We start from the raw sequence: 256,527 nt of genomic DNA, 5'->3' as shown, positions 1-256,527 counted from the left end.
CTTTATAATTCTTCCCACATGTTTGGTAAAAAAAATGAAAACCGGGTAGCAATGACAATTAAACCAGGAAATGTTCTTAAAAAAATAACACCCAGGAAAAATGATAAAGTAACTCTTTTGTTACCATAACAAGGATTTCTTTCCAAGTTCAAAAAGTCCTTTGAATTGTCCTGAGGACTGTCTATTTTTTATTTCCCTCAAGAAGGTATAATGTACAGTCTCAATAAACACAACATTTCTCTCTGTAAAATCATTGTTGCCTGGAATTGGTTTGGAGAAAACAGTTTCATGGCTCAGAAAAGAGATAAACTCACTTTAAACAATTGATGTCCATCAGATTTGCCAGCCCCTACTGTCACAATGGTGTGAAGCTCAGCCCTCGTGGTACCATTTCTTTCACAGGGGTTCAGCAGCAGACTGGGTTAAGTGATCACCTTATGTGTTATTATAAACAAAGTTTGGATCATGCTGGGCTGGATTTGGATAGAGAAATCATGTGGCTCTGCAGGACAACTACACAATCTGAATCTGCTCACTATGGAGCAGACATTACCCTGTCCCCCATATAATTCCTCTTTTTATTCCATTCTGGTTCCAGGCCACACAGAACTGTCATACCCCTCAATGAAGTGAGATTCTTTTCACTAATTACTGGAAAATATGGGAATGGGAAAATATACTCAATAAGGTTGACTAAGAAGTTTTTAAAAATACAAAATATAACTCAATTTGAAAATCAATAAAAAGTAAATTTATATCATTGCTCATTACAATCAAAGATGATCTTTCATAAATGCTGAACTGCTTCAAAGTAAGAATTGCCTCATCTTTCAGGAAAGCCAGTTTTCTGTGAGACCCAACCTGCACGTTATAACACAGCAAGAACCTCCTGTTCCCAAGCTAGACACATACTTTATGTGTTGTGCCTCCCTATCAGTCTTCAAGGACTTGGAAACCTTCCAGAGTGCTGGGCTAGGCTGTATTCTTCCTTTCCAGAGCAGGAACTCTGAAATGTGCTGTTTCTCACCTGGATAAGCACTGGCCCCAGCTGCTGCAGTATCCCCCCTTCCTGACTCTGTTTTGCACTCTCCAAAACCTGATGAGGAGATCCCTTCACTACAACATCCGCAGCTCCCTGCTTGCACACAGGCATGTATGCCATGTGACCAAAGCCCAAATTCACTGGGTCCTGAAAAACAACAGCTTGAAAATGGGGATCAAAAAGGCAAGACTCTTATTAGACCAAGGCAGAAATTTTTCCTCTTCTTCTTCTAGTCTGTTAGAAATACCAAGGAGTTTATCTTCAGAGCTCCCAGAGCCTTTGAGGTTATTTTTGTCCAGACAAATTAAATTCCTCTTTTCAAGTGATGGATATTTGTCTCATATGCAGGTAATCTGAGAAATAAATATTTCATACCCAAGAAAATTTACCAAGAGCCTTGAGCATGACCTATTAATATCATATAGTGAGTGACTAATTTTGCTCATCACTTAGCAAGGTACAGCATTGTTAGGCTGTAATGCATGCACTCAACAAGGCTTAGTTGCTTAAAAACCCCAGCTCAGTGTCTGTGACAGCTCACATCGACTGCTGTTCACAATATTGCTGTGAAAAGGTCCTTATTAGCTACAGATTAACACTGGTCAGCTGGATTGGCCACCTGAAAACCTGCACCACTTAGTGAAATAGTAGTAGTGATCCCTTTTTTAGCAATTTTTCTGATTTCATTGCCATATTTTACATAGGAGCTGCTTTTCTGCTGATGAGAAAATTAGTGACTTGGTGGCTTAAAATGCAAGGAACTGTTTTGAAAAATTTTGATTTCTTTTGAATTGGATAAATACCTGCAATATGACTTGAGTTTCTGCCAGAGTGTTTTCCTAGATGTAAGCTACATTTTCTTTGTTTCATGAACCGTTGACTTTCTGAGTAAGTACACTGAGTATCTCAAGGGATACCCCAAAGATGGATAGGTAACAGGATGTTTCCTTGCTGCCTCTTCACTTCAACCTCTTGAATGCTTGTCTTGAATGAAGTAAAAGGAAAGAGAAGGAAATGTTTCAATAGAGTAAGCTAAATTTTTAAATCTAATTTTATCTGGAAACATCCCACCTGAAGATAGTCTGCCAAGTGTGTGCCTAGTCAATGAAAAGTCTCTGCTTAGCTACAGAGTCATTAATAGAGAGAATGAGAGGATAGGAAGAATTTCAGATTAGAAAGGAACAGTGATTATTGGGAGGACATGAGAGAAAAGACACTGCTCTGGCTAATGCCATTTCACCACAAGTACTGTGAACATGACATTTGCTCAGAGGTATTAGCTGCATCTCTGTGCATGCTACTTCTATCTCCTTTTTATCTGTAGCATTTAGCCCCAGATCTCATTGTTTTACTGAACAGATAAATAAACATTTATAAGGATATTACAATATTTTCTATAACTGATAGAAAACATTATTTCAAGCTGTAAAAAGGCCACTGTTGGGGAAGATGAAACAGGAAAGCCTTATAAATATGATTGATTGCCTGGCAAAAGATTTTGAGAATACAGAAACTATAAGCGAGATTGAAATGAAAGCAAGCTTTGAGATACCAAGCCTTGGTTACTGAACAACTGGAAAACAATGGTATGGCTGGCTGAAGGTAATCCCCTTTTGATGAAACAATACCCTCTGCTTGCAGAGAGGTCCAAGGGTCAAAGCAGACCCTACTAGCTTGGCAGACGGGGTCCAAAGAGTAGTTTTTAGGGTTTAAAATGTAACACAGTATGGTAATGTCATGATTCTTATAGGCTGTATGTAAATGCTATAGGATTTGTATCTTGTACTAGATTGGTTAGTGAAAATTAGAATATTCAGCACAGAAGATTTATTGTATTGTAACGGGAACTTCACTCTCTTACATTTACACTTACACTTATTCTTACTCTTTCTTATTCTTACTCTTACTCTTGCCCTCTCTTGCTCTTGCCTCTCTCTCTCTTGCTCTTTCGAGCCTGCTCCGAGCTGTGGCTAGCAGCTCTAAGCAGGGCCCCTGCACCCACGCCCTTTGTAATAAACTGCATGTTCCAAGACCTGACTTCAAAGATCTCTCGTGTCCATCCATCCTGACCGTCCTACCAACTAGTGCTCTGACAAAAGCTCAAGACAAAAAATAAATATTTCTGGCTGAAGGGCCTTGTGACAGGCTGACGCACAGAAACCTGTGGGAGTCTTGTCCTTCAGTGTTACCATCAGATTTCTGCTCCCCAGGAAAAAGAATCTGGGAACATTTTGAAGCTGATTTAAACAGTTTCTAGAGAGATGACAAAAACACATTATGGCCATGGGCCAAGCAAGTGTTGGAGCACTCCTTGTTGTTGCTGTTGTGGGAGTCTACATGTCCCAGCCTCCTGCCAGGAGCAGGGTGCCAATATCATGATGTGTGCTTGTCTGGGTGCCAGCAGAAGCTTAGAAGTGTACAGGAAAGATTCAGCTATGTTCAAAATCCTCATTCTTAGCTATAGGCGATTCACCAGAAGAAAAAATAAATTCAAGAATACTTATTCAGCCTTATCACAGTTGAAATGCTGAAACCCATAACCTCCAATGGCATTCTTGAGGCCCCTAAATTGTACATGGGGAAGGTTAACAGACAACAAGTAGTATCTATCACAGCTAACACTTAAGGTAGCCAGTAAAAAGCAGTCTTCAAGCGGGCCAGTGGGACACATTTCAGTCTTAGCAGAGTACTGGCCTGTCATTCTGGCAAGGAATCCCCCACTAGGCTCTTCCTTGCAGGGAAGTTTGTGCTAAATAATATTGTTCCTACTGTTTCAGCCATCAGCTCAATGGTTACAGCCCTTGCATAGATGTGAAAACCCAGAGTCAGTTCTTTCCTCTGCTAAGATGTTATAAACCCACACATTCCTCTTAAACTCTCTGGCCTTACAATACAGCCTATCTCTTCCAATCTTTCTTGTTGAAATTATTTGATAATTCAGTATTCATTGAAAGAGAAAAATGTTATTAAACATATCTATATCCCAATGGAATAAAAAAAAAAAAAAAAAGAAAGAAAAAAAAAAAAAGAAAGAAAAAAAAAAAGAGAGAGAGAGCTGGATTCCAGAAACCTGCAGCAGGGAACATTTTGTGTGAAAAGTTTAAGTATTTGCCATCTAAATTTATGCCTCTTGAAAAGAAAAGAAACCACTTTTACAGTCAGATTCCAGCATCTGATTCATCTCCCACATCCCATAGCCCCTTTGTGTGCACGGCTTCCTCATTTATGTGCTCTAAGAATGCCAATGTCTAGATAATTATGAGACATGAAAGAATGACAACTTAGTAAATCTCACCAGGGTGGTTATGAGAGAGATGTTTGTTTACTTCTGACCATGTTTGAAGGCTCATTATTCACTTAGGACTTTGGAGGAAAAAATGTAGGTATCTATAGAATTTAGAATCTCCTAGGTTAGCTGGAAATCTGAGGACCAAAATTTTGAATACAGAAAGCTGTAGAGCACAAATGAACAAAATATTTTCTATGTGCCCTTTAATTTTGCTTTTCATAACAATTTCCTGGGCTGATTCTCCAGTGTTATTCCTCTGGGGCCAGTACTGTTACACCAGCATGCTCTGCTGGTGGGGTAGGTCACAGCTGCCTCATTTGTGCTTTAGCACCAGACTCTTTGCAGCACCAGCCTCTTTTCAATATTCTCAGGTTTTGATCCCATACTACTAGTCAAATAAAATAATTCCTGAAATTGCCTGTGAAACAAAGTACAGTTATAGACCTAGGACTAAATTACAGAAATGAAATGTTCTCCATTCCAGATGAATTACTTCACCCTAAATATTTCACATGTATTTCTAAGTAACTGCATGTTCCTTCCAGAGAACTGACTTCATTTTTCAGATGCAATCAATCCCATAGGTTAAATAATTCCAGCTGCTATGCAATCCTAGTTTATCTGTTCTAACTGGGCATTGCATAATGCAATAGTTAGAGTACAGCATCCTCATGTACACAAAGAGGGCAGAAAAAAAAAGAGGGAAAAAGGCTAAGAAAGATTCTCTTTCTACCAAAAAACTTCCTCTAAACCAAGAGGAACTTCTCATTTGCTGAACAAGAAAGGTCTAAGCACCTACTTCTAGCTCTGGGTCTCAAGGAAATAAGTGGTAATCCACACCAAACCAGACCAAGCTGTTTAAATACTCAGCATTGTACCTCACCTGGAACCCCTAATACTGTTTGTCAAATATCAGTGGCATTCATTTCCTGTCAATATTATTGCTGGATAGGTGGGGAACCACAGCCTCCAAGAGTGATAGCTGGGAGCCAGGGTAGCACATTTGTCCTGCAAGGAGGCTGGTCTCATGACTAAGCACAACTGCCTTTTGATGTCATTCCTACATTTGTTTCCACAGCAGTGCTGCCCTTCTATCCCACTTAATTATCTTTTAGATTTATTTTATAATGTTGTCTTGATAGCCATTGCAAAAATGCAAATATAAATTGTTGGATTTCACAGTTCAGGCTGGACTATGAGGAGTCAGATATTTTGCCTAATGAGTTCATGCCCAGTACTTTAAGACTCTGCTTTCCTTGAAGGAAGACATTCTTCTGTACAAGATGGAATTTTATTTTGACAAAATCAGACAGAAAAATGCGTGGTTTTACTTCAGCAATTACATCTATCCAGATCCCACGTGGTTTCTTGTGTGACTTAGTTTTTCAGAGGTCTTTTCCCCACCTTTGTTTGCACAGTGCCTCCCACAGCAGTGCCCTGCTCTGGTGAGAGCTCCTAGGCATTCCAGAATCCTGGCAAAATAACCCCAGTCATATAAATTAATTTGCTATTTGTTGAATATCAAATTAATTCCTATTTGGTAGCATACATGAATGCATTCTTGGGCAGTTCTTTCTTACATTTACTATGTCTAGGATCACTTTTCTACTTCATTTTTATAGGTCTCCCAAAAACATGTTTCTAGCAAACGTGGAGGATGTTGCTTTGTGATATCCTAACAGTTTAAGGAATGAATTAGAGGAAAATAGTAATATGAAATTGAAGCCATTTTCAAAAGACAAAGAGCAGGTTAAAATACTTGTTTCTTCTATAAAACTAAAAACTTCATGGCCACTATTGGAATAATAGAGAACAACTTAACATTTTACAGACTGATTTTTACAGCAACACAGGGCATAGGAAAGAGAATATAGGAAAGTGCTTTGGTGCAAGCCTGCTTTCTTTGCACCCGATTTTGCTCTGGAGAGCACTCAAAGGAGCAGAACAGCAACATGGCTTGCCAAGATCAGCAAGAGTTATTATTTGGAGAGTACATGCTCTACCAGGAGCTGGTGACTGGGGGAGTTAGGGGAGGAAATTATGTGTTTAGATGTGGGAAAGGCTAGCAGAGATAAGAGAAATACAAGCTCTGTTGTGGAATCCAAGAAAGGAAGGGAAACAGTTGGCAGAGGAGAGGAGGGAGAGTGGGGGTCACTACTGCGAAGCTGACCCAGAGCTGATATTATTCACAGCAAGGTTAAAAGTGAAGATGGTCAGATTTTAATGCATTTTCTCAGAGGAAGTTTCAGAAGCCCATTTTTATTTTTTTCCTTTTATTTTGCAAATACAAAAATGTTTTCTATGATGTGATCTTTATTGCCTAGCTTCCTTTTAATTTCTGTTCTCTGCTTATTCCAGTATCATATTTACATTGGATGACATGTGTGAGTTATGAAGGATGTTTGAAAGTCGAAAGAAGGGTAGTATATCTTTCAAAAATGACATTTTATCTTTCAAAAGGGTATTTCAGTGGAAATTTCCTTCAGGTTTCTTGAAAATATTTGAACTAATAGAAGTTAAATAAAATCTAAACTGGGAATCCTATATGAAGATTAGCCAGGTGAGTGTCTATTACCACTGTCAAGTTAAAGAGACTTTGAGTTATGTTAAATAGAGATAAATGATTTTCAGCATTAAATGAGGTTGAATGCGGCAGAAATAAGCTATCAGGCAGCCTCTGAAAATTAGCAGAACACCTGCAGAGCTCAGACAGAAGCTGTTGGTGTACCTGCACCTGTCAGCAAAGCCTTAGTAGCAAACTCTCCTCCGGGAATCACTTACCTTTCAGGTCCATAATCTATTTCCATAACCCACCAGCAGGGACAGCTACTCGCCTGCTTCAACACCTGAAAACTGGAGAATTTCACCAGTGACCTAAGACAGAGGTGATGGAAGTCCATGCTTAACTTTACCTTTAAAAGAAAAAAAGAAAGAAACAAAAAACTCTAAACTCTTCAACTCGCAGCTGTTGTCACTGGTTCTGATCATGGTTTCATCCTTTTGGGACACAGTGTCCATATGCTCTCAGTTTGTAGGGTAAGTGGTGACCTACTGGATACTTTACCCCCAAACTGCTGAGGAGGCTGGCCCATGGGATTGAGCACTGTGACTCTTGCCTTCTGGACTAGAGGGTGCTGCATTACGCACCTTGGAAGAGCCCAAGCTCCCGTATGTGTGAGCAGAACCTACAGCATCACTCCTGAACTCATTTACAAGGGTTTGTTGGAGCACAGGATGATTGTTCCCTTGGATTTGCAAGTGGAGGATTGTGAGCAAACACCAGTGGTGCAGTCAAACAGGACTTAAAGGGCAATGAAAAGAGCAATTTTAGATGCTAATCTTGTTTCAGTAAAGGGATTATATCCCAGAAGGCAGACTTTCAGATGCACAGGAAGCATGAAGAAAACACTGCAAATAAAATTATGAGCAATTCTTATAAGCTTATAAGATAAGGAAAATCTGTGAAGAAATGCATTTCCAGACTTTTGTGTAAGAAAAAGTAGGACATCTTAAAAGTACTCAAATTTCTAGAAGGGTCTGAATTCCAACCCTTTTGTAAATTAAGGCTATTTATTGTGCAGCATATTTCAAAATCAGACACAATTATTCTTTAACCTTAACCTGTTTGGATGTTGCAACAAACTGACCAAAAGCAGAATTTTTTGAGCAAACAATTTTACTACATAGTTATGGATGAAATACATATCTGTCCATATTCCTAAATGTTTCACCATTTAGGATGAAATGGGGCTTTAGGATAAGATGGGGCTTATCTGTAGTAATTTTAATTTGTTCTTGAAAGGACAGACTAGAGATTAAGAGATTGCTTCCTGTTGCATAAATTCAACCCTTAACAGCCTCCTGCTGGGAAATGGTAGGTCAAAAATAGATTGAGAAGCCTTAGTAGTTTCAAAATAAATTTAAAAAAAACTTAATTAAGAGAGTGATATGACACATTTGGCTGTAATAGCTGGGGTCCAGAACATGGGTTATGTTTTTCACTTGAGCTTTGACTGTCAGATGTAATGGTGTCGTCGCTGCTCCCCTCATGGAAGGAAAATATTTCAGGTTTTCGGAAAAGGGATCAGAGCCAGACGAGAATCATCATTTAAACTGGCAATGAGGGAGGTGCCCCTTTCCAGAATAAAAAGTTCATTGTTGGAGGGAAATACTACTGCTACAAAATGCAGCTCTCTTGGGGGCTGCAAGTGCTGAACTTGCTCCCTTTGTGTCAGAAAGCAGCAGACAAAGAATTGGCAGTGTTGTTAGGATGACTCATTTTTTTCTCCAGCTCTGGTTCCCCTCTGGCATCTCCTGATCATTCTTCTCCCTCATGTGATTCTTCCCACAAAAAAAAACTTCTAAATACATGTCAGAGGATCCATGGCCACAATGCCAGCACAGCTTTTGTTTGGCAGCTGCTAGGAGTCTTCTCTGTTAACTTGGAACTGTAAGGAACGACCAGTTCTTGCAGTCCAGTTCATACTAACTTAGGTGTGAGAGAGCTGGACTGCATGAGCATTTTACACCAGCATTTTATAACATGAACTACATGCTCAGTCCCACCAGGTATTTGGAAAAGATCCTTCTGATGACTTAAGCTGCTTAAGTTTGTTTTGGCTGTTGAAATTCACATAGGTACAGAACAAAAAATTTGTGAAGAGAGAGCAACTGGTTCCCTGGCAAAAGCACTCTGAAAAGAAGAACAGCCTTTCTGTAAAGAAAGAAAATGTAAAGCTGGAGTAATTCTGTCATCTAAAAAATCCATGACAAGGGGTGGCCAGGAAGTTTCATTCACCTCCTTAGATGCAGTTACACCAGCTAGGGATATTATAGATCTGTTGAAAACAAGCCTGGATGGTACATAGAGAACACAGAATAACAATACGGTTCTTCTACACCATGGTGCAAGTGCATTAAAAATTAAAAAAAAAAAATCTTTGAAGACATAAAGAATATTTGCTCAAACCCAGTGATGTATCCTGGTACTTACTATCTGTGTCAGGAGTTGCCTTGGCAGATTTTCTGCACCTCATGGTGAGTCAACACCTGGAGGGGTTTGAAGAAGGAGTAACTTGTGCGTCAGGAGCTGATCAAGAGTTTGATGGGGAGGAAATACAGAGCTGGCAATCTCACAGGGATGTTTTAGACTCTCTTCCCTGTGCCTGTGATGTTTATGTGCTTAAGCTTAGCAGTGATCAGTCAGCACCTGAAAATGCATCAATAAAATAGAACCTATTCTTCCTTCCAATCTCAAAAGTTAATATTTCATTCTTCACATAGTATAGTCCAGGCCCACAGGTCTGTGGGCTATCTCTGCTTAGCGGATGACTGACAGTTCATACTGTTTTCTCTACACATATATTTTCATGTCATTTCAGCTGTAGAAAAGACACTATCTAGTGCAAACATAGAGGTTTATACTATTAATTTGAAAGATTGTAATATGTAGATTTCCACCTGTACAACAGTGGGATAAAAAAATTTTAATTATCCAATCAAACCATGGCAGAAAACCAAGTCAAAGTGTTATCTAGAAGATCAAATGTTTTATTTTAATTATAGTGGGAGCAGAAAGAAAATGAGAAGCTTGGAGCTCTTCCATTGGGTGCCTGTTATTCATGTTATTCATGAGCAACTTTTTATTATATTAGTGATTTGAGCAGAAAACAGGAAAGATACATAAATGACTTTTCTGTTTGTTCTCAAAGGAAAGTAATTTTAATGGGCCAAGCCTATACTGTGCTTCTTTCTAGGCCTAGACATTATCACAGAATCATGTAATAGTTTGGGTTGGAATGGACTGCTAAAGGTCATCTTGTCCAACTCTCCTGCAATGATGTCAAGGACATCTTCAGCTAGATCAAGTTTCTCTGCACAACAGGATCAACCTGACCTTGAACATTTCCAGGGAAGAGGCATCCACTATTCTCTGGGCAATATGTTCCAGTGTCTCATCACTCTCATTGTGAAGATTTTCTTCCTTAGAGCTAGCCTAAACTTACCATATTTTAACTTAAACCCATTGTGTTATTGCAGCAGGCCCAGCTAAAAAAGTCTTCCTCTCTGGCAGCCAGAGGCCCTGCAAGGCCTCCCTGGCGGTCACTTGCCTAAGATAAGAAATGCCTAGTCATGATGACTGGACCAAAGAAGCCCCTCTTCCACCCTCGGACCCTTGTTATCTCTCTGTAAGACTATAGGTCGTATTCACCTTGACCCTTACTATTGGACCAATTTCTAAAACCTCTGTACCCTATATAAACCCCCATTTCTGCCCAGTCCGGCAGAAGAGCTGTCACTGAAACCCTTCAGAGAAGCTGCCAATAAAGACACTGCTGTGGAATTTCATACAGCCTTCTCCTCTGTCTCTCTCCCTATGTGACTGCTGTGGCACTTAGCAAGCAAAGAGCTGAAATCACTAAAGAGCTGAATTCACCAAAGAGCTGATCTCACTTAAGAGCTGAGCTGCTTGCTAAGATTGCCCGTGGCTGGGAGCTAGCCTGAGGAGCCCAGACAGGTTGTGCTTATCAGTCCAGTGCTATCCAGGACACCTACAGCAGCCGGGGTCGGATGGACCCCAGGAACCCCAGGCCGTAAGATTTCTCCAGCTCTCTTATAAGGCCCCTTTTGAATACTGAAATGCTGCAGTAAGGTCTCCCCAGAACCTTCCCTTTTCCAGGCTGAACAACTACAACTCTCTCAGTCTTTCCCTCTGACCACTTTTGTGACCCTTCTCCAGACCTGCTCCAACAGATCCATGTCTTTCCTGTGGTAATGACCACAGAGCTGGACACAGTACTTCACATGGGGTCTTATCAGGAGAAAGAAGAGGGGTGGAGCCCCCTCCCCTGACCTGTTGGACTTCAGAAGCAAGTTTTCTGTTTTGCTTTTCAGGGGCATTTGTGTGGGTCTCGGTGTTTACTGCCAACATTAATAGGATGTTATAAATGTGGTGTCACCACCTCCTCAGTGATGCTGAACAGCTCTGGGACAAAGCCTGAAAATACTGCTGTTCTTGGAATGACACTCCTTGACCACTGTGCCAGATATGCAAATAGGGATCAAACAGTTAGCCCATTGCTAACTGTGTTGTATTTGCATTTCACACTGCAGCTGGCTTAAGGGAGCAGAATCTGAAAAGATGAAAACCTCTCAAGCTGTTATCTGTGCTGGCACTAGTGTACAAATCTTTAGAAATAGTCTATAGATAAGAAGGTATTATAGGTTAAAGATGGAGAGGAGACTCACCTCGAGAGCCACATTAAGCTACTGTTGGCTGTGAGCCTGAGAATGACAAAGCACATAGTTCCCAAGGATATGCACTTCAACAGCCAGTTGCCTACAAAACATACAGTTCCTGACAGGAAGGGATGCCAGACATATTGAGGAAGAAGCTTGACTTAGTTACCTTACAGAGCTTTTTCCTGAACATCTGTATTTGTTAAAGGATGGAATGATACTAAATTTTGTTTCCCATCAGGATCCAGTACTTGGCATATTTACAATCCTGTGTGCTAGGGTCCAACTTGGACTGTATTTGCATCCAAACAAAGCAGGTTTCTGATGGAAATACAGATAGATCCTTGCACTTATTCATCAAGTAGTTATCCAAACATACAAGTGCTTCCTTGGAATATTGCAGCACTTATCTGTGGGAGCTTTCTCTTCAGCTGTCAATCTACAAAGTGCAATCCATAGGAAATTTTTGCTGATATTTTATCTCAGGGATATTTTCTTGGGAGCATTATTAGATTATGTGATTTGTGGTAGATCTGGCAGTGCTGAGTTAACAGTGGAATTACTGACCTTAAAGGTCTTTTCCAACCTAAATTATACTATGATTCTGATAGGTCAGCCCAGATCTCTCCTCTGCCTTTTCAGCTTTTCAAAATGGTTACGTATATTCCCTAGTGGAATACGTTCTGTAGTGATGGACACATATTATTTCATGAAAAAATGGTAAATAAAGAAAAAAACCCTATCTTTTGTGGTTCCTCACAATAGATAAGAGTATGGTAATTTTAATTCAGTTTTATTCCCAAGTTGCTGAAGAATTATTGAATTTTCCTCTCATTCACAAGGAACTGGAAGCACACAGAAAGGGTAAGTGCACAATTTGACTGACTTCCTGACCTGCCATCCTGGATCTGGTGACTTGCACCCTGGTGCTCTGTCCCTGGAGGTGATCTGAATGCATGCTGGTTATCAGAGTCATGCAGGTTCAGTGTGTAACACTTCTTGAATAATGGCTTGAGAAATAAGCCAGAGATAGTTGCATAAACCTTGTCATATTTCATGCAGACAGCTGCTAGTCTCTGCACTGTTTGCTGTTGTTCGTCATTTGTGTTTTCTGTCACCCAGATAAGACATCACCAAAAATAAATACCTGAGAAAAAATGATGGCTCTGCAAAGATTTCTGCGTTTTTGCTCTCTGCAAAGATTGCTGTGCTTTTTCTCTCCATGTATATATATTGTGTTATTCTTTCCCAAGGGCTAAAAGAAAAGAATAAAAACCACATATTAACTGTCCCTTTAAACATCCGATAAGAAAAATATCGCTTGGTATTCTTAGTCCAAAGAGTACAGTCCAAAGAGTCCAAAGAGTCAGTTTTTTAAGATAAAGGTTAAGTTTTGGTTTGAAGAGAGGGTTTCAAAATCCAGGATCTGTAACATTTATCCTGTGTCTTCTGAATAATATTTTCACAGCTTTAGCAATGGTCTTCTATGTACGGGGAAAGGTGTTCAGAGAAATCAGGCTGCTCTATGTGGTACTCATTGCTAACAAAAATGGTCCGGTTTTCTCAGACATCAGCCTTCTGAAGTCAGAGCTCTGTGACTGAGCCTGTATTTATGTGGATTTCTACATCTAGATTTTGGAATGCATTTTTAGCAGCCAAATGTTAAAGTTTCAGAAATGCAAAAATTGCTGCTGGCAAGAGGTAGAGATGAAAACATCCAAGTTTCATTGGAGTTATCAGTGAGATGTAATAGAAAGATTGACCTTACTATTTCATGAAAACTCATGTGGTAAGGGACTGCCTAGACCTTGTAGCAATGCAGATAGTGTGACAGAGAAAAGTCCTATCTGCAGGAAGGTCAAGGGTCATGGAAATGCAGCATTTCTTTGCTGAATTTTCCCCAGCTGTTACCTGTCCATGAAAGAATATGAACCAGAAGTAGAAGCGGCACAGAACTGTGATTCTTTTTTCTCTGTCCTGATTTGTCTTTGTTAATAATGTTGGCCAGTCACTGACCCAAAGCTGTGCTGCATCTTTCCTGAGAATTACAGAGCTGCTGCTCTGGATGTGGATATTGGACCAAGTTCCTGCCAAAAAGTCCTTGACTGGATTTCAGCTACAGCATGTGGACTGCTCATGGCTCCCCTCATCCCAGTGTCTCAGGGAAGACCCTAACCTTATCACTTATATTGTGAATCTTATTCACTCATAACATCCTCCAGGAAGAGCTGAATGACCCCAGAAGTACTACCATCACTCTACCCCTTTCAGTGCCACTGCTTCATCAGTCCTGTTTTGTCAAGCCAGTTCCTTCAAGCATTACCATGGGGATTATTATGCTGTGTATGGCTCTGAAAGTGAAGGATACTTGCCTTCCTCAGATAAAGAGCAAAACAAAGCTTGAGACAGGATGGGGCTCCTCCCTGACCATGAAAATTTAATGAAATTGCTAGAAAAGAGCAAATGAAATAGCAAATATCCGTTTAGGATAGAAATTCAAAAGTGATGTGGATCATGAGATCAGTGAGATCTTGGAACAACTACCTAGAAAAAAAATTAAGTAAAAAGTCCTTATTTTAAGAGGGATTTTAGCCTTTTTTTTAATAAATGAGATTTTAAGATGTGGTTTACTGAGCAGCCAGAGTCTCAGTCACTTCCAGTCAGATGTGCTGTGTTGGGAGATCTCTCTTCCCTCCCAATCTCCACTTTTATGTGGCCATTTTTCAGATGAAAGTTTGCCTGGTGGTCCAATAAAGCTTTTGTTCATGTGCACAAATGGCACATTCTCCAGACAGCCAAGGCTGTCATGGACCTGATCTCTGCATATGTGTCATGCTGCTGCTCTCTTGCACAGCTTTAGCCTCTCTTGGAGGAGCTCAATTAAATATAAATCTGCTGACAAGGCTCAACTATTATTTTCTGCTTGCATGTCAGGTACCTCTTTTAACTAGGTCAAAGTAAAACCATTACCCTCTATATTTGGTACATGGTAGGGATATTTACCTAGCAGAAATCATAACTCTTTAATGTTTTCTAAAGGATATATTGATTCACCTAACCTTGAGGTCAGTCTCATTTCTGTGTAGATGAACTGTGCGACACTTGTTCGTTTTGATAGCAGTGTTTCAGGAACAAAAAGGAAATGCTCTGATGTGCAAGAACCACTTAGGGGCTGTCCTTAAGTTCAACACATGCAAAGCAGAGCTATAGAGGTGCCAGGTCATTTCTGATGTAGGACAGGCAAGGGCAACTTCTCTGAGCAGATTCAGAAGCCTTCACAGGCTCACCTCTGTCCAGACAATTCCCAATGGGCTTTGGTCTGTTTGAGTACTGCCAACTCAAATCTAAGAGAGATTCTCTATGAAACATCTATTGCCATTTCAAAGTTAAGCAACCACAGGCAGAGGCAACCCATCAAAGCTGGCCTTGCACGGGCAGTCTGTGGGAACTTGCTCATACAGCAAAGGTCACTGCTGGGAGGTGTGAAAGCAAGCTCTTTGTGGGAAAAGGCAGATGGTTTTCTTCTTCAGGACTTTGCAACTGCAAATTCTACAACCTATTCTGCAAATTATACTACCCAAACATATTTATCATTTGCAAGTTTGTTCTAAAATCTAGCACATGTCTTCTCTGCCTCTACTTTGAATTTTTGTCTTTCTTTACACCCATAGGCTGCCTAGATAATCACCATCTTTTTATATTGTTCAGTAATGTCCTAATTTGTATATCTCTTTTCTATACCAAATTATTACATTTTTCTCATTTTTAGGTTTATATTTTCTAAATTTCAAATAATTTCTATGGCTATTTAAATGTAATTTCTTTTAGTCTTTATGGGTGCTAAATCTAAGCTGCCTAAGGTGTAATAATCTAGATCACCATTTCTTCCACTTTTTAAAAAAAGTTCTTCTCTTTAGAGTATTTCTTCTTCTTAGTGTTCTCTGGGACTTCACTATTTCTTGGTAAATGTATTTTTTTTTTTGTTAAAAATCATAATTATTCAAGCACATACAGTTTAGCCAGCTCTGTAAGACATCAAGGATATGTTCATCTTGTGCTTTCAGTCTGAATGTATCTCACTCACCTAAACAGTCTTTAATCTGATCTTTCCCCTCTCCTGGTGTGGACTTTCCTCCTCAATGTTCCTCAATTGATTAAATAACAAAATTTTTGTGAAAGTGACACCTAATAGGTTCTAAGCAGTATAAACCTCTTCCTGAGGTTTAAAAAAATGAATATTTTCTCTCACTTTCTCATAAAAGATATATAGATGAAAATGTAGCACATTATTTATTTTTTTATGCATTTAGTCAACATTGGTTTTACATGACGCCCTTCTGCAGCTTTCACTTTGAAATAAACTTCACCCCCTTCATGTGGCAATCAACTATAAATATTTATAGTTACTAGCACAGTTTCCCATTTTTATTTCTCTTAGATCTTCTGGTTTTCCAGGTATGTCTTATCCAGTCCTTATCAATTCCCCACTATGGCATTTTCCTAGTTTTATTCCACAGAAGGACAGAATTATTTTGTCTCTTTGACATTGCTTCATATAGAAATCAGCATTTCTCCTGAAATATTTTTACCCTTTGGTATTCTTCTCCATGAGCGCCTTGCCTCCCAGTCTGCAGCCCTTTTGGCCCTTTTGAAGCACAGTGCTAATAACCATCATCTGCTCAGATTCAGTCCCTTCTCTTACAACCATGAGCTCTATCAGGACAAGATCATTTTTACTCAAACGGTTTTTTGTGATTTTTTTTAAAAAAATCCTATTCAAACAGAATAAAAAACAAGCCAACCAGGGACAATTAGAGCCTCTGAATTCTAGGACAGTGAGTTGTGCCTCAGGGAGAAGGAAATGTGCCAAGAACGACAACAGAAGTTCAGTTTACAGCTGTCAGCATTACACAGCAAATATGCTGACTAGAGGAATAGCTATTACAGGAATTCCACTCTCAGAACAGCTAAGAAATTCAGGACACTTGTGCTGATGAAGCAAGGGGGTGGCACAGTGGGTACAGCAGCAGCAGCTTTATGGGTAACACCATCTCTCTTACAGAATTGACTTCCCTGTCCTGGATGAAAACCCAGCTCCCATGGCAAAGCCAGGCAGTTGTCCCACTGAACAGTGCTCCATTCAGTCATCCTTTCTCTTCTTCTTCCAGTCCCCCTTCCCGTCCTTCGACACTCTTCCAGGAGGACTTGCTAATTTTCCTGCTGTTTAAACGTACAGGGTGTTGGCAGTCCAGCTTGTTCCAGCCTGGGGAGAGGAAGCCATAGAATGGCCAGGTTGGACCTTACAGATAATCCAGTTCCAACCCCTGTCCATGGGCAGGGACACCTTCACTAGACCAGGGTGCTCAAAGCCCCATCCAACCTGGCCTTGAATGTTGCCAGGGATGGGGTATCCACAGCTTCTTTGGGCAACCTGTTCTGGTGCCTCACCATCCTCATAGTAAAGCATTTCTTCTATAAATCTAATCTAAACATATTCTCTTTCAGTTTGAAGTGTTTCCCCTTGCCCTGTCACTACCTACTCTTGTATAAATAGCCTCTCTCCATCTTTCTTGTAGGGTCCTTTAAGGTACTGAAAGGCTGCAATTAAATCATCTTCATCAGACACCCTTTTTCCCTCTAGTAAGCACTCATCTGTTACTGCCAGAAATGCCCTTCACTTGAATAAATTGTGTAAACCTCCCATCAGCAATTGCAGAGATAGAAGGAAAAAACTACATTCAGGAAGTGTTGAAAGCAGCAAATATTTAAGTTTGGAATAAACAGTAACAACAGTTTTGCATCTTTCTTCTTCCTCAGATGTCTCCTTTTTAATCTTCTTCTTCCCTCCCCACCGTCATACCTTACTTGTTGCTCATGGAATCATTTCGTGGCTGCAGGTAGCAGGGCAGTTCTCTGGTAACAGAGCATGAACTCTCTCTTATTCCAGTTTTTACACAGTTCAATTGTGTGGTACCTGAGTACAGCCAACAGCATTGAAAAACGATGCTGGTGTCCCAGGAGGTTATATAGAGATAAAAAATAGGAGGTAAAAACTTTAGATCTTGGACAGCTTTTTTTTTGGTTTTTGTTTTTTTTTTTTTTTTTTTTTTCTTTAAACAAAGAAATGTCACTTTAAAGCAATCTTTAAAATGGCATTTATAAATTTAAAATGTCACTTCTCCAGCATTGGCAACAGGACCAGGTACAGATGATCAGAAAGTCAAAGAAAACTGCAGAAAACCTGTGAGCTTCCTATCTGGTGAGGGCTGGCTGGCAGAGTCATGAAGTCCATAGCACTGAGGCAGATCCTTTCCACCCGCCCACAGTCTGAAGGGCCTGAAAGCCTTGCATTTATCTCTATTTTGTTTTACTGGTAACTGATATTGGATGATTTTGCATTCTTTCTGCAGCTACAAAAGCCTATAATTTAGCTTTCTTAGATATTTTCTAGAACGAAAGCAGGTAGATGGAAACTTGCCATACTTTGTTGAGGTAGGGAGGTATCCACACATATGGTGTTTTTATTTGGTTGAATAAATAATTTGTATAAGCTTGTATGTGTGTATACCTAAGATATATTTACTGAAGTGGTTGCTGCTGCTATTTATCCAGCTAAATATATTTTATATTTTGGCATAAGAAATTATTTTATGCACACTACACTCTCCAGCTTCAAACCTCTTAGAATAAGCATCCTGACATTTAGAAGAAGAATAAGGATATCTGTGAATACAATATTGGCATAGACCTTAGAGAAAGTTGAAAATATTTAAAAGGAAAACAGACAGCTGCTTTAAACTGGAAAGGTGGAAATCAGTTCTTTTTCATGTGACTACTTTTAGGCATTAGTTTCTGTGTGTCTGCATTGCCTCTGCATTAGACTATAGATCTTAACACTCACTGTTAGATGCCAGCTGAGTCTTGGGCATTGCTTACAATTCTGATGTACAGCAAAATTTTCATACCACAGAGACACATGGGCATGAAAGAAAGTAACTTTCAACCATGGTAAAGTTAAAAATTTAAAAAAAAAAAAAAAGAAAAAAGAAGAAATGTTCAAAATGCTCATAGTGAATATTTATCTTTAAACAGTAACCACAAAGCATACCCTGACACAGAGCAGAAAGAAACATGCCACTAAAGTAAGCTCTTTCCTGGCTATTGTAACTGCATACACTCTAGTTTTATCCAGATGTCAAGTTGAAGGCCTTACTGGCTTACAGATGGATGAAAGTGTGACTCAAGAGCAAAAAAATTAATACATTTTGTCAAGTTTCAAAATCAAAATGGTGAATTTTAAAATGAGGTGTCTGTCTGCATCTCACTGAACCTTGGAGATATCTGGGCACCTAAAGCTCATCTTCTCAAGGGTGCTTACAGCAGGCTCCTGTCTCTCAAAGGACAGTTGTATTGGTGGCATTTTCAGAACAACTTTGTAGGCAGAGGTTGACCAGCTTGTAAGCCATAACGCGATGGGCAAGCCTGTTCCTTTCCACTGTCTGATATTCCCATCACAGAAGCACTGTTATTTCCAGGGTCAATATTTGCAGAGAGTCTCTTACATTTTACCAAATCCCTTGCTTTTCTTCCCCATCTTCAGCGTGTTTCATGTGAATGTTTTGAGTTTTTTTCACATCCTCTTCTGAGTACTTTTGTTCTAGTTTTACAAATGCAAATTTTTGGCAATGATAATCGACACCTGAAAATATATTTTCCTTTGACTATATAACATCCATTGAACATTGGGGAAAAATAAGTAAATAATAATGTATTTTAGCTGACTATAGCAATTTGTGCAAAGCACAGATAACAAGGTTATTTATATATATGTTTGGCAGGACAAAGAATTCCTATTTTTGAAGCATGAGAGAGATGGGAAAAAATGCTACTCCCTTCATTTTATGAACTATGTACCAGTCACCTGTCATCTGCCACTTCCTCCCCACCACTGGGCAAAGAACAAAGAATTGAATTTAGGTCTTTCTAGGAAAGGGGGTCTAAAGATTTGATCCAGGATGCCTCATTCCTGCAGGTTATGACTGAGCTTTGGTCCCAGGAGACTGACTCAGTCATGTCAAGGGAGGGAAAAGACAATGCAGAAAGCAACTATTATTACTGTGTGTCAAAAAATGAAAAGCCTGATATGTTAGTGTATGTAAAGGAGAATGTGAGATGACATACCCTGTCATCAGCACAGGTCCCTCACTCACTCACTTATATGACAGCCTGTGATAGGAGAAACTTGGCATCAGAGATATGAACTCAGCCCACAGAAACAGCAGACTTGTGACCATGCGTCAAAATGTTTCTTTACTTGATGAGCAGCTGAGTCTAGACTCCACATTCAAGATTTATTTTGATCTTCTCATGTCTAGCTGACGATTGCAGTAACTTGCATGCTTCAGCAGTTAAATGAGTCCTGGAAGCTGTTTTTGTTTAAAAGACATTACTTTAAAAAGATCTTATTCTTTTTATTGATTCTTCATTTTGTGAGTCCCTTTGAGTCTATCACAGAGGAAGGGCCATTTTTTCCTCCCAACTTCACACACAAAGGAAAGGAAGTTTTTCTCCTTTTTTTTTTAATAGCAGAATAAACACTGAGAAAATCACCCACATAAAGTTTTATAACAAATCTGTCATTTTCCCCAAGTAAATTGCAATTTTTCCTCAGTCTGCAGAATTCTTAAATATACTCACAGCAAAGTTGAGAAGTTCAATTAATGACCTACCCAAAAAAACTTCACCTTGGCAGAAACAGCTATTGTGGGGTCTTTTTACTTCATGAGGAATCAATGCAGGTAGTCATGGTTTACCTGTTTTACAGTGTATTGTTTTGGTCAGGATATTGGAGACTCTTCTGGCACTCCCACAGTCTGTGCAATATTTTCAGCTGCTGAAATAGTCCTCAAACCCTTGAGACAGCCCCTTCTCTCTCCCTCCCGCCTTCATTTTTTCTCTGATACCATAGCCTAACCCATCCTCTGTGTTTGCACAGGGCTTTTAACTACCAGCCTGAAGCAAGTTGAAAGCAGCAGAGGAAGGAAGGGAGCAGATCAGGAAGCCACTAAGCCAATTTTCCATAAAACAAATGAGCAGGGTCCAGTAACTTCTCTTTGAGGTAAGGAAAACTGAGAAATGAAAGTCTCTCATAGCCTTCTGTAGGTCACTCATTAATTCACAACTTACTGCACCTTTCAGACTGCCCAATACTGATTTTTGCTAGCAGGGCTGCATTCAAGCTGTTGATATCTATTGCCTTGTTCCAGTCATATCTCAAAAGACAAGCTTAAATTTTATAAATTAATTATCCTATGTAAAGTCAGATGTCAATCTACAGTAGTATTGCTCTAAACAATGTGATAGCGTTATCTTTCAGGAAAAGGAAAATAAAAGCAGCATTGTCTTGCTTAAAATAAAATGCATCCATTTGCATTTGGAATTCATGAAGAATTTAAGAGTTGAACCTATTTCATATGCAAATTAACTTTTCCTTAATAAAGCTTTTTTTTTTCTGGACTTTAGAATAGAGTTGCACTTTTGTTTTTTTGCAGGTACCAAGAAAATAACAGAACAAAGACATCACTCCTCAAGTTAATTTTTGTCATGCTTGGAATTCTGCACTCTGCAGGTAAAAACCCAAGATTTTAGTGGGAAATTGATGCTGAATGTCAAAATCTAAATAAGATTTATTTTTCAGGATGGACACAAAAGTGCTTTGTGGAACTCCTAGGCAGGTGAAAAGTCAGTGCTTGGCAGTTCCATGACAGATAATGTATGTATACAAATAGGTATGAATCATCCCCCTTTCCTAGAAAGATTAAATCACTTTGTAAATCCGCAATGCTGGATGAAAGGTTAAACTTTTCATTACCATGCCTCATGTGCAATTATGTACAGACACAATCATCATCTTGAAAAGAAAGTAATTTTAAGAAAATCTGTAAAATACTGGTTTTCTCTGACAAACAAAAACTATTCTTCCCTAGAAGCTCTGGAACACTTCCTTTGAAAAACAAGTCAGTTTATTCTCTCGTCCTAAATAATACTGGCTAAAAATTAATCTGAAATGTCTTTCCTACTGTCTCTTCCATGCCAGAAATATTTAACTGTGGGTTATACATCCTCTGGAGTTTGGCAGTTTATTCATTATAGAAAGAACTCCAGGCTTTTGCATTTCTGAGAGCAAAATCTAATTTCTTTCTGTCAATCCAGGCACAAACCCCAGATTTGACTCTTTAGTTTTTGCATCTAGTGACAAAGTCAGACTAAGAAGTTCATGGCCCTTCTCTACCCTGGGTGCTCTCATTTCTTCCCAGGTGCTTTGTTCCTGCTGCCACACCACATGCTCCCTTCACCTGCACTGGTCCTTGGTGCTGGAAACCAAGTTAGGAATTAGAACTATTTTAAAAAAATAATAATATTATGAACTTCACCCAGATCAATCCCCAATCTGTTTTCCATAAGATCCCAAAAAAAAAAAAAAAAACAAACAAACAAAAAAAAAAAAAAAAAAAAAAAAAAACCAACCAAAAAAAACCACCAAACAAACAGAAAATAAAAAAAAAAAAAAAAAAAAAAAAAACAAAAAAACAGCAGAATTATAAAGGCCATATCCTACAGCAGAAGGGCAGGAATAAGGTAATATGGATATAAATCTTGAAAGTGACTGAGAAACTGAATGCCTGAGTGCTGGGTTGTCCCTGGCAGAAGGTGGAAGGACACATCAGAGAATGAAGGCAAAAGAAAATTATGTTTTTAAAAGTATGCTCCCAGACTAATGAACCAGATTTGTTAAATGCTATAATTTCTTCATCTTCCGTGAAGTCTGGGAACTATTATTGACACCTGACTTGTTAAAAGAAAGCAGTCATTGTACAGAAAGGTATACAGGTCAAAGTGTAGCATTCTGAAAGTAATAGCATGATGCCATTTGTATCCCAGGGGCTACAAATGGGATAATTTTCATGCTAATCTTTGCAGTCATACTTACTCACAGTGTTCACAAAAGGGAAAATTCTTCCTCCCATCCCTTGGGTACAAGGATGATCATCCACTGTACAACAAGGTTCAAAGTTTCATAATAGTTTCACTACATAAATTGACTTTACTTGGTCATCTGCTCAGCTGTCTATATTCAGGAGATGTCTTGAGTTTGATTCAGGAGGCATAGCAAAGAGTGATGTCTGAACAGACTCACTGTTGGGAGGTGAAAATCTTTGTAAGGAGTGAGGGAAATCAGACCTCATATGTATTACAGAAATGCTCAGCATATGCAATGGACTAAGCAGAAGAAATACTCCAAGTACAGCCTTGTGTGAGTCATTATATTTTACCAGGTGACTGATCCAGTATGTTCCCAAGGTTTGTCTGTGCCTCTGATATGTGCTATTTGTGATTAGATACGGCGTCACTGAAATGGAGAGTAGCTGGGTTCTTGTTCTCTTCCCTCTGACATCAATGCACACCAGGAGCCAAGCGAGTCAGAGATGAGTGAGGGTATTAGCTCGAATTCCCAGGCTTTCATACCTCTAGTCCATTATTGAACCGTTAGAGCAAAATAGACAATTTTCAAGGTTTGTCCCCAGGATGATTTCCTCAGCTGCCCTCCTTCCTCTCAAAGAAGTAGCAGTACTCAGCATAGATTCAAGCAGGAAAAGGAAGGTTTAAGAAGCCACCTAATGCTCTGTGCAGAGATCACTGTCTGGATGGATATAGGAAATCCATTGTTTTTTTTCTAGCTGCAGTCAGTAAGTTTTCACACTGAAGATGAATCACTAGGAGCAACTGATAGGCATAGTAAAACTGGAGGTTGTTAGTCTGCTGATGAGCAGGAGTCAAAGGCTAAAAACTTTCTCCATGTTGGGAAGCACTTTGTCCGGCAGGCCTAGCTTGAGCTCTGCCTCAAAACATTGTTTTCTTTCAAAGTGCTTCTGTTTCTTCTGTTGCATTTCACATTTGTTGGGTGTCTCAAGTCACACAGCTGCCATGAAGAATGTTTGGAAACAGCCTCCTCGTGGAGGCTCTGGAAAAACACCCAGTTAACACCCTCATAAAGAGGGAGAGAGTGAGCAAGAGAAAGAGCAAGAGCTCTGAAAGGAGAGCTCACCATGGTCTGTGAGGCAGGGAACAACTGCAGGATGCTGAGATGCACAGGAGGATGTAGGTGTCTGGAACTTAGGCACAGTGGGGCTGGTTCTGGGGCAAAGGAAGAATGCCCATCCCCTTCCAAATGGGCTGTAGGAATCTGCAAAGGGCATCTGAGCAGCCCATGCTCTGCAGGCAAAGGTATCTCACCCAAGGGAGTGCCCACATTCCCCTGAGAACCCAGTCTCTGGATGACATTGTTGGACACCATGGGCAGCAGTCCTGGTGTGACATCCTGCTCTACCCAAGAGGATGAAATCACCTCTAGAGCATTTGGTTTTCATGGTGAGTGACTCTCAGGGCTCCAGCTGATCTGCAGCTCCCTTGGCTGAGCAAAGCACACCCTTTTGCTAGGGTCAGACCTGGAACCCCTTGTGCAGGAGATGCTGACTGAGTCATGTGAGAGCTTCTTAATAGAGAGGCAACCCACATTCCATCCGTGTTTCTGCCCAAGGGGGACCTAAACTTCACTTCTATTAAGAAATATGAGAAAATGTCTCAAAGTGTAGAAAAGAGTGACATGCCAGATTTAACTCTTCTGCTTGACCTTTTTTTTGACAATTTCAGCTCTCATCCTCAGGAAAATCAACCTCATGGACCACCCAGAGCTCTTTTTGGTGCTCTGGGTACTGCTGGACATACATCACTTCCATCTCAGCAGCTCCTTTGATGGTGCCAAAACAAGAAACAAAATATTCTTCCTGCTCTTAGATTTATTCAACAACTGCACATACAGACATCTAGCTATAAAGCAAATTACAAAGTCTTTGGTTTTGACCTAGGATTACTAGGCATGGAAATTGCCGTAGGACTGCACCTAGGATTACTAGGATTGACTCATCCATAACTGGAGTATGTCAGAACAAAAGTTCTTTGAGGAAAGAGAGATATTTGCAACTGAATCAATAGGAACTTTCCACCAGCAGTATTCCCCTTCCAGTGTGAGCCCTGAGGACATATTTCAGATGCGTTCTTGACACAGAGAACATCCTAAAGTTCTGGGGACAGCCTTTTTATCAACCAGGACACGGGGAAATTTCTGAGATTGAACTCATTGTTTTGCTCTCGGTATCAGGGAGACAGGTAGCAGTGCCTTTTTTCTCTCAATTCATGAAATGCAGACACAGAGATGTGAAGTACAAGCTCACAAAAAACAATAACCAGTATTGCTTTGAAATCACAGATCTGATAAAAATATTCTTTTTTTTTCCCAAAGAAAGCTCTCTGAAGCACAATTTAATCTTAGTTTTAATAACTTAGAAGTATTGTGATATTAGCCTCGCTTTCTTATAAAAGCACTGAAACACTAAATGAGACTATAGTAGATTAGGGATTCTTTTTATAAGAAGAACATCTACGCTAGTTCTTTGCTAGTTCTCTGAATAATGTCTAGGAAGTTATTTTTAAAATGACCTTGTGAATCTTTCAGCTTTTTTTGCATTGCATTAATATGAGGAGACTTAGTTCTAGAATTCAAAACTGCAGGAAAAATCCCTCATTTTCTTATAAAAGCAGATATTTTCTCAACCATTACTAGTAACTAAGTGTTAATAGAAACATGTGAGTATATACACACACACACAGATAATATATATTTTAAAACAAAAATTATTTGAAATATACAGCCAAGATTGTTGGTACTGTCCACAATAAATAGAAATTTAAAGAGACAGTGATGCTGACACTCCAGTATCAGCAGTCTTAGAAAGGGCACAGTGACATAACATTGTGAAGGAATGTCCTCACATGTGCATGACACTGAAAGATGCAGAGCACAGAAAGAGTTAAATGCACAGCATCTGTGTTTGAATCCTTCTGTTGTAATAATCATGAAAAAGCAGAATAACCAAAGAACTATTACTATAAAATCTTTGCTGATGTAAATGACCACTTAGTAAAGTATTACTGCAGGACTTAGAGAAATCTTTGCCATATCAAGTGAACAAAGAAGCAAAAGTTTCCAGCCTTTGTTCTAATAAAAATTCTAAACTTGATGCTCAGCACAACCCTCACAATGGGTTAAAAGCCTGGGCCTCTAACATGTTCTATCCCCTGAGATCTGTCTAGACAAACCAACCACTTCCTTTTGTCAAGGATATTCATACCACAACAAGAAAAGCCACAAGGTCTTGGTCATCTCCTCCTATGTAAAATCCTACAGCAGAAGAGGGGCTGGGGTGGGGAAAAGAGCGCCTGAAATTTTCCCTACCACGAGTTGAATGCCAGTGCTGGAGCTTGCCTCTGGAAACCCAGCTATGGAGCCCTACACCGTGCATGGCAACTGGGCCATTCCATCACGACAGCTCTCTATCAGCCACGGTCCTTTCAAGATGCTGTGTCCAAAAAATCCCATGATTGAACATTAAACCAACATTTTCTATAGTGTAAGCCCCAGAGAAATCTTAATAAAGCTACAGGTTTTGTAATGTTTTTATCCATAAAAGGCAAAAATTTGGTTTATGGGTCCCTTCATCTTTCTCACTTTCTAGCTTCTCTTTCCCTTATATTCAATTTACTATCTGTTCCTTTAGGTGAAGAGATGGAGCCTCACTGTCTCTTTTTCCACACCCTGTTAAGAAGAAGGCTTTTTTTAGTATATGAGATTAATATCCATTGTTTGGTGTGCTGCTATTACCCTCTACTAGCTATACCACTTTAATCAATGAGGACATGTACAGGAGATGCAGAGGTAGATAAATCATAAAAAGTGCCAAGTATATCATGTAGCAAGGGTTGAATGTGATAGTGAATAAGCAAGTAGTGTTTGCTGTGAAAAGTGGTGTTATGAAACAGCATTTCTGTTATGAGTGTAGTTAAGAGTGTTTCCACACTCATTGACTCTCATAGAAAAATCTTTTTCCTCCCTGGGACACAAGAAAATCCCATTTCACACTCAGTGCCTCTCTAAAGACTCTCAGCACTGCAGGCATCAAGGTGAAGCCCCTCCAAGGCTGCAGCACCTCCTCCAAGGCTGCAGAGCCTGATACTGCTCCAGCTGCTCCTCTGCCTCTCCTCAGCTGTAGCATCCCCCATACTCATAAAATCACTGATGCAGGAAAGATGCTGAGGCTTATATATTAGCTAGAACCTGCTGGGACACACAGACATAACTGAGATTATTACTGAGCTTGGTGATTCCTATTGACCAGGAAACATGTTGCTAAATGGGAAAGAGAACTTCAAAGCCTCAAGTAACTTGCTAAAATAACCCAATGAGGAAACAAAAATCAGTGCCTTCATCAACATGGCCCAAGCAGGACAAGTCAGCCTTTAGACAGGTTTCTACTTAGGCATTCTTCTCTAAGTACATTGAAGTGCAGCCTCTGCAGATCTAAGGTGTCAGCTCTTGGTCTGCTTCGTGCTTCTGCTACGCTTTCAGAGCTGGGACTGTGCTTCTCTTCCCTTGCTCTGCCACACTGACAGTTCACTTCACAATTCACATTTATTTAAAATTAAATCAATAAGGAAAACCAAGAATTAAATCCATGAATGACCAGTTCAGCTTCCTGATGCTGCTTTAGACATATGACACTACAAACTTCTATTATTACTTAGCTTAATTGATGAAGAATTTAACATGCCAGTAAAATCACTGGGAAAGAAATTCAAATAAATGGTCTCCCCTACCATGAACAGGTGAGGGGCTGAAGTCAACCGGCTCACCATGTAGATGGCTTTGCTGTTCATTCTGATCAACTTCTGTGTCTGTGCCAAGGCTGAATTGTTAATTATGCTGCACATTTGTTTTGTGAATAGCTTTAAAGGCCAAATAGAGTTCAAAGGCAGTTGAGGTGCTTCATGAATAAGTAAAGCTCTGAGCATGGCATAGACCTCAGAACACCTCTTATGAGTCTCTCCTTCCAAAATATTAGCTTCCACAAATGTAGATGTGATTGCAAAACCAGTTTTGTGAGCACAGCAGGTCCTGCACAGATCTTTGGAGCTTGTTCCTTCTCTGATCACTGTAATTAATAGCCAGTTTTGGGACTGACTGTAGCTTTTGGTATCAGTGAAGAAAGGGACTTCTACCAATTCTTGAGCAGCTTCTCCAGGGTCAATGAGCTAAGTAAATATCAGCACTTGATATCTACCTTGGAGTGACAGGTGAGAAGAATGAACACTTGTAGATGAACATGCTTTTTGGATTCTCAGACAGGGTTGAACAGGTCTGATTTTTTGCCTTTTCTTCTGTAGCTGTTTATAATCAGAACTATGCACAGAGAGAACAAACTTTCTGATTATATTTTCTTCTATTAATTAAAAATGAGAAACAGCAGTGTCATCTTAGTTGCAGAGAATAAAAAGTGAATTGTTATTAAAACTAGGACCACTGTTTGTCATGCTAACATGCTATTTTGTATTTATTTCCCACCTTCTCCCCAAAGCACTTTGTAGGTTCCTTGTAGACTTCCTTGCAATCATTGAGAATTTCACCCTTTACAGGATTATAACCTCATTGAAAGCCAAGGAGGCAGCAAGAACTCATGAACCTCTAAGCAGAAAATAAGACACTTTCATGAAAGAGGTCAGAGAAAAAAAGTACCTTCCAAGTCAGGAGGCGTTAAGTGTTGGTGTGCTGAGGTTCACAACTGAGCACACGGGTACTGCCAATTCCATCCTGGAATTACTCTCCTTGGGCACCAGGATGGCACTCTTACCCCATCAGTGCTCCTGGTGACAGTGCACAGCCAGCGTCATTGGTCACTCACCAATGGGCAAACCAGGCTTCAAGGCAGCCAGAGCCTGGGCTGCACAGACAGAGCTACAAAGGTCCCAGCACTCAGCACCTCCACATCTGGCAGTGCCTCAGGGAGGGCAAAGGAAAGGTGGTGTTCTGCCTTACTCAACACCAGACTGAGGAGTCATTCAAGCAAGGCAGAATATATAAGATCCACATATATGGAAATGGGTTTAATGCTTTTTCAACCACTAGCACTCACTGTTGCAAAGTACTAACAGAAGCAAGAACTAAATACGATTCAAACTGGACTTGAAATTCTAGAAACCATTATATTCTTAGTTCTATAAAACTTTAAAAACTTTGGAAATGTGGTAAATATCATGCTGTTTCTCTGAGCGGGTGAATGTAGGAGAGGGTAGAGGAGTTGGCAAAAAATATGTGGGCAGATGATTTGGTAATTATTTACATGAGTGTTCCTGTACTTCCCCTCAGAAAGTAGCTAGTCCTCTCCATAAATGAGGTCTGAAAACACACTGAACAATATAAATTGTTCCAGTAGGTCAATTTTCTTGCTCTTAAGAATTCTCCAAAACTGAACTCAGCTACAAATTTTCCCTCAAATCTTCTGTTTTCCACTTTGGTTTTTAACACCTAAAATTGCACTGAAAACTAGACTGTAAAAATGGTTTTCTGGTGGCTGTACGACCATGAGTGTTTTATATCAGGACAAAATAGTTTAAAAGAAAAATTCTTGCTTCCCTGCTTAATAACTTGTCATTTGTTTTGGGTGGCCTTCCCCCCCCCCCCCCCCCGCTGCCTTTTTTATTTGTTCACTCATTTGTTGCTTTGTAGTTGTTGTTTGGTTTTAAAGCCTTCTAGTCCTTTATTTTTTGTGCCCCATCCACATCTATAAAAATTCGTATTGTGAGTTTTGACTTCAGAGGTATTTGTATAAATTCATTGCTCTCACGAGCATTTGAACACCTCCACAGTCTGCTTAGCAGGCTGACAGAAGCAGTCTACCCTAAACATGAAGAAGCAGTAAATACCTCCAGTTATCATTGATTTTTACTGACCACTTCTTGCATGACAGTGATTTTATATTCCATGTGAACCTAAAAACTCCGTAATCTGATAAAATTTTAATTATATGAACAAGAACATCCATATTATACGAATGGAATTCAGCCTGGCTGTTACTATGGCTGTTACTGTATGCTGTAGCCATAATCACTTTGAGGTATTGTGGTTATTTGTTTCCAAATGTCTCCTTAGATTAATAGTATAAAACCCTGACTGTCATTTGGTATAATTTCAAACAATGCTATTTGGAGAGACCAAATGGCCAGTCATCAGAGCAGAGTGGGGTCAGAAAGTTGCATTTCATCAATATCATAATAAGACTACCGGAGGACATGTTCAGCACATGTTGAGATAAGAAAACAAAACACATTTTTTTTACTGAAGATAACAATAGCAATGCTACCAACAATTATAGTACTAATAATACACAGATGTATGTGGCAAGCACATTTCTCTCTCAGGATTTTTCATAGAGGTACACAGAGAGAAAGAAAGAGAAAACAATTTCTATTTCTGCTCCTTGTTTTTCTCATGTGAAATGTGCTTGGAGAATTGTTTACCTGGGGTGATTGCTTGGTTGGATTCTGGTGAGAGTTGTTTGAGTCTGGTGGCCAATCGGATCCACCTGTGCCTGGACTCTCAGGAACAGGGTCACGAGTTGTGAGTAGTTAGATATGGTAGTTAGAGAAAGTAGCATGTAGTTTTTAAGTATCCTCCTTTATATAGTATATTAATGTATTATAACATAGTTATAATAAAGAAATCATTCAGCCTTCTGAACTGGAGTCAGACAGACATCATCATTCTTTCCATTGGGTTCGCCTGCATTTTACAACAGATATTTCACTCCATTGTTCTCAAAGCACTTCTACAAAGACAGGTGATATGGTTTAACTCCAGTAAAAGGTAGAAAGAAGGAAATTCATAACTGGCAACCAAATATCTTCTTTTCCCTACCCAGCTAGGGTCACACCCTGTCTTTCACTGTACTTGGCTATCTGTTGCTTTTGTTTCTCCAGTTCTACAATATGTGTAAATAAAAAAAAAAAAAAAGAAAAAAAAAAAGTAGACAAATTTGCAGTTGCTTTAACCCCAAAGTCATGGGAGAAAATGCCTTGCAGCAGAGCTGAGCTATGTTAGCAATTTTACAATTGTAATGTGGACAGCACTAGAGCTAACTAGTGCCTTGCTGACACGGCTGAGGGCACAAATGTATGGCGAGCTAATGTAAATATAATGTTTCCTTTTTTTTCCCCTCAGATGGCAAATTCAAGGGAGTCTGACAGTTTAACAGGTATGGAAATAGGTGCAAGGAGAGGCCGTGTTTTGGACAAAATTCCTCATACACTAGTCTAAAAGGGGCATATACATGCCATGCTTCTGTTTGATCAAAGCATTAATGTCCTTCCGAGGAACCACAGACATCAGGCAGTCCTGGTACAGATTTAATATCTGGAAAAATATTTGCAGCAGCATGTATTATTACTGGTGTTACAGCAGCACCTAGAGACCCATCCTGGGACTGGGATTCCTTCTTCCTGGCTATAGGCAAAGAGGGGCTGAAGGAAGGACCCTGCAATGGAGAAGTTACAGTCTAAATGGAAAAGACAGACAGACAACAACTTGAGGGGAAGTGGTTGAGGAGCAGAATGAGTGGTTTGCCTCTGCCAGCAGATAGCCTGGACCACACTTGGATTTTTTATCACCTAAGCATGAGGGGACCCACAACCTCCTGGTGAGCTGGATGCATTGACACACAGTGGTTTAGCCTGAAGTTTAATATATAGGGTTATCTTTGGGCTTGACTTACCAGGAAAGACATTTTTAGAAATTGAACAATATGAATTGTTTAATGTCTAAGCACCAAAACAAGAAGTTTCTGGTTCATTGAGGTAATTCTGACATCGAAAACCTGCGGATGAGTTTATATGAAAAATAAATATTAAGATACCAGTGTTCATCCAAATCAGCTGGCCTTTTGGAGTGTTGTTACAGTGAGCTGGAAATCAGACATTCTGGACTTTATCCAGGCTGCTGTAACAATAGATCACTTTTTCTGCCCATTTCCTGAAATAAACAAATATTACCATAATACTTAATTTTTGCCTAAATCAGGAAATGGATAGTAAACCACAAAAATGCTAATTTTCTAATAGTGCAGTGTTTTAATTAATGATAAAGACCATAGTTTGTTTAATGTGTTTCTATTTTAGGATCCTAAAGTCTCAGGTCTGGAAAGCTAAACACAAAATTGGAAACATAATTAGAGACATCCATGAAAATATTTGCCTTACTTCCTTCTGATCTTTCAATACATTCTTAAAAATTGTGTATTCCACCACTAGAAATATTTTTTTCTGTGTGTCTATAGAAAAGAGAAATAGAGGTCTTGGCATAGCATTTATTCATTTTCATTAGAAAGAATATTTTCCCAAGCATGACTTTATATGAGTAAGGAACCTAGTGGAACCTAATGCAAAGTGAATATTTCCTGTATCTTGCAGGCAATGCTTTCAGGAATCACCACCTCTAGAGAAAAATATTTTTAAATGTTTTTAAAAATATGTTCCTCTTTAGTTTTAGTTAATGCTGCCTTAAGGAAAGTGCTTACTCTTTAAGGCCTGTGTCTGGGTAAGAATGATGCACAGAAATATATAAGCTTTACTAGAAATAAATAAAGCCAGGGATGCTTCTGTGTTTATTTTCCTGTGACTTCCTCAAAGTAGTGTAAAATTAGATAATTATGTAGAGCTTTCTCTGACACTGAGGAGTGAAGGATATCCTCTGCTCTGGGAGAGGGAGTCTTCAGCACTCCGCCTCCTTGGTACAGTCCCTTCAAATAGCTATATTAGCACAAATTCTCAAAACCTGCCTCCCAGTTTCAGATTATTTCACAAGGAGAGGGAAAAAAAAAAAGACAATTTGTAATTTTTCATTTCCTAAATACAAAGTTTCCAGTCCTAAACTTGGAGCATCACCCTGAAAGCTCACTAGAAAAAGGTAACTGTATAATTTTACCACACAAACTGTTCCCCAATCAAACAGAATTCCCAGGCTATCCCATCAGCTATACTTAATTCTTAAACCCCTGATAAAAGTCCTCTGCAAAGAAATAGGCTCAACTAGTCCACAAACTGTTTTTTAAAGGGCATACCTCTCTTCTAAGCAATCTTCCTTCTGAGTAATATGAGCTGGTTCTAGTTAGAAAAATAAGAAGGAGCTTCCACGGCCAGAGAAGGGGTGTTAGGAAGTTTTGCAGGGTTTTTTCCCCCGTGCTACTCTTCCTCATGCTGGACACAAGCTGTGGGCTGGAAGATCCAGCTCCCCCTCAAGGTGTCAGCACAGAAAGGTGGCTCCTAGGGCGATGGGGCCTCCAGCCACCTCCTCCCAGCCCACCTCAGTGTGGTTCCCCACCCAGCTGAAGGCTTGGCTGAAGATGGTTTGGGTATGGCAAAGATCCCACAGACTGCGGCAACAACTCCCACAGGAGGCTCAGACAACTTCTGTGGTTTGCAGGATTTGGTGTAGAATGCTGTAATTCGAGAGATGATGTGTTTGCTGCCCTCATGCCTTGACATGTGAGTGCCTCATCCTGTGGTGTTCTTTGGCCAGAACCTGGCTTTTGGTCTTTTTTTTGCTGCATAGATTTCAAGTGTAAGTCTTTGTTTTCTTGGCTATTAACTGTTGTATCTTACACATTTTGAGAGGTTGGAAGGGCTTGCCAAGGCACCATTCAGCATCTCTTCCCATGGCAACCTTCTGTTAGGACACAAAATGAGGCAGGTGAGGCACTGTGCCTGTGATTCCCTTTAACAGGAAAGAAAGTCAAAAGTTGTGAGAGATACAAAGAATGCCTAGTCTTTAATACTGTGATTTTATGATAGATTTTTTTAAATATTCAAACCATGTTACACCTCTAAATCATCACATTCACTAGACAGAATCATAGATCATAAGTATCTGCCAAAAGAAGTTTTCTTCTGCTGTAATTTCATTTAACTTCATGTTGTGGTTTTAAGCTCAGGTGAAAAATCAGCACCATGTAGCCATTCAGTCCCTCTCTCCCTCACCCTGGTGGAATGGAGAGGAGATTTAAAGTAAAACTTGTATATTGAGATAAGAACAATATAATAATTGAAAATAAAATAAAATGCAGTAATAATGGTGATTGATAATAATAATGATGATGAGAAGAAAAGAAACAACAAGTGATGTACAATGCAATCTCTCACCACCCACTGACCGATGCCAGACATCCCTTCCTGAGCCCTTCCAGGCAACTCCCCCCAGTTTATATACTGGACATGACTTTCCATGGAATGGAATACCCCTTTGATCAGCTCAGGTCACCTGCCCCAGCTATGCTCCCTCACAGTTTCTTTTGCACACCTCCTCACTGGCAGAGCATGAGACACACACACACACACACACACACACACAAAACCCAAAAAAAACCCCAAAAAAAACCAACAAAAAAGCCAACAAACAAACAAAAAAAAAAACAAAAAAAAAAAAAAAAAAAAAAAAAAAACAAAAACAAAAAACCCACCTTGACTCTGAATAAGCACAAGTTAGCAGAAAACCAAAACATCAGTGTGCCATCAACACCATTCTGATTCCAATTAAAACACAGCACTATGACAGCTACTGAGAAGAATTTGACTCTATCCCAGCTAAAACTCAGGTACCCTAATAAAATGCTACAAAACATCTATTTGTATGGAGTGATACACTGTATTTCCAACTATGTGTTATGGCAAGAATAAACCAGCACTGAACCAGTATTCCTGGGCCTTGCATTATTTTTTAAGTCAATGCAGATATGTTCATGTGTAATGTTCAAGTAGGATTAGAGAGTGTCAGTTATTTAAAACCAGCCTTATAGCTAACTTTAAGGATTTGAAGTTTCCCAGTTCTTCTTATATTCCTAGTGGTAATCCAGGGTCCAATTGTACAAGCACAGCACAAGGTTAGCAGCTCTGATTTAACAGAATAATCAAATCAGTACTATGAGGCGTGCAAATACATTTATTTTTTCAGGTTTTAGGATTGATCCCACAAACTGCACTGAAGATTATTATCCCACTTTTTTTTTTTAATGTGAATACAGTACACACAGCATAAAATTATTAGCAGACACTGTGCTGGTACACTGAGCTCCCACCTGCACCTAAGAAAAGAATGATCATTTGGAGGTATTTATTATCCCCATCTTGGCTGAGAGTTCAGAGCAGCTTTCCATTAGAGGAAAAAAAAAAAGAAGACAACAACAGACACAGAGGACACTCTTTGATGAGAAACTGCCTAGAAAAAAACAAGCCCAAAAAGGTGGAAAATATAATGGGTGCCTAAATTTCCAACAAAAAATACAACTCAGTTTCTCAAAAAGGATGTAAAACTGGATGTGATATGTCTTCTTCCCTCCTGAGCAACCAGGTTTTTTTTTTCCCAATATCCAGATCTGTGGGGAGGCAGTTTGATTCCTGACTCCACCCCTGTACCTCTGCAAGACTGACCTCTGCCTGCTGCTGACCTGGCAAAGGAGGGACACCCATCCATTGCCTGCAATGCCATCTCCTGCTCTTAGGCCACCTAAGAGGCACTGAGAAGATCTCCTAATTTTTATTTTTTCTACTCTCCCTGGTGCTGGCTGAAACAGGAGCTGGGTGGGCAGAAAATAAAAAAGAGATGGGACAATAACTATGGGTGAAAGTTATCCAGCACAGGTTGCAAAGCCAAGTTTCAATTGCTGGAGTGAATTTACAGTACTAACTTTCAAAGAAAATGTTTCCATGGAGTAACTATGCCAGGATTTATCCTAGAGCTGATGCTGGTATGAATTGCAGTGACAGGGAAGCCTTTGCAAAGCACATTACGTGCCCTTGCTGTGCCAGAGAGGGAAATTTAATTCCCAGGATGCCACTTGGTGTTCACACCAAGCAATTCCTGCAGGACCTTTCTTTCCATCCAAAGAGCTGTTTTTCAGAGTATTTCCCTTGAGCCACAGTTTTTGTAATTTTTCATTAGTATGCTGGATTTTTGTTTCTTTGCTGTATCAGAGGCAGTGTGACTGCTGCCTTCATTGTTACATTTCTATTTTCTCAGATGACATAAAATATAGAACAAAACGCATAGCAAAGAGTATCACACCGCTTTGTAACCCCAAAATAGGAAGTCAGAGAAGATTAAGTATTTTCAGTTAGAAAAGCTTGTTTCTGATGTTTTTTTTTTCCCCCAAGACAGTTACAGGCTGAGATCAGAGAAGGGCTGTTTGTAAACCAAGGCTCTTAGTACAGACAGTAGAATTCTAAACTTTTGGGACAGGGAATTGGGGAACACTGAGCTGACGTGTGCTAGAGGGGAATCTAGGGATTGCATTTAAGACTGAAGGGATGCATCTTGTCTGTTGTTTTCCTTGCATCAGGTTTGAACATGTTTCAAGCAATATTTCTGCTCTATTGTGGTTAGAATTACATTTCTGTTAGATATCCTACATGAAAAAATTGGAGCTCTTACTGTGTGTTTCTCTTGGCTTTGTAATTTGGGGCTGGCTGCTGCCTGGAGCCCTCTGTGATGAGGGATAGAGGGAAAAGTTTATGGAGGCATTTGTAGGCATGGCTGGAAAAGCAGAGCTGTCAAAGAAAGCATCAGAATGGGAAAGTGATGAAGTGGGAGGCGGGAAAAGTCATGAGAAAAATGCAGTAAATATGGAAAAAGTGTGAAAAAGGGTGAAATCTTTCTGCAGTACAGAAATACTTCTAAATTACAGGCTGATCTCCTCATTGTTCTGTTGCTGAAAATCAAAACCACTGCAACATGGCCTGAGTGCTCTAAGCCTTGAAAACTCACAGAAAGGGCCTGGCCAGCAGCATCTGTGCATCTTGTCCATGGGAATACACTCCTGCTTTGTGGATAAAGGACTTCAAAACTCCTGGGTCTCCTGATAGTAAAAAAAAAAAAAAAAAAAAAAAAAAAAAGTCTAAAATTTTAATATAATTTATATTTAGACAATGAGAGAAAGTAGATGAGAATTGGATGGATTTGTTTTCTATATATGGAAACATTTAGAAAAAGAAACTGCATTCTATCCAGCATCTAAGTAACTCCTGAAAAGTACAGTCAGAAGGTAATCCAGATGTCTAAAGGTTAAGGGAAAATGTGAAGCATAATACTGAGAAAAGTAATCCAAACCTTTAGTGGTAACAAAGTGACTGGCAATTTCATTGCATTTAATAGGATCTATTAAAAGGAAGATTGTTTTTTTTCTTGCAGAAGTACTGTCTTATTATTAAGGTAAACTTTGTTTATCCTATTTTGCATTTATTTTTTCTATGCTTATACATACCTTGAAAAGCAAATAGATGTACTTTTTCTGTTGTAAAATAGAAGATAAGTAGACAGCAGAAAAAAGCTAGAAATTTTTTGGGTTTTTTTTCCCTAGTGAAAAGTACATTTTTCAGTTAAAACACCCAGCAAGTAAGATTTTAGGTATATTTTTAGCTATGAAAATGGAAACTTATAAGTAGTTCTTTCAAGCAATAAAGAAATCAAATCTGCCTGCAGAACACAGACAGTACTTACAAAAATACCGTTTTGCTGAAAACTTAATTTCACATCAAAATCAGTTTTGAGAGAAAGCTTTTAATCAGTCAAAGAACCTACCATGCTGTTTGATACCCCAGCCAGTGTCCTCTTTGCTGCACCTGCCATCCTCCTGCAAATCTTATCCATTTCCTCATGGAGCTGTGGATCAATGCCCAAGCTGTGGAGAACTGTTCTGCCTCCAGACCATTTCCTAACAGGGAATGGCATCTGGGGAAGGATGCTCCTAGAGGTTAAGTCTTCTGAAGACAGCTGTGGATCCACAGGATAAATTACTCTCTCAGTCCTCCCCTGCACAAGGATTGCAGCTGGTTGAGCATCTCACATTTTTCAATAGCTCTTCACCCTTTTTCATCTGTTTAAGCACCAGCTGAAACTGCTGTGAGTCTCAGCTGTTCAGCACTTCTCCCATCCCTGGTTATGAGGAGGATCCAGTCCTGGAGCTTGTCTTCTCCATCTTTCTGTTGTTGCACTCTGTTTTGGTCTTCTAGTGTCTGCATGAAAAAGGTCAATATAATGGTTTAAGTGCTGCTTTAAAATGTGTAAAATGATTAAGCAAAGTATCTTTTACTAGAGAAGTGACAGAGTTTGACGAGGGGTAGCCATGATGTATAACTCTAATGCTGGTGGGAAGGTGTGCTGGCAGGTAAGATGCCTCACACTGCTGTGTGACACATACAGACAGCACAGAAGGTAGCTGGGTCTATTTGTCTGTCCATGTCTGACTTAACCTTTATCATCTTGCTGTTGGCACAGAGATATTACCACAGGATCACCAACAGGCATTAATCACCCTACTGTGAGAAAAATTAGAAGAGAAACAAAAAATCCACCAAAAATAATATAAAAGGATAGCTACATCTTTCCTCTCTGAAAGAGTGAATTTCTTGAATTTATTTGCAGAATGCAAAAAGTGTCTCCAAGATTTATATCTATATATTAGCTTGAAAAATCCTTCAAGGTTTCTGGCAGTTTTCAGACATTACCTCTAAATGAGAGCTCTTCTAGCATCCCTCATCACCGAGTCAGGATGTTCAGGGTATCTGAGGAGGTTTGTTTATCTGAAACCCACTGCTTTCTTTCCAGTTCTCAGTGCTGGATAGCAATCACTTCTGGGTGGTCTTATATCTGAAAGAAAGGATTGCTTTGTCACGATGCAGTGACTTCTGAATAATCAAACACCAAAGCAAGCCAGACCACTGCAGTTTGCTCCTCAGACTCACCTCCATGAATGAGGAAGATTCAATTCTGCTCTTTACAGATGGTCTGTGGCTAGTGTCTTGCAGAATTGCTTTGGCTGGGAACAGCAAGTGGATTGCCATGCTGAGGGCCTTAGAAAGGGAGATGAATTAGCACAGCTGTCTTCAGAGGACTGACATAAGATGCTTGGCCACCCTTGTTAACCCATTTGCAGTAATGAATGAAAGAAGCAGCCCTTAAAATATTTTTTTTTTAAAAAGGATAAAACTGTGGCACAATAAATGGTTAATTTAATTGCTTGGGTACCTGTTTCTGGATAAGTGCTAAATCTAATAGAAATACTCTGGGTTTCATGCATTTATCCAGACTCGCGAAACTTTCCAGATATTGATCTTTCAGATGTTGCATATAGAAAAAGTGGACAGTTAGAAATGTAAATTTTTCTTAAATGAGGAACAAATAAGATACATTACCAGAGATGTGACTGTGCAATATTTTAATGATAAATCTATATATTCAATTTAAAGCAAATTTCAATGGATGGTCCTTATAACTTTCCCATCATGTGTCTTAAAAAGTTTAAAATTAATATTAAAGCCAGACTCTGATGCACTGATTGCTCTGCCCTGAGAAAAGCCATATTTGAGCCTGGGATGGTTTGGTCATGTCAGGATATGTCTGAGGCTTAACACACACAGCTGTACCACTGCAAAAGACACTTGAAAGCTCATTCTGTCTTCTGCATTGCTCCCCCACTGCTTTCACTCCCACTTTTTCACAGAAAGCATAACCTAGATCTATTTTCTTGACAAACAGGGAGGATTTTCCCTGTAGGAACCTGGCTGTAGTACGACATACAGGCAGAAGTGCAGTGATTATCATTCTGTGTGTGTGATTTGGGTGCAGTGAGGGACCACACAGCAATTATCACTGGCTTGAAATGGTGCTTCAAGATGTTAGAGGCTCCAAGGGAAGATTTTTTGCATGTTTCTAAAAGAGATGGGAAAAGTTAGAAGAATAGTGTCTGAAAACTCCTATTTTTGATTATACACTGCAAACAGCACTGTGAGCTAAGGAGAGAGGGTCACTAGATGTAAGACGTTGTAATGGCATTTTTCAACTAATTTTGTCATTATCCTTGCGCAGAATTCATCCACATTTTCAGAGGGGAAGTACAGAGATAAAAGATAAATGCTTTTTACAGTGCTTGCCAAAAAAAAAAGAAAAGTCAAGTATTTGTTCATTCTGGATGAGTATATGTCTTTTGGCAGTTGATGCCATTATTGATCTTCACTGCATGAATATAGCTAAGTAGGAGCCATGGGCTTTATGTGTACCAAACAGAACAGGCAAACACGCATGAAAAAGAACAGGGTTTATGTTTTACAATCAATTTATTAATAATCTATTTGTTCTGGGGAAGGAGGAGGTGAGCACATATTTAAAAGTACCAAGATGTTGCAATGCTGCTCATTTTAAAAAAATCTGGCCTTACGAAAAAATAACATTTTATACCTAAAAACTCTGGCTGTAAACTTATCCCTGACTTTGAGTCTCATCCTGACTGCTTGTACAGCAGTGCTGTGGGCTCACTCACTTATTTCTTGGGCAGGTCAGTAAAGACAAATGAGAAAAACAGTGGGATAAACAGTACTCAGCCTGAATGAGAGCAGTAAAATGTGGTAGTCTTTTCCTCATGCCAGTAATTTTTGATGGAAGATGAAATCAGATTCAATGACTAAATAAAAAACGCTTAAAATCCACATAAGAAGTTCATTTTTGGATTTCAAAAACACAAGACCTCAGGAAATCTGTTGCATGTACCTGAACTGATTATGCCTGTTGGGCAACTTTTTGTGCTGTTTTTGGCTATGGTAGAGGTAATTTTCTTCACAGTAGTTGTTTTGGGGCTGTGTTTTGGATTTCTGCTGAACACAATGTTGGCAATTCAGGGATGCTTTTGTTATTGCTAACCAGTGCTTAACAGAGTCAAGGCCTTTTCTGCTTCTCACCCCACCAGACAGGAGGCTGGGGGTGCACAAGGAGCTGGGAGGAGATACAACCAGGACAACTGAACCCAATTGACCACAGGGATATTCCAGACCACATGGCATCATGATCAGTGTATAAAGCCAGGGGGAAGGTTGTTCAGGAGTTTATTGCTGAGGCAGTGGTCTTACCATCAGTTGATGGTAAGCAATTATTTTAATTTTCATCATTTGCCTTTCTTGAGTTTTAATTATCTCTGCTATCTTCCTTTTAATTACTGTTATTGTTGTTGTTGGTTTTGTTTATATATTTTTATTGTTATTGTTGTTGTTATTATTAACTCCTCTCAGCCCAAGAGTGTTCACACTTTTCTCCTCCCAATTTTCTTGCCCCCATTCAGCCTGGGGGAAGGTTGAACAGGCAGATGTCTGGTGCTTAGTTGCCAGCTGCAGTTAAACCATGACACTCTTTCATGCCAAATACAATGCTACATATTTTTTACTGCTGTCTGGAACTGTTTATGAAGCTTGTGCAATTCTTGCCAGATTGGTGTCCCTATAGGATGTGCTCGTACTGTGTCTTGCTGCAGCCGTGACAACAATGTTAGGACAGAGGGTGGAGGTACAAACATCGAGCAATTACTGGTAGTTTTATTCTCTTCTCAGTACTGTGTGCCAAAAATATGTTCCAAGTTAGATTTTGTGGAATCCTAAGGCACACGAGACAGATGGAGATGCAACTACAGTCCTCTGTATTATCTTGGGTACACTTAAGCCTAATGGACAACTATTGAGTTTACTAGCTCGGAACATATACAGCACATCTTTAAGTTTTTCTGGCTTATATTAATAAATGTTTTTGCAAGTGATTTTTTTTTTCTAAATAAACTGTTATGTTGCATTCGAAGGAAGCCCATCCCTGTGTAGCAGGTATTTGGCAATCTGAAACTCTGCAAGAAGTAATTTGACACAAATCCAGCTCCCTATTCAAAGAAATATTAACCTTTCATAATAAGCTGTAATTCTTGCTGAGAATTCAGTACATACTTAAAAGGAGTTTCTTGTATAAAACTATCACTTTAGTTGACCTCATAGATGAACATCTCTGCGCAGAACCAGCAGAGGTTATGACTGATCACCAGCCTAAGCACTCACATTTATTAAAGGACAGTGGAAAAGGTCCAAGAACTGCTTCAGCTAAAGTACCAAATTCCCTTAACAATAGTGTTTCACTGAAAATGGATCTGTTAAACTGCCTTGTCTCTATGAGGCAGAAAAGTAGGCTGTGGTTTTACCTTCAGGAATCTCTGACAGTATGCAAAAAGGAACTATGATGTGCCAAAACAGGACACAGAGAAGAGAATGAGGTGACTTGGAGACTCCACCTCCATCCCAAGTAATCGCTGCTTGGGAGTCCTGGAGCATGTGGACATCTTATTTCCCCTTGAAGTGAAGGCCTGGGGGCTGCTGGGGTACCCCTTGGTGTTCACATAAATGCAGTGCTGGGACTGTATGTCATTGTCATGACTAGACAGACAAACACATGTAAGCATGACACCTACATCTAAACCTGTCAAGAATTTGTAATTACAGACTAATCTGCAACTGGTATGCATTTTTGCCTTCTCTGTTTTGCAGGTTTGGTGATCAAGAAATTGCAGCTCCAGCAGTATTGTTCTATCTAGAATTAGGGGTGGTGCATCAGAAAAGACTCATAAAAGCAAGGCTGCTTCCTCAAAAAACAGCATCATATTTAAGCTGAGCTGTCTCCACTGGAATCCTTTTTCAGAGCATCCAGGGAAATTCAGAATATCCTTAATCTGCAAAAGTGGGATAGAGAAATTAGAAGTGCTTGTAGACTGCCAGGGTGACTGTACATAACACTTTTCTGTAGCCTGGCCAACAATAATGACCAGATAGCAGCCTTGAAACCAGGATGCAAGTGAAGACAATGAGAAAAACAAAAACATCAATGCCACTTTACTTTTCCATTAGTAAAAGTTATGCAGACAAGAAGAATATCATGATGTGCCATTCATCTGCAGCTTCTTAGTAGCAACAAGATTTTCAGACCTAGATCATTGAGTCTAGGTTTTTCAGTGGAGACAAATGGATTCATTTGAGAGCAGAAAGTGTGAAACAGGCTGAGAATCATGCATTGTCTCCACTTATCACCATGCTATATTCTGAGATAATGAGTGACAAGTTCTGTGCCCAACGACATGGAAAACGAGAAAAATTATAGCATTATTCACAGTGGTGTCAGTTCTCTGGAGAGTTGACACTTAGCTATGCATTAGGTTTTGTAGTTTGCAGTGTAATTAAATTAATTTTTTTAGCTAAATGTTATTAAATTAATTCTTATTAATTGTATATGAAAAGACATTAGAGTGAATTTGAGGGTAATGATAGCATTATTTCATCTCTGCACACAAATAAAGAAATGGTATAAACAGACATCATGACATAAACATAAGGATAGAATAACTCTCTTACCAATATCACACCAAAGGTCATTCTACTCAACTTTTAGGTCTCCACCTGTGAGTAGCAGTGGTAGCTTATGGACAATAAGAATGGAGGTATGTCCAACAAGTGGATTAGGGATTCCTGAGCTAAAAGTAGAATGTGAACTATTGTGCTTACTAAGCAGTAAAAGAGCCCTTACATTAGTAATTTTGGCCACGAAAATATCCTGCAAAAATAAGTCCAACTGTAGCCCAACAAATAATTCCAGATTTTTAATTCTATAATTTCGGTTTGCAAACACAGCTTATGAATACTGGCAGGACTGGGAAAGCACTTGTAGCACCTAGACAAGCTTTCCAGGACTGTCTTTCCTTCAGACTTTGAGGAAGTTGACAGAATTTGTTCACATTCACATTGCTGTAAAGGTCATGTTGTCTCAAACAACATTAATGCTGTATGGGATTAAAGACACAGGCCAAAAAGAAGCCTTGCCCACTCAGTATTCATGTGCCAACTGAGATCAGTTGTTCAGTGCTTCCTTATAAGCATCAATAGATAATAAAACTGAAAGTGATTGCCTGAACCAACAAAATAACCCATCACTAATGGAAATACTACTGACAGAACTTTGAAAGGCAGTGATGGATGAGAAAGGAAATTGAGAGAAAAAAACAGAAACTGAGATGTTTGACTCAATTTTGTGTGATGTCTTTCTTGGGAAAGAAGAGGCTTTGGAGATTTAGTGGCTGTAACCCTCTCAAGCAAAAGAATCAAAGATAAAGGGTCTTTACAAGGCAGTGATTTGGCACAGGACGTGGGATAATGTTGCTAAGATAGATACTGCAGGGTATCATAAGATTGCACTCACATTTAGGCTATGGAATGGATTAAGAGACAATTAATGCTTGAATTTCTTTAAAGATAAAATATTCTTTCCTGTGTCAAGGAAAAAACATTGCTTACTGTTCTTCAAAGCTTAAATTAATCACAGAATGCTGAATAGATTTTTTTTTATTCCTAATTGGAATCCTTTATATTAGAAAGATGTATTTAATTTTCAGGTAAATTGAAAAATCATTTTAAAGATGAGTATTTTCCTTTTGTGAAAAATTGCCTTTTCTTGTAATTTGTCCTCCTTTTGAAAGTCCTATTTAAATATAAAGACAAAAATGAAGCTACAGGCTTTGCTCTTAAAAGTGCATCTCTATCATTACTTTTTTGATGCATGAACATGATAAAGTCTTTGATGTGGCCTTGAAAAGATCCAAATTTTCTTGGATTCATGCAAACAAAATGGATATATCTTCAAAGCAAAAAATCTTCCAGCTCTTTTTGTCTATAACAGATAAACACCCTTTAAAAAGAACGAAAATGGCAGAATTTATACTTTGAAAAAAAAAAAAAGGATAGAGTTTGAAGATATATTTAATTCTGTGTACTAGCTGGTTATGCAGGCTCTACAATTATTTGTTTGTAAGAAATATTTTATTCCAATGTTGTTTAGTTACCAGGATATTTTTGTATGACCCTTATGTACATTTTAAAAATTAATTGTTTTTTTTTACTGGTCCATAAAAGTCCCCAGCTGGGAAGCACACTTCTGTCTTTGCGGGAAAAGAAACATCCAGCAGTACGAACATGATGGACTCAGGATCTGCAGTTTTATCATCTGCTACTGATTTACTCTTGGACTATTTAGTGAATGAGTTCAGACTTGTAAATACAAACACCAAGAAAATGTATGGCTGGACTCTCAATCTGTATTAACACCTAACAATATTATTGGTATCTCCAGACAGTGTACATCCTCAGAAAATATGCTCTTATTAAAATGCATCACACAAAATGAAGCAATTGTGATTTTTGTTTGTTTCAGCAGCTGGAACATGTCAATCAGCCATGAAGTCATGGAAGACCAAGGATTTTGGAATCATAACTTCTAGGAAAAAAGGAACTAAAAACAAAGATTCCATTTTACTTCATAAGTTGCTTGAATATGTTTGAAAGAATTTTTTTGACAAAAATTTATACAAAAAAAGAAAAACTGAAGAGCATAAAACATTTTGAAATTGTATGCTTCAGTCTTTGTTGATCAAAGTATTGTAAGTAATTTTTCATTGCCCCTTTCAATGTCATTTGATCAAAAAGTAGGAGAATCCTGAGTATCTTACACTAATATATTATTGTTTTGTTCAATCATACTTGGAAATAACTTAATTCAAAGTTAAGATTAATTGAAAATCTCATTTATTCTCCAAGACTTCCTGCTATGGAATAAAGTTTGAAATGAAACAGTTTCCTTTGAAAGAAGGGATATGGAGCTAGACTGAGGTTTTAGTATAAAGAGGGTGTCCAGCACTGATCAGTTTTTCTGGCAGCTGGGAGGGGATAAAACATCAAGATATCATTAAGATCGTTGATGTAACATCCTTGAGTGACCTGTAGTGAGCTGTGATATTAGGAATTTTCTACCTTGTGCCAAGACATTGTCTTTCAACTTCCATGAAGTAACCAGTGCTGGGACCACTCACTGCATGTTAGGCAGACTGGAGGCTCCCAGAGAAAGGGTCCACATGATTTTGTGCTCCCTAGACATGATGTCCTTCTTTTGTCTTACTGTGTGGAACACACAGTGCAGACAAGAAGGAGAAATCAAAACTGTTCTTAAAAAGTCATAATTCTCACAACAAAACAAGTCAATGCAGAGGGACCTGCCAGTGTCCTTCTAAAACTATGACAACTTTGTCATTTTGTCTGAGTTTCATAGAGAAGCTCTAACTTGGTTTTGGTTGGAGATACATGGACAGTTGGACATGCCAAAAATTAATCTGCCAAATGAAAAATAAGTTTGTACAAACTACTGGAAATTGAGTTATGTTGTTTTCTACAACTGTTTCAAGCTTGAGACAAATGGTTGTCTTTCTTAAACACAACAGTAGAACCAGGATGCTGGAAGCTGATTTACAATTCACCTACCACTGCCACAGCTGTGATTCAGAATTTTGGGTTCACTCTCAGAACTGTGTATGATGCCCCAGAGCAGAGATTTTTGCTTTTCTGTGGATGCTTGCACAGCTACTCTCAGCCTGCAGATACTGCAGAGCACAGGTAAGAATCATGAAAAGGGGAGAAATGTTTCTAACCTGCAAAAGTAAAGAGGTATTGTAAGTGCTTGAAGAGGTACTGATGTGCTACAACCTGGAGAAAAATGGAGCCATTTTCTGTCCTGTTATTTAGACAAGAATGGTTGAGTCCCTCTTAAAAAATGTGCTAAGTTTTTTCTGACCTTTTTGGGGGTTTTGGCTCTGTTGTGTAAATGACATTCTAAGCCTTGCTGGTGAACTTCCTCTGCTGATCCAGAAATGAAAGCTGCCAATTGCCTTGTTTGAAACAGAGGCAGTTTGTTCTGGCTAATCCAACCAGAAGTGTTCTTGTATATATCATTAACTATTTTTTTCATACCTGGCAAGGAAAGCAAGAGGCTGATAAATGATTATTCTCTTACCTGCTGCATTAGAATGAACAGGATTGCAAGCAGCTGTTGCAACAGCCTTAACAGAAAGCAGTCTTACTCCACACTAAAGACTTTTCCAAAAAGCATAGTAGAAATGTGTAAATATCTTTTCACTCAGTATCATACTGGAAAATTGCTAAAAGATCCCTGGATCCCACTGGTGATGGTACTTTTTGCAGCTTAGTGGAAAGCAGAAACTGGCTGAAGTCTTTCAGTCACATTGGTTTCTGATTTCTGCTCTCCTATTTTTTCAGCATTTTTCTGTGCCTTTCTGGTCTGGGAACACTTGAGTTCAACAATCTGTCACTGCTGTCCTAGGAAAATGGGGTATTTTAGTGCTTCCTGCATGCAGAGCCTTGCCTCCCGGGTTCAACATCTGCAGACAACAGCCAAAGGCTATTAGCATTACTTTCTGTATTGTTACAGTGCCCAAAAATTCCAGACAAGAATCAGGCCTGATTGTGATGGGCGTTGAACAAGCACAGCTGGAGTGTCCTGCTCTGAAGGATTCATGGACATTTCAGCAGTAGTCCTGATTATAATAATTTACAGACTTACACTAGCAGAACCTAGGGCAATTTAGCCTGTGAAATATATAAGTATGGTGTGGAGTAACTCAGGAAAATGGCACAAAGGCGTATTCACATAAAAAACTTAATCCATGTGCCAAGGTTTAGAAGATTAATTTATTCCATAGGCACTGGACGATGGGGACAATACAAGAAGCAATTCAGAGCCCTGCCCTGAATCACAACCTGGAAAAGCTCTTGCCCCATATTCCCTGGGGAAAAAAAAAAAAAAAAAAAAAAAAAACAAACAAAAAAAAAAAAAAAAAAAAAACCAAAAAAAACAAAAAAAACCAAACCAACAAAACCAAACACCAAAAACACTTCCAAGATGGATACAAATGGTAGGTTTCATGTTTAGGCAGTTTTAACACCTCCAAACGCAGAGTTTCACAAAAAATTCACTGTGATAATAAGTCTGATTTACAGCATACTAACACTAAATAATTCTGTGAATATGTGCAGTTTTATAAAATTTTAAATGCATTGTACAATTAAGTTTGATATAATAATTGGAAGTTTTAATTTCTACAGAGTAATCTCGATCCATTTCTTTTTACCATATTACTATTACTTATTACTATTACTATATTACTATTATTATTACTTATTATTATTACTATATTAAATAATGAATTTAACTTCATACCTAATGTTATGAGCATACAATCTTTTGTATGCTTACTTCAATGTCAATCTAAGTAAAATTAATGGAAACTTCTTAAACCTAACAAAAAAAATGCTTCTATGTTCATACAGCAGTTTTAGAAGCTATTATCATTCACCTATATAGATGCTGTTTGCCTATAAAAGATAACCTTGGCCATATATGCAATATATAGACATTTATATAAAATGTAAGATTTTTCCATACAAGAGAAAGACATCATATCATATTTTAGCATATTAGAAGTTTTGCAATATCCTTGTTTTCCACCACAATCTAGAATCACTAGAAAGAAGATAAGAATGAAAGGCCACAGGAGATGATTCTGAAGGTCTGTACAGACCTTCTGTACAGCTCAATATCCTCTCTCTAGCTGGGTCCCGGAGCAAGTGACTGAAGGGGAGCATAGACACAGGAGAGCCCAGGACCACGCTGGATGTGCCAGGCACAGCCATGGGTCCCAGGGCTTAGGAGACCAGAGTGGCTTCTGTGTATTCAGGAGCTCTTAAGGAGCAGATCATCTTCAACTCATCCAGCCTCCCATGACCCTGTGCAAGCTTCACAACACCCTGCAGCCAGACCATTCACATCCCAAGTTTTCCAAAATTTGTTTTGAATAGGTCTCCTTTTGGTTTCCTTTGATGTCCCCTGTTCTTTAACTGAAAAAGCGAGAAAATCAACAGTGCCTGATTCACTTTTTCCCTGTGCTCTCCATGATTTTATGGAGTTTTAAATTTCTGGAATGCAGGAATTTTATTCTAAAGAAATTTCTGTGCAGCAGACTTCCAGTTCTCAAAAATTTAAAGAGAAGATTGTAATTAGCAATGATGTCAGTCCCTTCAACAGATCATTCTCTAGTGGCTTTGCATATGAAGCGTATGTAACATATGAAGACATATTCTTTTCTAGGTATCAAATTTTTAGAATCTATTTTTGTTAGTGAACTGCAGGAAAGCACAGACTCATGCACACACGAAAATAACAAACCTTTCATTTGCTTTCTGTGAGAGGAGACAAAAAGACAGTGCTTGCCAGCTTCATATTGTTAAGATGATTCCTAAATATCATGAAGGACTGTGAAAATTCCCATTAGCTGCAGACACAAAAGTCTTATATTTGATTTACTTATAAAAACCACATGGTACACCATGTAAAGCAGATTTGCAACTTTTTTAGGGTATTTATAAGTCTAGACACTTAGTGTTGTCAAAGAGCCTGACTTGATTAACTCCACCTTTAGGTCGAGAAAGTGATGCACATTCTAATAGTTCACAGGCTATCTTTCAAAAAAAACCCACCTTTCTGTCATCTCAGATTGTTTGCTCTTATGAATCTCACAAAGTCTGAATATACTTCAGAAACATTTTCAAGCATTATTCTCCAAATCCCTCCCTCAAAATTATGGCAGCTCCAAAGGCTTGCTGACATTTTTGAAGCTACAGAGTAGCACTGAGATATCTATGTAATTCATCTGCAGTGTAAAGCAGGTGAGGCAACTGAAGACAGAAATACTTGATGTGGTTGTTGCTGTTGTTGGATTGTTGCTCCATGCAATGTGGAAACTGAAGGCATTATGGACGAGAACAGGGCAGGAGAATTGTAATTTATGATGCATGGAGTCACTATGGAAAATTCATTCTTTCATACTTGATAGGGATACCATCTGTTATCAACAAGGCTTCAAATAAGTATTGCATCATTATTTGCTCTTATATAAATTATATGTGTTTCAAGTACCATGATTTTGCATTTTTTTTTATTAATTTAAAAATCTGGAATATTATGAATAAGCAGCAAATTTCTGCTGAGGAGCACTGGAAGACCTTTACCAGATAAAGATGCTCAGATTTTGGATAACCTGTCAGATAACAACAGCTGAGTTGCAGCTGTCTGGAGCTGGAGACAGAGGGCAGGGCCCAGACCTGGAGCTGAGGTGTTTGTATGAGAGACGTTGCTTGGCTTTCCTTGGCTCCCAAGGAGCCACAAGTGGATGTGGGACAGCCTCAAGAGAGTGAAGAATTTGCAAAGTTATAGGCAGAGAGGCTTTGCCTCATTTTTTTCAGAAGTCTATGGTGTATTATGTTAGTTATTATTACTATTGATAGCAATGTGTGCTATATCCAGCATATTTATTATGCTTAGCATTAACAACAGATGCTGTAGGATAATAATACTAATGCAAAAGGAAAAATAAAGCAACAAATTTAACAACTGTGCAATAGTTCATTGCTTCTTCAGTACCCCATTAATCACACAGCTCACTGATGGATATTGGCTGCAAACCAATGTAACAGATGGTGAATAAAAATCAATGTCTTTTAAAAACCACACACAGAAATGTATTTCAGTTTTACATTTTGGGCCTGTGTCTCTTCTCCTAGCCATTAGGTAATGCAGCATAAATACACATCTCTGTGAATAACTGCAATGAAAGGAGGCCCAAATCATCTTTAAGACAAAATACAGGCACAATGTTTAGAAATAAGTAGACTTATTTTGGAATTTATTTTCCAATGCGTTATGGAATTTATGTTACCTGATATTACTAATATAAAATGCAATTGATTGTGTGTTTAAAAATCAAATGGAAGTAAGGAATTGTCATTGAGAGACTGGTTTCCAGGTGACACAAAGACTCATATTTGAAAGTTTTTTTATAGAGATTGCATAAAGGAAGGTTAATTCTTTTACTCTATACCCTTCACTACCATACTTGTTCTTCAATCCTTGACAATCTTCTATTGTCAAGACCACAGCTGACATAAAAGTCAACTGGATTAATCTTCTCCTCTTCCAGTAATTTTCAAAATTTACTAATTTAGTAGCATTATAAAATATTCTATAGTTGAGGTCTGAATATCATTGGAATTTTCATGCACTTAAGTATATAGATACTGTGTTTGTTTTGAAAATAATAAAATTTAAATCACTGATTTATCCTCAACCAAAACTACTTGGGAATAGCTTTAAATAAATTTATTTTAAAGAAGAATACCTTTAAATATTTTTGATAGAAAATAAACAAATTTCAAAACTTCAAATGTTTTGTTTACATACTTGAAAAAAGAAAGTTTCCATTTCTACGTGAGGCTTTTTCAGACTTCTAGACTGCACAAAGATGTTTCCCTATGTCATGTTGTCAGGCATAGGCAACAAGAAAATACCTATGAAAAAATTCCCACTCTGATGAAAGTCACCCACTGATTCACACCTAGTTTGCTCCCTTCCATTTTGTTACTTCATTCTGTGACATCTGACACATTTGCTTTTGATTACTGAACTCCTTTAAGTATGTCCCTTATCTAATTTTCAGAGCATCTGTCTCTTTTCAAAGATATACTTACCTAATATTCCACTTATGGTGCTATTTAGATTAAATACGAGATGTGAGTGCAGTGATTCATGTCAGTGCCCTAGTTCCAGCTAGGACAGAGTTAAAATTAACCCCGTCCTGGCCAGAACCAGGACACAAAGAAAAACCTTTTGCCAGAAAAAGAATGATTCTGAATTTCATCAGGACAAAAAATGATGGATGCAGGATTCCACCGCATGTCTCAGCTTACAACCACCTGGGCAGAAACCAGATAACCAATGACAGCTCTTCAGATGGCTTACCTGAAATAGATGTGCAGGCTGCAGCAGAAAGGTACACAGAAAATGTGGCATTATTACTTGAACAGCAAAGCAACAGACTGGGACAAAAGCCAGGAGGAAGAAGCTGGCTCTGACTGGCTGTCCCAGAGCCTCAGCTGCCCTCAGAGGTGCCAACAAGCTCAGAGCAGGGCTGGGCTGGTCTCACGTGTGCCAAGTGTGCTGGTTGGATGAGGGACAGCCCTGCAGCAGGAAGGTGGTGCTGGCCCTGAGCAGTTTTAAAGTGCTGATATCATGCAGGCAACTACAAAAGTCAAAGCAAGATTTTTGGTCTTTTTCTTTAGTGGTTAGATAAATTAACAAGACAAAATCCTGCTGCCAGGTTTGATTGGCTGAGTACAATTGGCACAATTGATTGGCACAATATTGTCTTGCCAATTTAAGTTTTAGATCCAGCCTTTTTGTTGCTTCTGGTACTATTGCAGGTTTGGGTTTTTATCAGATATTTTACTGCTAATATTTTGTATTTTGTTGTTGCTGTGGCTTTGGATTTTTTCCTAGAAAACTTTCTTAGCAGTACTCCTAAAAGAATAAGCCAGTAGCTGCACAGTAGCACTGTTAAGTCTTCTAGTATCCAAGGCATCCACAATTAAAACCTGTTATTCCAGGTGGTTTTTTACAAGATAATAAATTCTACAATATCCTATTAAAAGTACCGAAATACTCATTAAAAAAACAATTAAACATCTTTAAATGTTTAACAGCTGTAAGAATTTTATATTGTGACTGAACTGTCAACAATAATGTTTTAATAGCAGCTCTCTGCACTGTAAAACTGCAGGGAGCAGATGCAGTATATCTGAAGCGTATGAAAAACAATTTCACAAAGTGTAAAATCAAAAAATCTGATTGTAAACAGAACATCAAACATCAGGACAAAATCTCTAGTATATTAAACATCCCAAACACAGTATGCTCCAAGGAGGTCTGTGAGACAAGGATCCATACCATGTGTTGAAGACTGTACTTCTAAAAAAATTGCAGCATAAAACATGTGTTTTACTAACAGAAACTATGGATGGTCCTAGTCCAGAACACGATCCAAGCATGATATGTGGTCCAAAAGTTAGCATCAACATTGCTTATTTACAGCGGGCAACATAAGCAAAGGTGAGCGGAATTGCTGCATCTTGCAAATAACAGGAGAGTTTTCAAATCTGCCATTTCTCTATTCATATAACCTTTTAAATGTGCCCATATAACTACTTGGACCAAACCTGAGGATGAACGGCTCTAACCTTGCATCCCTTCAATTATTTCTTGGGAAAACAAGTTGCCATAGGAGAATGACGTGCTACAACCAAAGTCTTCTACTTCTGTTCCTCTATTCCTATCTTCCGCCTGGAAGACACAAGACAGCTGCCCACTTACTCTTTCTCCTCCTGCCTCACATATCCTGCAGATCCTGCAGATCTGCACTTATTTATACTCAGGTATGGGTTCTCACTGCAGCACATGTAATCTGTGGAGAATGCACTCCAGCACTGCTCCCAGAATTCTGTGCAAGAAAGGACACAGTGAAGCAGAGAGAGCAGGGCACCAGAATCCCACCAGAGATCTGGAGAGCAAGGAGAAGGAAGCTGAAATGATTCCGCCCATATTGCGTGCAATGACAAGACTTTAGTGTGTGGGTTTTTTCTGCACTCAAGGGCCTTTGGCAAAGGAAGATTTCACTTCCTGTCAAAACAGACAGAAAAAGACATAATCATATAGACAACAAGAGTAGCTGGGGATTAAGACTAAAATACAAAATAAGAGGCATATGAATATGACATGCTAATACACCTGCATGCCTCTAATTTGCAAACACCATTTATTAATTGTATCAGAGCATCACAAACCCCTTATCACATACCAGGGATGGCAAACCCAAGGTATGTTTGAATATTTTCTGGATTATGTAATTCAGGTAAAAATAAAATTACTCTGTGACCAAGTAAATCTGATCTTACAAAATCGACCTTTGTCTATTACAGAGTTAAGACAAAGATGTTGTCTTCTGGTCAGAAAAAAAAATTATACAATTTTTAACAGCACATCTAAAATGATCCTAGATTTGCACCATTTTTATTTGGGTTTTGCAAAAAGCCTTTGCAAAATCTTTAGGGAGATACACCTAATATGCATAGTCAACCATCGTGCTTCAGAAGAAGAAAAGTGGGGTTTTTTTTTTATATTTCTGATACTGGAGCTTGTAATGAAACAGAGCACGTGTTTTTTTTTTTTTTTCCATTCTGCTGTCAGCTATTTTTTGCTTCTCTTCATTTGATGCTTGGCAACAACAGAATTTATTTTCCCTGTCTGTGTTGACTGAAGTGATGTGGTCCCTTCCTTCCTGGCTCTCAGCACTACTTGTACAGTACTGCAGAGGGTAAGACAAGCCATTAGACATTAACTTTACAGACTGAAACAGTAGCGATTTTGCAAAGTAGAAGTATAGGATAAGAGAAGACAAGTCATATATACCCTGACATGTGAGTAGTCTAAATCAGAGCAACATCACAACACAAAGCAGGCAACTTCTGTAAAACTTGAATCCTCTTTACTGGCTTCAGCTTTTCTGAAGAAAAAAATGCTCATTGCATGGCTGTTACCCAAACACTTGTTCTGCAAATTAACCGGTGATTTTCACCTCCAGTGAGGTCGATAAAGTATTTCAAACCCATCTTTACAAAGTATGCTGATTAAACAAAATGGACATGCAATCATTCTGTTCTAAAACATGTAAAGTGTTTCTCTAGAGCCTTATTTAGTCCTCTTTTCCACACTGAAAATAATTAGATCCTCAGAGTGAAGTGCCATACAACTTTGGTAAGGACAGCAGAATGACTCGTTTTCTGTTCCTTACGTGGTCCTTGCAACAACACACAGGAGGTGATGAAATAAGATATTACACCAAATGTTTTCCAGAGGCAGCTTAAAAACTCTTCTCCCTGAACCATTGCAGCCAGCTTCATTTAGACCATTCACAATCAAAGATTTGATTTAAAGAGTTTATCCAACAGGAACTCATCAATGCATGTCACTAAAGAATTAAAAGCCTTAGAAAGAAACCCCTTCTCTGAATCCAGGCCAAAGTCGAAATTTGCTGTAATTTCAACAGTCTCAAGAAATCACACCCAGCACCTGCCAGGACAGCCACCCCTACAGCCTGAAGACCTGGACTCTTCCAAATTTCTGTCCTGGTTAACAACCGTCATCTTTTAAGACAGGGAGGGCCAGGAACTCCTTTGCAAGGAAAACATATGTTTTGCATTTTGCAGGTGTGATTTAAGCCCTGTTCTCACAACAGGATAATTCCTTTCCTTCTGTGTGTGAGCTGGCAGGAAGAACAGAGACAGAAGGTATTATTCCCAATATAAAAAGGGGAATTTAGACACAGAGGAGTAAGGATAAATATTTATTAATTTGAATGTCCTGTTTGAAGAAGTAGGGTCTGAATTTCCAGAGAGCTTTGTGCTATTTAGAAATATGTGTTCAAAATAAGACAAAGTGCAGTCTCCAGCTGTGGTTGCTATTTATGCTTTTATAAACCAGAGCTCCCAAGTCAGCTGGAAAATGGGTAAAAAGAAAACAATCTCAAGGACCGCTTGTGAAAACTTAGATTTACCTGATCTGTCCAGGGCTACACAAAGCATCAGTGGGTAAATTAGAACTAGGCCCCAGTTTCTCGGGCAATGTTCTCTGCATATGGTGACTCATTTCCCTTTAGTACCTGCCTGATCCTCAGCTCAGTGTCTGTGTACTAAAACAAATTGAGTTCCTGATTCATTCCCAAACCAGTTCTACACTGGGCAGCATACAAGGAAGTCCTGAAGTTAAAGACCACAGTGACCATGCACAATGCAATTTCTAAAATTGTAATTTTCTGCACAACTTCTCTATGTTTTGAAAAAAGAATATTCTATTAGAAAAAAAAAAAAAAAAAAACTCAACCAAACAAAAATACAGTAGCTATTTTGTACAAGGAATCTCAGACTCTGAAATCTGGGCATGTCATCTTTTGCTTGTTCATTGGAGCAAACTGAAGAAAATCCCATAATTTCATCATATTGACAAGTATCTTTCCCACCAGAAACAATCTGGTTCACTGTTGCTTGATCTAATGAACCTTCAGTAATGCATCATCATCCTTTTTGAGGACCAGAAAGGGAGGACCCTTTCTTCTACCAGAAAGAAATGAACTTTGGAAACTCTGTTTTTTTTCTCCAAGGAAAGGCAAAATATAGACGCTATAAAGTCATCTTCAATTCAGCCCCTCCCACCTCTGCCTCTTCCTCCCTCTTTACTGGGCAGTTCCTCTGCACCAGCTGAGCTTTGATGCTGAGATTGATAGGAAAATGCATTTTGGGATGCAAATGGTAAATTCTGGATCTAAATGAAGTTTACCTGGCTGTGTGTTCCCCCATAGAAAGTTTGCTTAGCTTTATTATTTATTTTACTTTTCAGGAAATCTACCTGGCAACCTTTAGTAAATAATAGTCTGTAAAAAATACATGAGCAGCGATAAGAAAACGTATATCTACATTGTATTCTTTTCCATGTTTCTATTTTTTGCTCTAAAACAAGGAAAAAAAACCAAAAAACCTCAAACATAAAACAAAACAACAACTTTTTTTTAGGTAATCAGGACAGTATATTTTACATTGACCTTTATCTTAAAAAATAGGTGAGGTATGTCATCAGAAATTAAATTAAAATATTCAGTCTGTGGTAGATGCTTAAAAAGATAATTTAATTTCCAATGCTTAAATTCTGGAAAAGTTATACAACTGAAAAAGGATTAGTAGTGAGAAATATTAAGTAGGTTTAAAATAAAGCTGGATCTGGAAGTAAAAATTTTATTTCACTACTCATTTTCAAAAGTAATGCACCTACCAGCTTATGAAAATTGTTCATAAATTCATGCTGTATTTTGATCTTTTGTCAACAAGAAAAATAACTTTACAATGCAATTAAGGAGCATTTCTTAACATTTATTGAAATCTTTTCTTTTACTCTCTTGATGTGACATTTTGACAAGTGATTTGTCTAAATTTGAAAGTCAAAAAAAAAGAAGGTAGGATATAGTTTACCTTTCCATTTAAAGAGTTAAAGTTTAGTAGGTTTTTTTTTGTTTTTTTTTTTTTTGTCAGGTCAGATCTTCAGCATTTATTCTTTTGCCTGGTTACCAAATTGGAAAAAAAATCACCCATACACCTCCAAAGAAGTGTCATGCCTTATCATTCCTTCATTTATCTACTTTCATTTAAAAATCTGTAAGTGAACACATATGCACTTTGGCCGTGATTCAATCAGAACATAATTGCATATGTAACACATACATAACTACATCTTTATTCAAAGTACCTGCATGGCTTCAGCACAAGTACCTACATGGGTTTAGCACATGATTAGGTCCTCTTGGAATTTCAATCTTAAAATAGATGAGGAAAAGGAAGTGCATCCAGTATATTTTTTTTAAAGCTGAATAGTATTTAGGATAAAAAGGTGAATAGGTTTTAGGATAACAACGCCTCCCACTGTTATCCTAAAAATCAAAACACTTCCAGCAAACAGAAAATGGACACTTCATAGCAGAATTTATTTCCAGGCCAGCTGATGAACCTGTGACAATTTGGCATGGCACTGATTTAATTCCTATTAAGCTAAAAAGAAAGAGCTTGAGCCCATGATGTTACTTGGCAGAGGTTTCTGCACTAAAGGAACAGCTGTTCTTCTAAAGGTTTCTGTCCCTCTGGAGTCCCAATTAAAGGAGTGGCTTCATGTAATTTTATTCTACTGAAAAGGGAAAGAGGATTAAAAAAAACAAACAACCCAACCCAAGACCTTTTATTAATAGGTGAACTTGGTACCTCTGGAAGATCTTTTGTCACACTGTAGAGATCAGCCATTTTTAACTGGCCGCTGTTGGCCCCATTTGGTAAATGGGACCAAACAATCAAAATGATACCATCAAAACAAAGCACATAAAAATAAAAATTTTCATCACAATGCTGACATATTCAGAGGCAAACTACTGGAGTGGATGAGAACAGAAACATCAGGAGTTAACAATATATAAAGAGGCACCTGTATCCTCCACAGTGCTTCGGCAGTGTTAGAGCAATGAACAAAATTCCACATGATCAGAGGCAATTGACCTGCTGTGTCAATGTATTCATTAGACCTGCAGTCCCTGGAAAAGCTTCTTCCCCAAAGCACTGGATTCAGCTGCTGCTTGCTGCTTCAGGGAATTCTAGCTGCCTATTTATTTTTTATCAATCAGCAATTAATTAGCAGTTTCTTACAGAAAATGTCTGATAAACAAACATAAAATAAACTCATGAAGAATTCCCTAATGATGGTCTCCTCTTCAAAACACATTTGAAAAGAAAAGCTAGTATAAGATCTTTTAAAAAAAGGAAACCAAAGAAACACTCTTTAGTTTCAAGTGATTTATCCAGAGTGGAAGACGGATAGTCTTTGCATGTTTGCCAATTGTTGGTTTATACTTTGCAAATACAAGGACCTGCAAAAAGACAAAGAGAGCACTAGAACTGAAGATGTTCCCTCCTTGCATAAAAAACCTTTCAAACCTCGGGGCTAGGAGTAGAGCAGAGGAAAACTGAGTAATTTAAGGGAAAACTAAAAGGAACTTTTGTGTGACCTGCTTTAATGGCTACTTGAAAGGTAAATGTAAAATTCTTATTAAGGTTATTTATTAATTGTGTCTCATTCAATTTCACCCCTGGATCTTGCCTGAGTTTTAGCAGAAATTAAGTTCTTTGAGATATAAGGAAAGCACAATACTACTGATTTATTCTCTCTTGTTCTCATACATGAATTGTAACCTACAAAATGTTCTCACCTTGCCACAGAACACATCAGCAATAAGAAACATAAAGATTGTATAAGACAAGAGTGAAAAAAAGCTGTAAGTTTAACTCTTCAAAGCAAAGTAGACTGTCCACAGCCTCAACTGCATGATCCTTCATTTGTGATGCAGTGATAAAGTTGTAGGATGCCAAATTTGCTGGAAAGTTAAGAAAGATATGTTGGGATCAAGTATGACATTCTATAATAAAAAAGTGGACCAATAAGGCAAGATGTAAGAACTGTGAGCCACCCTCATCATTCTATTTTCTGAGCAAACATGGAATATTTGGACAACTCATTCTCCCTGTTGAAAACTCCCTTTTCAAGGAGAGAAGGATGAGGCGATCTAATTCAATCATACTTTTGTTGTTTTTGCCCAGCTGGAGCAAGAGCTGGGAGACAGCTCCAGCTCTATATTGAGAAGAGGCAGGCTGGACCGCCACACTAGTGGTTTTGAGGTCAGATTTTGGAAAGCCTTTCAGAGGATGCTTTTTTCTATGATATATGTGCATCATCCTGCAGGCTTTGTTTGCACAGAGCAGCCATTGCCCTTGTGGATGCAAACAAGTCTCTGTTGACATTAAAGTGTGCTCACAGCCTAGTGCAGAACCAGTACTTTCTTGGTGATGTGAGCTTATTTGTTTCACCAGACACATCAGACTGTGAAGCTTAGCACACTGGGGAGATTTTCACCACTTTCTCTGTATGCACTTTTCCCCTCTTTGGCCAACTGTTTGCCAGTGCCTCTTCCTTCATCTGGACTTACAGTCATACACAGGAAAAGGGACTTGTAGAACATCCCTTTCTAGTACTGTGTGTTTGCTGGAGACAGCTATAGCCATCCCCAGAATTTGCTTCTCTATAAACACAGAAGTGCAACATCTGCGTGACTCAAGGGTGATGTCTGGGGACAGCCTGGTGTGCTGCAAGTGTGCTCTGGCCCAGCTGGGAGCAAATCCCAGCAAAGAACCAGGCTGCTGCTGGAGGCAGAGAAAGCTCCCAGCAATCTGCTGTCACTCAAAGTGAGAGGAGAGCAGGATGCTGCCAGCCCTAGAGGAACATGGCATCTCTTATGTACATGTTGATGTTGCTGCTGTGCTCTTTTTACTGAAAGCTGGGTGTCCCAGCCTGGCATAGTGCTGGCCCAAAGCTGGGAGACCTGACCAAATCCACTACAACTAGAAATCTCACACAGCCAAGCCACTTGGGCTTTATATCATGAATCGTAAGTCAGCTGCTGCTTTGAAGAATGGTTTTGGACTATCATGTATGCCTATATGTTTTATCAGCTTAGCCCAGTGTTACTGAATTTGTCATTTCTCCTTTTGGAAGGAAAGGCTGTTGAAAGGCAGCACAGCTGTTAGTGCTCTGGAGGATCTAGCCATGCCAATAGAAGAGGGGAGTTTCAAAATAGGAGCTTTAAAATTCTCCTGTCACAGCAGAGTGAGGAATGATTTGATTTGCTCTGGTGGATGATCAGTCTGTACATACAAATTCATTATCTGCATTCCAGGTGTCTAGGGAGATTAGTAATTCACTCGAGTGTGTCTCTGGTGGCTGAAGAGTACATCTGAATTCCTCGCTATATCTCCCGACTTCACAGTCGGGAACGCAATCAGAAACATTAAGCACAACCTTCCAAATGATAGTGGCAGGAATTTGTCAGTCCTGGCTTGCATGATGTGATGTTAAAACCTTAAAACACACAAGTCTTGGGGTTCTATTCCACACCAGTGTCTGGAACAAGGTAGAAGGGGAATTTAAGGCACGTGAAAAATAGATTGTCATACCAGACAGACACCATACAATTATGAAATTATCTCCTTGGATACCTCCCTGACTCAGGCTCTCCAGTTTCCTAGACCTATTCTCCAAAATGTCCCCAGTCATACCATCCTGCAGGCTACCCCTAAGCATAGCTAATGCCCCACCCTCTAAGTTTCCTGTGGGATCAGATCTAGATGAGATCCAGAAGGTGTTGCCAGATTGCACCTCACATACAGCCATCAAATCAGGCTCCTCTGAATCTGTAGTAATGTATTTGTTACAAGATAATGTGGCCGAGAGGCTACAAATAATTTGCCTTAGGGGGGGTTATGGAGATAATTTCCTTATAACAGTTTATACAAGAACTTGTCTGACATATTTTCTTTTTGATGTAGCTCTCTTGCTTCATTCCTAATTTTTAATTTCCAGAATCCAGTCCCCTCTTGCATGTTCTCATGCTGGCCCAGTGGACCTTATGTTCTGCACTTCTGGTGACCCCAGTGGAAAGGGAAGGACTACCCATAGAATACAGCCCGCTGACCAATATACTGCCCTGCAGGGTGAAAAAGCTGGGTCTGAACTCTCTCATGATGAAGTAAAATTGAACCTTCACCACCAATAGAGTGGTTGGATATTGTACAGCAGAGGCAGCAGTGGTGTAAGTCTTGGTGCTTAATTTTTATGATCATCCCATTCAATGGGGGATGGATAGTCTGCTCATATCCTGAGGCATCAGTCTTTTCCTGTGTATTTTGCACAGTGTTTTTTCCAGGACTCTCTATTTCATCTACATCCTTCAATGAATCTTGCTTTTGGCTTTTTGTGTTTCTCTGCAAAAAACAACCATGAAATGTACTAAGTGGATAAGCATCACAATTTGAAAAGGTTGCCCTGTTAGAAACATTCAAAATGCCTGAACACAAAGTGATCTTCTTTCACTTTCCAGTAATGAGAAGTACAAGTTACTTGGGGCTTTTGAGAGCAGTAGCTCTCAAATCTGTATGGCAACAGTTCTGAGAACAGTGACCTCTTCTATCAACTGAGGATGGGCATTTCTCCTCAGAGCTGATATTGGTGTCAATATACATAAATCCTTTCCAGATTCAAGCTTTACTTCTACAACCAATTCATTAGAAAGGCAACACAGTGAATAATTACCTCATACAGGAATCCCTGGTGGCAACTATATTGATAATCTCTCTTGGATTTGGAAAACCTGCTCCATGCAATGAGATGACATTGTAAAGCAATAAAAACAAGCTCATTTATAAGTTTCTCTCACTTTCTTGTCTGAGAAAATGCTTCTGACATGCCTGGAACCTTTGATTATACCTGGTAATTATACAAAGTTCTTAAAACATTGATAGTTGACTGTTCTAATTAGAATTTCAGGGAAGAAGCTCACCAGTTAAGAAGCCCTTAAATCAGATACTTTCCTTCCCAGCTCCAGTCTTAGCATCCGAAGCAGTGACCATGCTACCATCACCACTTTGGTTATAGAGCTTAACCTGGATCACAGTAGAGCACTTGGATCCCAGCTCTCTCCCCTTGGGACCTGCTACAAGTTCTGTGTGAACTGATGCTTCAATCTCTACTGAGTCTTCCTGAAATCATGATGGTGGCTGAGGATGAGAGATAACCAAGCTTCCTCATTTTGATATTTTATTAGTAAAATTGTTGTTGGATGAATATAAATGAATTTTAATAGCCAGCACTGATTATTAATGAATAGGGGAATAATTTTTTTTCAATTTGGGCTAATAAAAATTTTCAGACTATTTTTTTTTAGCAAAAAGCAAGAAACACAATGTATAAGTGTTGCGGTGTGCCTTATGGTTTACCTGTGAGCCCTGGTTCCTCCCCTGAAGATATCCTCCCAGGTGTGTCAATCACTCCTCCTTTCCCCACCCTGACCCCTGCTGAGCACTGCCTGTCACTCCTGGAATTCCAGAAAGGGCGTGGAGAGATTGGGCAGATTCAAAAGATGCCCTCCACGCCCAGGGGTCATTGGGCCATCCAGGTGTCCTTTGTCCCCTGACACCTCCTCTCCCGTGCCTGGTTGGTGAGCTCCCTATCCCTTCCCCCCTCCCCTCCCCCAGGTAAAAGAGAGGGGAACCTCGCGGTCTGGGAGTTCTCTTGGAGCAGTTGCTACATTCAGAGGCTTGCGGGCCAGAATAAAAGCTCTGGATTAAAACCCTCCATCAGAACTGACTCCTTTCCTTCACCATAGCCTTAAAGGCTTCTCCAGCGGAGGGAAACCTGAGGAGCGGACCCTCGGCGAGAGGAGGCTCCATCCCGCCACTACCGGAGCTCCGGCATGCCTGAACTTGTCTCCATGCACACAGCTGCAGCATCCAGCTCGCCGAAAGTGTCTCTGGGGTGAAACACCACAGTGGCCGCTATTTGGTTCAGCAGCAGGTGCCAGACAAGCCAAGGCACGTCCCGTTCTCGATATTGGTAACACCAATATATAAGGATAGTTTTTCAACTTCAAAATGTGCCCAAAGGTTCATAGAAAGATTAACATTTAAAAGAGTAACTTCCTTTTGTTTTGGTTCCTTTGCAAGTAAATCCTCGAATCTATACTAACGAAACTGGCTGTTTTAAGAAATCTCTTTGAAGAATAAGATACAGTCAATAATATATTCTCTACAATTGTATATCTATACACATATACATAACATTTTATTTGTCTTTTTCTAATTTAAACTGGAGCAATCAAAAAACTTCCAAAGGTTCTTTGCTGCACCGTATTTCAGGCTGAACAGTGCCCACTCATTATTAACTTTTTCCCATATATAACTGTGTGTGAATCTCAGTTACATTTTTCTTTCCTTATGGAAAAATCCTTTTCTTTTCCATATTTTTTTCAATGACTTTATGGAAATTAGTGTTCTTCTTTCGCAGTTCCAACTACGAAAGTAGCAGAAGAAATACATATTGTGCACTGCTCACTTGGAAGTCTAGATTTGTCTTTCCTTTTATTGAGGACATATTTTAGATTTCTTATGGTTTTTAGGAAAGCCAGTGCATCATCTTGTTTAATGGGAAGTTTTCATATAGCTCTTTTTTACTTTCATGCCATGATTTCTGACTGATATCACTGTACACATCCTCTGCTACTCAGACCCCCCCTGAGAAGCTCTTTGTATTGATGTATTTTATAAGCCTATTATGTTATATTAGCCTCCAGGCATTTGAAGTAATTAAAGGCAAAGGCTGCTGTTGGAGCAGCTCTTTTGGGGTGTAGTGACTGTGAGCAGCTTGGCAAAGATGCTGCTGCACCTTTAGTAGGTTCTAAACACTCACAGCTACAGAAATAATGTTTCTCCTACTGTGGCAAAGCAAGGGACCATGTGAAGAAAAACTTATAAAGAGAATTGTGAAGGTTAAACCAGCAAGAAATGAGTCTATGTTCTCAAAAAGAACGGATCAGGATAAGGATAAAGGGAACTTTGAACATGAAAGTGACCAATAAAACAAACTCCTATATAAAGAAGAAATGAGCTCCCAAATGGACCTATAAGTGAGCACTCATTCTTTCTATATCATGAGATATTTGAACTCTGACATCCTTCAGCCATCTGAAGTCTTCTTTCTGAAAGATTTCTTGTAGCAAAACCCTTGTCTGGAGAATGAAAAAAATTTGAAGGTGGATAATGATCACAAACAACAAAAAACTATTTACAGTAATGAAGAGCAATAACCTATTAATTATCTTGGGTTTTTTTTGTTGTGTGGGTTTTTTTGTTTGGTCTGTAATGTTTCCACCCTTACCCCCCTCCCCAAAAATCTATAGTTTGTCCATGAAAGACACTCTCAAGATACAGGTAAACAGATGCAAAAACTAGCGCTGGTAGGATGTAAAGAAATTTATATATCCCTAAAAGCTCTGACACTTCTTAAATATTTTTTTATTAAAACTAGTCATAAATTAGGCTTTTCCCCTTCAAAATTTTGTCCAAAATGCGAAATTCAGTTATATGGCTTTGACTTCATTAACTCTGCATGAGCTGCCCTGTGTTCTCCTTATCTGAACAGAGATCAAGAAGGTGCAAATGGCTGCATATGATGGAGAATTGTATTTAAAAAGCAGATTAGCCCTTAGAAAACCTGTTAGTAGCCTGTATTCAGAAAATGTGATTCATTTCTTCTGAATGAACTTTGTGTGCTACTTAATGAAACTTTTCATTAATGGGCTGTTGCAGAAACAACAGCTTTATATCTGTAACATGAATTTTTCACTTGGAATTCTCTTTATTAAGTGCACAAAGCATACCTAGTTTGTACACTGGCCTATCTGTGCAGAATTTAGGCATTAATATTTGAAAACGGATCCTGTATCCTGTTCACGCCAGGAAATGGATTTTATGTATTTATCTACATGCTGCTGAAAAGGCTCTATTTGTTACAGCTGAGGAAAGAATCCTTCTGTCAGTAACTCTGTAAGGGCCAGCTACAATAAATTACTGCCATAAGGCGTCAGTGTAAGGCCCAAATTGAGCATCCAATGCTTGTCATCATTTGGATGAGTTTCTGACATGTAGGATACAATAAATTGACTAGAGTCTTTCAACCACAGTATTTGTCAAAGTATTCTGTTTACTTTTCTGCCAGTTTTATAACTAACAACCCCTTAAATTACCTGATTAAAAAAAAAAAAAAAAAAAGGAAAAAAGAAAAGCCATTTATTTTCTTTGCATGTATTTGAATGGAGCAGGGTCTTTTCTTGCTTTGGTCCCTGACTTTCTGTGTGGAGTAAAAAAGTTGTAATGCTTTTGCATTTTCCCAGTAATTTCCTAGAACCTGATTATCATTTGTTGGTCAGAGACTCTTAACACCCTTTTCAGTATCATTAAGAGATGTTGCCAGCTTCTTTGATAAATGGCAGCAATTTTTATGGTAAATCTATAAAATGCCTTTGGTTGCCAAATCTAATAAAAGCTCAAAAGGAATTTTTTTTTCTTCTAGCTGTAGGCAGCCAGCCATAAACATGTAAGATGATGAAGAAACAAAAATGTTTTATTCTTTTCCAGTGAGCTCAATCTCAACTTCATCCTTGATAAACAAATCTTTACTCAGAAATATAACTTCTTGCCTTAAAAGTGAATAGAACAGAAGGTCAACCAATTACTGAGTTTAACTTCTTAATTTAAAGTCATGGAACATTTAAGTGGGTTTTTTTTTTCAGATTTATCTTCCATATATTCAATCAAATTCTATACACTGGATATGAAGGTCATAAATAAAGCAAACAATGAGCTGTAAGCAACATGATCAATAAAAATTCAGTGTTTGTAAGGATCTCAAAAAGACAATGGAACTAATATTAGGTAAATTCTGCTAATAAAAATATGTAGTGAGTTGTTAGATAATTTGGAATGGAAACATACTTACATGCTCCTCGATGTTTACTAATCCCTTTGTTTATTACATAACCCATAGATATAGCTATATAGTATCATGTGTCAAAATACATGGATGGGAAATCCCAAAGTGAGCTCCCTGACAAGAGATGCTACAGTGACAAGAACATGAGTGACACTTGGAAAGGAGCTTTCAGCTCAGAAGAAAACATAAAGACTTTCAGATGCTGAAGCTGGCACCAAAAGTCTTAAGTGTTTGTCCTTGCTAGTAACCTTGTGCACAGATGATGATCTTGCTCAGGATCTTCTTTAATTTAGATAGAGATGAAATAGATTACAATGCAGATGGTGGGATCAGCGAAACTGCTAAAGCTGAATTAAGCCCTTGCAATAAAGTTTTCTACAGTATCTCTGGAAATATGTCACAGTTTAAGCCCAGCTGAAAATTAAGCACCACACAGCAGCTCACTCAAACCTCCTCTCCCCAACCAACCTGATGGAACTGGGAGGAGAATCAAAATAAAACATGTAGGTTGAGATAAAAACAGTTTAATAGGGAAAGAAAAAGTCACACACACAAGCAAAGTGAAACAAGGAATTAATTCAATCCTTCCCATGGGCAGGCAGGGCTACGCCCAGGAGAGCAGGGCCCCATCACATGTAAAGGTGACTTGTGATAACAAACACCATCACTCCAGAAGTCCCCCAGGTTCCTCTTTCTTCCCTCTGCTTAGTATGTATGACCATGATGTCCCATGGTCTGGAATATCCCTTTGGTCAGTTGGAGTCACCTGTCCTGGCTGTGCCTCCTCCCAACCTCCTATTCACCCCTGATCTCCTTGCCAACATGGCAGAATGAAAATCAGAAAAGGCCTTGACCCTGTATAAACTCTGCTCAGCAATAACAAATTCATCTCTGTTTTATCATCATGTGTCCAGCACAAATCCAAAACACAGCCCCATGCCAGCCACCATGAAGAAAGTAATTCTACCCCAGCCAAACCCAGCATGAAATGGTAAGCAGAGGTTTGAGACCTTGTCAAAATGGAACAATTCTCTTACTCCATTTGGGGAGTGAGATTCATCCTACAAAAAATATTATCTGAACTGATTAACTGTAAGAAAAGCATCTGACTCACTAGATGAAATCAGTCTCTGATCAGCTATTTACAGCTTGCAAGCAGAAGCTGGCAGACATGCTTATCTGTAATTGCTTTTTTACTGAATTTTGATATTGACTGTAATCCGTATATACATCCCCATAACTCATTGAAATGAAGGCTTACACTTCACGACTTACTTTAACAACAGTGTAATCAGGAAGTGACTGAGAGGAAAACACAAGAGTAAGACAAACTAGAACAAAAAAAAAAAAAAAAAAAAAAAAGAAAGACAATGAATATTCAAATACTTCTCACAAGCAAAATTGTAGGATTGCCTTATGGACTAACTGTAACTCACAGACACACTCCAATTACAATGGGAACCTTCAGTTAACTTGCATTTTTTCCCTCTGCCATAGAAGTATGAGACTGGAACACCTGCTGAGCTATCAAAACCGTCAACATGACATACTCCCCTATTATACAAAAGAGGAATGCTATTTGAAAGCTCCTTCCAGCCCAGTCTATCACTAAGCGCTCAAACCAGAACCAAGGCTCCATCATGCTAAAATAAAACTACAGCACAGAAAACCAATATAAATCACAGCATCCTATTCTGCATTGCACAAACATCCTCTTTGATTCAAAGGCATATAAGTATTCCTGCCTCTCTTAATTAGCATAAAGACTTATTGCAGAACAGAAACTTGAGACAGGAAGGAAAATAGGCAGGAAATAAAAAGACCATTCAGAAATATACAGTTCAGTAGTTTCCAGAATGTATTAGTATTTTCATTATTTTCCTGCTCCAATCCTCCATGAATCTCTAGATTATTTCTTTCAGCACAGATAGCTATAAAAAACTTTGTCAGCATAGTAAAGCATAACCTTCCACTCCCTGCTTTTTTTCTTGCTTTCCATGCCTTCCCTTGACACTTAGGGACCTACCATTGGAATACTGTTGAGGCAGCTATGGGTATAAAATGCACTGTCTTGCTTTAAAAATAAGAAGTTCAGGCTGCCCACATTTTAACAACTTATTTCCCTGTACCAATTTGAATTAGTTTATTGTATCATGGGTCAGAACTACAGGCTACATTTCTGTCATACCCATTTCCTCCAACAGGAGTTCTTCTCAAGATTTTATTGCCAAGGGAGGCACTTGTGAGGCTGACAGCACCATTGCATTGCAATTTGGAGGGGCTACTGCAATGTGCCTTATCCTAATAATTTCAGTGACCTTACATTTATTTTCCATGTCACTCAATTTCTTTTAATTTTGTAAATTATAGCAGTGATTACACACAGGTACTCTGTCATCAGCATTTTTTTAAGTTGATATTTTAAAAAAGTCATAGTTTTTCTGTGGAAGATACCAGATGTGCTAGAATAAAGAGAAAATAGTGTAGCAGTAAATGCTATATCTTTTAATACAGCCTGCACTTACAGAATATATATGCACATAATAAATTTATAAATACATATAATTGCACATGTACAACTGCATGCCTGTTCCTTTTGAAAGCTGATATGTAGTTTGAGAACAAAGTGCTCAAGAAGTGAATTATGTGGGTACTTTGTCCTTTGCCATGGAATTCAGGATTTAAAATGGTTTTGAAAATCTAGGGGAAAATGTGAACAAAATCCATCCCAACCTGACCTCTGAGTAAAAAACTTCTGTTACAGATGGTAAAACAGGTACAAATGCATCCAGAGTGAAAGAGTCTACTCTAGTGTTGAATCTAATTCAATATAGAAAGTCTTTGTTGTGATATCTTGCTATACCTAATTTTTGTTTCTTGCTCTATTTCCTAAACGGTAACAATCTCTTTTAAAAATGACAGGAGCAGGATGGAGCAGCATGGGGCAGCTGCTGTGTTATATCAGACCCTGTTTTGGAGCATTTTTAACTGCTCATATAATGTTTCTCACAGAAATTGCCACTGCTGCTCTAAGATCTACTTGATGTTTCACAGAATATCTTGATTATACAAGTATAGTCTAAGCACACTTACATTTGTGGGTCTGATCTCCATGTGTCTAATCACAGTCTATACTCCTTGCATTCTTGATTGGCAATCAACTTCAATAAAGCAAAATTTGAGAAATTACAGGAAGTCTAGTTATTGGATCAAGGAGAAGAGATACAAACCCACTGTGAATACCTGATGAACGGAAGAGCCTGTGGGACAAGACAGATGTGAAGAAATAATTCACTCTCCACAGGGAGTAATGAAGAGGAAAGTAATTCTGAGGCCCAAAACAAGATCAAGAAACAGAGAGGACAATATTTTTGAAGACATCAATGTGGAAGTTAAAATATCCATGGTTCATTATATTTGGAGCATAATGTTCTTTGAAAGGTAGAACAAAAACTTTGGTAAAAACATCTAATTACTGCAGAATATTTGAAGTCAGAAGCCTTACATTAGTCTGTAGCAGACAGCACTTAACACAGCTCATCTCATGTCTGAGCAGCAGTAATCGTGGTAGATAATAATAACAACAATGCTGTACATAATAGCAATCGAAGGGCAAGTAGTGCTGCACTGAAGAGTGGCTAAAAGCCAATGAACGTCTCTTTTTGAAGAATGTAAACACTCTGGCAAATAAAATGTCAATGTTTTATTAGGAGCAACATGCTCCTATTAGGATCAGGATAAGCTGTGATGAAAAATACCAATTTTGAAAGGATCCCACAGCCTTGTCATAAAATATGCATTTCATTTTAACTGGAGGAAAAGAAAATCAAATTACTCATCACCCCACTGAAAGACAGGTAGTAAATTCATCCATATTAAAACCACCCCAAGTATGTCTGTGACTTTTAAAATGAGCACACATTGCTCCAAAAGCACTGTAGGTGGATTGATGATGCAGGCAGACACCATCAATCCACCCTGCAGCCCCCCAGGTCCAGCAGCAGGACAGAAACCTGACAGAGGTCCCCTCAGCAACAGGACAGAAACTTACCAGAGGAAATTCTGAGCTTCCAGGGCATAAAATGGCTTTCAGTTCTTGGATATCAGTGTCAGCTTGCAGCATCTGAAGACCATTTCCATAGAAATGCAGTCTAAAGCGGAAAAAGAGACACTTTTTCATCGGAGCATCCTGCTCCCGCTGGATTGCATGGAATTTCCCTGTGACAATGTTAGTGGTCACCATGGGTTTTAGATCTGTTGGGAGAGCAAATCTGAACCAAACCATAGGGAATCTTTACATAGTTGTTTTTAAAAAATGCATTGCAAAGTACCATTTTTCTGTGTATATCAGCCAGTGAGTCACAGCCTTTATTTTCACCTCATTTTATTGATTTTTCCAAAGATAGACCAGAGAAAATTGATATAATGTGAAAATTGCTCCACTGTATCTTTCATATTAAAACAAAGCAAATACCTCTGAGATACAAAATCCACTGAAAATTAATCCACCAACAGGTAAGGAACAAACTGGTAATAAAATATTTGTTCTTAGTTAATGCATACATAAACTTATGAATCAAAAAAATAAAATAACAAATTCCCCTGACCCTTGAAATGAAATATTTCCTCCTCTGCAATAAATGTTCAGGCATTTGCATGTCATTAAATGAGTAGTTTAGAAAATTGCAAAGAGCACAGGCAGGAAGAAAAATGCAGTCCAGATACAGCTGTACCTCAGCAGAGGAATACCACGCAGGCCACTTCCAGATAAAACTGCATAATAGTATATTTCAGATAATACATGAGCGAATGGTTTGTGTTGGAAGGGACCTTAAAGATCATCTAGTTCTAACCCCCCTGACATAAGCGGGGGCACCTACAACTACACCAAGTTCCTCAAAGCCCCATCCAGCCTGGACTTGAACATTTCCAGAGATGGGGCATCCATAATTTTCTGGGCAACTCTTCCAGGCAACTCTTCCAGCGCCTCAGTAAGGAATATCCAACACAGTAATTGTTATCTGAAGACATGGTAGCAAAAAAAGCAGCTAGGTAAAGAGTCAAATCCCTATTTGAACCAGTTTATGGTTGATAATCTTTTTAATTTCTCTAATCTGAGATTTATTCATTTATGATCAATGTCACTGTTTGCATTAGGGAGGAAGATGAGTCCCTCCATTGACAGGAGTTTGTCAAGGGAATAAGCAGAGGGCAGTAGCCCTGAAAAGTTGTGTTCTTTGTGGTTTAAACAGAAGCTTGGGAAATCAATCTTTTTTTTCCATTGTATTTGATGAGGCTGTTCAGATTTACAGCTCTTTGATGATCTGGCCCTGAGCAAATAGTTGAATATTGAAAAATGGAAGAATGCAAGTAAATATTATGGTGTCTTGCAACACAGTCCCATCCCTTTCAATGATAAAATCCATTGATAAAATGTGACCAGATCTGCAGAGAAAGAACCTGCACATGGTCCTTAGATCAATGCCATCAAACCTGCGCACAGTTAGTAGGGTCAGCTGGCCGCAGGATGCTTGCACAAAAAAGAAAGGAGAGAATTGGCACACCATAACAGCCTGTTACAAATGGAAGCTGAAAGTGGTTATTTAAAATTAATGTAACATAAGAAAAATGACATTTCAAATACATGTCTTTTTTGTTGGCTCAACTGCTTTTTCCTTCATCAAACTGATCACACAATGACATGAGCAACATGATGCCATCATGGCACTGGGTTTCTTAACAAAATGAAATGAACAGAAGATAAATTGAACATAAATATTTTGGTAGTTTCTTTCTAAATAAACTGAGAAAGCCTTTATTTGAGGAGAGGCATCTGTATTTAACTAGCATTTTAATGAGATTTTAAAACTGCCAAGGTAATGTTGTCAGACATGTCAAAGTTAATTGAAAGCACATACCCTACAAAGTTGTTCTAAAGGCAAAAAGTCATTATTCCAATGTTCCTTCTAAAAGTGGTGAGCTGCTTCCTGGCCTGTGCTGTGAGTGGAAATCCATACTAGAAGCTGCAGACTAGTTTGCTTGCTTGGAAAACCACATTTGAATTAGTACACTGGATAAGTGGCAACTTGTGTGCATTGATGTGTATGATAAGGCAGATTCTCAATGTTTATGATTAGAGATACAAAGGGAGTAAGACAGCCTTTGTAAACTGTATTTTAAATTAGTCTAAATAATACAGTTGGAAAAAGGAGAAAGCTTTTCCATGCTTAAAGAAAATCACATATTATATTACATTATAGAAGAAACACTTTTTGAGCAAAGCACAAATTACTCTGAGTTGAAGGGATAACATTAATCAAATTAAGACAGCTTGAGAGAGAAGGATACCTAGAATTTGGGGACATGGAGTAGACATGGTTTGCATCTCACAGAAAAAGGCTTTTATGCATAATTCTATTATGATACTTTTCATTAAAGTACAACATAACAATACTTATTATATCCCAAGAGAATAAACCCATTGAAAAAGATCTTACTTACCTGAAATCTGTGAAGTCAGCTTTAGTCCGAGGTATAAACAAAGAGATTCCCATCCTCATCCAACATTTTAATTTTGAGGCAAAATGCACAAACTACTGGTATAAAAGTAATTAGAGGGTAGAGTTTCATTGAGTTGTATGAAAGTAGAACTCTCAACTACTAACAGTGTTACCTCTTTTATTTTTTTTTTTAGCTTTAATGAATTCTGAAAACAATTGCAAAATGGAATTACTTAATGTATCATTTCTGCTGCAGGAACGTGAGGGTTATATAAACTTGTGACAGATTAGATAAACCTATATTGCAAAAGCTGTTCTGCAAGTTATCAAAACCTATTCCAATCTGCTCTGTGTATTTAACAAATTCAGCTGGACGGGACGACTTTCCAATCCTTTTAAAGTGTATCCTACTCCATACATTTCCGACTGCCCAGAAGAGAACAACTTGTGATATGTTTATTACAAACTTTGAATATCTAATATCCTAAACATTTACAGACTTGATTAACTCATCTAGCTGTATACAAGAAGATGAAGACTGGATCTTTTACATGAAGATCCAGACAGGCAGAATTCAGTGCCACAAACTGACTCTCAGATGTCATTCTCAAAGGTATTTGTGTCAAAAGTGTTAGAAAAACTACAGATAAGGATGCTTAGAGAAATCCCAGTAAAAACAGTAGTAACAACAATGAAATTTAAGGTAACATTATGCTCACTGTATTTCTCCTTTAAAGGATTTCTCCTTCAAAGTATTTCTCCTTCAGTGTTCCAGGGTTGAAATATCAAAAATATACCACCCGCTGTCTACAGGCAGTGGTAGCAACAGATCCCAGCTCCTACTGACTCCATGTCCTGCACCTCCTGTGCATCTCCACCCACACGCAATATCACTGAAGCTTTTCTGTGTCCTGCCTCCCAGGGTGCCTTCAGATCCATCAAATGCTCCACACCTACTGGGATGAGTAAGTGGCAACATAGTTAGGACTAGTTCAAAGCTAGAGCTACTAAATGATCTGTTGCTCCCCTTAAGGATTTATATTTGACAGAACTAAATAATTTTCTTTAGTGGTAGATGCATTTGGATCTTGCCTGTTTATCCAGTCACTGGTTCTCATCATAGTTTTTAGAACTGAACATTTTGGAAAATCCCATCCACTGTCAACTTTGTCTGAAATTAACTAATTACTTTACTACAAAAGGTAGAGAAATGGGCTAATGAATTTAGAAACAGAATCTTCTTCTTTTAGGGAACTAAGCAGAGAAATTATTCAAAATATGCTTGGGCATCTTCACACTTCCCTGTTACAATTCACTTCCTCTGACTGAACTGCAGCTCCCTATCATCAGCACAGAAAACATAGAAATGCTAGAAGCATTCTTTGCTGTCCTTCTGACTGGCTCAGGCATCAACAGTTTTCACACCTTCATCCCATATAAAATATTTACCTTACAAAGTAATTTTTGATTGCTAGGCCAAAGACAGAGGCTGAGGGCCAGACAGCATCAGCCCTCATTATACATTGCTGATATTGCAAAGCACTGACAATATCTAAGACATTATAAAATCCAAAGTTGACTGAGAGCCAAACACTTTCTAAGTTCAAGGTTCAGATGTCTTACTGGCACAGCAAAGATAGGCCCTGGCCTGTCTGAGTACCCTGTAATGGAGATAATGAAGACAGAACATCAGCTGGAGGTAAAATTTCCAAAGAAAAAGAAAATACAGTGACATCTAGACATTTGTATAGAGGATGGTTTTCTTAGTATTTTCTTCATTATGCTATTTTTTCTATTTACTTGAGATCGTAGCATGTCCTGAACATAAAAAAATAAGTGATAAAAGGGGTTTGATGACAGTATTTTGAAGGACAGAATGGAAAATCTAATGGCAGAGGGCTCATTAGAGAACAGTAGCAGGGGGAAAGGCTCAGAAGTACTTGTGGGAAAAGGAAGGGTGACATGTGAAAGGAAATTATAATAAATAAACTGAAGGTGGCTGAAAGTACCTAGATAGGGCTAGAGCCATGAAAAGGTCTCTGATCACAAAGGTATGTGCTCTGAATATCTCCTTTAGTAGCACAAGCATCAATGGGTCTTGTGCTACTGGTGACAATAGCACATCACCACTAGATAAGTATTTAACTGCTTAACATCAGGTACAAATTCCTATAATGCACTAAAGAGAATTCTTTCTGATTGGAAAAGGGGACTTTTGCTGCCAGAGCAGTTACATCTCTATAGATACACCTAAGCATTTTAGTGAGAAGCCAGTGTCTGTAAAAGTGTGACTCTGGGCCATGTTGTGCAATTCTTCAGCTGCCTTCAGCACCTTGCTACACCTCAAGCACTTTTTCTTCCTTATGGAATCACCACAAAGCTGAAATAAAAATCTTTTAGTTAAGCCTTTCAGTCTGCTGCTCAAGCTGAAGATTCTAAGAGGTGAATCAGTGTACAAAGCTGAGAAGAGAGTGAATGTATGCATCGAAGTTAGAAACAGTTCAAGATCTTAAATCAGCTCTGAAAAAAAGACAATAAACCGAAATGAGCCTGTTGTGAAAGGGGCTCCTCAGGCCAGCAAACCCTATGCAAAGAACACTGACTACATACACCCCACTCAATCCCAGGAGCCATGTTTAACATTAATCAAGATCTTGTCAGAATGCTCTTGTGGGCAACTTAGTTCATTGGAAATTAAGTCTGAAATGGGTCAGACCATAGCTTCAATGTTTATAACAATGGTGAAAAAGGAGAAGGAGGAGAAAGTACTCTGGGCACCAGGGAAAAGATTCCCCTGCAGTCATGGTGAAGCAGTGGTCCCCCCAGAGCCCAGCCCGTGGAGGACCATGGTGGAGCGGAGATTCACCTGCAGCCAGTGGAGGACGCCACCATGGAGCAAGGGAATGCCCAAAGGAGGTTGTGATGCCCTGGGAAGCCCATGCTGGGGCAGGCTCCTGGCTGGACCTCTGAAGCTGTGGAGATGGGACTCCATGCTAGAGGAGAGTTGTTGGCAGGACTTGCGACCCTGTGGAAGGGACTGGAGGTGGAGCAGTCCGTTTCTGAAGAACTGGAGCCCCTGGGAAGGACCCATGTTGGAGCAGGGGAAGACTGAGAGGAGAAAGCAGCATCAGAAACAATGTCATGGATTGACTCCAGCCTCCATTCCTCAGTCCCCTGCACTGCTGAGAGGAGGAGGTAGAGAATCAGGAATAAAGTAAAGCCTAAGAAGAGAAGAGGGGTGGGGAAAGGCATTTTTAATTTTTGGTTTTATTTCTTATTAAACTACTCTGATTTGATTGGTAATAAATTAGATTTATTTCCCCAAGTCAAATCTGTTTTGCCTGTGACCTTAACTGCTGGGTGATCGCTCCCTGCCCTTATCTCTGTCCAGATGAAGAGGTGAGTGATAGAGCAGCTTTGGTGTGCAGCTGGTGTCCAGACAGGGGCAATTCAGCACATTCCATTCACAACTTGTAAGGGAACACTAATCTTCTAGGATGCTTGTTAGAAGTAAGCACTTAAAATCCTTTGAAGAGGTGATGGGTCTGTGATGCCTTGACTTGGATAATCACTGTCAAATCAATTTTTTTGAACATTTCAATTTCAATTTCAATTTCATTTGAAAAATGCCTTATACACTTAGATGTATAAATATACAGACCTGACAGGTCTGACTTGAGCAACTCTTATGAGATCCATGTTGAATTAACTTCAGTAACACACAAAAATAGTCAATGTAATTCCCATTTTTATCTTCAGCTTGGTTGTGTTGAGGGCTGAAACACAAAACCTGCAGAAACATTACCTTCACAGCACTCCTGCATACTGTTCTCTGCCTCTCCATGCAAATGCACATTTCCTACAGCAGCTCTAGGGCACCATTCTGCCACAAAGGGAGATAGATCAGCCCTCAGCAAAGCCACATATGAGCCTCTGCAGCTTTTACAGACCCACACTCATAGAAATACCCTGAAGAGAATTTAGGAGACATGAGGGAAGACGTGCACCACAGTCATGTTCTCATTAAACACCTTATCTACCTTTTGTGAAACATAACAAGTTACAGTCCAAGGGTCACAAAGTCTCTGAGGCCAGCACAGACTAGTTTTCCTGTCACACCATGTCCTGGGTATAAACTAAGTGGAGCGGATTCTGTCTATAAACCAAAACCTGTTTTTTAGTTTTTCCTCTAAAGTATAGAAATGCTACCCTGGGAAGGGAATTTTTCACTGTTTGTAGAATATATCTGATTTGTTGTCACTTCAAGGACTGTAATATTTATTTGCATTTAGTCTTTGTACACTTTTGAAAGTTAGGTTGAATGTGTTCTTGTTCATGAAAACAATTGCAAGAAATGTAAAATCTAGATAAGTAGCAGCCTTAGAAAAATATTTTAGCAACAGATAAAGGTAAGACTCACTTTTAGAGGTATCAATTCCTCATCTTGTAAGTGCTGTGCCAGCACTTCATGATTACCCTGTGTGAACAGAGAACAATACACCTGTGAAAGGTGAGCTTAACCTCAAACTCTTACATGGCACACAGGATGCTTGAGTGGATCAAGCTGTAGACTACGATAATACTCTAAATCCTGGGAGTGCCATAGATGGATTTATTAGGAAAAAAACCCCAATCAGCTATCTAATTTCTCTTGGGAACTTGACAACTTGATTCTGCCATTCTTAATATAAGCATTTTATTTGGCAGAATAATACTACTGAATTTAAGCACGCAACTGGGGAACTTGAAAAGATGAGTCTTGATCCTCTGTAAAAACTATGTCCTTTCAGTGACTACAGACAAAAAACTTTCAGCCACAGTCACTAACAGTAGAAATTAAATGAGACTTGGAATTATAAAAAGATGATAAACACACAACTGATGAACATAGACTTCAGTGTTTACCAAAGATACACACTTCATATACTCACTTTCTGTACAACATTGTTTTCTGTTCAACAATGTTTCTGTTTTGTTTAAAATGGCATTTCAACTTACATGCTGAATATGAGACTCTGGAGACCACTGAGTTGATGGTATGTGCCTGTTATTGAGGACAAAAGAACAAACTACATGTTCCAAATATAATGATATAAATAAAAGTCATTCTTATACAGAAAGAGGTTGATCTGCATTACTTTTAAAACAAACATGAAAAAAAAAGTGAGCAAGAGAATGGGCAATGAAGTCAAAATTAGCTGGAAGTATATGAAAGATTTGGTAGTACTCCTGTGAGAACAACAAAATTAGGTGCTAGGATACCGTCTAAGGCAGTGAAAAATTAAAAAAATGAGGAAAAAACCTGTACTTAAGATTAAGATTCTACAGCATTTTTTTTTCAGAAACATGTGCTTTTGGGGTTCATCTTAAATGTCTAGGTAAACAATCTTTGGCAATACAACAATGGGTTTTTGGCAATTAACATCCTAGAATATCATAAATCAGGAATAATGTATTTCAAGTATATTTTTACCTGTCTTACGAACATAGAAATGAAGAACTACTTGAAGGAATGAAATAATTTCATATGTTTTTCAGCCATATCTATTTTAATCATTAATTTTTTAAAGCTTTAACACTGGAACTGACAAAGGGATTTGAAATACATATCCCATTTCTTGCAAGGAATAGGCTGCTAACTCCTGCTTTAGATAATGTAATTCCATTATTTAAATGCCTAACTATTTCCATTTCCTTCAAGCCAGCTAGAAAAAATACAGTGTTTTTAGTTTCACCCTCTGGCTGATAGGCATTGTCACAGCACTGCAATTTAAATGTTGCAAATATTTCAAGAAGCTGATTTAGTGCACTCACAATATACAGTAGCTTTGAGCATTTTTTTTTTTTCCACTCCTGTAGAAAGCACTGCAATAGATTTTCTGGGCAGATAGTAGATTTTCCATCATAGGAAAACTTTAAAAGCAGACCAGATGAATACAAAAGAATCATAGAATTGTCCACAGGAAGTGTAATTTCCACTTTAGATCACGTTTTACAGGATCCTGACTAATAGATATGCCAATTGGAGGAAAGTTGAGTTTCATCTTCTCTGTAATACACTTTTAGGCAGTTGGAGAAAAATATCAGGTCCCTCTGTAGTCTTCTCTTCTCCAGGCTGAGCAAAATCAGCTCCTTCAGCGCTCCATCTCCAGCCCACTGTAGAGATTTTCTGCTGGAGTCTGAAAATTGTCATTCCTTCTCTGGTAAGTCCCACCTTGCAAGAGACAGATCTGGACACAGCACTCCCAGTGTGGCCTTGGAAGTGCCTTCCAGGAATGTGCCTATTCCTTGACCTGCTGGTTATGTTCATTGCTTGCAAGGACACACTGCTGACTGGTACTCAACCTGCTGTCCACCGAGGCACCCAGGCCTGGTCCCCGTCTGCCCAGTTTGCACCCAGCTGCATTATTCTGTCTAGTATGGAATTATTCGCATACACTCATTTATTAAATATATATAGTATAGAATAGTCTTTATATAATAATTATATTTAGATATATGTGCATGAGCTGATTTGGAACAAATAGGTTTTTTTCCAGAGCCTTTTGGTGTAATACTGAACACAAAAGCAGATAATCTCTACTGCTTTGTATACAGAAGTAGGTCAACCTTTTATAGCCGTAACTGAAGAAAATATTTTCACCTGGTTTTACCTTGAACTTGAATGCTGTTTTGCTTTACAGTAGAATAAGAAAAAATATTTATTATATCCATTTATTATGGGCCATTTATTATATCCATGGACCTGAGCATCTTTAATTATATTTTAAATTTTATCAACCAGTCCTTGAAAATCACTTTCCTGTTAATAGATCTGCAATTTAACATGCACTTCTAACCGTTCACAGACTTTTGGAAGATCTCAGAGGGGTTTAAATGCAGTAATCAACAGTAAAGAGCAAAATGACCTGCTCTTACGCAAAGCAAAGCTGAGTCACAGTAAGTTTTTATCAGTGGCAGCCTTGTGTAGAAAGCCTTTAAAGTCATCAGCTTTTCTAAATTGTGCTGGCAGATGATTTTTTTCTTATGTCTAACATGCAATGCATAATACTCAGAGCTGTTTTTAAAAGGATAGCTAGGAAATGACAATATTATTCTGAGGTTTCTTCAGTGCCTTATTTTTTACCTATGGCATGGTTATGGAAAAGTCTCCAAGAGCAGATACTCACACCAGCTCTGAAGACAGAATTTTACAGCCTCGGCACATATTTTTTTAATTTAGAAGAATTGAAAATTCAATTTAAAATAATTTTCTGTTCAGAGTCAACTCCTGAAGTATGGAGGACAATGAAGGAGAAGCCCTTAGAGACATCTCCAAGGGCACTAGGGGACTCATGCCATTGCTGAAGTATCTAAATACTTCATATATTCATCCCCCTAGAGCTGGTCAGCAGGCACAAGTTTATCAAGGGAAAGAAAGGAAGCAAGAGAAAAAGGGTTAAGCAGCTCAAGCCCTATCTTCCCATCTCCATTGGAACTGTCAAAATGAATTCATTTCTCACTCAAAGGCAAAGTTCTAACAGGAGAATCTGAAATGTTGTTTTATCAAGTGTCTCTTTACTCAGGCAAGCACTTGAGAAAGTTGGCAGAGTTACCTTCTTTCTGTTCCTATCCCATCATCCCCAGGGCTGTGAAAGCTTCACATAACATTTGGCATTCTGGACTGGTGGGTCAGAATGATACCTGTGCTATTAGGTGCCTAATTCTACAACTGACAATACCTTTTCACCTCCACACAGCTCCATTATGGGGTACCGACCCCATTGTGCTAGGATGTGTTTTCCACGCTTCTGTATGAAGGAGCATGATGATGATCAACCAGTTTGGCTGTCAGCTCAGACCTGTTTCTGATTATTTTCTGCAGCAGATCACCAAAAAATAGGACTGAAAAGAATCTGTAGAGAAGCCAGTCTACCTAATGCATGATGGCATCTGGCAAATAGCTGCAATCTCTGATGGAAGTTCACCATTACACCCTTCCATATCAGCTGAACCAGAGATCTGCTGCAAGAAATTTTTATTTCTAGGCTTTGTGGCCTACACCTTGTTTTACTTTTCCTGGAAAGCAGGGTAGGGAATGGGAAGGAGATGATTAAGAATGGGAAGGAGATGGTTATTTGGTCTGAGATGATTTGGCACAGTGACAACTTACCTAGTGACAGGAGACTAGACTATACAAACTATTTTGGACTCCATGGGGTCGTCTTCAGATCTTCCAGTGAGAAAGATATGACACCTTACAGATAATCTATTCCTCTCCTTCACCTTCCTTACCACCAGAAAAACCTTCCTGATATGAATCCCTAAATCTCGGTTACTCATAGTTAATACCATGACATCTGACTTCTTACCTGCAGCAACTAAGTGATTAGCATCTGCTTTCCTTTTTAAAGATCCCTAGTATTTTTCAGACTGAGCAGATTATGTTACATCTTCTTAGACCACACTTGTTTGGCAGCTGATCACTCTCACAGCTTATTGTTGGTCTCTTTTTTATCTAGCTGCTGCTTGATGGTTGAATACAGTTCTTCAGAAAGAAGCATCTGTCTTATTTAAAGCCAGAGCCACAGTCCTCATTGCTCCCCATCCAGGTCTGAAATTTGAAAGCTAAATGAACATGGAAGAGTGAGAATTCCTTACTACAGTAACCTTGTAGTTATAGTTACTTAGCAGCCTCTTTTCATTGTTGCAGAAAGGTTTGAATCCACTTCTTCCTTAAATAAATTTTCCCGAAGTTAAATCAAGTATTATGAATTTTAGGGGTCATTCAAAAGTTTAAAGCACCCACCCAAATACATTCACCAAGAAAAAACTCTACTTTAAAACATGGTTAACTAACAACCAAAATTTGATTTATTTTCATTAGACCAAAAATGGCCATGGCCACATGCTTCTTAATATTTAATGAAAAATGTTTAAAATCTAGGAAGCCACATGCTTCTTAATATTTAATGAAAAATGTTTAAAATCTAGGAAATTCCTAGCCCCAAAATTACTTCTGAAACAAATTTCAAATGTCATTATTTAAAACATCCAATATATACATTTAAAAATAATATTGCATTATTTTAAAGATTTATTATGCAGATTATTGAGATAATCTGCAGAATTATGCATATTTCCTAGTGATTTGGGAAAAAAATTTATTCATAGCACATTGCACCCTATGAAAAACCCTAATGTCTCCAATTTTCTAATTGTTTTCTACTGAAACAAGATAGATATTTATAAATAGCATTTTCCCAGTCCCCACACAATAATTAGTTAACCAAATCTGTCTCCAGTCCAGGGATCTAGATATGAAACATCAGTTGGGGTACAACAGCATTACTGACTACGTGTTTGAGATACTGCATGTTCTATGTTCCTGTTTTCCTCCAATTTTTCACAAAAACCTGCAAAGGTTGCTCTCCTAGCTGAGTGCCCTTTAAATTTAGTCTCTTTTTTTTTTTTTTTTTTTTTTTTTATTGCCTGGATGTCTCAGGGTCTCCTTTGTTTAAATTAGGCTGGCCATTTTAATTTTTTACATTTGGTTTTTAAAATGTGAGAGTGAGCAGAAACCCTTCATTCTCAGGGACAAGGGGCATGAGAGATATTTGCTGCTGCCAGGCTGCTGGCTGTGAGCCAGCACCCACTTCCCTTTCTCAGGACAGGAGCAAAAGCATCCTGCTGGTGTGAGAGGAAGCAATCCAAACCAAGCAGCTCCACAGCACCTGCAGGAAGCACCTGATTGCCTCTGTCTTGTGTGTGAGAGCAGCAGCTCCTGCTGAGTTCCTGCTGGCATTCTGAATGCAGCCGTGTTCTTCTCCCACAGAGGGTGAAAATAGGTCTAAATTCACATTGAAATGGGTGGTATGATATGCCACCCTGTTCTGCTTCAGTCTGCTCCTGGATCATGTTAACAGGAAAATGTTATACTGGACTGATTCAGTGAGTAAATCTGTCTTCTCACTGATGCAAATTCGACAAAAACACTTGGAAGTCACACCTAAGTAAAACAACAATATGAAGCAGGATGAGTAACCCCTACCAAATAACTCCTGAATTCCATTTGCAAAAGCTGGGACAGTCAGCCAGCCATCAGCCCCACGGAAGAAAGAAGTATGGAAGAGATGCTTTTCCAGCTGACACATTCTGAGATGCTACAAGCAGTGGAGCAAGAGCATTATCAAATTTTTGTGGGGATTCCATTTTTCTGCTGACAAGTACCGCAAAGGCATTTTAATGCCACTCAGTTTCGCATACACTTTGCTTGGAAAAGTTTTCATGGAATACACCAATTAAATGCTCATTTATAGTCACCAGATTTTATTATGACAGAAACTGTCTGCATTACCCAGTATTTTTCCTCAAAATAGCAACAAATCTTTCTGCCTGAGCTCTGCTGCGGTCAGCTGACATGGTATAGTAATGCTAAGTAGCAACAAGAAAGAATTGTATTTGTGAACTACAAAACACAAATGTTACACAGCTAATTTTGAGGGGAAAGGCATGATGGGATGCCCAGAAAGAGAGAGACCACATGCTGAAGGCAGCTGACAGAGGGTGACAAATGCATTCCTATGGGCTTTCAAAAGTAAGAAGAGTTGGGAGACCTCTAGAGGCAAATACATGCTGGCTGAAGCATTTCCTGGGGTCTTCTTGATTTGGCTGTGCTCTCCCTAGTGGTTTCCATACTAACTGCCCAAAGCAGGACACTGAATAGTTGTGGGTCAGGAATCACAAATGATCTTCATGTAGGGAAAAAATACTTAAGCCGTGAAAAAAATCATCTTCTCTTACTTAATTCTTAACTTTCCCAAGAGTTCCTCTTGCTCATTGTCAGCACACTGTTTCTATCTATCTATCTATCTATCTATCTATCTATCTATCTATCTATCTATCTATCTCAAATAGCTCCAAAGGAGTGTAGGAGAGAAAAAAGTGCATAAAGACAATTAAATAAAAAAATAATTTGAATACAATGACAAAGAGATTCTGGAGACATATTTAGCGAAAAGAAAAAAAAAAAACAAAAGAAAAAAAAATGGTGATGGGTTTTCAATCTATGAGTGCCAAATTGGAAGAAAAAAAACCTCTTATTTTAAAAGCATACCAAAATCTACCACAGAAATACCAGAAGTAGAATCAGAAAAGGACTTTTAGGCTTCTGGAGCACAACTCGTGCAAGTTCCCTTCTATCACATCCAGAATAGGACATCAAAGCAGATAAGAAGATAAACAGGGAGCCATCATATCCATCATATTCACTGTCCTCAGTGTGAAACAGCCTTTAACTATCTTTCAGGAAAATACAGATGTCTGGGACAATTTCTAAACCTTTTTTGCCATATAGTTTACTGTGTTTTTGTAATGGAGAGAATTGTCTTGCCTTTTGCATGGCCTAAATACTCTTGAGGAAATCAGTGTACCTAAACCTAGAAGTGAGTATTTAGCACAATAGGTACATCAGATGGACTCTCCTGCATGTTGGGGCCAAGGCAGCATCTCACATCATCCTGTCTCTTAGAAATTACCAGAAGAAGTGTTTTGATTTCATCTCAAAGTTATGAAGCAGAGAAATGGTGACAAGTAGGAGGAGATTTCTCTCCTCCCCAGTCTTCCTTCTCAAAGTAGTATTTTGCCTGGTTCCTCGTATAGAACTCATATTCCTCACTTATGAAATTTGCAACTTCAGTATAATTCTTTGTTACAACTATTCTTTCAGTCACCTAGATAGCTAGATAGTGCAGCATGTGTGCAGTTAGAACACTCAGAAACTAGCTGGTAAGATATATTCAGTCTCAAAAAAAAAAAATACAACCAATTTTGTCATCAGTTTCCTACAAAGAGCATAATATACACAAAAGCATAGTAAAACTCTGCTCAGCACTTCTGCTTGTCTCTCTTCACTCTTATCTACAGATATAAAAGAGCACTAGGAGCTGAGTTCTTGAGCAAATATTCAGTAGGGTACTCGGACGCAGTTTTAGACAACTAGGTAAGTGCCATTTGTTTTCAGAAGTTATCTAGCAGTGATGTCAATGAAAGCATCAATGTCAGCTTTCACTGAGCTATTCCAGTTAGACATTCTTCATTTGCCTCATGAGGCTGATGCTATACATCCTTCTTGTAATAGCTGCTGAAACAAAAGACAGTCTTCCAACCTGAATGTTGTAAACTGAGAGGAAAGAGTCCTTTCCAAGAGACTGCAGACATGGTTCCACTAAACAAATCTTCACTATTTGGATTGCTTTATTTTCTGAACTAAATACATTCTACTGTAAGAAAATTCATCTTGATATAATGGTTTTTCTCTGGGCACAAAGATCTCTAGCAGCTTAATAATAGCTGCAAAAAAGAAACAGACAAATAAACAAAATCTGTAGCCCTGTCTTTCAAATATTTTTGCATTCTCAACCTCATCCTGAAAAAAATAAAACCATATAGCAAAAAAGCCATCAATGTAAACACGTATCAAAAAGAGCAGATTCCTTCACCATTTCACAGGAAAATGGTTTATTAAATCTTAAACAGCTGAAAGTATATCTCATAAACATTTTATACTGGAAAGTAAAATAAGCTTGCAGAAACAAGTTCAGCCCACTGGACATGATGTGCTTGTTGTTATTAAATGATATATATGACACTGTGATGTGTGACTGAAGTTACTCTGGGAAGAAGAGAATTATATCCTGTCTGACTTTCCTTGGAAGGGATTGGAAACACCTTTAAAGGAATATCCTAGATCTTTAACAAGAATTGTGTCATCTGAAATATACGACTCATACCATACATCATCTCATGCATTTGCAGTAAATAGAATCACTGTTAGAAGAATGAAACCCACAAAGGTTTTAGTTCTGACTATGGTTTAATAAATATGAAAATCATATTAGCGTTAAACACTTTATTTATGTTTTAAAAGTTACTGACCCTCCATTTCCAACTCATCTTCATGCTCATAGAGACATGTGGTGAGCCAGGTTCCATGGCCCAACAAAATTCATCAATCACTAGGAAAACTCTCCTTCCAAACTGAGTTCAGTGATGTTACATTGAGAAAAATGATGCCAGCCTCACAAAAGACCAGGATTTGCATAAGATTAACTTGCAGTCAAACTGGTCCCACCATACCTCTAATGACATCCTTAGAATTCACCCTCTTTAGAAAGGGTGTATGGAAATTAAAATCATTGAATTCACACCATGTGCTCAGACTGGGACCAGAAATTTTAAGCGCATCTGTCTCAAATTATTTTCTGTGATTTGCAGGCTTCTTTGAGTATTCAGCTAACATTTAACTTGTGCTTACAGTTCAGAGGGCAACATTACAACAAATGGATCAATATCACTAAAGAATAAAGATGCAATTGTATACTTGTGTATGCCTGAGTAGTGTAGAAAGTGGTGACAGTCCTGGATCTATTGACTGCCTGAATTTGAATTATTTTCACATTCTGTAAGTGACAAAAATCAGGCTACGAAGAATTAGAAAAGAAGGACCTTGTTAAGGTCCCTGTGGGGTGAAGCACAACTCAGAACATAACAGTATGGAAAACTCAGAACATAACAGTATGGAAAACTATGCCATATTTTTATTTTTCGGTCCTGGCAGCAAAAAGCAACAGTGTAAGAAAGGTTTCAGCATAAAAAATGCTAAAACCACAACATACAGGAGGTTACAGGATTGCAATTTATTGTCTGAGACATTTGTTATTTATGTGTAAAATTCAGGTTTTTCACTGTCATCTGAAAGAAACCTCTAAATCTTTTTCCAAATCTATTCTACAGACAAGGTCCAAAACAGGACTGAAGTGCATTGACAGTCCTCTGATTGAAAACTTCTAATATTCTTGCTTTTTGATATTCAGCAATAACTAAAATGACTGGTTTGGACTTATGAAGGTGATAACTACTGCATCTACTCTCTTCCTAGGATTTATTTTTCCCTTTGAAATAGCAGAGTGTTTAAAAACAAAGCACAGAAGAGTATTTTAGACATGACTGCATCCAAAGGCTTCATGGTGATAAAGAGCTAAGGAAAGGGTTGTACCTCAAAGCCATAAAATATATCAAGAATAGAAATAGAGGAAAAAAAAGTGGCAGACAAAATGAGATTCTTCTGGGAGATCTCATTACATTTAAATGTCTGGACCATCTAGAGCCAGACACCTCTCATCCCTGTCCCTGTATCTGTTTCAAATGACTGAAGAAGCACCAGCCTTACAGTGCTCCTTCAGAAATACAGGACTGATCTAAGAGCTCTTCATGTGACTTCACTTAAGTGTCAGGAGGAAAGGAGGTGAGCTAAGGGAGACCTCAGATGCACAGCCATCTCTGCCTCTGCTGTACAAAGTGAATCATTAGGTTCAGACAAAGGTAAGCAACATTTTTACGCTCAGACATTTCCCTCAAGACTTGTGTTCTGTGATTTGCAGCTCTCTCTGAGCATCTGATCCTCAATAACTACACTTAGTTTCTATTAGAAGTTTGCTTGGTGAGATTTAAATGGGCAGTTGTTATGGGAAAAACAGCGTCAAAGATATTCAATTATTAACCATACTGGATAAATATGTAATTGTGTGCATGTGTGAAGAGAAGTGAGAGGAGAATAACACTGGAAGTGAGAAGGTGAATTTGTCTTGAGAATCAACATGATAAGCATGAACTTTGTCTCTGTAGTGCTTTCCTGCTAGATCTCTATTCCAGGCTAGTGTTTGGCCTCAACTGCATGCAATCACTTACTTGTTTTGTCATCAGAACCTAAATTTAAGTCCTTTGAGATGCAAACATTCTCATCCTACTTTCTTTAATGTGTGCTGTATATTTAGAAATCTATTCATAATTATGCTCCCCATTCCTTACAGTAAGGTTAATTATAAAAGTAGTAGCTGATGTTCTCATGCTAATCAAACCCTCTAGACTCACATGGATTATAATTATGGTGCTGGATGAAATGCTGAAAATTAATCCCTACTCTGCAGATTCCTTAGAGGCTGCAGAGTAAAGGAGAAGACTATAAGGGAAATCAGATATATCTGGACAAAACTATCTGAAGTTTTTTCCTCTTCAGCTGCTGTCTCTAAATATCGCGTAAAGGTGGTTACCCATTTCCAATGAATTCTGCCAATATCATCTTTACTTAAAAAGCTCAGAAAAATCAATTAGATTTCTTCTCTAATGTATCTTTGTGATACTGATAACCAGCCATAAAGGCAGTGGAAACATTTCCCAGCTTCCCTGTACTACATGCCATTATGGCCAAGCATGTGTAAGGCCCCTCAGTGCTCAAGTGCACGCATGGATGTGTGATCCCAAGGCTCTGGCAGGCATTCTGTGGGTGGGAGACAGCAGTGCCTCCCTCTAAAGACTACAGTTAACACCTCCACACTGAAAACATCTCTGCACTCAAGGAACTCTATGTCAGTCACTTGTCATGGTGCTGTGGGAGAACTTTCACACCCAACACAAGGAGATTTCTACACACCAACTTGTTTGGAGAGCCACAACCTAAATATACGCATGTCAAACTGAGTGACAAACAAATGATGATAATGAGAATGATTAAGCCTACATTTACTGTCAAAAGCTGGGGTTTAATCAGTTATGTGCCTATTACAGTTATATTTTTCAGGCAATAAGTTTTTAAAATACCATGCTAATCAGAAATATGAATTTCTGTCTAGCAGAGTCAGGATTTGAGCCAAAAGTCACCTTTTTTTTCACAAAACCAGTATTAACTTTTAGCACTGCTTTAGTTTCATTTAAAAATAGACTGAGGGGGTAAGCAAAGCCTTAATGACACATAGACCCCAGGCCACTCTTGCAAAGATAAAAAATTTAATCTGTATGAAAATACATCATAGAGTCTTAAGTTTTAATAGATTCTTACAGTACCTGGAACTTCAAATAATGTGAAATTTCTTGTTTTAAACTATGTTTTTGAATTAAGGTGAAACTTACATTGATGAGACTTCATAAGTATGTATGATTTATTAAATATGCCTGCTGGTGGTTTCTCATAAGGCTCTTAAATAGTTTCCAGGGAAATTTTGTGTAATCTAGAATATTTTATGATTTATATACTGTACAAGCGCCAGAGAGGACATGTCTTGTAACTGCCAGTGCATTTAATACTCCTGAAGAGTTTTTCTTTTTGATGCTCAGCTGAGGTTCTCTCTAGAATCATGTACAGCTGCACACTGGCTTAATGAAGCCTAGGATGTTGGATTCCAAGTGAAGATAGAAAATACTTGTTCATTCTGAGGGAATCAGATGCCCACTGATCAGATTTTCATTATCTTATTTGCTTTCCCTTTCCCTCCTCTACACAGTGCAAGCAAAGCCCACTGTGTTTCTGCTACCAATATGGATAATTATTGAGTGCTGTACTAATGAAAACAAGTATTGCTAAATTAAAATAGCCTCTTCTAGGGAAAATTGAATGTGGCATAAATGCTAACAACTGGAATGTCTCTATTCATTTTTGTTTATTCTTTGAAAACTTGGATGCAAGTAATTTTTTTGTATTTTTCATTTTCTATTTCTTTGCTCTTGTGTCTCTGAATTACTGACTGAATGCATTGTTCTTTAAAAAACCCAAAAAGCCCACTAAAACCCACCAAATTATCTTCTAGGGGCATATGTCAGGAGTTTTTTTCCTTCACTTCAAAATGTTTTGGAGATCCTCTTAGAATGTCCTGAGTTGTGAACTGAAGAATCAGCTCGGGCAGATTAAATGACATAATATAAATTAAAAATATAAATTTAAGCAAAGAGGCAAATGTAATTAGCCATGCCTTTTCTGTACATTAAGAAAGTTACTGAGATTATTGTGCATTAAGCAACTGATTTAAATAAATCTATTGTGGCATTAAAACAATTTGTACATCTTTCTAATGAGATGCCTGATGTTGGATAAACACACAAGTCCTGATTTTTCAGCTTTCTACAAAACAAAGCTAACAAAAAGTTAAATAATCATTAATCTTGGAAAGAGCTGTCTTAAAAAGACAGTTCTTGAATAATTTGATAGCTTCTGGGATTAGAAACAAAACATTGTTATATTCTTTAAATAATCCTAGTCTAAACTGTTCATATGCTTTCCAGCCACTTGAGCATTTCTGTAATTCTCCTGATGTTGCCTTTCATGTTGGAAATGGACTTCTGCAACTGGCAGTAACTTCTTAAATATGTTTACCTGTCACTCTGCAAACCCCTAATTCAGAGTGATCTCTTTTTCTGAAAATTAAAAGAAAAATTATCCCATTAGGGATGCTTGGTCTGAACAGCAGCTATAATCACTCCATAAATTTCCCCCTCACAGAGCTGATGTGTTTTCCAGCAGGCAGGCTTTGGAAGCCTGCATTGCTGCCGATAGTGCTGTAACTGTTCTCAGAGTTTTCAGTCAAGTCACTTCCAGGAGTGAAGATTACCAAGTTGTATGTAAATAATTAAATATTCCTATGGAAGCCTCATAGGGACTGATGTGACTTATGCTAAAGCTAATGGCAATTCCCATTCTTTTGACCCTGAACTGGATTAGGGTGAATGTATTACCCTTTCTATTTAAATGCTGTGTTTTACAAATTCCAGTATTTTATCCAAGTTGTGAATGTAGACCTCACTCAAATGCATTATTTACAATCCTTTTATTGAAAGATACAGCATGCCTCCACAGTCTTCTGTAGACAGCTCAATGCTCACAGTTCCCATGCTTCAAACAAACTAAATCTGAACAACCTCTTCTTTGATAATACTGTGCTCTGAGTAATTCCTATGGGGTACACCATGCCAAGCAAAAAAAGATATATAAATTATGACAGGAAATAACTTGTCTCCAAACAGCTTGCAATGCAGGCATCTGCAAAAGATTTTGGAAATATTTCTACCCAATTCATAGGTCCAGTTGGGAATTTTTCTTTCAAATTCTTCACCTGACCAAGAAAATTAGGACAGTGCCTGTCACAAGTGGCATCCTTACTTCTAGAACCATTAAAGGCAAACAAAATATATTTACAGAATAAAAGATGGTGCAAATGAAACAAACTACACAACTGCAAAACTTTACATACTGTAAAAATATTTTCCCTCATGACAGAAAAAAATCACTGAAATTTTGGAAGGTTTGGACTTTCTTCACTTTTCAAATACAAAGCAAAATATAATATCACAACATAAAACACTAGCTCAGCCTCTTCTCTGCAGAATTCAGTGTTCTAATGACTCCTGAGCACAAGCAGAAATAAAACCATTGAGGTACAGTTAATAATTTCCAGTAGTTATTTATGGGTGGGATCAGTATTTCACACACATTCTAAGAAGTAAGTACTCGTGCTTGCAGTCCCATGGGGCACAGGGGAATTGCTTATAGCAGAACAAATGAGAAAGTGCTGCTTCTGTGTCAAGGTAATGGTTAACAAAATGGGAGTTTATTAAAAAAACACCCAAACCTTAGGAAAGCTATTTCCAGATTACGGGATGACAGATTTATACTTAAGCAGATGAATACTATTCACTAAGAAAACAGAGAAACATGCAATCCGTTTTGAAATAAATATAAAACCCATCGGTGAAAATGTGATGCATTCCAGTCATAGAATGAGCAGTATTAGCTGGATAACATACAAAATAATCCGAAACAGGTGGACCTTGGGAGAAATTGGCTCTCTATTTTACCTCTTTCAATTTACTGCTGCAGTGGCAGGAAAGGGAAGACTCCTGCTTTTCCTAGGCTTCAGCATAAGGTTTTGCTTCTGAGCACCTCCTCTTCCACAAACATCTGAAGCATTTTGAACTGTGACTCACCCAAGTCCACCTCGGGGCAGCTGTAGCATGAGAGGGACATGACTGCAGTGAGTCCATAGGGGTGCTGCTCCGTGGTGCCGGACCTAGTGCAGCTAATGAGAGCATCCCCTGATGTAACTTCTCCTACCAGAGAATGCTGTGAAGAGTGAAGCAATTGTGGCACTATGAGACCTCATAAAAGCAGCTTCCACTGTTTCTCTTTGCTGTCTCCACAAGAGATAAAAGCATAAAAGGATAAAACCAACAGTGAAAGTTTAAATCCTAAAGGGATAACGATTTACATCAGTATTCTTGGAGTGTCGCAACCCCCCCCCCCACCCCAATGTCGAGTAGGACAAATTTTCTTCAATGGTATTATCTGGAGGAACTCTTTTATCAGCTGCTGTGAAAAGTGGCAAGAAGTTCCTTTTTCTTGGACCTTGGTGCATGCTAAGCCCAGCACCTCCTTCTGAGCACTTGGCTCTCTTATTCCTGTCCCTCCCACCCTTCTCAGGATGGCTTGAGCTGCAAAAAGGCAGCCAGCTGCTTTTGCATGCAGGTTCCTGTAAGAAAGGCAAACTGTAAAATTTGGCTGTAGTCTGTAAGAGAAAGTGGCAGCTGGAAGAAAAACACCTGAGAACCGCTTCAGTGCTAGGTGCTAACTTTCCATTCAGAAGTAAGCCAGGTGACTTTAAAGCCGGAGTTCACGTTATTTGATGGCAGCAACATCCTTCACACAGAAAGAAAAAAGCTGTCCTCAGCCGGGTGGTGGTACCTTTCGAGCAAGTTTGCCTCCTGACTCCACCTGCTGGGAAGACACCTGCTCTCTGCGCTGACATGTTCGTCAGGAGTGCTGAGGTGAATCACCGCGCGTTCGCTCCGGCTCCCACCCTCACTGTGGCTCTCTGGATATTTAAATATTGGGCAGCTTGTAACAGTCATAGCAGAAAAGTCCTTCCCTGCACTACTTCATGCACCACCACTCGACGCTCTCCGCGAGGTGGGGGGGGGGAGGGGGGGGGGGGAGGTGTTGGTTCAATTGCCCCTGGATGCCCGTGTAGCTGAGGTCTGCTTTTCTGAGGAGACCAGAGGTGCCCAGAGGTGCTTGGAACCAGGTCTTTCTCGGCCTCTTCTTAGAGTTAATTAGTTTAAAACGTTTACATGACTTCTGGAGCAGAAATGGGAATTTAGATGACTCTGCCGTCGGATGAATGCTGTGGCCACCTCTTGCTCATCCTCCCCGGCTTGGTGGACGGTAGGTAGATGGTTCATGCAAGCTGGAAGAGCATCAGAGGAGACGGGGCAGACGGGAGGACGCGGGACAACCTCCCCGGGGCGGCCAGGGGCCCCAGCAACCCTCGATCCGCTGCGGGGGCAGCGCCCCACTCGCCCAGGTGCCGGATCGCAGGGGCCCCACACCCCACGCCCCATGTTGCCCAGGCTTTCCTTTTCAAAAGATGCCCGCGATAGAAGCTCAACGCTGGCTCGGATCTGAAGACCTTCTCCTCCAAGAGGAGGAAGAGGAGGAGGAGGAGGCGAGGTCGCCGGCCGGGCCTCTGACATAGCAGGGTCCGATCTCCTGCGGGGAAACGCACCCTCGCTGCGGATATAGCCCGGCCCACGGCGGACCGGGAACTCCCGGCCCCGCAGGGAAGGGACCTCCGGTACAGAGGGCAGTCGGCCGGGCTGCCGACCCCGCCTCCCCCGCGGGGACGAGGGGCATGGGGGACGCGTCCCAGCCCCTGGGCCGGGAGTCTCTCGGCCCCGCGCAGCAGGACCCCCGTTCCTCGGGCGCTGTGCCGGGAGCGCCGCACGGCCCCGCTCCCCGCCACCCCCGCAGCGGCGGCTCCGGCACGGTCGCCCCGCCGGCGGCGGCAGCGCCGGGAGCCGCGGGGAGGCGGGGGCGGGGGAGGCGCTGCCGCCGCCGCCGGGCGGGCTCCGGCCGCCCCGCACCGACGTCGGCGCGAAGCCCCGCCGCGCCCGGGGTGGAGCGGGGAGTGGGCGCGTCGCGGGAGAGAGGAGGCAGATGCTTCCCGAGGCGCAGCCCCGCCGGAGGGGCTCGACCCTGGCTAGTGCCTGTCCGCCCCCTCCGGGACGCGGAGACCCACCGGGCGGGTGTCGGGGAGCGGGCAGCGCCATGCGCCCCTCCGAGGAGTGAAGGGGCGGGCGGGCTGCTCCGGTGTGCGAACGGAGCCGCCGCGGAGGTGGCCCGAGGTGACGGGAGGCCGGGAGAGGTGCCGCGCCAGCGTCGGTAGCGCTGCCACCGTAAGTCCCGGCAACTTCGCCGCCTGCCCTTCCCACCCGCCGCCCCCGGGAGAGCGGACGCGGGGCAGGCGGGGTGGGAGAGGCGCCGGCGTCCAGAGAACCCTCGGGGCAGGCGGGAGGGGGGTACCAGTCTCTGGCTGGCACTGCACCCAAAAATTTAGGTAGAAGAGGGAATGGGTTGTAGGAGCTCCGACCCGCTGCGGCGGCGTGTGCGGTGCACCCCCTGGGAAGGGGCGAGGGACGGCCGGCCGCCGCTGCTCGGAGCTGGCGGTCGGGGCGCAGCGCGGGGACGGGGCACGGTGGATCCCGGAGTTTCCGCTGCGGCTTCTGCACTGGTGAGCAAGTCACTGCCGGTAGCGTATCGGTTATAGAGCAGCCGCTCTCCGTGCTGGAAGTACAGCGCGTTTAAATGACACCTGAGTCACTAGTTCGTGCTTCTCAGGCACGTAAGATATTATCTCCGTGTTATTTTTCATCTGCTGGACCGATATCTGTACTTACTTTGGCGTGTCACACCGCAAATGTAATAAACAACATTAGTAGGTTTCAGAATATTGCCATTGATGACGGTAGATTGATATATGAGGCTAGTTACTGAATGTGTCCAAGTACAATATAGTGCCTGCCAATTTTGTCTTTAAATTGCTATATTGATTTCATTTTTGTAGGTTTTTTTGACAAGGTTAATGTCGTTGACAATTTGCAGAGGAAAGAAAAACTTCTGGTTTATTTTAGTTACAGAATGGCAACTGTAGCTGAAATGATGAATGAAAAAATCATTCATAAAAAGAGTAAATAGAAAGATGTGTATCCTAAGACCTCTCAAAGTCAATATTGTCGATATCTAACAGATTATGTCTTCCTGACAAGCTTTTACGTACACTGGTAACCCTTGAACTTCTTAAGGGTAATGCAGTGTGTGATATTCTTCTCAGGACTGTGCACTTTAGAGTTAAGTAGTCTGATTAGAGGGAGTTTAGAGTGAATTAAACAAGACATCACAATATAATGCCTTTGCTTTTTCATAGGAACTGAATGAAATTTTGCTTCTGTTCCTTTTCCCCCCTCAGTGGTTGAAGGATGATATTGTGGGGGGAATCCTTGTGTTAGGTCAGTAAAAAAAGGGTCCTTATGCTGCTTTAGGGCTGAGTGTATCAGGGCTGACCAGGATGACATTGCTGCCAACAGCTCAAACTGCAGGTGATGTTGAGCTGAAGAGGGAATTTAATTCACCTCTCAGAATCCTAGACATAATTGTCAAGTAGGTAAATTAAATACAGGAGAGCTAATACTTCAGTGTAATTTCTTCAGACATATGATAACCTTTGCTGGTAGGCAACTTTTGCTATGCTACCACTCTGATGTTTACTATAGCTGTCATACGCTAGCTGACATGAAATAGTTCTGAATGAACTAAAATACTGTGTTTCTGTGTCTACTGGTATGTATTAGAGCATGCAAACTTTATAAATCTTGGGTAGATGTTGGTCCTATTAAGATAAATGGCAAAATCCCAATTAACCCCTCCAAAGGGCAGGTTTCACCATACGTCTTCATTATCATTTATAGCGAGTGCCAGCCAAATTTACTTAGAAATTCAAGTGGCAATGTTTAAATCTGGCTAGTGATGGCACTTCAAACATCTCTACATGTTACTGCTTTAGAATCATGGATAAGAGCCACACAGGTCTTAATAGTTGTTTTAAAAAGATATATAGAATAAACTGTATTGTGCTTTCAAGAGGAAATAGGCAGTTCAGATTTGTCTTACACTCCAGTTTTTATGTTTCATCAGACTCAAGCACTTTTTCATAAAAAAGTTGGATTGCAGTTTGCATATGCAAACTTTTAACCAAGGTATTCAAGCAGCAAATAATATTTTCTGGTTATTTCATTTGTGGCAAAGAAGTTTACAAGTAGACTGCTAAATATTTGAGCTACTATAAAAATCTCAGCAAACAACTGAGCCATGTTACAGTTTAGTTCTGTGCAGTTCCTAAACTTTGTTGAGAGATGAATCAACAGAAGCATCTTTTCTAAAAATCTAAATGAAATAGTAATAATATGTTTACAATGATTAGCTTCATAAACTGACAGAATCTAGTTTAGCAAACTTTTTCTTTGCATGTCTACAGCTAAGTGATTTTGAAAAGCATCTGAAAAAGTTGAGAATTTTCATTAACGGTGAAAACAATGTTCTACAGAGGGTTTGATTAATTATTTTTATTCCAGCTCTCTTGTAGATTGAGATAAAATGGGATGTTTAAAACCTAACCAGTTAATTTTAAATCTGTATCTGTAGACCTATAAGAAGCTACATTCAAGTCCTGTTACAAAATAATAGTGGTGTGACCAGCATATCTGTCAGTAATTCCTACTAGTTTTGTATAAGTGAAAATGGAGGAAGAGAGAGCATATCATGACTCAAAGTTCCTGAAAAATCATAGATAGGAAAAAGACTTTCCTAGGGTTTTTTTGGTGGGTTTTTTTGGTTTTTTTTTTTTGGTTGGTTTTTTTTTTAATGCACGCAAATAGAAGTTTTGGGAAAAAAGCAACTAAATAATTGAGCTATACTTGACTGAAAGTTATGCTAGCAAATACAATGAAATTCAGTTTTAATTCAGTTTTGAAAGTGATAGTTGGTTCTCTGTGTTAGTAAGCTGGTAAACTCAGTTTTGTTTTATTTCTGGTAATGTGTTTCTGGGTCCTAACTGTTGTCATTTGTCAGTATTGAAACTCATATTAATGCCACCATAGATCCTACCTGGGCCTTTCAGGAGCGATCCTGTTACGTGCTGAGCACTTTCAACCATTGTTTGTGAGTGGCATCCAGTCAGCTCCCTACCTAGAACTACACACAGAGAGTTAAATTGACTCTCTTGAAAAATTTGCAGTGTAAATAACCAAGAAGGTATAAGACGTCTTGCCCACGGCCAGATGATGATGATCTTGGTCTGAAACATGAATACTCTGTATGTAACAACGTTAGACTGTGTACCTTTTAAGAAGATTAAATTCTTAAAAGATTAATTGATTCTTTCATAAAGGTACCCAGAAATGAATGACCAATACCTTAAGGTTGTATGTTATTTCCCACTGATCTTATTTTCTTCAGTATTAACCTCTATATTTAGTAACATCGGACTTCCATAGAACAGCATGTAATTACACATTGTTTTATATTGGTTTTTGCTCTTATACCCACTTTCCATTTGACATTGCTTTTAGTCACTTCAATTGAGTGCATTTCAAAGTAACTTAAATGAAGAGACACACTGAATTGCTCACATGGAGAACTAATATAAGATAACACTAGCAGATGGAATTGTCCACGCCTCAGTTAAGAAGGAGCACTGCTTACAATGTTGGGCTTGATAGTCACCTGGAAGTTACAACTGCAAAATCCAAGTTTCCTGCTAAGTGTAGTTATAGCCATTTCAGATGGACACCTTTTTAATCAAGGTGGTATCCATAGATATCACAGGAATCTTTCTTCAGGGCATCTTCTGAACAAACCAAGGATATGGTCTTGCCTTACCAGAGAGGCTGTGAGCTGTTCAGTTGGCTCCATGCTTTTGAGGTGACTCTCAGTTAAGGAGCATGAGAAGGACCTGGGGGTGGTAGTTGTCCTCTGGCAGTGAGCTCCTTTTGACTCTTTGTGCTGCTTTCTATGGATGTATGCAAAGATTTACCACTTAACCAAGGAAGTACAAGAAATTTGGGTGTTCAGCCATAAGAAGCAAGTGTAGTCATTGGTCATAGTTGATAGACAATAGCACTGGGAACACAAGTACGTATCAAGCACATCAGAGGTATGTGCCGTGTGTTTTTCTATGGTTCCCAAAATGCCTTCGGAAATAGAATAGATAGGAGAACTAGAACTGGTTTGAGCAAGTTACATGCTGAAGTGTAGTCCTGAAAGGTGGCTTTCTACAAAGGATCAGATTAACCTGTGTACCAGAGACTGAGGAAATGTGTGGAGGAAAACTCCTGAGTCCAGGGGGTGGATGGATGGTGCAGTACTCATTTTCTTACCTGTCAATATTGTACACAAAACCAACTGAAAAATGCAGTTCATGTAAGTGCACCTTATCTGCTGCACCTCAACATGATTGATGGCCATACTCCTTTTTCCAAAGTTATCATGTGGGGTTCAGGAAAGGTGACATAGTGTGGCATCTGAACCCTGGCTTTTTTATAATTTTTAATATAGAAGACCTGACTGATTTGGCAGAATGGCTGTTCTCACCACGCTCTTAGGACTGTTTTTTGAAAAGGCATGCATTTCAGTTTAATATGTCACATTTCAGTGTTGCAGTTTCATGTGACACTGTTCAGCAAATAATTTCTTGCTTGGTCATATCCAGCAGTGTATATAAGAACCAAATCACTTTACCTGTGGTTTCTGATGAATAATGTTAACTATTACCAAGAGTTAGATGAATAATACGTTTGATAAAATCAAATAAATAAGCAATATTTTTAAATTTATGGTTTTACTGCATTTTATTCAAGATAGCTCTAATGGTATGTATTTTCAAGGAGTATTAAGATATGATGTAAATTTTTGGTGGCTTTGACATGTTTATTTTGTGATGTCCTCATTACCTCGGGGTAAAGCAGGAGTTATAAAATTGTTATTATTCAAAAGGAGGTGTTTGAAATGCCTTTCTCTTCCTGGGTGGTCTACAAAGTGCTTAACTGCCCCTTAAAAATTAGAAAAAAATATTTTTATTCTGGTTATTTCATCTAGAAATTGAACATCCTTCAGGCAATGCCAAGTGAGTTTACAAACGTATTTGGAGGTTGTTTGAGTCAAAATGAATTATGCCATGTCTTCAGAGTTGTCGTGTCAGAATTAAGCTGACAATTAAAAATATCTCTTTTAAATATATTACATGCCTCTGAAAACACAGAATTGCCATTACAAAGATGTCAAAGCTTCTTGATTAAGACTGTGCTGTGATATACTTGCACAAGAAAAACAAACTAAACTTCTATTTTACCTTTTTATTAGTGACTGGAATGAGACTCAGCATTTGGCAGTGTCCCTTCAAAGGTCAACTACATTTTCTGCTTGTGGTTTTTTAATAATGAAATATTTACTTGCTTTTCAGTGCTCACATAACAAAAACTTCTGTAATTCATGGCACTGTTTAGAGCTTGATGGAAGACAGAGAAAGGTAACCAGAGACTGAATAATTTTATAGAGTGAATTAGCCACTTCTGTTTCTCTCAGGCAGCGCTGAGGCATTATCTGACATGAGAAAGCTCAAGTGACTGTAGCATCTAAGCTATGATGTATGCAGATGGATGACTCTTTTTTAGTCTTGATTTCCCTCCAGCTGATATCAGCAATGAGTGCTAACTGCTTAGAAAAATCACAGGTTGCTCTTCAGTTGTATTTTATTTGTATCTTGATGTTCCCTACAAGTTTTGTATGCCAGAGCAGTCATCCGTAGCAAATCTAGCTATGACGATTTAAGGGAATCGTTGAATACCAGGTTGAAGAGAAGCTCAACATGAGCTGGCCATGTGCTCGTGCAGCCCAGAAAGACAGATGTGTCCTGGGCTGCACAGAAAGCAGTGCGAGGTCAAGGGAGGTGATTCTCCCACTCTGTTCTGCACTTGTGAGACCCCACCTGCAGCGCTGCATCCAGCTCTGGGACCACCAACAAAGAAGGATGTGAACCTCTTGGAGCAGTTCTGGAGGAGGAATGTGAAGTTGATCAGAGGGCTGGAACACCTCTGTTGTGAGGACAGACTGAGAGAGTTGGGGCTGTTCAGCCTGGAGAAGTGAAAGCTCCAGGAGACCTTATAGCAGGCCTCCAGTACTTAAAATGGGTCGACAGGAGGGCTGGAGAGTGACATTCTACAAGGACATGAAGTGATAGGACAAAGGGGAATGTCCTATCTGACAGAAAGAACTGAAAGAAGGCAGATTTGGATTGTATCACAGGAAAAAACTTTAGATAAGAATGGTGAGACACTACAATGGGTTGCCCAAAGAAGTTGCAGATGCTGCATACTTGGAAGTGTTCAAGGCCAAGCTGGATGTGGCTTGTGATCTGTGAAGATGCAACATGAGTCCTCAAAATGATTTTTCTGTTTAAATTTACCCCCATTATGGTTCAGTGACAAACTGGTGATGTTTTACTCTTCCTTCAGTACAAAATCTATTTATGTCTCACTTTTGCACAAGCTATGTTCTTTTGAGCAGACCTATCACCATGTGATTTTTTATCCAGCTTTATTTGATAGATGTCTCTGTTCACATAATATTAGTGACTTGTAGCCTTAGTCTGTAGCTTGTGTTCTGTAGTCTTAGTTACCTGTACTGTGCAGGTGCTTCATCACTTGTTCCCTCTCTTGCTTTGCACTTCCTTTTCATTGTTGAAACATGATGGTGTAATTTGCCATATGCCAGCTAAAAAGCAGATGGTAAGCATCTCTTAATGGATAAGTATGTTTCCTCATGGAAGAGGTATGAATGCTGTCCCATAAAGTTACAGCTCTTTTTTGTTATGGGCTAGTGTCATCCATTGTAGTAAAATGAACACAGAAGATATTAGACGATCTTTACATTGCCATGTATAAACTATACACACATATTATCTATACTAGCTCACTAAACAGGGGGAGCATTTCATACTCTTAAATATGCTGTGTGCAATCTCATCCAGCCTTAAATACTGAAGGACAGGAGAGAGAGGATGCTCACACCTTCACTACTTAGATTGCTTAGAGAAACTTTCTGAAGTTTTTTGGATTTGATAAAAAAAGGTGTCTATGACTGATGAGTGTTCATTGACTAGAAGTTGGATCCCTCTGGATAAAAACTCCTTTTGTTCTCACCAGCCAATCCAGCTCCTAATGGGATCTTCATTTTCTTTTGTGTTCAAAGCAATACAGAAAGGGAAGGTAGGTTTACTGCTGTTACCCTCAGCTGTGCTGTTACTGCAGAGGTGGAAACACTGGACTGAAGGGTATGGGATGTAGAAGTTGCATCAAATAACACAAAATTTGAAGACTGAAATGGAAAGGAAAAACTCAGAAGAAAGAGGTATTTTGAATGCAATATGCAACTGAACATTTGGTGGTAGAGATAAACCGGGAAGTTATGCTACAAAATGACTGATTAATAGACAGCACTGTCTTCCATTTACCTATATTGTAGCAGGGGAAATTGCATTTACATTTCAAAGGGCAGTTTAGTCAAACTAGCTTAGAGAATCTCTGGTAAATCTTTGGCTTTGCTTCAGGGTGTTTAAGAACATTGAGTAAGTGAAAGAGTAAGCCATACACAGCTGATCACAGGCTCCTTACTGTGCAGAGTTGTAGTGCTTGGAATTTAGCAAGTCCTCTTAAGCTCTGGTCTTGATTAAAACTCGGTGATGGGAAGCAAATGGTGTGAGTGGAGATTTCCTTTAATGTTCTCGGTACCACTTTCACAGCTACAGACTGCTGAAGGGTCTGACTCTTTAAGCCTTGGAGCTATTTTGTGTTAGAATACAATGTTTTCTTCTGTGTTCAAATGTTGCCAAGTACGTTTTGGGTTGAAGCAGGATCAAGTAATAAATAATAATCATTGTTACCATATGTTCTCACAGATAAAGCAGACCCAGTGTTTTCTTGTCAGCTGTTTTTTCTTGCATTTTTTGGTTTTATTGTCTCAGGGTATTTGATTGTGTATACTTCCTAAAGACTGGGCTAATTTCAGCACCGAAAAGAAAATAAGTATGTGTGGATTCATAAGTGTTTAAATACCTGCTGACTTTATTGGCAATCAGATCTGAAATGTTTTGGAAGAAAAGTGTTTATCCCATGATATGCCTGATGTAATCAGAGGTCATCACTGGAGAAACCAGTAGGTAGCCACCAAATAAATTTATCACTTCTTTTTCATCTGCTGTTCAAATTTAAATGCAGAATAATAAGCCAAGCCCACTCCAGCACTTTGTCATTGTTGTAGCTGTCTGAGTTGTCTGCAGAGTGACAGAAATTACACAAATCTTTGCATTTAAACTAGCAGCCTCCCCTTTAGTAAGAGGAAAAGAAGTGGGGCTTAAATGGCCTATAGTGCGTGAGAAATGAGTGTGACTAAGCCAGAAGGAGATATGTATGCACTGTATGCAGAAAGGGTTCTGAGGAACCTCAAATATTAACTGAAAGTATCTCCATCCCCTTGCAAAATATTGGGACAGTGCTTTATTAGCATCAAAGCCTATAATTTATCTACTTATTTAGATAACTTGCAACACATGGTCAGTATATTATTTACTGTAATGTGAATCATCAAATGCTACAGACATATCATATACCACATCAAAGAACATGTTTGATGAGAGGTTTCTCAAAGTGATGAATTATATTTTTTCTCCACTGATGTGCAATTCCACATGGAGAAATCACACGGTTTAATATTTAAAGAAATATATGCCAATTACTTCAGTATAGAATTTAAGAAATTTCAGAACTAATTTTACTATTGAAAATGTTCATTTTTTTCAGAAGTGAAAATTAAACGTTTGAATTAATTACAAGATTTTTAAAATAAAATCTTGGGTTTACTATCATTATAAAAGTACTTTTGCAAGTGATCAAAATTTCAGTTATGTGTAAAAAATTATATTAAAATACTATTTTAATTTTTTAAATTTCACTGTAATAAGTGTCTTGAACTCAACAGCAGACATGGTTTGGATGGACAAGGATGCAACAGACTGGAGGAAATATTGGGAGAGAAAACAGACCTATTCACATTGCATACTTATTATTATTTTTTTTAATCTATCTTCAGTCCACTGCATTTATTTGGAAAGTTTTAGCCAGATCATTTTCACGATCTCTGAAGATCTCCTCCAGAGTGCATGATATATTCCTTTGCTTACATTCACATGTTCTGGTCACCCTTTTTGCCTGAGAAGTCCTTGTGCTAGCATGCAGTGGAAAATGGCCTTGGCAGTAGATGGCTTCTGAGTCAAGACTGAACCTTCTACATTTGTGTAAGAACACACCCACACATGTACAGTCCAGATCTTCTAGAGATTCCAACTGCAGTCACAGTTTTGAGGTAGCATAAGCCAGTTTGTGCTGCCTAAGAGAGAGCTGAGAGAACATGCCTAAAGTACAAAAAAAGAGCAGAAAGAGGTATAAACAGTATAGAAAGATGGAAATGGTTTCATACATGGAAGAGGGATACCAGAATTGGGAGTTAGTACTAAGGACCGGTAGAGTCTGGAGTTTGGGGCACAAGTCATTTGATAAGGACAAGCTTGTACAACACATTAGATACTGAGGGAGAAACTGACATTTCCAGAAACAGGCATTTAGAGACTAGATGGGGCTAGGAACTTGCAGGACATCAGAACATTAGGAGGAAGATGTTTTGGAAGAGAGAGAACATTAGGAGGAAGATGTTTTGGAAGAGAGAGAATTACCTCCCCCCTTCCCCACTAAATATACTGGAGTTATGAAGTTGGGAAAAATGAGAGCATTAAGAAGGGGAAAAAGTGAATGCCTGGGAAAGAGATTCAAACTGCAGTGGCAGAAAGCTGGGAAGGAACTAGGTCTGACTAGGTATTGTAAATGGCACTGAAAGAATGGGGAGTGGAAAGAGATGAGAAGAAACAGCTAATGTCCAGGAGGAGACAGGAGTGGAACAGAAAAAAGTTCATGATGGAGAAGCTCAGAGTAGAAAGAGCAATATCCTTGACAATGCACCAGTCATACATGACCTGCCAGAGCCCCACCCATATTCTGCTGTCAGCACACATCTGTGAAGATTTTTGGTGAAGAACTTTTGTGTCAGTGTTTAAAGGCTCTAGTGTCTCACATGAGCCATTTTCACCATGTGTAGTTGAAACATTGGTGTAATGGGTTTATTGTGTCAGGTTCACTGGGTAGGGTACAAAAGCTATCTGGGAAGCTAATTAATTTTAGCAGCTCTTTAGTTCAACGCATTCAGTGTGTGAGCAGGGCTTGCAGACTGTAAGCTATTTACCAGTCTTTGTGGTAGTAATTTAAACCAAGCTCACAGACAGAAACTGGAGAAAATTTTATGTTACTCACACAGAGAAAGGCTAGAAGTGTAGACCCTTTGAAAGAAGAAAACTTCATTTAATGTACAGGTTTGGTTAATGGAATCTGCTTTTTGCTGGACTTCAGACAAAGAATGAGGATGATCCTGCTTCTCATATGATTTTATACAGAGAGAGGAGAAGATTTGTAGATGTCTATAAGGCAAAAGTTTTGAAGCTGGCAGAGGAAATGTGGATAGACGGAGCAATTTGAAGTATATCGTTTCAGAGAGAGAAATTCTCTGTTGAGCAAAGAAATCTTAGGAAAGCTGAAGACCTACTGAGTCTTTTGGTGTGAGTGAATCAACCAGCTGAAAGTGATTAAAAATAGCTTTTGCTGAGGAGAGGTAAAAATGAAAGAAAAGTATGTATGTTAGTGGAGGAGACTTGAACATCCTAGAATACCGCTAGAATAACTAGAGAATAAAAGATACAGATCAGATGAGGGGACATTTGGAGATGACATGTAGATAATAAAATGTGGGTCAGCTGTCATTAGTGTGCACAGTCCCAGAGAGAAGCACCAACCAAAGTTCATGTTAGAAGCATGGTCCAGAGCCACAAACCCAGCAAGTTGCCAGTGACCATGGGAGTATCATAAAATGAAAAATGAAAAGCAGGCATTTAAGAATATGTGTGCTAAATACTGCAAAGCAAACTGAGGAGATCAAAGGTGGAAAGTGTGCAGCTGAAGAATGTTGCTGGGGAAAGCAGCCAGCAGAAATGTTGATGTTAAAAAAAAGGAGATTTATAGTGATAAGATATACATCTTTTCCAATAAATTAAGAAAAAGTAGCCATAAAAATGATCATCAATATTTGGGACAAGTTTTGGGACTAACTTTAGGAAAAATTGAATCTGTGGCATACAGCATGGCTAGAAGAACATTTATTCTCTGCAGATGAAAGTCCAAAGATACAAGTAAACATCCAGATATCTCTATGATTGATACTCCTGCAGAAATAATTTTGCATAGAAAGGTTAGCTGTACATTAAATTTGATAAATACATTAAAAGCAGAAAAAAATGGAAAATAATATTTGGCCTGGCAGGTCTGTGTAATGGTTTATGAGTGTGTTTGAAAACAGAGGATGTCAACTTCTTGCTGCAGAATCGACCTAGAAGGCAGTACCAGAAGTGCACTGCTCTGTAACAGCTATTTCCTCTGTGAGCCCCTTGGCAATAAAGATGTTAATTAGAAAAGCGAAGAAGCCATGAGAAAGGGTGCACTTGATGATGGCAGTAGAGAAGAAAAATGATAGGGTGTTCCATATAGGCATAGACATTAAAGATCTTTAAGGTGGTGAATCAAGAACAAATCAACACAAGAACAATCATGCAATCATGCAGGAACAAAACCCACTCATGCTAAATGTCATCACTTCCAGGCCCTCTGTAACAACCAAATTCATTATGTTAGATGCACAGTTTGATACTGGAAAGCCTGAAAGGACAAGGAGAGCAGCTAATTAGTGCTTTCCAACACTTTATCCAGAAGGCAGTGTTTCAGAAAATCTGCTGGTAAATTGTTTGCACATGATATATCGAAGCAAGGTCTTGGAATAGCAGAATGTCTCACACTCTTACCAGAGAGAATGTCACTAAAATCCAGTAGTGTTAATCACATGATACTGGGGACATTTAGAAATCACAGTCAGATCCAAATCATTAGCAAGCAGATGAGTGGTAAGAGTAGAGCACTGGAATGGATTGCCCAGAGAAGCTGTGGAATTTCCCTCCTTGTGAAGATCCAAACTAGGCTGGATATGACCAGAATAAGCAGATCTGTCTTTGAAGTTAGCCCTGCTTTGAGCAGGGGGCTTACTAGATTATCTCCAGAGGTCCTTTACAGCCAATTTTATTCTATGACTCAGGGAATTACCATGGTCTCAAAAGGAGGCATCCAGGCATATCCAAAAATGGAAAAAAAGGAAAAGAGCTGAAAGCACTGATCTCTCCAAAGGAAATTAAACTCAGAGTAGGGTAAGTAACTCATCTGCTAAATAGCAGAAATTATGTCATCTCTGTAAGAAACCGAAGGAGGAATAAGCTTTTATGTACAATTTAAAAATGGCCTAGGAAATTTAGAAAATAGACACAGTTTACCTTGAAATAAAAGGCAACATTCCATGGGAAAATACCTCTACAGGATGTGCTGCATGAGCTGTGGACATTGCAATAGTGATGTACATTTATGCAGCATTAACAAAAACACAATTCACTGTCAGCTATCTTTTAAATGTTTTTCCTTCCATGTCTTAGATATTGCTTCTTCATCCTTCATGTGTATGATATGCTGAGCTACTGAAAGTAGGTAGTAAGTTTTAGAAGCCTTTGATTAAGGAAAAAAATGCCAACCCATCAATGCAACATTGTGGAATCATAATAATGCTATCTCTCACCAAACAGCAGTAGTTTGGAGGTTAATTCTTTGTCAGTGAAGCATTTATACTGCAGAAATGAGCACCAAGGAAAAAGCCATGTTGAGAAATTAATAAATCTGTTTACTATGAAAGGTTTTATGTAATACAATAAATGAGATCCACTGACTACCAGTGATAAAGTATTGAATCACTTTTCTTTAAGTGGGCACTGTTCATCCTTAAAAACCCAGGGAAGAAGGATTCCAAGGGCAAAAGAAGTGTGAAAACTAGCATTTAAAACTGTAGTAACTATTCTCAAAAAGGCTAAGTAAGGGTTATGCAAGTGGTTTCTAACTTTGGAGTTACCTTTATAATCTGGGGAGATTTTAATTATGACTTTATTACACAAATTTGGTTTTATGAATTTAATTCCAAGAGAAGAGACCTTATATGACATATGGACACCAGTGATTTACAAACACATAAAGTGTTACAGGCAAGTGCCATGTTTCCTTTTGAAGTGCCATGTTTTCCTTTTGTTCCCCTTGTTCCTTTTAGCAACATTGAACTCAGAGTCTTTGGTAAAAATGTAATCCATTAGTAAAAGCAAAGGTGGAAAGGGAAAACAATGCAGTAATTTAAGTACCTTAGACTTAAAAAAACCCCAGACGCTAAAGCTGTTAGAATACTATTGAGAGCTTATGTTAAAGTGATCTTAATGCTGCTGAATAAAACTCATCAATCTTCAAGAAGGTGGCAGTCTGACAGCCAATCTGTTAGTGTTTAGGCTTAATCCTAGTCCATGAAGAACTTACATTTTCTCTAAGGGTCATTACCATTAGCCTGATAAAAGAAGTTCATCTCTGTTCTTCATACTTTGATTCCTTTTAAGGCATTTTTTTAAGAGCAGATTTTACACACTGCAAAAGAAATGAAATGCTGCTAGGGCATGAGGTAGCTCCCATAGCTGAAAGAACTGCCATCCTGTCAGAGAGATTGAAATGTGTCAGGGGCAGGTTTTTCTGTGACAGGAAATAATAGAAGATGTGATCTCTTATTCAAAGTAGTTAAAATAGGGTATCCTGTAAAATATCTTAAGATACTTGTTTGCCATACTTAAGACAACTCTAGAATTCTCATAGGCTTTCATACCTGTGTCAATGTCTGTTTATAAAGAGAGGAATATCATAGTAGTGAAATCCTGTTTGGTACACTGACTTCCTCAAAATCTGCTGAATCCCAAAGCAATAGGATTATGTATGAAGAGCTCCCAGTTAAAAGTAAAAAAAGAGAGAGAGACTTTTAGAGACTCCTTCAGATATCCACACATCTATCTGAGAGAGAGATCTAGTCATAAACTGCCTTTCCTATTTCTTCATTTTGCTTAATTTGTACATGATTATTCCTGAACAGTTTCCTCTTTCTTAATTGTCTTTGATATTTCAGGATAATCCTTAGGTATGGACAAAGCGTGAGGGTGGGAAGTTTGAGAAGGTATATTTGGTGTTCTTTAAAATCAGTGATTTAGATTTTTTATTTCTTATAATTTTATTAAAGCAGCATTTCACAAAATATTTTCCATAGTATCCTTATCCTAAGTGAAATTTTAAAGCAAAAAAAGCAAGTAAGAAGCACTGCCAAACAGACAGGACAAACAAAGAACTTCTTGAGTATACAAGCTAACTCTTGTGATATGACTTTTCCCCAGAGCAGAAAAAGGAAAATCTGTCCACATTGTTTATTTAGGTAGAACTAGGAGTTTCTGTAGCTAGGAGATACACTCTTAAGGTATGGTCTATATGCTGTGCTGCATCAAAGGAATGAAATAGCAAAATATCATAGAGCTCCCAAGGAGTGTGAAGTTAGTAGGCACACCCTGGTTTGGGTGAGAAGAAGTAAATGTGTGTTGGTGGATAAAAAGCACATCTGTACTGTTACCACATCACTTACTGCACCAAATACTTCTTCCAATTACAAAAAGAAGGATACTCTTAGAAGGCATATTGATACTTCTTTTAAAACTAAGTAAACCAACTTTGTGACCCCTTGTATATCACACTTGTTATATTAAAGCCTTAACTCTTACTTGAAAGGAATTGATTCATATGAAGTCCTCTTTGTACTGTCAATGTAGCAAACAGTGAAGATTGTGAAAACACAAAGACTTAAAATCTACTTATATAATTAATATTACTTTGCATTAATCTGTTAGTGAAAAGGAATCTGGAGAAGGTAGTTATAAATGTAATCCATGTTTGATTCAAAGTCTTTTAACTCTGCTAGAATAGAATAAATTGATCTGAGTGGTAAATGAGAATGTGTCCTTCTGTTTTGTTGGTACTCTTTAACGAGACATGGGCAACAGCTACACACTTTTCTGAAGGTTTATGTTTAATAATGGCGACTATAAACTCATTCCAATTTTGAGGATTTTTCTGGTATCATGCACTCCACAATTGGAAGGGATGCTAGACATAAGTACACTTGGCAGTTTCCCACTAGAAAACAATATTGTAAATAACAAGGAGACCCAATAGCTGAGACAGAATGTAGTGAGCAATTAAATAACAGGGCTGAAATTATCTCACAAACCCAGGAAATATAAACTCAAAGCTGAAACTTCTTCTTTAACTTTTGTTTTTGACCACACCAAGCAGAGCCTGATTTAAAGCAAAGCCTGATTTTCCCCTAAAACTTGATATTAATTCCATCATGTTTGCTTGTGTGCATCTCTGCATGTCTGTGCATATATTGCATTTTTTAATTGTTTAATTGTTCCATTTTCAATGGAAAGCCTGGATAGTACCTGTTAGCCTAATGGAGGAGAACAGAAAGAATGGTAAACAGATTTTAAGATGCAGCCTTCTCATCAGGAATAAAAGCACCAGGGGGAAAGACAAGAAAAGAAAAGAAAAGAAAAGAAAAGAAAAGAAAAGAAAAGAAAAGAAAAGAAAAGAAAAAAGAAAAGAAAAGAAAAGAAAAGAAAAGAAAAGAAAAGAAAAGAAAAGAAAAGAAAAGAAAAGAAAAGAAAAGAAAAGAAAAGAAAAGAAAAGAAAAGAAAAGAAAAGAAAAGAAAAGAAAAGAAAAGAAAAGAAAAGAAAAGAAAAGAAAAGAAAAGATGCTCATGAAATACGGCTATTGCTGCTGCTACTACTACTACAAGAGAAAAAAAGAGACATGAGAAAGCTGACAGAAAAGAAAGAAAACTCTGAGTTTGTGGGAAACCCCAAGCTTAAGGAGCACTGAGAGGTTTTAATTTTGAATTTTCTTAGTCCAGGTTTAGGGAGCTACCCTAAAAAGCAGTCTTTTTCAGTTTTGTCAGATCTACTTCACCTACCTCTCCAGATCTCTTGCTGGAGGTTGATGAGGTGCCCGGTAGGTGGCATCCTTTTAACACAGTGCTGGCATCAGTTGGTTTGGGTTGAGGTTGTTTTGTCGTTTTTTTTTTTTTTTCTTTTAGTTAAATGCATTTTTTTCCTGCAGAATTTGAATGGATTGTCACAGAATTGGCACACGCAGAAGTTATATCGTTGTGAGAACTTTTATTCAAGGTTCTCAAATTTGGCATTTCCAAGCTTCAAAAAAAATCTCTATTTAGGAATATAAATGGAAGAAAGAGGGAGAAAGTGTTTTTCCTCATTGGTTCAGAACAAGTTTCTGAAGGAGTTTACAATGAGCAACATGTTCACAGCACCTACTGAAATCACTCTGTGTTTTCTGACTTGAGGGCTCTGGTTTAAATTAAAGACTTGTTTGCAGAACATGGTGATTAGGATATCGTATTTACATTTGAGCAATTGATGCCTGAAATTGTGACATCCTGTCATCTGCTTTTAATTTGCCTCTGTTACATCTTGTTCATTTTTGGAATGTATTCATTTTTTCTTCCTAAGAAATAATGCTCATGGTAACTGGGGAAGTCTGTGTTATCACAAACCCATCTCTGCTTCAGTGTTTGCACACAGTTCTACTTGAGAATGATGTCATCAGATGTAGTTTGAACAAGCACATGCTTTGGACTGTTAGTGTTTGGCACAGGGCATCAGTATCAGGTGCCAACTGTCCATTCAATTAAAGCAGTGAAAGCACACAGATAATTCACTGAAAGCACACAGGTAATTCACAGGCTAATTGCAGGTGGAAAACAAATCTCCTTAACTTGGTTAGAAACATGTCGTGGATCAGGATGTTGAGTAGCCAGGGATATCTGGGGATGTCTTGAGAAAGTGTTTCCAAAGAGCTGTTCTTCAACTCCAACTTTACCTCCTGGTCTGCTTGAAGGTTCACCTTGCTTGGAGGAGAAAAGCAGAAGTTCATTGTGGCTGGAAACAAGACCAACAAAAAAGTTCTCTGTCACTGTCTAGTAATACAGGATTTGAAATAAATATACTTGGTGGCTGAACAAGTCTCACTAGTTCCAAAGCCATCTTTGCACAGAATAGGATTGACAGATCTGTGTCAAATGGAACATAGCGGGAGTTTTTAAACATTTTTCTGCAATTTACTACTCTGAGGTTTGTGGATTCACCTGGGGATAAAGATGCCATAGTGTCCTCTGCCAATCTGCAACTGGTCTAGTTGTATCTACTGGTAATAAATCAATTATATTGTCAATTTGCATCAGATTGAGACCACACCAAGTTTAAAAAAAAGTGAGTTTAAGATACTGGCCTATTTCATTTCTTCTGTTATTTGTTTTGAAATACATATTTAATCCAAAATTGTGTTGAAGATGTTGTTTTAAGGGGAATACAGCTGTTTTTATATTCTTTTTATATGTGCTCAGTGGTGTGCTTTTCATGAACACACCAATCAAAGAGTCCACCTCTATAACTTCTTCCATCCCTGCCTACTTTGCCTGGGACAATCTATCCCAGGGAAAACTCCCCAAAGGACAAAGGTAAAAAAAGGATGTGGATTATTGCTGGTAAATATATAAATAGAAACAATATTTTCAGAGCTAGAAAATTCCATTTAAAACAAAATTATGGGAAAACTTTTTTTGGTGCAATTGTCAAAAAGTAGTACCACATTGAATGAATATGTCTGAGGACTACAAGGATAATTTTCTAGCCAAATGTGAAGTGCAAAGTTGTCTTCCCAAGTCTGCAGACAGACCATCTCTGTTTATCTGCTGCTAACCATAACTTTCCCAGGTTGTACCAGGCTGAAATTCATATGATAGGATCATACCCACCCTTCAGAGTGTGAGTGGCAGTGTATGAATCAAGCCAATTTATAAATCTGCTGCTGCTGCTTGGAAAAAGCTCAGAGGAGCTGAATTAGTAGTGTCAGGGGAAGGACCCCAGTAAAAAATGTTTCAGGCCTGGATAGACTGATAAACTCTTCTGAAATAAGCAGGCTGCTGGAGGAAAGTGAAGGGGCAAAATTCCTTCTTCCTTTGAACCCTCAGCAGGAATGGAGTTTCAATATTTGAGATGGACATGGGAGAGAGATAATAATGCAGGGAAGACCCCAGGGCAGTGCTCTCTTAGTTGTCAGAGCATACACCATTGCAGCAGTCAGAGATATTTGTCTCAGCCCTTGCTCAGTGATGCTCCCAAGTTGCTTTAATGACTCACCTTATTGCTGATGTTAAAGCAGTAGGTGTCTGGTAGCAAGGACTGTCTGTAATCATAACTCGAGCTCTGTGGCAATTGCTTAACTTATCAGCAGCCTGTTCAGTGCATCTGTGACAGCTTACTGTGCAGGTGTGGAGAGCTGCGCTCACACAGCCCCCAGGGATATTTCGTGTCTTCAAATGTTGCAACTTGGTCCTAGATCAGGCTGAGGGGTGCAGGCACCTGAGGAGGGTCATGTAGGGAAATTTCTTTTCTTTCCAATAAAGTTAGGCTTTATTACTTGCTACTAAGTGGTCTGTGGGACAGACTCCCCCCATATTTAAGTAAACTGAGGTCCAGTTTGAAGAAAGGAAGAATTATTGAATACCTCAATGCAGAATTAATTATGTCAGATTCTGTAGGGAACCTTTATCCCTATGAATTATTAAAGTTTCTTTAAATTAAACTATCATCTGTCTCAGAGTAGTTGAAACCTACTCTTCAGGGCTCTTCAAACACCAAACCAAAACACTGTTCCCATCCCAGAAGACTTACCAGCTAATCCAAGAGAAAGATGTACTCCATGTGGATAGAAACGGAGATAGTTGTATGAGAGACTGTAGTTAATAGCAACATATTTAGTAATACTCCAAGTTTATTTGGAACCCTTCTTTTGTGGCAGATGTTTCAGAAAATGTGGTAAAATTTAATTATATAGTTAGTTAATTAAGAAATTATAGCAGGCACTGAATGAAATTAGGAGCTATAATCAGGAAGGGAAAGTTTTTTATAGATCAACTTTGAAACCAGAAGTGTGAGTAAAGCTGAGAGACTGAGAGGGCAGGAAAAGAGACAGTAGGATGAGTCAAGTAGGCTTTTGACACAGCATTGTCCAGTATGAATAAAGAAGATATGGCAGACTTATAGTTATTTGATAGTAGAAGAAAACATGGATTCAAAAGAAATCCTGATATTAAAAGAGAAAATATGGAAGAGATCCAGAAGATAGACTGGAGTACGTATGTGGAAAGTTTGAAATTAATTTTTAAAAGAATTTTTAAAGAAATTGTATGTTGATGAAGTTTTTTAAAAGAGAATATATAAATAGGTATGGGTCTTCAAGTTGGCAAAAGTCTCTTTAGACAGCTCAGTCCTGGAGCTTGAGTCTTGTAATGGGTCACAATAAATAGCTACACTGGATAAGCTGACCAAAAATAGAACTGTGAAGGCCCTTCTATGGCCTTTTCCTCTTATACTTTTTGCTTGATGGCAATATTTCTTTAGATTACATACGTATTTAGATAGATTTGTGGCTGGATTGCTGTATTGGTGTTTGGTTATCCAGTAGATTACTGGGTTTGTTTCTATTTTGTTTGTTTGTAAATGCCCCCCAAATTTGTGTCCTCGTTTATGTCCTTTAAAATATAAAACTTGTAAAAAGAAAGCAAACTTCATGTGTGTAGCAGCTACTGCTTTATAATTATCATTTGATCCTGGTTTAGCTTTTGAACCTACTAACTTGAAGCACCTTTCAGTTGCTTTGTCTTTTTACTGAAAATGATGTGGTCTTGACTCAGGGAAGAGAGTTATTGATGGTGAAGTTGCAAAGCAATGTGTGGCTTGAAGAGGTGAATATTTGCTTGAGCAAGTGCATTTTTTTTTCATATTGTGACACACTCTGGGTGTTTAATAATTATTGCTTACTTATACCAACTTGGGTATGTCATGCTCCTTTTTTAGGCATGATTTATGTGATTTCTGCTCACATACCTGACTTGATATTTGGACAAGCCCTCAGGATCTAATTGTGCTTCAGCTTAAATCACCACTAAAACCAACATAGATCAGAAAAATTCTTAATAATCCTGTGAAATACCCAGAGTGAGCAATTCTGAGAAAAAAAAATTGATGTTATTCTTGATTTATTGATCAAGAATTAGACAAGGGATAAGTTAACAAAATAATTGAGCAGTTCAGAACACAACTGTATTGTGCCCATACTTGGTTTCATGTTTATCTATTAATTACATTTCCTGCAACTATCTCTGCCTACCAGATTGGCAACACATATGCAAAACACATTTAAAACTATTTTGCCACAAACAGACAGAGGTAATTAGCTAATTTCTATGGAAATAATTCAATGCTGTCATTGTTGCCTGCCTACCAACTGATCTGTAAAAATGTTTGTCCAGATTTAATAGCTTCTCATTTGTTGAGAAATGCAGAAAAATAAGAGCATAAAACACACATAAGAGGTAATTGATTCATAAATAAGCTTGGCTTTCTGTAAGATAATTAATCTGGCCTTAATTCAGAAGAAAAAAAATTAAATCAATGCTAGCAGGTAGCACTTGTAAGGGAGAGAAGTATCAACTGTGAGACTAATAATTACATGTCTTGTGTATTGCAATATTTCATCAATGCAAATCCACTAATCCTTCTGAAGGTGATCCTGCTCACATTTGCAAATGTAATTCAAAAACCTTTGCTTTGAATATAATGATCTGCCTGAAAAAAAAAAAACAGACAAGTAAACCAACTCTAAATCTATTCCTATTTGATGTTTTCATGAGCTTTCATAATTTCTGAAGGCAGCAAAGGAATGCGTCAGAAAATTTGCTTGGAAAATTAGAGTGGGAGTCAAGATTTAGATTCTCAGAAGATCTGGCTACAAACACATAAATTAAGGGATTTCTCCAAATGCATTAAGTGATGGGTATACTCAGGTTTCCTTTGGGCATTTTAGTGCTCCATGTTTCTTCAGCCCTTTCCAGCAGGATTGCCTCTGCCATTAATGAAAATTTGTCAAGAAAGGTCAAGCCTCAGAAGGTAAAGCACTGGCCTGATTTGACATCTGATGTATCAGATATTGATTTCACCAGATTTCAAGATTTATAAGCTTCAAGACTGTTAAAATCATGATGGAAAGTCAGCAAGGAATACTAGAGTGTAATGGGTGTTTTCTTAGATGATAGTCTTTGTCCGGAATCAATACTAAACCAATGCTGCAGGTATGTTTGATGACTAAACACAGAGAACAGTCAAAAACAAGATTCTGCTCATTAGTTAATGGTAACTAAGGACATTACTTAGTGTTTCTGTTTGTTTATTTCTTTGTGAGATTATTTAGACAGATAACTATGCTGTATAAAACAATTTCCAGCACCACAACAAAACACACAACAAAAACTTGGAAAACACTTCATTCCTCCTCTGGTTTCCTCTGTTCCAGTCAATAGAAGGCAGGAAGTTTTTGAGACTTCCTCAGAAAAGGTTTTCTGAAAAATTATCGAATCCAGATATTTCAATTATATTGTACCTCTATATAGTCTTTCTCCATGCAGCATCAATAAAACTAGAATGGCAGTCTTTCCCTGCTGACCAAGATCCTATCAGCAGATCCCAATGAAACATTTAGTGCACAAAAAGTATTTACAAGACTGGTCCTTAAATTATGATATGGTACTGCTGCGAAGTGTTGGAAGATTACCCTGATGTATCTCAGAAACAGAAATTAGGATTATTTGGTATATAAAGGTGTAATTTATAAAGTACCTTCTAGCCCTTTGAAATTAAAAGTGCAATAAAGGCTACTGTTATATCTCAAACAAACAATTGAAGAAAAATTATTCTTAAGTAGCTGCCATAGTACTTGCTATATTTTGTCATGTGTGTTCATAATACAGTGCTAGTTTCAATACAACAGAATTAGAATATCAATTGCCTGTTTTTATTAGAGCACATTAAACTGTTTAACCAAAGTGAAATTGATTGCATTGAATTGCAAATTTGAAGTGAGGAAAAGCAGTTGAAAATGAAATGAAGCTCACTAGAGGGAAGTTAAGATGCTCTTTAGCTCTCCTGTACAATAATACAAGCTTGAAATATGACTGCATATTCTGCTAAAATTAGGTTATACTTTTAGCTTTGTGTACTAGGCTTTACATCGCCTTTAGGTTGTTTGCTGAAGCTTCTCTGGGTCTTAATGTCACCAGAATTAACCCATGCATGGCTACCAGGCAGATATGGCACAAAGCTGATCTTTCCATTATCTCTGGTTTACCTGAGTTGCATGGGAGCTAAATCACTCATAGTGAAGTGAAGGTGAACTCAAAAGCTCCCCAATGAACTTAACTATATTTATAGTATAAAAATAAACAAGTATAAGGAGGCAGGACATTTTGTTTTAATCTGATGTACTGCTCAAAGGTCTGCAAAAAACAACACTTCCTGCCCTTGTGAGTCAGTGGTGAAGCTTAGCAGTACAGAGTGCTTTGCATTCCCACGGTGCTGCAGGTATCCCAGCTAATGAGGAAACAGACTCTGCTTATATGATGGAAATACAAATCCCACTGAAATTACTGCTGGGTTTGATGGATGTTTTTCTCCCTGGTGTGGAAAGGGAAGTGTTGGCTAGCACTGACCTGTGTTAGGAGGAAAATGGATAATTTCAAAACAGTAATCAACCAGAATGACTTTTCTGTTTTGCTCATTTGTAGTGGCTGGAAAGTAGTTTTAAACTTACACTGGTGAATTTACTGAATGTTAGAAAAATGGGGATAGTAAATGTCAACACTTTTAGGGTGTGGAACTGAAAATCTTGCCCCTTTCAGACTATGACTAATTTGAGAAATTTTCCAAATCACAGAAATGAAAAAAACCTCAATAGAAACGCCAAAGAAACAGAAAAAATCCTTCCTACCTGATTGTTTTATTATGCTTTGGCTTTTTGAGCTTCTTAGCTTGGCATCAGGAGTCATCTGCAAAGGCCTCACTTCAATGGTGTAGATAGCTTGTTAGTAGTTTGCATGTTGCATATTGCTGTGGGACATTGCAGAAGTTATTTTGTAGGCTTATAACTGTTTCTGTGTTTGTTAAGTTAATTGAAGCCTATGGCTTGCAGCTCCTCAAACTCTTAAAAAAACCACTTAACTCTATACCAGACTCTCACACATGTAGAAGAAACCAACTGGGAAAAATGCATGAACATGGAAATTTCCAGCTGTTTTCGCAGGAGAAGAAAGAGTATCACGATGATCTACAGGTATTTTTCAAAATAGTAAAGTGGTACTTTGTGTAGCATAGGTTAAGAAATGCTGGCATAAACTCCACAACACCGTTTCTTGAATTAAGTGAAAAGGATCTTACATTCTGCAGGCTTAAAGTTATAGAATCACAGAAAAATTTGGGTTGGCAGGGACCTTAAACGTTGTCTAGTTCCAAAACCCCTGCCATGGACAGGGACACCTTTCACTAGACCAGGTTGCTCAGAGCTCCATCCAACCTGGTCTTGAAAACTTCCAGGGATGGCACATCCACCACTTCTCTGGAAAACTTGCTCCAGTTCCTCACTCCCTTATCATTAATCCAACTGCACAATGAAAATAGTGTATGTAATTTTGTTTATGAACAATTGTAAACAGATTATTTTTATTCTCTTTAGGGAATGATTAAATGCATGACTCCTATCATTTTCTGGTTTTCTGCATCTCCTTGCATCACTACAATGTAGAGCCTGCAGAACCTCCCACTGCTTTTACTGGCTGGGATTGTCTTCCTCTTGATGTGGGGGCTTTTTCTTGCTGACAACTCTGTTCTCAGTGTGAGGGAGCTGTTGCAATCAAAATTACATGGCATGTGAAGGCCGACTGGAGCTCTGAATGTGGCAAAGTTTCCTGGAAAACATGTCCAGCTGGACAAGGTTATTTAAAGTTCTACCAATACTTTCCAAACTAGTGCCCATGGAGTACTGTGTGACATTCTCATGGAACAAACTGTCCTTGTTTCCATCTGCTAAGTCACATTAAAGTCAGCTAAAAATATATTTGTTTCCTGGTATTAGTCCTTTTCATGTAAGCAACTGATGTGGGGTAAAATGGGATTCTGAGGAGAAACAGAACTGGGTTTTGATATTGAAAACAGAGTTGTAATGTAGATCTCAGATTTCAGAAATGAAGGGAAATTAGTTCTGTGAAGTTCTGCAGGGGAAGAATAGTTTTTATTTCAGATCACACAGGGAAAGGGAAGATGTGTGCAGATTCTCTTTTAGTTAAAATTTGTTAATGGAAAAGGAAATAATTATTGTGGCATAAAAACCTGAAATCAAAAGTGCCTGTTTAATTTGTGTGCAGAAGGCCATGTTCAACATACATTGAAGCAGAAGCTGTTGTGGCTGCACTGGGGGCAGGGAAGTTCTTCCCCTGCTCTGCTGCACTTTTGAGTTGTGTCAAGAGACACAGCTCTTGTGTGCCACCATATTAATGCATGCAGTTCTTGATGAATCAGTCACTGCAGCAATAAAAGTCAGACTGGTTCCTGATCAGAAGGGAAGTTCTGGTGTATTTCTGGCATCTGTTTTGGGTGTTGGGTTGTAATTGAGTCTCAATTATTAGCAAGCTGCTCCCATCAAAATCTCCATTAGAAACAACCTGGGCATTACTGCATCACTTTGCAGTTGTGTTCAAATAATACACAGCAGTACAAAAAGTACTCCTTTAGTAAAACTTGTAGAAATTATAACTATCCTCTTGAACTCAGCCTTTCTGAAAACTTCTGTCAGTTTCTAAGTTTGGAAGTTCCTGCTTACGTAAAAGGGACTAAATTTTCTTATCTATCCAAGGGAACTGCTCTGTGTCATGTCATAAAGGTGTTCCTCAGTTGCCCAGTGATTCTTGAACCCTAGTGCTCCTTTGCTGACCAAGAGTGCAAACCAGTTCAGGTCTTGCACCAGATCATCCCAGCTAGTGACTCTGGTGCAACTTGAACGCAACTGGCTTTCTCTCCATTTCAAAAAGACAGTGTTATTCAGAAAGGAAGGGATGTGTGTAAAAAGGTTGCCTTCCATGTGACCCTTAATTTGAGCGTCAGTCTGTGCAACACACATCCCTTTCTAGCCTGTCATGCCTGCCTATATGTTACATACATGTAGACGCCTGCATTAATAATTCCTCTTCATTCTGTGGACTCCTAATCTCCATGTGTAGCTTATATTTTATGGACCCCAGGCTCTCCCTTCTAGTCTGCATTTCCTTTATTCTTTTACTTGTTAGTTCCATTGTAAAGCATTGTATTGCATCTATACTGTACTCTATTCTTATAATGTTATAAAGCATTACAACTCCACAATATTTGTTGGTTACTGCAATCTAATTACAGATTAAATTGACATTAACTTCTTAGGATAAATTTTAAGAAAATAACAAAAATATGCTTAGAATGTTTCAGTGGTGCTTTTTTGTAAGCTATGCCCTCACACTTACAAGGACATGATTGATTTTTACAAAAAAATGCAAACCAAAACAACAAACTTGGAGAACAATTTTGTTGTGGTGACTGTTTTCACACATGGATTTTTGAGTGTATTCTTTTCTAAAATGTTACTACAGAGTTATTCATTAATCATATTTCTGTACTACTTACACAGGACATCCTCAGCCTTGAAAAATAAGTAAAATAAAATAAATTGTTATTAACGCAAGGTGAGGAGTGGGAGCCTGACTGTATTCTAACTTATAATCAGTACAATTAGAATGAAAACATTTCATATTACCCAAAACTTCCTTTTGATGGTGTATCAAAACTTAGTCTTAAATACAATTTATTGACAATTTCTTGACAATTTATTGAATTAACATTATGCAGTAAAATACTTAGGGGATAAGTAGTTCAGAATTTCAGATCCAGACTACGTAAGCATGTTCGATGTTGAGATATAATGCTGGTTGTTAGTGAAATGGCTACATAGAAAAAATTCTCAAAATTCACTATTTTTTCTCAATATTTATGATACGGAGGAGCAATGGTGTAGTTTAAGCAGTTCTGTGTACAACTGTCTGAAGAAGTAATCATCACATTTAGGATTATAGCTATACTTCCTGCTAGCTTGACAGAATTCTTCATTTTCAGTTTGATAATGAGAACAACTTTTTCCTTAGCAAATTCTGCTGGTTAAATTTATAGTGACTGTTATAGAGACTTCTCAGTAGTAGCACAGTACTTGCACTCAGGTTTGACTGAGTGTTTGATTGCAAACTAATTTTTTGAAATGGCATTAACAGAATGTGGGAATAGTTTCCTAAAATCCCATTATAGGATGAAAAGGAACTGTATAAGGATAATATAATGTACAGCAAGGCAAAATTAATAAATTCAGAATATCTAATGCAGCCTGATTTTAAGAAGATTCTCTAGGGAATAGGTAGCAAAATGCTTGACATTTTGTACTGCATGTAATATTATTGGAGTATCAAGAGGCCCTTTAGCTTGTATTTCTCTAATGACAACTACTACTCATGTAAAGTTTGTGTCCCTTATAATTATCCTGGTGCTCATTATGTAAGTATATATGTTGCTCTGACAAGAATACTAAAAGAGTCTGCAGGCATCGTGAAAGATTTGCATTGTACATAGTGGTATCAATGAAATGAACATATCTTCATAATAAAAAGTACAACACATTAAATTTACAAAACAATGAAAGATTTTTCTTTCAATTTTTTTAAATGTATGGGTTGTGGGCAGCACAGACAAAAGGCTTCTGTACAAGTTTGTGCTCACGTCCTTGTGAAACTCCAGAGCAAAAAAGTAACTTTGATGAGTTTTGTATTTCAGAATCCAATAAAAGTTGTCATTAATGACTAGCTAAATGTGTATAGTTGTTTGTCTTCCTTATGACCTTTGTGTGCTTACATAGACAGTGAATATATGCCAGCATGTCTGATTGGGATTAAGAGTAACATGATTTAGATTTGACTTGCTTTATCACTTTACACAAATAATTTCATTACCTCAAGTCTGTCAGTTATTCCTGGTGCTGAAAGAAGGCTTGTGACCATGTACTTAATAGACTGTTGGAAGTTCTGTGAGTAAAATTTTAACACCTTTGTCAATTCTGATGTCTTCTGGTCTGTCCTCCAAATGATATATGCATCTTTATGCAGGTAAACTTTGCAGTACTATTTCTGTACTAGTTCATAATTTAATATTGGTATTGATATTATTCAAAGAGAAAAATAATTTGGACTGAAAAAATTAACCTTATTTGACTTTTCTGAAGTATCATAGGTATAATAGCAATAATAATTTTAAACAATGTATAGTGTCACAATAGAATCAATAATTTTGAGGTGTGTTAATTTCCATTTTTGGTTTCATCTGAGGAATAAGAAAAATGTTCAGCAATCAATCCCTGATGTGGAAACTTTCGTTAATTTAGAATATAGCCAGAAGTTTACAGGGAATAAAAAGTTCAAAAGTATCCCAAATAAGAAATGCTAGGCAGATACATGGCATTTTAATTGAGCCTATAATATTTTTTAATCATTTGTTGAATGGTATTAACTAGCTGATAGAGGAAAATGTGAATGAGGGAATGCAGACTCAGTTCACATGAGACTATATAGCAGCTCAGATAACTACAGAAAATTGTCTAAGGAATCAGACAAAAGTATGTCATCTCAGTTTAACAGCAGAAATAATATGATCATTCTTTTTCCCCATGTGTTGCCACCAAAAAAAAAAAAAAAAAAAAAAAAAAGCTTTTCCTAATGGAATCATAACACTTTCCAATGGAAAACCAAAACACTTCAGTGAAATTATTATTTTCCCTTGGCCAAAAATTTGAATATAGATTCAAATATAGATTGTCATTCTAGCATACATCTAGTCTTTTTGTGGGTAACTGCCTTTACATGACAGAAGAATCCTGAAATATTGGAATTAAGGCTCCTAGTCAACAGGCTGTACTTAAACAAGCCTCTCATTTGGCTTTGCCCTCGTTAGTGACCGACCCAGGTTATATGTACCACACTCCAGTGGCTCTCTGACACCATAAAAATTGCACACTGGACTGGTATTTATGCAGTTCTTTCCAATAAATAACTCAGAATTTTAAGGCTTTGTAAGTGTGTGTGTATCTCAGGCTACATTCCCAATTACAGCAGTACCACCATACTTCAAAACTGTTGGAGAAGCCTCTGGCACACTCAGCCACAGCTGATTTACAGCTCTCCCAAGAACTGCTGGATGAAGTTTGGGAGCTGGCATGGGCCTGGGATGTGCACAATAGGCAGCTGGGATGTGGATACTCTGTTTTCAAAGAGAAGACAGTTGAATAGTATATGTGGGGGTTATTGCATGCCTTAGTGCCAGGGAACTGTTTTGGGCATGTTTGGATCAGTAGTAGAAGTGTAATCTCAGTGTCTTTCTTGAATGTGCTACATTTTGTATTGTGCTCATTCTGAACTTTCATTAACAATTTTCTATTTCTATAAGCTGTACTTCAGAAAAGAATGACTGTAGTATTGTTTTACAACATGTATGTGTAAATTCATCATTTTAAATGCATCTTGCTAATATTAATCTGAAGTCAGTCTAAGCATGCCATGAAATACAGCAGTTTATGATTCTAAATCAAGGACTACACTGATAGTATCTTTCTCATAAGCTTAGGAAAGGCAGATTTTTCCATGCTGGAATAATTCATATGCTGGAATCTTACAAAAAACATTGCCTTTAATGGGAGTCTGTTTCACTCAAAAGCAACAATAATGGGGATCCATTTCTCTGTGTCCATATAGATACCTGCTGTCAGGGAAAATAAGGGCATTGTGAGACAGAGAGATCGGCCTGCCACTTATGGTTTCTCATGTTTTGTATTCTAAAGACGAATGACTTGTGCATACCAGAGACCTGGGAACTAATAATTTTTCCCTAAATCAAAATGGTTTTTTGCAAATATTTATGTTATATAAACATTCAGTCAGGTGTACTGGTGGACCAGGGTGGACCAGCACTCCCAACAGCCAAGGCCCTATGAAACCCACATGCTCCAGGGCTTCCCAACTTTCTGCTGTCGAGTTGAGAGTCTTGGCAGGTTCTGTCTCCATAGGCTGGAGCCTGAAAGCTGTGGAAATGAGGGATTTGTGGCCAGTTGTGGAGGAATGGCTGGGTGTAGCTGCAGGGCTGTAAGCAGGGAGCCAGCGTGCTGTGCAGGCACGGGGCTGGGGTGCCCTGGCAGCTGCTGGGGACAGCAAGGTGGGTGATTAGCAAGCGTGACAGTACCAGGAATGTTGATTTCACTGAGCAGCTGTGGCGTGCAGTGAGGTTATTTCCTGCAGGAAGTTTCATGTGCTGGGATTGTCAGAATGAAATATTCTCTCAGTTTCCAGTTCGTGGGAAATTAAAAAAGGGATTTGTTGTTTGATTCGGAGTAAAACCAAATAACCCTCTCTGCTTCCCACCAAAACTTTTTCACAAATCAGAAATGCTAGTCCTCAGCCAGCTTCACTCAACAAACAGCCCACTGGGAGAATGTGCTTTATTCATGCTTTTACTGAGATCTGATTTTGCAGACCAGTGCAAGACTGGAAAAGCAAATTTGTTCATAGATAATTTACCCACTGTAATACTGACCTTCTAAATCAGCAGTTTCTGCATTTGATCAGTTCTTTCATCTTTACATATGGTTATAAAACTCATCTCTGAAGCTAATGCTGATCAGAATTCATAACAATGCTTTTCAGAAAGCATTGATAACACTTGGATTAGAGAACCCAATACTTTTCCTTGAATGTTTGGAATATTAAAACACAACTCAAGCTGTAGATTTTAAATGTCAGTACTCAGAATAATATCTAAATCACACAAAACCCAAGCCAAGGAGACATCTAGATAATGGAGGCTTGCTTTCAACTTGTGACAGAAAGCATAATAACGTTTTTTTTTTAGGGAGAAACTGTAGGTGTGGAACAAGCTTCCTCAATCTATATAGCGTCTAAGTAGGATCCTCTTCAGAGTTCCTGAAATGCTTTTCTGACAACAATATTTGCATAGCTCACCCTGTGCTAGGTATTAATTTTTACAGTTTACTGCTCAGAAATAATTTTTAAACTTGTGTTCATTTTCTTGACCTTCAGAATCCCTGGTCCAATGCCTGATCTGTTGGCCAGGAAAACAGCCATTCCCAGTAGTGGGGACTTATTTGTTATTTCTCAGTTTGCCATAGATACATGGGACAAGGGATTTTTTATACGGGAAGGTGTGCCACCATCTCCTGAATTTGTGGTCTGGTTTACAGAGATTATGAGTCACTATAGTCCCTTGTAGGGGACTTTTCATATTTCCTGAAGTCCTATGTCGTGGCTAGGATGGTAGTGTTACAACTGCAAGACAAACAGCTCTTGGCAAGTGGTATTTAGTAGTTACAGTGTACATTAGTGTGGAGAAACCAGCCAGCACAGCCCAGTCTATGTCAGAAACTGGATGGTAAATAAAGTTCACCTGAGTGAATCTTCAGCTGCAGTGAGATGGGTAGTTCATCAGCAGATGAATAATTCAATTCATTCTGAATTAGTGTTGGGAGATCCCAGCACACTTAGGAAAAACAAACTCATCTCCTCAATGATGCAGTTCACTCTGCCTGTACTCCCCGGGGCCATGGTGGCAGGCAGGGGAGCTCTGGTTGATGTTGGCACACCTGAGAGAACTTAGTTGTGGTTTTCCTAGAATGCAGAGAACTTACTGAGCAGGGTCTCTTTGTGCAAGTCCCACTGGTTTCAGACAGAATATGGTGCTACAAATTTAAAAGGGGACATTGGTAAAATCTGGCTTGAAGTGGTTACAGTAGCCAGCCTTCCTTTGTCTGTTTTACTTGGGTGTAGTCTCTGATCTGTTAGGGAAGAGAACATAAAACTTAATTCCTTTCTTCCACAACTAAAGAGACAAAAGATTTTTCTGTGTGTGCATCACTTGGTACCAGGAGGCAGTCAATCAGCACCATCCAGAGAGATAAAATAAAGGATACTTACACATTTTCAGAGAATTATGCTTCCAAAAATGACAGTAATAACACAAAACTGAGATATTTGTGGATTCATCTTAGCAGTTTCCCAGTATATTTCAGAAGATTTTCTGGATTATATTTTTGATGTGATGTAAGATTGTTTTTATCAGAGAACATAAGTATGTATCTTTAAATATACTACTGGGTTTGACACTGTAGCATTGTCTCAGAAAATTTCTTATTGTCATAGAAAATTTCTACCTTAGCATTGCTTGCACAGCTATCTACTACTATGTCATATATGAGTGGTTTTTATAGAAATGAACAACAGGAAAAATGTTAATTCTTCATAAAAGCTTCTAGAAGATTCATATTTTACACTAAATATTGACACTGACAGTTCAGAAAATTATTCTCTTCCAGTTTCAGGTGCTTTCCTCATTCATTCCCTCTCAATAGGGAGATACCTCTCTTTCCTAATTTGGTTTTCTAGGTCACTATTGAAATAGTTGTTTTTTGCAGGAAACTAGTAGATATTCCATCATTTCCTAAAACTCCTTGACATACCTTTTAGAAATATTAGTGAAAACCCTGTCTGTCTCCTGGCAAAATCCTATAAAAGCTGAAATCTCTTCAGGCTTCCAAACACAAATCGTGTACAGACATGTGGGGTCATGAACCTGAGCCCTGACAGGACAGAGGCTTCATGGCAGATTCAACTCTCACTGATGCCAGCAGAGAAAAGACCATTCAAATTCTAACATAGCAACTTCATGACATCAGGAGATGACAGGTGCTTTAACTCATGTGCAGATTTAATACAACAGCTGCTTCAAAAATTAATATGTACTAATATATAATAAATTGCCTTTTTAAATTGTTCTCTAGTAGTAATGTTAGAAGTGCAGGCACTTTTGTTTAGGAGATTTTTCATTAAAAATGTTTGCCAAATTGCTTTAAAAAGCAATGTGAAATTATCTCAGTCAAATGGTTCGAAAATGTGTTCATTTTTGAGAGACTTGCTTCTTGACAGAAGTCTATAAAGAAGATGATCTTGAAAGGCCAACATCTTGATTTTAAAAAATAGAAAGAAGAAAAAACCACAAAATATTTCATTGCAACATGAAACAGAAGGTTTTTTTAAAAATTATTTATTGGGAAAAAATAGCATTTGTGCATTGGGTCTAGAAAAACCAAATAGTTTTATTTAATAATGAGAAGCATCCATTAAGAAAACACCAAAACACGGCATTTGTGTGACTTTTAATCCCTTCCTAGACCTCCAAATACAGTCAGATTCTTCATTTTGTTTGTGAGAACTCATTGAGAAATTACAAGAAAAAGATAAAGAGGAATGATTATTATGGAAAAAACTGAATTGCATCTGCATAGTGTATCGAGAGTTGTTTTGGTGGAGAACACTTTAGAAGTATACTGCCCAAGTACTTCCAACTCAGGTTTCTGTGTTTATTATGCTAGCAAAATACTGTAGTCATGGAAAGACATAAAACCCTTGGGATAATTCCATGTACACATTACTCAGAAATTCTGGTGTAATTCTTAGCAAAATTTGTTTTGGGGATTATGGCTCTGGAGTGTTTGTAATTGCAGTCTTAAGAGTGGCTCAAAAGCTAGAGCTAGTTATAACTTCTACATCATAAAGGCAGATCCTTCAGTGCTTATTGAGGAAAATTGCTCATTGGTTTCAAAGGGAATTTAGCCTCATCAATAAGCACTACAAAGTCAGGCCCTAGAGAGTCCCACTTCATAAATCAATTATAGTTCATTCATCAAAAAAAGCTATCTGATTCAGTTTAGAACACCCAATCTCATTTCAAATCATTAGTTACCTAATCATGAAGGAAATTAAAATATTGTTAGAATTAATCATGTGTGACTCAGCAGTCCAAGAGACCTTTAGCTAACAGATTGAGTTAAAACTTTCCACTATGCAATATGCTAAAGAAATATAACTGGGGATGTTCACAACAGAGCATTGTTTGTGCATAAGCTGTTTTGAGAAAAGTCTAGTGTAAGATTATTGATAATTCATGATGAAGAGAAAGCAGTTCTGATAAAGTTTGTGGTTATCTGAGGAAAGCAAATACAACTTGAGGTGAAAATCTTGCTTTTCCACTCAGAAGCTGTGTTGACAGCAGAAGTAATGACAGCACTATCTGTCATACCATTGCCATTATAAAAATGATGAAGCTGCCTTTGCTTTGTAAATGAACTCAGCTTTTTTTTTTTTTTTTTAATTTATTAGATGATGTTTAACACAGGAGCTTTATTAATTCCAGAGGGGAACCAGTCTTACTGCTTTGGGACTGGTCGTAGTACTTTGGGACTTTAAAGCAGTGGTTGGTGCAGCTGTGCTCAGATAGGAGCCTGTTGGGCTGCTTGTCCTTAAATAGCTTTGGCCCCTTTCCAGAAAAAACAGAAGCACTATTTTGTGGTCCTATCTGTAAACATGGCAAGAAGTCAAACACGTGGGAGCTTGTGTCAGCTTTTCTTTTTTTCCTTTGCAATAATACTCCATGAGCTTTCAGAAGTCATGATCAACCTGTTTACAAAACACATCACAGCTGTGTAAATAAAATACCTTCCTCTGGCAATTATATAGGCATCAGGACAAAATGCAGTGTTGCTGAATTCCAGTTATACTACTGCTGAAATCTGATTGCAGTATAACTGTAAACAAGAAAATAAAATACCTAATGGGCAATGGGGATGAAGAAGGTTTGGAATGGTTATTTTTGCTTTTCCTGACTATTCCTGTTTCAAGTATGCAGTCTTTCTAATGCACTGGCAATGAATCTCATGTCTAATCTATTGCAGTCCTTTAGAATAAATTCAAGAGGTAATGCTTTAATAATATTTTGATATTCATATCTCACTGAAGAGAGTAGTATTTGTTCTTCCTTTTATACTGATGCTGAATTGGATAGTTCTCTGTAAAAGAGAAGCAAGACTGTGACATCATGCCTAAACTTCAAATTTACTGCACAGTAGTTTGGATATTTAAACATAATGGGAAAGAAATGTACTTCAAATTTGCAATTACTAAAACTCCTGCAGTCATGGGTTGCTCTGTTTTCTTTTGCTGATCATGACAGCACTATGGTTACAGTTCTATAGATTAAAAATTATTTTCTAGGACAAATAACATCATAAAGCCTTCCTGTGAGTGTATGCTTTCTTAATTAATTGATTTGACTAGTTGGCTTTAGTTTCTTTGGTATCAGTAAAAACCAGAAACCTCAAAAAGTGTCTATGCAATAAAGGTTCTGTGCATTTCTGTATGTCCATTATTAAATAGGTTTCATGGGAAATATCAGAAGCCTCTGATATTTTTCTTTTCCCACACCTGCGAAATACCAGTCAGCTAAAGTCTCTTTCTGACAGCTGTGGTAGCTTTCTTAGCATAATTTGATCTCAGTCCAGAACTATGATCTTCATCCTTCAGCTGGTGAGGTCTCATTGCTTTTTGGGGTTAAGTGGTGCCATTGTTCCTGCAGAAGTACCTGCTGTAATCTGAAAGCTACCGAAGTCACAACAAAAGATTCCTGCTGATGTCAGTAGACTTTGAATTAGGTTTGAGCAGTTCCAGCATAAAGCCAAATAACAACTTTCATATATGTTAAAAATTGCTTATAAAGCATAAAAACTCATTTGACACTCATTAAAGCATCCATGTTTTCGGTGAACTTTTGTTGTTCATAATTTCAGATTGCAAGACAGCTGTTTAGTTTAAAGGGACACTGAAGGTTTTCCTGAAATAATTACAGGCTCTTAAATTCGCTGAAACAAGTAATTTGTCCATGATTACTTTAATGCAAAGTAGTGATTTTACCCACAAAAACTACACTTGGGAAAAAAAAAAAAAAAAAAAAAAAAAAAGATTGGTTCTCTGCCACAACTTGTTTTTAGAAAGATTTATCATGAAACTTGAATTCCTCTGATAAGTTGTGTTACACTCCAGTGAATGCTATGGGCCACCTTGTGTGAGCAAATATTATTTTCTGTGAGTAACGGCTGCAAAGACCAAGCCATCTGTCAACAACTGACTCCTTTGTACTTCTTACTGCTTCAGTTGCCTTACTCTGGTAGCTAAATGAGATATTATAATTAGGAACCCACCAACACTGTATTCATTTTAGAGGTCAAGTTCTGAACACACTTTTCTGACAAATCTCCCAGTACTGTCTGTGGGAATGTTATTTGTGTCAGGATTAAGTTCCTTATTTGACTGTTAATTTCATGGCTGGGCTGCGCAGCTTGATAATAGGGAAGCTCATAAAATAAAGATGCCCTAGTTCTGTGACTAAACTCTGTAATGCATGCGAAAAATTGTTTTTATCTTTTTATAATTACAGCTGGTATTTCAGCGTTCACTGCCAGCTCCCACTTTCCTCCATCCACACCCCCTTGATTTCTTCCTGATACTGGCACAAACATTAATTTGATCACTTTCCAAGATATTTGTAGAAAAGTTCTCTATAATTTATAGCTGACTCTGACAGGATTGCTGAAAATAGACAACTGATGTATATCTATATAGCTGTGTTGATATTCATTCTGGTTTATGTTTGCAGAGGATACAGGTGTAGATCTGTGTTTTCTTTCTGTCTAAACAAACAGATAAGTAAATTATCTTTTAAATACCTTAAGAAGAACAGCAATTACAGCTGGTTTTCGTACCAGTTATGTTTTGCAGCTATAGGAATTATTAACTTCTCTAAAAAGCCCCCATTTTTTATCTTTGCTTCTGACACACAACAAACCTATACTTCATTTCCTGCATCCACTGCAGCAACAGACCTGTCAGCTCTTGTACTGCTATCTGCATCTATCTTAGTACATAATTTGGTACAACAGAAGCAAAGCAGAAGATCAAAGCAGTTGGTGCTTATGTTTGTCATAAGCATAATTCATTATGCACATGTGGATATTTTACTCCAGCCTAGGGTTACTCTGGTTCCTCAAACTAAACTGATGCCTCTGTTCCTATGCATGATCACTAAGACTGGCAGCAGCCAGAGAACAGCAAGGTGGAGAAGTGGCATTAAAGAGTGAAATTGGGAGAAAAAGGGTCCTAGAGGGAAATTACTCCCTCATGTTGATTTTTTGGTGGTGGTGGTGGTGGTGGTGGTGGTGATGGTTGTTTTGCTCGGTTGTTTTTATTTTCCCCACTGAATGGAGAGTGGACCAGAGCTTCCTGCTGTTGCAAGAGCGCTTGGGGCAGCAGACAAGGACTGAGCACAGCAGAAATGTCCCAACAGGTGTTTTCTGTGATTCCACTCCTATCCCTGACTGCCTGTCCACACTGAGGAACAACAGAGGTCATGTTATATAGAGACTCTGCATCAGCCTGGGCTGGCTCTCCCTGGTCCCCAGGCAATCTGCTATCTGGTATCCCTCCCCAGTTCCCATACCTCTGGGTGCTGAATGGCATAAGTCTCTTTCTGGGACTCAGCAGAGCTGTGTTATGGCATGCTGCATGCACAGCTGGACAGTCTCTGGCACACAGCTTGACACTTGTACAGGCTGGGACTAAGAGGGGAGCTTCTGATGTAGTTAGCTGTCACATTGAGGAGTTCACCTACAACTCATAACCACAGACATTTATTAAAGTACAACAGTCTGTAACATACTTCATTTCCTCTCAGTCATGATCCAAGTGTCAGAAACTTCATGTTACTCCCATTCCACTATGATGGCCTGCACAGGAACAGTACACTGGTCTGAACTGGACTCTGGAATGCTGACACAGATTTGCTTTGCAAAAGCACTAGACACAAGCCAGAGAGTCACTGCTGTTTCTGCTTTTGAAGTGTTCTTCAAAATACTTCTGAGATGCATGGACAGGATCCCAGAGTGGCTGAAGAGTGTGCTTGGAGACATGTTGTCCTGTATCCCAGAGCACAGACAGCCAAATGGGCAACATAATCAATGACAGTTCTCATCAGGAGAACAATTCAAGCTCTCCAGAATATGGATACTCCTGCTGTGCTGCCCCCAAAAGGTGGTTATTGCCCTTGCTCATCAAGAATGATTTTCATCCTTTCAAATTTAAGATTGTTTGGCTCATCAGTCCTCTTCACTCATCAGTCATGATGCAGCCCTGTGAGCCTGCCAGTGCTAGGCTGCTCATCAGGAAACCTTCAGCCCTTTTATGGCACAGTATAATTAGCACCTTCTGGAGTTTTGCACCTCACCACTACAAAAGAGATAAAAGTCAATAGTAAAAGATCAGAAAGGGTGGATGGACAACAACTGACATAGGGAAGTTAAACGAGCATTCCAAGCTAGGATTAGAGAAGATGAAGGGGGAAGGAGTGCTAGAGATTCAGAGTCAAGGGCTGACTGTTGATGATAAATATGGCAGCAGATACACAGCATTTGTTTCATTTTATAGGTGCCAAAAGACCTCATATTGTGACAGAAACACTTTGGGGTTTAAGAATTTTTTTACTTTCATGCATGTGGAGTAGAACTTTGTGACAATACAGCCCACTTTGGACTGGCCCTTTAGTTCTTCTTCAGGGCAAGCGTGCTTTTCATTTACACTTAAGAGCAAAACTTCTGGAATAGTTTTCTCCCAAAGGTGGAAGCCAAGCAACTCCACCAGCAAAACTGACATGCACTAAGTGGAAACATTGAAGTAATCTGTTTCAGAATTCATTTGCTCTAAAACAAAATGCTTATACAGATAAGGCCAGTGAGTCCCTTTGAAAATTGCTTTTTCATGCTGTTGCAGTGGATCTCTGTTCTTTTTCCCCCTTTTTAAAATTATTTTTTTCAATTCTCCTACAAAGGCTTCAGTGTATTATCCTATTCCCACATATTTTTCTAGTCTCCCAGTATCCCTATCTGCTCTTCCTGACACACTAGTTCTCCCTCTCCTTATCCCTTCTGTTTTTTCTTCTTTTCTTATCTTTGTCTTCTGGAGCAACAAGCCCATTCTAAAAGTTTTTATTATTTTTCATTCCTTCCTCCATGCCTGTCTCTTCTTCCTCATGATGGTGTTCAGCTGTTCTCATCAGGTATTCTTTGCTGAACCTTCCTCTTCCCTTCATCCATCCTGTCCTTGTGTCTCGCCTGAATTCCATTCTGATTTCCAGCTGCATCTCTGGCACTGTGGCACTTTTTTTCCCTGTGGGTCCTCTCATGCAACACTTGATATATAAATAGCTTCTAACAAGTACCCACTTGATAGTAAAGTACATCCTGCAGCTTCTGCATGCAACCATTTGCAATTATTTGGTCTCATCTTCTATTACCTTAACTGACATTACCTTTTCTTGCCTGTCTCTCTCTTTGAAAGAAAAGAACATAAGTCAGAGATAGGTCTTTACTGCCCTCTGTTTAAGGGGTTCCTATGTTCAATACCTGCTTGCTGTTATAAAAAAATTGTGTAGAATAGCCTGGCTTCCTCATTTAGACCCATTAATTAACTGCTTGCTTGCTATGTTCAGACAGTACAATGTTTTTATCTCTATTTTTTTTAATATTTTATCTGTAAGGTCTAATTTGTGCTCGCAACACACAGCTCTCAGAGTGCTCTGCAAACTGGAGCCACAGCATGTACCCTGCAATCTGCAGCAGAACAAGGCATGAGAACAGTTCTTTCACCACACAGAAATCCTGTGCAGACTCTCCTGATGTCACTGTTGTGTGTGACACACTGGATTCTTGTGTGGCTGTAATACTGGTTGAATGAGCTGTCTCAGTGCAAAATTCTGGAGAAGCTATCTTGTATTGCTGGTCTCACTTATTTTCTCATAGATAAATAGTAACAGTAACATCACACTAAAGAAAGTAACAATCTTGCACACAATTCTGTTCACATGGTCAACAGTGGATGTTTTCATTTTGAATTCAGTAACAAAAAAACTTGAAAAATACTTTTATTTCCTAGATGTCATGATATCTGTCAGATCTGCATTGAGAAAAGCCTTGGTTTTTCTTTTTCCCAAATACTGATTTTTAGGTGACACAAATGTTATACATAAATACATGTGCTAATATTAGCAAGTTTTGTTACTTTAAAAAATATGACAGAATTACTAAGAAAACACTCTTCATTTCTTTCACACCACCCTTGACATATTTAAGTTTGGTAAATTGTGTGAGTGGTTTCAAATTCATGTTTTGTGGTATGGGAATACAACTAATTTTCTTCAGGAAAATGAGAAAATTAAGTCTTCTCTTCTGAGATTCCGTAGTTATAACATGGGTGTTATGGTATTCACCCTTTAATAATGCATATAATTTATTTCAACATAACTGTAATGGCTGAGAGATCCAAATTGACAATTCACAACTCATCAACTTAATTAGCACTTTTAGTCATCTTTGTGACAATGAATAGTTCAGATGAGTCTTGGAACAATAAGGTAATTCTAATTCAAAGTGCATGACCCAAAAGAAACCAGAAGAATGCTAATTTTTTTCAGTAAAGCTCAAAAAATTATGTTTTAAAACTTTAGCTTTAAAGGAACCAGAAGTCAGAGAACCACAGAATCACAGCTGAGTAGAGGTTGGAGACATACGAATGTCTCCAGTCCAACATATTTAAACTTGAAGTCATATCAGCTAGGAGATCAAAGTTTCTTGTGGCTTTCTTCAGCTGAGTCTTGAAAATCTGCAAGGATGGAGACTGTAAGATCTCTCTAGAAAACCTGCTCCAATGAGTGACTGTCCTTAGAGTGAAAAAGTTTTTTCTTATATCCTGTCAGAAATTTTTAGTTTCAATTTATGTTCATTGTCACTTGTCCTCCTACAGTCTTGGTGGCTCTCTGCTGAACTCACTTCATTTTAGTCACACTAGATTTTTTGTGGAGAACCTGAAAATGTATGCAGCGTTCCAAATACGATCTAGCAAGTACCAAGTAGAGAGTAATAATCATGTCCCTGAATCTTCTGTCTGTGCTTAGTATATCCCAGGATACTGTTGTCCATCTTGACTGCCAGACCATGCTGCTGGCTCATGCTGGCTCATCTTGCCATCTTGTCAAAACTCCCAGGTGCAGAACTTTGCACAGATTATCATAAAATTTCATGATGTTCCTGTGTCAGCCTGTTCCTCCAGCCTGTCTGTGTCCCTCTGCATGACAGACTTGCCCTTAAGGCTGTTCTTCCCAATTTGATGTTATCTGCAAGTTTGATGGAACTGTACTCAGTCACAGGTCCTGGAACAGAGCCATGCAACAGTGCACTTGTTGAGCCTTCTAGTAGTGCGTGAGCCATTGACTGCCAACCTCCAAGCCTGACTGCCCAAACAGGTTTTTGCCCCTCCAACTGTTCTCTCACCCAGGCTGTAAAGTTCTAGTTTGTTTACTAGGGACAGTGTGGAAAGGCTTGATTATGAAAAGTTGCACTTAAAAATAGTGTTGTAGGATGAGCAGCCAACCTTCTTAGGGCCAGATTCAGTCAGCACACTGAATGTGAGAATGTGCAGGAAGGAATTGCTCCCCAGTGGGCATATAGAGTTGGGATGCTTTTTTTGGGTATAGATTCCAGTTCACTCTTCTTTTCTCCTCTGTCATTCAAGAACTGATTGTGGCTAATGCCCTTTAAAATGTTTGAATTCCTCAAAATTTCTGTATCATTACTGCATTGCAAAGGGTCCAGGCTTTTTGCTGTCCTCTCCTTGTAAAAGTTTGTTATTGTGGTATTGCAATATATGTGTCATGTCACCCATTTGGGGCTGGTGGTAACAGTAAAGGTGCTGAGGCTGGATTCCCATGCAAAGAACACAAGGATCAAAGGTGAACCTCCACACCTACAGCTGAGGGGGCAATAAAAAAAAGTCATAATTTTTAGTTTGTTCATATTTTGTTTCACTCTTTTGGGCAGTCCATATAAATTAGGATTGTATAGAAGATAGAAATGTAGAAACTACATAGATTCTATATAGCCAAGCAGGTGACCTCACTACTAAGCACTGCACACAGTGGCAGATTCCTGTAAGAAGAGCACTGAGTTGCCAGTCCAAAACAGTCTACAGGCTAAGAAAATAGATGTCTAGATTTCCCTATGAAAATAAAAGGGGAGATTGGATGGGTTTTTTTCCTGTTTCTCTTTGCCATAAAACAACATATTTATTCCTGCACTGCCTACTGAAAATTGCTTTGAGCCTGAATTGCAAGGTCATCTACATCAAAACAGTCTCAAAGACAGCATTAGTTGATGTGGGTTGAAATCATGCCAGAACGCATTCAAACAGATAAGAGGAAGGATAATTTTAAACTTGTGCTTGCACCATACCCTCATATTATTTTAATTGAAAGTATAGATATAGTTGTAGTGGATTCTGATGGAGGAATTGATAATTTTAGAGGCTTAGCTCTGAGATACTTTTAAGTATGTGGGAACTTTAAAATATATAAATATGAAGTTTAAATATATAAATATGAAGTTTAGGTACTTCTTGGAAAGGCAATTTTTTATGTGCCCCCCCCCCCCCCCCCAAAAAAAAAGTATTTAAATTCCAACTGGATCCTTATTTGGTTATCTAAATCCTTTTCTGACACTTCCCTTACTGTCTAGTTCTTTTTCCTGAATATGTTAACAAAATCAGATTTAAAAACAGAGGAAGTTTTCCAGCTCACCTGGATGAGCTTTTGATAAGGACCTTGCTCATAGTTTATTTTTTCTCACTGCTTCAGTCTTTTGTGGTAGTGGATCTTATGAACCTGAGCATGGAATAGCATTTACAGGTCTCAGCAAATAAGACATATTTCTAAATTGACAGTTGTCATTGATGAAACAGAAGATGACAAGACTTTGTATACAACAACACTTACGGGGTAAAGGAAAATTAGACAAAAATTTAAGTCAACTGCCACAGAATAAAAGCCTCAGCCAAATAGGACTCTGGAAACCACAAAATCTGACAAATGTTCACTTATCAAGCTTCACTTCACAATTGGATTAGGCTGCCCAGAGGGGAATCTCCATCCCTGGAAGTGTTCATTTGGCATGTGGATGTGGCACTTGGTGATATACTTTAATAGTGAGATTAGCAGTAGTGGGTTAATGGTTGGACTCAGTCTTCTTAGATGTCTTTTCTAGCCTTAATGATTCCATTATTCTACCTTTGTAAATGTGTTGTGTTTGTTTATTATATGGTATTTTTTTACAACCATATGTCTTTCCATCAGAGTTGTAGGTTAAAGATGCACATATCTCAAAGAATACGCATAGTGGCTAAAATGCAATTATGTGAAGATTGATGAAAGATATAAAGTGCAAAATCATAAGATGAAACAAAAATTGGTTGGTGTTTTATGTACTTCCAAAGCCAAACATTTTATCAACACAAATTTCCATAAAACTTCGCCATTAAAAATAATGCTCACAGAAGATTAGGACAGCAGTACAATGGATTGTCTTTCTGTATTTCATCCTTCCTAAATTTTGTTAGATTAAATAGTTGCTAATAATTGTTACAGATTGTTTTGGTGGACACAACTGGCAATTTAATGTTTCTGAAATCACTGGTTTTCAAGAGTTTTAATACTGTTCAAAATATGATGGTACTGTGCAGCATCATTTGGCTTCTTTCTACCTGCCTGCCCCTCAGCTTTTAAAGAAATTACAATTAAGTACATTAAGCCTAGAAGCACAATATTTTTCTTTCTTTTAAAAAAGTCTTTAATTGACCTTTTCCACAATCTTTTGATGATAGACATTCCTTAATGCCTGATCATTGAGAATTTTTTAACATTACAAATAATCTCCCGGTATATGCTAGCCACTGGCAAACATTCTATTATTCACTTGGTTTATTCTAGCTTAGATATTATGCATAACCTCTGGGCTTCTAAAACATCCATACAACTGGAGATCTCAGTAACTGTCTGCCACCTGTGGAGACAAAATTATTTCCCATTTATTTTAGAACTGTGTAAGGCATCATGTTTTAATCCTCACCAGTACATGTCAGTCCTTTACTTGATCATTCACCTTCAGGGCTGTAGGTATTTCACCATGAAAACAGGATTCAAATGCTTTCAACCCTTAGGAACTGGCACGAAATCACTGAGTATCATGCCATACTTGTGTCATTGGCAATTTTTAAAAAATGCAGATACTTTAAAAAAGCAGTCCTGTAAATTAGGAGTAAAACTGCCATGTGTGTATGTACTAGTTTATCCTAAGTATAACAGGGTTAATTAATCATTCTGTTTAGTGATTTTGAGAGGTAGAAACTTGATATTCTGGTAGACATAATGTTGTTTATAAGCTGCTACTGCTGCTGAGGGAAACTCTCACAATCTGTTGTATTTATCCATCATTTATCAAAGGACAATGAAGATAAACAAAAGATTATGTCACCGCTGTGCATTCAGCCACCACAAAGATGCTCTGCTGCAGTTGTCATCACAATAGGGAACAAAAAGAAAATTTACATCACCACTGGTAGTGTAACTACCTGCTCCTGAAAGGGACTTGCACAACCGTGCCATCTCCTCCTTCCAGCATGTGAGATGAAGCTCAATGTTATGTCAATCAGGAAGACCAGAACCCTCTCAGTTGTCTGAGCTGCCTCTCCAAGTAGACCCATGCTTTTATGGGACCCTCCATAACCATAGTGATACATCCTCTTCCTTTTACTGTTTACTTTTCCCTTAGAAGACTTTTAGAGATGGTACTTTAAACTTCTAGTTTTGATTCTCCATGGAGTTGTCAACATTATCCCAATACATTATTGTAACAATATCTCATTTCACTGTCAGACCCTTTGTATAATGGAGCAAATACTTCAGTAATTTTGTAAGATTTTTTCTAATGAAGTTGCTTGTTATTCTAGTGCTTTAGTCTCGTGTCAGTTCTGGGATTTGCTTTTCATTAAGCATAAAGTCTCCTAAATTTTAAGATAACTGGCATCTCATCATCTTGTGTACTGAGAAGTCATCACCTAAAGGCACCTTTCATGTAATATCTGAACTGCTTACCAAAGAACTGAAAATATGTAGTGTAGAAAGCTGAATGTAAAACTACAATGAAAATGGAAGTTATGAACAGAACCACATTAAATGTTCAGGGAATGCAGGAAAAGACTTAGTCATTTCTTTGTCTGAACCAAAAATGTTGATGGGGGAGATGTTGTGGAGCCCATTAGCTTCACTCCCATTGTCCAGGTGTAATTCTGCATCTGACTATAATACTGCAGTGGCCTGTCCTAGCATGTCTTAGTGAAGAGACAAAAATGGCCATTTTTTCTTTAGGAAGATGGCTCAATTGGTATTGCAAACAGAAGGCCAAAAGCAAATAACTTTAAGCTGTCAGTCACAAAAGTGACCATTGAAATGGATTATATGAGGTGTTCCTCTGATATGCAGCTACAAGGCAAGAGCATGGTTAAACAGAAGGCAGATTTAAAAACCAGCATTTTTTAAATAAAACCAGTAGATATTAGATAAGCCAGCAGATATATCTGCATTCATTGACATTATAAGTGGCACTCTGGCACCATTTTTTCTTGTCAGGTTTTGCTTGAAGTGTAAAATCACATGGTAAATATGAGACCTGAAAGGGTGAGCTGTGTTCCCTTCCTGCCTATAATTAAGATCCATTACCCCACATGTAAGTGTAAGACCTAAATGGCTGAAGTAGTCACCTTTTATGAAGAAGTGGTAACAAGTCTGCAGTTTGGAGAGGAGAAAGCCATAGAGATGTGCTCCAGGTTTCCATCATGAAGGTGGTTTATCATGAGATAAATGCATGCCAAAGTCTCATTCACCAAGTCCCACAAGACTGAAAATGGGAGATGTAGTTTAAAACAGATAAAAGCAACTGGCCAACCAGTGGAAGCTCACTGTTGCCACAGGAATCTATGAAAAGCAGTGTATTGGCAGGTTTTCCAAGAGGGATTGGACAAATTAACAGAGAGTGAGCTGATAGACTGTTGCGAATTAAACAAGGATGAAGAGATCTGTTCGAAACAGCCTTATTCCAGTAACTCTGGACCTACTTCTCAGATACTGTCATCATCTCTTCTGTCATGAGCAAATACCTCTCTCTTCCTATTGCTGCAGAATAATAAAAGATTTTCTATTAAGACATCAGGGTACCTGTCTGAGTGCTTTCTAAATGGGCATGTGGACTGTTCTTTCTGATGTGCAACCAGATCTTCCCTCCGGAATGCTATGCACATTGTCTCTTTTCCTGTCATTTGTGGACAACAGAAATTGGAAATCATGGACAACCTCTTTCCCATATTTCAAAATGCCGCTGAATCTTTCCTGTGTTTAGACATCTTTTCCCACATTTCTTGAGGCAGCTTTCTCACACAGATTTTATGTTACTCTCCTCTGGACATTAATTTGTCCCCAGTTTTATTAAAAAGCTGATTTCAAAAGTTTTCAAAAGGGGACATTATACTCCATAGACAACCTCACATATGGGTGGGGAGAAAGTTTGGATTTTAAAACTGAAATAATATCAGGCTCTGGAGAGAGCCCCACAACATTGATGTGCCTCACTTTGCTGACAAGAAACGTTTTGTACCAAGTCCTTAAATCTTATTTTTCAACTGGGTCTGCATCCATCTTATAGTGCTGTCATCTTGACCATGTTTCCCAGCTTTTTTTGTGAGAAATTTTTGGGGTCTGTGTTAGAAAAATCATGTTCAAGTCACACCAACAACAGTCTCAACAGTTAGATAACCTGGCATGAAATTAGTCTGGCTCGATACAATTTCTTCTTCACATACTCACAAAGATTGATTCTTATCAGTGTAATATTTACTAGGTAGTCATAAATTGTTTGTCTTCTATCACAGTTCAGTATAATTTTGTATATTGAAGTTAGGCTGAATTGTTTAATGTCTCCAGTATCATCTCATTTCCCTTTTTTTGACTGGGTCATCCATCATCTTCAGGGGCATCAGCCATGCCCCTGTATCCCTCTGGAAGCTCAACCTCCTTACAGTCTCTTTTCCTACACTCATGGGGCTCTTCTAGCCTGCACTGTGCTAAGAGTTGCTTGACAGTCACATATCTCGGGCATTATCAGTTAGTCAGCCTCTCTCTCTACTTCTAAATAACCCTGGTGTATCTCACTAATGCACCAACCACTTGTTGTTAGGGAAAACCCTTCATTCTCTTTCCTTGGCCACCTTACATCGTTGGGAGTAGCCCCTGGTGAATAACCACTTTGCTGTTCCCCTAAAAACCCTCTTGTTCTATGATTTTTATTGACCTCAGCAGTGGTCAGTCTGTTGAGGCGGTTGGTTGGAGATCTTCTTCCTTTTACTCCATTCTCCCTCTGTATTGAGACATTTCTCTTGTCATATAGCTAAGTTTCCTTGCACGGATATATTTTCCTTTACATGTTTTCCTACTTTGCTCAACACAATGTGTTACTGATCTGTGACAAGGTCTCCTGGATATTGTCAGAGTATACATAATGGTTAATAACAAAGTAGGATTTAAGGAACCAATCTACAAGATAAAAACAAAATATGGCTGTGGTAAATTTCTTAGTATTTTAGTTCTCATAGTTTCATAGTAAAATAAAAAACAAAATACAGATAAAATGTGAATTCAAAATAGAGGTATTGATTAATTGCTCCAGTGTGTGTTAAAAATACACTGCTAACCATAATGCATCTCTCTTTCTTGAAAAAAGTGTATTTTGAATTCTTTCAGAATTCTTCTAGATTCCCATACCCATTTGCTCTGAATAAAGCAGACTATCTTCCTAACATACGACTTAAGGTCTATAAATCAGTTAAGCGAGCTATGACATGACATTTCAAAGCTTCTATATAATTTAAGAAAACCAGCTCCTAACAGTACTAAAATATGTCACTGAAATACACAAATTTAGTAATATTCCTCAGAAGAAAAATGTTTCTCCTTCTTATGGCATTTATGTTTAATCTTGTTTCCTATCTATACTTTTACTTCCAAGAATTATTGTGACAGTCATTAAACATTCCTTTTAAAATTGACATTTTTTTTCTGTTTTATGGCACGTTGCAGTTGTAGAAACACAATCTTTCCATCCTTTGCTAAATGTCAAAGATGGCACAAAATACTATGTTTCACTGTTCTAAGTAAAATAGCTTTTTACTTTTTATTAAAAAGAGCACAAATTCATCTTCTGGAAAGAAAGAAAATAAGCAATGGTTCTATATCTTTTCAAGTGTTGCAAAAATCAGAATGCAATATTGGTAAGGCTTGTTTCCAACACAGCTGTGTCTGCTCTAACAGTCATTTAGACATAGAACAAATTTCCAATTATTTACTATTGCAGACTGTTCTAAATTCATTTATTTTGAGTTAAAAGCACAGCGAACATGCTGAGATGATGACAGTAGCTTGAACAATTTATTTTCTGCAGTGAAACAGTGTTTTCATTCTTCAGTATCCCTTCTCTGCTTTTCAATGCTAATTTTAAAATGAAAAGCTGCTCATGTATTCCTCAAGATTTTTTTATTCCCTAAAAAGTTCTTTTAAAAACTTTAAAACCTATAATAAAACTGTTCTGATTTGGTTTAAAAAATGTTATTATTCATGTGATCTAAGAAACAGTTGGATGAAATGTCTTTGTAGGCATGTCTTAAACATTTTTCATGAAGTTTTCATTAAGTCATTTTTCATTTTCCCTGTTAAGAAAATTTTACATCATTGGAATCAAAATATTGATGGAAATGTATTCCCTTGATAGACTTAACTGAGAGGTTTCAAGCATGCCCAAGGTTTCAATCACTCTCATTCTTTAAATTGTATGGACAATGGCAGGTTTGGATTGGCCAACAAAATTTCTTGATTATCCTTTGTGAAAAAATGACCTCTCTTTATGGAAATTGAGAAGAACATTAGTTGTGTAATTAAAAAAAATTCTGAGCTGGAAAGATCCTTGAACATTTGGATTTATTACCCATCTCAGAGATTTGCATTTCGAAAGCAAATATATTCCAAAATATATTTTTGCTTTGTTTATTTTGTTTTTATCTGAAACATATATTCCTTTTTTCCTGGTAATAGAGAAGCATGGACTAGTTGTCAAATTCCTGTGTATAGAGCAATTGCAAATAACATGCAAATTTGCTACAGAATAAAAGTGGCATTGTTGACAAATTATTTTAATGCACTATCGTGGCAGTACTAAGGAGGCTTCTTTCAGTCTCCACAACAAATTAATGAGGAAAAATGTGGCATGCCTCTGACTCAATAATACGGGGAATTTTTCAAAATTAGTTAAGGCAGTTCCTTGCTGGTTTTAGGACAGTGCTTTAGTCAGGATTTCCATTTTCAATCAGATATGTGTTTCTGAGTTCTACATACATGGCTGATGCTAGTCAGCTGCCTATGTTTGTAGTCCAAAGACTGAATCATTATAAATAAATAAACCCTGATCTAAATTTTAATTCTTGCCTGGAAATACTCTGAGATTCTAATTTCTGGTTCCCTGGGAGTGTTTGCCAAAAGAGAACAGTTCTCATTCCCAGTCAATGCTCCCTAGAAGGCATCAGGAATGGCTGCAGTGGGTCATTCACCAGTGTCACTAGTGGGAACAGCAGTGAAAATGAGCAATGCAGGTTAAGCCTGTGCTTCTATTGTGCCATACCCAGTGTTTTAGCTCCCCTGCCTGACTGCAGGTGAAATGCTAGTCTAGTCTGATTCTTCATTTATGTTGTCTTCCCAGGAGAGATGTTGAAACACAGAATTTCAAACATTGCATAGCATGTGCTGAAACAGCAGCCACATTTCTGAAGGATGGGGCTTTTAGTAAAAGTAGAGACTGGAAATGTAAAAAGAGTTGTTGCTGCCTGCAAGCCAGGCAGAGGTAATGTAAACTGATTTGTGCCTGTGTCTCCTTGATGAACCATTATTTTCAATCTTTCTTTTGAGGTAGACTATCAGCAGTGATGGAACTGTTAGGAATTGAGAGCTACATCCCCAGACCAGCTGAAAAGGACACAAGATACAAGATTCAAAAGTGGATCTTCCAGGCTCTTTGTAGTTCCTGTTACAGAGGGGTTGTATCTCTTATATCTGGGGTCTAGTCTGTAGAACATTTCAGCTAGGCAGTGATAGCTAGTATCTTTCCCACATCCCCTGAAATACAGGCCAGTCATTTTAAAATTCTTTCCTTTTGTCACTATACTAAAATCTGTGTTACCTGAAGACGAATGTGATTTTATCCTAAATGTTGGCACACAAAAAAATCAGGGTATGTAAGTCACAGTCCTTAGAAAATAAGACCTAAAAGATGTTTGAAGTTGACCTGAGAATAGAAAAGGAACATCAGCTGAGCTAACCCATTGTAGTGGAATGATGGAAACTTATTTTCCTGGGTTTTGTGGGTTTTTGGAGGGACAGTGGTTTATTATCATGATCTCTAAGCAAATGGTAGAGAAAAAAGACGATTTTTTATAAAAAATAACAAAATCTCACATTTCCCATTTTTTTTCAGCCTAAACTAAATAACAGTTTTGCATGAAGTTTCAGAGAACCAAAATTCATATTTCTGGTGAATTTTTGATTTGTGATTGATGTTGTGCAATTTTAGCAAGTTTATTTTCAGCTAAAATTCACTTTCTATTCTCCACCCAAATCCTTTGGTCATGAACTCAGTATTCATCACTAGACAAGCAAATTACAGTGCTTTCCACTCACAATAAATAATAAATTCAAAGTCAATGTTCTTTTTCAGAAAGGTAAAGAATTAATATTATTTTGTTTTAGCAGTGTCTTTGACCAGTCCACTCAGCAGCATTCCTCTCTTTTCCTAAATGTCATGCTGTTGAACAGCATTACGGTCTCAGTTTCCCATGCTAAAATGAGAAGTTTAAAATTCTTTTTAGTTTTTCCCATTCCTTTCTACTGAAAACTGGAAACATGTTTTGGGTTGCTTGGGGAGCAATATCAAGGACTTCGTGTAACTATCTGTCAATTTCAACATGGTCATGTTCATCCTGAGAAGCAGGAAGATTGACAAGAACTACAACATTTCAATAGGAAATTAAATTAGTAACTAAAATATGAAAATTAAGAACTAAATATAAAATATGACATTAATAAGTAAATATATTGAATAACTAAACAGCAAATATATGGGGCAGGGTTGTTGTTCTCCTTGGCTGTGTGAGCAGTGGTGCACCCCCCACTGCCAGAGGTAGGATGTGTGCCACAGCTGAGCCCTTCCCTTGTGGGCATTCCTCCCTTCCCACCTGCACTCTAGGACAACTGGCACCTGTGGAGGTGCAAGTCTTGAAAGTAAAGCATGCCAAGGAAGAGGGGAGGAGGATGTCATTTGGCTAAAAAGAGCTAGTGGGGTAATCATTTGTGCTCCTCCTAGTCCTCCATGTGATAGAAATTACAGTTTTTTTCCTTCATAATTCATTCACTCTTGCGATTTGCAAGTAGAAGATACAAAATCCATTTCCTTTGCCTTTGTCCTCTCTTCCAGGTGTTCTCTCACTAATGTAATTTAGCATCAATAGTTGCTTCAGTTTAAGTTTTAATGGACTTCATGGCTCTCCTTTCTCTTTAAGTGCTCTCACAGCAACATTGAATCATGCAAATCTGTGCAAGTACTTTGTCAACACCATTCAGCCTCCTGAAGTGTGCTAGCCATTTCTAAGTTTACATTTATTACAGTGCTATGGGCACTAAGGATATCAAACTATTAATAAAATTGGTGTGAGGAATCTAGTTAAAAGGAAACTTTCTTCTTCAGTTAGTACAAAAATAGGAAATACTTTTTTTTCTAGGCATATCCAAGCTAGAGTGACCTGAAATCTGCCAATTTCCTTTCTAATACACATTCCTTTGCATATAAATATGTAATTGTAATGACAAGTCCCTCAGTCAGGCCTCTGTGCACAATTTTACCATTTGTAGTAGAAATAATAAGAAAGCAGTATCAAAACAGAAATAAAAAAATATCTTATAGCATGTAGCATTCACTGAACACTGCTCCTAATTCATTGTCTGTCTCAGTAATCAGATCTCCATCAAATCCTGAGGAAATATCTAAGGTGAAATAGTGTATACAAGTCTATTGGTTTCAGTAGTTTGATAAAAAGGATATACCTGAAAATGGGTGGGTTATCCTCTTGGTAGGAGAAGGACTATGCATGTTACTATCCATTGCCCTACAAACTGGATCCCAGGTCTTACCTCTCCTTAATAAGAGGGTATGAAAAACCTGAATCAAGATTTGTACTTAAATGCTGGGCATAGAGCTTTTTCTGTTTTGTTTTGTTTCATCACATATTGAAAATGCAAATATTTAGTTTGAGACTTTTAATACGGAAGACAAAGGTCAAATGCTCATCTAATGCCATGGTTCATATTTGAAAGCAAATTAGAGCTTAAGTGACTTGGTTATAACTTCAGCAGAAACTTGCTACACTTTGAGCATCAAATTCTAAACTTTTATTAATGCTTCTATGATAATTTTTGAAAAGAACTGATTTTATCTGGTATCATTTAGCTATTGCCCACAAATGTGATATTTTAAACTGTTGATAAGGACTAAGGAGAGGCATTTTGAGAACTGTTCTCTGCCTGTGCACACCTGCACCCCAGAGCTGCAGCTGGCATCTCCACAGGCTCGCCATTGCTTTGAGCACTGTGTGCTTCTATCTAGCAAATATGAGTTTGTGGTGACATGAAACTGTGAAAGCAAAATGCTTGCCAGTATTCTTCTGAGAAAGTGATAAAGGATCTGAGAGAGCAATTAAGGATCAATATGAAAGTACTCTCTTGAAGCTGAACTTGTTGCCATTTTTAATACTAGTTACTACTACTACTGTCAGGTGACTGAGTTACTACCTAACACAGAGAAATCCTACCTTGAATTTCAAAGCTCTGACAGGGATCTAGGAGTCTGTGAGAGACAGTGCAGAAACCCTGAGTTGCAACTAATTTAAAAGCTGGCTTAGGTTCAGCTTATATCAACAATGTGCATGTCTGCTAGTTAAACAGGTATATGTAGCTGTGATACTTAAGATGTATGCAGAGAGGAGTGATGAAGAATGACAGCTGAGCAGAATGCTGCTTTATGTGGATGTTAAATATTTCCTATTTCTAAATTAAGCCATTTGTCATCTCCACTACTACTATCTATTAATTGGTGCTTAAAAGTCCTCATGTTGCATATACAAGGAAAGATATGCAGAATAAATGTGTTAAGAACCTAAAGTGCACAGCAGATAATGTTCCGAAATATGTAATAATGGCCCAATTCATGGTCAATGGTCCTGTTAAAATTTTTCTCCAATTGGTTTCAATTTAGGAAAACATGAAAATGCAGACCTAAGTCTGACTCCCTTAAATTATCTCTTGCTTTGCTGATTGTGATGAGACTTCAGTGCACACTCACATTTATATATGTATTTATATCTTCTTCAGAATAAAATTTTCCTGAAAAGGACTATTAGTCACAGTATGTAGAAACTGGCTTTGTGAACCCAGAATCTATAATCCTGATCAATCTTTTCCTATAAATTATGCCAATTCATAAAAGACTTAATCTTGGAATGAGGAATGTTTGCATATGGATTTCTTTGTAGCCAGTAGCCAGTGAATTAACAAGGTAAGAAGAAGACTTGAGCTCACTTTTTGACTGCAAGAGTGGTTTGGCTGCTGGAACATGCAAATGGCTTTATATATCTGCTTTTACATTAATCAGTATTTAGTCAGCAAGGGGGTCTATCTGTATTCATGGCTACTGTCACACTATGAAGACATTCACTTCCCCAAACTACATTTCTATCTGTGGCATAACTGCTTTGAATCAGTTACACAGGGATAGATGCTAGCCTCAGAATGAGTGAGCATGAAACCTGGAGCTTATTACAATTTGCAGGCTTTCACTGACTTCATAGGATATAGGAAAATGACCATAATGCAAAAAGGCCAAGGTCTAGCACTTCAGGACAGTCTGTCTTTTCACAGCCTTCATATGTGATATCTGATAGATAAAGTTGCATTTTTGAAGATGAAACATTGCACCATACTTTTGGGCTGAAATAACAGACGTGGCAGCTATGGAGAGTTTGAAGATGCCTTTGGCAGGGAGCACAGCACAAAGGGCTGATGACATGACACAACATACAGTTATACTGCACACCCTGTCTTGCCACATGAACATCCAGAGAAACAAGCTGTTTCAGAGGGTTTCTTCGTTTCAGAGTGCTGAGCATACAGAGTGGCACAAACAGCACTCTGTTGGAAAGTGCCAGGGCTGCCTGTCTTTAGCCTGTGGCTGAATACGTGCAGAAAAGTTGCGGTCTTGTTCCAGAGGCTTCCTCACCTATTCCCATAATCCCAGGCATCTTGCTTGGCAAGGAATAGTCATGGCAGTGGAAGTGGGGTTTCATGGGAGGACACTGATCTTCTCTCTGCAGAGCAGGGGATGAAGACAAACTGTTGTCTGGGTTGGTGTACCCACCAAACTGTCATCCCAATGTTGTGCAGAGCCTGTGTAGCTCAGGAACTCAGTTTTTGCTCAGTTTGTACAGGCAGCCAAGGGTGAGAGCACTGTCATGGAACCTGCAGGGACATGTCTGCTGTGCACAGGCCTCATAGCTGCCCTGGGGCTCTTGGAGCAGCAGGAAGCTCTGGCCCACTCTCTGTTCAGTGCACACAAAAATTCAACATGAGGGAGCAATTTCTCTCTAGAAGCCTGCTCCTTCCACTCTCACTGCTTAGCATGAAATTTTTACCCTGCTGTTTTTCACCACTCCAATGGCTGAGACTGCTCCTTCTCTCCTCACAGAGGACAGCAGCTCACAGTCCCTGGGGCACAGCAGGCTTCTGGTAGCTGCCCATTGCCCACTTCTGCTGTGGGGGATGTGGGGGTGAAAGTTGCCCTTTTGGAGCCCAACTCCTTTTGCCCTTCACACCAGCTGGTCTGGCAAGAGCAGTGGGCCCCATCCTGCCTGAACTGAGTCCTGGATAACCTGGGATCTGCTCAGCAATGGCTGCAAGCAACCAGTGGAGGAATGCTGTGTAGTCCATCAGACACTTAAGGAGGCACCAGCTTCCTTCTCTCTCTCTCTGATGGACAGTTGAGTCAAAGGAGCTGCACTTTCCCTTTTCTTCGCTTCAGCATGTTGTCTCCATGCTGCTGCAAGTATTCAGAAGGGTATGGACCAGGAAGCCATGCTGGAGTCTCACAGCTAGACATGCTAGAGGACACGCTAGAGAGGGAAGAGAAAAGGAAGAAAGAACATGAAAGGTGTGGTTGAAAGGCACCCAACACATCAACAAAGCAAACACAGCAGCCCACAGTCTGCCTCAGTCCTCAGGAGATCTTCAAAGGAGGTGGAAATGACAACTTTCTGTGAATGCCCTTTGGCCTTGGTGTCAGGACAGTCGTAAGTGGTTTCCGTGAGACAAAAGCTTAACAGGGTGCCAAGGGGAGCTGCAGTAAGCTTTGGTGGTGGCTCTGGGCCCACACCAAGCTTAACAGGTGAGGATGTTTCTCATCCTCATAGGTCAGTGCAGGAGGCCAACAGAGGACAGGCAGTGGCTTTGAGTCCTCCACTGCTTGCTGCAGACCTCCAGGTGTTGTGATTTCTCCTTCAGTTAGACCATGGTGGTCAGGTCATTTTGATGCCAGCCTTTAGTATGTCCTGTTTTTACTGTTTGGCTACGCTACTTCATATAATGCTTACACTTGAACTTCTTCCCTAATTCTCTTCCCCCTATGATTTTAATATCTCTAACTTCTTCCTAATTCTCTTTCCCCTATGATTTTAATATCTCTAACACTCACCTCTTCCAGTTCATAAGTTACAAACATGTTTCTTTCCTCTTCCATCCAACTTCTCTTTAATAAAGTTTTCCTATTGGCTTCAACAGTTTTGCAATAAACATCTGCAGTTGGAGAGGGAGCATCCTTGCTTTCAGAAGTCACAGATTTTTATCCCCAGTTGTGCTAGAAGATCCTATTCTCAGCCTCTGGCTATACCTTCTCCTGTGCATTGTAGGGCGCTGGTTCCTGTAGAACCTATCAATCTCTGGTGCAAACTCACTGATGCCACACATTCTGCTCACCTGCCTCAGCAGGGCTTGAACTTCCTACTGCTGAGGCCATTCCTACAGTCGCAGGCTCAGGGACACCCTGGGCTTTCTGTGTAGCTGAAGAAGTAGATGAGTGTGTCAGCTTTGAGGAGCTGTTCCTAGGACTCCAACTTTACAGAAATGTCCCTTATCCTGCTTCCAGCTCTGCAGATGGTACACACTCCATAGCTTCTGATTATACTGTCAGTAATATATGCTTAACTGATAGAAAAATGGATTCTGGAGGGTGGTAGGTCTTATTATTCTTTGGATTTGTTTATAGTAAATGCCTCTCTCATTCCTAGAATTATTGCTGTTGTATTTAGTACTAAAATTACAGACTAAGTGTTGTAGCAAAGTATTTCTATGACATTCAAAAATAACAGACTCAAAAGACATCAGTCTAAATATACTGAGCTGCAATATGTTCCAGCAATTCAGTCCTTTAAATGTGCCTATTGCAGTAGGACTGAATTGGGCTGTGATGGGAGTAGGAAAAGGATGAATGTTATATCAGTGTATTGTGAAAGATAGTCTTGTAGCAGAGGGGTTGATTGGACCTGTGAAGGCTATTTCCCTGCTCTGCTGCCGATTACAAGTGCAAACTCAGACAATGCAACATAAAATACCATTGACTTCATTGGCCTAAGTCAGAAGGGCTAGCTCTGGAAAAAGGATGTAGGGTTTTAAAGCATGAACAGTTAGATGCATTGCTTCTACTTCACCTATTTGTACCTATTCTGAGGGCTCTCATCCACCCCTTTTCCCTTGAAACCTCATGTTAACCTGCTGCTGAGACACTTTTCTTCCGTTTTTCAGGGGTGTTTAAGTGCTGGGAAAGAGGTCTTAAGAGGCAGGATGTTTTCAAAATAGAGGCCTTAGTGCTGAACTCAAAGGCACAGATCAATAGCTGTTGAAAACTCAGCTTACTGCTATATTTTGCTGCTATTATCCCTCTCCAGAGTCTCACTTAGTGTCCAAGAGTGTCAAAAGAAGGATAATGTACTAAGCAAATCTGATTTTAGTTCTTTCACATCATTCCCCTATCTGCTCCAATACTCTTCTAGAGGTTAGGCTAAGTCATATTAACCTGGATGTTTTTTGGAACCAACCTCAAAGAAAATGTTTGCAGGTCTGGCACAAGGAAATGTTTGTAATGCTGTTAGTGATTACTTTTTATGAGATTATTCCCTGAAATAGGTGACTCAGACCTTGTGTTGGCTGTAGTTTAGAGACAAGACATGAATTCTATTTTCTTATGAGTTAGCCTGAATTCATGAATTCATGAAGAAAACTCTTGTCTGGCAGAGTCACAAACACACACACACACACACACACACACAGGCACTCTCTCAGGAGCTGGTCTTCCAGAGGTCAAAAAGTCCCTTTAACTTTGTTCACAGGCATTGTCAGGGAGGGCTCTCTCTGTAAACCATTCTGTCTTTTTCTGAGGGTTTGGAGGGAGGTACTGTTTCTGTAAAATATATGTCAGCTAACTAAATTTATTCTGATACTGTGTCTCAGTATGAAATCCTCTGTAAAGGTTATGATTTCTTTTTCAAAATGAGATCTGCCACATTTCCATTTTCTATATACCTTTTGATTACAAATTAAAGGAAGTTTAGGTAAATAATCTACAGCAAATTTGTCAGTTTTTTAGCTTGAAAGAATTCTGTGCACACCAAGACAGATAAAAGTTGTAACTAAACATTTAATTTCATTCCATCTAGCCTCTCCATCCTTCAAGCCTCCCAAGATAGCAGAGTACATACAAAGACAGCATAGCTGTTCCAAGCAGCTGTGAAATGAGTCCTCTGTGTATAGTACTAAACAATTCAAATGACCAGAACTGAATATTCCTGTTAAGCTGTATTGCAAGCATCTGGTGAGCTGTGAGCTGTGGTTGTGGTGTGAGCTGTGGAGCTCTTTTCTTCCTTCACTTTTTTCCACTTGTGTAACCTGATTCCTGTGCATGCCTTGGCACTCTCTCGAACAAGGCGCTGTACCAGTTTGCATTGCAGTTATCATGGTGAGGTTGTAGCCCTAATTTTGAGACCCCATGTCATTAAATAGTGAAGATTAATAAGTCAGTAGTTCCTGTCCTGCTCCTATTTCTTTCCTTCCTGAAGCAAAAGCAGTCATGAGCTAAATGTCTTTATCATTCAGGCAGATAACAAATTGGAAATTTAATAGAATGGTAAACTATTTCCATAAATAAAGCAATTAATTTATGTTCTTTGATTTTTTTTTCTGTTCTGTGGGCATATTGGGCAGGTAAAATCAGAAAGATGGAGTCAGTCTTTGAAGAAAGGCAGGTTCTATTTTGCTTTATTTTCAAATATTTCAAGGTTCTCAAGGGATTATTATTGGGCATCTTTCTGAGGGTACAGTAAGAGGATTGGGGAGGCAAAGTGAGCTTTAGAGGAAGCTAATATTTTTGAATGCCTCCTTTCCTTTGCTGATTACCTTACATTGATGGGCAAGTCCAGCTATCCAGGTCTCTGCCTGGGAGGAACAGTCCCATAGACCCTGGAAAAGCCTAGAGGCAAGGATGAGTGAAGGAGACAGTCCTGGTCATAGGCTAGAGTGAAAAAGAGCGAAGCAAAGAGCCGTTTGACCAAAGAAGAGTTTGTGTAAAATGACCTTCGCACATAATGGGATACAAATATTTCACTGGCTGCTTTTATCCCTTTGAGCTGTACTTCTAGGAATTAAACAATTCCTCCATTTTTCAAAGATGGCTATACAGGTGGACACGTCAGGCACAAGTCCAGTATTTCTCTGATTAGATGATTGATAGCCAAGACTGCATGAAATTGGTGGGCGTGTGATCATGCAGTTTATGTACAAAAATATACCATCTGTTTTTCTGGAAATGCTTAAGTTTTCTTAATTTATTTATTTTTTTAATATTTCATGGGATTGTTAGTAGTCATCCACCTCATGTGATTAGTCCAACAACAGAATAATTATTCCCTACCAAAACAACACAAAAATACTATACTGGCATTCTTAGGAACACGCTGGATATCCATGTGCAAAATCTTGTACTTCTTTCGGCCCTTTCCGGTTTTAGATTTTGTTTATGGATATAATTATTAAAATTGGTTTTGAAACACTAGCAGGAGATTAGCTGCATATTTGAATGGTTTTATTCAATGAAGATCAATTTACTAATTTTTAAATTAATTTTCTTTAGTGCTTCCAACCATTTGGAGATGATCCATTATTATAAATGATTCACTCAAAGTACTGTATTATGAATGCCATATTTAATTAGCAAAGATATCAGATAAACTGTTATAGTTTTTCATTATAATTATAAATCTACATATAGTTATATTAAAACTAGGAAGTCAGTAATCAGTACAGTGCTGCAGCAATCTGTGATGTATATCTATTCTTATAAAAGATGTAATTTGAATTAATTTATGGTTTCAAGTTCTCAGATGACATAGATTAATGATGAACTGCAGGAGTTTGGACCAACAAAAATTTTTGCTGATGATATGTAAAGGATTAAAATATTAGGCAAAAAAAGAGATGAAAACAAGGTTCTTTCAAATTAAATTTAAATTTAATTTAATTAAGTTCACCAATAGCAATTAATAATCATTATGACATGGTGACAAAGATTTAAACTAAAAAGTAGTACTAACCATAGGTCAGAAATAGTCGATACTTTGAAAAAGGTGAAACCCACAATTAAAAAAAAAAACACTCTAACTAGATTTTGCTATCTCCACAACTGTTCATGTTCATAATATTAAGTAGAGAGAAAAGTGCTTGCCGATTTGAGGCCTGAAAATGCTCTTGCCTAAATTCTATTAATCCTTTACAGATTTTGTGGAACTACTGCTGTTTCTACTGCATTGAGTAAAGATTGGACCTTGTCACACAGCTTTCTTCGTCAGAGTACAAAGTGACATTATGAACAACTACTTGCAAATAATCAGACCAGACTAGGACTTCATTTTAGAATTTGTTCTGTTCAAAGGAGAAGCCCAGCGTATTCCTGGAGAGCTTATATGACTGGAGGTTTTACCTTCCAGGCTCCCAGCTGGGGCACAGGTTAGTCTATGATTTCAAGAACTCAGAAATAGAGATGGTGTTAGATGCCACAGCTCAGTCCCATGTGGAAATGCACGAGTAGAAGAGTTTTCTGTTGGAGTCTGTTCAGCGAGGAAGTGCTGCTGTTTAGTAGTGTAACATATGTTCTCTTGTTAACATCAGAACAAATATACCCAAGGCTAGACTGAACCAGGGGCTCCTGGGAGAATACTTGACTGAATCTTGAAATGTAGTGACTGGTTCCAGAAAGGATATTACAGTTCTCTGGAGTACAGCTGTCAGTTCGCTGTGTTTGCCTTTCACTCTTTGCAACTTCTTGACATAAGTTAAATTTCTGAAAGGCAGAGATTGGACTTCAAGAGAAAACCAAAAACTAAGAAAGATGAAAAAAGGTGAGAATTTACTTACTGATACTACTGATATGGTAGTTCAGCTTTACACCCTTATTAGCAAACAAGAAATGAATTTATGTGTATCTTATTGGGTTCCTATAATTCTCTTGAGATAGGGCCAGTTACAGATGAAAATATATTGATGAGTTTATGCACTAGAGAATTTTAGTCTAGTGTTTCACCCAATTAAATCCTAACAGGATAAAAGAAAAGCACTGCTCCCTAGGGATGCAGGCAGGGGCATACTGCTAATATCTATGTATGCTACACACCACTGACTGCAAGACAAGGCTCAAAGTAACTGGGTAGAAGTTCTGATAAAGCTGTCTTCTCTCTGGATATTTGAGAAGACTTTCACATATCTATGATCAAATGATTGTCTCACATTTCTTGTCATAACCTCCACCATCCCAAACTCAGTGAAAAGAGGGACTGATTGAAGAAATTAAATAATTCTTTAAAATTAAGTCAATAACTTATGTACATGTCTCACAAATATTCCCCAGATGACAACAATTCAAATGAGCAAGAAAGACATTTATTGTAGGCCTGCTTTTGAGTATTCCTTCTCAAGACATATCTTGAGAGATTTACACCTGAACCCCTGTAGGACATCATGTTGTCCTGTGTCATGCATGGCTCCCCATGCATCTATGGGGAAAACTGGGAATTCAGAACCAGATTCCACTGAAGAATACTAAGGTGGTTTAGGTGTCTTGAGGGCAAACACCAAGTGTTGGGGTCTAATTCTGTGGTAAGAGAGGAACTAACACTGCTGATGGCTCGAGTCACAGTCTTGTCTGCTCCCTGCTAGCAGGGGCTCACACCAGGTCTGTCTTGCAAAATATTGCTCTTTGAAGCCTTGCGCATTCATCCACAGGTTTCTTCAGGTAATAGGCAAGTCTTCCACTTGGATTATGAGTAATACCTGCATAAAAATGGCATCCTTCTGTCACTCTTGCACAAAGAATGACACAAGAACAGACGAGAGACCAAATTGCAAGAGGAGAAAAAGAAGCTTTAATACAAAGGATTCTCCAGCTTATATGGACCGATACGATACATTCTACTTGATTGGCTAGTTAATAAAAACATCTTTCTCACACACCATCCTTGAGAAGAAAAGAAAAACAAAGTGGAAAAACACCACCTGCAAATTGTTTACACTAACAAGTTATCACATTCCTACAACTCCTTAAAAATTCTCACAAGCCACTGTGAGAAACGATTGCCGTTTCTCTCTCCCTGACCAGGCTGGCATCCACATCCTTGCAACTGCAATGAAGTCAGAGCAACACAGACCTTTGATCATACTCATTTGGCAGTGAAGGCAAGCATCAGTTATAAACACATAAACCCAGAATATGAGGTTTGCCATGTATTTCATGGTAGTTTGTAACATGCTGCTTATCTGTATATCATAGAATCCTATCTGTGACTCAGATTTTAGAGGTATGTATTTATAGGGATGAGCAGCATGCTACAAATCAATACAGATATGTGTGAAGCAGTACATAGATTTTACCATATAGTACATAGATTTTTACCACAAGTTAGCAGCACATCTTTACTTCTGCTCTTGATCTGATCTGACAGGGTGAAAAGAGCTGTTCACAAACCATTCACATATTCACAGATAGATCTCACAAGTGTACTTGAAAGAATGTGCTACAATCAATGCCATGCACTTACCCCTGTCAACCAAGAGATGAAAGTAAATCTGAAGGCTGCCAATGTCTTCATGTACCACTATTTGCCCAGACACCGTGTCTTATATCCTCTTCATCTGCAGCAAAGAGAGCTAGAAACCATTATTTTCATAAAAACAGAGCATTCAGGAAAGGCTGCCTACACATGCAGACTGACTAAAGCATGAGTTCTTCGGTCAGTTTATTGTGAAACACAGAGAGGGGCCACTTGAGTCTCAGGTAAGAATAGCAGTATTAAAAGGCAATTTATATCTTAGATTTTTTTTCTTTAATGTTTTGCTTTGCAAATTTCATGAAATACAATCAGAAATAACTTGCTTACTTTTTTATGTTTCATCAAGAGCACTCTCTGTTGACTGACCGAGATGGAGTTGGAAATCAACAAAAGGCAACGCCAATTTATTTTTTCAGGCTCTTTCAGCATCTGTTGAAGTTCAGCATTATTGTTATGCTTTTCAAAGCTTCAATTCTTACAAGGCAGTTCAAGAAGGGAACAACAGCAAGAAAAGTTCAAAAGAAATGATGATTTTTTAATATATATTTTTAAATAGTCTGTCGACCTTTGCTTTTCAGTCTGTGAAAATCCAGCCAGCATCCTTCTAGTATTCAAGTGCCATTCTAGAAACTGAATCATATCCAAAGCCCATACTTCCATAGTGGAGCTCTCTGTAATAAACTGTTCCCTCAAAAATTGCTAACAAACCTTTCCAGACTGTAACCCTTTTCCAATAAAGACTGTCACAAGAAGGAAGTGTATGAGAACGAAACACCAGTCCTGAAGTCAGTCTTGTCAGCAGCTCTGTCCTGTACTTGATGCTGGTTGTCCTGGTTTCTGTCAGCCTAGGACACTGGTTTAGTATATCAAATTGCTCTTTTGTTGGACCTCACATTCCACACCTGAAAAATGGATGTAGAATGTTTTGCTGTTTTTCCAAGACTGAAATGTGAACCATGCCTAGAAAAGTAGTGATAAATTTTATGGCTTACGATATTCACCTTAGTCTCATGTCACTGTGGCAGCTTCTGTGTGCCATGAGAAAGCTGGGGCTATGGGGCCCCTGCTGAAACTCCTTCAGCTGCCATTTCCACCCCAGGAATGACTGGAGAGACCTCAGCCAAACAGCCCCAAAATATTCTCGTAAATGGAGCGTTGCAAATTGTTCCCACATTTATGCCAGAGAAATGCAGAGATGTCTTTGATCTTGTATTTTATCAGCCATTTTCACCCCTTTGCACATTTTGGCCTTCCTGAGAAACTTAATGCCATCAATGCTGCGGTACCCCTTTTTCAGGTTGCAAACCACAATGTGTTCCTAATGCATTGTTGCTGAAAACAGACATATCTGTGAGAAGGGTAAACTGCCACAAAACATACAATATATAACTGCAATGTAATGACTCTATCACAAATATATTGACAAGTCATGCATTTTTTGTATTTAAGTGAATTATCTGTAAAATACTGGAATTCCAGGCCTAAATATACAAATACTGAGAAATCTGGGGTGCTGTTTGTTTATTACAGCTTCCTTCCTGCAATACTCCTAAAAATGTGCTTGTAAGGGAAATTGTTTGCACTAGGAAGATAGTAGGCCAGGTAAAAGGAATGAATAATATCTCAGTTGAAATTTCTTCACAAGGATATTGGAAATATTTGCTAGAAAAGCAGCTTCTTTGGTGTAGAGTCTTTTAAAAGTCTTTAAGAAAATAAACTGGCATTTTTAATGTAAACAAGAAATTGTTGCTAAGCCCTTTGAAAATAGTCTGGTGATACAATGCATTTTTTTTTCACGTGTGATCTACAGGTAGCTCATTTGAAGGATTTAATGTCAGTAAACGGCATTATAGTAAATTACTACAATTTATTTTTTGTTTTCTGAAAAACTGTGTATAGATAAGAGTGTAAATGTATTTCTAGTCTGAATCAGACATAACTGGCAATGATCCATTCTGTTATTTCTAATGTTGCTTGGGGTTTTAGTATGAAATTTTTTTTTCTGATTCATACTTTTGAGGGACAGTGCCAATTTTTGAAATAAAAGCATGCAGCAACATATACATTTCAATAATGTTCTTACATGGATAACTAAATCAAGTTCAGAATAGGCTACTTGCAAACAAAAAGGAAAGGATGGAAAGACTGTATATCTTCGCTAAGCATAGGATGAAAGAGATTTTAAGTTTCTAATTTGAAGTGCAGAATGAGCTTAAGTGCCTTATTGAGCATGTGCTAAACACAGGTCTTAGCCAGTCCTCATTGCTGCAGCTCTCACTGTTCCTGTGAGTTAATAAATATTATTGAACCAATTTAGAGAGTCTGATTCTCATGGCTGTAGGACTGTAGCACAGCAAGGCCAAATAGGAGCCCTCAACTGAGGGCAATGTGGTTTTATTTTCAAACTAAATCTGTTTTACTCATTCACACTCTTGTAGCACATATTTACAAAGACACAAGATACATCTGCCCGAGTCATGGCTTCAGCACACAGATATCACATTGTACCCAGGTTGTCTGTCCAGGCTTTCTTGATGTTGCTTGGAGGATAAGGGATGGAAGTCACTGAGCCCTCCTCCCTTCTCCTTGCTGCTCCTTAGCTTGGAAACCCTCAGCACTATGTGTACACTGCTTTTTATATGACTATATAGGTCTCTTCTGGCTCCTACTCTGTCACTGTCTTCTCACCACCATCTCTAAATGCACTGAGTCTGTTCGGACTGCTTGTAAGCAGCAGTATTTTAGTACATCCCTTCTTTCAGTCTGTACTTTGTGTCCTTGGTGCTGGGTGTCCTGAGAAGATGCACATAAATAACTTGGAATCCTGGTGACTGCTACACCTCTCCTGGAAGTTGTCTATTTCAGTGCTTCTAAACCTAGATATTCCCAATCATTCTCCATTCAAGTGACCTTAACATTTCTATGACAGAAAGGTCCTGAAAGGTTCTCAGGCTGCATTGCTGTGCAGTGGAGAACAATGGGCTGTAGGTCAGTCACTGCCTCTGGAGCTCAAACTCAATGTAGCAACAACATTTAAGTTCACAAGAACAATAATGATTCAGATAAGGAGAAAGAAAAATTAAGTAGTCAGATGCCTTGCCTTCCCCAGTTGCCTATCATAAGGATTTTCTCTTTGTGGCTTAGCTAGTAGTATCACAGTCAAGAGCCAGGAGACAGCAATTAAGGACAGCAGGTATCAGGAAGTAAACACCACTGGAGTGACCTGCTGATTTTGTTTTTGTTGCCCTAAAAGGGAAATTGTATACAACCTCACATGGCTGTATTTCTAACCATGCAGGTGACACAGAGTTTTGGGCTATTCTTTTGGACTGAGTCTTTGACTTGGACAAGCTCTAGTTTGATGACATTGTGATTTTTGATTTGCAAATATTGGTTTGGAATGTACTAAAGCACCCTGAAGTATCGAGGAAGGGCAATGCTTGCAGTGCTTGTTGCTGTTGTTCCCCAGTAGAAGATCTTTGGCAGTTTCATCAAAACCATGATATGATGTTCATGGAACCAATGGAGAAATGCATAGATTATGTAAAAACGGACATTTAAATGTATTAATTTTTATCACCATAAAATAAAGATTTAAAAGAGAATGTGAATGAATTGTGAACTACAAGTACCTGTTTGTCTTGCTGAGTATGAAATGAAAGATAAGTGTATAGCCCAGATACCACCTGGAAGCTATAGTGTTTTTAACATTCCCATTTTTAAAAAGAATATTAACATGAAAAGACCAGACTTTTCAAGTGTCATTCAGAGAGGGACATTTAATATTCCTTGGCCCATCTCTTACCTTCAGGCATCCTTTGAGAATGTCTTTGCAGAGAGAAGAGAAGATGCTGAGGAGGAAAGTGCATGTTCTCATAATATTCTAAAAAAAAAAAAAAAAAATCAGTGGCTTTGTGTTCTAAATCTTAAATTGCTAGTAAGTGTTCACATATGAGTACATAACAGCTACCAAAATAAAAGAATAATTTACTTTTTTTACAATACTTTACTTTTCCTCAGAGAGAAACATATGCTTTGCCACCTGCATTTCAGATATTTGCTTACTACTGCAATTTGTATCACTAGTGATATCAGACCAGTTCTAAGAAGGGCTTTTATTAGAGGGAATTTTGCTCCTTCTAATATCCGATTACTCTGAATTTCTGAAGCACCAAAAGAAAGGGAATGCTGCCTAGATGCTACTTCTGTTCATGCTGAGCTGACCTTCATCACTTGAATGGTAACATTGAAGCCAATGTGTCTTCTTGGCAAGTAAAAGCCTCTTTATAGGAGTGTCACAATTCAGAGTGAGAGTCAGATTTATTATGTTGATTAATCATCTTCATTAAGAATTAGGTATCACCTGGTCACTTATTTCTGGGCAAGGACAACATCAGTTGTCTCACAGAGGGATGCAGTAGTGACTCAGACTAACCATACCTATCAGTCCTCTTGAGAAGAAATTTTTTGCAACCCTGCACATGAGTTAGTTTTTTCCTTCATCTTGGACAGGACATTGCTGCTGGTCCACTGAAATGCTCTAGCTGAATCTCCAAGTTCCACACTCAATTCTTTTAATAGGAAAAAGTTTGAATGTATCTTTTCGTCCTGTGTCTGAGCAATGATGTTCCAACACCACCAGCATGACAAAAGGTAGAGCTCTAGGTTTTCAGAGGTGGCATTCAAAATGAAAACAAATGAAAAAGCATTTAAAAGAACAAGGGATGTAAAAATCTTAGTCATATTAGACCCTCATACATCTGCCAAAATCAAGTGTTGCCACATAGGTTTTTCTGCCACTGAGATAATGGAGCCTGCTGTGAGAGCCAACTTCTGACACTAATTTGCATTGCATTGCTATTACAAATTTCTAGGCTATTCCCTTTGCCAAGGTTTTGCTTGCTATGAAACCAGTGTACTGACCTCCTTTTAGGAATTCCAGCACCAATTATATCCCTGTCTCCTGTGCAATATAGCAATAAGGGATGGGTAAAATAAAGTTACCATTATTTTATGAGTAGGTGTATTCCTGGGCATTTGGAATGAAAATTATTTGGGATAGGATACATACCATAGCTATTATACAGGAAGCAAGATGTTGAACTAGCATGATTTACATTTTTATTATGAAAAAAAATGGTTTAGCCATTTCCTTTCTTGGCCAGGAAAATCCTCCGGTGTATAATGAATAGGTTACAACATGCTTAACATTTCCAGGGGAATGCAGAAACTGGTCTCAGAAATAGCAGCCTCCATGTACAGTTTCATTTCAGAGTTTGTATTTAAACCCCAAGGCAGATTTTTGATGACTGCTCATAATACTTTCATTAATCATAGAATCGTAGAATGGCTTTTGTTTGGAAGGGACCTTAAAGATCACCCAGTTCTACTGCCCCTTTAGTCAGGGACTCTGACTAAACCAGATTGCTCAGAGTCCCATCTAACCCAGCCTTGAAAACTTCCAGGGATGGGTCAACCTAAATGTGCATATTCTTAGTGAAATTAAGGTTTAATTAAGAGACCAGGCACTCTATGGGTTGTGTACCTTAGCCTGGCTCTTTTTCTCTTGAGTTTAAAAGGTAGATGTCTGCAGTGGTAGCGCTGCTGTATATGGGAGTAACTCCCACTTACTTACAGTAAAGGATGAGGATCTGTCCTGCTGTATTTTAAATTGTTCATGTTCTGTGTCTTCAAGGCAAGGATTCCGTGTGGAACTGAAGGACTGGTTCTTTGTTAAAGGTTGCAGCATTGATTTGTTTAAAAAGACTTTGACATTGAACTGTGAAGCTTCTGAAGAGTACAATCTGGACATCTGTACTGACACGAAAATACATAAAGCACATTAGTGTATTTCATAAACCCACTGAAGCAGGATTTCTGTGATGGTGATTCACTTTAGCCTGGACGTACAGAGAATACAGTTATCTGATAACTGCATAACTACATTTATAAATAAATTGATCTTGAGACTCTGACAGATGAACTAGAAAAAAATGTTAGTGAGAAAGAGTCTAATAAAAAAATAAATGTTTTTAGTAGCTCTGTTCAGCTCTCTTTGATCTTCTGCCAAAGGAAGTCTTCTCTGTCTCGGTCTGAGTCCTGTGTGTGAGAGGCTTTCCACCCCAGTTGCAGTGGTAGCAATCCACATGGTGATCAGCCCAGGGTGGCCTCGCTGTTTGCATTCACTTCCATGGCATGGGCAGCCCACTTTTACTCTGCTTATACAGCTCTTTTCTGGGTCTGCTTGTTATGGGAGGAAGCACTGATAAACTGCTTCCATATAGGTGTGAATTTATACCATACACAGATGCTCAGTCCTAGTGCTGGCTCCCGACTTCTCCATCACATGATGCAGGAAGAAACCAGATCAGGAGGCAAATTTCCTAGATGAGGAAAAGGAGAAGATAATTGGTTGGTGCCCAAAAGTACTGGATTATCATCTTGTTCTTGAGGCACCTTATGATGTATATCCTGTTTTCCTCTGTGTATAAAGTGATGTAGGTGATCTGGGCCATTTTTTTTCTTGGCAGCAGTAGGGAGGACTGCACATTCAAAATTGAGTCATTCTTACATAGGCCACACAAAGGAGACAAAACAATTTGTATCAGGATTAGTAATTCATACTTTGCTGCACTAGCTCAGATCTGTTTCTACTACTCTGGTGGCTTGTCTGCACCTTTTACCAGGAGCACTTGTTTCAGGGGAAGCAATGGTTACTATTCCCCAGGAAAACAGTTTAATGGACCAGAGGCATACAGAAAGACATGGGCTGATTTTGTTCATATTGTGTCCAAAAGGGCAAGAGTCTTGCTGATGCCTGTGCCTTGCTCTGCAACTTGTACCAGAACCTCTGTATGCACAATGTAAACTGGATCCTTTCCTCTAGGATTAACCCCAGATTTCTTTTCACAGTCATTCCCTGTGCCTTTCCCAGTCTTATCAAACAAAAATAAGGTTTTGTATAGTGTGAGACTGTTAAATCAAATAAGACCAGAATATTCATTACTTCTAAAGAGTATGCTGGAATATTTTTTCAAGGAGGGATAGAATACAGATTTTGCAATCCCTTACATTGCCTAAAATACAGAAATGCTATTCATAACAGCTGTCTAGTTAATTAAAGGATTATTATTATTATTATTTATTGATAATTTTAATATTCTCTGGTCTTAGTTTTAGGTTTGTCGTCAAAATTTATGACTATTTGTATCCTGTCCCTTATTTTTGCACAAATGTCCTTGTAAATGTACAAAAATTACCACCTTTCCCAACAGCATTCCTTCCTCAGTCAAAACCAGTAGCTAGCCCTGTGCCTCAATATCTTGTCCTGAAATAGCCTATTGCTTTTCTTCTATAGAGAGAATTGCGAAAAGTTTAAGGCTGTTGCATTATGAAGGTTAGAGATGGTTTGTGTGCTCCATCCCAAGACTGAAAATTCCTTTAATTTTTCATTGTGGCTCAGATAATGAATGAGATACTGTTCTTGTTTTTATATGAAAAACCTATTAGCACTTCTCCACAGAGTACAGAAAGCTGCAATTCAGGTCTTAGGCTGACAACTCTTTCCTTGCTTCTGTTCTGTGCACACTTACAGAGGGGGTTATGCTTGTCTTGACAATAATTTCTAAATCTGTAAATACCAAAGACACTGGAGACCTTAACTGTTTCCCCTTATTCTTACAAAATAAATGGGAATTAAATGTTTGAGTGGTAATTTGCAGCAGTGTTAGTCAAGGACATTTGCTGTGCTTGAGAAAGTATGAAGTTCCACACATAGCTCTCTCCAGAATACAGAAAATTTTACATCTAGGGTCTAGTCCCGTCTTCATACCTTTTGTTCTCTATCTGTATCAAGGATGGTAGGATATACAGATCTTACATTACACATACAGACAGAAAGGGGAGAAAACACTGTAGAAAGCATGAATTGACAAGGAAGCGACAAAGCGAAAAAAAGTACTCAAATTATATCCAGGAAAACAAAAAGAGACAGCTGATCTTCTGTGCTGGCATTAGAAATCATGGCTGTTCTTTCTGATATTACAGTGTCACAATCCACAGGCTTTTTCATTCTGTCTCTTCAGAACAAAAATTTATTTCTGTGTCTGACAACTAACTTTGGTGAGCTGCCAATACATGAGCTTGGCTTCTGAAACAAAATTTCAAGAAATAGCCCAATATTCATATAGACTCAGAACCTGCATCCCTGGAGACAGCTTTACCCCATGATTTTAGCAAACTGTGGAGTTTAAAATCTCTTTCGGCATCAGAACATGTGTTGGGCTTTGTTGGAGCTTCAGCTTGTGCAGCCTATGGAAGGAGACTGGAGCAGGAAAGCACATTTACGTCAGAGTGTAGTGGTAGCAAGTTTGTATGAAGGTTTTGTTGAATTTTATAAGCCTTGTAATTAAGCAGGGCAGTGAACTTATTCCTAAACCCTCATTATTAATTTGATTCAAGCAAGGCATTGTTGTTTGTGTGGACAGTGTTGTGTACCCTAGCTCAGAATTGCAATTACCAGGGAGGATGTTTGAGCTAGAAATCCAGGATGAGTAAAGAGATTTGTCTTTTCGTCAACTTTGCTCTCTGCGGGAGACTGCCCTTCTCTTTGCAGCAGCCTTCTTTTTCTCTGTCTGCTTCAAACTTCTTTTCATTGAAATCAATACCAAATGTTGACTTTGTTTGAACAGTACTATTGGCCCGAAGTAAGGCCAAAGTTAAATCAGAAATTTTGCAACTTCAAAGTTGATAGTAATTTAACAGTTGCTACATGTAATTTACATTTATGGGCCAGATGTTTATTCCTGTTCAATCAGCAGTATATAATATTATTAATGACTTAGCCCTGGAATTAAGCCTTGAAGCCACACTCAAAAATTAAGCTACTTAAAAATATTTTTCATTTAAAAATCAGTTTAATTGAGTTCATTGATTCACGTGAGAATAAACAGAACAACAATTTCTCCCAGAAAATTTTGCCTATTTCAGCTATTTTAGGCCTCACAGTCTGTATGTAGTAATTTGTCCTCATGTAGTCATTTGTTATAAATGCTGCAATCCAATGCTTAAATTCCCACACTGAAGAACCTGACGTCAAAAATGAAGTTACCAAACAATCTTATATCAAAACTTTTGAGTCACAACCTAGATCCACTGAGAAAAATTATACCAAGAGCAGGATTCAAGATCAGCCCATTAGCTTAAGTGCCATTGAAGTGCTGTACCAAAAGCTGGTTTTGCTGGACGTAGATCAGATCACACAAGAAGGAATTGGTATAAAACCATATTATGCGAGTCAGAAAATTAGTTCATTATTTGATTTTGTCCCATTATTCTAGTCTGAATATCAAGTAAGCAAGCAAATCTAGTAGAATTATTCAATAGAGATGCATGGCTGGACAGGAGTTAATGTAAAAATTCAAGGAGCAACTGTTGTTGCATCATAGGAGCAGTATGATTTTTCACATCCTCTCCCATTACTATCAATATGATTACAGGAGATCAATGAAGAAATTATTGTCATGACTAAAACACTTCAAACCAGCAAAATCCACACATTTGATTATTGTCATTGACCACTCTCCATATTTTGATGACACTGGAGTAAAAGTGGAGTTTCATGCATTGATACTACCCAGGAACCACAACAAGCAAATGTTTGTTATTTTATACCAGTTGCAGTAAATTAAAAGATTTAACATAAAGGTATTCAGCAGCATGTACCCAATCCCCTGCCCAGCAGCTCCTCTGTCTGTGTAGCAATGTGTAATTGCATGCTGGTGATAGGATGCAGTGGGTGCCCAGATGCTGGGGGGAGTATTTCTGAAGCTGTGCCTAAACAAGGCTGACCTAGATGGATGCACAGGCTGAGTCATTCTTTGCTGACCAGCTGTTTGAACTGTACAATCTGAATGCATTTAATCCCTCTTACAGTGGTTCTTTCAGAACTCACTTCCCAAAGTAGCTTGTGTGGAGTTGTTAATTTGCTTGTTCATTTTAGAGTGGTTTGTTTGTTTTGGTTTTGGCTTGGGGATTTTTGTTTGTTTGTTTGTTTTGCTGTTTGTATTTTTGCTGTTTCTTTTGAAGTCTTTTCAAAGGGATTGTGGGATTCATGATTCGAACCTGTATTACCAACTCTTTTTATTAAGAGGGAAATTAAAGTTGAATGAGTTTGTCATGGTGTGATCCCTGGAGCAGAAATATATAACCAAAACTCCAGAAGCCTATCCTAATTCTATAACAAAGGGCTGGGGATTTTGAGACATAATACAGCCAGCTAGACAGGATGTAAAGCTTTGAGATAAATTCCATATGAGTGTTTTACTGAAGCAGTATGGGAAGCAGTTAGCACAATATTCACTGAAAGTAAACTAAATTTATATTACACCAGATTTTCCATTCTATGCTGTGGAACTCTGTGCTATCATTATAGCATTATGGCTATATTTAATGTACTATGGAAATAGTATCTTCTGGGAAAAAATGCAAGGATGAAAGGAAGCAAAGGATAGTGGGAAAATGCTAAATGTAGGGAAGGGAACTATGACTATGAGGCCTGGAAGAAGTTGTTTTAGGACATATAGGCACAGTAAAGCACATTCTGCTATTTGTGTCTTTGCTGTGAACTGTACTATTAAAGTGCACTATTAATTTCACAGTGATGTCTTCCTTAATCAAAGAATTGTTTTTTCTTTTCCTTGTAGATATGTGAAACACCTGCTCAAATGGGATCATTGAATAAGGCTAAAAAAGTGGCATTTTGTTGCACGTACTAATAAAAAATGAATTAATAAGAACCCACAATACTTAAAATATTATGGATATTTTTATCTTAATAACGAAAAAAAATACACAGATGCTGTTTGTAGTCCACAAATAAAGTACATGGCTTTTGCATTGCATTTTTGCTTGTGTATGTGCAATGTGTGAGCTATATGATATGTAAATCCAGATTTTACTCTAAGAAACCAGAGCTGGGCCTCTCACTTCTTTGGTGAAGCACTAAGTACAGTGCAGAAGATCCAAAATGCAGACATAATTAAAAATATTTTGATTGTTAAAGAAAAAAATATTCCTTAGGTGCTTTTTAAATTAGTGGTGTCTGAAAAATATACTTCATAAAAAGGTCAAGTGCTTCATCAGGATGAATACTTGGCAAGCTTTAGGCAAAAGCTTCAAGTTACTAATAAGCAAATAAGAGCCTGAAATCCTTCCATCACCAGAAGGCCAAATAAACACTAGAGGGGCAAAAGACATGATAGCCATCTCACAATAGCCAGGCTGTGTTAAATTCCCTAAATCTTGAAATTTTATACCTCACTGCAGAAGTTTATACACATACCCATAGACACTCATACATTTGGATTTAATGAGACAGTCAGGATGAGAAGCAAGGTCAGCTGTAACTGCTGTTGAAAAGACTGTTCTGAGTTCTTTCCAGAGCCATCAGAAATCTTTTCTGAATCTCAGTACTCATCCAAATGTGCTTCCCTTTCATCCTCTGTCTGCTATATGAAGTACTTTCCATATGAAGGTACTTTGTCTGGCAATGTAATTTATGGAAGAGACCATCTATTATTTTTCCACATTAAGCTTTAGATCATGGATGGATATTTGAAGTTTTTAACATCACAGAGAGTCTAAAGTTTCAAGTCTTTTAATTTACTGCCAGTGAAATAAATACTAAAGTTGGCAACCTATGTTGTAAGAGGAAAAATCTTGGTGAGAATTACAGACTACTTCCAGGGGTTTATTTTGAAAAGTCTTACAAATAGGCTGCTACGTTGGAGGCATTTATTTTCTTGTTTAACTTTATCATTTGATCCAGATTATCCGTTGTCTCTGCGGCTGGATTTGGTAGGAAGATTTGGGGAAACCCTAAGCCTAGCTGTTACATAAGCATCCAAGTTCCAGCTCTATATGCTAAACTAAGAGCAGTCCTCTGGCACCTGCATGGGTCTGGAATGTGCTCAGAAAGGAAAATTGACTCTATGTTTTCAGCTGACTCAAAACTTGGAGGCTTGTCCTTAGTGACTTCAGATGTCATTCTGGGGTTGGTTCTGAATCTTTTGGGTACCGGAGCCAGAAATTAATTTCATCTGCCCCAGCAAAATAAAACCCTGCTAACGACATTCTCCAGCCAGTGTATATCAAGACTTTACCAAAAGCAAACCTTGGCATAAGGAAGCATTTGGAGTTAAGAAATACATTATTAGTGATTGTAATTGGCCTTTGACTTGATTTGCTTGAGAATTGCAGTGACCCCAGGGGCTTCCAGTGCTAACAGTGGAGCAGGTGGGAGCCAGACCACACGATGCTTTACCCCCAGCCTGTCTTACTGACCCTGGCTAACATGATGCTTTTGAGAGGCCCTGCTCCCCACTGGTGCCCACAAAAATAGGCTACAAATTTTTTGTTGGACTAGAATGTCATATACAAAATAACACATGAAAAGACAACAAAATCAAATAAATGAATTTAAAATAACAACAGTAATATCAAATGAGACAGTGACATTGCCAAGAGGCTAATAAAAGAAAAATCAGTATACCATTTAATGGGCTCTGAAGAGCCAACATAAGTGACAAGAAATCATTCCCATGTTAGGCCATTTTCCTTTTCAAGGTGAGTTGGTTCACTTCCCAGTGCTGTCTCAGAGCTCCACTCAACATGCATAATGGAAGAAGAAAAAGCCATGGCTCGCAGAAGGGCAGTTCTCCTGAAGGCAGTGAGAACCTTGACACTTTGAGGATCTGGCTTTGATCTTACTCCCTGAACAATGGACAGCAAAAGCAAAATGACAATCAGTGAGAGTCAGCCTAAATTCTCATTGTTGCCCTCAGAATGCAGGGTAGAAGAGATCTTCAATAAATGCAGGTTAATATACTAAGCTTAATTCACTAACTTCTCAAGAACATATTCATGATAGCTCATCTTGGCAGAAAGATAAAGACTTACAGATCCAAAGCCTCTGCTCTGCTCCTCCTGGCTGGGAAGGTTGTGGTGAGAGACCTTGTTTCTCCTTTGTACAGCTTTCTCATGCTTCACCATTTTTCTCGGTCTTTTGTTTTGTTATTTGTTTTTGTTTTTTGTTTTTTGGTTTTTTTTAACATATTACATTCACTACTGATCTGACAGAAAATGTAGCTTTTTTTTTCCATGGACCTGAATACTTGGGTTCCAGTGAAACCTCTGTGATAACTGGTTGGTCATTCTTAACCATGTGTATTTAGGAACTGTGGACCATATTGCTGAGACTCTGAACCCCACAAGTGGTTATGCAAATTCTTCTGCTTATTAATATTTATACGCAGAGGAAGAGGTCACCAGAGCTTCTGTTTGCATGGCTGGCAGCTGGTGTCCCTGAAAGGTCATTGTAAATATTGGTAGCGAGCAATGACTGACCTTTCAGCTCACAAGGTGCATTCACATGTTTCAGCCACCATCTATTTTAGCCATCTCCTGATCTTGTTTTCCTGCAAATAGTGTCTCATCTGGATTCAGCTGTTCCTCTGGGACACTTGGATGAACCTGGGCTCCAGACTGCAAGCACAGAGCAATGTTTAGGACAAAGAGCCAAGGCTTTTTATAAAATTTTCTTGTAGAATATGAGTGAGTTACACCAGTAATGACTTCTCTCATTGTTGAGGTGATTCCCATTCCCTCATCTGTATTCCTCACTTATCCCCTCTAATTTACAGATAAAAAGAGAAACCACGGAAGAAAACAGTAACCTTCTTTCTACAGGTCTTGGCAAAGATCCATTTTACCCTTTATTTTAACCTAAGCACTGTGAACTTCAGCTGCCTATTTATCATTGAAAGTACATCTCTTCATGTATGTCAGTCTGGAAGCCTTCCACAGAATTTTTAGTTGCTAATAACTACCCCTTGGGAAAATGTCAGTTCATAGTACTTTACTATATGTAAATTGCCCTGTTGAACTTCTGAAATTATGGAAATTTAAATGGTTACATTCAATTTAACCTTTTATAGTAATGGTGCCATAATTCCTGACAGGGACAACAAAATATCCAAGCACTACAGCTGTGATATTCAAATAATCTGTAATAACTGATGCAGATAATCTTATTTTTATTGATTTACCTTTTTTTTCCTATATCTCCATCAATCACTACATTATTGTATCTTTATTCATCTTTAGATTAGGTGTAAAAGTAGTTTAAAATGCAGTGACAGCTTTGAGTCACTTTTCTACTCATTTTAGGGTAGGTGTAATACAGATGTATCAGTGTTGTAGTAGATATAATAATTTAAGAGCATAGGTAAAGCAAGATGTATCAGCAGAGGTAAAAAATCTTTAGGTAAATCAACTATTGTGTCTTTAAAAGTTAATTGAGACCTCAAAGCCTTTTCCAGAGACTGTCACAAGAGGGTTTGAATGTCCCAAAACATGTTTCCTTTTATGATAGAATTTAAAATACCCTCATAATGCTTTAGATACAACCCTTAGAGATCAACAATTATATACCTTGACCTCAAATCAAAATCAAGATTTTTATACATTATTAGCAAAACTGCTATAAAATCAGAACCAGACTCAAGAAAAATGCATTTCCCCATAGGCTCATATTTTTTGAGGTAGAATTGAAACCTACATCCAGCTGTAGCATGGGCTATTCTGCCAAGTGAAAACAAAATGCTTTAAATTTATGTCATGTGCATTTGATTTAAAACAATCTATTCACAGGATTTTCACACTTTATGTGACTTATATAAAAACATTGACATAATAAGAACTTATAATATTTTTCTTGGTTTTTTGCCCACCCCATAAAATATTCACTTACTTCCAATAATTTATAGGAATGTATGCTTAGGATAAAAAAAATAAAAGGCCAGTGGGGGTTTGCCTGAGGAAGGACTGAATGGAAAACAGAGGGAACTGGCTGAAGATAAATATTAAATAACTATTTTTCTTTGCAGTATGTGCTGCAACCAAAAGAAAAAAAATAACAAAAAACTTAATATGTGAAATCAAGAAAGGATTGACCAAAACAAATGTTGATCCAAGAGGGGAAAATGTAATGTATGATGTTACATTTATCCAATTATTTGAAGATTTTTTTTTGTGTGATACAGAAAGAATTTGGTAATTGGAAAAATTACCTTACATTCATCTCTTACCCTGCAGTTTTTCTTACTTCTCCCTAACTCTTTATGTGTGCTTCCAAAGTCCATCCAGGTCTGCCTTGTCATTATATTCCTGCTCCACTGAACTCAAGTATTTGTTTAAGTATTTTAAATACTTTGACAGGCATGTTTGGTATGTAAGGTCTAGGGTGCATGTACAGTACATTTGGGATAGTATTCCAGCCAAAGTTATAAGGCAACCATGCATATGGCTTTTTCCTTAACTAAAAAGTTTTGACTGAAACTGTGTAGCATGTTTCAGTTTCTTTAGCAATGTGTATTTAGCTCTACCCTTACAATTCTTCTTTTTAAATTATACTAATATAAATCTTATCCACAAAGGTGATAAGGGCTGTGAAAGCTGTATTACCTATTAAAATACTATATATAGAGAGAATAATTCTACATTTTTGCTTTAATTTTGCAGGCTGTGCAAAAGATTTTAGTCTGACATAAATGTATGCAATTCTTTTGAAACCTTTGTTTTACAGCAGGGTAGTATTCATCCCAAGCTTTTGGCTGTGTCCAAGCTGCACTGTCTCTAAGATTTGATAATTGCATATTTCCTTATTGTACAAGCACTGCTGCAAAGTCCTCCAGAAATTGCGAGCACTTTTCAAAAGACATTTGGCAGCTGGGCCTAAAAGGCTAAAATTATACTGTGCTACTGTGTGACGTGCTAAGCCAGCGATTCATAATGATGCAGCAAAACGGCAAGGAAGTGTTCTGCTTTGAGGAATGTTCAGTGATGAACTAGGCATTCCTGCAGTGTGCTTGCTTTCATCTGTTGAATGTGGACCAGTGGCCAAAGCTGCTTCATTTAGTCCCACTCTCCCAGCACTCCGAATAGCAGGAATACTGTGCTACAGATTTTATTCCTCTGCTTTGTTGCACAGCTTTCTGGTTTTTTTCTCTCCTTCTTTGTTCCACAGATTGGAAATATTTGACTTTAACATGGTAACGTTTTCTGGTACTTAGCAAGATTTTTAAAATACTGCTGATTTTATCTTGTTATCCATTACTGAAAGCAGAGCTAGTAAAATCCTGAATTGCTTCAGAATTTTAAGGTTTGAATTCAACTTCAGTATTTCAAATCGTAAGAACTAAAAAACATTAAAGCCTTCATCATCAAGTGTGAACATTGTGACATGACAATTGTATCCTGGGCTGTGTCCAAAGCAGTGTGGTGAGTCGATCGAGGGAGGGGATTCTGCCCCTCTGCTGCCTCTGATGAGACTCCACCTGGAGTGCTGCACTCAGATCTGAGGGCCCCAGCAAGAAGGATGTGAAGCTGTTGGAATGAGTCCAGAGGAAGCTATGAAGATGATCAAGAGCTGGAGCTGTCTCCTATGAAAAAAACCTGAAAGAGCTGGAGGTCTTGAGCCTGGAGGAGAGAAGGCTCTAGGGAGACTTTATTGTAGCCTTTCAGTAGCTAACAGGGTCTTACAAGAAAGATAGGGAAAAGTTTTCACCAGGGTCTGTAGTCACAGGAAAAGATCAATGGTTTTAAACTGAAAGAAGTTAGATTTTGACTGTATATTAGGAAGATTTTTTTACTGTGAGGGAGATGAAACCCTGGAAAAAGTTGCCCAGAAGTTTTGGATGCCCCATCCCCCAAAGTGTTCAAGACCAGGCTGGATGGGGCCCTGAGCAACTTGGACTAGTAGAAGGTGTCCCTGTCCATGGCAGAGGGGTTTTGACCTAGATGATATTTAAAGGTCCCCTCCAGCCCAAACCACTCTATGATACTCTGATGGGTGCTGAGAGCCTGACATAATTCTTATGCGAGCAATCATTGTTTTCTAATAATGAGATTATTTCAAGAGTGTATCCTCTGAATAGTGACAGAAGGCAATGAACTCATTTTGCAGAGTCATGGTGTGATCCATTCTCTGTCCTGCATTATGGCTGAAGTAAAAGCATAATTGCATGTGTTGTTTCTTCTTTCGCTACAAAAGCATAAAAGTCACTTTTCATTTCAATTCCACAAAAGCTTAAATTGATCTATGCAGGGGCAGATGTGCTGTTATTACTCACCATCTCCCCCATTTCTAAACCCCTTCCTTTAACCACTGTTTGTATCTGGAGAGCCTGTGGTGCAAAGGAATAAAATCTTTTTCTTCAGGTACTATTTCTGGGTAAAATAGTATAATATTGCCAAATTCAGAAAAATGCAACAAGGTACAGAGGCTCCTGTAGATGCTGAACTCCAGAATTGCTTGGTATGCAACCCTTCACATAATGCTGTTTACATTTTGGGCTAAAATACTTCATAGAAGACATTTGCAAAAATCTGAAACTAAGTTTTTTGAAACTAATTACACAGTCTGGTTTGTGTAAGTATTCCACACTTTTTCTGCCAACAAATCTGCTGAAATACTTTGCTAATCTCTTCCTGACATTTTATTTGTTTTTATTTGCAACCTCATAAAACCTCTTGTCCAGCATCCAAGAGGGTCATTAGCAATGGCTTTCTAAGCTCTGAAGAATTAGAGGGGGTTTTAGCTACTGGGGGTTTTTTTGGCTACTAACAAGAAGTAGGCACCACCCTCAATTTACAGTCGTTAGAGGATGCAGAAGCACTACACCCACCCATATCTACATGTAATACAAATGGGATTTGTTTCAGTGCTCAGCCAGATACCTCAGTACCCTCCTCCTTAGTTATGCCCTGGTAGGTGGAAGGAATCAACTCCTCTAACTTCTTTGATGCTTTACTATCTTTTGTTTCATAAAATGTTCAGCCTTTCCTGAAAATCTTCTGGATAATTTGGCTCATATATTTTTAAAGTCCTAGATAAATAATTATTATTCAAAGCATATTTATTGGCTTTTTTGTTGTTTTTGTTTTTTCAAAGTATACTTGTCTCTGTTGTATTACCCAGTCTAAGAACCACCATCTTCAGTCTCCTCACTGGTGTGTATGATCACATTGGCTGCTCAGATATGTAATGTGGGGGTTAGAAAACTTGTGATTACCTTAAAAATAGACACAGACAATTCTGTAGCTACTTTCTTCCTATTTTCATCTGGTTTATTGGAAAGGATTTGGTTAAAGGGAAACCCAAGGTAAAATAACCCCTTTTTGTTGACTGGTTTTAAATGGAAAAATGAAGTACCAAGTGTGGCAGCTCCCATGTAATCCAAATGAATCAATAAAGCAGAATTATTTGGTCATTTCCTCTGTGTAAATCTGAAATTGCCTATTTGCCATGGCTGATAGTTTCAGTTTGTTAACATAGCGCACACTCGAGATGCAGTTCACAATCTCCACCAGGCAAGCTAATGGAAACTGTGATCTGTTACAATAACAATCAAGTAGTCATCACACAACTTAGCATTTGGGTCTCCAAGACTCCCAAAATAAATGAGATAAGCTGCAAGTATCCTGGATACCTGCAGTTTTAATGTTGCAATGTCTTTATGTGCCTGACACCAGAAACTGAGAATGTGGAATTTTTATTTCTCAGGGGATTCCTGAATGAAAAGGAAGGTTAGACAAAACATTGAGGTACTGTACAAAGGTAAGCCACAGGGAGTACAGGAGTAGAAGACAGTAGATACATATCCTGCCTTGTCTCATCTCCCTGGACACTTGACTAGAGGCTGTAAGGAGACCCATCTCTGCCTGACACTGATGGTCACCATTTTTTGGCATATGCAAAATAACTGAGGAGCAATCACGATTTCTATTGGAAGTACCAGGAGATCCTGGTGCCACTTAAACCATTTCAAGACTATTGTAGACTGATGGCTAGAGAATGTGCTGGGGAAATAGGAGGGACTGGCTCTACTACCATCTCAGGGATGGTGATTAAACTCCTGGCATTCCCTCTCCTGATGGGGTTATAACTACAATTCTGGTCTGCACAAGACCTGGGATTGTAGAAGGGTGATGTACGGCTCACTCCTGACCCAAAGCAGTAGCCTAAATTAGGAACCCAGGGGTAAAATATCCCACTGGGAGTGAGGGGATCATTTTAATACTTTCCTCAAAACTATCTGCATGTTTGGCTACACACACTGACCTGCAACCTCCTCCCTGGATCCAAAATCCTTAAGCACGCAGCAGCAGGATCTGCTGGCTTGCCTATGCCTTGCTCAGTGGTGTCTGCCTAGTGTTTCCTAGTCCAGTGTTAATGCAGGAAGAGCAGGTTGGTGCCTTCTGTGCTGAGTGCCAAGGCACTCCCCAGGAAGGTCTTTCTAAATAAGAGAACATAGTTTTCTTTTTTGTGGTTTGAGGTGTGTACCCAGCTAGTCACCCTGAGAAAGCTGCATGGGGTGGAAAAGAAGCTCCCAAAGAAACTTGCAGCCTAGTAGGAAGGTTGCAAGTGAAGTTTCAAAAATTCTGAGTATAATAAACAGACTTAGAAAGAGATTTTTGCATTATACTTCTGTGCTTAGCCACAACTCCTCAAATTCCCATTTTTAAAACCATTTTGAAAACCATTTCTTTATCTAAAGGTATGTCAGCAGTATTGTGAAAGATGGCACTGCAGATTTACCAGAGCAGAATAATTAAAGAAGTTTTTTCCAGTCTTCCTTTTTCTTTCTTTCTTTCTTTCTTTCTTTTCTTTCTTTCTTTCTTTCTTTTCTTTCTTTCTTTCTTTCTTTCTTTCTTTCTTTCTTTCTTTCTTTCTTTCTTTCTTTCTTTCTTTCTTTCTTTCTTTCTTTCTTTCTTTCTTTCTTTCTTTCTTTCTTTCTTTCTTTCTTTCTTTCTTTCTTTCTTTCTTTCTTTCTTTCTTTCTTTCTCATTCTTTCTTTCTCTTTCTTTCTTTCCCTTTTTCTCTTTCTTTCTTTCTTTCTTTCTTTCTCATTCTGCCTTTCTCTTTCTACCTTTTTCTTTCATTCTTTCATTCTTTCATTCTTTCTTTCTTTCTTTCTTTCTTTCTCGTTCTTTCTTTCTATCTCGTTCTTTCTCTTTCTTTCTTTCTATTTCTTTCTTTCTCGTTCTTTCTTTCTTTCTTTCTTTCTTTCTTTCTTTCTTTCTTTCTTTCTTTCTCATTCTTTATTTCTCATTCTATCTTTCTTTCTCTTTCTTTCTTGTTCCTTCTTTCTCTTTCTTTCTTTCTTTCTTTCTTTCTTTCTTTCTTTCTCTTTCTTTCTTTCTTTCTTTCTTTTTTTTCTTCAGAACATGGCAGAGAATTATTGCTCTTCTTCCTTCTTTTAAATCTTCCTCTTACACCATTCTTTCTGACTAAATCTATTTCCTTTGTTGGCCTTGTGCAAATTGCTGTTCAGGGAGGGTTGTCCCATTTTCTGGATAACCGAATGGTAATTGTACAGTACAGTACTGCAGCTGTAGACAACTGAACAGAGACAAATGAGATGTCATTACTGAGTAGAATGCTGTGTTCATCCTCAGATAAGTTTCAGGTATAATCCCAAGGTGTCAGTGATACCACTATTGTAGCTGAAGCAGGAGAAATACCTTAGCTCACAATGAGCTACATAAATGCTACTTTTGCAAACAAAGAACAATATTCTAGTTTAAATAACAGTCAGGGATGTCATATGTAACTATTATAAGCAACTGGTGCAGAATAATTAATACAATTATGGAAAAGTAGTGAGCTTTAGCAATGTTTTTATGATTAATCCCTAAATATGGATATTCTAAAATTGAAATGCATGCAGCACGTTATGCTAACTTAACACTGAATAAGTATGTTGTTGGACTTAGGGAAAAAGGCTAAATATTATAGGAACAGGAATCAGCATAGCACCTAAAACCTGCTTGGGAACTCCAGCAAAGGAAACAAATTTTGGTGTAATTTTATACTGTATTATATTGCCATAATAATCATATAAGCTCCCATGATCCCAAGAACTATCAGTACATTATCTATAATTCCTGTTGTTTATGGTCATAAGCATCATCTCAGGAAAAGCTCAAGCATATCTGAAAACATCTGCAATACCTGTTCTTAAAACAGCTTGAAATATTATTGTTTCTCCATCTGTAATTGTAAAAAAGAAAATAAATTCAATATCCCATTTAAATAGATTTTAAAATTGTACAGCTGAAAATTAATTTCCTGATCTCTTCATAGTGTGGCCCTATAGTGTGGCTGTGGAGTTAGCACAAGTCAGGTGGTCCTGAGGAGCCAGAAGAAGGCATGGAGAAAAGCTTCCTGTGGGTACTGCCATGGAAGCCTGTTGCATCCCGGGTTTGGGTTCAGATTAGGGGTTCTGATCTATGTTAGCTAGCCAAGTTCTGTGTACCCCTGTGCACCCCCCGTGTTCCCCCTCCCTGCGGTGGTTCGCTCCAGGCTGCCTGCTATTGGAGCTTCCCCCCATCACTCCTGTAACCACTCCCTGTCTCGTCCCGAGAATTCGGTGTCTGTCACCCCAATCCCGCGACCTCGTCCGCCCCGGAGCCCAGGGTCCACCCCTGTCGCGTCCCCGTTGGACACCGTGGTCCACGTCATCGCCACAGCACCTGTCCCCATTGGGCAGGAGGGGGTTCCTGCTCCCCTCGCCCCACCCCTGATAAAACCCTGTGCCTCCCTGGTCCCGTGGCCATTTTCCCCACGCGGGCGCTGGGAGCGCGGGTCGCGGTCTCTCCGCCACAGCTCACTGTGGCCATTAAAGCCTTTCAGCCTCTCTCGTGGGTGAATTGGACATTCCTTCGCATCTTTGCCAATGTCCCTCACGCGTGGTGGTAGAAAGCCCGGCCAGCCCACCTCCCAGAGCGCTTGCCGGGAACAAGCGGCAAACCCAGTCTCAGAGGAAAGCAGTGCTGCTCCACACGCCGGAGCTGCCTGGAGCCGGGAGAAACATCGGAGAGCCGCAAGTGGCGCAGAGAGCCACAGAAGCTCATGTGTGCTTGAGTCATGGTGTGAGCACACACTGGGGAGCATACTCATTTCTGGTTCCACCCTCTGTCCCTGGTAGCACAGCTGCAGTGCTCTTGGCTGTCCAGCCTTCCTTCAGCTGCAGGCATGCTGCCCATGGGCTGTAGTGTCCATGTCAAAAGGTGAACGTTCTAACACGAAATACCCAAAACAGCTGGCACTTGAGCCTACTGCTTCATACATCCCAGCTTGTCTGGCATGTCACACCTGAACCTGGATCACTGGAGATGAAGTCAGAGCCATGGAGGTGTTGGTTTGTTCCTCTGTCTGGAGGCTGACAGGATCCATCTCCTGGGGTTCCCCATGTGTGAATCTTTCTGCCTCCCTGTTGTTTCTGCCCTGCCCATTGACCAACATTTTGTATTTGCATGTATTTTTTACTTTCAATGAGATCATTATCCTTGATCCAGTACTGATGCCAGCTTAAGTGTGCTGAAGTGTTATGGGCCAGTCTTATAATTGAAGTAGAAAAAAAACTCTTCTTAGCCAGGGGCTATATAGTTTGATAGCTAAAATATTGTTGTTCAACTATTCTTGAAAATTTTGCCAGTGGAAAAGATTTCTGTGAAAAAGACAAAAAAGGTGCTGGATTTTATCTGGCATGTCAGCCATACCTATGGTTACAGCTGGCTAAAATAAAAATGACTAGAAATAAACAGACTAGCTAGGATTCAGCGTAGGAAATAATTCTTACTCATTTACTGATATATAGTATCATATGGTGCAGTCATTTTAGTTAACACAAGGGGAAATAATGTGTTAAATATTTTACAGATTGCTTTTTTAAAAATTAGGAGAGACAGGAGAAATAAACATTTTAAATGGCTCTTTCAGTACACAATAACAAATGTTCACAAAATCTCACAAGGTTAAGATTTACCTGCATCTACAGCTGTAACCCAGCCTGGTGCTGCAGGCACTCTTGGCACAAAGTGCAAGAAAAGCAGACATATAGCAGATAAATTCAGCTGATTTTGAACTTGATTATGCTTTCTAGGTCACAGTATTGTGTTAATCTCTCTGTCATTGGAAGAAACTGTTCTGTATTTTAAAGCTGTTGACAGTTTGTAAGGCAAAGTGCTCCCTTTGCCAACTTGATACTAAATCCCTACATATGCAGCAGAAGTGATGATGCTAACAAGAAAAGAGGCACCTACTAGACTGGCTTTACACCACACTGCAGAGCACTTTGCAGTACAGTGAATAACTGGATGAACACCATGCTCGTGTTTGTACTCACTGTACAGCTGTCCAAGAGCCATTGTTTATATGTTCTTCATTAATCTTTATTGTCAGTTTGAAGCAATACAGACTGCAGGGAAGAGGCTGGAAAATATGCCGACAATTCCAGGCATTTTTCTCTGATCTAGATGTCCAGTTTTTGCTTCAATTGAGTTGTCTACCATGAATAATCAAATGCAAGTTTGTGGCCCACAGTGTAACTACATATCATTTGCATCTTGCATTACTTCTGGCACAGCAGAATGGTTCTGGGAAGATTCAGATAGTAATAAGACTACTTCCTATTAGAGACAAATCATCTAAGCCCTCTTTGCCATCACTTTATGCTTTATGTAATCTCAGTCACACCTGACTGCAACATTTGCTACATGACTGGATCACATGTGCTACATTTAAGTGGAAGTGCCAAACCTTTATCACATTTTGACATTATGCATTTCTGCTTTAGATGAAGACAGTATTTCATTTCCCCTCTGAAAATGAGTGCCCTTCCAGACCATTTAAAGATGAGAAAAGCTGTTACAATTCTGTTGCTGAGACAAATGTTACACAAGTTATTGTGTTATTCACTGCATGTCAACTAGACTAAGCATCCAAGACCCCGTGCCTTTTTCTCATTAAATTCATGGGTTTCAAACATGTAGGGTGCTCACAGGATTGTTAGTCCAGGTAAAAAACACCTAACTTCTAGTTTTTAAGCTGTCTGAAAAATGAAGGTGTGTGAGTGCTCACTGTGCACTCACAGACTGAAGATGATCACAGCCACATGTGCTGTGTTGCTCAGCACATACACCACGAGTGGTCTGTGAGACACCCGAAGGCACAATGTGTTTTGACAAAGGCTGCATTTCTCACTTTAATAGAGAACTCACATTTATGTAAAACTTAAAATGATATGTTAATGCAAAGAGCTCCACTTGCTTGAACTCCCACAACTGTGAAGCAATAAGATTATACCTGGATATTTTTTCCAGATAGGCTGGATATGTGTTGATGTAGGAAAAACCCAGAAAGCCAAAAAGTTGCTGATCCAGTTCCCTTCAAACCTGTGAAGTCGTGTCCGTGCTCTGCCTCCCCAGTACTTGGTGCTGAAGCAGTCATGCTCCATGGCCTGAGGCTTACACTGCTGTTTGTCTATCCACAGCGCTGCCACCCAGCTGCATTATGGAGCGTGCAATCCCACCGTGTTGTTCCCAGTTTCTCTTTTCCTGCCACATGGGCTTGTTCACCTAGCTAGAGATTACTCAAACTCTGGCTTTCCCTAGCCTCATAAACATGTCTTTTGAGCTGCTATAACACTTATTTGCAAACTGGATCTTTCTGGGTTTTGTAAGTCAGGTTTAAAATATCCAGATTGTTCATAGGTCTGCAGCTCTATATTAGGTTAGAAGCAGCTGAAAAAGGACAACCAAGGTAACCTCAGCTGACAAAGACACAGGGTTTAACACAGATCTGCTGCTGGTGACCCAGTAACATGGAGCTGTACCCCATACCATCTGTACTCACGACCAGAGATCCACAGAGGAGACTAAATTTAAAGTGTACCAATGTCCAATTAGACCAAACTTGAGCACATGTAAGGCTGGGGTGCTCAAAAAACCATGCACACAGAGTCTAGACTAAGTCGAAAAATATGCTCATACACAAAGACAAGGAATTTATCATAAAAGGAAAAGTCCAATAATGTTTTTATTTTTGTTGTTTAATTCCCAGAAGGGTCATCTACAGCGTGTCTCTCCAAGAAGACTCCACAATGAAAAAAACAACCCAGAGTTACTTCTTACTCATCATCCTTCTAACTGTAAGTACAAGAAAACTGAACTGCTCACGACACCTGCTGCATTTAAACTTGTGGTGATGTTGAGAAAAATGAGCACCAAGTTATACTTGTTATACTCCACAGGTGAAGGAAAAGTTTCCTTACTAATAAATTTCAAAAGAAGATTAATAAGGTTATCTAATAAAGTTTGAACTTGAAAGCATTGTTTCTTGGTGAGACAGAACTGCAAGTCTGAAGAGGGTTATGCATATGACTTTTCATTTCTGTGTTTTACAGGCTACAGCATATCATGGGAATATGTGTGTTTGAAAACTGCCCTTAATGTTGTTCTGTGAAACAAACTGAGTTAAGTAGTGATGGATTTTCCCTGTTTAGAGTTGATCTGCTATTAGCAAAGCAACCAAAATGAAAAATAATCTTATAAATCTATTTATTAGTTCAAATGTTATTTTCAACTGTTTCATATCAACATTACATTTATTTTAATGTATGCAACATTGTTGAGCAATTGTGTTTCTAAACATGTAGTAAATTAATTTCTGCCTGATTAAATACCTCTCATATAAATTGAATCCTTTTGCTGATCTCTACTTGTGAAAACTCAAATTATTATTGATCATCATAAAAACATAGACATTACAGGCAGCCAGAATTGAGAATACTGCCCAGAGCCTAAGTTACAGAATGATCAGCATATATCTGAATGATGCTGCTGGGAGCAAGCACCTCACTACCCTGATGTGGTACAAGTAATTTGCATGATGTCTGCCACCTTATTCCCCATCTAACTCTAGCTCTGTGCTCCTGAAGAAAACTTTCTTCTTCTTCTTCTTCTTGTGTTTTCTTGGTTAGCTTCTCCTGCTTCTCTAGTTCTCATCTTCTTCTTTAACATCTGAATGTGAAATATCTCTGTGCATCTCCTCATCAAATCCCATGCTCTAGAAGCAAAAGTAACCTCTGCTTTATTTTGTCATGCAAGAACTGTGCCTACAGATGGCCCTGGAAATGAGGATTGATGAAGTAGTTTTTCCCACATACACCAAATAGCATATTTTCACATGCTGTAGAAAATATGTTGGAGACCATAAGCAACTGCTCTACCAGGTTTACTTACTGAGTTGTACCTCTCCTCTCAGCCTAGCAGAGTTTGTCTACAATGCTGTTTGCCACTTAAATTTATATAGATAAAAAGGAAAGTAGAGAACAGTAAGAGAATGATGTATAGAAGGAGATAAAAAGAAAACAATTAAATTAGATCATGGAGAATCCAGGAGAACAGCAAACACATTATTTCAATAAAATATTGAATTCATGATTCAGGATTAGGACCCTTTATCAAAGAAGAGCTAAAGAGATGGAGAAATAATTGAAGAGAGTTAATACATTTCTGCTAACTTGGTCCCAAAAAAAATTGTCCAGAAGTAGTTAATGATTTGAGGAATGATCTCCATGCGTGATATACCCTGAGGTATATTAGAGTATTCTGGCATTTGTGACCATTTGGGTAGGCTGCTCTACCTATCCTACAAGGGTGCATGTGACAATGCACTGGCTATGAAATCACCCATCGTCAGAGATGTCTGTAACAAAGAGCCTGATAGAGACCAGCTTTCTTCTGGTTTGAATCCCATCTGATCTGCATAGCCTGATAGGGGTCTTGACAAAGAACAGCAATTCTTCCTATAAAAAGCCAATGCCAAATGAAGAAATAGATCCAGCTTATTTTGCTCCCAGTCAAGTGACAGGACTGTAAATATTCTGATAACCAAAATTGTTAACAGCACTTCTGAGCACTTGAGGTGCTTTGACCTACAGTATGGGATTGTAGGTCAGACCTGGAGCACTGATCCTTGCCCTGTTGTCCCCAGATCTTTTAAATCTCTCACCCATGAGAACATGTGTGCAATGTTAGATCTTGTGCTCATTCCTGTAGCACCCCAGGGATAGGATTTCTTTTAAAAACTCTTCAGTGAGATCTGCATCTGCATTCATTTTAAATATTTTGCACCAAAGAGCACTTCATATTCTGACCTCAATGGATAACTTAACTTACATTTTCATGCTTCCAATGTCTGTGTGCCTTCCTTCCCCACTGCAGTGGGCATACTGTGCTCTACTTTGACATCTCTTGGCTTTTAATTTCGCTTTTGGTAGGGAAGAAGCCACAGTCACAGAAGTAGACCATGAACAAGCCTTTCTTTCCTTCATGAAACTTATCCAGAATACTGCTGTGAGACCAAATATGAAAAATATTTTGCCTCAGTCATTTTTCCAAAAACTTCCCCATCTGCAGATGGTAGAAGCCATTCATTTTTTGCATTTTATTTCTTGTTTGTAATGAGTAAAGGGTGTCTCTCTTTCAAAAAGGCTCTGTTGGTTCTTCAAATCACTCCTTTGTTCCAAGAACTGTGAGACATGTCAGCCACTATCTGAGACTGAGGAAAATACAGTAATTAAGGTGATTTGTGAAACAGACAGGAGTCATCTCCCATCCCTCTCCTCTACCCACCCCACAAGACACCCTTTAGATCTCCCTTCTTTGATGACTTTCATGGTTTTCTGTCATTCTGTCATTTGTGACCTGCACTCACAGTTGGTCATTGCGAGCTGTTGCAAAGCAGCACAACCTTTTGAGGTCCTTGTTGTCTCCTCTGGGCTCCAGGCTCTCTGTGTTGTTTGGCCCACTGTAGGTGCTGGTGGTTCCCCTGTGGTGGTCACCCCTATTGAGCAGGGGAGACTTTTGCCTGAAATCTCTTTTCTTAGTGTAGCTGTGATTCCCTAACACAGTCTCAGAGCTGGAGCATGCCCTGCCCTCTATACAGGTAGTGCTTTGCAGAAGACTTCCTCAGACTCTTCTCATATCTCCCCTTCAATTTTTTGTCACAGACCAAATTACTTACTTGGTGTGCACAGACACTTCCTTCCCACCACCTCCTTTAGACTTGTCACCAAGGGCTTTTGGTACCTTCTGATAAAAACCATCTCTTTTATGCATGTAATTTTTTGCATTGAATTGATATCACTTCCATGGACAGATCCATAATAACCCGTCTTTGCCAAAAAAACCCTGAAGTTCCAAAACCTAATTTAGAAATACAAGCAACTCCTACAATCCATCAACTCTTTGATGGATTCCCTTGTTTTTGGATGCAGGATAATGCATCTATATAGTCATCTACTATAAAAGGGGAATTCCACTAGAAAATTTAATTGTTCATTATGTCATAGTTCACTTTATACTGATGCTCTCTAGTTTTTTGCAATTATTGAGAGCCACAGAATGTGACTGAGATTTGTTTCCTCAAGTACGTGAGCCCTGGTATGCTGGAGCAATTAGTTCATGTCCTCAGTGCACATTTCTCTTCACAAGAAAGATGGAGCATCAGCACAGTGTGCCCAGCAGCAGCAAACTTCTGAAAATGAGGAAGAAGTTTTGGGTCACTTTCCTGTGTGACTGATCAGTTTTTCAGGACACTGACAGAAGAGATTTCTATTCTCTACTTTATTTTGTCAAGTAAGAACTGTGCCTACAAATGGCACAGGAAATGAGGATTGATGAAGTAGTTTTTCCCACATACACCAATTTTGTGTCCTGAGCCAACCACAATATGCATAGTAAGGACTAAACAGATGCTGCAGCTGAAGACCACACTATTTTCAATTAGGCCCACTAGACCAATATTCTATTTTGAAATAAATTAATTTTGAGTGAAAAACAAATTGTGCACATTCACTGAGTCCAAATCTGTTAAATTGTTACCAAGCTTCAATCACAAAGATATGCAGAGTCTGGTACTTCTTTCCAACACCTGAAAGACTCGTGAATAATTCCTGTTCACAAAACATCGAAAATTAATTATATGAAAACCTAAATGTAATTTTCAGTAACTGCATAAATTGGTGTATTTTGGAATACAGCTGTGGTGGGGTAGGTTCAAGCCTCCAGAACCATTAGTCAAGCACGTGCCACTGTGATGGGGGAGCTGCCCATGGTGCACCTGTTTGATCCCCACAGCTGGGAGGGCAACACGCACTGGTGGAGTGGTATGACCACAAACTCCGCTGGGCTCCTGCTCCTGCTCAGCTCAGTGGCTCTCAGTGTGCATCTCTGAAACCCACGCCTGTGCAGGTACTGTGAGAACAAGCCTTTTCCTGCTTAGACAGCATCTCTTCCAGCATCTGGTCCAGAGCAGATCTCCCATGGGCCAGAAGAGCTGCTGAAGATCTGTCACCACCTGCTTTGTCTCGCTTCTTCTGAGCCTTCTTGCTGTCTAGCACCTCTGGCAGCCCAGGGTCTTCCTCAGCCTTGGATGGTGAGATCCTCCTGGGTCTCATCACCTTAGACCATGCCTTTGGAAGCTGCTGTTCTGCATGTACACTTCCCTGTGTAACTATTTATGGGCTGCTTCATGCTGTAAGTATGTGTATTCAGAAGTTCTGAACCTGTTCTCACACAAGGGAAGCTCTGGAAAGCAAACTGCTGATATTTTACATGGCAAGAATTAGTGTGAGAATTTGGGAGTCAAGCTGCTCATCATTTCCCAAGGAATAGGAATGCTGTATTCTGTTCTATTCACCCAGTTTCAGGGATGATCAGGACATTTTGACTACATCTTGGCTTTTTTAAAAAACAAGGCTGTTGCTATGCAGTTGATTGCAGCAAAGAGGCCTCTCACAAGAGGATAATCAGGGCTGCAAGAAAATATCCATGAAGTATTCTGGATTAGCCCACAGTTTTTATCAGGCTAAAATGAAAGTGAAGCTTCTTCTGTAAGCAAATCTTGTAGAAATGGAAAAGAATTGTAAGATTTGTAACTTGCTTTTCATTACAACAACCTTGTCTTCATCTACTGTACCTGATAATCTCATGCTTGTATAAACAGCTGCCAAAATCTGCCATGTTAGTCATATGGGATCTCACTGAGATAATTACCATCCTGCTCCAACAGAGGTAGAGTATGGGAAAATTGTATGGGAAAATTCTAACATTCAGTGATTAAGTAAAATATGTCATGTTGTAGTATTTCCCCAAAGAAATTGCCTGCTGCTTCCTAGCACACTTCTGATGCATAGAGATGATTATGTTTACTGAATATCGTATGCTAATGACCTTTCTAAGGTATCACAATTGTTTTCTTATCTGTCCCAACGCTAACAGTTGTGAAAAGTAGTTCAAACATAATCAAAGTATGAGAAGGACTCTGCAACTCATCTAAATCATGCTGAGCTCTTGCTCTAAAATGTGATGTATTGAAGAATAGGAGTTCAGCGATCCACAAAGAGATGACTGCACGCAGCAGTTTTAAAAGAATTTTACCAAGTGAATGTTTGAGCTGTCGAAATCAATAAAAAACAGTTAAAGCATCCAGAATTTCTGCTAGTCTGAGCTCACCAATAATTGTTGCTAAATTACTATATTTAGTGGAAGAGGCAGAGAAAAAAAGACAGCTACAAATGCCTTCTTTTCCTAAATGTCATGTACAGTTAGTGTCCTGCAAGCTCCCTGGTGGCAGAAGAAAAATATTTGGGGATGCTTGTTCATCATGTCCAATATTTTGTGGGGAAGAAAAAGTGAAAGACTTATGCTTACTTTATCTGGATTGTCCCTTGCAGAAACGGGCACAGCCTGGCACAGGTTTACAGCAGTTTCTCTTACAGAAACCAAGGCACTGTATAGTTTAATAATGAAGCCAAATTGCTTTCTCAGAATCCTTTATTCATTCTAGGTATAAAGTGAACTTCAGCATTCCCAGCAGCCTGTTATTTCTCTTTGTAATGATAATTCACTTTCTTATGTCAGTCATTTGTCACGTGGTGGCTTGGTGGTCGTATGTATGACGTCATTTACTTGGACTTTTAGGAGTGACATCATATGTACGGCTGCTAAACTGCTGCATGGGACATCACTTAAAGTGTTTTCTTCTGAAGAATTCAGTGCATTTTTAAGCAATGATGACATTGATTACTGTGAATTATTTATTTCTCCTTAATAAAGAATGTTTATAAATGAATGAGGCATTCCTTTATTGTATAAACATCATCTATATTTCCACCTGAAGTAGCTGATGAATGGATGGGAAGGCTTTTTAATGTGCAGTAATGGAGTCTGAAAATTTAAAATTTATTCCATATTTTATAGGTTCAATATTTTTAAGTAGTTGCCAGGCAAAGATTAATTGACCTTGGCTTTTTTGGTGGTACAAATGTATCTTTTAAGTTTTAATTTCTAAAATACATTGACATAACAATTAAAACATTGTAGCAGAGATGAGTCAAAATCATAAATTCCACAAGAGCTTATACAAACGCTGATACACAGATAGATATTCATGGGACATTCCCAACCTCTCCCATTAATATGATAAAGACTAAACTTTCTCTCCCATGTAGCCATATCCAAGCTCCTGCTATTTCTGAAAAGAGAATAATGACACAGAGATGTCTTCCTGCCCCATTTGCCTTTTTCTGACTGCTACAGTAAGAAGTGAGGAAGACTAAAACAAATAATAACATCTGACATTACAAATTGTATAAAAATTTTTGTCTGACTGAACTGCAGGTATATAAAGGCTGGATCATCAGCCCTCTGGACTGACTTTGGGAGGTCAGGCTTTAAATTCTGGGTGATGGACATGGGATTCTCTTTTGCATGGTAAAAATCCAGTATTTGAAACAGGGATATGACTTCTCCACCTCCAGCAAGCCACAAAATTTATATTTCATTAATCTGCTGAAGTGAAATTTGATTTAAATGGAGAAGAAAATGGTGTCCAAGCTTCCAAGGCCAGCTTTTCAAATCTAGGCAAACAAAAATGAGAAATAGCAATCAAAGGAAAGAGTAGATTTAAAAGGCATATCACAGATGAATAATCTCAGTGACATACCTATGTATAACCCCTTAATTTGATTTCACACACAAACTATTCAATTACATAAAAAGTGCCCAGAAAGATTTTTGGGCAATTAACTTTGAAAATCTGAGTCATTGTGTTTAGTAGAAAGAAAAAGAAAAAAGGAAAACAAAACTTAAAAGAATAAAAATCATTTCAGAGACAATTACAAATCCAGTGTTATTATTCCAACTTTTATCCAAACATGCTTTCATTTTACTGGAGGCCATTAAGTGATTTCCACTGATGAGTTTTAGTGACACAACTAAATCATATTTTTATCTGTCTGAGTGAATTGCTGGCCTAAATGTGGGCAGTAGAAATTTTGCTGGCAATTTCAGCTTCTCCACGATTGCCTTGTGCAGGGGCAGTAGAATGGGCTTCCTGGTTAATGGCTGAGCACTCTTACATAATTTTGTACACAATGCAAGACATTTAATCTATCCACCGCCACAGGCACTGTCTACCTTCAAATATCAGAATATTCTCATTAAACTGTACCCAATAAGAGCTGACTTCTTCAGGAATTACACACTGCAACTATCTATAAGAGTAAGGTGACTTTAGTGTCCAAATTGTGTTTCAACCTTCAAAACCATCATCGCACACATGGATGTGTTCCCAAACTGGCCCAGAATTGCAGAGAAATTATCTAGAGGAAAGGCATTGCAACAGAATTCCTCCTAGCATCCTGTGATGAAACTGTTATCTCTGTCTTAAGTACAAACAGATTGGAACTGAGGTATTATTCAAAATAAGAATGGGGGAAATTATCATGCAATATCTACTAATCATTTTAGAGAAGCACCAGAGCCTGTGACATGGACATGGACATGAAGGCCTAAGACAAAGCTGAGTTTGTCTGAAGAATCTTATCCACACTTTTCTGTGCTGGATTTAGGATTTTGCTTGGCTGGTTTTTAAATGGTTCTTGGGGACTCCAGCTGCTCCCCTTAGTCTTTTTAAAACTAAAGGACCTGTGATGTTTGACTTTGCTTCTGTATTTCCTGTTCTGACTTTCTAGGTACTTAATTTTTTCACTTGGATGGCCAGATGAAATGTTCCAAATGGCTTCATTGTCCAAAGTTATCTTGGGGGGAGTGGGAGAGGATGATGTATGCATATATCTGAAATTTATATAAAATTATCTCTGCCAGAAAATATTTTCATTCTTATTCTTCCTACTTTATTTCAAGCACCTACTTAAGTACAACAAGATTGGCTGCCTCCATGTCCTCCAGGTAGCAGGTGTACACAGTTGAAAACATCTGTGCCAAAGAGATGAGATGAGCTCAGATCAGATCAGATTAGAAAAACATAATTGATTTGATATAAGAGTATAAAAAGATTAAACTGACATAGTTTGGTACAGAAGTATTAGGATAAAAGTAATGCATTTTTTTTTTAATGAAGTCAAACACACTGTGGTTTTGCCGTGTATTTACAAGGGTGGTTTAGCATGCAAATGGGGGGGGGATAGTAACATATTGATGGACTACAATTGTCTGTGATGTGACATAAAAAAGGGGCAGCAAAATGTAAGAAGTAAGCTGATATTTGAACTTTCAAACATGTCATGCTTTAAGTTCAACTAAAAATGCATGCCTAAAGATCTCTGTATTAGCATTTGCTGCTAAAAAGGTCAAGTTTATGTGTTTATCAGAGTCCTAGATTTCAAAGCAGCCTGCAAATGAATCTGAATGTATTTGTGATGGCTTTAGTACCATTTAGTGTAGGGGAAAACAGAGGGTCATGATAGGAAAGTGCTACAGCAATGTTGCTTTTGAGTGGGGAAGCAGAGGAACTCATCTTTTGCTATCACCTTCAAGCAAAGAAGAGTCATGATACAGGATTGAGGCAGAACAGAACAAACTAAAGCTCCACACTTTCATTTCTGCTCACAGATCTCAGCTGTACAAGGGAGGGAGGAAAGGAGGGAGGGAGGAAAGGAGGGAGGGAGGGAGGGAGGGAGGGAGGGAGGGAGGGAGGGAGGGAGGGAGGGAGGGAGGGAGGGAGGGAGGGAGGGATGGATGGATGGATGGATGGATGGATGGATGGATGGATGGATGGATGGATGGATGGATGGATGGCAGGCAAAGCAACATAACTGACCTCTCTAGCTGAGATCTTTGCCTTCCAGAGGCAGTGATCCTTTCCTTTAACCGACAGGCAGCTCAGAATGGGATAATTCAGAAGATGCCCTATATCAAAGAGGACCTTGCTATTTAGACTATCAAATGTAGGTACTTAACTAGGAGCTAAGGTCAGCTATCAAGGTTTAAATTCTACCTGGTGTTTCTATGACCTTGTTTCTATGAACTGTTGCAGAAGCTCAAAGCAGGTGACATAAAACATGAAAAATCAGTTGAAAGCAAAGGTTGTGGCACTGAGGTATTTTGTCTGCACTGTCTAGAATTAAATCAGCACAAGTAAACAGAAATACATGGGTTTAACTTTGGGAAGACAGAAAATTCTCTTGCAGACACTAAATTAAATTAAAATATTTTGATGACTTTATCAAGTATTTAATGACCCTCTCTTCACCAAGAAAAATGGCTTGGTTAAAATATTATGTTTTCATGAGGTAAACGAATAAAATTCAGCATTTACTTTGTAAGTAGTGCAAGGCCCATCATAATGATAAACATATGTACAAATAAAAGGCCTTTCAAGAATGAGTAATAGAAATTTCTGATCCTCACTTTTTTAAAATTTAATTCTCTTTGCTTATCCACTTGTACTAACAGCTTTTCCTTTCCATACAGAGAATTGTTCCAAGTCTTTCTTCTACTGTAAATTACACTGATCCTACATTAGAGCCTGTAGTAACTGAAAATTCAGTCATACGGCAGAAGATTATAGATTCGCAGTTCAAATGTTATGAGAGGATGAACAGAGCTCCTCCATACAATAAAAAAGGTAAAAAGGTTTTTTTAAGAATCTGTATTTTGCCATGTGTGGTTATATAACTATAAAGAAATATTTTCTTCTCTATACTAACCCATAGTCTTCCTCAGGGTGCAGTCTCCTTTCCACAAGCAATAATCAAATTCACACTTACTTAGAATCCTCCTAAGTGCAAAGAAAGGAAAAAGCCTGGAAGGAGCCCAGGGAATGAACAGCTCTTCCTTCCTCTGTCCCCTATATTTCTGGCTCAGTACTTTGCTGCTCGAATCTCTCTTGTTCTTGCTTGGGGAATAACATTTTCCTGAACCTCTCAGCAAGGTCACACCTGATTGTGAATCCTAAATATAAACGTTCTGTTTGCTCTACTCAGAGTTTCAATTTTTTGCCATTTATCTATGGACTGCTGGGTGTTGTACTCCATACCAGCACAAGTTCCATGTATTCTATATTCAGCAGCAACAATAGGAAAAAGAGGTTTATAAAACATCTTTATTGAATACAAGACATATGTGAAAATTAATAAAAAGGGAAATGACAAATAATGGTGGTGCTGCAATTGCATTTAAATCAGCATTTCTGTTTGGGACTGAGAGTTCACTTTTTCTCACTTTTTTTTCGATCACTTTTTCTCACAGAAGATATGAATGAAGATATGAGGAGCTAGAGAAAAAAAATATCACAGCAAGTGTGAGACTTATGCAAGTAAACAACAGATACTGAGGACATAGTTTAAAAGGAAAATATATTTTAAACAACTAACAAAAATACCTAACCTAAGAGTGGTGTTGGAGATAACATGGGCTTTTTGTAATACAGGAATAAAGACATTTAAAAATTTTACTGGGCTCTGTAAGACTTAAAGAAGAGTTAGATGTTAAGATAATCAGGTCTTTGGGAATGAATATAGAGAATATATGAATATACTGCTTAAAATAGGCTTTAATTGAGGTGAATAATGAGGAATACCCACAAGCAGTTAAACAGGGTCATTGGATAGAAGGAATGATGTTTCAGGCATAAATAAGCCTTTTAGTTGCTGGACTTGCAGGGGAAGTAACTGACTGTTTCTTGTTAGATTTCTCTTTTAGTCTCCAGCTCTGTAAACACCTGATTTTTGCATCCATTGAGAGTAACCACTGCATTCACCTTTCTTTTGCACTTTCCTTGTGTGTTAAGTTGCAAAGGGTTGATTTTCCAGCATGAGCTGGGAATTCATATGTATCAAGACATGAATTCCTAGTCGTGTTCTCAAGGGCAGTGCTGTCACAGGAGGACAGCAGGGAAGTGCCTGCATTCCTTCAGCTGGCAGCTAGATTTAAGTGGTGCCACTGAGGGCTGTGGGTTCATGGCAACATGCACTTAATTCATTTACAACTCAGAATGAAGATAATGGGTGACTACACAATGGTGCCAGCACCACTGAAGTTGTGTTCTGAACTGAAGATATAAATAAAATGAGGAGCTCAGGCACATGGAAACACATGACCACCCCTCCAGAACAGCACAGTGTGTGTATATATATGTGTGTGTGTATATGCATAGATAGATAGATAGATAAAGATAAATGTGAGAAAAAAAAAAAAAAAAAAAAAATATATATATATATATATATATATATATCCTGATAATTACCTTGGAAGACAAGCCATACATAGATTGATGCATAGATTGACTTATGTGATTATTTTTCGTTATCAGGCCAGGCAAATGATTTAAAGCTTTAAAACTAGATATTCCCTCCAACTCCATTTGGCACTACTTTTCAAAAACAAGCTCAAATTGCAATCATTTTCTACTCTTCTTCTTCTTTGATATTACAAAAATGTTCCCAAAAGTTTTTCAGATACATTTCAAAGATATAGAAGAACATGACAAGATAACAAACTGCTGATATGATGATTGGTTAATTAAGTGAACAAGTAACATCAACACATTTAACTTGATAACTGAAAAATATATGTGCATAAAATCTTAGCTAATGAAGAAAAAGTGTGCATAAAAATTTCTTTTCTGAACAAGATTTAATCTGGAAAAACTTAACTTTGGAATTTTTATGCCTTTTATTTTTAATCAACAACTACTTGACATACAAAAAGTTATTGGTGTAAATTGGAACCATCCAGGTGTCTTTTTATTGCTTTCTTGCTTCTGTAAGGAAGTTTATCTGTGGATAGTTCCAAAAGCTCTAGAAACAATTAACTACCCATATGTTAATAACTTGCTTCTATTTCTCCTATTACGATTATTTCAAAAACAGCCTTCATTTTAATACTTCCTCAGGGCCAGTATGAAAAAAAAGCTAAATTGTATCTTCTCATTCTATTTCACTTTAACCTGATGGTCTTGCTGATAAATATTTTTTCCCCAACACAAACTGATTTTGAAGAGAAGCTAGCCAGGAAGTGTAGGGGGGGTTAAATGTGTTTCTTGTATAAATGCACAATGAGTCATGTTACACGTTACAACAAGCAGTCTTAGAGCACAATTTCTGAGGACCATGGCATGCACAGTCTCTGTAACGGGGATCGGCAATGAGCTGTGTTCTGCCTCCTGGCATTGCTGCTGTTTGGGGGCTGGGAACATCCAACAGCCTCAGCAGCACCACCTTCCCAGAAGGGGCATGATGAGGACAGGGTCACAGCATGCCTACCTAGACATCAGCAGGCAGAATCTGCCTGCTACACATCAGTCTTGCACCTGCTTCACTGGATTTGTAGTTACATCACTGATCTCTGGTGTTGAACGAGGCAACAGCCTGACAGGGACCTGTCTTTGCTAATGTTGCTTTTTGCTGGGATGTCTCCACAAATGCTTCCTATCTCTACATTTCAAATGCCTGATTTTCAGCAAAAGGTGAAATGAAAAGTGGATGTCTCACAGGTCGTTGGGTACCACTAGACTACATGCTTAGAGCTGACAGAAAGAGAATCAGGAAGAGAAATTTGTAGGATTGGACTCTACATTCAAAGTTCAGTTCAACATGCTTTAAAATGTAACTTTCTGGTAAAATGAACACCACTAACATCAGGTCAGTAAAAACAAGTACCTTGTAGCACCTGAATGCCACTCTAAGTGTAACAATAATAAAAGGATATATTACAAAAAGAAAACTTGATTGTCTGCAGGAGCAATAATCCTCGAGAGGCTAGAACAGAGTGGTTCAGGATGGAATTAACTCTTTTTGTGGAATTAACTCTTGCAATTCTCTTAAATGTCCAGGTCTGTTCTGCAACCGAACATGGGATGGCTGGTTGTGCTGGGATGACACACCTGCTGGAAGGCTCACTGCTCAGAATTGTCCAGATTATTTTCCAGACTTCGATCCAACTGGTACAGTATTTCTTTTTTATCATTTTATCTTCCAAAGGATGTCTCCAGGACATTTGTACCATTGAGTGGATGTGCTCAATCCAGTAGCATTTTTGCAGCTCTGTGAAATCTCAGAAAGTTTGGTAGAAATTAAAACACATCAAGCTTTCAGGTTCAGTAATTAACATATTTTCATTTTTAAAATATTTTATATGTATTTATATTTATGTAAATATAACCCATGGATTTACGGAGTCGAGTCAGCTTCTGAATTACAACATCAAAATATTCTTAGCACCTCATTCTAAGTTTTTTATAATGAAGAGAAGATGCTTATGTGCTTGAAATATGTATCAGTATGTTCTTTGTTCGTTTTTTATTGAAAATTTTGGAATAATTTTATGAAAGAAGATGAGCAGAAATGATGTTCTTTTAGTCTCTGAGTTTCATTCTTAGTTGAATTATTCATACAAATACTAGAAGTAGACTGAGAGAAGTAATTGAAGAAAGTTTAAAAGGAAAAATGAAAAATCAATGGAAGTATTTTTAAATAGATATAAGGAAATATTAGACACAGGTATAATTCTGCAAAGAGTACTGTTTGAAGAGAGACGTAATTGTGTGTTCCTTGCACAGGACATGTTACTTATAGGTGGTCCTTAATGTCACACTGTACTAAATTCCACATATTCATAATGTACCAATTGCAGTTAAAATATATGAAATTAAACATTTGGGAGGGAGGGTGCATAAATCTGAAAATTTTCAAAAAGCTTAGGCCAAAATGCATGTGCCCAGCTGGAAATGAAGGAAACAAACTATTGCATTGCTGTGAGTTAATTATCCAGCACCATTAACTAAAATTGCTGATTTTCTTGAGCTTATTGCTTATTTAGAAACTGAGGAGTTTCCAGGTTGAATCAAGCCCCGTACACATTTTGCTGAATCCAATTTACAATAGCAGCCAGATTGATTGTTATTTCTGTTCTTCATAAATCAAGCTGTCCATAATTACAGAATTCACACAGCAAGGTGAAAATTTCCAATATCAGACCCAGTCTGACCTCCATTCAATCTTTGGTAAAGGAGCGCTTCTCTTTCGAGTGAAAGTAGGCTTTGGACAGGATGGATCGAAGGAAATCTGTTTGCTCAGGAATCCTGTGCTTGGAAAGTGAGCTTATGTGGCGAGGTCGCTATCCACTTCCTGTGGAAACACCCTGAGACCAACCCAACACATCTTTACAGCAAGTTACAGCCCTGAAACAGACAGTGGGTACCAAATCATAAGATCTTGTCTTTTGTGCCCTTTCTTCACAAAACTTGATCTCTTTTCGGTACAGTGTCATAGTTTTCAAGAAGGAGTCTTGGAGCAGGGTCATGCTCATGGCTCATCATTGGAGAACCTGGGGACAACAGAATGAGAAGCTGAGACCCTCAGCTGCAGGATTGCCTTTCACTCAGGTCTCCCTCTCTGTGGACCAGTACTTCAACCATTAGAATATTTGCACAAGAGATTCCAAAAGAGCATTTTAGAAGAATTGGCCAAACTTGGTTCAGTTCCCAGACAGAAGTGCCTGTATTCAGGAGAGAGCCTGAGACTCTGGATCCTGAAGTTGCACAAGATTTTTCCTGCATGTATATTAGAAGTGCCTCTAAGATGTGGTCTGTACCTTCTGCTTCAGACCCCACTATAATGATTAAAATCTATAATGATTATTATAATGAGTAAAATCATTATATCCTTCCCACACAGCAACAGCCCTCTTTATGAGTAGGAAGATCTACTACAAGTCTTTTCCTTTCCCTGCTTCCATGGTTTTCAACGAAGAAAAAAGTATATGGCACTAACAGTCTTAGTTTATGTTATATATTTATATAATCCATGCAATGCTCAGCTTGTACCTGCAAAGGTGGGTGTTGGGCAGCTTTGTGATCACAGGAGTTTCCCATGAATAAAGGTCCTCATCCTTCATAGATGGGAGTGATTTCAGAACCACTCTCCTACTTGCTCCCCAACCATCTATTCTCAGTTTTTCCTCTTGTCTATCTCCAGTGACTTGTTCTGAATTAATTGCTCTGCTACAACAGCACTCTTCAAAGAAACACTTGAAGCTATCCATGGAGAAGCATCTCACTCCACTTGCTAATGTTCGTTAATGCCAAGGCCTGTGGCTTGCACACTAATTGCAAATCACTCCTTAATGTACAAATGCTTGTCATAAAGTCTGGCCCACAGTGTGTGCATACTGCAGTTAGGCTTTCTGGCAAGATTTAAAGGTTGAAAATTGTGAATTTTTTAGTATTCCTGTTCTCTGTACACAGCCGTAGGAAGAAAAGCCTCCTCCAGTAATTAATTTCCTACTGTTCTCTCTGCTGTCCTCTTTAGGAACAATACCTCTGGTCTTCTGGAGCAGTATTTTCCTCTGGCACATTTCTCTTCTCCTGTCAGCCTCTTTGCCTGCATCCTCATCAGTCAACCCTGTTTCCCAGTTTTGGCAGCAGCTCAGCATCTCCTGGTTGAGCCAGAGCTGCTTTCCTAGAATAGCTGTTGAGTAACCCAGCATGTGTTGCAGATGTGGCATCAAACCAGTGGGTAGTCAGCCTTGCTTTACAGGTGGCTGGTTGTCACATGGAGACTTAATAAAGTAGGAGGGAGACAAGAAATAAGGGGGGTGCCTACAAGTCTGTCAACTGATAATGAAAGTGGCTGCCACTAACAGGTGGCCAAAAGCACAGACTGAACTGTCCTGAGAAGTCTATCAGGTTTTATATCACAAGTCATTATTTCCTTTAGTACCTTATTCACGTTAAACAAAATACAGCCAGCTTTTCTGCTGAGAAACAGAAACTTCATCCTAAAAAAATAGCAATTTTCCATTATGAAAATGGTAGTAACTATCAGATTTCCTCCCCATCAAGTCTCTGACATCCAAATACCTCAGTATGTATTTTAGGCATGCAAGTAACCCCATGGATTTCTGAAACAAGTATTTCATGCTGCGTTGCTTTGGGCTGCACCATGATCTGCAAAACCACTGTATATCAGCTAATTGTTGGCTATGTCACTTCACTAAGAGGCCATGTATAGCTTTGAGACCTGAAATAAAAGAATGTCTTTCCTCTGCATTTTTTTGCTTTGATACTTACATCATTCATAATTGGAAAAGTGAAACATTATTGTCAGCATAGTATCAAATCCTCCTCCCATCCATATCTGTGGGTGCCAAATACCAGCCCTCTGTAGCTGATCCCCAACAATATTCAGCACTGATGCCAAGAAGAAATTGATGGAGTATGTTAGAAAGTAAAAAAGATGAAATTGTATTCTGAAGAAAAGAACACAGAAACAAAGTGAAGGAGAACATGCTCAGTGCTCTGTCCATTTTCTGTCTGACAACTTCACAGTTAGCTACCAAGTGCAGTCCCACCTATTTCACTGAACTTAGATCAGTTCTTACTAGACAGGAATCTGTGTTCTGAAAGAAGCAATCTCTTTCTCACAGTGCACATCATGCACAATGTGATAATGCATAAAAACAAATCAATTTGTCTGGAAAACATAACAAGACCTACTGCTTTAATGCCAGGGACAGCAGGAAATTCATTGTCTCATCCACTTCTGGCTGTGAAGCTCTGAGCAGGGCTATTTTATATGCTCCTATTCAGGCAACATGCAATTCTTTCAAATTGTATTTTATATTCATATTTTAGACAGGTTAATCTTTGGTATAATCCCTCTGAAATGATTCCAGGTCACACTGAAATTGGTAGGAGTTTAGTTTTTGAGGAATGCAATATGTAATTCATGCTGGCAATATTCTTACTAATGGAAGAAAAGAAAGTACATTTTGGATATAATGGCCTTCTAGCAAGGCAGGTTTGCTGAGGGCAACAGGAGGAGCTGAGCCTTGCCCTGTGCCACCTGTGGGCTGTTGGGTTTGTGGCTGGGGAATCTTACATTGCTCACCTCACTGTCCCTGTACAGTGCATTTAGTCAGAATTATTTTGGTGCAGTCATATAGCAAGGGAGCCAAATGTGGAAGTTTTTGTGGCTGACACCCCTTTTCATCCCTTTTCAAAAAGAGAGTTTCACTCTCTTTACTTTTTGGCAGAAAGCAGTGTTTAAGAGCAGTATCCACCCCACTTTGTGAACCAAAGGTGCATTTAGCAAAAGTCCCCTCAGTTCTCTGCTTTGTTGGGTTTCTCTCTTTAGTTCCCTTTTGTAAGCTGTAACTCTTCATGTAGCTCCAGGAGAAGAGTTTCTAGAAGTGCAATTTGGAAGCAAATCCATATGCATCCATAAGCAATTAGATGATTATTAATCAGATGATGATTAATGTGCTGTTGCCTCTTACAATTGAAGAACATGCCTTGCTTTCCTGCTGTGACACTGGGAGAGCACTTCTCTTGCTGCCACAAAATCTAAATTTTGGCTGCATTTAACTAAAATAGTTCTGGATTTCAGCTGGTCCTATTTTCTTGTCTTGAAGGATATAATTTAGACAATTACAAAAAAGACAAATCTGAACTCTTTGTCCAGCTCCTTCTTTTCTCCTTACCTGTCTGTGTATTTCTGTCCTGCTCCTTAGCAAGTTTGACAGCTGTGTTTTAAAAATCAATTCCTATCGCCATACTGCCCAGTATCACTGTTATAAAGATTCTAGTTCTGCTCACTAAGACACTCTGAAGACAGTGATAATCCTTCGTTTACTAGGATACTGGAATTAAAGTTTTGTAGGATCTTCATTGCATTATTTGAGTTCATTTTTGCAAAAGTTGCTTTCAGAATATTTTACTGAAGATGTAAGTAAATCAAATGTACAACATCAACTATTCCTTCATCAGCAAAATGAAGCACTGCATAGGTCTATCCAAACAATGGCAAAGAATTCAGTGTCTGGTATGTGCTGAGCATGACTGCAACAGGGGAGAACTTTCTTCTTCCATCTTATAACTCACCAATAAACAAAAAACTGATGTTGGCTCCATTAACATGAGCTAGCTATAGCTCTGGTCTAATTGTGAAAAGCCTGATTGATAGAGCTATCATGTTGCTCCAGAAATATTAAGATATTTGTTACATATAGATGACTGAAGATTTTTTAATGATCATATGATTCATAAAAGCACTATTAGCGGCACAAACAATATCCATGGAAATAACTGCTACTGGTTAATCTTCTGGCTAATCAAGACACTTCACTGCTCCCATGAAATTTCCTTTGTGGATGAGATTGCTCTTATCCATTTTGCCCAGACAGTTCTTGAAGTGTATATCTCTCTCAGTTAACTGGGAAGATTCTGCACAGCTGCCTATGAATTATGTAGCTTTAAGGTTCCTACAATCAGGTGAGATCAGTACAGTGTGATATCACTGTTCTTCCACTTTGAAGAATGCAATGCCCAAGTGGTGTCCCATCCAAGCTGATAGGGTACAGACAGAGCCTAAAAAATTAGTGTTTACACAGTATTTTAATAATCTCAAAGCCCAAACTTCCATTTTGCCTTGACAGTGTTGTCTTACCCATCCTTGCACGTGTGCATTTTTTCAGACTTTACCATATTCTTCTGGTTAGCACAAAGAACGAACAGATGCCCAGGTTCAATATCTCCATCTGCTACTGGGTCACTCTAGAATAACTTGCAGTAGAACAGTGGTTGGATTGCACCTCTGTTTCTGTATAAAACAGATTTAGAAGAGATGTTTGACTTGAGTCACTAGGATGGACAGTAAAGAACACTTATTCCCCAGTTGTCTATTCTCATACCACAGCGAGAAATCCATGGCACATCGGCACTTTCCAAGTAGGATCAGTTTTTAGTAGTATCAGTGTTTGTCTGGCTCCAAGGAAAAGTATAAGGTGAAAGGTTTGTCTCAAACTTACAGAGGCCACATTATACTCTGGCAGAGTGCCTACCCAGGCACTGAAGTACAGAGATGATGGATGACATTGCCATACGTTCTCTGTAGCAGATTAACAAAAGCCGTGCACTTTGCAGAGTGCACAGGATGATCAGTGCAACACTTGCACACTGTGTTCCATGGTAGCATAAGCATTAATCTTTCATCTGTGACTAAAAACTTTTTCCAGCTTTTGATAGCATCTGGCAATGAGTAAAAGGGAACATTGCTACATGGGCAGTCTGAGATGATCTCCAAGCTTTAGCTATGGAAGGCTCAAATAACTTGTACTGTTCCTCTTGGTATTGTTGATGCACGTATTGATATTTAACAAGTCCCTCAAAACAATGAGTTGAAATCCACAATAATTGCAAAAATATGTTGTGTTCTGGAGGATTTTTTTTTCCTTTTTTCTGCAAGGTCACTATAAAGTATATTTGTAGTCAGAGTAAAATTAGTCAGTCTGTACTATCTTTACCTTACCCATATGATCAGTTCCTTTCTTTAGGCTTTAGGAGTATGAATCTTACAAATTAATAGAACTATTAATCATCAGACAAAGAAAGGTAAGTGGAAATGTTAACCACAAATAATGAAAATGTGTATGTTCAAATGCCTATGGGCTCTGTAAAAGTGTATTGACTGGAAAGGCTGATAATCTAAGTATAAAGCAAATCAAATTATAGAGCTAGAAAAGGCAAAGGAAATTCAAGATACACTTTTCAGACTGTTTTAAAAGTCAGAGCAATTGAACAGAATTAAAAAACATGTTTTTCGTAAGTCTCTGTGTCACTATCTAAGAAAACATCAAATAATTGTTTGTTATTTTATAAGTTTATGATCTTATCCTGTCTTTGTTACTTGGGCAAACATTCCAGCAACTCCATGTAGCTAATGCTTGAGGAAAGGCCAAAGGAACTGGTCCAAAACTTGACAGGTGATTAAGAGTGACCCTCAGCATCCAGAGTGTCCCCAGCAGGAGCGTGAGCCTGACGGTGGGGCACAGCCACAGCCCACGCCTGCAGCTCCAGGCATCCTGCAGAGCTGTGCGCTGCTGAGGCCCCGCTGTCCCCCCACCACAGCAAAAGGACGTGCAGAGGAGCACGAGCCTGGAGCACCATCCATATGGCAGGGCTGTCAGGAAGGACGCCAGAGCCACCTGTGGCAAAGGAGCCAGCACCAGAGACACCTGTGTAGAGGCCAAAGACTTGTCAGATTATTGAAAGAGCTCCGCAGCCATCATAAATTAAACTGGATACATGGGACCAGTGCCAAAATGTTTGTGAGGCTGCTTGTCTCTGTGCCTGCGTGCTGTGCAGACCCTGAGGAGAGCAAGCAATGCTCTGACAGCAATGCTCTGACTCTGCATGTCAGGATTCCACCGGTGGGGAGGCTGGGAGAGACTTTTCCACTCCTCTGCATAGAGAGAGCCCTGGGCTGGGCTGGGGCTGTTGGCATCTCCAGCACCCAGGCTCTGGTTTATACATCACCGACTGCCTTTATCTACACAGTTATTTTTAACTCGTTTAACCCTGATACTTGAAACCTGTACACTTCCTTCAGGTCTGGCATCAGCACCTGTGGTTATTTTCTCTTCCATAAGCTGCTGTCAACAGCCTCTTTAAATGGATTATTATCAGTTAAATATTGCATCTAAATGAAGGCTGCACCTAGTGGGTGCAGTGAAAAAGGACACAGCTAAACAAGTTTACCACCAGATAAGTCTCATAAAAAAAGCAAAACAACAAAACAGCAAGGTGTATATTAATTACACAGGTTGAAAATAATTTGGATTTTACTACACAGATATTTTATTCCCAAACAAAGAAATTATTTTAGATAGGTCTTTTTTTAAATCCATAATGTGCATATATTAAAATAACTATTATTGCAATTTATCATCAGAGAGGGCCTCAAAATATTGTGATGAAACTGGAAATTGGTTCCGCCATCCTGAGAGCAACCGAACTTGGTCCAACTACACCCTGTGCAACTCTTTCACCTCTGAAAAATTGAAGGTATGCTGAACTTAAAAAGTCAGTGGTTGTTTGGCAGTGTTTTGGGCTGGGCTAGCAATAATACATGTGAGAGAGACCAGAATAGCCCTCAGATTTATTTGTTGCACAAGACTTAAATAACATTGTTCTTTTCATTTTAGCTTATCCAAATTATTTAAGTGCTCATTATTTGAGTGCAAATAATTTGAGTGCTTAAACCTCAATATTGGTTTGCTTTGGGGTGGATAATTTAGTGGTTATTCATGTGACAAGTTTTGCAGTATTTTTCAGATGCATTTTTAATTCCTATGATTTTCCCTGATTGACCAACAGTTATAAAATAATCTTTTAGAGTCTCAATTTTGCTTTCTGTAACAATAATATTCCAAGATGTTAATGTCTTCTCTGCAGGGCTAGTAATATTAATGTAAGTCAAAATTATTTTTTTTAAGCAAAGAGTATTACCCTGTACTTACACTCATTGATAAAATTATTTATGAAGGTACCATTAATCCAGAAAATCTTACAAGCATGAACACATTTAACTTTGACTTTTACTGAAGTAATTGAGAGTATTTACAATCATGAATTAAGCATTTGCATCAATATTTCCAAAATCAAGGTGCTAAAATGAAAGAGAAGAACTAAATATAAAAGCACCAAAAGAAATAAGGAGAGAGAAATCTGAGAAAAGCTTTAAAAAATTAAGTTAGGGAAACTCATAAAAATAAATATATTTCTCAAATGCAAGTGGAGGTCCAGGAAAATCTGATTACAGATTTGTGACAGAATAATTTGTGACTATTTGGAACAGTGGAAGGAAAAGATTCAAGAAGTGATTTGATTTGGGGTTTGTGTTGGAAGACCTCTTTTTATGCAGGCAAAAAGCAGTATGCAGGTATATTTAGTAGTAACTCAGCCCAAAGAGCCTTGGAAAAATCTGTTGGACTAGGCAGTAGGTGAATTCTAAGGGTTTTTGCAGCATGACAAACCGTCGTGGTAAAATGAGGCTCATCTATGTGACAAGGCAAGAATAATAGTAACAATATTAGCTTACAAAGGCATTACTTGGAAGCACCATAAATATATAATTTTTCCAGATGTTGGCACGCGTAAGGAGGCAAAAAATGTGGTTCTGTTACCTATTACCCATGCCTTCCAGAAGAAGAATTTTGAACATCATTCATGCAGAGAATAGATAGAATAGAAAGGAAAATTATATGCACATCATGATTTTTCTGAAACGAATAGTTTTGGAAAATGCAGAAAGAATCTATCTTTACAGAAATGCCAAGTTAAATTATGACCTTTAAACCAAGTCTTCAGTAAACAGAAATGTGCTTCATTTATAGACTGTTTCCACTTACCTAGACATAATATATTCCACTTACCTACGCATAATATATGCACTTTACTGAGTCAAAGGTATTACTCTTAGAGAATTATCTTCCCTCAAAAGTTATAGAGGAACAAGGAAGAACATTTAAGTTTTCTAAATCCAGGTTAAAAAATCTGAACAAACAAAAAATGTAAAGAGTCAGCATGTTATGACTTGTGTCAAGGAATGCAGAAATTAGTAAAAGTGTGCATTATTTGTTTGAAGTTAACTGAAAATACCAATATGCTAAACCTTTGAGACAGATCATTGAAAAAAAAATTATAGCCACTTCTTAAAAACATAATGATAGACCATATGCTTTGTTAGCTGACATTTCAGTCCATTTTGATCTGTCACCATTGTTATATTTTAAGGCTTTTTTTAAGCATTTGGCATAGTAAGCGTGCAGGATGCAATAAAAAAGCAGTTGCTGAATCCCAAATATAGTTGCTTTAGGACATGAGCACAGAAAGTTAGATGGGTTGAATTACAAAGAATCCTCCAGGGTGTACAAAAACTTGCATGTAACTGTCTGGGCATCTTTCCTACTTCTAGATATTTCAGGCTATAGGTTGTATAAAAGATAGGTAGAAAAATATATTTTTGAACAGATCATCTGTAAATTAAGTTCAGGCTTTAAGGATATATCTATTTAATGTCATTGAAAAACACAGCAATCATGTCATATAAGTGGAACAAATGTCGCACGTACACAGGTAAACCTCTCCCGCTACTCTGTATAGGAGAAAGTTGTCTCATCTCCTCCACTCTCAGGCTGTCCTCTCTGGGCTTGCAGGTGCTCTCAGAACAGGTTATCAAGTATTTGTGCTCACCAACAATGCAGTGGTTAGTCTTTGTGAAGGAGAACCAGCAAACCTAGGGTATTTTCAGTAAACATGAATCGTTTACCACAACTTGGTGAATGGTATTTATATTCAGATCATGTCTCTTCTGCGTGGTCAGATCAGTGTAAATGTGACTCTAGTTTAAATCTGAATCAGGCCAGCTACCACCACCTAGGTTAATGAATGTAGAAGCTTATTTGAAAGTTGTAAGACCAAATTACATAAGATGTGCACCTTTACTAAGAAGAATGGCTTTGCTTTCTGAATTGTTTTCATATTTGTTCTTAAGGGAAAGTTTAAAATTACTTGGAAACACCAAAAAAGATATGTGTCAAAACTTCAGGCTACAAAAAGCAAATCATCTAATCACTGAGAGGAGGAAAATTGCTCATGCATAGCAAAAGAAACGTGAACAAAATAGAGCCAAAAAGAGAATAAACCCAGCAGAGGAACTAAGACTTCCTGTCTTTTCCTGGACAGGCTGCTGCTATGTCCTTGCTTTCAGAAAGGAGGCAGTGGTGAAGCCTGGCATGGCATTTAGTCTCCTTCAATCACTTCTCTGACAGATGGCCGATGCTTAAGAGCTTAGCTGAGACCAAAGTGTGATATTTAAATACCTCAACAATCTGATGCCCAGGTGTGCTGTCCTGCAATTTCATTTTACAACTGGCATAAAAAATTTGGATCAGCCTCTCTTAGATTTCCCTGCCATGAGTCACAGTGAAAGCCCAATTGTCTGTCCATGGGTACTGGATTCACAGCACTGCCAGACCACTGAGTTGCCCAGCACCAAGGTTCACACCAGTGTGAACCAGAATTTGTCTCAGGATGTGCTGTCCTTGTGTGGTGTGCGTTGAGGATAATGGTCACCTCAGCTGCTGCTTCCATGACTCTGAAGGCCATGGTCTTAAGCCCCCTCTAACTTCTCCTCTCCAAAAAGGAGAATCCCAGCCTTTGTACCTGCAGAAACTCAACTTCAGCTGTTTTAGTTGCCTTTTTCACCTTTCCTCGCTATTCTATGTTCACGGGGTATGGAGACCAGAAGCACACGTGCATTTAAGGTTAGTGCTGTAAATTTCAAACATTTGTTGTTGCTCTACCCTCAGTGCCTTTTTTTCATCATAATCAATATTTTGCTGGCTTTTTGGCTATCATTACACAGTAAGTCAACAATTCAGAGAATTGGCCTGTATGACTCCAAGATCTCTTTTCTGAGTTTAGTTTCCAGTCCTAAGTTAAGCATTGTGTAGACAGGATTTAGATCACTTGTCCTAGGTCTATCAACCCACTTTTTTTCCTATATTAAAGCTGATATCTTCTTGTTCCCTCAGTCAAATGAGGTCGTTTTTGAGTGCCTCACTATAATCTGGAAGACCTAAGTATCACCTGGAAATTTAGAAGATTTTCTGGATCAGCTCATTGATGAATAAATTGAACAAAAACACAGCCCTTATACAAGTCCTGAGGGTGGTTCAGTACTGATTCATCTCTAAAAGTGACCATTAAGCTTTTGATCCCTGTTGTTTAAGCTGCTTTCAACACATAAAAGTTTTCTACCAATCCTGCAGCAACCTATTTTATTTAATTGGTTTTTTTTACATATGTGTGAAAACTTGTCATGGGCATATTAAAAATCTAAATGTATTACGTCTGCTGCACTGTCCTAGAGCTTGGGAAAGTTAGTGACACAGTGTGAGCAGGGTTACTTCAATATATCAGGAACAGATCTGCATATGTAAGAAACACATCTTTACATCATGAGTCATCCTATTTAATAGATTGCTGATATTAAAAATATATGGAAAAAGAATGTTTGAAAGAAAAAAGATACAAAATGGGAGGTTGATTTTGTAGATTCTTTCTTAATGAGAAAACAAATGAAGTGCCTGCAAATTGTTCATGCTTGCCTTTTCTTTTTGTTAAATTGCAGATGGCGTTCATACTTTATTATATGGCAATCGTTGGCCACGCTTTGTCTATAACATCCCTGTTGATTTCCTTGGCAATTTTCTTCTATTTCAAGTAAGTGTTTCTTGCAGACACTCTCTCTTCTTTCCCTGAGGCATCTCAGCCAAAGGAAATCTTGGAAGTTGTCATGACAGTGAGAAGCAGCTCTTCTGGGTGTCTTTTTATATAATCCTGATAAGGAAGTCTGAGCACAGGCTCCTCTCACCAATGGGACCTCTCCCAGTGGAGTACAGCCAAGACCATGTTGTTATGTTTGGACTGGTGTGAAAGTGCAGCCCTTGGGGAAATGGTGCAACTGGAGATGCAGTAAGGCTTTTTATTTACCTATTGCCTTATGTTCCTTAAGAGCATGTCCCGAGCTTGCCAGGTGCCATGACTGCATGGGGCAGTGACTGGCAGCTCTAAGCTCCTGAAGAAGAGGACTACCTGCATCTGAGGCTGAAGGACTGAGCTATTGACCTGAGCAGATGCTTATAGGACTCAGCCCTAAGAGTGAATCCTGCCCTAGTGTGCAGCCTGTTATCCCCATTAAAAGAAAAACAGAATACTGCTGTATCAGAATTTTAAAGGAGACTGATTTTCACTGAAAGCAGTACAGCTACTATATGGCAGCTTAACTAGAGCATTTCAGTCTTGTTCTTTAGTGAACCTGTGTACTGTCAATTAGATGCCTCTGCCTCAACTGCCAAACAGGAAGAGTAGTAAAAGATCAAGTCCCCAGCATCACCATCACCAAGAATAAGACTAGGAAACATAGGAAAATTAAATGGTTGGACTTTTAATAGATTATAAGATTCTGTAAAATTGCAACCTCCAAATAGGTGGATCCAAATATAGGCTGTGAATTCTGGTAATTTCCAAAAAGGCAATTTGATGTGTGCTTGTGATAAAACATCTAAATCAGCTACAGAGATAGCTGTAAACTTTGCCAAATGAACTGATGAATTCCCTTCCCATCTAAGCAGATAAATAGCACAAAACCATAGCCAAAGTAATGCTTTGATAAAACTGGAAAGAGCACAGTTTTATCTGATTTGGAACCCCATACCCTGGTTTGAGTTCTTTGGGACAGTAAACGCAGGATCTGGTCAAATTAGGTATGCTAAAAGGACCAGCAAGGTGACGCCTTGCAGCAAGCAAGGCAGGGTCAGCCTGTCTGACTCACTGCGAGCTCTGAGTCATGAACAACAGTCCCAAGCTGTGCTGAAAGAGTGGTCTTTGCAGCAGCCTTCCAGACAGAAACACACCTCCTCTCTTTCCTCCTCTGCATCTCCTTCCCCCGCCATGACTAAGCCATGACACAAAGGTTACAGGGAGAAGAGAGAAAGGAATTAAACCAAAGTGCTTCATAATGGGAAGACAAAGAGGAAACCAAACTACAGTCATAGGAAAGTGAGAGTGAAGCTATGTGGGAGCAGGGCTCGTGTAACCTTCAGCTGTTTTTTATCATCTGGCTATGACAGCAATAGATTATTTGACCTTCAGCTGAAGGGAAGCTGTCAATCAGACAGTCCATCAGATAGCAAGAGATGATTTCAGGACTGCATAATAGCCTTTGACTTTAGAGGCATCTTGCAGGGATTGCAGTTTCCCACATATAAGTGTTCGCTGGCAGAGTTTTATTTTTAGTTCACTTTTGGGTACCAAGATTCATAATGATCCAGCATCACAGATGTTGCAGTACTTTCAGAAGGAATAATGAATCAGTAGTGATGAGCATCACTAAGCAATGCTAACTCATAACAGGAGAAAGTATTAATAGAGTGTCTAACAGCTTTATGCATCATCACATTATTGCAAGATTTCTATAGTTTCAGAGTGAGACCCCATTATCTTATTTACTAAAAAACAAAATAAAGAGGTACTCCTACCTCCAAATCACTTCCAGTTGAATTATTAAAACAAAGACATTTGTATAAAGACAGATGGGGAGCACAACAAATCTATATTTGCCAGAATAATAGATGGTGTGTTATGAATGCACCTGCAGTCTAGTTGTTGCCAAAGCTTTTAAAAGGAGTTGAGGGGTAATGGATGAAAGGACATTTTGTGAAATTTTTGGGGAGTCTTCCTCAGGGGCAAGGGAGGACATGGTACAAAGTATGAAAATAATTTGATAACTAAACAGTGGGGGAGGAGAAGAAAATAAGTGTCTAGGCATGAAAATCAGTATTCTTAGTTTTCATACATGAGAAAAATAACAGATTCACAGAGCAGTTCTATAAGGAAAACATTCTAGTTGTAATAGGGAAGTAGAGGTAAGAGCAGTAAAGTAAGGGTGACTGAGAGCAGGTAAGAGAACCTGTCTGAAAAAGGAAATGTAGGAGACAGAGTCAATGTGAAACATAGGGAAGGCACAAGAAAAATAGGAGACTGAAATTCTAAAGAATTGGAGCTTGGAGACACAAAAAGCTCACAAGTTTTAGACACAGATAACTGGCTTAGTTATGCCTTCTTACATACTGATTTATCAGAATCACACAGAATCACAGAATATGTCATGTTGGAAGGGACCCTCAAGGATCATCAATTCCAACTCCTGGCCCCACATAGCACCATCCCATGTCACACCATGTGCCCAAGGGAGAATACAGAAAGATGGTGGAGCCTCCAAAGACATCACAAAGGAATTATTAATAACATGAAAAAGGGCCAGGAAGAAAGCTAAAACAGGTCAAAGGAGAAGGTTGCAAATGATTGTCAAAACCATCAGAAAGGATGAATCAAGTAAGGGTTTGGTTCCATTTTCTCCTCTTGATGCGGACCAAGTCAGGCAGGTGTTGATGCCACTGTGATGGCAAACACTGAAGGTCAAATTAGAAAGGGAGGGTATGGAACTAAATGCTAATGCTACAGGTGGATCTTTAGCATGAGAGCTGTGATCAAGGTAAAAAGGGAATACTGAGGGAAACGAATGAGAAAGTAAAACTAAGACAGGAAGACAGGTAGGGAAAGGAGTCTGGGTGGCACACAAAGGCAACATGTACTGAAGGACAGTCCAATTTAATAGATGAATAAGACTGCCAAAAGTCAAGTAGAGCAATGAGGAAGGACAGGAATGGGAATTGAGACACACTTACCTGGCTGAGATTATCACAAAAGACTCCCTGTACCAGAAACCACATAGAAAGGCACCTCGAGAGACAAAGGTCTGTATTTCTGTGGCCAGGAGCTGAAGAGATTATTCCCAGTAATAAGGAATTTTTTTTTATTTCTTGGGAACAGAACTGATGTCACACCAGTCCTATTCCCAGGGCTGCAAGAGAAAGACAGTAATAAGCATGTCATAGTGTCCCAAAAAAAAAGTGGGATTAAGTGGCATAGTCAAAGTATTGTGATGGAGTATGGGGAGAAAGGAAGACTCAGGACTGAATAATATCACCAGAGCTTAGGAGAAGAAAAGGGATGTCAGACTAGATTTGTGATGGGGACAAATACAGGTGGAGTAAGCACAAGAATGTAGTGTAGCAAAAGTAGCTCCAAAGAATGGTCTGCTTTTTCCAATACCATGTCCTATAGTGAATCAAACTGAAAGTACATGAACCCAGCCCTGTATATGGTGCTCAATATTTGCCAATACCTGATGCTAAAAGAGGGCTATAAAATCAGGGCCAAGTGTAGAGACATACTCTCATTCCTAGCCACCAGGATCTGCATCTCATGGACATCCTGAACAGAAGATGGTGACTTGATAAGTAAGGAGGTCTAAAGAAGTGATAAGCATTGCTGGATGCTGATAACCATAACCAGAAAAATGAGCTCAAGCTAAAGAACTCCATGCAATGACTTGGAAAGTAGGTGTAAGGAAAACAAAAAATAAATAGCAGGGGCTAAAGAGGAGAAATAAATCAATCAAGCAAGCAAAATAAGCAGAAAATAGTTCAATTGGCTAGATTAGCTCTCTTTTTTGAAGAGTGTGCACTGTGCATTGGCCTCCACAAGCAGAGAAGGAAACCACAGCCTGTGTCCCATTCCAGACTACAAAAGACTCCTAGTGCTGAGCTGATCCCAGCAAGACAGCAGCATTTCTTATCTGTTCTTTACCTAGCAGTTTTGCCTCCTTGCTCTCAGTGATCACTGGACAACACATCATTATTTAACAGCTCCATGACTGCCTTTCTGCAATCACCCTCTGTCAGCCTGGTGCTATGCTCTGGGGCATGGGGAGCTGCAGGGACCTTTTCCTCTGCCTCAAGGATGTATGAGGAGGTGAGATGAGGATTTGGGTATGAATTAGAAATGGGAGATGTTTCAGGTCTGAAACTGCAGTCATGATTTGGTTTCACAGGTATTCTGAAAACTTAACTTATGAAACTCTGCTACCTACAATAACATCAGTCCTACCTTCCCTAAAACCAGTGATTTCAAGAGATTTCTTCTCCTTCTGAGCAGGAAAACAACATCCTCTGGTTTGGGATCTCAGCTGAAGTTAGAAATACGCAGGATACCAAACCAAATCCCCCTGTAATTTAAGGAGATTCCTGTCCAAATTCCCATCCTGTCCCACTACTAATTCCTGAAGTAGAAAATAATTTTCATCTGAGTATTTGAGAAATTGAGTCTCCAGGGAACAGTTACTTGTAAAGCAGTGTTCCTGATATTCATTACTTGCATCATGCGCATCCAAAAATTCTCAGGGTTCTGCTTCACCACTTAATATCTCAATTACCATGAATTAAAGAAAGGCATCAAGAGCTAAGAATGTAGCTGGATAGGTCTTTACAACATGGTCTAAAAAGCGTGTGGTGCTAAACAGGTGTAAAAACAAACCCAAAAATTTTTCAGAGGTTATGGCCGCAATGCAAGGCATGTATTTTCCAATTATGCCTTGCCAAAAGACATTCTTGAGAGACTGTTGCCAGAAAGAGCTTGTTAAAGTGACATCAGAGGAAAAATACTAATTTACAACATGTGTTACATATTTTTCAGGAGCCTCAGCTGTCAAAGGATAACACTGCATAAGAATTTGTTCTTTTCCTATGTGCTGAACTCCATGTTTACAATTGCCCACCTCATTGCTGTCGTCCCTAACCCAGGCCTTGTAAAAAGAGACCCCGTAAGTACTGCATGACTGCTCTCCATCCTAACACCCAAGTAAAATCACTATGGCCATGCCAAAACCTAGAATTCCCATTCCTCAGCTTATGATAGCCATCTGGGAAAGCACACACAGAGGGTGCAGATTCTGAGAATTTCACTCAAATTTGCTCAGATCTTTCACCAAGCAATAAAAATCTTTGAATCTTGTACAAGCCCCAGACTTGTTCCAGCCAGCTCATCCATACAAGTATATGTCAGACCTCCACTGCTTCTAGCAATAACTACCTGATGATTCCCAACAAAGCCCCTGAGGTGATAGATGCCTCTGGTAACTGCTTGTCCTTCTTCACAAACTACACACTGGGGAGGGACAGGATGGAAAGAGAGATGGCTTATTTCAATATAACACACAAAAAGGTCTATTTGCTGCATTTTTTGACTTGGGAGGCAGTAAATCAAAGCATTAGTTACCTTCACTGCTCTTAGGTAGTGATACAAATTGTGCCAGCCCCTCAGCTGATAAATATATATGGCAGATCTCAGTCATCCGGCTCTTGCTCCCTAACCCAGCAATTACATTGTGCTCAGTCCTTACAGCAGCCCCAGCCAATGTGAAATTAATGCAAACGTGGTAATCTCAAGTTTCATTTTAACACTAATCAGCTTGTAGTCTAATAAGATCATTCAATTATAATTCAAACATTTATCTGCCTCTAATTTCATGAAAGGAATTAAATATTAGCACCTCATATTATCTGATCACATGTGTGTCTCTCAAATGTGTTCTGATTAAGTAAGTTAATTAAAGCAGAAAATATATAGCCTAAAGAAAACGTCACCAGTCTCAGAAACCATCTGGAGATTAAAAAATAGAAGAGCAGAAGAATAATTTAAAAATCACACATTTTGTTTCTCTTCATTGCATAGCATCATGTGGAGATAGCCTGTGCAAGAGATGCAATAAAAATACACTTGATATTTGAAGATAAAAAGCTGGCAGATGATATCAGGCACCTAAATTGAAGTAAAATCATTACCTCAGGGTTAAGAATGATACTTTCTGACAGCACAAATAAATTATCTGAAACAGTTAAACTAAAAGTTGAGGGCATGGGAAGGAGTCTTGTGTTTTAAGATGTCATTTAAAAACTGTATCTAGTGTCTTTTGGCCTCATCTTTATTGGAAGTGAACTCTCAACACCAGTGAAGTAATGACAAAGCTCTCAGAGGCTCCCATAGAGCCACGTAGCCACAGAACAGGTTCCAGCCCACTGAGCATTTCTTCTTCCAAAGCAAATTTGCATGTCTTTGACTCAGCAGGGAAAGGCTGTCTACAGACAAAGTATAAAACTTGGGGCCAGAAGATCAGAAGATTTGGGCTCTCACATTTTTGTCCCACCATCAAGTATGGGACGAGGGTACACTCACTTCTTGATCTTGCCTCATATTTTAGATTTCCCTCCCATAAAACAAAAAAAAAAAAAGAAAATAATAAATGGAGGTAAGGTGACCTGCTAATATGTTCAAAGCCTCCCAACTTTACTAGAAAGTGTATCCTGTTACCTTAGTAACATAATAAAATTGTAATTCTGTGATTGGGAAAAGAAAATAGACAGGAGCACATTTTTAACATATGATGAAATTACAGAAAATCTCTATATGAGTATATGAAGACTTAGAGGATTTATGTTTAAAATGCTAAAAAAAATCACAAAAATTCCCATAATATTTTTATGCTGACGCCTATTAAGAGAGCAAATGAAAGCTTTACAGCTTGGGTTTTTTCTACTCCTACGGCACCCTCTGCTTTAATAAGTCCATTTGAAGATTACTGCTTCTGACTTCCTGTAGTTTGCTGCACTTATTAATTTTCTACATGCACATCTTTGGAACTTCACAGGTTCATGTATGATGTATGGCTCTCACCTTTTGTGTATACAGAAATACTGAAATGTGTAGACTGAATTTCAAGAAATAATGGATACCACTCACGTAGCAGCCATATACTGAGATGAGGTTGGTGGTATTTATTCTGCAAAATAATAAATATGTTTCCACCCCAACAGTTCCTGCTTTTTTTTTTCTTACCTAAAGTTTCACAATAGATTTTAAATGTGAAATGCCATGGGAAAATACTTTCAATGATTCATAATTTATGAGGATCTCAACAAATTCATATAATTTTGAAAGAAGAAAGGATGATCTCTTAAATAACAAGGAGAAAGGTCAGGAGGAGCAAGAGAGGAAATTCCTTCCTAACTCCAAGACAGCCCCACTCTCCCTGTGACCCAGGGAGAAAAAACATGAGACAATCCAAAGCACCATTTACATGAGGAGAGTCTGTACCACATCCTTACTCACATTGCTGCTAAGAGTTAAATCCTTTGATGATCAGTCTGCTCATGTAAAATGGTAAGTCAAGCCACTTTTATAATAATCTTAACTTGCTTATTTCCTCATATTTTCTGGTTATCCAATTTTCTTTCTCTCTGTTTCTCTTTCTGTCAGACTTATCTGGATCTGAAACCATGGAAAAGAAGGATCTGTGTCCAGGTGGCCATACAAGAAATGAAGAAGCTATGGACAAGGTTCAAAGACATTTAAACAAAAATAAACAGGGCATGTGTATGAACACTAATTTACATATGCTGAAAATTTTGACTGTTTTATCTGAACTAGGAACTGAATTAATTATGCTATTATTGGAACCACATTCATAGGAAGAGAGATCATCATCACCTAAGTGAGACTGACCCACAGTAGAAGGGTGATCTATGGACAGCACATCATGTACTCCATTAAAACATCCAGAAATATAAATAAAACTCTTTCTGCTACATCTCTCAATATAGTCTTACACATCAGATTTGTATTTTTCATTTTCTGTATTCCACAAGAGTATTCATTTTAATACTCAGTACTGATGGGAGTAAAAGGAAGCAACAGTTAATGCCTGAAGGGGCAGCTCTACCAATGAGAAATTGAGCAATTCATCAGCTCCATGGGCATCATATAAATATGCTTTTTGGTGGAGCTAAGTTTGGTCACAAATTAGTAATGTCTCAGTAATTAGAACCTCTTCCACAAAGGCTTTTAGAGATCTTACTGTATATTTTTTTCTCTTTCGCATTCTAGTAGAGATATCTGTTCTCTTCTTTCTGCAGGTTCTTCTGTAGCCTCTTCACCTTTTATGTGGTAGTTTCACCCTTGCTTCTGTCATTATATGGTGTGAAAATTTATATTTTTATTGCAGTTTTACATAGGCCATATCAAGGGCCAGTGCTCTACTGGTAGTTCCTAGGAGCCCTGTGTGGGGTCTCATGCTTGGCCATGTTATGTCAGAGAGTAAGGACACAGCATTCATTCAGGCACACTCCAATCTCACAGTCAAATCCCATCTCATTGCCACACAGCTTCTTAGGCCTTAATGTATAAACAATCTGTACATCCTCTTATATGGGTTCAGTAGCAGACCTGGGATGGAAGAACCCAAAGCAATCCCTGTTTAATTACACACAGCATGATTTCATTTCCTTCTGGCAGCATCTGTAACTAACTCAGGCCTTGAACATGAGGGGTGAGAGGATGGAGGCTGTTTTTCCCTCCTTGTGTAGATGTAGATACATTTTAAAGATCTTGAGCCAGTTTAGCACCCCAGCTGATGGTGCAACATGTGCTCCTGCGTCTCTGGCAGGAGTACATAGTCCCTTTCTCTTTGCAAGCATTTCACTAACCTTGCTTACAGTGTGGGCATGAGGTGGGATGACAAGGGGCACTTGATTATCTGTACTGCCCAAAACCCATCTCCTGGAACAAGCAAGCATTCTAAGCGCTAAGGTCTTCTAAGCATCTTACTGCTTTCAGCATTGTTAGTTAGACCAAGAGAGCACAAAGTCTGGTGCCCACTAACATTAACATTTTAAAGCAAGGCCATGGTAGTAGCAATACTAAAAATTCTAGCTTTTTGTGGACACTAGAACACTATAAATAATCTCTCCATTAACAAATTAAAGTGAAAACCACAACTGCCCAATCGTGCTAGGTTTTCCTCCCTACCACAATTACAGCAAAACTGTAGAAATAAAACACTGAGTTGTGTGGACAGATGACAAGTGTAAAAGAATAGTTACTGTAATTAATGGGGTTTCAATATTGGTATTCCCCTGTTCCCAAGGGAATAGAGAGGCAATGTAAGACAAGAAAGCAAAGGAGATTTGCAGCATTTCGGGAAGAGTGTCAATTTGGGTATTTTTTACCATACAAATGTTATCTTCTCACCTCTTCTTGCTTTCATTTCCTGCTGATCTAGCCTGGCAGATGATGGGGAGTTTAAAACATCTTTTTATCAAATGTGGTGCTCATAAATTATAACAGTGAGGACAAATGGCAAAACTGCTGTTCCATGTGACCTATTTTCCTTAGTTGTTCCAGCAGTCCTCATCATGGAGCAGACTTCCCTGGAAACAGTAAAGGTAGATATCCACAAAGGAAAGGGGCACTTCCATCTTCTGAGTTGTTTCATGTATTATATTTGGGGTACAGTTTCAGGAGGTGCCATTCTTGTTAAATTATTTGATTCTTTTTTTCATGTGACTATTTCCATAACTTTTCTGTCACTGTCAAAGCATCTCTGAAGTCTTTTATCTTCGTACATCTATTCCTTCATCATCCTTCCATTAGGTTACTTATAGGAGCCTCAGCATCCAGTTTAGCCGCCAAGAGGTGACCCAGGGTCTGGGCAATTGTGAAATCAATAGAATGAGAGTAAGAACAGGAAGATTTGGCATGAATGTTGAAAGTTAGAGCGAAGTTGTCCCCACTAAGAAGAATTTCTGAATTGAACAAAGCACCATATCACATTGCTGAGGTTCACAGTTGTGGTGGCTGAGCCCACGAGGTGCAAGCAACGACAATTCCTGATGTTCATGTGTCTGCAGAGGGGTGACCACAGAGGTGACAGGGAAAGGAAATTCCTACTCTATCTATCTCTGCCCTCATCCACAAAGAAAGGGAGGGATGATAGCTTTCATGTAGCCCAATGCAAAGATTTTCATGTCAAAATAAATCCAACTCTACCAGATCTTGTGTATGGGCTCTTATTTAGAAACCTGAGTGCCATTTCCTCCAGGAATTGTTTCTAGTGTTTCCAAGTGTTTCGAGAAAGAACCTTGTAATGCAAAATGCCTTGTTGCCCAGAAACTGAAGGAATCAAATTCCAGAGCTCATTCCCAGGTTTTTTGTCCGCATCTTTTCTCCTCAGGTGAGGTAGACCTGCAGTCAAATGCTCAGTACAAGTCCAAACTTCAGATGTAAATATCTATGAAAAGTCAAATTTAACCTGTCATTCTGCCTAGTCATTATTCATCTGCACCATCTTTGGACCCTGAAGCTCTGTCATTGTGGCAGTGAGAAGTGAGCACTCCCAGCATAGTTGTTCCCAAAATCAGTAGAATTTCAGCAGCCCAGTTCTTGCTGTTGCTCTTCTGTTTAGCCACAGTGGCCATTTATAGCCATGAGGCTGTTGAAGTAAAGCACACACTGCAAAGCACACACTTTTTCTTTATGCAAAATGAGTGAATCCGTTCCAGATTTGCTGAATTCATGACATGTCTCCAGAACTGCTGCTCAAGGAAGGTGTGCTTACTTCACCCTCAGATCTGCACTGCAGCAGTCTCCCAAAGGCTATTCATCTTCCACAGTATGGAATTGTGTTTGACTTAGATGCCTTTCTGAGGCTTTTTTCATTTTTCCTTTTGGTCTTCTTAAGAGATGGGAGAGATGACAAAGTGAAGATGATGTAAAAATTTGGGGTAGTACCTGGGCAACTATAACTTTCTGTCAATTGCGCTGTCTCCAATGTGTCTGAGAGACTGAAAGTTAAACAGATGATAATATGTCATTAGTGCCTAAAAACACAGGCATAGAAAAATGTCAAGTAGCCACTCCTTAAATGTCAGATCAACAAGTGCAGATGCTAACAGCTGCCTTTTGATGGATACTGTGTTACACTGTATGGACATGTCACACCCTGATGAACTTTTGTTTTACACAAGGCCTCCCACACTCATTTAAGCAGCTTAGGTGTTGCTATTTCTCTGTGAATATAAAGCAATTATATCTAGAAACATTCAAGGTGTCTCTCCAAGTTTTCCTTGCAGTATGCCTTTAAAAGGGTCTAACTGAAATGTGAGAAATTTGAGTATGAATTGCCCAAAAAGATTTTTCAAAATCCTTCAAAATATTGGATTCTTCAAAAAAGAATTCCCCTCGGAAGGACAGTACCGTAATGTTTCCAAAACACAATACTCCCCCCAATACCATGCTGCCACAGCTATTTTCCTCGCTGGGATTTGTCAGTGGCAAATGCTTCCTGTAGAGGCAGCTGTGTCTCAGTCCAAGACAATTTACCTCACTCTAAAGCTGGTGGTTAAAACAAGTCAGGTGAATTAAATGCAGAGTACTCATTCCTTTCCAGGGACTACATCATCCTGCACATCTATACCATGAAGGCAGATATGCCCTTCAATGACTGCTGTGCAGACCATTTCAGCCCATTTCAGCCATGTCCCTGCTACCCTGTGTTTCTTGAAGGTATCTAAGACCAAACAGAAGTAGCTTGAATCAGAAGAGAAAAAAAAAAAAAATAAGACATCAAAGTGCCTTTACAGATGACAGCCAAACATGTGGAATAAGGGTATGGAAGAAGAAGCAATAATGACTTTCAGCAGGAATAAAACATCAAGAGGCTTGGGTTAGTTATGCACATGACCTTTAAATTTAGTTGGCAAAATGAGCTATTGGCCAATAATAGGTCAGTTGTTTGGATAATTGAACTCCTTTGCTCACCACCCCACCCCTGAGTGACTTATGCTTGCATACACCCAATTGACTGACTTTGGGATTTCCTGGCATTCCCTTGGCCCCACATCCTTTGAAGGGTTGGCAGCTCTACCTAGCAGCAGGTCACCCCAGGAAAGACACTGGAGCAGCATCTGAGCAAATCCAGAGAATTAAAACACTCATAAACATTTAAGGTCAGACACATGTTACATTTGGACACCTGTTTTGCAGACACGTACAGCTGACTTAGTCACCCCATGCTAAAGACAGACAAAGTTACATTCAGGGTACTATCCATCTGGCTTATTTTAGGTACATCCTTAGGATGAGGTAATTTTTACTCTAATCTCCATCATCTCTATCATTATCTTTTGATTACAGGAGAGACAGATTGGGAGTCTATATTTAGTATCACAAATCCCAGTTGTATCATTAGAAAATTCCTGGAGCATTTAACTGAATCGTGAGTGGATATATCCATGTCATCAAAGAGTACCTAGGCCCCAGGAAATGCTTTTGTAGGACTAGATCTTGCACCTCAAACATAAGGTAGGTGCACTTGACTGTTAGATAAACTCCATGCAAACGTAAACTACCCTGGCTCAGGGCTCAATGCCCAGAGTTCAGCTATGCCTGGATGCAAACTTGAGTAACCTCTGCCTTGTCCTATCATCCTGTGCCTGGTGGCTTTTGCTCGGGTGTCACAGTAGAGGACAGGTGCCTGGAATAGCAGGAGCTCTTAACTTTTTTTGTCAGGGAGAAGGTGGCAGCAGATCCTCTCCAAATGAACAGCAGGTTGCACTGTCTTGTGCTATTTTTTAATGCAGCCCCACCCTTGTTTTCTCTGCCTTTCTCTTCCCTCTTTGCTGGCCTATCTGCTCTCCTCCATCAGTCAGGCTCATATCTACAATGGCTCCCTTAAAAGCTGCCTCTCTCTGGCAGCACCACTCAGAAACCAAGCTGATAAAATCCCTTGGTAATGGTGAGGCTGTTTTGCTTTGCCTCACACCCTGCATCACACTTGCCATCCTGCAGGTGAGGAGCCAGTGGCCACTGCACACTGAGACAGGGCCAGTTGTGCAGTGAGAGCCCCTCTGGCCCTGCAGAGCTCAAAGCTGCAGTCCAGGGAGAACTATTGCTACTGCAGCCAGGACTCAGGTAAGTGCAGATGTAGCCTTATTAATTCCTGTCCAGAATGTGTAAATCTGGACTGGCTGCTTTGCTATAGCATAGACATGGATACACATGCTGTTAAGAATAGCCCCTGTTGTTTAATTTCATATTTTGCTGTCTTGTAACACAAAACCTGGTAGCCCTCGGAGAACAGTGTACATTTCATTTTGTAAATGGTTAAAAAATATATTAAAACGTTAATCTTCTTCCAAACCCCAGTATGCCAGGTTTCTGACTGGAACACAGTTTAATGGATGACTCATTGCAGATACATTGTATAATGGTGTGATGTTCTGATAGCCAGTGATTTACAGCTACAATACTTAGCACAGTCTTGCTTTGGAAAAAACTTTTATTGCTTATTTGTGTAACATATGGATACTTGGAATTTAAGAATATTTTCACAGAATAGTGTTCTAATAGTCAGAAAAAAACCCACCATTTTTTAAGGCAGAGCAGTAATCAAACTTGAAGCAACTCCTTTAAAATGCTAAGTTTAGAATGTTTGAGAACATATTGTATTGCCTTCAAACTGAATTGAATAAATCATATCTGGCTTCCATGGCAAGCTGTAATCTCTTCGAGGAGGGTCCTTTGCTGCCACACACTGGGGAGGTTTCCCAGAGGTGAAGAGGAACTAAGATAGTAAGGTCAAATATGTTTATTTCCCTTTAAACCAAGAAGTGTACAGCTGTAGCGATGGCTCGTATAGTGGGCTTGGTTTAAAATTGATAACCTTGGCTGGCCTGTTCTCAGCAATTCATTTGAAATGTCGGTGGGGGGCATTTCAATGGATAGTGAACTTTGGAGAAGAGACATTTCATTATGCACGCTGAGGGGCTTTCTCACACTTGCTTTCCATAGGGCAGGATCTCTGGAGTAGACAAGGACTGGTGTAAAATATAGACCTCCCAGCCTGCCACCCTGAGTTCCTTTACCCAGGGAAGCAGTGCAGGAATGGACACACACGGGAACCTGTACAACTTTACTGTGCCAAAACAGAGTGAAGCCTTTTGCTCTGTCTGATTTACTAGGACAACCTTCCTCAAACAACTAGCAGGTTTATTTCATATTAAATTTTGTTATTATCATTGAAAGTGGAGTTCTGGGGTTTATGCAGTTCAAGAATTCTTACTTGACTTGCCCCAATGAGGGTAAGTGGTGCAGTTAATGGCGCAGTTTTCTGTCCGTAAGTTATTAACCAATAACCAAGGAGAGCCTTAACAGAGAAATGACAAGCACATGTGATGAGAGCCTGCTGGATTAGCTGAGGAGAGCACTATGCCAATTACATTATTGTGCAATTGCAGGGTCCTGCATAGGCAGATGGGCCTTTGGGACTCCTTTGGCAGGACTGGAACATTAATAGTGTTTATAACATGCCAGTATACCCTGCAAAACATCATAGATGCCATTTCTATATCTTTCTTGTAAAAGGAGAGTAAAATTATTTATTTCTCCTCTGGGAAACGTTCCAGAATCCTTTTGAAGTACTTTTGTTGCATACTGCAGCTGTGGTGTTTACAAGATTTCCATAACTCTCTGAAATATTTGCAAGTGAGAGGAATATGACAGACTGTGTTCCTATTGATCCCTTTTGTCCCAAGTAATTAGGCCACAATCATTGCAGTCATTGGAGTTTGCTTTTATGGGGAAGGAGAATCAGCAATAAGGGACCTTTTTTTCCTTGGGTGCTGATCCTGTCCTGCAGATCTGTAGAGAACCTTTCTTTGCTTCTGTGCCCATCAATGCAATGCAAACATGAGGCCAGAAGCAGCCTCCTTGCTCACAGATTGAGTTTATTTCCACACTGTATTCTGCCAAAAAAAGGGTCATTCTTGGCCATCCTTCCAGAAACACAAAAGGAGCTGCTTTTCTAGGTGGTTACCTGACTTTGAGGACTGGTAATTTCTTCCTCATAATTTTTTCACACTTCCCCTTGCTATAGCCATCAACAGGACAGTGCAGGACAGTGCTGTCTGTTTCCAGGCTGTCAAAAAGTAGAGTATTTGTTTATTCCTTTGTTCAGGAGACCAACCTGAGCAACAGTTATGGGGCTGCACTAGAAAGGACCTGTTGTTTCCTCTCAGCCTGTGCTGCTCATGAATTAAAACTCTAGGTTTAATTAAGTTAACCCTAGGTTTAGCTGAAGCTAGGTGACTAGCTTCAGTCACCTGCACACCTGCAGACTGAAAAGCTCATGACTTTTAATTCCCCTTCAGGGTGTGAAGGTCCTGCAATGATCCTTTCCTGGATTTCACTGTGCTGCATATTGTACAAGGCACAACAAGGACAGAGCCTCTGCCTCAAAGAACTTACAACAAAACTTTTGTCTTCAGCAGAAAATAAACTTCCTGCACATGTTTTTATCTCAAAGTTAGCAGTCATAAAATCCTAGATCTTGGAATGGTTTGGTCAGAAGGGACCTTAAAGATCATCTAATTCCAACATCCCTGCCATGGGCAGAGACACCTTCCCTTAGACCAGGTTACTTAGAGCCCCACTCAACGTGGTCTTGAACACTTGCAGGTATAGGGAGTTTACAACCCCTCTGGGCAACCTGTTCGAGTGTCTCACCACCCTTATAGCAAAAATATCAGTCTTTATAAATTATAGATATCAGTCTTTTTAGATTATAGTAAAGATTTATAAATAATAGTAAAGAAAACAATCAGTTATCAAGCATTACACAGGTGGAAATTTTGCTTCTGTATCATCTTGCAGTTTTATTTTACTTGTTTCTGTAAAAATAAACACTATATAAAACTTACTGGTTTTGCTATTTTCTCAGTTAAGATTAATATACACCAAGGTGTTGGTTGCATTTGTCGTGTTTTATTTTTACCAATCCAATTCTTATCAGTAAAAGGTTCTCTTTTACTGAAAAATCTCTTTTACTTGCTCTGACCAAAGGAAAACAGTTTTTTTATTGTAGGGAAATATTTCCATTGCACGACTTAGCCATAGCTGAAATACACTGCATTTATTACCTCATCCAAAGCAGACTGATTTTTGTTTCCCTTTGAATAACATGAATTTAACATCTTATCTCAATGCACTGTTGTGTTTAAACTCCTCATAATAACTTTTTCACATAAATTCTCAAATTAATGTGATGTGTATGAAAGTACTAGTCATAATAATCCTTTATTCTTTGCCAAGGGTTTTCTTACTTCTCTAACTTATTACATCAGAAGTTACTAAGTTCCTCAAGAGTCATGTGTTGTCTGCATGTCCATTGCTCTAAAGGATAAGTAAAAGATTTCATTTTTGAAGCCACAAGTCATAGTTCAAATGGAGGGTACACGAAAGAAAGAAACGTTGGGAAATTAGAGCAAAAGGAGCTCTACAGCTGCCAGGAAATGTTTTTTCTATGTGTGCATTTGTTTGAGCTGCAGAAACAAGTTCCAGCAAAGATTGACTTGGTTCTAGTGGAAGGTATGTTCTGTCAGTCTCTGCTCAGAGGGCTGGTGAGCAGTGCATACAGAGAAGAGGCAAAGAGGTACAAGGATACTCCATAGCCACCTTCCTTTCAGTTGGGCAGTATGAAACAGGGAAATAATTAAGTCAAAATGACAGATTTGAGAGGTACCATGGATTTTATTGCTGAACTCACCATCTGGGCTCAGTTCCTCCTCTAGTTGTTCCTAGGGCCCAGGTGACTGGATGGAATGCTGGGACAATTTGGCCCTGGCAAGAGCAGGACCAGCCCCTGTGCAACATGCAGGCACCCTGAGTCACTCCCACTAAAGCCATCAGGAAAACGATGCTTTGAGCTCTCAGGTGACCCCTCTGACCTGCAGCTTGTCCACAAGGGGACACAGTGCTGGCCCAGCCCAAACCTCAGACACAGAAAACTGCTGTGATGGCTCAGGAAATTTGCTTATGTTTTAGAGGCCAGGGTGGCTGGCTGATGCCAGGGAGGGCACCTGAACCTGTGCACAGACTGAGGGAAGTGTCTGTCAAGCAAGGCAGCCCTTGTAGGGATGGGTTATCAATAAGAGGAGAAGGGAGAAAGGTAAGCCACCAGCTAGGAGGCTGCATTGAGTCTGGGCTAGGAAACAAGGCAATAAACATATTGACCCAAACCTGTGAAAAACAGTCCAGGAATTATATAAGAGCCTTAATGAACACTTTTGCCCACAGAAAAAGGAGCAAATACGTCTTCACTTATTTGTTTTGGTGGTGGTGGTGGTGGTGGTGGTGGTGGTGGTTGTGGTTGGTTGGGCTGGGCTGGATTCAGTATACAATCTTTTTTGGACACACTTTTAAGAACTGCTCAGCCACATTGTGGAAAAAAGATGTAACAGTCTGTTCTGTCCTGCATGGTGAGAAGAAAACATGAATTACCATAAAATAAAAAGCATTTCTTCTCACTAATCTTGTTAGAATCCTATATCCTAACCTATCAATAAACCTATATTTTCATGAATACTAACCTGCACTGCAAATATTGAAACAGAACTAAATTCACATGTTTGGGCAATTGGAAATTGGGAACGGAAGGTGATGGACTGGATGTCTGAGAAGATTTTCTGATCCAGAGGGGCAGTCCAGACAAATGCAAAACATGCAGTCCCTTATCTGCTGAATGGCAAAAGTGTCTCTTGAAAGAGACAAGTCCTAATGACATCTTGTACAGCCCAGGTAGTCAGCTTGGAAAACATCTGCAGAAGTCAAGGGAAAGAAGTATTCTCTCATGGCCACAGATGGGGACTGTTACTTTGCTATCACTGCTGTGACCTCAGATTTCCAGGTAGCATGTGGTTCTCCCCAGAAGCAGTGGGTGTCTGCCTGCACAGCAATGCCTAACCACTCCTCCTGGTCCTCCTGGGTTGTGGTGACAAGGAAGTCCAGGTGGAGGACCTCACTGCCCTCCCTAAGAAAGCAAATGGACATGAGACACTTTCAGAAGAGGAGCAGCATCGTCCCTCACCAGCTGGCACTCCAGTAGTGGACACAACATGGTTCCCTCCATCTGCCCACTGCCCACTGAAATGTGTAGCCACCATCCCTTGGTCTGTCTGCAACCTTGTCTGAACCATGCATGGGAACCACTTCACCAGCTCCATTTAGCTCCACATGTCAATTTGTTATTTCATCAAAATAGAGCAAAGCTGTCACCTCACAAAGTAGTAAAGACAGTATCCCTGGTACCCTACAAAAGGATCTCTGCTGCCACAAAACTTGCACTTTCCAAAGGAATTCGTTCAGAGCTGGTGGCTGTTTAAAGCATAAATGACTTTGGCTTAGAAGAGAGACGTGAAAAAACTTAGAAAAATTTGATCAAAAGGAAGTAATCCAAATTGGAGCTCAATGTTGCTGTCTTTTTCACAGCCTTCCTTTGACCTCTAGAACAAGTTGTTTGTTTCAGTTCTAAAAAAAACCCATACTAAGTTTTGAAGGAATTTTTTTTTTTTTTGTAATTTTTGGAGTGCTGTTACCGTAGTTTTCTTCTATTTTGTGTGGGCTTTTATTTACAGAATCACAGAATCTCTAGGTTGGAAGAGATCTTCAAAATTATCAAAATCATCAACCCGTGACCTAACATCTCAACTAAACCATGGCACTGAGTGCCACATCCAGTCTTTTTTTAAACACATCCAGGGATGGTGATGCCACCAGCTCCCTGGGCAGGCCATTCCAGATCTTTATCACTCCTTCCATAAAAAACTTTTTCCTGAGTCTCTTTTTCTCCAGGCTAATTTAATTTAATTTAATTTAATTTAATTTAATTCCTTTAGTTCATCTCATTTATTGAAGTTTGAAATCCTTCTCACTGATAGGTGCTGAAAAACAACCCCAAAAAACAGAAAGAGCTGGGAATTTTTGCTCCCCTTTGCTTTCGTATAGCCTAGCAGCATTTGTCTTTGCCTACTTAAATGCAAAATGCTGGTCAAGTGTGTGACTTTCTCTCATTTATCTAACAGGTAAGCTGCAAAGTGCTGCAATTCTTTCATCAGTACATGCTGGGCTGCAACTACTTCTGGATGCTCTGCGAAGGCATTTATCTTCACACGCTGATCGTGGTGGCAGTGTTTGCCGAAGAACAGCGTTTGCACTGGTATTACCTCTTGGGCTGGGGTATGTATGTTACCATTTGTAGCAGGATGGTCAGCACACTCAGATTTTTTTAATTCTTCTAGCACCTATGTATCACTTGTGATCTAGTTAATATCATCAGCTCATAGCTTAAGACTGAGTTCTTGGACCCTTAATTTCAGTTCATACAGTTACATGGGCTTAGAAACTTACAAGAAACAGCACAAAAAATATTTTTTATTTGTTTCATCTTGGGATTTGAAGAAAGAAATGCTTAAGCTCTGTTAAGAAAAGCTATGGGAGATAATATATTTCTATTCAAGTCTATCTCTTTCCTTAAAGAAAAGTTGTTTATTTCTGTCATATATATGCAAAAGCATGAATGTATGACAATACATACAAAGTATAATTTTCCTGGAATCAAGAGGAAAGATCAGTATCTGTCTCACAAAGTGAAGCAATACACAACATACAAAGAGGAACCAGAATTTCTCTGGAAGTGAAACAGTAACAGATATATTTTGGCATATGTTGTTTTAAAGGAAAAAATTTGATTTTACCTACTAGTAGATAATGGCTTTGCTGTCAGGTCTGGTTTTGTCCAACAGCATATGGTCACAAGTATACTGCCCAAGGAACCATGACTGGGTCTGTTCTTCATCTCCAAATATGCAATCTCTTCTCTTTTCACTGAGGGACCCCTTGCCTTTTTAATGGGTAGCAGCAGATATTTTTTCTTTGGACTATCTGGTCCAATAAAAGACCATATAAATATAATCAGTATATTACAATGAATCTTTTACATTTAAATCACTATTTTAAATCCAGTCCACATTAGTGTTGACAGAAAATCAGTATCAAGAGCTTTTTTCCAGTTTGGCAGCCATGAATCTCTGGCCTCATTCCAATTTCTGGTAAGACAGCTGCCCTATCTTGAAACCACTGATGCAGCAAAGCAGCAAATAATGGATCTTTACCCATTGTCCCACTGTACACAGGGATGTTCCTGCAATCCTGTCTGAAGCAGACATAATTTATTCTATATTTGCCATCCTCTTTGGTGAAGTTGTACTTTCTCAAGATTATTTCATTTACAACAGGAAAATAGAAAAATAGCCCTATTGCTTAAACCAATAATAAATAGGATTCTTTTAGATTAGATTAATGGATAATTATATAACTAGGTAATTAGATCAGAGTAAAATTACCCAATTCTATATGTTCTGCAGAAATTTAAAATACTACCTTCAAATGAAAGTTAGGCATCCAAAATTTGATTCTAAATAGGCAGTAACAGCAAAGTTATCCCCTATCTGGAGTTTCATTTTAAAGTCTGGTCATTTACTTTCCTCTTACAATAAAAAGCTTAGTGCTCTCTGGATACCTACATTAGATACCAAGAAAATTAACATGATTTTCTAGTTTATATATTTTGTGGTGCCAGATAGCAGTCTCCAAGCATGTAATAATTTGCCTTTGGTGTTTTTTGTTTGTTTGTTGGGTTTTTCTTAATGAGAACACCAGCATACACTCTTTTTTCTTATGAGAATGGCATCTTTTCTAAGAAGGTAAGTACTTGTAATGCTTTTGGAATTATAAGTATATGAAACATTATCAGCTCTTAAATGAAGACAACCTTCCTAAAGAACCCTAAATCAAGTTAGAGCTTCTGGACCTTGCCAGTCCAAATAGCTGAGTCCTCTTGGAGAAAGCAGTTGTGCTATCACAAAAATCTCCTAGCTCAGAATATTTCAATATAAAAAGTCTCACAGGGCTATGAAACAGCAGCCCAATCTGACGAGTCATTTTAAACACTTGCTTCCAGACAAAGCTTTTTCATGTCTCACAGAACAAGGCTTCCCAAAATAGTGTCACTCCATACTCAATTATGGAAGAGGAATATGGTCATAGATTTTTTTTTTTTTCTAGTGACATTCAATTTGGGCAGTGCAATTTAATGCACCTGTGACACCCAGCCTGCAATGAAAGCTAATTAGCCAGCTGTAGTAGTGCTGAGAATGTCACCAGCAGCACAGTGGGGAATTCAGTGAAGTTACCTGGTAAGACACATCAGTATTTGCAGAGCTACCCAAAAAAATAAAGAGGATAGTGGAAGTGGTAATAGGACGCTGATATCTTGAGAAGGAAAAAGTTAATAGAAATGGACATAACTCTTGACAATGGTGTCTGCAGTCTAAACTAGATGAATACTTACACCCACACACACAATGATTAGCACCTCCTAACTAAAGTAGAAATATTATTATTAGCAAAATGGTCTGATTATGACAATCTGATACGTTTGTATGAATCATTGTAATTCCACTGATTCCAGAAGGAGTAGTTACACAGTCTAACTTTAAACATCCATCTATGTTAATCAATGGACAGAGACACGTTTCTCAAAAGGGCAATACAGAGGAACCAGAGCAGGCTGTGCTCTGAATTACAATTCAGGAGATAAAGGCAAATGTCCAAAACAAAATTGCTCATTATTCATTGCTATTGTTAATCTCTGTGCAAGAAGATCTAGCCTACTTTATTTGGAAAAACCACTAATGATATTTGTAAAATAGCTTTAGAAGAAAAACATAAATCTGAACTAATATAAAAACATCTACAGAAGGTTTGAGGTGATTGAACAGAATCTGGCATGGGCTGGTGCCATCAACTGACCCCTTGTCAGGGAACCACAGCTGTGGATGTAATTTCTTATTTGTTATTATTTCACTGGGTCAGGAAATCACCATTAGGCAGGACAAGGAAACAGTATCAACTGTGTGCAACAGTACAGTTCACTCTGGCTGCTTCAGGCAGCTTCACTTACATAAAAGTGAAAAGGGAATCATTTATTTGGACAGTGCTGAAACTGAATGCCTTCCAAATTGTACTGGGAATACTGACCTAGTTGCCAGTTTGTGCTGTAAAGGACCTGGCATGACCTAAAGGGATATGTTGTATCTGTCCTTGGGATGCCCGGGCACCTTCTCTGTGTTATTCACTGCTCACCAGGTGTAGGTTGGACTCTGATACGTGTAGCCACGACCCCACAGTCTTTGATGCTCCACTTCTCAGCTACTCTCTGCTTTTTTGGCCCTTTACAAGGGCAACACCTAGCCCTAGAAGAGCCCATCCAGCCAGCAGCTGGAAATCTGAGCTTCTTAGCCTGTAACTAGCTAATGAAGACTTTCCACTGCATTCTTGAGATTTGCTTTTAAGTTTGTTGAGCCAAATATCCTAGGCTAATGCATTTAGCAGAAGAAAAAAAGCTCTTTTTACATCATATGGCATGTTCTACTTGCAATACTCCAGGCCACAGTTTTCAGCTGAAGAAGTTTGCTATTACAGAAAGGCCCCTTAAAAATTGCATTTCAATCTTCTGACAAAACTGGCCCAGACTATTTTCTCAAGCTGTCAATCCCATGAGCTCACCCTGAGGTCATAAGCTCCTTTCTTTTTATTCTGAAGTTTTTGTTGTTTTGCTCTGCATCATCACCTAAAAAGGTAATTCTGCAGCCAGAGGCCTAGGAATCACTTTCTAAAAACATATAAAAGAGAAGGCAATCCACTTTGTTCTCCCACAGCTGGATTGTCCTCCCAAGGTAAATTGCAATAAGAACTCTCTTTTTTTAGCAGTAGAGTAAATAGCTATTGCTTAAAAATGCCTGGAAATATGAGTGTCCTAGTTATGATCTTTGGACCTTGTTCTCACTCCCCACAATATGACTAAGGATCCTCCATCTCTTCTAAGTATTTTTATGAAACCACTAACATGTGAAAAGACAGGAGCTGTGTTCTTTTAATCCCTCCATGATTAATCATAGTATCAATAGGATATTTTCACACATTTTAATTTATAATTGTGAAATATGCAAAGCTCAGTAGGAAGGTCAGTGGTTCATAGAGAACAGGCAGCAGTAGCACCAAAGCTGTGTGCCAAGCTCTCTGCACAGGACAGACAAGGCAGCAGATCATGTCCTGCTGTCTGCATGTGCAAGGCTGTACAAACAGGTCAGCACCGTGGTGCAGGCTCCCCAGTTCCAAGTTTCTAGCCTATTGGGAAGGGATGTGACATTTAAGCAAGCTGAAGGGAAATGAAAAGGAGTGGACCAGACTGTCACTCTCAGTGTCAGGCTGGAATAAAGAACTGGAGCTTTCTGTTCTGTTAAGCATGGCATGTTGCCAAGCCCAGTGCAAATTTACTCCCATCAGCTCCCCATCAAAGCCTCCTCTGAGGTGTCACAAATAAGTCAGGATATGTGGATTTATGGTATTCACAGCTCTTCTCCCTGGTGAGATAAGGCTGCATGGAGTGGTCTTGGCTGCACAGATGCTGAGAACCTACAGTACATATCACAAATTCCCATCCCCAAAAAACCTCCTGGCTCCAAACACTTTCTCATGCCATTGGCTCCAAAAGAGAAACTCTTCACTCTGTTTCTTATTGCTCCATAACCTGGCATGCAAGTCAATGTGCTTCTCTCTTGCTCAACAGTTATTTACATGATTTTAACAAGTGTCCCTGGTTTCCTGAGGGAAGACTCCTCTGAGAACAGAATGATCCCTACATCCTTCCCACACCCCCTGCTCACACCCTTCCCTGCAAAAGCCACAGCAGTGCAGGGGAGCCTAGCAGCAGCTTTGAGACACCCCGGGAGAGCATGGTCTGTGGGTTTTGCTTCTCCTTTTGGCCTGCCTTGAATGTTAATCCCTTTGAGGATTAACACCATTGAGGTGCTGCCAGTATCTGGGCGTGATGGAATAAGTTCTTTCCTGAAAGATGTGATTTCACATGTTCATGTTTTGTGAACAACAGACTTAGTGTGTGACACACATGAAATTCAAGCTAAACAAATATCAAGACTGATCTGTAACTTTAATCATTTCAGGGTTCCCTTTAGTGCCAGCATCCATTCACGCAGCTGCAAGAGCCAGATACTTCAATGACAAGTGAGTAGCACGTCTGTTTTTGAAGGAACTTAGCATTATTTAACTGTACAGCAAATTTTATTCAAGTTAATAACAAATGTTAATGCTGTATTTCTCCTCCAGCTGCTGGATGAGTGTTGACACACACTTGCTTTATATTGTTCATGGACCTGTAATGGCAGCTTTATTGGTAAGAATATGTTTGCTATCAACAGTATAATAAGTATTTTAGAAATGCTGCTAATCCAAACAAAATAGAAGCTTCTGTACTATAAGTATTTTGGTCAAAACCCAGAAGTAACTAAAGGTTTTCTCTACTCACTGTTATAAAGGACAGGCTCACAACACTTTTTTCCTGTGAGACTTGAGATGAATACGCTGCATTTATGTGACACCAATCATTTAACTGTGCCTTAGCTGGGGTGAGCTTGTTGTTCAGCATGGGTTCTTCAGGTCACTGAGCTTGTATGCTCCAAAGGTAGGGAGCTAAAAGAGTCCAGGGAAAGAACTCAAACTGGGCTGTTTGAGTAGGGGGACGAGATTCAAAGCACAGCTTGGCAATGTGCATACATGTAACATCTGGTATGCCACTCGTGCAGTTGGGCAGGGTAACCCTGCCCTTCCTGACAGGTGCAGAAAGGGTTTTACTCAACCCAAGCCACAAGCTCATCTCATTGTGTCACCCAACATGCACTTTCATCTTTTTATCTGTCTCTTACTTGCAAACACCTGCGTGGACATACCTGCAATAATTGCCTCAGAGATCAAACAATCACAGAGTGAGTACTTGGAAAGCTTTGAATAAATAACTTTCCATATAATAGCTGAAAAATTTTTTCTACCCTTTCTGGAGAAGCAGTCTTTAACATCAGCTATATGAAATAGCCCATCCTTCCCTGCCTTATAGGTAGTCTGTTGGTCCCATAGAATCACATTTATTTTGGGTTTATTGGTTCAATCTTGACTGTATCTGCTATTGTAATGCCAATTACCATCTGAGAGAGGCCATTTAATCTTTATTTTTGTCATTGTGATCACAATCTGTACATCTTGGCTACAAATAAAAAAGAAGCAACTATTATGGAAAAAGAGCAATCTTTAGCTGTTTTCAAAATAAGACATTATTATTTCTGTATTGTGCTTATGTCATTTCCTTATGAAGATGTCAATGTCTACAGCATGTCCTGCCTGATTTGCTACAGAAAAATCAGTGGCAGGCTGATTCAGAAGAGCTGAGGGTTTTTAACTTTGTAAAGTCATTCTTTGACTTTTCACAGTTTCTTTCAGAAAATCTAAAAGTGAAGGTTAAGCAGAGTGAGTGAAGATGGAATAGGATGGAGAATAATGTTTAGATTTAATGTTGAGTGAGACCTCAGAAGTAATTTATTATTCCTCTTTTCTAGTAGAGCACAAATGTAAAACAGTTGAAAGGTCTCCCAGTGTAGTTTAAAAGTGATGAAATGTTTTATCAGAGCTTGCTGATTCATTTTTCTGAAAAAATTCAACTGAAATTTCTGGTATATATATATATATATGATTTGAGCTCTTGAAATATCTATGGAAGTTATACACTTACATACTTATTTTAAAAAATTAGCAGGAAAAAGAAGTTACATTAAAGTTCCAAAGTGTCAGTGCGTGATTTTACTGTAGCAGAGTGGAAAAGAGAGATCTGGGTACACTGGAGGCCGAGGGGTCTGTGATCCAGGGATGTCCACAGGGTAACCACTGAGCTCATTACCAGCCTGGGTCTGCCCTCCCTCTTCCTGCAGGCTCTCAGCACATCCCACAAGGAGCTCTCTTGAAGCCAGGGTCAAGGACAGGTTACTCTATGCTGAAATCAGATTTCCAGAAATAACTGAGGAGAGGAGATGCTGAACTATTTGGTATCACTGATCATAAGGATCAGCAGCAAAATTTTCTTCCCTGAGACAGCAATTGTTACCTGTTCCCTGTGGGTAGAGTACCACAGGGTCCCTGCAGTCTGGTGGAGGCAAGAAATAACCTAGGTTTTCCTCAAGAACAGCCTTACACCCCTGCTTACAGACAAGCCTGAAGCATTAGTCCATGGAGCATATTCCTTAGGGAAATTGTGTGCTCCCATAGGTCCCATGTGCCCAGGGACATGCTGGAGTTTATCTCACCTGGCAAAATAGCTTAGCAACTGTCAGATTCAGGACAGAGATATAGTTATTTCTAGGGGAAAATTTGTCCACCCCATTTGCAATTCCAATATAAAAATAATATTTAATGTTCCCTGGAAACCCTGAATCTGCCCACATCAGTGTCAAAACATCCATTGCATCCTAGAACTAACCCCTGCCTGCCTGAAGAATCCATGCAGGCTCCAAAGCATGTAGAGCTGCTTAACAGATCTTTCCAGAAAATATTCAAGATATTTACCAAGAGCTGACTGCCAAGGAACTGCCCATTATAAGATACAATAAAGCTAGAAAGCTACAGTTTACTGCCATTGATGTGCTTTGTATTTTTATTTTGAATGTCTGTTTAATTTGAATGCTTTCACGTACAATAGCTTTGTTTTTGCAGGTCAATTTTTTCTTTTTGCTGAACATTGTCCGAGTTTTGGTGACAAAGCTGAGAGATACCCACCGTGCTGAGTCCAACATGTATATGAAAGCTGTCAGAGCTACTTTAATCTTGGTGCCCTTACTGGGAATTCAGTTTGTTATTATTCCCTGGAGACCAGAAAACCGACTTGCTGGAGAAATATATGATTACATCATGCACATACTAATGCATTACCAGGTATGTAGCAGCTTCAGTGCAGTTGAATTCTTGGATGTTATGTTAATTTACTCAAAGATACTGTTGCCAGGGGTTTTTCCCTGAAGCTGAAAATAACTGGGTGTTCAGTTCTTTTCCAACCATTTTACAGTATTGGATTATCTGGATTTACACAAGCAACACCACTGGGTAAAGAACAGAGACAAAATAGGGAAAACAATGTAATAAGTCACCAAAATTATCAGTTTACACTATTTCTAAACTATGAAGAGAAAACTGAGTTCACAGAGGGCTTTTATGTTCCAGCACAACTTCTGCTGGAGTGCTCAAATTGACTGAAATTAGTGCTGTGACCTCAATATTAAAATAAGCAGTGTTAGCAAACTGTTGTTCAGAGTGAATGCTAACACACAAAAGAAGAACCAGAGACAACTAAGCTTCATTTGGGAGTTATAATTCCATTATTAGGTAGTTTAAATTATCAGACTGACTTTTTGATTTCAGAAACACTCTGAAAATACAGCATCATTCAGTAAGTCTAGTTTATTTTCTTTTGAAAATAAAACAAGACAAACTAAAATGAATTTAAATGCTGGGTTATCTAGTTGACTGACTGGAATATATCCAGACCTATATTGACTAGGAAAGGCAGTTTTTCAGTGCATTTGTGAGTAGTGGTGAACATGAGTGAATATGGTGACTACCTTCTTGCTTCCATTCATACGGAAGGTAAGTGGAGAAATTATTTTAATGCTTTAATAAGAAAGCAGCTTTAAAAATCAGTAGTGCTTTTTCCTTAAATGAAATTATATATGCCAAATGTCATCAACCAGAATCTATTCACCCTGTCAGATTATATGATTATATATCCTGCTTATCATCTTTATCCCTTCAAAACTGTGGGTGCTCCTGCTGCTGCATGGGTAGATTAACTGAAGTTATAGGTCTACTTTTGAAGTGTGTGACATCTTATATTACAGTTCTGCTTAAAAGGAATGACAGCTTTGTTTCTTCTATTGTTGCCTGTATTGTTACTTTTTCATTAACAAGAGCTAAAAAGGAATATCTCCAAATTAGTTTTTTGGAGACAAGTTATTTGATTGCAGTTCTAACAAGTTAGAATAAGACAGAGTGTTACAATAATCACTTTACTCTTAAAATATGTTTTAAATTCCATGCAGTTGTTGGAGAATTGCAAAACCAATTATAATTGTCTAAATTAAAAATTCTAATTGTGATCACTATGCAACAGAAAATCACCAAACTGAGGTTAAAATGGAGGCTGCATGGATGAAGGGGGTTGAGTGAGGGAGGGATCCAAGGCAGGAAAGTTTCATGCCTGATGGGTTCCTTCTGCTCACACAGAAGAACTCTTGACACCTCTGTGGTATAATCTCGGTGTGCTTCCTGCTAGAATTTGCCCTTTTGGAAGGGCTGTGCAGTTGTCCTGCTGGCTACAGCCAATTGCAATCCTCCCTTTTCCACTTAGACTGGATTTTTAACTGTAACCTAAAATAAACATTCTTAATCCTTTCCCTCACATTTCTTGTATGCATATTTAAGATTGATTGCCAGCTGTATAATCACTCCTCTGGTGCTCAATTTCTTCTAGGGCTGGTTCTGTAATTAGCAGATACTGTATTAGCTTGTGTAATGGCTGTGTTTCCCTGCTGGCTATTGTGCTCCCATGACCCACAGCACAGCCAGCCTGTGCAGACACCAGCAAGAGTCTGTGGGGTTTTGCAGCTCATGGCATGTCAGTCATATACAAGCAGGCATCCTGGGAAAAATTACCCATCTTTTTTTGGTGCAAAATGTTACACATTCTTCATTTCTGCACTGCTTAAATGAGAAAATGTTATGCCTTTTCTAGAACAGAAAGAGAAGCAGGTTTTTACAGTACATGACTTCTTAAAGTGAATATGAAGGATTGATGTGTTATATAATACATGTACACAAAAATGGTGCAAACAAGCACTGCAGTCTATTGTAAAACTCAGAGGATTGAAGATAAGAAAGATTTTTTTCACAAAAAAAACATGTAATAGTATTTCTTTTAGAGAATGGTTTTCCCGGCTGAAAAACAACACACCAGTATTTTATTATTTTATTTTTACTTTATTTCATTTCATTTTATTTATCAACAAACTAGGTTTCCTCTGCTGAAGTCATTTCTGAATAACAGCAGAAGTCTGGTTTTGATCTGTCCCACTCTTTTTGTGATGGTGTCATCAATGCTCACCATTTTAAGCAGAAGTGGTTTTTCAAATATGGTTGTACGAACAATTAATGAACACTGAATGTCTACTGTGTCTTTCACACAATCAACCAAATTCTTCTTAACAGATCTGAAGAACAAATACATAAATGATAAAAAAATGGAAGGCTGGCTTTTGTGCTGCAAATGGGAATGCATACACTTTTCATGATCAGCTAACCAACTTCCCATTAATCCTCTAAATGCAGAGGTTCATATATCTTCTCACCATCACCAATATCAGCTCTTTAGTCTCCAGAAAGTTGAAATGAAAAGTAGACCAGGCAAGAGAAAGACATTTCAACCATTATGTTGTGGTTTAACCCATGTTGGCAACTCAGCCCCACAGAGCCACTCACTTGCTCCCTGCGCTGGCATGGAGGAGAGAACTGGAAGGGTAAAAGTGAAAACAGGGAAAACTGAATTGAGATAAAGACAGTTTAGTAGATAAAGCAAAAGCCACATATGCAAGCAAAGCAAAATACAGAGCTCTCATTCTCACCTTCTCATGGCCAGGCAGTTGTTCACCCATCCTCAGGGAAGTAGGGCTTCATGACACATATAAATTACCTGGGACAAAAAAAAGCCAGCACTCCTAACATCCCTCTTTTTCTTCTTCTCCCACTTTATATGCTGATCATGATGCCATATGATCTGGGATATTCCTTGGATCAGCTGGGTTCAGCTGTCCTGACTGTGTCCCCTCCCAATTCCTTGTGCACTCCTAGCCCACTCAAGGTGGTGTGAGATGAAAAGCAGCAAAAGCCTTGACTTTTGGAGGTCCTGCTCAGCCATAGCTAAAACATCCCTGCATTATCAACACTATAGCCAACACACATCCACAGCAGAGCCCCACATCAGCTAATGTGAAGAAAATTAACTCTACCCTACACAAAACCAGTACACCTTAACTGGAATGACATGCATGGATTGAGATGCTGTAGATGCATCGATGAACACACACAGCTATCTTATTTCACAGAGCTCCTAAATTAGGCACCACAAAGCAAACATTTGCATTCCACAAGAGCCAGTGAGGTGCAGATCCACCTTAAAGGACCCAATTTTCAAAACTTGGTCGGTGATGCTGAAATCACATGAAAGATGCAAACTCCTTCAGGCTTTAAAGCATTAGGATACTGCATATGCCAGCTCCTTACACACCTCTGGTGTGAAAACACATAAGCCTGAAAACCCCATCATGCTGCCCAGTGAAGACAAAATGGTACACTTGGTCAAAGGGAATGCCTCCTGTGAGAGAGTGGCACAGCAACAGCCCTTGGTCCTGCATTTAGCTGCATTCAGATCTCCATTCCAAGATAGAGCAAGAGAGATGTGGCTTGTGCCTGGTGACCTGGCAGGGCCTCCTGCACCTCTGCTGGTGCTGGGGCTGGAGCTGACACTTCCTTCATCCTTGGAACCACTGAAAACCTTTTGAGGAGTCCCAGGCTGAAAAGAGACTGGGGTGCTGTGCTTCCGTCAGAGGTTCTGCTACCGAGGACCACTACCCCAGCCTCTGATTTCTGACACTGGTCAGAAAGCCTCACAAGAAAAAAGGAAGAGTAGAAAATTAACTGCATGATGCAGCAGCTAATCTCATATATAAACACAGTCCTCCCAGAGCTCTCAAACCAGCCCAGGGATGAATAAGCCTCAGCTTTCAAGCTCCCTACACCAACTGTCCCATTCTAATTCCAGCACCTTCAAGCCAGGTTTTTAGAGGCTGTCAGGTTACATAAAATGGCACTGTGGACAATGTCAATGTGGACATCTGTGAGGGAGGGGTGGAGGAACACCCCCTGAATCAACAGCAGTACACAAGCAGCTAAAGCTACTCCTCTCAATACCTTGGTGACTGAGGCTCTAAATGTGTAAGTCTGCCTCTAATGAGAAATTGAAACGCTATTCAGCATAAGAGCCTTGGTTTTTATTGGCAAATAAAAAGGTTTTTTTTTCTGCTGAACAGAGGATAATCACTGTCTTTTTCTCCACCAGTGAGATCCCTTGTGGGCCACTCAGCAAATTCCAAGCAGCACCCTCAGGACTGCAGCACCTGCCCTGCCAGGCAGGAGGATGCAGCTCACAGGTTCCTGGTCTGGTACAAGGATATTTTGAATCTCTTAGGCCTGGGTTTGGACTGCATATATATCCACACTGCCTCCAAGTTTTAAATTCAGCTCTCTATGCAGCTTTATACAGAACAAAATTAATCCATTTAAAAGTAGCCTGTTAAAAATAGTGAGAAATTTCAATGTATTTTAAAAGGTATTCATTCCATCTGTTTCTCAGTTTAAAAGGAAATAAATATTCTCTATAATGCCAAACCAGGCAGAAATATTTTCTCCTTCTGTTCAAACTTAAGGTTATAGGACTGCTTTTGACAACACAAGCACTTTTTCCTTTATCTTCTGTTCTTTTTTTTTTCTCTTTGAATTATTAGTAGTTTAAAAACTTTTTAATATTTTAAGCCAATTAAGTTTAGGGAAAATATATTTTGTAAGCTGCATACAATAAAGTGGCAATTTTACATGAAAATTTCATGCAAAAAATGACAGTAATGAAATTCCCATAGAGAGCAGGAGAAGCAAAGCATGAGCTTTGGCTGATGGGATGTCTCTATCATTTTGCAGCAGGAGGGCTGCTGTCTTCAGCCCTCTTGTGACCATCTCCCCACCTCAGTGGCAACAGAAACTGCACAGACACATTCTTTGCTTTGCTTATTTTTTTTCATTCAACATAAATTAAAAATTCATAATGTAGTCATTTATCTCAGAGATGCTGTATGGGTGTGATGTGAGTGAAGGTGGTGAGAAAAGCACTGTTTTTCTCACTGTTTAAAAGCTGTTTTTCTCAAAGCTTTTAATTTTGCCAAAATAAGAGAGATGAGAATGGCATGTACTTCTGTGAACAACCTTAGCCATGCTTTTCTTTTTTTTTTCTTTCTTTTTTTTTCTTTTTTTTTCTTTTTTTGCTGTTCATTCAGCTCCAGAAATTACAAGTGAATGGACATAGAGCAAAGTCCACATAGAGAATCAAAAGCTGATTTTTATATTATGACCACCTGTACATTATCTTTTACCATCAATAGAGAATATATAACCCCACTAAAAACTTAACAGCAACACAGTGTATGGTTGATTAGGGTAGGAACTAGGGCAGTGGACATGGTCAGGAACAGCAGGAATAAGTGTAGCTATATATGCTTTCTTGGTTTAATGGAGACATAAGCTCAAATAAAAAAATTAAAAGAGGTATGAGAAACCTATGTAAATTTCCAGTATCTGCATTGGTATTTTTTATTTGTTCATTTTTAACCTGAGCAAATTACTCAAACTTCTCTTCAACACACTCATGTCTTCTAGGACAGTGATATAAAAATTAAATACCTGTCAAGCAAAGAATTTACTTAGACCAGTATAGTCACTTAAACACTGGAAAAAACTCATTACAGTTTTAATAAGGTAAGGTATGTAAAGGTCTGAGAGCTGCTGTCTCTGGACAATCCCTATGGCATGATTCCGCTGAAAGCCACATTCATTTGTTCTTCACATATTTTCAGAAATATGTCATTAAAGGTCCTCATCTTAAAATAATTATATTCTTTATTTCCACTTTCAACACCACAGCCAACATTATCTTGCTGGGAGCAGACAATATATCACAGGTTAGTTTAACAACTCCACACAGTGGCAGAGAGATATAATTGACTTAGACATTTCATCCTCAGCAGGGGTTGTATCCTGAGTAAAAACTAGTAGCAGTTAGAATTTGGAAGATATGTGTTAAAGAGATATGAGAAATAACCCATGGGCCTTAAATTAAATAATTAACCTACATGTAGTCTGTCACATGTTTTAATAGATACACTGTAGAATTATGGTTATCCCAATCCCTCCTGGCTCCAGAGAGACAAAGCTGGTGTCTGCAACTGAAATCTCTGTAGCTTTACAGCTGAAGATAACAATAGCCCTCTGAACTATGGGCAAAACTTTATGTATAAAAAGAAGAAAAAGAAACAGAAACAGAAATAGAAATAGGAATAATAGAAAGAGAAATAGAAATAATAGAAAGATGAATGGCAGAGTCCAGAGGGCCATGGCAGGTGAAAGAAGAGCAGTGGGATATACATGGAACAGACTACAGAAAATAATTTCTTCAGCCAGAACATGTACAACATGCATGGTCTCAAAATAACAAGAAGCCAGGTGTGCATTCAGCTCACTCTGAACTAGAACAGACACTGAAAGGGATATGAGGCATCACTCCACCTTCTTCTTTATATTTCTGTCAGAAGTTGACAGGAGAAAATATTCATTACACTCTTGAATAGCAGAAAAGTGGAGCAATTGAAAGGTATAACAGAAGAATTCCAATACTGTGCAGGAATTGAAATGGAAAATGGCTTCACTTCAATAGTTCAGGTTCAATTTCTGTATTTAGGTAAACTGAGGTTCCCACATTCCCCCTAAACACTCTCACTGAAGAATAAACTTGCTTCTTTCTCTCCCCGTGCTGTCTTCTGATTTTCCATGCCTCGTGTAGACTGTCCATTGAGCATCCCTGCTCCCAGAGGAGATTAAGATCCATCTGGTTTGTCATTGTGGCTGACTGCTGTTAGTGAAACCACATTTAGCAGAATAGCAGACCCCTGCTGCAAGGGTGCCCAGAGCAGTTCAAGAGCAGAGGATGTGCTCAGCTGTGCACAGCACAAACAGCATTGGTACAGGCTGTGAGGAACTGGTGCATTTTCTACCTTTGCAAAAATTTTGATTGAGGAGTGTCTGGTCTGGCAAAGTCCTGCTTCAGAGCTGTAAGGTTTTGTTTGAATTTGTGGAGCTTCTTAGCCCAAAACTTAGGGACAAGCTATTGTGTATTGCTTACTGCATGGTGTTATTTGAGTTTTTTGAGAATACCCACTGCTTTGCCAAAATATGAAAGGAAATTTTTATTTCTCACTATGTCTACCCTTCATCCTCCTCCTACGTGCTGTTTCATGTTGATATTTGAATTTATGTCAAATTACAAATTCTGCTTCAGAGAAAACCTATTAGAGAAAAATAATTGTCATTATTGAAGTGGTCAGCACTTGTCCAAACCAGCCTGTGTATCTCTATATAAGCATTTTGTTTAAAAGTTATTGTTTGTCCTGTTTGTGGTGCAAAATATACATCTGAGAGTCCAAGACATTTTGCAAAGCATTATCTACAATTCAACTGTTGATCATTTAAATGAAGGTTTTATAGAAAAGATACAGCTGTAAAGCTCTTCAAAGCAGCCCTTGGGAACATAAGCTGCATTGCAGTTTTCCCTCAGTTTCACAAACTACCATACGTTTAGTTTATAATAACTGCTTTAAGTAATTTAAAATTAAGGCATGATGGCTATGTAACAGTATTTTAATAAGAGCAAATGCAGTTATGCAGTTAGGACATGGACCAGTGTAACTACATAATCCTGAATGGCGGGCTCTCTGTACAATATTATTAATTTCACACTTTGCCATCTCATATTCCTGCCTTGGCCCTGTTAAATCTTATAGCAGCAGTGAAATGCTATCTGAACAGCTCTGGTGATGATGAAATTAACTTAAAACCATTTACGACCAAGCTGTGATGTGCAGTGTCTCTTTTTTTCTGCCTCCCTACTCTCTAACTCATGTGCTGTGGTAGGTTTTTTCCTTTTTCTGGCCACTTACACCTCTTCTCATATCCTCTCCATCCATTGTGATGCTCAACATACCAGTTCACTTATCACTGACATACAGTTCAATTTAAAACCTTCCTGGGACAGCTGGATTCTCTGTGTCTGGCACTTTTGTCTGAATAGCTACACTCTGGTGAGTGAGTGGCAATATATAGGACAAAATTCCTCTACCATCTCTACAGCAAAATTAGTGGCCGTGTGGTTCTCCTCTGTAAGCAACACGCATACCTGCCTTTTATTTTCCTTCTCTACATTTCTTATATATAAATAACTTCATACCCATAACAGATAATCTATGAAATAGTAATACGGGGTGGGGGAACAGTAAAACATTATTGAAAGACAAAAAATCCATTTAATAGCATACCTGTGAAAGACAGAGAGTGTCTGTGACGCAGAGGAAGTGGATTAATGTTTTTATCCCGAATCCATCAAGTCCAAATTTCCAAAACATGATGAAGTCTATATATTCTGATCTCTAAACTCTTTTCTTTTCCTTCTCTTAGGGCTTACTTGTGGCTACCATATTCTGCTTCTTCAATGGTGAGGTAAGTACATGAAATGCAGAAATGAGCAGAACTTGTAAAATAGTCATCCTGCTGTTCATTAATGCAGATGTGAAGCATGTGACACTACAAACTTTGAAGCCACACCAAGTTGCTTTTACTCTCTACACATAAGCAGTGGCATGTATTTCTGACAGCTCTGCGCAGAGTGTGACTGGGATATCCCTGAGCAGATTAATCAGGTCTGTTACCATTACAAAGTAGATGGCAGCTAATGAGGTACAGGCATGACACTCTTGCCCTACTATCTGCAAGTTTGAGATGGAGGTCTAAGTAAACGAGAAAAATGCTTTAAACCCCTTCCTGCCCCAGAACAGCAGGAAGGACCACAATACTCAATAAGAAGCAGAGAAGACATTCAGAGATCTGTCTGAAGAATGCAGAGGGGAGCTCAGGCCAGAGCCATGGCAAATCCATCCCTAGTAGCACTGTCAGAGGTGGAGGAGTGCAATTGCTTGACCTCCTTTGAGGATTAGCACTGGCCTTTTTACAGTCAATGTTTCTTGTGTAGCAATTGAGAAATAAAAACCCTTGAGGCAAAGATCTCTCCCAGTCTCTTACAGCTGGATCATATATATTAATTTACACATACAGTAGGTTTTAGATCTACTTTACTACTTTTTTTTTTTTTTACAAAAAATAGCAGGTTAAAATATTTCAAGAACCATTAAAATTCCCGCAGTCAGCTATTTTCCAAAGATGGTTGGCAGAAAAAAAGCTTTTTCAACACATCAAGAGCATTCAACTGTAGCGAAATAAAATGCCACATATCTTAGCAAAGCTAGGAAGTCCATTAAAAAGTTCATTTTCAATCCAGAGCAGAAATAATTAGGTACAGAACAAGCTTTGTGATGCTAACACTCAGTAAGTAAACCTAGAGAGACATTTGTGCTCCTGTTTATCCCTGTATATTATTAGAAACTAAGAAATTTCATGTAATGACATGACCACACTGATGTTTTGATAGAGACTGGAAGCAGGCTATCTTATTGATAAGGTGTTACTGGCTGATTTGATAACATTCAGGATAGCAGAGAGCATTAAATTCTGCCACCATTTGTCAACACCTCTGTACATTTTCCTCTGGTTGGTTCCCTGTGTAAATGTACAGAGAAACTGAAGAATAAAAAAGATGAGAAGCCTCAGCTGCAGTTCTGTAGCGTGGCTCCTCAGGAGGCATGAAAGAGAATGGCAAAATGTGTGCAGCTAATCACATCAGAACTTAACACAAAGTGAGAGCTGTAAAGATCATGCTACAGAAGTTCACGGTTTCATGCAAATAAAGTTGAAGACATGTACAACTCTTTTCCTAACACATTTCTGTCACCAGTATCTGCAGGCTACTATCACCTTTCTCCTTCTCCCTTACTGTCATCACTCTGACACAGCTGAATATCCATGCCCTGGAAACAAAGAAAAACTTCTGATACTCTCTAGTCTGGAGGACCTGCTATGAAGAAAGTAGAGACCAGTCAGGCAGGTTTTGAAGCATCCTCTGCCTATAAGAGTGGCTGCATCACTGTGTACAAGCAGTACTCCAGCGTCTCCTCGCTGGCCTCCAAACAATGTGTTACCCCAAAACCCTGGTCTTGAACACTGCCTTCTTCTCTCCCCCCAGTGTCACCTCCATTTTTTTTCAGATTAGATTTTGCAAAACAAATTCCATTAATGTTTTATAGCTTTAGTGCAAAAGGTTGATTCGCCATCTCTAATCAGAATACCCAGATTTGTCTAGATTAAAGGTTGTAGCAATGTTAAAAATGAGGAAAGGTTGCAATAAAATGTGCTGAAAACATAAAGTATCTTAAAGTACATTAGTTTCTTAGTTTCATCAACTAGCTCTAATTCCAAAGTACTTTTGGCAATGCTATAATGTCAGAAGAGCATGTCCACCTTTATGACCCCAGGAATACAATTCTCAAGGTATGCACTAAGGAATACATCTGAAGCATCTGCTTGCCAATATGCAAGATTGATGACTCCTTGGTGGAGAAGCTGATCAGAAACATGGATCAATGTCAGGCAGAAAAAACAAATTACTGTGAGGCTGCAGGTTTCTCAGACTTGTTGAGAGTGATTTTATTGGTGCTTGGGTACTTTTCACCATTATACCCATTTTCAAAATCATTGCATCTGCTTCAGATTTGCAGACTGTCAGTGGCAGGAGTGCTGAAAAACTCTCATTATTTTCTTCTAGGAAATTTTATTTAGAGAAGTTTTTTTTAGAATTTCCCATTAAGGTGAGCAGTGTCAAAGATGACACCTCTCTAATACAGACTCAAGACAGTTTGGTGCTACTTGCAGCACATTACCCATAAACACTCAGCAAAGCTCATGCACTAGAGTAGCTGGGTTGGGCTGTTCTGGGCCAGGACAGGATGAAATGATTGTGATCCTTTCCTCTCATTTATCTCTGCAGTTACACAATATGTAGATATATAAGGCACAAAACCTGTAGAAAAACAGCAACAGACTAATGCCAAGCTGGTATTAGGGCCTTCCAAAGGGAGCACTAATCTGAGTTTGACCAAGAAAATTGAGCTAACTTCCCCAGTCCTGGTATAAGCAGAACTACACAGACCAAAGACACAGTCTAGTCTTCAGTCATGATATAAGATTGTTTACAAGCTGCTGCATACATCTGCTGCCATAGAGGCTAAAAGTATTTCTCATGAGAAAATTCAGTGTGGGGCAAGGAGACTAATTTTAGTACTTCAGAAGCTTGGCTAATCTGGGATTTACTTTTTCCTACTGGAACATTTAACTTCAAGACTGAAATACACAAACTTAGCCAGGACAAACAATGCTAAACTCAGAATGACTTTAGTGTGTTTTATAGTGCATTCATCACTACTGCCTCACTAATCTCACTTAAGTACCATGAGACCATCTATAGAAAGGAATCTAATTATAAAAAGCTGTACTAATGTCTTCATTCATCTGGAAGAACACATAAACAATGTAATTTTTTTTTTCACTTTTGAAATTTAAAATCTTCTTGTATATTTTCATATAAAGTCTTGGTGTCCAGTAGAACTGTAGTTTCTCTCTCCAACAGCAACAATTTTGTACAGATGACACAAGGGCTCTGCAACAGTCTGCTCACCAGACCACATTTTCAAGCCTGGAATTGCTTCTAGACTGCAAGGCTGAACAATGGAATGGAAAGTCTATTTGGGGAAAAAACAGCCATGATGTATCTTAACGTGTCAATGAGGTGTGAATGGCTAATAGAGAACAGAAAAACCTTTAAAGTCTTGAAGACTAGAGTAAATAAACTTGGGCTCTTCACTGCTTCAGTCTTTGCCTTCGTTTATCTGCCATCACAGTGGCAAGCATGGCAGGCATCACCGCGTGCCTCGTGGTCCCCAGGTGCCTCCTCAGTCAATATGCCATGGCTGTGCATGTGATTTTCAGTAATGCTGCTTACATATTTAAAATCCATGCCTGAATGGTTTTAGTTGGCACTGAGTTATGATCATCTGAGATTCTTGGAATCGCGGCAGAAAACTAGATTAGCAAGTTCTACTCAAATGCAGCAGCTTGTACAATCCATTATCCATTTGCGGCCAGATCCTTGTATAAACAAGCAGTTCAGCAGAGAACAAAAAAAAAAAAAAAGACTTTAACCTTGTGAACCTTGTGCTCTCACTGCTCTGTGGAGCCTTTTAGACCTGTATAATGGCACTTCTGACCATGGGCTGAACTGAAGGGGCGTGGCTGTTGTCTACTCACCATACATACAATGTAAGCATCACTCCCTCAGAAGGATAAAATTATAAATTCCTCATGAGAGGCTCTGTTCTTACAGAGTGTGACAGTGTTCTTACTCAGTGACATTGTTCTTCCCTCTCCAGTTAACCATCTCCAGACCTGTGGTTGCCCTGTGGACTGTCAGACCCCAGTTCAGCTGAGAGCAGTTGGGGAGCTTATTAGGAGCTTCTCACCTGCACAGCAGCTCTTCTTCCCATGCAAGGGTGATCAAAGCTTTGGGGTCTGTGCAGGAGGCAGGGGAAGGAGAGGGCTAGGAAAGGAGCAGAAAGTCTCTAAGAGCAGGCTCTTGCTGCCTTCACTAAAGATGCTGACATGAATCCAAATGGATGAAGTGCTGTGAAATGCAAACATGGTCAGCTTGGGGCAGAGGTGAAGGCCAGAAGTGCACCATGGCTGGTGACTGTGGTGCACTGGGGGACAGGTGGCTGTGGGCAGGCAGAGCCACTGTGCACACACAAGGTTTCTGCACTATCCTCCTTGTGTCTGCTCTTGATGCCACCACCACAGTGAGATAAGGGGAAAGTCACTGTCCTAGTACTTCTGAAGATTTCTTCTTCCAGTCCATCCCCATATCTTCTGGGGTAACAAAGCTACAATATTCATATGTAACATCAAAAGGCAATTTTAAAGTGACTAAAGTCTTTACAAAGTTTAACTAGTGTAATATTTGTCTATCAAGTGCTGCCACTGCATTACTCTGACTCAGCAATTCTTTCTCAGTAATAAACTTGGGTGATAGTGTGATAAAACATCCCCACATGCAGCTATTTCACTTCAATTCTTAACACTGGCATAGTAAACCTTGCTCACAGCCCAAGTAATTAAAGTTCCACTGGGACCATATGCCTTTCCTGTGCTCGATATCTAATTAACTTCCACAGAGCCATGTGTTTTTTTTTCCTTTATGTGTTAGGAGGAGGTGAATAGCAATACATTCTCCAAATGGCAAACAGTGCCCACCTCAGCAGGAGAAACTTGTAGGCACCTGTCATCACAGTGCCTTACTGGCACCTGTGTTCCTCTGGAGGAGAGGGTCATTTACATCAGATTATTGTGCCAAACTGCTGCTATTCTCACTTTGGGTTGTTCAGAATCACTGGTCTAAACAAAAAGAGCCAGGATTTGCCCACTTTCTGCTCATGCCACAACACTGTCAAGAGCTGCCTTGCATGGACATGCAGCTGGAGAAGTCCTTCTTATTCCCTGGAAGGACTCAATAGTTTAAATAATTTCCTAGTACCATATACAGCACCACTCTTAAGTGGTGTAAGTGTAGAATAAAATATCTTATTCTTAGCAGATGACTGTTTAGAGGTTGAAATACTCGGCCATGCAGAGGGTTATGACCATTCTATATTTTGTGAGAACAAAATCTGTTCTTAAATTACCAGAACACAAAATCTCTGTTTAGCTGTCCTGATCCTCTAACTCTTTCTACAAAATTAGTCCTGGCAATCTCATGAAGTGTACTTGTACTTTGCCAATCGTGGCAAAGTCTCATTACTCTAGGTAATTAGGTATTTCAGGGGCAATAATCCAGCTGCAGCATCAGCCTTTCCTTTCCTTTCCTTTCCTTTCCTTTCCTTTCCTTTCCTTTCCTTTCCTTTCCTTTCCTTTCCTTTCCTTTCCTTTCCTTTCCTTTCCTTTCCTTTCCTTTCCTTTCCTTTCCTTTCCTTTCCTTTCCTTTCCTTTCCTTTCCTTTCCTTTCCTTTCCTTTCCTTTCCTTTCCTTTCCTTTCCTTTCCTTTCCTTTCCTTTCCTTTCCTTTCCTTTCCTTTCCTTTCCTTTCCTTCCCTTCCCTTCCCTTCCCTTCCCTTCCCTTCCCTCCCTTCCCTTCCCTTCCCTTCCCTTCCCTTCCCTTCCCTTCCCTTCCCTTCCCTTCCCTTCCCTTCCCTTCCCTTCGGAATTTGCCTCACCCTAACCGTGTGTTTCCCTGGCAGGTCCAAGGAGCTCTGAAGAGGCAATGGGCACAATACAAAACCCAGTGGGGCCAAAGGCGCCGAGAGCACTGTTCCACACGATCTACCTCCTACACGGCCACGTCAATCACTGAGGTCCCTGTTTACCTGTACCATCATGATGCCAACAATGAACAGTTAAATGGAAGATATGTAGAGGACTCTGAACTCGTTGCATTAAAATCTGGAGACACGTCTGCCTAGCTCAGCACCAGCCACTGCAAACACATCGTTTCATGTTCTGCTTGTGAAAAAACTGGGGAGAAGGGTGAGAGTGTGGAAGTCCAAGATGCTGTGTCAGAGTGTAGGCCCAGGCAGAAGGACACATCCTATTCAAACCACATCAACCTCTGACAGCAATGATGTAGAGGAAGTGAGATGCAGACCTGGAACAGCATTTCTTCCTGCAGCAGGGAGTGAACATGGACCTGCCCACCAGGCTGCGTAACCTCCACATCTCCTGATACCTGTATGAAGTGACCATCTGACATTTGCAACAGCCCCAGGTAGCCAACAGCAAATAGGAAAGAAAGAACCAGTATGTGGCAATTGGAAACTTTCATCACTTTTTGCTTTTGGTACTTTTCCTTAACACTAGATTTTAAACCATCAACTTTCACAAAGTGTAACTGACTTGGAGCCCTTTATTTTTCCCTTTTAATGAGCTTGATGACTGCTTAAAAATTTTTGCACATTGCAATAAAAATCTAACATATGAACAGCAGAAAGTCATTCCAAAGTATTGAAATCTTGATGCTTTCCAAAGAATGTCACAAAATAATACCATCCCCAAAGGATACCCCACAATATTATCATCCCAGTGCAGGGGCATAAAGCAAATTAAAGTGAAATAGTCATTGCATACCAAGATCTCAAACACCCTCAGAGAAACAAGTCAATTCTTCAGGCTTAATGACACAAGTCCTGAAGCCATCTCAAAATAGATTTCATTTACCAATACTGGTAGTTCAAGAACATTTATTTGTAGGAAAAATTGTCACCCTATTACTCTGCCCAGAAACTCATCATTACAACACAATTCTCTCACTTTGAATAAGCTGTGAAATTTGTTTGGGAACTATGTTTTATCTAATAGATATTCTGAGTTGAGTGCTAGATGAATGCTTGTCTCTGTTATAAATTTGTGATCATGGCAGGAAATGTTCCCATGAAAGAAATCAGGAACCAATATCTTAGCACAGGAAGCATCTACTTTTAGAATCTGGTTGCTCTCCTGAGTTCCTAATCATTATATAGACTTGCCAAAAACCTTTATGATCTATTTCTGCTTCTATTGAAATTAGCACAATAATTCCTGTTAACTTGGATGAACAATGAGCAACTCTCTTCAATGTTCAGGAATGAGTTATGCAATACAGTGCAATTCCTCCACAGTGATTTGAAACTATTTTTAAGTATTTTATCCAGGCTGATTTTCCTTCCCTGAAACAACCAGACTCTAAGCTTTACCCTCAATTTGTAGATTTTAAATGGAGAGAAAAATGTATGTGTCTAGCTACATGAGTCACCATCTCACTGGAAAAGTCCCTTCCAGGAATGAGTTCCTGAGGCAGGGCTGTAAAGCCAGCACTATGAGAACGGACCAGATTTGCCCTGTCCATACATGAGGCAATGCCTGCAGGGAAGGAGGCTGCTCTGTTTTCACCACCAGCACACCCACCAGCTGTGCACCACAACACATTGTCCCCAGAGTGAGGAGGAAGCTGCCAGCTCTGCCACTGTAGAACAAAAGAGGAGCTGGGGAACAAGAAGGAATTGTCTGCTGGCGGTGCAGATCATCGCATGGTCAATCCAACAGAACACTCACACGAAAATACCACCATGTGTGTTTGTTCAAGCCACATATATCTATTTTTCAGACTTCAAGGAATACAAAGACAGTTATTTTTTCAAACAACAGTATTTGTCATATTGCTATTTCTACTTTCACCAGTGAACAATAGGAAATAGAAGAGTCAACTGTTAAAGACAATAAAGTGGCTCTGGCTCTGCTATGAATCTGTATTATTCTGAATGGCTTTGGGGCACACTGCACTTCCCACAAGGGCTGCAGAAGGCATTCCTGATTTCTAAAGACACAAATGAGCTGATTATAAAAGAAATGTGCATAATATTGAGAGTTTAATAATGAACATGTCGGTTTTAATAATGTAAAGTTTACAACATGTAAGTGCAAGTTGTTTCACAGTCAGTTACATTCCTGTGGATGTACAAAATGGAAATGCTTTGCCATTATACTGATTGTTTTCTTTCTTCTATAATGATATTTTCTTGCTCTGTTTAGTAGAGTGCTCTGAAAAGTCAGATTCAGGATCTGATGTTTAGGATATTGTTTGCAGCTTCAATGTGCTTGTGTCAGTCTTTATGGAAGCTTTGGTTTCAGTCAAGGGATGATGATTTCCAGCCACAAAAAATTTGGTATAACATACACACTGAGTTTAGGGCTGTCATCACACTTGGGTTTTGTTGGAAAGGCTGAGTTTCAAAGGTACTTATTGAGTAATTTCTAATCAAAATATTTTCCAATGGGAAATGCTATTTTTCTTCATCTCAACGTGGTTTGAAATGCCATAATTACACACATAAGGTACATTTTATTCTCTGCTTTATAAATAGCACCATACACTAGTGACAGTAATATTGAGAATGCTGATACAACCTCAATAATTCCAAGTATGACACTAGGGTGGTTTGATTCTAATAGATTTCACAAGAACAGCAGAAACACATAATTAATGTATCAGTGTATCAAAAAGTACGGAAGGAGCTGACACTTGAATCAGTGGATTCAAGGTGTATTTTAAGAGGAAAGCAACCTCACATTTGTCACCGCTGCAGTATCTGTTTCCTCTCAAACACCACACCCAACACATGAAAGCCCAGTTTAGTGAGCATTTGCTCTGGCAGAAGGTTTTGTGTGGTTGCTCTGAGCAACCAAATCTATCAGGAAGATAGATTTAGATGGATGCCAGTTGTTATTCGTTACGAGGTACAGAAACACAGCACAAATTAAAACATTTGTTGTGGCATAGGATGTTGAAAGTAAGACTTGATTGTTATTTTATTTACTTAATAAATATATTTTATCTGAAATAAAACAGCAACAAAAGTAGAACAGACAATTTTTTCTGTATTAAAATTGTTAACAATAATGCTACCTTAATCAAAACATTACAGAGTGCTCACATAGCAAAATAACTCTGCTCTGGGATAAGAACAACCCTGCAAAAGTGGTGAATTTCTGTTCTCTTCTCCCATTTTTTGTCAGCCCCAATAAACAAATTATGAGCAGACTTACAAAGATGGAAATCTGAAACACTGCAAATGTGAAGGTACCTACATTTCCACTGCTAGCAATTTTAAAAATTTGGTGTGTCTTTGTGAAGCTAAATACTGCTCCAAAATTTGAGGATTTGTAACCTAAAAGTCATTTGCATTGAAACATTAATTGATTCCAAGCCAATGAGAACCTGCAGTGTGAACATGCCCTCTCTGCCCTCTACATGACTTTTTATGTACTTCCACGTGGATCCCAAATTTGTATTTAGGAACCTCTTTACTGAGCATTCAGAGTATAATTGAGAAAATAAAGTAAATCTCAGCATCACAAATACAGATCAGTATGTTGCCCTCATCCTAATAAAGAACAGCTTTTTACCTGTTTTTACCAGTGAAATCAAGTGCTGAGAAGGCTTCCATTACTGAGCATGTGCTGCTGCTGCAGGAAAAGGAAGCACTGGGGTAAAATGACTGACCAGGCTGTGGTATCGTGAGTCTCTTGAAACACAAATCAGCAGAGTCAGCACTGGGGATGATTTAGGCCCAGCTCACCTGCCTTGGCATAGGAACCATTTAGATGACCCGCTGAATCTCTGTCAAAACTTATTTTCCATTATTTCATAGCAGCAAAGATGGGTACTGTGCTCTGCTGGAGCAGGAAGATATTTAACTCTCCTTATATGCCATTTAAGATTTTCTTCATAATCCAATTTCAGGACCTCACAAGCCTATCTTTAAAAGAAACAATTATCTTCAGCCAATTTTTAAAAGACATCAGCATTGATTTTACAACTCTGGTCCTTTTTCTCTCACTGCAAGCAAAAGCAACTTTAAGAAGTGACCACACTACAGGAGGTTACTTTGTGCAATGTGCAATGCATGCCCATGTGTGACTACATGCAACTCTCCCACACCCAAGTGCTGGTGATGTTGGTTTGCATAACATGGTCAAAGAGATACAGCTCCTTCCCGCATATGCTTTGCATTTCTCTCCCCCTCAGTATCACTATCATAAGACATGTTTATTTCCCAATCTGTATTTTCTACATATTTTCAGGAGAAACATTTTTCTTTTACATTTTGCAACTTATGCTGACTTGCTCTTGGTCCAAGATGTACTCACCAAAATCAGACTGGAAAATGTGTATATTGATACAAAGCAGATTATAGAATTCAGGTGCTTGGCCCACACTGTCTTTTAAAAACTACACACAAGAATTATGGAAATGCTAGGTGCAGATTTAAAACTAAGTTAAGGATAAAAGTCTGAGCACACAAACCAAGTGTCTTCAGAAGCAGAGTAACATCATCTTTTTTTTATTATTGACAGAATACAATCCTGTTATGTAAATACATTTTTTTAAAAAATAGAAAAAATCTAAACAGATCTTGTGAAGTTGAAAGTTATACAAAAGGCACCAAAAAAAAACCAAAAAAACAAACCAACCATCTGGAAAGCCTAGATAGCATGCATACATATGAATATATGTACAGTAAATTATTATAAGAGCTGTGTTTAGGTAGAAAGTGACCCATCACCCCAAAATGAACAAAATCTAAGTCATGAGTGGGAGAGACTGTTGCATCCTGGGGTTCGGGTTTAGATTAGAGGTTTTTAATTTATGTTAGATAGCCAAATTCTGTAATCTCGTGCACCACCTGTGTTTTCCCCTCCCTGCAGTGGTTTGCTCCTCGCTGCGTGCTATTGGAGCTTACCCCAGTCACTCCTGTGGACACTCCTCATCCTGTCCAGAGAGCTCCCCACCAGTCAGCCTGATCCCACATCCCCAGTCACCCAGGGGCCCGGGAACCGCCCCAGCGCCATCTTGGCTGGTCACTGTGGTCAACGTCACTGCCACGGCAGCCGCCTCTATTGGACGGGATGCTGTGGGTCCTCTCGTCCCACCCCCCATTAAATCCTACCCCACCAGAACCCCAGTGCCATTTTCTTCCATGCGAGTGCCGGGAGTGGTCATGTCTTCCCATCAGACTGCGCCACGTGACCAATAAACCATTCCTGCCAAGCACAGAGTAAATGGACAATTCCTTACTTCTTTGCCGGATCCCTAGCGCATGGTAACAGCGGCTGGCCAGCCCACGTGCCCAGGACACGGAAGCCATGTCCGGGAACCCATGGCAGAAACCTCGGCAGCACGTGGAAGCTAAGCCACAGCCGGGCTCCCAAGAGCTGCGTGTGACCAGGGAAAACAAAGCAGCACTGCATAGTGGCGCCCAATGTGGGGCTGAGGCCAGCGCTGAGCTGATCGCGTGGACAGAGGATCACCGCGGAGCACTGGAAACAGTGCCGGGAGCCGCCGGCGCCGGCCTGGAGCTGCGCCGCTGCGAGCGCCGCCGCCAAGACTGCAGGTCAGAGAAGACTTGTAGCCTCCAGTAAGTGCCTTTATGCTTTCTGGGTCTCCATATGGAACACAGACAACCAGGGTCATCCATCATCTCACTCTCATCCCAGATGTGTTCATGATGGGAACAACCAGGACCAGAGACCCTGGCTGCGCCGCATTTCTCAGCTTCATAAACCAGCACTGAGCTGACGAAAGGAGCTGACTGGGAGATGAGCAGGAGCAATCACTTTTCCAGCTGCATGGTGTCGTGGGGACAGGACATTTTCATGCTCATTATCCCAATCGTGGTTTTTGTTCCCTGTCCTCAGTTTGTTTTGTCTTCCTTCCCCCCCCCCCCCCCCCGGCTGGCTGCTGGCTTGCCGCTTAGCTTGCTTGCTGCTTTGCTTGCTGCTGGCTGCATGCTTTGCTGGCTCTGCTTTCCTCTCTTTTTTCTCTGCTTTTCGCTGGCTTGCTTTTTGGCCATTTTTTTTTTTCCTTTTTTCCCGGTTTCCGTTGTTCCCTTCCCCCCCCCCCCCCCCCGAAGACATCGGACCTACTCCGGGCAGGAGCTCCCCCGGGGTCTGCGAAAGAAGCTGCGTACCCTCTGCGGCGAAGAGAGATACAGCTCAACCCCCTTGGACTGGTGAAAACATCTGTGGTCGTCTTGGGCTATTTCTCTTGTGCTGGGGAGTGTTTTTTTGTTGTGCCTTAATAAACAAGTTTTTTCCACTTTCCCCTCTGAAGGAATTCCTCCCGAACCCAGTGGTGGGGGGAGGTTGCGGAGGGTTTGGTTTCCTATAGGGGGCTCCTTTGGAGGTGTTTCCCCCTAATTTGTCCAAAACCAGGACAAATAATTTGGTGGCCCGTACGGGGAGGCCCAGACAAAGTGGGAAAAACTTTATTCTAATAATATTTTTGGCTTTAACCGTTCTGCGGGAATATTGGTATGTCTTTCTTTAAAGTTATGATGTCATTGGGAGTGAAAGCCTGCCTCTATTTGTGGTCATTAGGGTTCTTCGAAGTTTTGATCGCTTTATGGTCCCTGGAGTTATTTTCTTATCCAGAAGTAGCTCCGGTATTGTCCCTAATACGTAGCTTTTGTAGCAGAGGGGCACTAACGAGAATATTTATCGGGCTGGGCTTGGCTGTAATACTCTGCAAGGGGCTATTAAAAATGTTGTTATCGGCTCCAGGAATGTATAACTCGTGGTTGTGGCTGTGTACTAAATTTGTTATGGGGGAGGAGGTTTTTCAGCCTTTGCTTTCCTTTTCCTCCTCCGAATTGTTTACATCTCTGTTAGGAAATGTCCTGTCCTCCCTGACTGCCAAGGATACCATCTTTCTGTTATTTAATTTAATAACTTTTCTCTATACTGTCCGCAGTTTATATAAGATGAAGGCTGAGATTTCTAGAGGGGCTGGTGAGACCTCTGATTTAGGAGTACAACTAAGGGTGAAAAATCCTGAGTGGTGCGGGAAATGGGAGGATATGGGCAAAATTTTAAAGGAGTTTTCTGATCCTGTAGTTTGGGACTTTCCATCCGAACACATCCAGAACCCAGCTGAGGTGGCAAAGTATCTGAAAGGGAAATGCCAGGATAACCCCAAGGAGAAAAGGATCATTGCAGTGAGCTGGGCCCTGGCATATGCTTATCGTACTCTGCTCGATACTGTAGGGCAGCAGACAGAGGAAGGGGGCAGGGAGATAAACCAGCAGCAATCCCAGTCACTCAGGCTGCAGCCAACAGCCCAGGTTCGAACCCAGTAGTTAAACCAGACTGTAAGCCTCAACCAATGGCCGTGGCTACTAGCACACGAAGTGGAAAGTGCACAGAGAAGACTGATCGACCCGTGGATGACAATGATGAGTACGATGCAGGAGAAGGACCCTCAACACCTCCTGACATAAAATCAGGAGTCAAAGCAAGTGGCAGATCAGAGGCTAATATTGATTCCTTCTCCCTGAAGGACCTCCGAGGCCTAAGGAAGGATTATCGGCGACAGCCCGACGAATCTATAATTAGTTGGCTGGTCCGCCTTTGGGATGCGGCAGGGGAGGCTACCATTCTGGATGGCACTGAAGCAAGGCATTTGGGGTCCCTGTCACATGATCCTGTCATCGACCAAGGCATGATGAGGGGCGCTAGCCCTCAAAGCCTCTGGGAACGGGTCCTGGACAGCGTAGCACAAAGATATCTGTGTGCCGATGACCTCTATGTCCAGCAGACACGATGGAAGACCATAGAACAGGGGATCCAGCGCCTGAGGGAGATGGCAGTGGTGGAGATCATTTTTTCAGAAGACATAACAATTAGGAATCCGGACCTTGTACCATGCACACCTGTAATGTGGAGAAAACTGGTGCGACTTGGGCCACCTGAATACGCTTCTGCTCTAGCAATAATGAAGCGGGAGGAGGTATATGAGACTGTGCTTGATATGGCAAAGAAGCTTCGGGCATATGCGGATGCTGTACATGGCCCGACCCATGCCAGAATTGCAGCTGTGGAGACACGACTGCAGGAATTAGAAGGAAAAATAGAGGAAAGCCGCAAGAAACTCAGGGAAGAGATTAAGGAGGACCTCCTCCAAATCTCAGCTGTGCAAATTAGAGGCCCTGGCACCCAACACAGACGTTCCTTTGTTGGGGAGAGAAGGTACACCCCACGAGCTGAGTTGTGGTTCTTCTTGCGTGAGTCTGGAGAAAACATGAGGAAATGGGATAGGAAGCCTACTGCTGTTCTGGCACAACGGGTGCGTGAATTGAAGGAAGGTAAGAAAAGGAAAGCAGCCCCAGTTGCCCGTAGCCGAACAGCCAGGTATGATGATGACACGTCTGATCCCCTTGAGGGAACCTCCAAGACATATGCCCAAGGAAAGAAGGATAATCAGGCATAGAGGGGCCCTGCCTCTAGCCAGGTAGAGGCATGGGAAAATCGTGTTTTCTGGACGGTGTGGATCCGATGGCCTGGCGCATCAGAGCCACAAGAATATAACGCTTTAGTGGATACTGGTGCACAGTGTACGTTAATACCATCGGGATATGTGGGGGCAGAGCCTGTTTTCATTGCCGGTGTGACAGGGGGATCACAACAACTGACCCTGGTGGAAGCTGAGGTGAGCCTGACTGGGAAGGAATGGAAGAAACATCCCATTGTGACCGGCCCAGGGGCTCCATGTATTCTGGGCATAGACTTCCTCCGGAGTGGCTATTACAAAGACCCGAAGGGATTCAGGTGGGCCTTCGGAATTGCCGCTGTAGAAGCAGAGAGCATTAAGCAATTAAACACCTTGCCTGGACTGACAGAAAACCCATCTGCAGTAGGGCTCCTAAGGGTGGAAGAGCAACGCGTGCCAATTGCGACCTCGACAGTGCATCGCCGGCAGTATAGAACGAATCGAGATGCCGTGATCCCCATCCACAAACTGATTCGTGAGCTGGAGAGCCAAGGGGTGGTTAGCAAAACCCACTCACCCTTCAACAGCCCCATCTGGCCTGTGCGTAAATCTGAAGGAGAATGGAGATTGACTGTGGACTACCGAGCATTGAATGAAGTGACTCCACCACTGAGCGCTGCTGTGCCGGACATGCTGGAACTCCAGTACGAGCTGGAGTCCAAGGCAGCACAGTGGTATGCCACTATTGACATTGCTCATGCGTTTTTCTCCATTCCTCTGGCAGCAGAATGCAGGCCTCAGTTTGCCTTTACGTGGAAGGGAGTGCAATACACCTGGAATCGACTGCCCCAGGGGTGGAAGCACAGTCCTACCATCTGCCATGGACTGATCCAGGCTGCACTAGAAAAGGGTGAGGCTCCAGAACATTTACAGTATATCGATGATATTATTGTGTGGGGGAAAACGGCAGCAGAAGTGTTTGAGAAAGGAGAGAAAATAATCCAGATTCTCCTGAAAGCCGGTTTTGCCATCAAGAGGAGCAAAGTCAAGGGACCTGCTCGAGAGATCCAGTTCCTGGGAGTGAAGTGGCAAGACGGACGGCGTCAGATTCCTACGGATGTCATCGACAAGATCACAGCTATGTCCCCACCAACCAACAAGAAGGAGACGCAAGCTTTCTTAGGCGCCATAGGTTTTTGGAGAATGCACATTCCTGAGTACAGTCAGATCGTGAGCCCTCTTTACCTGGTCACCCGCAAGAAGAACAATTTCCATTGGGGCCCTGAGCAGCAACAAGCTTTTGCCCAGATTAAGCAGGAAATTGCTCATGCAGTAGCCCTTGGCCCAGTCAGGACGGGACCAGAGGTCAAGAATGTGCTCTACTCCGCAGCCGGGAACCATGGTCTGTCCTGGAGCCTTTGGCAGAAAGTGCCTGATGAGACTCGAGGCCGACCACTAGGATTTTGGAGTCGGAGCTACAGAGGGTCTGAAGCCAACTACACCCCAACAGAGAAGGAAATTTTGGCTGCCTACGAAGGAGTCCAAGCTGCCTCAGAGGTAATTGGTACAGAAGCACAACTCCTCCTGGCACCCCGACTACCGGTGCTGGGTGGATGTTCAGAGGAAAGGTTCCTACTACCCACCATGCCACCAGTGCTACATGGAGCAAGTGGATTGCCCTCATCACGCAGCGCGCCCGTATTGGTAAACTGAATCGCCCTGGGATTTTGGAAGTGATTACAAATTGGCCTGAAGGTGAAAACTTTGGTGTCACAGATGAAGAACAAGAACCAGTGACACGGGCTGAAGAGGCTCCACCCTACAACCAATTGCCAGCAGAGGAAACACGCTATGCTCTTTTCACTGACGGTTCCTGCCGCGTCGTAGGGATGAATCGGAAGTGGAAAGCAGCTGTATGGAGCCCCACACGACAGGTCGCAGAGGCCACTGAAGGAGAAGGTGGATCAAGTCAACTTGCTGAACTCAAAGCCGTTCAGCTGGCCCTAGACATTGCAGAAAGGGAGAAGTGGCCGAAGCTCTACCTCTATACTGATTCATGGATGGTAGCCAATGCTCTGTGGGGATGGCTGGAGAGGTGGAAAGGGGCTAACTGGCAGCGTCGAGGAAAACCAATCTGGGCTGCTGAAGAATGGAAAGACATTGCTACCCGGGTAGAGAAACTGCCTGTGAAGGTTCGCCATGTAGATGCTCATGTCCCCAAGAGTAGAGCTAATGAAGAACAGCAAAACAATCAGCAGGTAGATCAGGCTGCAAAGATAGGGGTGTCAAAGATAGATTTAGATTGGCAACACAAGGGGGAGTTGTTCCTAGCGCGATGGGCCCATGATGCCTCAGGCCATCAGGGTAGAGATGCCACCTATAAGTGGGCACGAGACCGAGGGGTGGATTTAACCATGGACAGTATATCTCAGGTTATCCATGATTGTGAGACGTGTGCTGCCATCAAACAGGCCAAGCGGGTGAAGCCCCTGTGGTATGGGGGACGGTGGTCCAAGTACAAGTATGGGGAGGCCTGGCAGATTGACTACATCACACTGCCTCAAACCCGCCAAGGCAAGCGCTACGTGCTCACAATGGTGGAAGCCACCACAGGATGGTTAGAAACCTACCCTGTGTCTCATGCTACTGCCCGTAACACCATCCTGGGCCTTGAAAAGCAGGTCCTTTGGAGGCATGATACCCCTGAGAGGATTGAGTCAGACAATGGGACTCATTTTAAGAACAGCCTTATCAACTCCTGGGCTAGGGAACATGGCATTGAGTGGGTGTACCATATCCCCTACCATGCACCAGCTGCAGGCAAGGTAGAGAGGTACAATGGACTGTTAAAAACCACCTTGAAAGCATTGGGTGGGGGATCTTTCAAAAACTGGGAGCAGCATTTGGCACAGGCCACCTGGTTAGTTAACACCCGAGGTTCCACCAATCGAGCAGGTCCTGCCCAGTCTGAGTCCCTGAATATAGTAGACGGAGATAAAGTCCCAGTGGCACATATCAGAGGTTTGTTAGGGAGGACAGTGTGGATCAATTC

General features: G+C 39.2%; 1 protein-coding gene across 1 annotated transcript; it reads left to right on the top strand.

Moving 5' to 3' along the window:
- Positions 1–92,453: 92,453 nt before the first annotated feature.
- On the top strand, positions 92,454–245,652 carry CALCR (calcitonin receptor). Its single transcript, XM_053959429.1, has 13 exons — positions 92,454–92,684; positions 178,644–178,731; positions 188,366–188,519; positions 191,727–191,837; positions 199,624–199,736; positions 203,869–203,960; positions 208,836–208,962; positions 222,890–223,043; positions 227,891–227,951; positions 228,054–228,120; positions 230,481–230,699; positions 239,145–239,186; positions 244,918–245,652. The coding sequence occupies exons 2-13, from the start codon at positions 178,684–178,686 to the stop codon at positions 245,137–245,139; spliced, it is 1,410 nt and encodes a 469-aa protein (XP_053815404.1). The 5' UTR covers positions 92,454–92,684; positions 178,644–178,683; the 3' UTR covers positions 245,140–245,652.
- The last annotated feature ends 10,875 nt before the right edge of the window (positions 245,653–256,527 follow it).

The sequence above is a fragment of the Vidua chalybeata genome, chromosome 1, assembly GCF_026979565.1.
Source record: "Vidua chalybeata isolate OUT-0048 chromosome 1, bVidCha1 merged haplotype, whole genome shotgun sequence".
Classification (NCBI taxonomy): Eukaryota; Metazoa; Chordata; class Aves; order Passeriformes; family Viduidae; genus Vidua; species Vidua chalybeata.
This window is presented reverse-complemented; position numbering and strand designations above follow the sequence as displayed.

Coding starts and splice junctions, on each gene's coding strand:
- CALCR (XM_053959429.1), top strand. CDS start 178,684: ATGAAAAAAACAACCCAGAGTTACTTCTTACTCATCATCCTTCTAACT. Junction 178,732..188,365: donor TACTCATCATCCTTCTAACT/GTAAGTACAAGA, acceptor CTTTCCATACAG/AGAATTGTTCCAAGTCTTTC. Junction 223,044..227,890: donor GTATTACCTCTTGGGCTGGG/GTATGTATGTTA, acceptor TAATCATTTCAG/GGTTCCCTTTAGTGCCAGCA.